This window comes from Aulonocara stuartgranti, assembly GCF_965226115.1.
Source record: "Aulonocara stuartgranti genome assembly, chromosome: 4".
In the NCBI taxonomy this organism is placed as follows: Eukaryota; Metazoa; Chordata; class Actinopteri; order Cichliformes; family Cichlidae; genus Aulonocara; species Aulonocara stuartgranti.
This window is the reverse complement of record NC_138942.1, coordinates 5,898,204-6,169,565: the sequence shown is the minus strand read 5'-3', so window position 1 is coordinate 6,169,565 and position 271,362 is coordinate 5,898,204. Positions and strand designations below refer to the sequence as shown.

General features: G+C 40.0%; 22 protein-coding genes and 2 long non-coding RNA genes across 36 annotated transcripts; 13 read left to right on the top strand and 11 right to left on the bottom strand.

Moving 5' to 3' along the window:
- The first annotated feature begins 2,437 nt into the window (after positions 1-2,437).
- On the top strand, positions 2,438-16,461 carry hsd3b7 (hydroxy-delta-5-steroid dehydrogenase, 3 beta- and steroid delta-isomerase). Its single transcript, XM_082531715.1, has 6 exons — positions 2,438-2,664; positions 8,978-9,133; positions 11,946-12,054; positions 14,095-14,194; positions 14,652-14,814; positions 15,321-16,461. The coding sequence occupies exons 1-6, from the start codon at positions 2,505-2,507 to the stop codon at positions 15,731-15,733; spliced, it is 1,101 nt and encodes a 366-aa protein (XP_082387841.1). The 5' UTR covers positions 2,438-2,504; the 3' UTR covers positions 15,734-16,461.
- An 11,380-nt stretch (positions 16,462-27,841) lies between these two features.
- Positions 27,842-39,378, top strand: tbc1d10b (TBC1 domain family, member 10b). The gene is made up of 10 exons (XM_082531765.1): positions 27,842-28,339; positions 29,256-30,174; positions 30,891-30,990; positions 31,260-31,367; positions 31,876-31,982; positions 32,668-32,782; positions 34,052-34,117; positions 34,202-34,391; positions 35,233-35,387; positions 35,537-39,378. Exons 2-10 carry the CDS (start codon positions 29,270-29,272, stop codon positions 36,464-36,466), a joined length of 2,676 nt encoding a protein of 891 aa, XP_082387891.1. The 5' UTR covers positions 27,842-28,339; positions 29,256-29,269; the 3' UTR covers positions 36,467-39,378.
- Positions 39,379-39,621: 243 nt separating this feature from the next.
- Positions 39,622-43,589, bottom strand: mylpfa (myosin light chain, phosphorylatable, fast skeletal muscle a). The gene is made up of 7 exons (XM_082530231.1): positions 43,459-43,589; positions 42,758-42,856; positions 41,486-41,561; positions 41,286-41,390; positions 41,036-41,114; positions 40,895-40,943; positions 39,622-40,480 (listed from the first exon to the last, which is right to left on the bottom strand). Exons 1-7 carry the CDS (start codon positions 43,459-43,461, stop codon positions 40,379-40,381), a joined length of 513 nt encoding a protein of 170 aa, XP_082386357.1. The 5' UTR covers positions 43,462-43,589; the 3' UTR covers positions 39,622-40,378.
- A 4,197-nt stretch (positions 43,590-47,786) lies between these two features.
- pheta2 (PH domain containing endocytic trafficking adaptor 2) lies at positions 47,787-52,207 on the bottom strand. 3 transcript variants are annotated; one of them, XM_082530228.1, is made up of 5 exons: positions 52,121-52,206; positions 51,685-51,764; positions 49,269-49,357; positions 48,876-49,176; positions 47,787-48,586 (listed from the first exon to the last, which is right to left on the bottom strand). In XM_082530228.1, the coding sequence occupies exons 2-5, from the start codon at positions 51,698-51,700 to the stop codon at positions 48,183-48,185; spliced, it is 810 nt and encodes a 269-aa protein (XP_082386354.1). In that variant the 5' UTR covers positions 51,701-51,764; positions 52,121-52,206; the 3' UTR covers positions 47,787-48,182. The 3 variants fall into 3 exon arrangements, with proteins under 3 accessions (XP_082386354.1, XP_082386356.1, XP_082386355.1); XM_082530230.1 differs by lacking the exon at positions 51,685-51,764 and having other exon boundaries at positions 52,121-52,207; XM_082530229.1 differs by lacking the exons at positions 51,685-51,764; positions 52,121-52,206 and adding an exon at positions 50,336-51,668.
- On the top strand, positions 51,733-58,665 carry cd2bp2 (CD2 (cytoplasmic tail) binding protein 2). Of its 2 annotated transcripts, none has more exons than XM_082530226.1 (7): positions 51,733-51,840; positions 52,172-52,250; positions 53,213-53,342; positions 56,330-56,487; positions 56,685-57,249; positions 57,326-57,411; positions 58,125-58,665. In XM_082530226.1, the coding sequence occupies exons 2-7, from the start codon at positions 52,176-52,178 to the stop codon at positions 58,233-58,235; spliced, it is 1,125 nt and encodes a 374-aa protein (XP_082386352.1). In that variant the 5' UTR covers positions 51,733-51,840; positions 52,172-52,175; the 3' UTR covers positions 58,236-58,665. The 2 variants fall into 2 exon arrangements, with proteins under 2 accessions (XP_082386352.1, XP_082386353.1); XM_082530227.1 differs by having other exon boundaries at positions 51,837-51,927.
- Positions 58,666-60,649: 1,984 nt separating this feature from the next.
- On the top strand, positions 60,650-73,141 carry prr14 (proline rich 14). The gene is made up of 11 exons (XM_082529592.1): positions 60,650-60,817; positions 61,906-61,934; positions 62,033-62,222; positions 63,638-63,800; positions 63,884-63,949; positions 64,617-64,657; positions 64,942-67,794; positions 67,874-68,018; positions 68,184-68,293; positions 69,462-69,530; positions 70,850-73,141. Exons 3-11 carry the CDS (start codon positions 62,080-62,082, stop codon positions 71,142-71,144), a joined length of 3,885 nt encoding a protein of 1,294 aa, XP_082385718.1. The 5' UTR covers positions 60,650-60,817; positions 61,906-61,934; positions 62,033-62,079; the 3' UTR covers positions 71,145-73,141.
- Positions 73,142-73,262: 121 nt separating this feature from the next.
- On the bottom strand, positions 73,263-75,990 carry LOC309704441. The gene is made up of 3 exons (XR_014276261.1): positions 75,750-75,990; positions 73,712-73,944; positions 73,263-73,515 (listed from the first exon to the last, which is right to left on the bottom strand). It is a non-coding gene; the product is annotated as an uncharacterized lncRNA (long non-coding RNA).
- A 1,123-nt stretch (positions 75,991-77,113) lies between these two features.
- LOC309705672 lies at positions 77,114-80,067 on the bottom strand. The gene is made up of 3 exons (XR_014276584.1): positions 79,795-80,067; positions 78,718-78,944; positions 77,114-78,162 (listed from the first exon to the last, which is right to left on the bottom strand). It is a non-coding gene; the product is annotated as an uncharacterized lncRNA (long non-coding RNA).
- An 8,527-nt stretch (positions 80,068-88,594) lies between these two features.
- rusf1 (RUS family member 1) lies at positions 88,595-101,702 on the top strand. 5 transcript variants are annotated; one of them, XM_082529234.1, is made up of 15 exons: positions 88,595-88,636; positions 89,527-89,604; positions 89,685-89,799; positions 89,892-89,937; positions 90,225-90,257; positions 90,343-90,448; positions 90,666-90,767; positions 91,165-91,235; positions 91,707-91,891; positions 92,000-92,057; positions 92,585-92,649; positions 92,735-92,872; positions 92,946-93,014; positions 93,102-93,207; positions 95,131-95,239. In XM_082529234.1, the coding sequence occupies exons 2-14, from the start codon at positions 89,599-89,601 to the stop codon at positions 93,185-93,187; spliced, it is 1,080 nt and encodes a 359-aa protein (XP_082385360.1). In that variant the 5' UTR covers positions 88,595-88,636; positions 89,527-89,598; the 3' UTR covers positions 93,188-93,207; positions 95,131-95,239. The 5 variants fall into 5 exon arrangements, with proteins under 5 accessions (XP_082385360.1, XP_082385361.1, XP_082385357.1 ...); XM_082529235.1 differs by lacking the exon at positions 88,595-88,636 and adding an exon at positions 88,646-88,775; XM_082529231.1 differs by lacking the exon at positions 88,595-88,636 and adding an exon at positions 89,104-89,451.
- A 1,216-nt stretch (positions 101,703-102,918) lies between these two features.
- elob (elongin B) lies at positions 102,919-108,419 on the top strand. Its single transcript, XM_082529236.1, is given in 5 exon segments — positions 102,919-103,117; positions 103,121-103,177; positions 104,123-104,257; positions 104,933-105,041; positions 107,158-108,419. Coding segments are annotated over 5 exon segments (459 nt in total). The 5' UTR covers positions 102,919-103,072; the 3' UTR covers positions 107,271-108,419.
- Positions 108,420-109,932: 1,513 nt separating this feature from the next.
- LOC309705690 (putative nuclease HARBI1) lies at positions 109,933-112,273 on the top strand. The gene is made up of 3 exons (XM_082531610.1): positions 109,933-110,757; positions 111,208-111,439; positions 111,516-112,273. The coding sequence occupies exons 1-3, from the start codon at positions 110,419-110,421 to the stop codon at positions 112,232-112,234; spliced, it is 1,290 nt and encodes a 429-aa protein (XP_082387736.1). The 5' UTR covers positions 109,933-110,418; the 3' UTR covers positions 112,235-112,273.
- A 300-nt stretch (positions 112,274-112,573) lies between these two features.
- On the bottom strand, positions 112,574-115,588 carry LOC309705691 (uncharacterized protein). The gene is made up of 2 exons (XM_082531611.1): positions 115,224-115,588; positions 112,574-114,656 (listed from the first exon to the last, which is right to left on the bottom strand). Exons 1-2 carry the CDS (start codon positions 115,315-115,317, stop codon positions 114,052-114,054), a joined length of 699 nt encoding a protein of 232 aa, XP_082387737.1. The 5' UTR covers positions 115,318-115,588; the 3' UTR covers positions 112,574-114,051.
- A 135-nt stretch (positions 115,589-115,723) lies between these two features.
- Positions 115,724-123,398, top strand: armc5 (armadillo repeat containing 5). Its single transcript, XM_082531609.1, has 7 exons — positions 115,724-116,616; positions 116,698-116,728; positions 116,821-116,931; positions 117,303-118,191; positions 118,288-119,060; positions 119,470-119,602; positions 121,543-123,398. Exons 1-7 carry the CDS (start codon positions 116,242-116,244, stop codon positions 122,921-122,923), a joined length of 3,693 nt encoding a protein of 1,230 aa, XP_082387735.1. The 5' UTR covers positions 115,724-116,241; the 3' UTR covers positions 122,924-123,398.
- A 1,450-nt stretch (positions 123,399-124,848) lies between these two features.
- On the bottom strand, positions 124,849-126,108 carry cox6a2 (cytochrome c oxidase subunit 6A2). The gene is made up of 4 exons (XM_082531612.1): positions 125,971-126,108; positions 125,545-125,611; positions 125,168-125,310; positions 124,849-125,067 (listed from the first exon to the last, which is right to left on the bottom strand). Exons 2-4 carry the CDS (start codon positions 125,609-125,611, stop codon positions 124,978-124,980), a joined length of 300 nt encoding a protein of 99 aa, XP_082387738.1. The 5' UTR covers positions 125,971-126,108; the 3' UTR covers positions 124,849-124,977.
- Positions 126,109-137,758: 11,650 nt separating this feature from the next.
- LOC309705679 (uncharacterized protein) lies at positions 137,759-154,148 on the top strand. The gene is made up of 24 exons (XM_082531600.1): positions 137,759-137,828; positions 139,158-139,205; positions 139,787-139,816; positions 140,050-140,109; positions 140,200-140,232; positions 140,438-140,512; positions 140,635-140,718; positions 141,286-141,315; positions 141,549-141,593; positions 143,080-144,000; positions 145,626-145,688; positions 145,796-145,843; positions 145,962-146,018; positions 147,231-147,284; positions 147,555-147,584; positions 147,687-147,746; positions 148,072-148,116; positions 148,359-148,400; positions 148,602-148,661; positions 150,580-150,651; positions 150,889-150,921; positions 151,064-151,102; positions 151,594-151,650; positions 153,807-154,148. The coding sequence occupies exons 1-24, from the start codon at positions 137,762-137,764 to the stop codon at positions 153,809-153,811; spliced, it is 2,058 nt and encodes a 685-aa protein (XP_082387726.1). The 5' UTR covers positions 137,759-137,761; the 3' UTR covers positions 153,812-154,148.
- A 229-nt stretch (positions 154,149-154,377) lies between these two features.
- LOC309704911 (perforin-1-like) lies at positions 154,378-160,981 on the bottom strand. 5 transcript variants are annotated; one of them, XM_082530400.1, is made up of 7 exons: positions 160,874-160,981; positions 160,181-160,292; positions 156,742-157,293; positions 156,516-156,654; positions 156,206-156,417; positions 154,976-155,873; positions 154,378-154,883 (listed from the first exon to the last, which is right to left on the bottom strand). In XM_082530400.1, exons 1-6 carry the CDS (start codon positions 160,965-160,967, stop codon positions 154,994-154,996), a joined length of 1,989 nt encoding a protein of 662 aa, XP_082386526.1. In that variant the 5' UTR covers positions 160,968-160,981; the 3' UTR covers positions 154,378-154,883; positions 154,976-154,993. The 5 variants fall into 5 exon arrangements, with proteins under 5 accessions (XP_082386526.1, XP_082386527.1, XP_082386528.1 ...); XM_082530401.1 differs by lacking the exon at positions 160,181-160,292 and having other exon boundaries at positions 160,874-160,963; XM_082530402.1 differs by lacking the exon at positions 160,874-160,981 and having other exon boundaries at positions 160,173-160,286.
- A 461-nt stretch (positions 160,982-161,442) lies between these two features.
- Positions 161,443-167,132, bottom strand: LOC309704254 (perforin-1-like). The gene is made up of 6 exons (XM_082529311.1): positions 167,102-167,132; positions 164,799-164,862; positions 163,898-164,480; positions 163,664-163,802; positions 163,354-163,565; positions 161,443-163,131 (listed from the first exon to the last, which is right to left on the bottom strand). Exons 2-6 carry the CDS (start codon positions 164,806-164,808, stop codon positions 162,249-162,251), a joined length of 1,827 nt encoding a protein of 608 aa, XP_082385437.1. The 5' UTR covers positions 164,809-164,862; positions 167,102-167,132; the 3' UTR covers positions 161,443-162,248.
- A 2,823-nt stretch (positions 167,133-169,955) lies between these two features.
- Positions 169,956-172,181, bottom strand: LOC309705641 (perforin-1-like; the record flags this gene model as incomplete). The annotated part of the gene is made up of 4 exons (XM_082531568.1): positions 171,606-172,181; positions 171,372-171,510; positions 171,062-171,273; positions 169,956-170,838 (listed from the first exon to the last, which is right to left on the bottom strand). Exons 1-4 carry the CDS (start codon positions 172,136-172,138, stop codon positions 169,956-169,958), a joined length of 1,767 nt encoding a protein of 588 aa, XP_082387694.1. The 5' UTR covers positions 172,139-172,181.
- Positions 172,182-174,293: 2,112 nt separating this feature from the next.
- On the bottom strand, positions 174,294-182,185 carry LOC309705125 (perforin-1-like). Of its 2 annotated transcripts, none has more exons than XM_082530730.1 (5): positions 182,113-182,185; positions 177,530-178,112; positions 177,296-177,434; positions 176,983-177,197; positions 174,294-176,764 (listed from the first exon to the last, which is right to left on the bottom strand). In XM_082530730.1, the coding sequence occupies exons 1-5, from the start codon at positions 182,174-182,176 to the stop codon at positions 175,882-175,884; spliced, it is 1,884 nt and encodes a 627-aa protein (XP_082386856.1). In that variant the 5' UTR covers positions 182,177-182,185; the 3' UTR covers positions 174,294-175,881. The 2 variants fall into 2 exon arrangements, with proteins under 2 accessions (XP_082386856.1, XP_082386857.1); XM_082530731.1 differs by lacking the exon at positions 182,113-182,185 and adding an exon at positions 178,386-178,406.
- A 1,467-nt stretch (positions 182,186-183,652) lies between these two features.
- paqr4a (progestin and adipoQ receptor family member IVa) lies at positions 183,653-204,041 on the top strand (the record flags this gene model as incomplete). Its single annotated transcript, XM_082530732.1, has 3 exons — positions 183,653-183,926; positions 192,491-192,709; positions 196,794-204,041. The coding sequence occupies 3 exons, from the start codon at positions 183,653-183,655 to the stop codon at positions 197,225-197,227; spliced, it is 927 nt and encodes a 308-aa protein (XP_082386858.1). The 3' UTR covers positions 197,228-204,041.
- A 6,736-nt stretch (positions 204,042-210,777) lies between these two features.
- coro1a (coronin, actin binding protein, 1A) lies at positions 210,778-219,462 on the top strand. The gene is made up of 11 exons (XM_082531778.1): positions 210,778-210,911; positions 212,013-212,216; positions 213,602-213,724; positions 213,813-213,942; positions 216,119-216,300; positions 216,712-216,831; positions 217,595-217,699; positions 217,793-217,938; positions 218,455-218,512; positions 218,611-218,826; positions 219,123-219,462. Exons 2-11 carry the CDS (start codon positions 212,019-212,021, stop codon positions 219,213-219,215), a joined length of 1,371 nt encoding a protein of 456 aa, XP_082387904.1. The 5' UTR covers positions 210,778-210,911; positions 212,013-212,018; the 3' UTR covers positions 219,216-219,462.
- Positions 219,463-219,545: 83 nt separating this feature from the next.
- On the bottom strand, positions 219,546-222,428 carry cldni (claudin i; the record flags this gene model as incomplete). The annotated part of the gene is made up of 3 exons (XM_082531779.1): positions 219,546-220,607; positions 220,824-220,956; positions 222,301-222,428. The coding sequence occupies 3 exons, from the start codon at positions 222,426-222,428 to the stop codon at positions 220,104-220,106; spliced, it is 765 nt and encodes a 254-aa protein (XP_082387905.1). The 3' UTR covers positions 219,546-220,103.
- Positions 222,429-226,157: 3,729 nt separating this feature from the next.
- On the top strand, positions 226,158-245,766 carry ppp1caa (protein phosphatase 1, catalytic subunit, alpha isozyme a). The gene is made up of 8 exons (XM_082531927.1): positions 226,158-226,342; positions 226,586-226,703; positions 240,617-240,748; positions 240,989-241,219; positions 241,342-241,446; positions 241,551-241,774; positions 242,247-242,381; positions 242,572-245,766. The coding sequence occupies exons 2-8, from the start codon at positions 226,649-226,651 to the stop codon at positions 242,686-242,688; spliced, it is 999 nt and encodes a 332-aa protein (XP_082388053.1). The 5' UTR covers positions 226,158-226,342; positions 226,586-226,648; the 3' UTR covers positions 242,689-245,766.
- Positions 245,767-250,352: 4,586 nt separating this feature from the next.
- Positions 250,353-265,373, top strand: kmt5c (lysine methyltransferase 5C). Its single transcript, XM_082532000.1, has 9 exons — positions 250,353-250,734; positions 251,133-251,265; positions 253,591-253,756; positions 253,887-253,996; positions 254,104-254,267; positions 255,980-255,999; positions 256,213-256,349; positions 256,473-256,645; positions 258,700-265,373. Exons 2-9 carry the CDS (start codon positions 251,153-251,155, stop codon positions 263,937-263,939), a joined length of 6,123 nt encoding a protein of 2,040 aa, XP_082388126.1. The 5' UTR covers positions 250,353-250,734; positions 251,133-251,152; the 3' UTR covers positions 263,940-265,373.
- The last annotated feature ends 5,989 nt before the right edge of the window (positions 265,374-271,362 follow it).

Here is a 271,362-nt window from a genome sequence, read left to right as displayed (position 1 = left end):
CACAGTGAAAAGTAGGTGAGTGTGTTCAAGAGGCAAACATATTAAAAACATCAGCAGAAAAACATGGACCATTTTGTGTAAGGCATTACTTTTACATTCACAGGTCTCCTGATCCACTTTACTATGACAATATATTCATGACAGAAGGAAAGTAAAGGAAGCAAGATGAGGCCCCCGTAGCTCCCCTCAAAACAAAGTTGGTTACATTACACAAAAAAATCGAAATCTTGGGTCAAAGTAACAGAACTCTACTCAAAGTTGACAAACAATACTTATAACTCAAACAAACTGACCTACCTAGCGAGACAAAGGGGAAACTTAAAATAGTGGCTGATCAACCCACAAAAACACAAAAAGGGGTAAATCAGAATCAGAATACTTTATTGATCCCTAGGGGAAATTATGTTGGTTAGAGTGTGCCAGTATAAACAGTAACAAAAACAGACAATACAAGAAGTACAAGAAGTAGCACAATATATACATACAAATAATTCACTTACTGATAAATAAAGGAATGATTTCCTGTGTCGTGCAGTGGTGCTTTTTGATGTCAGTCTCTCACTGAACATGCTCCTGTGGCTAGCCAGCATGTCATGGAGTGGGTGGGAGGAATTATCCAACATTGTCTTTATCTTGGACAACATTCGCCTCTCCAACACCAAATTAAGAGAGTCCAGCTTCATCCCTAAAATAATGCTGGCCTTGCGGATCAGTTTATTGAGTCTGTTAGCATCAGTGTCATCTAGGGTTGCCAACCGTCCCTTAAAAAACGGAATCGTCCCGTATTTCGAAACAAAAGTACACGTCCCGTATTGAGCTAATAAGGGACGCACTTTGTCCCGTAATACAGTGAGAATCAAAAGTAGTCTATAACTTTTAATGGAATTAACGCTTTGTTTGAAAACATAATTCCCAGCCCCTCTCCTGCTTTGTGACCAATGAGCTGCCAGCACACTTACGAGTATGACAATTCAGATTACCGCTCATCTCATTGGTCAAGGAAAGGTCGCTTACGGAGAAAATACCGGAAGACAACAGATGACCACAACAAGAAGCATGGCCAACAGGGAAACAAACGCCGACACTGCGGTGCAAGTCTCGGACGACAGTACACCTAAAGCTGGGCAAACACTGTGCGATTTTTTCAGTCACGTTATTCAGCTCCTGCTCAAACTGCACGATTGACTCGCAGGGGTTAGAAGTTGGTAGGTCACGATGCAGGGTCTCACACTATACCGCCCGATGCTCTGATGCGACCTGAGTGCTCACACTGTGCCTCCATAAAATGAAGGTTATAACAGAAAATCTGTCGCGCTCTCTCTCTCCGTCTTTCACTCACTCACACAGACACGCACACCACCACCATCAACTTTGCTAAATTGCTAATGAAAAACATTGATCGGGCAGCTGTGACTGAGCAGCAATGTAAATCCAACTATTTTCACGGTTGTGTGCCTCCATCGCTTGTGTCCAGATCACACGCTGCACAGCCGTGCTGCTCCATCTTTTACACCAAAGTTTACGTGTTTGCGCGCGAGCAGTGTGAGCGGCTGTGGTGAGACCCTCACGAGCGATTGATGATCGGGAGCTGGTCGTGAGGTGTTAATCACTTCTCGTTACCCCACGTATACTACACGAGGCACGATGAAGGCCAAAATCGGTCCGACCACTCAAAAATCGGCTCAAAATGGGCCTAAAACCGCACAGTGTAAGCCCAGCATTAGAGCAGCAATGTTTGTTCAGAGAAAGGGAAAAATGGGAAAAGGAAAACACCTGGCTGGAAAAAGTTAATATGGGCATGTGCAGTGAATATCAGTGCTATGTGGCCAGAAGTGTGATAATATAATTTATTTTGTGTAATAAACAACTGTAAGGATAGATGATTACAACAAATAGATGACTAATACATAAAAGTAATACATAGATGAATAATGATGATGAGTTAAGATGCGTAATCATGGGGTTTACAAACAGGAGCAGCTGATTAGCATTAAGCCAATTGTACTAAATGCACTAAATGTGCACTGTTACAAGAATGTTTTTCTTTCTATTGTTTTCTATTATTTTAAGTTAAGCAGGACAGAGTTCTTTTAAAGAAAGATTTACTTATATTCTCAAAAGTTAAGCATGACAGGCTTCTGTTTAAGAAGGAGACCTGTTTTATTGTGTTAATGTTGTCATTTTGAGCTAAAAATAAATGGCTAAATGATCATTTGTTTCACATGTGTTCATATCACAAAGAATACACATCTACTTAAATCAAATTCAAGTCAAATGGTTAAAAAAATAATTTCACACACAAAAAAAGAGCTAGAAAATTCACCACACTGGGAAGGGTGAAGACAACTGGGTCGCCCGGCCCTGGCCACGAGGTGTCCCTTATTTATTTTTCAGCGAGTTGGCAACCCTAGTGTCATCATCTCTGTGGGCGGGAAGGGCGGGGCGAGTATAGGCAAAAGCTCCAGCTCGCCGCTGCAGAGCACAGAGTTCATTAGCGTAACACGATGTCGGAACACCAGCGGGGTCTTGTGTATCTGCTCACCGGTGCCTGTGGGTTTCTCGGCCAGCATTTACTGAGAATTCTCCTGGAAAAGGAGGACAGTCTAGAGGAGATACGGGTGTTTGACAAACGCGTAGATCCGACCTTGAATGATCTCAGCACAGGTAAGACGAGCAGTAGCGCTTCTTGACTGTTCGTGACTTATGTCATGCAATGCTGTTTCTGTTTATAATGCGGAACTTCGTTAGCTAATATACCGATTTAACGTTAAATCTTTCACCGGCAAACAGACATACGCGCAGATATATTGTCGTAAATCACTCGAGCTGTTTGTTTTATTCGGCAGCATTTTCCTTTTCATGGTAATACTCCAGAGAAAACAAAACTGTCTTCATCACTTCGCCACCGCATTCCTGATAAGAATCGTAACTCAAACCTTTAGCGTGCCAGCTTTATGTCATCTTAATTAGAGTCTGTTTGAATGAAATACCTCGAGCAGGTACAGCATTACTTATAAGGAAAAAAATGGCATACCCTGATGTTTGTGTCTCAGATATGCTTTTAATCACCTTGGCAACGTAAAGAAAGCTGTGTTTTGAGCGCACCCTAATTTACCTGTCGTGTCTTGTTGTTGCACCTGCCGTGACTTTCAGCACCTTCTGAATAATTTGAATGCTAACCTGTTGGTTTACATAGAACCAGAAGTCGTGACCAAAGGTGGTTCACATGATGTGTTTGTTTTTGTTCCCTGCTTCCTGGGAAACATTACTGAAATCACTTGGAAGCCAAGATATGTTTTATTTCTGTTGCATCTTCAAAAAATAAAAATACAATAACTGAGCCTTACACCGGGGTATCGTTGCACTGGTTTACTGAACCTTACTTTCAGGGCATGTACAGAACATGAGCATCCATTTTCTACTGCCTCCTACAGGACACACTCTTCTTCCACTTCCTTACACGTTAATGTAACACAGAACTAATACTGCCTCTCCTGGCATTACCATTGTAACAACACATTCATTCTGTTTCTTTCAGAAGATTAACAGGAACTTAGGATGTAGGTATCTATGAATAATAACTATTATGTATACTCATATTTATATAACCACTTATTTCTTGCGATACCACATCTCCTCCCCCCTTAAGTCAACAACTCCCTTGACTTACAAAATAACTGTTTATCTAAAGAATGCTTAACAAACAATCAACATGTAATTAAGGTAACCATACAACCATACAACTGTACATAGGTTTCCATGTTTCTCTTTTTTTTTTCTAACTAGGAAGGTACGTCCTTCCTGTGAGATCAGAGCGCATTGTTGCTCTATTTCTGGAAGATCTCACACTACCTAACAAAGTCCTTTAAAGTCTCTGGTGGACGTCTCTCTCTCTGGGAACGTCGCAACACGGGTGTCCCTGAGGAGTCTCCGGGAGCTGGAGTCTCCGGAGCATAAGGCAACTCCATTGCCGGAGGTTGTGGCGATGTGTCCAACTCTGATGGCCAGCAGCACTCAGGCACTGATTCTTTGTCAAGCAATGGCTCCACCTCCCTGTCTGGTGTACTGGGAACAGTGTCAGCCACTCTTGCTCTCACCTGATCCACATGCCGCTTCACAGTTTGACCTGATCCAATGGTAACAATGTAAGACACTGGACCCGATGCTCTCACAATGACTGCGGGAATCCACTTCGGGCCATAGGAGTAGTTTCTGATGAAGACCTTGTCTCCTGGTGTGAAACTTCTCAGTCTTTTCTTGGTGTCATGATTTTCTTTCTGTTTCGATTGTTTGTGCTGCACTTTTGTTTTCACATCAGGCATGAGCAAGTCCAAAACTGATCTGAGTCTCCGTGACATCATCAACTCTGCAGGTGATAAACCAGTAGTGGCATGCGGTGTGATGCGATAACTGAACAGAAATCGGGACAGTCTGGTTTGCAAGGTATCACCTTTGACTTTCTTCATCCCCTCCTTAAAGGTCTGGACCGCCCTCTCAGCCAGCCCATTTGAAGAAGGGTGGAAAGGTGCTGATCTTACATGGTCAATTCCATTCTGCTTCATGAATGACTCAAATTCAGCACTTGTGAAGCATGTTCCGTTGTCTGAAACTAACATTTTAGGTAGTCCAAACACACTGAAACTCTGGCGCAGTTTCTCTATAGTTACCTGTGATGTAGAGGATTTCACAGGGTAAATGTCCATCCACTTGGAATGAGCATCCACAATGATTAGAAACATCTCCCCGAGGAAAGGCCCTGCATAGTCCACATGGATTCTGGACCATGGTGACTCCGGCCACTCCCAAGGGTGTAATGGTGCAGTAGGTGGTGACTTGGAGTGTTTCTGACACTCCTCACATGCCTGCACTTCTCTTTCAATGTTCTCATCCATCCCTGGCCACCATACATACGACCTTGCCAAGCCTTTCATCTTCGACATGCCTGTATGAGTCTGGTGCAGGAGTTTCAATATTTTGTCTCGGCCTTTGGTGGGAATAATTACTCGGGCTCCCCAGAGCACGCAACCATCCCTCACACTCAGTTCCAGCTTTCTCTGTCGATACGGCTTTAAACAGGTGTCGGTCTCAGTTGGCCAGGCTTTTAAGGTGTACTCGTGAACTTGCGACAACAAGACATCCTTAGCTGTCCATCGTTTGATCTGTGCAGTGTCCACTAATGTGTCATCCAGTACATCCATCATCAAAACCTGCTCAGCCATCTCTCGCTCAGGTGCTGAGTCTGGTACCGGCAACCGGCTGAGCGCATCCGCGTTTTCATGATGTTTTCCTGGCTTGTACCTGATGTTGTACTCGTAAGCACTCAATGTCACGGCCCATCTTTGTACTCTTGGTGAGCCCATCTGAGGTATAGGCTTCTTTTCATTGAACAGTGAGATTAGGGGTTTATGATCTGTGTAAATCGTGAAAACTCGGCCATACAAGTATTTGTGAAATTTCTTGATGCCAAATATCACAGCTAGACCTTCTTTGTCAAGCTGAGAATACTTTTTCTCAGCAGGAGAGAGTGTGCGTGACATGAACCCCAAAGGTCTCTCGCTTCCATCCTCCATCTTATGTGACAATACGGCGCCTACGCCATATGGGGATGCATCACATGAGAGAACCAACTCACGGTCAGCAGAATAATGAACTAACACCTCTGCTGAGTTCAACAGGTTCTTAGATTTCTGGAATGCTTCCTCTTGTCTCTTTTGCCATGTCCACCGTACCTCGTGTCTCAAAAGTTCATGTAAGGGTGCCAACCGGGTTGCCAGGTTTGGAAGGAATTTGTTGTAGTAATTTAGCAAACCTAAGTATGCTTTCAGTTCAGTGACATTTGTGGGGGTAGGTGCGTCCATGATTGCTTTAACTTTCTTTTCCACTGGGTGGAGCCCCTGGGCGTCCACTATGTGCCCCAAGTACTCCACTTTCTCTTGCATGAAGGCACACTTGCACCTCTTTAACCTCAACCCAGCTTCCTCCAACCGGGTCAACACCTCATCCAGGTTCTGTAGATGGCTTACTTCATCCACTCCAGTCACTAAGATGTCATCTAAATACACTGCTACATGAGGTATCCCCTTCAAAAGACTTTCCATGGTCCTCTGGAATATTGCTGGAGCAGAGGCCACTCCAAAAGGCAATCTGTTATACGTGAACAGCCCCCGCGATGTGTTTACTGTCACGTACTTTTTCGATTCGTCATCCAAGAGGATTTGCTGGTAAGCGTGGCTCATGTCTAATTTTGAGAACTGCTTACCCCCGGACAGTGTGGCAAACAAGTCCTCCATTCTGGGTATGGGGTACTGCTCCAGTGAAGCCACGGTATTTACAGTAAGCTTGTAATCCCCACACAGTCTTATTGTCCCTGTGGGCTTCAGGAGTGGCACTACTGGTGCCGCCCATTCAGCATATTTCACTGGCGAGATGATGCCTTCTTTCAACAGTCGGTCTATTTCCTCGTCGACTTTTGCTCGCATAGCAAAGGGGACAGAACGCGGACGGAAGAAGCGTGGGGTGGCATCACTTTTCACATGAATAGCAGCTTTCATTCCTTTCAGGGTGCCCAACTCCTCTTTGAACACATTTTCATGTTTACTTAACACTTGCTGAAGTGTTTTCTCTGTTGTTTTGACTTGGTGCAGCTTTCTGTTGTTAGGACTGTTTTTCACTTCACCCCAGTCCAATTTAATTTCCTCGAGCCAAGCTCGACCTAGCAAGCTGGGGCCGTCGCCTTCGACCACCACCAGGGGCAGATGTTTTTTCTGCTGCTTGTATTTGACGCTGACTCGTGTTGCACCAATCACCTTAACAGGATCCCCTGTATAAGTTTCGAGCTTGATTTTGATGGGCTGCAGGCTGGGGGGCTTGCTGTCTTTCCCTGTTTCTCTGAATGTTGCTTCGTTCATGACTGTTAGGCAACATCCAGTGTCTATTTCAAAGTTCACCTTTTTTCCATCAATTTGCATATCCACAGTGTAGGGGTCTACTCTTCTTAAGTGTACCGCACTGCCACGCCCTAACTTGAACAGTTTTCTTTTGTGCCCTTGACTGCACTTGACACAGTTCAACATAAAAGAGTCATCTTCAGAGCTATCAGTTTTGTTGTTATCTGCTTTCTCGCCCACATTGTGAGTACTGTAGTGTGAACTCTGCTTTTTTTCTTTCTTTACATATGTCGATCCATACTTTTTCTGGTTCAGTTTAGTCTTGCTTTTACAAGCTCTAGCTATGTGTCCCATTTTACCACAAGCATGACATTTTTCTTGTTTGTACTTACAGTCTGCTGCTGTGTGCTTGGTTCCTTTGCAACGATAACACTCTTTATTTTCTGCTTTAAAGGTACGACTCTCCTGTTGTCCTCTAGCGAGACTGAAACATTTTGCTGACGCCCCTGAGGTCTGCAGATCCTGTGCATTTTTATTTGCAGTCTCCATGGCTACTGCAATTGACAGAGCCTTGTCAAAAGTGAGATCTATTTCTGACAAGAGACGTCTCTGAATTCGGTCATCCTTAATTCCGCAGACGATCCTATCTCTCAACATCTGTTGTAACGTGTTGCCATAGTTACAATCCTGTGCCAGGCGACGCAGCTCCGCTACATATTCCATGACGGTTTCATTCGGCTTGCGGGAGCGAGAGTCGAACTTATACCTTTGCACAATTTCACTGGGCTTCGGATCGAAGTGATTTTTCATCAGAAGCACCAGCTCTTGGAAGGTTTTGTCTTTGGGCTTGGCCGGGCTGAGAAGGTTTCGCATCAAGCTGTACGTCGCTGCTCCGACGACACTTATTAATATCGCTCTTTGTTTCTCTGCATCGTCGATCCCGTTAGCTGCGAAAAACTGCTCGAGTATTTCCGTGTACTCATCCCAAGTCTGATTCTTTGGATCGAACGCTACTAGCGTACCTATTGTAGCCATTTCCGCTTCGAGGTCACTGCCTTCTATTTCCAGCCGAAAACTTTTGCATTCTTTGAAAAGCTAGCCAAACCTGTAGCCGACTCCATCACTTTATTTTCTTCTCTTTTCTTTCAGTCCGATCGCCCAAACTCCTTCCCCCTAAACGTCCTCGTCGCCAAAAAGATGTTGCATCTTCAAAAAATAAAAATACAATAACTGAGCCTTACACCGGGGTATCGTTGCACTGGTTTACTGAACCTTACTTTCAGGGCATGTACAGAACATGAGCATCCATTTTCTACTGCCTCCTACAGGACACACTCTTCTTCCACTTCCTTACACATTAATGTAACACAGAACTAATACTGCCTCTCCTGGCATTACCATTGTAACAACACATTCATTCTGTTTCTTTCAGAAGATTAACAGGAACTTAGGATGTAGGTATCTATGAATAATAACTATTATGTATACTCATATTTATATAACCACTTATTTCTTGCGATACCACAATTTCCTTGATTGCTGGTCTGCTTACTGTAAAATACAGAAGTTAAGCAAGACAAGACCCTCAAAGCTGTGACTAATGCCCCAACAAAAAGACTAGTGATCCATCTAAGAATCAAAACCCATAAAACAGAGTTTGAATTTCAGCAGAATCTCTGTGTGAAAGTCCAGGTGCAGAGCTATCAGCGTTTCAAGGACAAATGGTAGATAATTTATAGGTTCAAGGCCTTCATAATATTTTTGCCATGTCAGCGCAACAGTGGAGACTGATCTCTTATATTGTTTTAAACTTCTGTGGAATTTAAAAATAAGACATTATCACTTTGGATAAAATTGGACTTGCCTTGATGATTCGGAAAGATGCAAATCACACCTGGAAATAACACTGCTATTATGAAATCAGGGCAGGCTGGGAAAAGAATGAGGTTGTTTTGAAGTTGCTTGGTAAACAAACTGTTTGTTCCTCAGTGTATTTGTAACATCCTTGTGGAATTCTCGGGAGAATATGGACATTATTTTCAGGTTTATTTGTTTGTTTTTAACTTTGTGTTTTCATGTTTTTTACCCAGAGCGGACAAGAGTGGTTGTCATTCAAGGAGATATCACGGATTATGAATCTGTGTTGGAGGCCTCCCGTGGAACCGATGTTGTCATCCACACAGCCAGCTTGGTTGATGTTTGGTACAAAGTCCCAGAGCCCCTCATCTACTCTGTCAACGTAACAGGTGAGGCTTGGAAAGATCAAAGTGATAACAAGGAAAAGGGGTGGGGTGGAAACATCAATCAACAGTTAAACTTGAAAAACATTTTACCACAGAAAGATATTTAGAGGAGAACCTTGGCTACATTTACTTTGGATGACTTCCAAGGCTGAACGTTTCCCTTCAACCAAAAAATGGAAAAATAGTTATAGTTCACATATTCACATTTCTGGTCTGAGGTGTGGTTTCCTCTTGTTTCAGTCAAGGGTCATTTTGTGTGTTCAAAGTGTTGTTTCGTCTTTATGAAAGGATACTTTGTTTAAACACCAGAGGTCTCAGATTCTCTTAAACTTCAACTCTAATTGGCTGATGCTGTTAGTGTGGAATTTAGCGGTGAGTTTAAGTGTTACATGATGCTGAAGTTGTTATTGGAGATGGGTTTCCTTTGTGCAGACGAGAAGCGAACTGCTGGGGAAACCCATTTTCTTCCCCTCTACTTTTTTGGAACATGATGAGAGTAGTGTCACTATTCACTGACTGAAACTATGACTAAATAGAGTCGGTTGAATTATACATTTAGGTCAAGGTTTAACTGATCATATGTCACTGTAGAGCTCTATTTGCACATGAGAGCATCAGAGACAGACTCCAGATTTGTGTGTCAAGTGTCTCAGTTAAATAAAAACACCTTGTTCAAACCTGGAAAAGTTAGTGACTCATAAATGTATTGGATTGCCAAAAGCAGTCCAAAATAACAGTTAACCAATGAGTTTACTCTTGACTGGAAAACTATTTTAAATGCTTCCCAAAAGTATCGTTTCTTCGGGTCTGTGGAATTTACTGGGTTTATTTTACTATTGTTTCTAGGGGTTTTTGAAGGTGGGCAGGTTGTATTCTTTAAAATCTGTCTAAACATTCCTTCTACTGTTTTATGTAGCAAAATGGCTCTCAAGAGATAAATTTGGCTCAAACACTGAAGCTTTTGCTATCATTAATCTCTATAATATTTTTGCTATTTGGACATTTAAAACAGTAGGTTGGCATCATGTTAGACAAACTCAAAAAATATTCAGCTAACTGAACCTTAAATCAAATGGTGTGTGGAAAACAGTGGAGCTCTGTGACGAAGAGGAATAAGTTATTCAGCCTTCTTTATACTTAAGAGGTATTTGTTTTCAGTGGACTTGTTGACTACAATTGTCAGCCAGGAAATGCTGCAGCCTATTTTCCCCGAGTTCCTGAAATGTCTCTGGCGCTGACTTTCAAGTGACTAAAGAATTTTATTGACAGCAGCATGCCAGATGTGCTGCGATGAAGGAAAACAAAAACATTTCATTGATCTGAATCTAAAACCAGATTGAAGACACTGATCACAGTAATAAAGAAGGGATGCAAATGTTGCTGGTGAGGCTTTGCTTTTAATATCTGTACCCCAAAAACAATCACTGCAGATTAAAGGCAGTTTTGTCTGTAGGCTCCCAAAGATCTCGTGCAGAGGTCAGCTTTTTTCCATATGGATGTTAATTATTTGGATTGCTAGAGTGTATATGAACAAACCACTACAGTTAAAGTTTTTCTTCTGTAAAAATCTGATAAGATCCAGTAGTTGCATCTGTCTGTCCCATTTGGCCTCACGGACCTGAAAAATATTTCAAGAATTTTAATATTTCCCCTGTGCTGGCGTCAAGGGGTTTTCTTCAACACATTCTTGTTAGTTCCTCCTCCTCTAGTGTCTGGTTAAAATCTCTCTTCTTCTCATAACTGGTATAGATTTAAAATGCTAGTCTAACAGCAGTATATTGTAAACACTTATAGCCTGTGTATTTTAGGCTGTAGCTGCAATGTTTAACCTCCTTTCAGACCACATGTTGGCACAAAAGCTAGACAGCAGAGCTTGCAGAGGGTAAACATTACTGCATCAGGAAAAGCACAGATCAAACAAATTTAATTAGTGTTTCCTGTATTTAATTAGGTGTCCTAGAAATCATGCCAGTGAGCCACTATGCATAGAAGACTGTGGAACTGGTTTACCTAAATTGAATCTTAAATTATGGTCTGTTCCTCTGTCTTATCTGTGTCCTGTTCTATGTATTTTTGCCTTTAAAGTGAGATTAGTTTTAACTGTGCTAGCAGCAAAGCTGTAGGTTTGACAGTGCTGGTAATTTCAGTTCATCACTTTTGCCAAGAATAGAGTATCACAACACATATTCAGCAAATTTACTGTTAGATTTTGTAGAGGTGTTTTTGGTCTGGCTTTTTCAGTTTTTCTGTAGCGCGTGAAACCTCTCGCTCTGTTCTAGTGAAATATGGCATACGTTCCTGATAATCTACTACCACATTGGTGCTGATAAGTCTGTCACTTTACAGGGAGTGGTATGGTTGTCTGTGCAGCTGTGCATGGTATTTGTGAACTCTGTGGGTTTCTTTTTTGTTTTGTTTTGCTCAGATGGCAAATTAAACACATCAGCACTTCTTTTTCTCATCAGCACTTTAACAAATGTTAACTATGCAGCTTGTCAAGTGTTTACTCCGTAGATTTTTGTTTTTAACTTTCAGATACGTAAACAATAGCCTCAATAGTGGAAGCCAGAAATATTCGTGGCATCCTCTCATACAAACAGAACACGCATGGGTCCCGTTTAAATTATTCACACGGAGATGTTTCATATAGTAATTTGAAGCAATCCATTAAAAAAATAAAAAATAGCAGCTTTCTTCAAATCTGCACTGATGGAATAAACTATTTCTGTGTCACAGTGTCCTTTGAGCTACAGTCTGCTCTATCAACACAAAAGTGAGCAGACTTGCTAAAAACGATGTTTTCTTTTCCTCTTAGGAACAAAGAATGTCATCAAAGCCTGTGTGGAGTGCGGCATAGAGTGCCTCCTCTATACCAGCAGCATGGAAGTGGTCGGTCCCAACATCAATGGAGATCACTTTAAGAGGTGAAATTCAAAAACTATAACATTGTTAGTTGTTTAAAATGTTGTTGTTGGTTTTTTTAATTATTCTTATTTTTTTATGCTGACTGAGCCAACATAGTAGACATCTAAACCCATTTGAAGAAGTGCTTTAGCTCATCTAGTTCATTTTCTGTAGTTGCTGCCTTGTAACCACTCTTATCTTAAAAGCACCATCATTTAACACATGACTTGTGCAGCGCAAGATATGATGGGGTGGAGTCAAACGTCAATGACAAATGCAGTATTTAGTATTTTCTGTGTGTTATTCAACCAAGTGATCAAGGTAGTTTATTCTGATTAAAAGACATTAAATGGGAGCTACTGTCTGAGCTTTCTTTTGCCAGTGCTTTAATATTTTCCAGACTTATGTCACGCACTTGTTATGTAATGTTGCTGCAGTTAAACAGCTTTTAAATCTGGAGCTTAAAGTTCAAACTGTTTTGCAACCATCATTTGCATTGGCATGCTATTGACAGTTATGTCACTCAAGGTTGGTTGATACCAGAGGAATAGTTCTGAATTATTTAATAACAAATAAAAAATGTTATGTAATGTACATTTGCCAGGTTTTTTGCCTGTCATGAGAGGAAAAGGCAACACAATGTGATTTCTAAATATGGGCTGTCTCCGGGTTTTTCTGTGTATTCATCATTTTCAGTGACATCATTTGAGTGGCATGTCCATACCTGTGTAGCTATGGAATATTTTGGGTAAGAATGAGCAGAAACCAAAATAGAAATGACTCTTGAATCAAGACTGATGACAAATGGAAAGTTCACTCCTAAAGGCGTGAGTCAGATCCAGGTGTATAGTTCACCGTCATATTGTTTGAGTATAGGAATAGGAGACCCAGACAGACCATTTACTGGCATATGTCGGTTAGAGGGAACAGTTTTTGTGCTTTGGCTGAAAGCATTTCAAGGTAGGGTTTTTCCCATTGTCACCCATGACCGAAATGAAAAACCCTGGTGTGCAATGCTTGTATGCACTAAGGTTAAGGTGACGGTGCACAAGTGGGCATTCTTCAATATTTAAGTGTCTGGTTGGAAATTCCACCCAGTTCCTGAAGGTTTACGGTTAATCTATTCTGGCCAACCACTACCAAGGGTTAAAAACAAAAGAGTTTGCGCTGCAGAAACTCTGACCACATATTTAGCATGTGCACCCTTTACCCTCCAACCTGTACCAGTAAAATTCTGAGTGCTGCCTGCTAATCTCAGACTGGCTCCATGATCTTGAGATTAGGGCTTTACAGAGGCCAGCATCTGAGGCTGGACTCCTTGTTCTTTTTGTCTCTTTTGATGATTCTTTGGGATGTTTGATGCTACAGAAGGATCTGGGACCAATCAGGCACCTTCTTGTTGATGTGTGACGTAGAACACGTGCAAAGCTTTTTCACAGTACAATATGTTCTCAGATTGTTAGATGAAGATTCAAAAGATAAATATTGATATAATCATTCCAAGTGGATGCCCTCTTATCTACTGAGATCTTTCTACGTCAGCCCATCTCCAGCCACTGAGACAGATTGGCTTTCTGGTATTTCCTAGTAGAATTAAAGTCGCAGCATATTACTATCAATATCAAAAATGGATTTAAAGTAACAAATGGATTTAAAGAATTCCACATAATGCCCTTGTCACATGAGGAAAATCACGCCCAGCAAACGTGCTGGACGTGCTGTCTGCCTTCCAGATGGTGTGCACTCTTTGCACGTACACAGGCACCTTGGAAGCTGTTGTAGTTCTGACGTTATCCTATAAGAATGAACCTTTTCCTTCTCTTGTTACAAATATTTGTTCTATTTAGACAGTAGATTTGGAAAAAAGATAAGAACAAACTTTGAAAAACTTGCAAATAAACATGGATATCAGGTTTGTTCTTCTTTGCCAAGGTTCATTTCAACACTTCTGTTTAGTACGTCATAAGCACATTCCTAACACACACAGCAAGGTCAAGAAAATACTAGGTGATTATCTTCTCCTGAGCACTTCTCTGAATGTTTAACTTCTTTCTTTGTAGGGGCAATGAAGACACACCTTATACAGTGAAACACAGCATGGCCTACCCCAAGAGCAAGTCAGAGGCAGAGAAAATTGTGCTTGATGCTAATGGCACCAAGGTAAGATATATTTCACAAATTAATGGTATGTTTACTTTGTGTAAAGAAAAGTGGTATACTGTTTGAACTACATCACAATGAAGCAGATTTAGTAAATGTACATTTGAACTGAACTATGATAATGCAGTGAAACCAGTAAAAGGATTAGTTTCTAAAAAGGCTTAACCTGGATAAACTCTGACTGGGCAGTTCCATGCAGAGGCTCGAGATATGCAGATGTTTTTGTTTTTTAGTCTCTTGCTGAGCTGGACTGGAGCCTTTAAAAAAACAAAGTCATAGTGTGTGTGTGGGGGGGGTGGTTTCTTGTGCAACTTTGCCACAGAATGTGAGAATTTCCCTTGTGGCTATGCGGTGGTACAATGGTGTAATTTTTGCTGTTTACAATTATATCTAAATCTTCTTTTATTTTATCTGCCTCCGGCCTGGAAACTAAAAGTTGTTTTTATTTCCTGTCCAGGTTAAGGGTGGTAAGCACTTATACACATGCTCACTGAGGCCAACGGGGATCTATGGCGAGGGGCACCAGCTAATAAAGGACTTCTATAAGCAGGGTGTTCAAAGGGGAGGCTTGATTGTTGGAGGCATCCCAGATCATGTTGAACACGGTCGAGTTTATGCAGGTAAAATTACCACTTCTGTGATGTTTCCTATGTGGCACTGAAAACTTGGTTAAAGGCGCCGTCATTTTTAAAGCAGATGTAGCATGTAGAAGCACTTCCTCTGCACTTCGCAGGAAGTTTACGGTTTTACACCTAACGCAATTCATAACATTAGAATTTCAGATGATAATATGATAAGAAACCCTGATGCTCTTAAACAACTTTTAATAGGTTTATAATAAATTCAATACCAGATGGTCATTATCGGTGAACATGTATACATGCATCCAATTCACACCACAAATCCTCTGATCTCCTAACAGAATATGATTGCATTTATGATATTAATACATTTTACAAATGCATGCATGTAAGGCATGCAGTATCAGCCACAACTGGATAGAAAGGATGTCACTTGGATGCAGATTAAATGACTAAAGTAGTATCTACAATTGATGTATTTTAAGTATTTGCACTCTTTACCATCACCATAATTAAATCCGTTACTTATCCACTTGTCTACCTAGGCAATGTTGCCTGGATGCATCTCCTTGCAGCCCAAGCTTTGAGAGAGCGCCCAGAGAAAGTTGGAGGAGAAGCGTTCTACTGCTACGATGACTCACCCTACAAAAGCTACGAAGATTTCAACATGGTGTTGTTCTCAGAGTTTAACTTTCGAAAGGCACGGATACCCACAATGGTGTTATGGTTTCTGGCCATGTTTAATGATTTGATGCACTGGTTACTAAAACCCATATACAACTACACGCCGCTGCTGAACAGTTACACCTTGGCCGTTGTTAGCACCACCTTCACAGTGCGCACCGACAAAGCTGAGCGTCATTTCGATTACCGCCCCTTGTACAGCTGGGATGAATGTCTGGCCCGCACAAAGAAATGGATTAGCACATTTCCTTCAGAAAACTCCAAAGACTGTTGATCTGAGCTCAACCACAGCAACATTTATTAGAAGCTGCTATGTAGACAGACGGGATCGCAATACGTAAATAATGCCTGTTGTCTATTAATGTTGTAGAGAAACAAGCAGTACTGTGCCTTACAGTAGGGACAGTGTATCAGAGCTTTTATACAGAGCATATAAACATAGTTTTATAAAAGATGTCTCAATAATTCTCGTCGTAGTAGATTAAAAGGTGCTTTCATAACATTTTTGAAACGGCATTCATTTCGACATTCAAGCTTTAAAAACTATGCAGTACCGATAAAGCAGTATTGTTCTTGGTCTTGTGTTGGTGTTTTCAGTTCTGCCAACATCCACAGAATGCCTTAATTCAAAGTTAAAATAAGCTTCATTATAAAATGTTGACCACTGATTCCATCAGAACCGTTAACTACATTTGTTAATGAACTAGTTCTAGATGGGGCAAATGGTGAAGACGACATAATTATTACATTGTTGTTCTATCCATTTCTGTGGCATGTACTAATTTTAGATATGCATTTCACATTAAATATTATCAATATGCAAGTATTAATAGTGACAATGTAAACTCAATTTACATGCATTTACTACTCAGGTTACTAATATTTTATTGATTTAGCAGAGTTTATAAAATGTTTTATACTGTTTGAATAAATGTTTATTGTGACACAATTGGAATGTTTAATTTTTTTTTGTCATTACAAATAAAGATTTATTTAATCCTTTGTACAAGGCCTCGTGTGTTGTGCTTGGCATCAGGGCGGTGCCCTGATCTCATTGCCTGTCATCCCAGTCTTTGGTTGCATAACAACTCTGATACACATCACTACATCCCATCCCTGGAAACCACTTGCACAACTTTAAATCCTTGTTTTTGTTTCAGTATGGATATTTGCCCACACCATATCCCCATGGTTACATTGTGTCCTCCGGTTTCTATGTATCCAAGTGTTTACCCATTGCGGTAGGTAGAGAGAATCACTCCTTGAAGTCATGTGGAAACTTGTTGTCATGCTATATTAAAACCAGCTGGATTTGAACTTCTATGACTCAGAAGGAAAAGGGAGTTCCTTTAGAGTTTGCTAAATAGTGTTCCTGTAGACCTGGGTGTCCCCCATTTTGAGGTTTTGCATAGCAATCTCCAAAACACCACCATGCATGGTGCTAGGAAATACAAAGCAAAGACTAACAGTTTCCAAACAAACTCATAAATCCTTTTTTGCAAACAAAACCAAAAGATGTGGAAACAAGAATGTGGAAAAATTAAGTTGTGTGTGTGGTTTTTTGTTTTTTTTTGTTTTTTTTTTACATTTCCAGCAGATTGTAATATGGTCTGACACAAAGGCTAGGCTTTCTTATAAAATGTTTCTCTGATGTAAGAGAAAGCATGTCTGTGGGAATACAGCAAAATATCTGTATGAGTTTAACTGATGTGTTTTGGTGGTTCACAACTGGAGTCTCTAGGTGTGTCAAACCTGTTTGAGTTCACAAGCCAACCAGGAGCTATATATAACAAATGGGGTGAACCAGTAAAACATAACCTATGTGAAAACAAACACCTATATCTTTTATGAGAAGTGAATAGATATTCTGAACATTTTTATATATACAAAAACATGAACAACCTGAGATGTCTTAAAGTTTAATTTCAACTCTGTCTGAGAGTCTGCTGTCATAACAATCGACAGATCACATTGATTCTATAAAGAAAAAGACTTTACATGGATAGTTTTTGGAAGGAAACAATATTATGCATCTTTGTGATTGAAACACCATTGTTGTAATGCTGGCATCACATCCTTACTCCAGGAATAGCAGAAGACAAAAAATAATACAAATTAAAAAAAATTACAGTCTTTTGTCAGAAAAGCCACTCCGTAGACCTGTGGCAGGTGAGGGTCCTGTTCCAGGAAGCAGGAACTATGGAGACAGAGAAAACAGAGACCTCCACTCTGTGGACAGTAAGGGTCAGCCAGCTTCCTTGCACTGCAACATTTATTGTAGGTCACTGTAGCAATCATTGTTTAAATAAAAGACATCTGTTCTTTGTTTTGCAATCAGTCACACTAATGGAAACATTTTGTGTTACAGATGGAACCTTGGATATGATGTGGATATTTGGGTAAGGAACAGAAATGATTTTTAAGACTAAGACTAAACTAAAGGAATTTAAAGGGGTGTTTTAAAAGCAGACAGACTGTCTGAATGTAATCTGATTACATGTAATGTTTGTCTTTGTTCAAAGATTGAGATTCACTTATTATGTCAAACAGCATTTGAAAGGTACAGTGTCTGTACCACTGAAAATCACATAAAGCAGACTCTGTGGGTCTGCCCAGAACTGGACCCAGCTGCAGGTATTAGAGGCTCCATAATGGATCAGCAAACCATGCCCTACAGAAAAAGATCAAGGACTCAAGGATGAGGTTCAGCATGGCCATTTTGCAGCTCATCCTGTCTAGACTGAATTTTTATGTTCATATTTCATTTATTTTGTTTGTATTCTGTTCCCCGGTCCTTATCTAAAATGGTTCATAACATGTTTGCCTTTACAGATAAAACTTACATTCAATAAAGACCTGTAAAGCTGCCCTGCCTTTTTTCAGTTAAATAGGAAACCATTACTATGCTCTAACTATGACTATTAACAATAACTCGATAAGACATCTCTCCTACGGCTACAAGAGAGGAAACAGTGAAGGCCGACATTAGATTAGATTAGGCAAGGCAAATTTATTTATATAGCACAATTCAACAACAAGGTGATTCAAAGTGCTTTAGAGACATTAAAGAACAAAAACAAATAAAAAGCATGAGTTAAAATTGATTAAAAAACAGTAGATAAAATCAGGACAGTAGATAAAATCAGTAGTTAAAATGTAAGTTTTGAAATTTAAGCTTAACAGTGTGGATTTGGTGTTTTATTCAAATGTAGCTGAGAATAGGAGTCTTCAACCTGGATTTAAATAAACTGGGTGTTTCAGCTGATCTGAGGCTTTCTGGGAGTTTGTTCCAGATATATGAAGCATAAAAGCTGAATGCAGCTTCTCCGTGTCTGGTTCTGACTCTGGGAACTGATAAAAAACCGGATCCAAATGACCTGAGGGATCTGGATGGTTCATACTGGGTCAGGAGGTCACTGATGTATTTTTGGTCCTAAACCATTCAGAGCTTTATAGGCCAGCATCAGAACTTTAAAGTCTATCCTCTGATGGACAGGCAGCCAGTGTAAAGACCTCAGAGCTGGACCGATGTGGTTCACTTTTTTGGTCTTAGTGAGGACTCGAGCAGCAGAGTTCTGAATGAGCTGTAGTTGTCTGACTGATTTTTTAGGTAGACCTGTAAAGATGCTGTTACAGTAATCAAGCCTACTAAAGATGAATGCAGGGACTAGTTTTTCCAGGTCCTGTTGAGACATCAGATCTTTTATCCTTGAAATATTCTTGAGGTGATAGTAAGCTGATTTTGTTATTGTCTTAATGTGTTTTTCTAAGTTTAGGTCTGCATCCATCACTACCCCCAAATTTCTCTCCGGGTTTGTGGTTTTTAGGTGTATAGATTGAAGTTCTCTGGTGACATGTAATTGTTTTTCTTTGGCACCAAAGACTATTACTTCAGTTTTTGTTTAGCTGGAGAAAATTGTGGCACAACCAGTCATTAATTTCCTCGATGCATTTACCAACAGCCTGTATAGGGCCTCGGTCTCCTGGTGACATTGTGATATATATTTGTGTGTCATCTGCATAGCTGTGGTAGTTTATTTTGTTGTTCTTTATAATCTGTGCCAGTGGGAGCATGTAAATGTTAAACAGAAGGGGTCCCAAGATGGAACCTTGGGGAACTCCACATGTGATACTTGTCTGCTCAGATGTGAAGTTACCTATTGATACAAAGTATTTCCTGTTTTCTAAGTATGTTTTGAACCAGTTTAGTACAGTTCCTGAAAGACCTGTCCAGTTCTCCAGTCGTTTGAGTAATATGTTGTGGTCAACTGTATCAAATGCTGCACTGAGATCCAGTAAAACTAAGACTGTGTTAAGAGATTTTCTACATTATACAATATAACCAAATCTCTATAATACAATATAATCAAGTGTGCCTTATATTCTGTGTGTTCATATATTTTCACATAACCAAGCTTATTGTTAAAGAGAACATAATGCATTCCTTACCTCAGTGTGTGATGTCAGATAAGCATGATATACTTCTGCATTGTTATTTTCAGTGTACTGTATGTGTGCAAGGTCAGATAAGCTGAGATAATGCCTGACCTCTCCCCTTTCAGTTAAAAGAGGAAGTACTATGTAACTTACTTTCACTATAAATAAAGAACCAAGCCTGCGCTCAGTGTGTGTGTCTTCTCAGAGACATTCACCCGTGCGCACGTTTTCTAATACTCTCTGAGTCGGTCTACAGTGTCTTATTTCTCTTACTTGTGTTTGAACAAATGTCAACCCCTGACAGACTGACATTTTTCCACTGTCTGTATTCAGACATATGTCATTAAACACTTTGGTCAGAGCGGTTTCAGTGCTGTGGTTCTGTCTAAAACCTGACTGGAAGGCATCATAGCAGTTATTCTGTTTTAAGAAGTAATTGAGCTGTTGAGAAACTGCTTTTTCAATGATCTTACTTAAAAACGGGAGATTTGAGATCGGCCTGTAGTTGTTCATTTGTGTCTTGTCAAGATTGTCCTTTTTCAGTATAGGTTTTATTACAGCAGTTTTTAGTGGTTCTGGAAACACACCTGACATTAAAGAAAAGTTGACGATCTGTAACAGGTCTGACTCCAAAGTCTTTGAGACCTTTTTGAAAAAACTTGTTGGCAGGACATCTAAACAGCAGGAGGAGTTCAGTTGACCTAAGATGTCTTCAGGTCTTTGCTGTTAATCGGGTGAAACTGTTTGATGGTGTTTAAACAGTTTTTCAGTGGACACAGTACATATCCTGAATATGCTGTTGATGTACCAATTGCTTATCTAATCTTTTGGATTTTTTCTGTGAAGAATTTGGCAAAGTCATTGCAGGCCATGGTCGAATGAAGTTCAGCTGCCACTGGCACAGGAGGGTTTGTTAGCCTGTCAACTGTAGAAAATAAGACCCGAGCATTATGACTGTTTTTGGTGATGATGTCAGAGAAGTAGGACCTCCTTGCACTCCTCAGTTGTAAATTATAATTGTGAAGTTTCTCTTTATAGATGTCATAATGAACCTGGAGGTTTGTTTTTCTCCATCTGCGCTCAGCTTTCCTACACTCTCTTTTTTCATTTTTCACCAGTGTGGAGTTTCTCCATGGAGACTTTTTTCTTCCAGAGATAACCTTCACCTTAATGGGAGCAATAGTGTCAATGACATTTAACATTTTAGCATTGAAGCTATTGACGAGCTCATTGACTGAACCTCTGGACAGGTCAGGTGTTAATGGGAAGACCTGGTTAAAGATCTCACTACTGTATTCAGTTATACACCGTTTTGTGATCACTGCTGTTGATTTGTGTGGGCTGAAATTAGATTAGAAATTACAAATGGCCACACTGGGGGACATTACAGCAGAGTTTTTCCGTAAATCTTATTAAGCAATACAGTCCATCCATCCATTTCCAGCCCCTTGGAGGCAGAAGTCTAACACAAAAGGGAGGACCTCCCTCTCCCCAGCCACCTCATCCAGCTCATCTGGGGGAAATCCTAGGCGTTTCCAGACCAGCTATAAAGATGTAATTTTTCCAGGCATGAGCAGCAAAATAAGGTTGTTAAATCCATCAGGGTTGTGGATTTCTCTATTACTATGGGTGTGACGATCACAGGTTCATAAATAAACTGTGTCCCCATATGTTTTTATTTCTTTCACATGCAAATTTTTATGCTACGATGTTGACAGAGTGGTCCAAGCTAATCAAAATGACTTTCCCCACCTCCCTTCCTGCTTTCTAAGACAGTAATCCTTACTTGAGTGCTCTGAGACAGACGGTCATCACTGACACGCACATTCCTGGGCCCACTGGATTAAAAAGGAGACGCTCCTCTTTATTTTCCCTTTTTTTTTTTTTCTTTTTTCTTTTGAATATTAGTCATTCGTTTCTGAACGCTTCATAAATCCCCAGAACAGTTGGGTGTAGTTTGTCAGACAGACGCTCAGGAGCGTGTAAGTGGGCGCAGAAACGAGAGCGCGGCTGCTGCACGGGTTCTATTTTACTGTTCGGGTAAAGAGACGGCACACGCTACAGCTGTCGAGAGGACTCGGGGAGCTCTGGGATTGCTCTGCTCATTGGTGACACAATCCCTGAATCCCTGTACAGTAGGCAGATTTAAGAAGAGGGCGACAGCTCCGTGTCTCTCCAGAAACGAGAAATGAATCTATTTATTGAAGGTGCAAACAAAAGTTCTGACGCATAGAAAGAATAATAACCACCTGCTAGGCCTGGGTTTCCTGCTCTGAGCGCTTGCTCGTGCATTTCAGCAGTTTAACTCTGGACTTCACACTCGCTCAGTGTTCGTGGGTAAACCTGACCCACATTTCTGCTGAAGATCATCCCTGTTCATGAAAGTCTTTAATGAAAGAACCTGTGCCGTGTCCGAGCCCAAAGGCAGCGCGTCAGGTCAGGAGCACAACCAGGACATGATTAGTCATCGAGTCGGAGGGTCAGACTGTCACACAGAGTTCGACTGAAGCATCCCGAAGAGTCCGACATGCCGACCTCAGCCGTGTTTATTCTGAACTCACAGCACTCATAGCTCACGCCAACACTGTTGCAGCCGTGGCTTCATCCTCTTCTCCAAGGTTAAATTCAAGTTAAAATGTCACCACCTGCATCCTTCACGCAGTGACGGACAAGCAGAAAGCACGTGTCACAATAAACGTTGGATTAATGCTAGAGAAGACGAACAAATTTTGCATTATCGCTTCCACAAGTAGATGTCTGGGGATCATTTTCAGTGGCTGGTCTTGTGCGTTGGCATGAACATCCATGACTTTGTCTCCAAACTGGAAGAAATCGTGTTCTGACCACTTAGACTCTGCATCCTGCACCGCTGACCTCTCTGAATATTTAACTCGACTTTTCCTGAAAGCTTTCTTTGTACAGCTTTGTGCAGCATCAGGAACGACTTTCAGGAGATAATTTTCCACAGTGTGCATCCTCACCTGAATCCACTTTAGCCCTACTTTGAAGTATTTCCATTCTAAAGTAGCTGCCAGTACTTTACTCTTTAGGTGTCACAGAGGGTGGGATGCTTGGAGGATCCAGGCGACGCCAGCACGAGCATTTAGCCCTTCTCGAGTGTTTCGGCCCTCCACACACAGACGTGGACAGTTTAGTCCACACATATGCTGGGACAAGTTCTAGTTTGCTTTAACTGACTCTGAGAACATTTTCCCGTTGCCATGGTGATATCTGCATCTAGAAACTCAGACTTAATCAACTCGTCGCAATAAAATGCAACTGCGCCATCTAGTGGCGCAACTTTGTTGGTGAACACACCAACAAAGTTTAAAAAAAAAAAAACGATAATAGATTGATTTCATTGACCTAACTTCCCATCATTATTTTGATGTGGGAAATCTTGTGGCCTTCTCCTTTTGATATGACCTATTTCTTTGAAACTTCCCTTTAGTTCCTTACAAAGTATAAATAAATACAGTAACTGATTGATTTTGATTGATTGATTTTTTGATTTTATTGATTAGCATTCAAATAGAACAAAGATCTACTACAAAGCAAGAAAGCACGAGACAAGGCTAATCAAAAGGTATTGGCTGAAGCATTTGCTTATTACGCCAACCCTTTTAACACAAGATCTTTTTGCATACAGCTCCTGTACACAGGGCTCGAAGCAAAGAAAAAAACAAAGCAAAGCAAAAACAAACAAATAAACAAACAAAAAAAAACCTTTCCACCCTAGATAAGTAACTACATCAAAGAAAAACAGTCAAGAGTTTCAGTATTATTATTTTTGCTCTTTTCATTTTTGACATTTTTGTTTTCACATGGTTTATATGAGACTTCCAACTCAGCTTATCATCAATTATCACTCCAAGAAATTTATTTTCGTACACTCTTTCAATTTCAATTCCATTAACCCTGAGTTTAGATACATTTTTCATGTGTCTAGTGTCTTTAATATATTTAACTCCTTTTCCGCTGTAGTCAGAAGCTGTTCTAGGTTTTTACCTGAGCAATACAGAGTGGTGTCATCAGCAAACAATATTTTAACAGTTTGGAAACACTACATATGTCATTTATATATAATATGAATAATTTAGGGCCCAGCACAGAGCCCTGAGGAACACCACAAGTTACCTTCAACTGCTTAGATTTTACATTATTGATTTCGACATATTGATCTATGATCCAGGTAACTTTTCATCCACTTGTATGCTATCCCTCTTATGCCATCTCTCTCTAGTTTATTCATTAATATAGAATGATCAATTGTATCAAACGCCTTTTTTAAGTCTATAAAAACACCAACAGTATATTCCTTATTATCTATAGCATTAGATATCCCTTCTACAAGTTCCATCACTGCCATCGAAGTGGACCTTTTCACTCTAAAGCCATATTGGTTATCACTTAGGAGATTATGCTTCTCCAAGTCTATTAACAAATAACTTTTCTAAAATTTTTGAGAACTGTGGGAGCAGTGATATTGGCCTGTAATTGGTAAACTGACATCTCTCTCCGTTTTTATGGATTGGAATAACTTTTGCTATTTTCATTTGTGAGGGAAACACACCAGTTCGAAAGGAAAGTTTACAAATGTATGTGAAAAGTTGCACTATATATTCTATAATACTTTTAACTAATATCGTGTCAATACCAAAACAGTCAGTGGACTTTTTATTTTTAAATGCCTTCACAATGTTAATTATTTCTCTATGAGTTACAGCACCAATAAACATGGAGGACACATGGAGGACACAAAAGAAATTCCAGAGTCAAGAAATAATAACGACTTAAATAATTAAGTCGTTATTATTTCTTGACTCTGGAATTTCTTTTGCTAAATTAAAGCCAACATTTACAAAGAAATCATTAAATTCATTTGCAATGTCTTTAGTTTTATCAAGCACAATGTCTTTATCTTTTTTTGAAATAGTCTGGATAATTCTTATCTTTTGAGCCCTTTTTGATTATATTATTTAATATCCTCCATGTTTCTTGTGTGTTACTTCTACTTTTCTCCAATAATTTGTGGTAATATTCTTTCTTACTTGTTCTTATAATATTTACTAATCTATTTTTGTATAACTTGTACTTTATTTCAGCATCTTTTGTCCTCTGTTTTATGAATCTCTTATATAGATTGTGATCCATGGCTTATTTGATCTGTGATGCTTTCTAGTGATTTCCAATAAAGGACAATGTTTTTCATATAGTGAGATTACAGTTGATAGGAATGCATCATATGCACTATTTGAATCTTCATTTGCAAAAACCTCATTCCAATTGTGTTCCTTTAAGTCCACCTGGAGGGCAGCAATGGCTCTTGTTGTTCTATGTCGTATCATATCAAATGTTTGATTCTTTTGTTTAGTTTTAATCCCAAAATAATTTTGGAAAATTGCAAAAACAGGAAGATGATCGCTTATATCAATTATAAGAAGTCCACCTACTATTTCATGGTCAATTTTATTTGTGAATATATTATCTATCAATGTAGCTGTATCAATTGTTATTCTACTTGGTTTTATAATTACAGGGAAAAGGGAGTTACTATACATTGTACTGATGAAATCTGTTGTTTTCTGATGTCCAAATTATTTGCACTTTTTTTATCATTTAGGTTGCTAAACATAGCAGCAAGTTTTTCATTTAAACTGACACTAATGACTAAAAACAGCTATGAAGCAAATGAACAGCGGAAGACATCTGTGTTTATCTATGCATTTGGAGGTATGGAGATGTCTGGAAGAGAGGGAGGTGGGCTTTTAATCAGATTGCTTAACACAGTCCTGGAGAGTGAGAGGATGTCTGATGAATTAACTGATTGGTACTTATTTTAGAAAACAAAGATGATGTTATTTTTTTCAAAAATGATGTGGCAAGAGGTTCACAAGAGCTGCAATCTCTCCCCATACTTTCAAAAATATGCACCCCTGTGGCACAACTCAAAAATAAAAATAGGTAAACAAACAATTTATTGGCCACAGTGGCACAAAAAACGCATAAGATTAATAAGTGATTTATATGAAGATAACATGTTTATGTCCTTCAATGATTTGACAGTAAAGTTTAATTTGGAATGACCCGGCCATTTTTGGCGATATTTACAAATGAGAGACTGTCTGAAAGATAAAATAAAATTGTCTCAGGAGAAAAATGTCATAGAGAATTTCTTTGTACTTCCACCCTTAACTGCAAAGGCATCAAAATGGTATCATTTATGTCATTGGGTTAAAAACAACATATGTAAAAGTCTTAAAAGGGCTTGGGAAAAAGATCTGGATTGTTCCTTCGATGAGGGAACATGGGATTCAATTGTTTCTGAAAATGGGTTCTACATTAGGGAAGCTAGAGGCAAATGTATTCAATATAAAATTCTCAATAGGTACTATTATACACCAACGAGACTTTGTAAAATGGGAATCAGTAAAGACGACCTGTGCTGGAAGTGCCAAGAAGGAAAAGGTACATTAGTACATGCTTTATGGGAATGTCCACTGGTCTCCCCAATATGGGAAAATGTTTTAAAATATATGGAGGGTTGGGTGAAACTTAAAATTACATAGATCACCAAGACTGTGCCTATTGGGGGACAGAGGTGAGGTGCCAAAGTTAGACAAAGCAGGATTTAGAGTGTTAAACACTGGGATTGTGACGTGTGTTCGTCTCATTTTAACACTTTGGAAAGACCCTCGGACTCCAACCCTAAAAAAGTGGAAGGAGAAAATGACTGAAAATGCCGCATGTGAGAAAATGCTGGGAAGACTGAGCAGTAAGACAGAGACTCTAACAGAACAATGGGACAGTTTTTTGGTTTATATGGGCCTACAACATGAAGACAATGTGAGATACAGTATGAATTAAGACTTAACTGTGTGTGCAACAGTTTATCTATTTATTTATTTATTTATTTATTTTATATATTTATTTATTTTTCTTCGCTGAGTGTGTTTTTTTGTTGTTTTGGGTTGTTATGTTATGGTTTTCTTAATTGTTCAAAATAATAATAATAAAAAACTTTAATTATTAAAAAAAAGAAAACAAGGATGATGTGCAGACCTGGAATAATTACAGAGGGACAAAAGTGATGAGCCATACCATGAAGATATAGGAAAGAGTTGTTGAAGCTAGGTTGAGGACAGAGGTGATGATCAGCGAACAGCAGTATGATTTCATGCCAAGAAAGAGCACTGCAGATGAGATGTTTGTTTTGAGACTGCTGATGAAGAGTAGAGAAGGTCAGAACGCCTTGCTCTGTGTGGGTGGGACTACATCAGATATTAGCTCTGAGCTCTTTCTTGTTTGCATTGGTGTTGGACAGAATGACAGATGAGGTCAGGCAGGAGTCTCTATGAACTATGATGACAATGAAAGTAGGTAAAAGGTGGAAGAAAACCTGGAAAGGTGAAGATATGCTGAATTAAACTCAATAGAAGCAGAAAGGGGGCATATATCCTACTAACCTGTAACAATTGTGATACTTGCTTCTAATAAAAGATATATGAAACATAAACTCAATAGAAGCATAGCAGAAAATGTGTGTGAATGAGACCGAGACAGGTGTAATAGTAAACATGGAAGGAAATTGCAGGCCAGGTGAGTTGAAGCAGGTGGAGACAAGCACCAGGGGTGATTTTTCACAAAAGGATAGCAACAAGAGTGAAAGAAAAGATTTACAAGGCGGTAGTGATGTATGGTTTGAAGATGGTGACACTGACAAAAAGAACCATTCAGCCATTAGTGAAACACTTCCCATTAACATAACAATCCAAAGTAGTAAACAGTGCAGTGGGGGTGTTTAACATAGATATATAAGAAACAAACGTCATTGTTCACAACAATAAAAAATTAGACATATCTATTGATATTATCCCGAATTTCTAAATTAGTTTTTATGGAAGCAATGACAGTGTGTAAGCAGGGAGGTTCCTGTACGTGTGCGTGCTTGTCGTCTTTTGACGCGAACGCGCGCGTAGCTGTCAGTAGGAAATACAGGCTGTTCGTGTCTGCCGAGCCCCTGCGGCTGTGCCTGGACATCTGATCACAGAAAGTCGGCCTATTACAAAATGAAAATTATCACTTACAGACTCGCTTGACTTTGGTGAGAATGCGTCGAACAAGTGCGCATGTGTAACCGCGGTACCGAGGCATCCCGCTAGCTAGCACGGCTAACAGAAACAGAACACTATCGGGGCTAATGCTAATAGTTAAATAAGCTAACTTAGCTAGCTGTTAACTTAGCTAGCTAGCTCACGGATTGCGGGACGTTTGTTCTCCCAGCTCATCTCCCCGTTCAGCGGTTCCTGCCCCTGTGTCGCCTTTTCGTGTTCTCATTAATTGGATAAGGTTACGGAACCGGAGCTGTGGCGGGGGGACGAGACGACAGGAACCCCCTGGCTGGCTATCCAGGCGGACCGATCACAGTGACACGCCGGTGTGGGTGAGTTGAAGAGTGGAGTTGAAGTTATAGTTGATAGGGGGGCAGCGGGGTGGACAAGGCCTGTGGACGTTGCTCAGCTGGGGCCTGGCAGGGAGGCAGGGTGGGTGTTAACTATTAGCTGCTCGTAAAATGTTGCCTTAGCGCGCTGAATCGGGAAGTCGAGTCGCTTGTAGCAAGGCCTCTTGAGAGGACATAACAAAGTGACTGTGACTATTGTGGTGGTGTTATTAGCTGCTAGCTCGTAACACATAGCTGTCTGGAGAAGCCACCACAAACATGAACCTGCTCCATCAGCAAAAAAGCTGGATCACCATGGTTGTCCGTCCGCTTTGTTGAGTACCAGTGCACTCGTGCATGTAATGAGGAAATTGCATTTTCTGGGACACTGGCTTAATCATCGATTAAGTACATTTCTGATGTATTTGTTAAGAGTTTTCATTTTTGTGTGTTTTTTGCCGTGAGCCTTTGTGTGACTACAAATAAGAAGTTCCTGAATTATGTAGACACACCACTATCACTTCACTGTACAATATAGGCTTTCGTGGCAAAAGAGGAAATGTAGCTTCGTGTATCTATTGGTGTTAGGTTTATGTTGATAGCACACTTGATGTTATGAGGGAAATCTGGGATGGGCTGTGAATCTTTTTATAGTGAATGTATTATATTAGTTTAAAAATAATATTAATTAAAAATTTTGACTCATTCTTAAACTGCTTCTGTTTTAAGAAGAGTTGCAAAGGAATTGTTAGAAGTCTGTTTTCATACACTTTCACACCCATGTTTTATTTTATTATTGACCCGTTGCTGTTAAGATTTGTGTCTTTATCCCTCTGTAGAAGCATTATTTGTGTAGCTGTGAGTTTAATATTATTACAATTAAAATTCAACTGCTTGTCTTTCTTTTCTTTTTCTAAAGGAGAGAGTGGAACCATGGCTGAGCTTTCCACCTTATCCCCATCCCCACCTGCTTTGGGTGATCCTCATGCAGCTCCATCTATCCCTCCGTCATCACCAGGGCTTCCTCCACCTAACAGCACTGCTACAGAGTCTCCCAGGGAGGTGTCCATACCCAAGTCTTCCCTTTTTAATGACAAAGCTTTGAGTGGAAAAACTTCTGCAGTACTGGCAGGGGGGTCCCCCTTGATTCCCCGCCGATCCTCAAATCCTCCCGACCTCACAGCTGAGGCTTCCCTTCTATCATCGGTACAGGAGCCTGCTCCAGGGAATGAAGAATCAGCAGGAAAGCCACCAGCTCCAAGCGAAGTGGCACAGGCGTCCCCCTCTCCTGATCTAAATCCTGGTCCTAACCTATACCCTAACCTGCAAGTCACCTGTAACCCAAATCCTGTTGTAGAAGAAGCTCAACTTAAAGTGGGACAACCCCAGACGACTGCAGGTCCCAATCCCGCACCTGCTCCTCCAGTCTTATCATCATCATCATCAGCAGCAGCAGCTGAAGGAGAAAAACCTCAGCCGCTCCAAGAAGCACAAAATGCTCCAAACGAGCCTGCACCTTTGTACCCAAAGCCTGGTACTCCCAATGAAGCCAGGATGGGAGAACTGCCTGCTACTCCTACCAGAGCTGAACCCCACAGCCCACCACTCCCCCTGATCCAAGAGCCACCGTTGTCCTTCGCTCTACCCAAACCCCGGCCGGCACCAGACACCCTCAGTTACCTTGAGTCAGCCAGTCTGATGTCTGGAACTTTGGAGTCTCTGTCTGGACTGGGAGAAGATGGCAGCTCCGTGGGGTCAGATTCAGAGATTAATGGCCTAACTGTCAGACGCACTGACAAGTATGGCTTCCTAGGTGGGAATCAGTACAGTGAAGGGGGGTAAGTACACATTAACCAGTCACACACACTCCCAGCTACTGTACAAAAGCATGTGCTGTGCCGCTGTGTAATATTAATATTTTAAACAAAGCATAGCAAAAATCTGCTTTTTCATGCTTAGCTTCACTGCAGGTGGATCACTATTTGTAATATGAGACACTATTAAATCATGACCACAGAATTGGTTTACTCAGAAAAGTGTAACTCTTGCTTGACTGTTTTCCTATGGCCACTTTACACCATCTGACTCACAGAGATCCATCCCAGCCTCCCTTTCCTGCCTTCCTCTTCTTCTATGCTACTCTAAACATATCTGTCTGTCCTTTATCTCCCCTTGGTCTGACTCAGATAGTGCTGAGAGCGCTTTTGTGACTCATTATGTACTGACTCTGTCTGTGTTGTATTTCCCATCGCACCCATCTGCTCTCTTCCTCCCCTTTTTTTGTCAGATTTGCTTTTACTTTTCTGGCAAGCTAATTGCTCTTCCTCTGTTGAATAATTAAAGTCTTATTGATTTGCCCTGGGTGTCAGTGCCAGTCAATTCCTGCCATTGTTCGTGATTTTCTGTGAGTTAGCAAAATGTTCTGCAAATTGAGGCAAGCCATTCGTGTCGTTAGATTCAAGTGCTCAAAGTGTAGTTTTTAGTGGTATCAAAAGAACAAAGAACTTCCTCATTCTGTCAGCATAAAGTCATTTTATATTACTCACTATTGCAGTGAAAAGGAAGTTCGAATTGAAGTTGCACGACAGCGGGAGATGAAATGGATTGACATGTTCTGCCACTGGGATAAGTGGGTCAAACATCGCTTCCAGAAGGTACACACACAGCAGCCTTTCAGTATGTGATGGTAAAAGTGAGAACAGAACTGCTAAAAAATTAAATAACAGAACAATCAAGTCGCACATCTGATCTTTATTAATGAAACATTCAAGTTGAAAATCATTATTTATAACGTCACTGCTGCCAGTAAAAACTAGAATCACACACACAGGAACCCCCCCCCCCCCAAAAAAAAGAACATAGTATGAATTAATGATGGGTAAACATTATGTCAGAGCCGATGGCCTAAATGTCTGCCTTACAGGTGAAGCTGCGCTGTAGGAAGGGGATTCCATCCTCTCTCAGAGCAAGAGCCTGGCAGCTGCTGTCCAACAGTGAGGAGCTTCTAAGAGACAACCCTGGGAAATTTGAGGTATCACAGTTGTCATGTCATTTTTAGCACTAATGAACTAGTTTTCATTTATTCAATGTAGAAAGTGGAATAAATACAAATTATTTGATCTCTGTTATTCAACTTAATTCTCTTTCAATTTAAGACAATTGCAGCTGGTTTGAAAACATTTTGGGAGATATCTTTAGTATTGACTAAGTGGCTTGTAGTGGGGCTGAGAAGGCCACTTGCAGCTCCAGGAGTGCTAAAGGGGCGCAGGCCTAGTGAGCAATAAGCCTCTTATCAGGACCAGTAATCCTGCCTGTTGATGCCCTGCCCCTCTGAGAGGGTCTGGCCTTGACTAGGCGGTGTCCAGCCATTTACTAACTTATTGTTCCTCTTATCTATGAAAGAATTTCTTTGCCAGCTTTTTTATTTTTAGTTAATAATTAAACGTCCTGTATAATCCACTTTTATGGCTAAAAAATAATTTCCAGAGAATTTATTGATAACTTTTTTGTTTGTTTGTTTGTTTTCTCTTTCGCTACAGGAGCTGGAGAGAGAGCAGGGAGAGGCTAAATGGTTGGACATTATAGAGAAGGATCTCCACAGGCAGTTCCCCTTTCATGAGATGTTTGCTGCTCGCGGTGGCCATGGGTAAAACAATAAACACAAACACAGTCTATTTTATACCAGAGGAACCATGGCATGCAGGATTGATTAAAAAAGGAACACCATGCACTCTGCACTACTTGGAAATGATTTGATCTTTGTAGCTGCGTATCAGGGCAGGGTCACAGTAGGATGTTACTATATCTGTCGGTAAACATTAAGGCTGTGCCATATAATAATATCCTGAATAAAACACAGAATCACAATAGCTCATTGAAAAAGGACTAATAAAAGCTGCTGGCTGTGGGTCTGCAATCAGCAATAAAACATAATTTTTTTTTTTTTTTTTTTTTTGAGGCTTTATCAAAAACCTTTGTTATTGTTTTTTAGGGAAAATTGGCTTCCACAATAAAACAAATTGGATTCGATTAAAGGCAGAATCAAAGATAGCAGTAATAGTGATATCAGACATTCAAAGATGAAATGAAAAAAAAGGGTAACGTGACAAAACAAAGCCAATGAACAAAACAAATGTGTACTTTAAAAAGATGTTTGAAGTAATCCTTGTATAGAATAATTAATATTCTTTCATTTTCGTTCAAGTTTATTGAAAGAAATTATTTATTATTATTTATGTAATTTTTTTTTTTTTTGAATAGCTCATGAACTGGAGGTAACACCCAAGTTCCCCTCGTAAGCCACTGAATAATTGTCATGCTTGTTCTTGCAGGCAACAGGATCTGTACCGAATCCTCAAGGCCTACACCATCTACCGGCCCGATGAGGGTTACTGCCAGGCCCAAGCGCCGGTGGCTGCAGTACTGCTCATGCACATGCCTGCAGAGGTGAGGGGTGGAATGGTTAGGGTACTGTTTCTCATTAGGTTTTGAGTGTTAGTTTCACAATGATGACTTCAGAAGCGTGATTTCTTGAGAAAGTCTCATAAATATATGAACAATGACTTGTGGTGAAAGTCTGTTTTTACTACAAAAGAACTAAAATAAATGCAGGTACGTTAAATACCGTCCAGTTTACTTTTGTCCTCCATATCTAAACATGTATCATTTGAAGCAGTGTTTTAAATCCGGTGTGCAGCGTTTGTTTTCACATAAGAGAAAAAAAGGAAACTGGATGAATTGACGCATTGGATGATGAGTTAATCTTACAACCTTTAGCTATGTGTGTGGTCAGACTTTCTTAGAAATCAGGGATGTTTTGTTTTAGCCTTGGTCTTTCTATTTATCCCTCCTCTGCTGACACGTTAATAAAGAGAGGGCACGTGACAAAAGAGAGTAGGCAGAGCGAGAAAACAAAACGCATCTGAAACGTGACTTTATTTGGTTGCTATTTCACTGGAAAGTCTTCTTAATTAAAAATAGGAGACCGAAGAAGCCTAAAATGCTTATTGCACCGCCCCTAACCCATATTACAAGGTGACATCATTTCTTTCTGTGACCTCACTTCTGTCTGCGATGGAAACAGCGTGGGCTGATGTTTTTACAGTATTGTGACCACGCCTGCTTAAATGTTACTGTCGCAGTGTGAAATCTAAGTTTGCTCATTTCTTTAAATAAACAGGTGAGCGCGAACTGTGTTATGTAAGGCTTGTTTTCTCACGTCAGTACCTCATAGCAAACTGCACCTTTATCTCTTTGTCACAATTAGACTTGTAGATTCTTTTTCAGATAATGCTTTCTTATGAAACCAACATCTATTTAAAGCTGGGCAAGCTGATTTTTGTTTGTTTGTTTGTTTGTTTGACATAAAAAGATGTATTCAGGAAATGATTGATGTTGTTCAGCCAAGTTTTGCTCTTTGTTTTAGTGGTTAATGCTTTAATATTAAACACACTTGCTTAGCAAACACATGTAGCAGCAGAGGGCATAATAATGCACATATCTGCTTTAAACGCACTCGGATTATACTCAATTGTGGTTACAACACTGATGAGAAGTTCTACTTTTTATATTGTTTCTTAGTATTTTGCAATCTACTTGTAGTGTAGTGTCCACATAGTCCTCTCCCACACTATAATAAGTCAGAATATATTTGTTTTTCAATCTACAATTTATTGTTTGCTGTGCAAGCCTTTAACTTTTCTTTCTCTTTCACAGCAAGCGTTTTGGTGCCTCGTCCAAATATGTGAGAAATATCTTCCTGGCTACTACAGTGCAGGGCTGGTGAGTGAATAAACATGTATTGCTAGTCTGTTACACAGTTATCTCAGTTTTAATAATTTTGTTTTATTTATTTTTTTCCTTTAGGAAGCGATTCAACTTGATGGCGAAATCTTTTTCTCTGTGCTGCGTCGCACGTGTCCAATGGCGTATCGTCATCTTAAGAAGTTCAAGATTGATCCCATTCTCTACATGACGGAGTGGTTCATGTGTATCTTCTCACGCACTTTACCATGGTCCTGTGTCCTGCGTGTATGGGACATGTTCTTCTGTGAAGGTACCGTTAATATCTACAGGTTTCATAGCCAGTTGGCAGCGCTTTTGTCTGTTTAGTGAATTTGATCCATGTACCTCTGTTTAGAAATTACTTGCAAATGTGCATGAAACAGTCTGACCTTAAATATCCAATCCGATTTTATTTATAAAGCGCTTTAAAATATTAAATAAGTTAAGAACAATAGAATAAAATAAAACGGCAAAAAAATAAAACCCAAATGCATCAAATTAAATTTAAAATGTAAATAGCAGGTACTTTACGACCAGCAACCTGATTTGATTAAATGCAGGAGCTGTAAGAATGCAGCATTTTACTGTTTTGTTTTTTTGTTAAATAATTTTTATTTTAATCCTGTGGAAAAAGAGAAAAAGGGTGTTTTTTCCATCTCTGTATTTTCGCTATTGGATTCTGCTGTAGTAGTTTTTCATGATCCACCATTCAAAGTAACCCACGTTTATCTGGCGCTGGGGCTTTTGCAGTCATAGTGTTCATCCTCTTCAAGCTATTGTAGCTCCCCTTTCTCCTCCCTTTAAAGCTGCTCTATTCAAAAATGCTCGAAACGTGGCGGTGTGGCTGCAACCACAGATGCCCCGCCCTCTTCTGTGGTCGCAGCCAGAGCGGTGTGCCTGAGATGACCATATTAGGAATATCAGCCCTCATTTACATCGTACGCAACCAAGAATAGAAAATGTCTGTGTCCTCAACTGTATCGGTGTTTATGACTTGTGAAAATAAGAAAATGCATAATTATCCCCTTTAACAGAACTTTGAGAACTGCTTTTTTTTTCTAGATCTAGTTTTTCTAGATTGAAAGAAACCTAACTTAAGTGTCTGTGTGTAGGAGTGAAGATAGTCTTCCGTGTCGGCCTGGTGCTGCTGAAACAGATGCTTGGTTCTGTGGATAAACTTCGGGAACTTCAGGGCATGTATGAGACCATGGAGCGTCTAAGAAACATCTCACCCGACACTATCAGAGAGGACATATTGGTACAGGAGGTCAGTGCTTATGGAGGCCGTGTACATAAAGCTTGTTTCTGTTTTTACTCAGAGACACGAGTTATTAGTCATTTTATCCTGTTGTGGCTCATCTTGTTATCCTCACTTCCTCTGTCTGTCTCTACTTTGTCTGATGTTTTGTTGTCCAGATCGTCGCTCTCCCAGTGACTGAGGCACTCATAGAGAGAGAGTGCAACATTCAGGTGAGGAAGTGGAGGGAGTCCAGAGGGGAACTTATGCACCAGCCGGGACGCCGCCTTCACGGTACAAGAGCTATCTTTGAGTACAAACGCAGAGCTGCTTCCATCAGCTCTGGTGGAAGCTTCTCTTTCCTAGGAAGCTCGATCCCACCACCAGGACCCCTCAGGGCCTCTTCCAGTTTGCTGTCACTCCCTGGCTTCCGCAAATCTAAGGCTCCTTTCCACTCCCATGCCAAGAAGGGCTCCTTCTCAGGGCCGTCAGGATTTGAGGGCTTTCCACCTCCGTCACCACCCGCAGTAACATCGAGCTCGAACCGAGGGCCCAGCCAGAAACCACCTATGCCCCCAGGGGCAGGTCATAAGGCAGCACCGCAGAGCCCCTTAGTATCAAAGGTGGCTAGTTCATCTCATGGTCCTGCTCCAGCCTCAGAGAGCACATCAGCACAGGGCGAGCCTGCTTCTTCGGCCCCAATGCAAAGCACACCACAACCCCCCACTACTCTGGCCCCCTCTCCTAAGATCGTCTCGGAGCAAATTACTCCCACTATCCCGTCTCCTACTGCAAACAACACCCCTCTGCCCCCATTACCAGATTCAAAAAAAGAAACTGCACCTCCATCAGCCGATGCCGCAAATGTGGAGGAAGAAGGAAAGAAGAAGAAGAAAAGCAAAGAGGACAAGAAGAAGGAGAAAGAAGACGAGAAGAAAAAACAGAAGGAAAAAAAGGAAAAAGAAAAGGCTGAAAAAGAGAGGCTCAAAAAAGAGAAAGAGAAGCTAGAAAAAGAGAAGAAGAAAGGGGGCAAGAAAAAAGACAAAGGAGGAGGAGGAGGGGATGCAGAGGACAAAAATGGAGCTGCAGCAGCGAAAGAGTCGGCCTAATTTTCCACCTCGTCATTCCAGGATAACAAAAAAAGGGAGGCTGAACAAACAAAACAACACAAAAAAGAGGTCAGGGGAACAAAAGATCCCCAAAAACAGTGACTAATATAAAAATGGGATGGCTTCCTATATAATGCATCATTTCAAGGATTTAAAGTAGTGTAAGGACTATGTTGGAGAAAACTGGATCATGGTTTCAACAGCACTTTTTGCCTCTTGTGAGATGGGACAAAATTTCCTTTTTTTCTTTCTTTTTTTCCCCAACTGGAGCATGGACTGTGAAACTTTTTTTTAATTATTATATATATAAAGGATTGCAGTCACTTTCTGTTTTAGTTTTTTAAATTCTTTTTTTTTCCTCTTCTTTTTTTAATTATTTTAATTAAACGGATGGCAGTGGTGTGAGGGGAAAATCATCTCAAACGCTTGCAGAAGTTGTTACGGTGCCATAGAAAATGTAAATAAAAGGTCTACCTACGATACATAGGATCGTGTTAACACTCCAAATGCCCCGTCACGTCTCATCTGATGAAAAGGGTTATTTGGGGGAGGGGAGAAAACGGAAATAAATCATTTAAAGTCTCAAACGCAGGCACTGAAGACAGAAATGCTAGTAGTATTGTTGAGGATGTATTTATTGTCACGTTTAATGTTGTCTGTGCCTTAGTAGTGTAGTGAAATGTGTCAATGTGCTTTGTGTGGCCTCCCTTTTTTGTTTTAAGTCAAACTACCATTGAACCCCTTCTGTGTTTTCAAACTTTTACTAGATTAGATTAAAAAAAACAACAAAAACAAAAGAGGGGGAAGTAGAGGAAAAACCATACCTTGTAGTCTGTTAGTGACGGCAGTGTTTTAATGGGTCACTCTTTTTTTTTTTGTGTGTGTGTTTTGGATAAGCAGGTAATATTTTTATTTCAGGTTTTAGGGGGTTTTTTTTGTTGTTTTTTTCAAAGGTTAAAAAAAGGAGGTACAACATTATCAGTAAATTGCTTGTGTGCTAACATGCAAGCAGTATCTGTGCACAACTCCTGCAGACCAAATATCCTTCTGTGAGTTTAGTATTATTTCAGTTTCATTGAACAAAATAGTGTGCACAGGTATGGGGTCCTTAACTCATTAGAATGTGATTTCAATTATCGTAAGAGAATGAAGAATTTTTCTTGTTTTTTTGTTTGTTTGTTTTGGGTTTTTTTGCACTTGTCATTTTGTCACAAAGCACCACTGAAGGTGACCACTCCTTTAGTGCGGTGACATGGAGAACAAGCGTCTCAGCAGGCTGGTTTCAGCCTTGTGGACCTATAGGAAGCCACTTGACTGGAGGTGCCAGGTGTGCCAATGTAGCATTAACCTCTGATCTTTGACCTTTTGGGCTCTGATGTATTTATGTAAAAAGTGGTTAATTTAATCAAATATAGTATATTATGAATTATTATTATTATTTTGGATCTGAGTATTTTTCTATCTAAGTGAGAGACACCTGGTTGACTGGAATAGAGGCTGACTACACAGCGTAGTTGCAGAGGAACTGTTCAAAGTCTTTTATTTTTATTTCATTTCTTGTTTTCTTTTTTGTTTTCTTTTTGCACATTAAGTCTTCAGCTTCAGCAAACTCAATGCATGTCTTTTGGTTTACTTTCACTGTTGGTTTGGTCAGCTTAGGTTCACGAGTCTCCAGTTTACTGAAGTGCAGTATTAACAGACTTGAGTGTGGGGGGGAAAATGAGCCTTAGATTGAGAGAACAACCTTTAGAACGATTGACTTTGGCAGAATATTTAGGAACTGAAGGTCTTTGTACTGTGTCATATACTAAAAAGTGGTTTTTAATTGAACATCTTAAGTACTTCTGTCTCACCAAGTTGTGTTGTAACATTCATAATGACTTATGGACTAACTCCCTAATGTATTTACACTCAATGTTCTGTACTGTAACATATTTATGCATACATTAAGTGGCGCTGAACCCTGTCAGTATATGATGAATAGTGCCATGTAGTTAGTGTAAACCATTTGATGGCAAGAAAAACAAACATTGATGCTCTTTAGCTGTACTGTTTGGTAGTTGATGATTAGAGGGACTTTCGTGTACTTGTAGCCAACATGTCCTCCATATTCATCGTTTTCCCACTTGTTTCAGGTTTTCACAGGGCTGTCATTTATATATGAATATGAATATCACACACACACTCTTTCCCTCTTCTGTTTCGACGGCAGCGCATTATAGGCACAGATTAAGTGTAGTGTTTAGTGTGGATAATCTGAACACATCTATGCAAACTTTGCTTCATCATGACTGTTGGCGTGTGTCTATGTGGTGACAGCAGCACTGATTTTACCTCGTGCTGATCTGAGTGGTGCCGTCAGGGGGTGGGGGAAAGGATTTTGTGCTTCACCACATGGTTTTTTTTGTTTTTTGTTTTTTTTTTCCTTTCCTTTAACACTTTCAGGCCCGCGGATTATGGTATTTATGAGCAATATGTCCTCGCAGCTCACATCTGGATGATGGTGTCGTTTGTCTTTGTTCAGGGAGCTGGAGGTGACGTGATGATCAAATGAATCTGACACTAGCTGCTCTTTGCTCTGCTCTGCAATAGTGACAAAGCCTATTTGTATCAAGTCCTTTGTGCATTTCTCCATTGACCCTGAAGCTGTAATTCTTAAGTACATTTCATTGGGAATAACTCAACTGATGCAAACATTTCAAAAAAGGAAAATGTCTCAGCTGTGTGGGTTTTTTTTTTTTCTTTCCTATGCCGTTACGTCTTTAGTGTCTTTAAGTTTACATGTCACTCTCTTCTCTGGCGAAAGTGAAATAAAATCATAGCTAATTGAATTCATTCCTTCAGATCTGCAACTGTTGTATTTATAATTAATGATGATAATGACATTTGTGATGAGTAATAAACCATAATATATTAAATCACTTGGGTAATGTTTTTCTTTTTTGGTGTGTGGCTTACATGTTTGGAAAGATTAAAAATCTAGGCTGGATTTAAATAACCAGCATTCAATTTTGAAATTAAGAGTCGTCCTCTTCTGTTTTTATTTATAATTGTTTCAGCCATATTTGGCAGGACGAAGCTCCACCAGATGTTACCAGATGGGTGACTTTTGCTGCTCAAACCCTGCCCCACAAAGCCACTGAACAGACACACTATTGTACAAAAGAAAAGAGATTTTATTCAGTTTTTTTTCCCTTTTATTCATTACAGGAAAGGTGAGGAAGAGTCCAGTCACTGGATTCAAGTCAGCTTATGGAAAAAAAAAAAGGTGATTTGTTAGTTGCTAGAAGGAGGGGAGGGAAAGGAATCGAAGAATTGAATGTTTTCTTTCGGCCCTTTCTCTCCTCTCCTTCAACCTTTTCTTTCTTTTTTTTTTTTTTTAAACTTTTCAAATAAATTAAGTTTCCATCACTTTAATGAGGTAACTTTTTCCTAATCTAACCTGCAAATTCTCTGTCCCCACCTCCTCTACTCAGAAGGACATCTTCAAAATTTGGAATGAAGTCCTCATGCTTGGTGTGTCCCTCCAAATAATGTGTTCCTCTCAGATACCGAGGGAAGCAGAGGGGACGCGATTCATTCACGCTAAAGCACCTTTGAGGCTAGTGACCGGCCACACAGAGACGAAGAGGTGAGACGACAGAAGCTGTTTGCACGGAAAGAAAAGTTGGAAATGATGTTACAGGATCATTTTTATTATTAATAATCATCCTTATTCCCCATAAGCAAACATAGACATCCCTCGGGCGTCAGTCATCTCATGTGTCAGTGTGACAAGTCTTTGGTTTAAACATGAGCGGCTGTGCACCTGGGCTTACACAGAAGGTGAGTGGGAAGAAAGGAGGAAAGAAAAGGACAGGGAAGGCAGAATAGCAAAGGGATTGTTGTCTTTCTTGTCTTCTAGCTTTTTCTTTACTCCTCCTTCTCCTCTCCGTGTGTGATGACATAGCAGATGTTCTTGTAGTCTACGTTGCCAGCAACATCAGGGGGGAAGGCGGCCCACATGTTCTTAATCTGAGGGAGAAAAGCAAAGTTGGAAATTCACCACATTGAGAAAGTAGCATGGTCCATAATTAAATATTTGGTCCATCAGTAAAATAATCTCTCACTGAAGAACAATAATAAATTATATGTTTAAAGGAACAGAAAGGATTTGTTTTAAAGACTACAAAAATCGTCTATAAATAGACTTGGGTGTACATTTTTGTCAGTAAAGGGAAGACCCATCCCAAATATCCAAAGAAATAAGGGCACTACCACATCCCAATCTAGATAAAAAAAATAGAACTTTTTAACTTACTTCTGTTAAATTATTAAATAATTTCTTTAATGTTAATTAATTTTATTTCTTAAAGATAGGCTGAGTAACAGTATACAGTAACAACATCAAAGGGCCATTGTGCCAAAATGTGGAATTACTGATTTTACCTCCTCCTTGGTGAACCTGTCGCACTGAGTGGTCAAGAGCTCCTCAAGGCTGGAATAGGTTAAAAAAAAAAGATTTTAATCTGAATTCTTTCCACTTGGATCAACATAGAGGATAAAAGAGATTGTTTTAAAAGTCCTCACAATTCCTTCTTGATGCTTCCAGAAGCCTCGGGGTCCAGGACTTTAAAGGCGCTAAGAATAACGTCTTCGGGATCAGCACCTGGTGAGGACAGGGGGTCGGTTACACAGTGTTAGCGGGAAAATATGCTAGCATTAGCACATAACTGTGCATCATGTGTTGGCACCCCTTTATCTGAAAGCACTTAAAAGGAAATCAGGGAACTTTAGCGCCAGTGTAATATAAGTCATTTGGTGAAAATGGGATTCCCACCCTTCAGCTTCTCTCCGAACATGGTGAGGAAGACGGTGAAGTTGATTGGGCCGCTGGCCTCTTTGATCATGGCCTCCAGCTCCTCATTCTTCACGTTCAGCTGGCCTGAAGAGCACAGAAATTAAAATAAAGATGAGAGAGAGCGTGAAGTGAATTCGCACATGCTTTCTGGGGTGTGAATTGCTTCCATTTGGACTCACCCATTGAGGCCAGCACGTCCCTCAGGTCATCTTTGCTGATGATACCATCTCTGTTCTGGTCAATGATTGTGAAAGCCTGGAAAGAAACGCTTGGGTTTAGTATTGGAAGGAAACACTTGGGGCTGATGCGGTCTGTGTGGTTGGGCGGGATCAGACCTCTTTAGGCATTTACGAACTCCTCTGTCAATAGTTTGTTCATTAAAGTGGCGGCTGGTAAGAATCTTTGACACACAAATGACGATAGACGATACTGTGTAAGAAAGAACCTTAGTGGGCTTTTGGTGGCAGGAGGGGGTGTTTAATCCCCCCACCCCAGTCTTTTCTTACATGTTAATTTGGGAAAGTATCATTAGAGTACAGCTATCTGATCTGCTCTGCATCTTACAACCATGAAACTTAAGATAACCCCTTGGACTTGGACTTGAACTTCACTCACCGACCTTTCTTTCCACCTTCTCCCCTTGCTCTCCTTTTCCTTACTCTCTCTCTCTCACACACACACATTTGTACTGATAGTTACAAATACATCCTGCTGCCTGCTAGCTTTCCATCTATGCAATGTGCTAAGATCATCCTAATCATTATTACATGTGTTCCCTGTGTGGCACTTAAGAAGCCTGTATCACTTATCAGGGGATAAATATGGTCTATTTGGAGCTCACATCACTTGGCAACACACTGAAAACCCGGACACCATTGTTATCTAGAGTCGTGTCGGCGTGCTCTTCTCAAATCAAGTCTCCCTGACCTTAATGAACTCTGACACACAACCTTTAATCTTTATTTTTTACACTTTTTCCTTTTGCTCTTTGTCTTTTCTTTCTAATCTTATCAAATGTTCAGTGGCATCTGAAAAATAAACCTTTAAAAATATGTCATGCCCAAAAGTGAGTCTAACCCCTTTGTTTTTCTTTTCTGCATCATAACAGGGGTTAGTTTAATCTCTTTGGCATCCCAGACTTTACCCAGCTGTGACAGCTGACAGTAGCTAGGACGGGGGGAGTCAGAGGTTCAGATGGTGTCGAAATTTCAGCGCTGCTCCTAACGACATTCCTATGATTATTAAACTGTCAGGGGAGAAGTGGAAGCATGCAAAAAAGCAACCGCTGTGAAAACAGATCCTTAGAGTTGCTAAACCAAACTCAAATTCTGCACAGATTCAGATTCTGAGGCTATTTAAATATCTTTGACAACTAATGGGAAACTGTCAAACGCTTCCAGGGCGTTCAGCCATCAGGGATGCTTATGGAGTAGGGATGAAGACGACCTCACCTCTTTGTACTCCTGAATCTGGCTCTGCTCAAACATGGAGAACACATTGGAGGAGCCGCCGTCTCCTGCTGCCTGCCTCCTCTTGGCCTTCTTTGGTGCCTGGAGGACAGAGACAAGCACATCATCTTCAAATGAATATGGGATGCTGATGAGTGCGGAACAAGATTCGGTAACCCTTACTTTTATCAATCTATGTCAATAGGATGTTTAATAATATTAACCTTTCTAAGCTATATAAGATTTATAAATTATACTAAAATCATAAAAATAATCAATTTTGCATAGCATCTCTAAACTTGTCTGATTGGAAATCAATGCTCATCCAGATTACACTTCAGGTTCAAGTTCAGGTCATCACTCAGGCTTGTTAAAAAAAACAGGATTTTAACACAAGTTATGCTTGTGTGAAATTTTATAAACTTGATACTTTTTCCTCAATTTAGCTTTACCGAACTAATCAATTTGGCTTGCAATGTATCTAAAAACTTGTATCAACTAATAGCAACAATTCATTAGAATCCAAGCCTCTTTACAGCTGCATCATCAAAAATCCAGTTCTCCAAAATCCACACTTCTATTCTGGAATTTCTATTTCAAAATTAGACCAAAAAAAAAAAATTGTAATCCATGGGGTTGGTTCAAACTCTCCTGTAGATATTTCCACCATCACTGTGCAGAGATGTGGGAAGCCTGGTACTCACCATCTTGAGAGCTGAGGTTTGGGTGATCAAGAAAGGGAAGACACCGTGTGTGAAGCCGCGTTATACGTTTATTCCCGGGGGCTTATATACTCATCCACCAGCCAATCTAACTTTAGCCGCAGCTTCAAGTTTGGATGGGAATAAAAAGAGAGAGAGCGAGAGGGTGTGTGTGTGTATGTGAAATAGAGAGAAAGAGAGAGAGAGGATGGCCAAGGATGAAGTGATGGCAAAAGTGAAGGAGACAGAATGGCGGGGCAGCGTATCACCTTACAGGAGATCAAAAATAGACCCGGGAGTCTTGGAATTAAGTAAACTTGATAGCTGAGGGACCATGTTGCAGGTTTGCAGTCCCACGTGGACTAATAAGGACATTCAGGACATATATACTTGTTGGACCACTGGACACTGCCTCTCCTCCCCTCCTTCTGTCCACCTCCATCCGTCTGCAGAAAGGCACAGAGGCCACTCTGACTTTATTTTTGGTTTGTCCATTTGCGATATTACAGTTTGACAGGCATTTTATATGCTCAGCAACTGATGCAGCTCTTACCCTGAATGTGCACAGCGCTGCTTTCTTTTTTTAAGCCGTGACAAAGTGACGATGCTGATGTCAAATCTGGGATTTTCCCATGGAAGTTATGATGACAGGAGCTGCTTAGCAGGATCAAATACGTAGTACTACATAAAAACATGCAGCCATTAATAAAACGAGCAACAGCAAGATATATAAGCAATATTTTTTTTACTTAATCCTTACACTGAAATACTTTAGAATCGTGCTGTAGAAAAGGGAGCGTGTCTGAGGATATTCATGCTTACAGACTTAGTTATATAGAATTTCTATTTGTATTTTACCCCCGTCCTTTCTGGATGCATTAATGCAAATGCAAACTGGTCTGTTTTGTAAAAAGAGCTTTATGTATTTATTTCCTCTTTCTTTTTCAGTCTTTTCAAACCTATTCCATCATGGTGAAAAGGAACATTGCCAAAACTGAATTAAATTAATAAGGATAAGGTGTAAACAAAGAGCTTAAACAAATTATTTATCCAACAGTCTTATTGTTTAATAATTAAAATGTTAGTGCAAACAATGTAAACGTGTTAGGGATGCAGATTAGTGCCACAACAATGAAACATGAACAAATGAAAAATAATAAAAACAACATAATTGTTATGTTTATAATAATTAATAATGTAATTGAAATAATTAAACAATTTCTGCTATTGTAGGTCACAGATATACAGGGGGTGATACATGAAATGCCTGAAACATTTATTTAGTAGCAAAAGAGCAATGTACGAATACTTCCTGCATTCGGAAAGTAATTTTAAGAAAATGTCCTTAAATTATTAATAAAAGTTTAATCCTAGAGAAAAATTAGATATTACATAATGTGTGGCTTAATTAGATACTTAATACCTGGCAGGGATAATTTAACTTCACTTAACTTTCAATATTTAACTTAGTTTTTTTATTGGACTAAACAAAGACATCATAGTCATAAGCCAAAAGGTTTGCACACCAGTAATTTAATTTTTAAACATGTACATTTATATGTTGTCCCTTAGTTAAATACAATTTTGATTGTGGAAGCAGATAGTCGCTTCATATATAAGATTAATTTTGAGGCCTGAAAACTACAATGCTACCTTTTACAAGCAGAATGGCAATTAATTTGCAATGTGTAGTGTGAGTTGCTCTTTTGTGTAAGTCGTTTTTTTCTCATTTTTTGTGTGTTTGTTGTTTCTGAAGGGGTGTTGCGAGCCTTAAATGTACGACAACATGCCAGACAATTGAAAGCACCATTAATCTCTGTCTGAGGCTCTGCCTTCTCATCACTACAGAGGTGTGTGTTTTCTGATTGGTTACAGTCATGAACACTTTCCCACCTGTTTGGCCCCCTCTCACACCGTCTACCCCTCAGGCTCCCACCCCCTTAAATATAAAGGGATTACTTGGCAGGGTGATGGCAGCAGACATTCCCAGAAGAGCATAAAAGGGACAGCTGAGTGCGACCAAAATAGCTAAATAAACCTAACAGTCTGTCGACGTGCCGCCACCCCCCCCCCCCCCCAAATAGCAAAATGCTTTCCTTCATTTGCTCTTTCAGGTTTTATATCCAAATCTACTTCAGAGATAATCTGTTTTCATTTCATTAATCAGGCACATTTATTTTTGTTCTGTGGTTGAGACTGTTTGTGTTTCCACTTATCTCCCCACCAGCCACCGATGAGTCACATCTCTGCTTTTCACTGGTTTCCAGTCCCTCAGTAATCTGAATTAGGCTGGTGTTTGTTTTCACTGGACGTGCAGGAATTCCAGGGTCTGAGTCTCAGTACTTACTTTGTATTCTTGTTGACCTTTGACCTCTGTTTCACTAGACCATCAACATCTCGTTGCAGGAGTTATATGTATCACACCACATGGTGTCAGTTTTTACTTTTAAGAGGAAGAAGTGGATAAGATAAGATTTGCCTGTATATATTTTTTTCTGTACACTTCATTTATCGCTCATACATGAGACGAAATGCACTGTGGGAGGAAACTGAAGCAGGCAACTCCACGCAGAAACAATGATTCAAACCAGGAACCTTTTTACTGTGAGGTGACAGTGCCAACATGTGCAGCGCCATATTAAACTACACTGAAACTCTGTGTTTTAGCTTTAAAAGCGGCTCCATAATCTGCTCCCACAATAATCATTCACTGCTTTTACACTTTAGGATTTACTTAAACAAGTTAGATCTTGCAACTTACTTCAGTGGAACATTTTAAAGTATTACAACAGATTGCATTGCTTCTAATATCAGCATATGGTGACCACTGTATCTGCTTTAAACATCATTTAGCCTGTTGTTTTAACACTGTGTGTGTTTGGGTTTTTTATTCATGTTCTTTATGTGATTGAAAATAATAACAACAACTCAATGGCTTCCTCATAGATTTGTCTTTTTGAAAGGGAAAAGTAATGACTTTAAAATCGGTCTTCGGTAAAAAAAACCTAATAAATCAAAGTGTTTTTCTTCAAACTGGCCCTTCTAGTTGGACACGAGTGTCAAGCACTTCTTAAGAAATATGCAAACGAGCTGTAACATCTCAAACTTTTCACAGATGTGTCAGCTGCTGCAGTTTACTGACTTCACCGTCTGCACAATGTGTTTAATCGCCGCTGTGGCGAGGGAATGCTTTCATACAGATATGTGTGTACATTGCAGGTGCCTGTGCTGTAATGTGACGCATCCCACCACGCTCTTGAGAAGCCATCTATCATTTCTGGATGATTGGTATGTGTGTATGTAGGGTCTGGAATGTGGAGAAGCTCCCTGCTTGACCTATGGGGAAGACGGTCTTAGCAAATTGGAGTGACACGGGAGACATGAGAGTTTGTAATGTCATAATGTGTGTTTGATCACCGTCCAGTCTGAGGTTACTCTATTTGGTTATTTGAGTCCATCTGTGATTGTGTTACATCAGTCGCCATTCAGTGAATTTCAAAAGCACTTCAGGTGTCTGTTGTTGTTTTTCAAGTTGCAGGACAGCTGAATTGTGGACGCTGCTGATAAAAGTAAGCAGCAACTAACTTAACTAAATCCACTAAATTTTCTTAAATATGTAACACCAGCTGCATTCTTTGTGTCTCTTGCATGCGTCTATAAATCAGTCAGTCACACACTGTGCCTGCAGCTCCCTCTACTGTTCATGTTCCTTCATTGCTTCTTCTTCTCTGTGCAGCTTCTCAGTCATCCATCCACTGCTTGTTCTTCTTTCGGCTGCTCCTTTTAGAAATCACCACAGCGGCTCATCTACCTCCTCTGTCACAGAAACCCTCCTTCACTACATCCATGAATCTTCTCTGTGGTTTTCCTCCACCCTTTGTCCAGTGTATCCACAATCCCTGCTCTTTACATGCCCAAACCACCTCAGCCTTGCCGCTCTGACTTTCTGATCTGTCCCTCTAATGTACTGATTTCTAACCTGCAAATGAAAAGCTTAACATCCTCAACTCTGTCACCTCTTGTATTTTTGTCAGTGCAACCATCTCCAAACCATACATGGTAGCCGGTCTCGCTACCATCTTCTAAACCTTCCCTTTCACTCTTGCTGCCATCCTTCTGTCACAAATCACCGGTGACACTCATGCTTGCACTCTCTCCTTTCTTTTGCTTTGGATGGTATTTAAGCTCATCTTCCTTCAGAACATGGACTTTCTTACCACCACTGTTAATCACAGGCGTAGATTTAAGAAGGGGCTCTTAGGAGTTATGTTTATTTGTATTTTGTGCATCAAAGTTGTGTGTCAACATGCCAACGAACCAGTTACAAGTCATAAAAAAACAATAGACATGTTTTATTTGATCGTACAGTGAATTTCATATAATACTCTTTTATTTAACACTGCATCATGGTGGGCATCCCACAGCAAGAAAATCACAGGTGTAAAATATTGCCGTAAAATATTGCCATAAAATATAAAAAGAAAAGGCCCCTTTGAACAGCATCTACCCTGCTTTACATTCCAGTGTGTTTTCTTCACAGAATCTAGAAAATCTGAACTTTCTGCAAAGAGTTTAAAGCTAATCTAAAAAATGACCGGCGTTGATCAGACAGATGTCAGGTGTCTGCCAAAAATGTCAAAATACTAAAACAGGCTCGCTTCCTCTTTGACACACATGACTCACCCCATCTCAGTTCCTCCTAAGGAAACACTAAACTCTTTTTTCTTTCACCCCAGGTCAATAAGATCTTGATCAGTGTGGTCCTCTTCTTTTTGACGACTTTTCAGCCAGTCCTCTCGCACTTTCTTCACTTCCTGGCCATAATAATCATGGAGTTTGCTAAAATCCTCGAACAGGTCAAATCCCACCAAAGGCCACTCCCCATACAAAGGTGCTGGTCCATTAAGAGGTGTGACACAAGCATGTCTCCTGGTCCAGAGTTTGGGGGATTTTTTTGCCACTACTTTAGCTGGTATGGAAGGTGCTTGTAAAAGGGTGCTGGCACTGAAGCTCCTCCCCTCTCTGACTACTGCTGTTTGCTGCATTGTGGTGAATAAGAAGCTGTTTGTGGGCAGCTTGAGGGCACTGACAGAGGGGTGGGACTCACCCAGGCTTTGCTGCCGCTTAGCTTCTGTGAATAGAAACCAAAATATGAACAGAGAACCCTGCTTGTATATATAAAGTGTAAAAATTTCAACAGTTAAATTTTACATTCAGGTTATGTGCTGTGATATTTCAGGACTAGGGGAAATAACTTGCTGTAAATAAACCAGACTATTCTATTTTTATATTTTTTTTAAAAGCTCAGTGAGCTGTTTAAGTGCTGGGCAAACCATAGATTAAAAACATATAAAAATGGCTGATTGAAAGCAAAAAACACATGAGAATTTGATGTATAGGTGGCAGTACTCCTAACACACCTTCATACTGTCTCGCTAGGTCTTTCACCACCATGGAGAGGTAACAGTGGCTGGCTGAGTGGAGAGCTTTCACCCAACTCTCTTGACCCTGGCGATCTATTGCTGCAAATCTGTAGGTTTTGAGTCCAGGCCCAAACACCAGGGAGAAGGTAAAATGTCCATCGGTCTCCGAGTGCTGAACAGCACACCCTTCCAGCACAATGACACCCAGCAGGTGTCTGTCAGCTGGGCGCTCCTGGTAAAAAAGCAAGTTTGCCTTCAGGACAAACCACCGCCGGTGGTAGGTGTCATTTCGTTTTTTCTACGGGGACATTTAAGATAAATGAAGTCAAAAGATTGTATTTGCACATGAAAAGTGATTTCACATTGTTTATGATGTATATCATCTCAAACCCTTTTGTTGAGATATCCCTCTTTATCCACTGGAGATGTGCACGAGAGGTAATGGGTTAAAATCTTCTCATGAAGCTTCATCACAACACCTGAAAAGGAGAAAGCGCTGATGCATTCGGATGATATTTATACCAAAATCTGCACTAGATGTAACGAACACATGACAGAAGAGTGATACGGCAAAACATGCATGGCCCTTAAATTACTGTACTTGTTTTATGTGTGTCAAAGCAAAATGGATTTGTTGGTATGATACAAAACATCCATGAAAGTTAAAAAGTAAAGGCAGGTGTTCAAGAAAACAAATAAAAATGAAAAAATACTTGATGAAAATTATGAAAAGTATGTGTACTAATAAAACTAACATCATTTTTAGTCAGTGTCAGGTTAGTTACATTTATTAACATGACCTGCCTGATTTTACACAAGGCTTTGATTTTTCTACATGACTGTGAGTCGACCGCATCCACAACGTAGCAACACAAAATGAAACATTTTGAAACAATAGAAAAAACTCAAAAAACGGACTCAAAACTAAATAAATAATTCGAAAAAATTAAGCAATGATATTTCAGGTCATCAGAGTCAAGCTTACTCTGTTTTCCCTATTACAGTGAAACCAAGCAAGGCAGATTTTATCTTCTGTTTCTAGTGAAACAGTCTGCAAATATTAAAAGTGTACAGATTATTTAACTTTAATTGGTTTGTGTACCTTTAACTTTTTGCTTTTGATTTTAATGTCTTTTAAATGTGATTTGAATGAATTTTAAGCCATTTAAGCCACGCTAAATAATCTCGCCATGTCATGTCACGGAGGAACCGAAAAACTGCAATACTTGCATATACAGCAGTAAAAACTAGATCCAACACAGTAAATTTATTACTGCTGTACTGCTGTGTTCATACTGCTATTTCAACCATTACGAGCTTTTTCTATAAGTAAGTTACAGTCACAGTGAAAACAGGTGTATAGCTGTGCAGCTAAATTGTATCGACCAAAATCCGACACTCTTGTCTAGTAACTATAAACAACAGTGACATAATAGAAAACGGTGTCTCAGACTCACCCCTGCCAATGATAAATCGCTCACGGGGTCAGTTTGCCCTCTCGCGTGGACTTTACCTTAATTACATTCGCACATATTTTCTTTGATTCCTGTCATTCCTGCTCGTGAAGCCGATTGTTCTCCTCCAGATCCAGACAATGTTTGAATGTATAGTTTCAGGTTACTACCACCGGTTCTCCCTCATGAACAAGAGGACGAGCGTTGAAATATAAATAACTCGACCCACTTCCTGGTAACAAAACCCTGGTAACATTATATTCTCTCGCCTCTGCGCTTGAGTCTGCTTTGAGCTGATGGGTCATACACCGGCAGTTGAAACCAACCTTACTGACAAGAAGTGCTACCTGGAAGTGAGATGCTCAGCCCTCTCACTTCTGCATTTTCTGTCACTTGATCTAAACTTAATATCAGTTAAGTTTAGATCAAGTCTCTCATTGTATGTGAGGCAAATGTCCCTTGTATCTTGAACTTTGTTCAGAAAAAGTATATATTTATCCATATATCTAAAAGCAGAAAAACATTAAATGGCCTCCTGAAAATGTAGCTCATCGTTTCTTTGCTTGTGTCTGTTTTTGACATCCACTTATCCTTTTTATCCTTATGGCCCTCAGAGAATTTAGAATCTAAAAGGCTCCAACGTGTAAAGACATCAAAGGCCTTATACACTGAGGAGCCCTTTCTTGGTATATAAGGCCTTGGATGTCTTATATACTTTGGATATTCATCGCTGCCTCCTGTATTTTTGTAAGTGCCACAGTCTTCACATCATGGCATCTCTCACTACCACCTTGTAAATCTTTCTTGCTGCTTTTTTTCTGTTACTCATCAGCCCTGACACTTGTATCCACCAACACTCCCCTGCCTGCACTCTCTTTTTCACCTCTTTAGAGCATTGTCCTTTAGTTTGGATGGTTGATCCCAGGTATTTGAACCCATCCACTTTCACAACCTCTAGCATTTGGAGCTTCACTGTTACACCCGCCTCTGATTCACACACATGTATTCTGTCTTGCTCCTACTGACTTTCACTAACTATTCTCCTATCTCACGCATTTTCTTCCTTCATCGCCACCTCTAAGTCTAAGAACTTTCTCTTTACTCATTAGTACTTTTCTATCTCTATCTTTAACAACTAAATCCCATCCAGCCCGACCTCTCTGCCTAACCAATCGTAACAAGTTCTTTTCTCCTTTCTAATTGTCCAGCCTCACACACAACTCACTATATACGTCTGTAATACACGTATTTCTGAAATATACGATCCAATTCCCCAAAAGCTGATTCTGTTCATCTAGCGTTTTCAGTGGATGATTAAGTAAACAGAATCAACTTTTGGGATTTTTACTTACCTGGATGATTGAGCATGCATCAAGACAATACAAGCCAATTCATACTCCTCGTCAGCTGGTGGCGGTAGTGCGCCGTATCGCTGTTTGTTAACGACAACGTGAAAACATGAAAAGAAGAAACTGAGTCGAAAACGAACGTCGTTTGAATAATTTTCGGCAAGTTTTTACATCATTTTACAGCAAAACATTATTTTAATAGATTCTTTTTCATATTTCACCTATAGCGTGCAAACATTATACTCAGTAAATGTTATTTCACATCTACAAAGGCGTTTTGAGATGTAGTATTTGCATGTGGTTTGTAGCTCATGCTTTTGGCTAACATGTTAGCCACAGAGCTAACCTGAGTTGCATGTTCAGGGCTAATTATTACAACGTTACAGGGCTACGCGCCTTAAAAGTTTCATAAAACTGCTCAAGTAACATCACAGCTCACCTTCACCTCCACTTCACGGGAATAAAAGAGTCACTGTTTTTCCTCCTGTAGCACCATGTCGAAAAGAAAAGTAACATTTGAGGATGGCAACGGAGAGTTTGACCTCGAAGACGATGTCCCGAATAAAAAGGTAATGCTGTCTTCTTTACACGGTTATTTAAAAAGTATAGACTGCTGTGGTGGCATAGGTTAGCAATAATTATTTTGTAGTGCAATTAGATTCTTACTAGTTGTTTACAGCCAAGCATCACACACGTACTTTCGATATCTCCAATGTTAAAATGGCACAATAATGCGCCAGTATAAGTCAGTTACCGAAATTTAGCTCTGAAGTATTTGTCAGTGTCATGCATACAGTTGTGTATATAGTCAATAATAATAGAAAGTTAGGTGGTGCTAACACTAACTTTCGTAGAGTGAAATAATCTGATGTCAACATATTGGCCTGTGTTTATCTATTATGTATTTAGTGTATTGAAAAACGCAAATGTGTGGTCATTTAGCAGTGTTTCAGCTTTTGATGTAACAAACTAGTTAGCAACATGTTCTAAAGAGACAGCTTAACGCCACATAAGCATCTGTACCAGAGATGCTCAAAGCAAGTGCAAAGCTGCAGATGTTTACATACAGTCAGGGCGTGAATGTCATGCTAACGGCTTTTTTTGAGCTGTTCTTTCCCAGGATGGAATTATTGTACAGCAAATATAATTGATGACATTAAAAACCTCAGTCATTTGTAGGTCATAGTCATCCTAAAAACACAGATGCATCGTATAAGCAAATAACCTTTACTCTAGTAAAGACTATATTTGGTGGCCGAAGAATTCAATTTGACCACAGCAGAAGCAGCATTAACTGAGAGAGTTTTTCGTGTGCTTTGGCACATTTAATAAAATGTTAGAGCCTTTTTATTTATTTTTTTCTTTGGACGAAACCATTAAAAGCACACTACTCTGTGTGTGTGTCTGTTTTGTTTATTTTTCAAAAACAAATTGATGAAATAGGAGTAGTCAATACATCTGTTTTATGTCATTTCAATTCACTTGGTGAAATATTTGTGTTATTTTTATTTTTCTTCTACTCTCGAAATAGAGTTGTGAAGCTGTCAGCGGACCAGGCTCCAGGTTTAAGGGTAAACATTCCCTTGACAGCGATGAAGAGGATGAAGGAGAGGACACAAACAGCAGCAAATATAATATTTTAGACAGTGATGATGTTGAGGGTATGTTGATTATTTAAGCTGTATCTGTAACTCTTAAGTGGTCCTGTTTACTCTTCACATGTTTATTTCCCCCACATTGAGTCAAATTTAGAACTGTCCCTTTATTTCTTTAAAGGGACAGTTTGATTTCTTAGAATTTGGATTTTATGAGATATTATGATTCCTTTTATTTCCCCCTGGAATGTTTTGCGTATAGTAGAGGTAGTGCCACTTTGGAAAAGTAATTGCTGAAGGGGATAACATATCATAGGTCTGTTAAGTTGACAGTAATTTTTGGCCAAATGAGTTTTAGTTGACTGGTGATTTCAGTGTGTCTTTGTCAGCTGAACAGTTACAGAGACACATCGTACACCCTTGTGTTATCTGAGCAAATTTTGGAGGATTCACTTGAGCATTGCCTTGTTTTACTTGGCCTTCATGCATTGGTCGTACTGTCTTTTTAGTTAGTTGTGTTGCTTTAAAGTGCAGACACACAGCACTTTGCATATAACTTCTACTTTGTTAACATTAGTTGCTAAACCCAAAGCATTTCGAAACACCAAATGATGAGTCACTCTGAGGGACAAGCGGGACACCTTCTAGAATAGAATAGAATTCAACTTTATTGTCATTGCACATGCACAGGTACAGGGCAACGAAATGCAGTGCAAATGCAATTCTACAGTGCCAAACAGTTTATTTTTGTTGTATATCTGTCTTTTAACACAGTTTTAGTCATCCACACTACATCTAGGTAATTTCAGTTTGTGTGGTACATTCACACATGTGGTTAGGTAGTCAAGGTTTTAACTGTTGGAGCATGTACAGGGTGGGCCATTTATATGGATACAGCGTAATAACATGGGAATGGTTGGTGATATTAAAGTCCTGTTTGTGGCACATTAGTATATGTGAGGAGGCAAACTCCTCAAGATGGGTGGTGACCATGGTGGCCATTTAGAAGTCGGCCATCTTGGATACAACTTTTGTTTTTTCAATAGGAAGAGGGCCATGTGACACATCAAACTTATTGGTAATGTCACAAGAAAAACAATGGTGTGCTTGGTTTCAACATAACTTTATTCTTTCATGAGTTATTTACAAGTTTCTCTGTGTTCGCAGCCATTGACATGTCGAAGAGGTTAACACGTGAGGAGCGGATCGAAATTGCGTTGATATCTGGTGAACGCAGTAACCGGGTCATTGCAGCAGATTTCAATGCAAGACACCCTGCGAGACCACCCATCTCCCATGCTACAGTCAGCAAACTGCTTGCTAAGTTTCGTGAAACTGGTTCAGTGTAGGATTTGCCAAAATGTGGATGCAAGAAATCTGTCACTAAAGAAGAAACATCAGTGGCTATCCTAGCTTCATTCAGCAAGAGCCCACAGCGTAGCACTCGCCGCATGTCACTGGAGAGTGGCATTAGTCAAACATCCCTTCGGCGGATATTAGCTACTCACAAATGTCACCCTTACAAACTCCAGCTACTGCAGCATCTCAACGAGGATGACCCAGATCGGCGCACAGAATTTGCAGAATGGGAAAAACAAAAATTGGAACAGGACCCTCAGTTCACACAGAAGATTTTGTTCAGTGATGAGGCAAACTTTTATGTGAATGGTGAAGTTAACAAACAAAACCAACGCTATTGGTCTGACATTAACCCACATTGGATGGATCCCTCCAAGACTGTTGGACCAACAAAAGTGATGGTTTGGTGTGGTATATGGGGTACAACGATAGTGGGTCCATTCTTCATCAATGGAAACCTCAAGGCCACTGGATATTTGAAATTACTACATGATGATGTGTTTCCCTCTTTATGCACTGAAGCTGGCACGTTCCCTGAGTTTTTCCAGCAAGATGGTGCACCACCACATTATGGGTGCCAGGTCATGAGCATTCCTAGATGAACAGTTTCCTGGAAAGTGGATTGGTCGTCGTGGGCCAGTTGAATGGCCCCCAAGGTCTCCCGATCTGACCCCCTTAGACTTTTATCTTTGGGGTCATCTGAAGGCAATTGTCTATGGTGTGAAGATACGAGATGTGCAGCACCTGAAACTACGGATACTGGATGCCTGTGCTGGCATTTCTCCTGCGGTGTTGCTATCAGTGTGTGAAGAGTGGGAGAAGAAGGTTGCATTGACAATCCAACACAATGATCAGCACATTGAACACGTTTTATAAGTGGTCAGAAACTTGTAAATAACTCATGAAAGAATAAAGTTACGTTGAAACCAAGCACACCATTGTTTTTCTTGTGACATCACCAATAAGTTTGCTGTGTCACATGGCCCTCTTCCTATTGAAAAAACAAAAGTTGTATCCAAGATGGTCGACTTCTAAATGGCCACCATGGTCACTACCCATCTTGAGGAGTTTGCCCCCTCACATATACTAATGTGCCACAAACAGGACTTTAATATCACCAACCATTCCCATGTTATTACGCTGTATCCATATAAATGGCCCACCCTGTATATCTGTCTTTTAACACTGTTTTAGTCATCCAGACTACATCTAGGTAATTTCAGTTTGTGTGGTACATTCACACATGTGGTTAGGTAGTCAAGGTTTTAACTGTTGGAGCATGTATTCTAAATATCACAGGATTATACTCATTTAATTGTGGGAATCCAAAGTCCTGATCAAGATTAAAGTGCTTAATTATGTGTCCCTACCTAATCCCACTTTAAAGAAATCAAACCCATTTTAGCGAGAAGGGGTGCTGAATTCTCTGATTTCTGTCCTATGCAAGTGAAAGATGTTGTTTTGGCTCAATCAGGGGTTTTCCTACATAGAGCGAATTTTGGCAGCACCCCAGTGGGTTTTTAGTCACAGCCAATGGAAAATCACAAGTGAAATAAATGGTCATAAATAACAAAATGCAAATATAGCAACACATACATACTGCTTTGCCAAAGACCCGCTTTAATCCAGGAAAAAACCCGTAAGCATCATTTGTGAGTAGTTGGTTAATACGACTATGCCAACTGTGTTTTCAGGTCAAGAGGGAGCAACCATTGACTTTGATGAGGGAGTTTCTATTACTCCTTTCAACCTGGAAGAGGAGATGCAAGAAGGACACTTTGACTCAGAGGGGAACTATTTCATCAAAAAGGAGCAACAGATTAGAGACAACTGGCTTGATAACATTGACTGGGTAATTGAGTTCCTTTGTATTACACCACTGTTTATTCTTTCTCTCACTGTTTTTATTTTTTTGTCTGCTTTTTTCAGCCCGAAATCTGCTTTTGAGTGTTGGTGTCTTTGTATTTCACGAGTTTGTAATCTCATTTTGGTGACAGGTGCTTCATATTTTAAACAGTGTTCAGTAATAAAAGTCTCTTCTTTCTTCAGGTGAGAATAAGAGAGCAGCCTTTCAAAAAAAAGAAGAAAGGTCTTGGAGCCAAAAGGACACGCAGAGCAGGTGATGAGGACGAGGCAGAGGAAGAAAAACAGAGAGAAGAACAGCAAGCAGACCAAGAAGAAGAGGAGGAGGAGGAAGAGGCAGAGCCTCCAGAGGACCCACTGGCATCCTTCACACAGCACCAGCTCACTGAAGCTGTCATCGAACTACTGCAGCCTGGAGAAACAGTCGCTACAGCGCTCCGTCGGTTAGGAGGCCTTGGAGGACGGAAGAAGGGAAAGCTGCGGGAAGAAGAAAAATCCACAGAGGAGACCAAAGGGGATAAAGAAAAGCTTGATCGGCTCACAGCGCTAGCTGACCGACTGGTTGGATCCGGGATGTTTGAAATCTATCAGCAAACCTACGAAAAACTGGCCTACATGTTAAAGAGCATGACTAGCAAGCGGCCAGCGGTGGGGGGTGAGGAGGAGGAAGGAGATGAGCTTGACATGTTTGCTGACAAGTTTGATGAGAAGCATGGTGAAACAGCTGAGGACAAAGATGACAATAATAGAGGTAATTTAGTTATTTTATCTGCTTTAATTTTCAAAGACTGTATTTTTGGTTTAATCCCATTTTGCCTTCCATCCAGTGAGCGATGAAGTGATGTGGGAGTACAAGTGGGAAAATAAGGATAATTCAGAAGTCTACGGCCCTTTCACAAGCCAGCAGATGCAGGTACTCTCCTAAAACTACTTGAAATTGAATAACAGGACTTCTGTTAAGTGTTTGTAGGTGACTGTTTAAAATAATCAGAAGGGAAATGGTTCCCTCTCTGGCCATCGATAACGGTAATCGAATCTTTTTAGACCAAAAATCTTTTCATCCTCTAAATCTGAGGCCTGGGTTTCCAACTGGGAATGGGTGGAGTGTCCATTCCGTGTTGGGGAGGTGTTGCTGCTCGAAGTATCTCAGACTGTTGCAGCATCTGCAGTAATGCAGACACTGTACTGATCGATTGTGTTGAAGACAGAGTGTGAAGGTGTCGATTCTCTGGTCAGTCTATGCTCCTAATCTCAGCTATGGTTTTGGGTAGTCATTGAAAGAATGACATCACAGATAGAAGTAGCAGAAATGAGCCTTTTTGGAAGGGGGCTGAGATAGGGTGAGGTTGACTGTTTGGGAGGGTTTCCCCCCTAGAAGTGCTGGAGCAGGTGGCTGAGAAGAAGAGGTCAGGGTGTCTCGGCTGATAAGAGGCAGAAAATTAATGAATAGATTATAGCATCTTATACTGTACATTATCCTAATTGTAAAGGTGTTTGTTGTGGATCTAGAGCAATGTAATAATGAACCTCATAGAGTTAAGAGCTTTTAGGTTTAAGGAATTTTAAAAACACTAATGACATTCAGCTTTGAAATTTGAAATATCTTATCTTCTGGTGTCTTTCCAGGACTGGGTGGATGAAGGCTATTTCAGCAGTGGTGTTTACTGTAGGAGGGTGGACCAGGAGGGATCGCAGTTCTACAGCTCCAAGAGACTGGACTTTGAACTCTATACATGATTTACATCGAGTATTGAAAACTTTGAAGATAATATTATGTTTCAGCTACAATCAATTCTCAGCCTTTTCATGTTTTTTTTTTTAGGGCTTTGGTTTCAGATCTGCCATTTTAACACTGGTTTTGTTTTCTGTACACTTTTTTTTAAATAAATGATGTATGTGGTGAAGTAATCTGACATGTTTCTGTTAATCTTAGAATCAGATGACTCAATTTTAAGCTCACTGTGTTTTATTTCTTTCTTGACATGTGCTGAAAGTTTAAATAGCCTTTCCAGTTGACGGTACATGTAGCACATTTTGAGAGACTGAATTATTCAGTTATTGTAGAGTATTTTACACTTATAACCATGGTAAAAAAAAAAAAAAAGGTACACCCTCTTTAAATGATAAGGTTTTACTGTCTGGACATAATAAAAAAAATCACATATTACAGAGTGTCATTATTTAAAACAAGCCAAAAAGAAGAAGCAGTGTGTGAAAGCATCCTCACTGGTTCCACAGATGGATACAGTTGTGGTCAAGAGTTTACATCCACTCATGGGTGTGAATGTCATGGTAATTTGGGGATTTTAATTGATTCTTGGAACTATTCTTTTTCCAAGGTCGAATGATTAGACAGCATACATCTTTAATGTCTTTGAAAAAGAACAACTGGGTGCACATGTTTGAATTTATTTTGGATTTTGTCTAATCCACACAAGGTCAAAAGTATACATACAGACAAACATACATACAACCCACTAATATTTTGCTAAACTTTCCTTAGCAAGTTGGACCTCAACCAGATGCTTTTGGTAGCCATCAACAAGCTACTGGAATAATTCTGGCTTGATATTTGACCACTATTCTTAGCAGAATTTGTGAATGTTTCCAGGCTTTTAAACAGATGAGGTCTGGCTTTTAATTGAATGTAAGGGACTCAACTTTTATGCATTTTATGTTAAAAAAAAAGGGAGTATAAAGAAGTATAAGCTATAACCCTCCCCCTTCTTATTGTTAAATAAATGACTGCAACATTCATCTTCCTTTCAACAAAACTTATGGCCTACATATATCGAGATGTAAATTGCACCAATGCATTAATATGTATACAAGCTATACAGCTCATTCATATATACATACATCGACCTATATCTACACAAACATATGTACTCATAGATGTAGTCACGCACAAAATCACTTATGTAGAGTCAATGTTTCGACTCTTTATTCCAGAATGAATAAATTAAGAGGGTAAGTAACAGCCCACTGCTGACTCAAAGCAGAACTTTTTGGCAGTTTTGCTGGTTCCCAAGTAATTCCATGGAGGAAATACATCTGCAAATTATTTAGAGAAACAATCGTTGCGTGCCAGTCAGTCTGGGAGGGGATATATGACTGTTTCCAAACAATTTGAAGTTTATTATTTTACAGTGAGAAATATTATTCACAAGTGGAAAACATTAAAATATTCACAGTTATGAAGCTTTCCATGAATCAGGAGTTAGTCACTGAGTGGACCATGAACACTATACACTAAAGTTTTCTAGAGACAAATCTGAGGAGAGTTAAAGCTTAACTGGGTCATACAGCAGGACAGTAGTTTCAATGCAGCCGCAAATCTATCACCGAATGGCTGAAAAAGAAAGGAATCAAGGTGTTGCAGTGGCCCAGACAAAGGCCAGACCTCAATCTGATTAAAATGCTAAAGCGTAAACAAATCTGGCAATCCTCACTGAACTGAAAAGAAGAGTGAGCCAAAACCCCTCCACAATCATGTGCAAGACTGATAAAGTCACACAGGAATTTTTACAGGTACTATTAAGATACTTCTGCCGTGGAAAATGCACATTTTCCATACAGAAGAATATACGTAGAAAGTAGAAAAACCAAAATCCAACTCTGATCAACTTGCGTGCATGTAACAAAAGATGGTGAAAGATGGTGCAGTAACTGTTCGATTAGCTGAGTGACTATTTAGTAAACCTAAGAAAAAGAAGCGGTTTGCTGTTAGATGTCACACGTTATACTAAACTGAATATATTTTTTTTTTGGGGGGGGGGGGTATGCTAATATTTGGTATTTTTATGAAATTATGCGAGCAAAGCTACTTATTGTTGCATTAATAAGTAGTGAAAAAACAGCAACCATTCATAACTATCAGATAAAGCATAGGTAAAAGAAAGAAATTAATTAAACTGGTTAAAAACGTATTTGTTAAATATATTTTTTGACCCTGAAGAACAACATTCTGATTCGATGCCATATTCATTTTATTCAATTTGGCCGCAATTGTAGGTTTTTAAGATACTGGGTCACCCGAGGACGTTAAAAATATAATTTTTGCAGCCATTTGTCTTTGCGTTCCTATTGGTTGCCCTCAAACGACGACCCTTGTGATCTTCTTCTGATTGGTCAAATTTCAACAGGACTTTCCGGGCGGAAAAGAAGTTGAGCTGTGATTGGACAATACAATCCGTCTGCCTAAGATGTTTGGTACAAACGGATAACATCTTCGAGTCACTGCAGGGCGCCGTCGCTACTGCATGTCTTGTTTACGGTGAGGTCAGTTCGCTACGCTGCGGTCCAGCTTATCATTTCAGGTAAGTTTCTTTAATCCTGTTTAGCTGCTATAACAATTTGCGGCTAAACTACGAACAGAAGTTTAGCTCCCCGATAAAAAATGGTCGAACCTTTGGAGATGACAGTTCTTTGGCTACGACTATTGCCTGGTGCCGTAACTGACTGCCGTACACTGTGAATATCGGCGTCAGCCAAGGCATGCATTGTTGGCAGAGTAGTATTAAGGCTCCACTTCAGATAAAACGCAGTATTTTATTACGACAACCATTTCAGTGGTTGAGTCAAGATTTGCTGTAGTTTTCGTTCGTTGGCTCATAAATAAAAGTTTAAATGTGAATCTGTGATTTCCAGCAAGTAGACCTCACCCAATTTTGATGGTTTCCATTCGATTAAAACCGCTGACTGGATTCCTTCGTGATGGAATAGCAATAAAACTACGGTGCATTTCCCTTTTACTGCTTTCTTGTTTCTATCAACTTATGTTAGATCTAAGCTTAGACAACTTTTCTCTAACGGACTCGAGGCGCAAGTGAAAGGATACGGAATGCCAACCACAATGACTGGCATAGATTGGGAGCTGAAATTCAAAGGTTGAGAACCGAGGGTTTGCCTCCAATTGTACTTTTTATTATAATATTAATTGCATCGTTGCAATTTCAACTATTATAATTGGCGTTTATCAATTTTAAAATGATGTACTGTGAGCAAACGTTTATTTGCACGTCTGACCAATGCTGCACTTAAAATCTAATTATTTCTGCGTCATAACTAAGCATAAAATTACTACGAGAAATTAATCTTTTTTTCACCACGTTGATAGGAATTTTTATAATGCACAATAATCAATTATTGTTTTCAGTGATTGCTGTATTGTATTAACGTTAACTATATTATTTGTACTTGCCCCTATCTACGTTTTGTTGCTTTTATTTAATCATTTAGTAGGCTATAATATCAAATATCCAAAATTTCTGTTTAACTGTGTTTTTTCCTGGCCTTATATGATATTAAATCTAGACTTCTGCTGTGATGCTATGTTATTGTCAGACATTTTGTGTATATATTCTAAAAACTTATGCTATTATTTTATTTTTTTTTTCAATTGCAGAATAAAGTCCCATCTCAGAGTTTAGCAAAGTAAGTGAAAAATCCATTTCAAGACTTACTTTCAAATGATGATGTGCTGTTTTGGTGCCCCGCATGTTTGTTTTATTTTCCATTATTGTTATTTACAGAGAAGGCCAGACAAGGAGAGGGAAAAAGAGAGCGAGAGAGCAAGGGGATGTTGACTTATCCCTCTGACTCACTCACTCAGATAGTTTGTCCAATGGATGAAGATGATATCCCCCCAAACCCTTTCTGTAGTGCACCTCCCCACAGTGAACCTGCACCACCTTTCCTCTCCCTTTCCTCCATCACTCCCAGGTATAGTTGTCCTGGCACCTCTTGCTTTATTTTGCTCTTTGTATAATTTCCCCTTCTTGCATTAGGGCACTTTTTTTTCTTTATGAAACAATGACTTTATGATCTGTAGACACATAGTGGGATTACGCAGATTAAAATGATGACAGATTCCTTTAATATCTTTAAATGTTCACAGTTTTAGTTACTAATAGTGTTAATGTTCATCTTATATGTGGCATTTAAGGGGCTTCTATACAGCGATGCATTTTGCAGATTTGAGTATCCTGATGTTTTTTAATCCAAGTGTCTTCAGCTGCCACCTGGGATAAATGGCACAATCTGCCTAACCTGAGGGGTGTAGTATGAATCAAAAGCAATGGGTTAAGCTTCCAGTTAGTCTTCAATGTCACGAAGTTGGTTCCTTTTTTTTTTTTTTTTCCTAGCCAGAGCAGGTTATGATCAGAGTTGTAGTTTAAAATTTCACAGATTCAAAGTGTGATATAGATTAACTTATGAAGGACTTCATCTTATACAAGTAACCTGTTGAACCTTACCATCTAATAAAGCCATGCAAACCCTGCCCATACTCTTGACTGAATAAAAAAATTTCACTCGGATGAGGTGATAGTTTAAAGTGATATCCATATCACCTTCATCAGGACATGGGTCTGAATCAGATCTAAACACATTGAGCAGCCTGTAATTTCAAATGCTTAAAGTTTCAGAATTCTAATGCACTGTTGAGTGGAAAAGTAAATATAATAAACCATTCATTCACAAGATTATTGATTTTTTTTTTTTGTCTCATCTTTTGCAGCAATATCACTACATTTTGTCATTTTATATGTACTTTTAAAATTATCTTGATAGAAAATATATTTTCTGTTCATCATCACTTTTTTGTGTGAAAAAAGGTTGATCAAAATACATCAAAAGCCTTCTTTTATGCGAGCTTGCACAGACCGTGAAGCACGAACCTTGGGTTAACAGACCGTTCATACCCACAGTTGTGATGCCTGTTGTTTCAGCCTTAAGTTTTAGGTTTTGTCAAGGCAGCTAATGCAAAGAGAGCCTGGCTATAGTGTTGAACTTGCTTTGTCGCACCCTAAAGTGCAGACAACCACTAGTGTTTAGCTTTAAAAAGCCTCTCCAGACAGCAGGTGGATCTGTGGAAGCTTGCAGGTAGACGAGCTTAGGTGGGATTATCTGTGTTTTTATACGTATTTAAATGGCAGAATCTGTTAACCTGGTTTGGTGTAAAATTTGTTTAGGATGTTGAACTTTAATTGTCAGATGGCCTTGTAGCTATCATATTTATGCAGGCTGGATTTCGCATCTTTTCTATTCCCGTGACACTGCATGTCTTTCATCATAACTTGGATAAATGGGTTTCTTTTCTTTTTTTCTTTTTTTTTTCTTGTTTTATCCTTTCACAGCCGTCCACATGATGGAATATCTGGCCACAGAAGGAGTGGTCGCATTCAAGGCATCCGAGCTCAGACTCCTAAAAAACAAAGTAACACAGACAGTCAAGCGGCTCAGAGACCGATTAAACAGAATCCGTCCCCCACAAAGAGACAAAGAGAGAGTGGGATTATGGTAGGACTCTTACATAAAGTCTTTTTGATGGTCTTAGGTAATGAAATAAATCACAGTTAACACACCATCTCTCTCATTTATAGGTGCAAGTGGCACAATCTAAGCAGTCGAGAGTGGAAGGAACAGATGCACACGACAGCCAAAACAAGGTAACTGTCTGATTCTCTGAGATACGTTTTCTTATCACATAGCTCTGTAAGGAATAGATTAAAAGACAAACTGAGACGGCCTGTCTGCATGTCCTCGGTTATATTTTTTTCGGTGTCTAATCTCTGCATACAGACGCTGTACAGTAGATCTGTACAGTGAATTGGGTGTGAGGGTTAATTGAGCGATTTAATCCTCCTTCATGGTCTGCTGCATTCGACATAGACAAGCAATCGAGTGTTATAATGTGACCTAATACTGTGCAGACCGCAGATTTTTAATGTAACAATGTTTTCGTTGCAGAAGAGTATTTGTATTACAATTAAATCCAGAGCCAACACTTATAACTAAATAGGTTACTGAGCTACCAAACTTGGTCTCAGCTGTTTACAACCGATTTTGTCTCACCAAATTTTTAAAAATGAGCTTCTCTTAATTTTAATCTACGCAGTGTGATTTTATTTATTTTTATGAAATATGAAGGGAAAACTGGGGAGGAAGGAGGGACATGAGACCCAATAATTTGTTATAGTTATGCAAAACATTATATGGAAAATCTTTCCCTCTATAAGGAGCAGCTAAATGTTAGCTTGTTAGTATAAATGCTCAGCCAAGCACACCTTAATGTTTACAAATTATTTCTAAAATATTTATGTTCTTATTTTGCAGGATGGATTTGATTTTGGCTTTACAGCAGCTTGGCAAAATAGGTAAGTGTGACTGATTTTTCACAGTATGTATAGTGCATTGCCATTTAGTAGTCTTGATTTAGGCCTTCTTTTTTATCTTATCTTTTACAACTTCATTAAGTGAATAATAAAATATTTGTAGTGATTTTCCAGGGGGAAAATCACTGATGACATGGATAATGAAATGCATTTATCTGTACTGTAGAAATCTCTATTTCTGTGATTATTATGTTATTATATTTGGATATTATACAATTCCTGACTTTCTCTGGAAATCAAAATTTACTTTTTTTTGTTTGTCATAGGCAAAAGGACCAAAAACTCCCAGAGCAGAAATTAAATCTGTCTCCAGGAGAAAATGTTGTTAAACTGTTGGATGAAAATGTCCCAGAGAGTCTTGATGCCGCCAAATCTGACATGGATACATGCGGGGATGTGGCTGCTGGACACACTGTTGAAAATGCATATTCCCCAAAGGGATGGGTGATCGGCCCATTGTTTCAGTCGTTCAAGTCAAAGATGGCCAGTTTCACAGAGATAGTCATGAGTCCTGTTAAACTTTTCCGAGCCAGCAGTCCTCCACCGTCAGTGGACCATTCTGACAGATTCGATGAGCTAAAGGCTGATGGAACAGCTGATGTTGAGCGTTCAGAGCCAAGCAGTACGCTTCATCCTGAAGGACAAAGTGAAAATGAGAATCAGCACTGCAGAGCTGATCAAAACGAGCTCACTAATGTAGGAGATGCACAAAACACACAAACTGTTTCTCCTAAATATTCTAAAACATTAAATTTTGATGAGGATTCAACAATAGGTTCAGAAATCGTTGATGAATTTGCAGTACACCAGAAGGAAAAAACCTCACCTGCCTCAGTGCCTTTGCCACACTGCCCCTCACAACTTGATGTTTCAGAGTCTGTTGGCTCCTCTGTCGTTTTACGGTCCTCTGCAAGTGTAAGTGCCTCTTGTGAATCCAGGTCAAAGATGTGCATTGTTTTGGTGGACCAGAAATTCAAGACTTCTGTTCGTCTAAAACCACTTTCCAGAAAACGTGCAGGAAATAGATCTGGCTTGAAGAGGGTTGACTTCAAGGAAGAGTCTGACCCAGAGGTCAGTAAGAAGCAGCTTTCTTACCAGAGCCTGGACTCAGGTGACACTGAAAAAATGCTGTCTTCATCTTTCTCAGTTTCTTACCCTCAGCCTGGCATGGACTGTTTTCAGCCCGATGGTGATGAAAAGAAGGAGACTGAAGAAAGCTGCCGCTTGGTTCAAGAAAACCTCCAAAAGAGTCTCGATGACAGTGTTAAGAAAAGGACTCTGAGGTCCACTTTAGATCTGCAACAACAGGAGTGGCGGCTAAATCAGGACAAGTGTTCAGTTTCTGGTTTTGTGAGAGAAAAGAGAGGGTTGAAACTGAACTGTCATTCCCAAGACTCTGTAAAAAGAAAAAGACTGACACCAGATACACATACAAAAGTTACACAAAAGCAAGAGTTATCAAACACAGCTTCAGGGAGAGAAGAAATCGAGTTAATTAATGAAGAAGCACTGAAGCTTGGAAGACAGAGACAGTCTGTTTTTGTGTCAACAAGAACGACTAGGAAAGGAAAATCTGGTCAAGAAATGCTTGGTACAATCAATGAAGCTGTGTTGCACTCGCAAACTGAAAGTTCCCCTGATGCTATGTTGGTTTGTTCACTGGATAAAAGCACTGGTGTGGCAGAAGACAACCACATGAGCTGCCAAATCAAAGCAAGCTCTACTACTTCATGCAAAAGGCAGAACAGAATAGTTATTAGTAATTCTGATGTAAATATTGATGCCAGTATGGGTCTTGAAACTACTGTAGCAATCACTTCTACAAACCAAGATGAGCCGTCGTCCAAAGCGCTTGTCCGTCCTTGTATAAAGCAGCTCCAGAATACAAGTAAGTGCAGGAATATTAACAAGAAGCCACAGAAACGGAAATCGGCAAATCAGATAAGTTCAGTGACAGAATCAGACAGCTCTTTGGTGTCTACCTCATCGGTACTGTCAGTGGGCCTAATGGAATTTGTGCCTAAGGATTTTAATACCTCTCAACATGCTGAAAAAGGAAAGGACTTGATAAAAGGGCTGAGCCAGCTGTCTAAGAGACCCAAAAAGGGTCTTAGAGGTGCTACTCAATCATGTGTATCAAGTAGGACTCTAGAGACACAGCAATGTGTCATCAACCTTCAAGAGAGTCGGTCTAAAGAAAGGAAAAGTAAAAACTCAACGGAGACTGTATATTTTGAAATGACTCCCTTTGAAAGTAATTTCCAACCCCTTCCTTCACCTTCACAACTTCATGTGGACTCTCCTTTAAACAATGATATTGATAATAGGCACGCTCAGAAGAATCTAAAGAGTTCAGCTTCTGTGGCAGAAGAAATATTTCACACGGACTCTGAAGTTTTTAATGATGGGGGTGTCAGTCTCTCTAAGCTAAGGTCTAGCACAAGAAGAGCTAACATAAAGCCCAGGCAAGCAGATAACCAAAGGAGAAAATGCCGAGTTCTGCACAGTAGGACACGCAAAAGTGAAGAGGTGACAAACTCTGTCACAATGGATGATGTAAATCTAGCAACGTCAGGTGCACGCTCATCAGAAAACGACTTCTCACACCGCCTGTTACGCAGCTACTCTTGCCCAGAAATCCTCTGCCTCCATCCCCATGACACAACTTGGACCTCACCACATCCCAGCAGGGCTCTCACATCACACCAGTCCTCCCACAGTCCTTCTGTCTCTCAGGCGCAGAAATCCCTGCGGCGGGCTCGACGACACACAGTCTGCAGCGTGGAGGTGGAGAGGGAGATCGCCCCCCTGTGTCTTCGTAAAGAGGTGTACCCATCTAGAAGATCTACCCTGTACGACCCTGTCACTCATCACCTGTCTCCTAGTATTGCACTTTCCCCCAGCACCTCCATCTCTGCTCTTGCTTCCTGCTTCCTTTCGAGCCCCCTGGCTTTCCTTTCTAAGAGGTTTGACAGCAAAGGAGTTGCTGGCAGTCTCAGCACTTGTAGCCATGTTTCCGCTCCCTCCTCCGCTTCATCTCTTACATCCCCATTAAGCTCCTCCACATGGCACCATTCAAGAACAGATTCCTCTGGTGCTGCCATGGATTCTAGCAGCAGGTAACATTGTTCGTTAAAGTCTGTAGTATGCTCGGAGGTGTTAATGCCAAGCTAATATTAACTCTCAATTTCTCTGAAGTGGGAATCCATTGGAGTGTGAGACTGAGAGGAGACAACAGAGTGAGGAGGAGGAGGATGATGGCGAGGAGACAAGTTCTTCCAGTCAGGAGTTTGAAGATGGTGGGCTAAGAGAGGAAAAGGCTCACTCTGATTCTGAAATTAAGGTACACGTTATTTAAAATAAGGTGACGGGGTATTTACAGATGTGTACAGTACAATTTACAGTTTGTTAGTTGCCACTTTCAGCCATACTTTTCTGAGATCACTGCTGTTATTTGTGCTTTATTGTATTTTTAAATAATCGTTAATCTCTTTGTTTATCTCAACAGATGGAGCAAAAGCATGAGGAACGAAGAAAGGTGTCTTCTATCAGAATTCGGAAAACTTTACCCAAGCCTCAAAATAACCTCACACCCATGGGGCTGCCCAAACCCATCAGGTATGTGCTCTATATAAATAGGTATCAGGTTTTATTTCACTGTTTCAAGCATCACTAGGCATCAGTTATGTTACACGTTTTTATATATATATGTGTGTGTGTGTGTGTGTGTGTGTGTGTGTGTGTATATATGTGTATGTGTGTATATATGTGTATATCTTCAACCCTAACCCATATACTGTGTGTGTGTGTGTGTGTGTGTGTGTGTGTGTGTGTGTACATACACAATGTGTATATATATTTTTTAATTACATGGTGCTATTTATTAAACATGTTGATTAAGACACTAACAAATTTAATATTTTGCCAGCATTTTTCTTTTGTTATGTTGTGCGTTTTTACACTTGAAGGATGGAAGCTAACTGTGGGCACAAAAAGCTCAGATGATGATTTATTTATTTATTTTGCAAGCTTTGATTTCAATTAGCATGTAGCGTGTATCTTGACTTAAGCGTGTATCTTGACTTAAGCGTGTATCTTGACTTAAGCGTGTATCTTGACTTAAGCGTGTATCTTGACTTAAGCGTGTATCTTGACTTAAGCGTGTATCTTGACTTAAGCGTGTATCTTGACTTAAGCGTGTATCTTGACTTAAGCGTGTATCTTGACTTAAGCGTGTATCTTGACTTAAGCGTGTATCTTGACTTAAGCGTGTATCTTGACTTAAGCGTGTATCTTGACTTAAGCGTGTATCTTGACTTAAGTATATGTGTGAGAAAGTGTACTTGAAGTAAAACTTGCAGTGAAAGGGGTAGCTCGCTATAAACGAGCAGTATGTAATAATGAGTGAAATGAGACTGGGGTAAATGCATCGCAATTTTCATTTTATTAATTTTATCCTTTTTTTTTTTTTTTTTTTAAATATGTCAATATCAGAATCAGAGAGACTTTTTTTTTTTATCCCAGAGGGATTTATTAATCACAGAAGAAAATTGATATATATATTGGTAAATTCAGGATCTATGGTTTGCTTCAAAATCAAAAAAAACATTGATTTCTCCTAGCTCCAGTTCAGTTGGGGCAAAAAAGTAGGACAGATTCTGACTGATCTACCACTGAAAGGAAATTTATGTCAGTGCATTTCAGTACATGTGAGTTCTATTGATGTCTCTTTGATCAATAGAGATGCTCCAGCAGTGGTTTGTCTTTTTGTTCTGTTACATTACAGGCTGAAAAAGAAGGAGTTCAGTTTGGAAGAAATTTACACCAACAAGAATTTCAACAAACCCCCTGAAAGGTAAGTTTGAGAGAAGCAACCACTGTTCCCTTAATTATTCCGTTTCTGAATATGTCTGCTTCACGTCTTATCGCCACTCTTTTCCTTAAGGCAAAGATAAGATTCTGCTGTGGTCCTATTCACAGCCTACAGGCAGCTTTGCAGACTTCTGTTGATTTGTAGCAGCTGTTTACTGTCACCAGGATGCAGGATCTGCAGCTCTGTGCTACGCTTGCTTGTCCTGTTGTTGGTGCTTGCTTGCCGTGGAGGAAGGAATTTATAACAAATAAATGGCTAAAGTCAAACAGAGTTTAAAAACAGTCAAATTTAGGGCTGTTAGATATAACGATATATATCGGATGACGATATTAAAACATCTATCGTTTCATTTTACGCTATCGTTTGTTTCGTTGTGTCGCAAAATAAACTGTTTACGGCAATATTTTTTTTTTCATTGTTTTGATGGTGACTGCAGTGGCTATATTAATTTCTTAAAGTTCTCTCGTTTTTTTATATTTAATATAACCACACTACTGACGGACAAGCGTCCGTTTTTATGCTTTGTCGTTAGCAACAGCGACGGTAAAACGTCGCGTGTCCGCTTGTTTATGTTCCACATAAACCTTTCACAATAAAGCTCAAGATCCTGTTGAGACTTTTCAAAATGAACTGAATCACATGAAAGAGTATGCAGAGTGTTTACGGATGAGAAGCAAAAAAGAGCCGCCAGGTGCTAAAAAATAAACCTTAGACTCAAACGTTAGAACAGGCTTTTCCCCGCAGCACGCCGTGTAATAAATACTCACAAAAAAAACAGCAGCCGTTACAACTTATGTCTAAAAATGTATCGTTTCATGCATCGGTTAAAACACTCTACTCCATGTACACGACGCCCAGCTGGAAAAACTTCACGCAAGTCGAGCTGCCCGAGAGTCACAGAATTTACAGAAAATGTTCAATTTTTGTGACTTATATCGTTATTGGGACGATAAATGTCTTATATCGAGATATGAAATTTTGGTCATATCGCACAGCCCTAGTCAAATTTGTACTACTTCTCAGACTTTCATATTCTTTGTGTATTGCCTAATATTTGAAATATCACTATCAATCTTGTATAAACTTGCTGCATTAATCAAATCCTGCTTGGGACACAGTATAGTTTAGTAAAGAAGCTTAGTCTAACCAGAGGGTGGCACCACAGGAAAAGTCGTATAATCTAAATCAGCTGAATCATTCTATTAGAAATGAAAAGGTGTGGTGAGTGTGTTTGTGTGTGTAATCAATTTTCTGCTGCTTTACCTCAGTGACCTGACTGGAATTTTTCACTTGCATTTCAGCCGGTTGGAAACCATATTCGAGGAGGTGCCTCTCAATCGCAGGAATGGCTCTGAGTCCTGGTTTGGTCAGAGGCGTGTGAAACGATTTTTAGAGTTCCTGGAGGTCGGCGAGGTCAGAAAACCAAAGAAGCCACTTGTCGGAGTGAGTAAAGCAGGTATTTCCACTTCCAGGACCCGACGAGGGGGCTTCCTTAAAGACGAACCGTCCCTCAGCGTGCAGGATGTGGACTCGCTGCTCTGTGCGAAGCTGGATCAGCTCAATTTGTGGCTGATTCATGATCAGAAAGACAGCTGACCGATGCCTCTCAGGTGACTGTTTTGGCAGCCATTAAAAACCAGATAATACTGTCTATATAAATATTTCAACATGAAGATTGAGTGTGCCAGCAACTCTTTTTGTCAACACAGTCTGTATAAATGTTTTGGTGGCAAGTTCTAAATGAAGAATGTTTATTCTGTAGCGTTTGTAGCCTGAAAGTTGAAGAACAGTACATGATAGCGCCGTTAAAAGTATTGCCTCATAAACGTGGTTAAGAATGTGTAGAGTAAGTCGTTTTTCAATCATTGCCGTCGCTGTCCCTTCCTTTTAGTTACGATCCGTCCATGATGGATGAAAACTGTTAGCATCAGCAAAAAAATCAGCAATATGAAAAGCCAAACTCCCTGTCAGGGTGACTCAGTGCCATTCACTTACAGTAACTGTGTGTTTGACAAGTGATAATGCACGTTGTGTCAGATTTCTTCAAGTGCATTTGGGCCATTTGAGGTGCAACTTAAAAAAAAAAAAACAAACCTGAGATTTAAATTTTTATGTTTAGGGGGAAAGGAGATTAAAGTGTCACAGTTTTAAGAAAATTGAAAGCCTGAAATCATAACCTCAAAGGAAGAATGGGCTACGTTTTTACACCAGAGATGTAAAGAGCGAATCTTAGGTGCAAATGTCAGTGAGGAGGTGCAGCAAAACCCAACGCATAACTGCGATCAATTTGTATTTTGTTTTGTTTCTGTCTGTCTGGGTGATGGATGATAATATGGTTCTCGACTTAAATTGCCAGCATTTATATAGTTCTTAATTATTCGTGTCAGTCTGTGATATGATGAAATTGATCCAGCCTTAAAATTTCTTGTAAATTTATGAATTTAATCTTTGGTGTTCTTGTGGATTACGACTTCCTCGCTAGCCTATTCACCGAGAATGGCCCTAATACACAGAATCCTAATCAGCTGTCTGTTTTTGGAAGAAAGCAGTCAATCACCTTAGATGTTGTGACCTTACCACATCATTGTAAGTGGTTATATAGGCAGCTATTATTATTTTTTTTATTTTTTTTTTTTAATTAACTAAATGCCGAATACAATTTACTCTTCAAGGTGCCAGGTGGAGATTCATAGTCACTGGACTCGGTTTCACAACCACATTTTGTACAATCAGTCGTCTACATGTAGTTTGGACTGCATACGTCATTGTACTCAGCTCAGGGCAGAGCCTCAGTGAAATGTTTGTGTTCGTGATTTCATAACTGTGGAGGTTTCTTTTGTATTAAATGTGCCATAAAGACAATATGACTCTCCAGTAAGCATTTCTAATGATTACTGGAAGTGTCCACTGCTGTTTTTCCGTGGTGTTTATATTTGCATTGCAAGTATTAACTTGTCATTAAACAGCCTATATGTGTTTATTATATATTTGCCAAATGTTAATGGGGTTGCCTTAACTGTAAAAATGTGTTTAAATAGGTGTTTTGTCTGCACATTTGTAATCATTGGTGGGGTTTTTTTCTGTGCGTGTTAAAATGTTTCCAGCAACTCAGAGCACAAAAGTCATTTTATTATAAAATTGTTTAATGTTTGTATAAAAGTGCAGCATATATACATTTGACATTAATAAAGCGAATACAGTAACAATGCAATAATGCCAATGTGGTACACCAAGAGCAGGACCTCATAATGTCCTGATGAAACACTGCCACGATCACTGCCACACATTTTATATCTGGTAGAGACTCAATCCTGAAGTTATTCTTTGCTATAATTGAGTGGCTTGTTGATTGATTCATTAACTTTCTTAATATCTGTAGTTATCTACAGTAAGGAAGTTAAAGTGTAATGGAGAGTATTAAAGTTTGGGTAATTACTGGAGCGTAACAGGTGTAATCTTTGATTTACAAATGTATATGTGTAATATTGTGTCATGTTCTGTAACTATAGGCAATGCTGGATTTTTACATTTGCAGTTGGAATTGTCCACATGTCCATATAATGTCAAATAAATATTACAGCATATAACAAACAGTTTTAATACATTTAATACGATTTTCAGCTTTGTTTGTTCTTGTAAAGGCTGATTAGAGCGCATTCAGCACAAGCTAAACAAAGTCAGTATTTTTAAGGCTATTGTAACTTTTAGTTACTCCATAGCTTCAGTGATCTAGTTGATCAGAATCTTTAAAGACACTCCCCTGGATGTGCTCCACTGAGGTTTGTCAATCAAAGCCCAGGTTTGATAGGACCAGCACCAGTAATACCAGTGTCAAAGACGCTGACACCAGGATGGAAACCCATGTCACGATGGAGATAATGCTCCATTTTTTGGCCTGTCTTAAATACTTTGCAGCTTTCCTTTCTCTTGTCCGCTTGGCTTTCTCTGCTTTGTCAGCATTCTCAGCCTGGTGAAGTAAAGATGTGACAATACTTTTGATTTAAAGATCATGCCTAACAAACATGATGAATGACTAGTGTATATAGTTGTAAAGAGATGTAGCAGATAAGGTGTTTTTCAAATATAAACATGCTTATCCTCATAAGAAAGTTTTCAAATGCTGGTTTGCTGCAGGTTGCCTGCCTGCAGAGAAAATAACTTACCTTTACAGAATAAATCAAGGCTCGGACTCCGAAGCAGGAGAACCCGCAGATGATACTAGAGATGGCCAGCTTCCTGTGGTACTTGTCACTGCAGCAGGACGCAGGAGAGTCCTCACCGACACAGATTACTTGATTGCCAGTGTCCTCAGGTTGTTGAACACCTGTTCCTGGTACAGAGTTCAGCGGGAGCGCTTCCTCTATCGGTGCATCTAACTGATATGACTCTGACATCACTGCAAAATATGCCGTCAAGTTAGAGAAAGTTTAAACTCAAAGACAAGACGTGGTAAGCTGTGCGAGACAACTTTAAGCAATGTAAGGATTCTGTGTGCACAACAGCACTGGAAGGATAAGTTAATGGTTTCAGTGGCTGCTTGATAAGAATGTTTGTTTAAAGGATAAAAAGGAGTTTTAAGGAACTGGTTTCATTCTATCTGCTGGTTTCACCCTGCTTAGGTAAATGTTTATTTTGTTATTGCTCTGGCTTTTTGACTTATACATCACACTGCATTAATAGTCAGACAGAACAGTCCAAATAATCATCAAAGGGTTTTATGTATTAATTATTTTAGCTATATTGTCCTTAATTTTTCAAATCAGTCTTTCCTTTGTGAAACTGGAGCGCTCGGGGTGAACTGTTGTTGCTGACCATGTGGCTTGTGTTACAATGAGTTGGCTTGGGGCAGCTTTAATAATTAATTTCCTACAAGGCTGTACAAAATCCCACTTAAGAATTTTATATGAAATGCCTTCTGCATGTCTAAACATCCCTCTCCGTGACCACCTCTTCCCTGGGAATACCGAGGCATTCCCAAGCCAGATGAGAAATATAATCTCTCCAGTGTATCCTGGAGCTGCCTCCACCCACTGGGACATATCTCAAACATCTCAGCTAGTAGACAGTCCCTCCTGAATGACTGAGCTTCTCACTTCATCACTACAGGAGAGCTCAGATAAAATTCAAAAAGGAAGAAGGCTCATTTTGGGCACTACCCACTGGTGTGTCCAAAGCTGAATAATAACCTGTAATAATAACACAAGTCAATTCATGGGGGTAGATTTCATGTTGCCCGTGCACATCTCTAACTACTTTGGTGAACTCAGCCACAGTAGTGAACGAGCCATCCCTCTTGTTCCCAGACTCTCTTTCCTCTAAGCAAAATTGGGATATAGGACATTAAAAGTACTCCTTCTACTTTCTCACCATATGCTCAGTTGAGGTTCTCCTGTCCATGCTCTGATCAAACTCCCCCCACGCCCAAGTCTCTCCTTAAGCTATTGATAGAGCTGCACTGGCTTGGCGTGCTGGCACTCGTTATCTGCCTCCTGAGTCCCACAAACCAATCAGATTCGACCCTTCTTCAGCTTGACAGCTCTCTTCACCTCCATCTGATTTGGGGTTTCCCCCCAAAAGGCCACAACCACCTTATGGCCACAGCTCCATCAGCAAAGAAGGAGCAGAACAGTATCTATTTAGACTTAATGCCTCCAGCCTCCTTTGAAATTTCTGCTGGAGGTTTGAATTGAGGACTTTGTGGAACCAGGTGCTCCCAGCACCTCCCAGCACCCTCTTGCTATATGTTCGTGTACACCAGGTTAGTCCAGCATCCTTTCCCACCATCAGATCAGCACCGCTCCTCTCTTCACCCTAGTCTAAACATGTTCTGCAAAATATGCAAAATTTGTAGTGTATTTTCTTAAGTGCGTGTGAGAATTTTTTGGGGGAGTGGGTATTTTCACAGGAAATAAAAAGTATCCCGTGAAAAGTGTAACATGAAGAGGATGATAGGTATCCATGTTCCCTGTTACCTAAAAACAAAACAAAAGAAAAACACTCCCTCCTCTCTAAAACAAACCAAAAACTTGAAAAACTTGATTGGCTGGTGCAATCAAGAAAAAGTATCAGCTGAGTGTTGGACTGTAATATTACACAGTTCTGTGAATAAACAGCAACTAAATTATGGCCTGTATCTTCAAATGTAGTGAAATACTACAGTAAACATGAGTTGATTGAGAAGGTTTTAAATAAAGTACAAACCTGATTTCTTCGGTCTGATGTCACTCCTTCAGTGAAGCAAAGGTTGTCTGGTTTCTTTTTAGGGTGATATCGAAGTCTTGATGAGATGATAAGCAGGTATGTTCTCTCCTCCTTCTGTAACCTGACGTGTCTTCCTTTAAAACGTGTCAGTTGAAGTTTAAAAATGTCCACAAATGGTCATTCAAACACCGTTCACCTGGTTGTAGGATGACGACATAAACCTGTGCTTCTACCATGTACGTTTCTGAATGACAGGACTGTGCATGAGGAATGAAGCCGCGCCTGATAAAGACTGTAACTGGTTGAATCTGAAGGTGGCACCAGAGGAAAGGTCGTGTTATCTGAATCAGCTCTATCTAAATTGCTTTATAATAAGTAGGAAAATAAGTGTGTCATTCATAATACAGTCTGTACTATATTACCTTACCCCTGACTGTAACCTGTCACTTGTGTTTCAATATGCTGGATATTCGAGGTGCATGAATGGTTCTGATTTGGCCAGAGGTCGTGACATTTTGAGGTAGTTCCTTGAGTTCGGTCTAGTTTGTGTTACCAGGTTTAATAAATCTGCACAAACAGATTTCTGGTGACTGGGACGTTTATATTAAATCATAAAATGTTTTTGTTTAGGTTTTCTCATCACACCATAGTAAACAGGAAATGGAACAGCTGAGCAGGAGGGTGCAAACCTTGTGCCAAGCATCAGCAGGAGCTCGGTGTTCAAGATGGATGCATCGTGTGGGGTTCCAGAGTCATTGTTCCACCCCAGGATGAACACAGATGATCGAAGTGCTGCATGAAGCTCATCCAGGCATTTCTTGAATAAAAAAAACGTTGCCAGATCATTAGTGTGGTGTCCGGGAATGCAGAGCTCTTTGGAGGAAAAGGTAAAAGTAGGTTCTCAATTTCAGAGAAACCAAATACAGGCACCACCTCCAATCCATCCATGGGAGTGGTCTAGCCATTCATGGTCCAGACTCCACCTAGGTTTTGCTGACCAATATATGGGTCACATAATGGGTCCAGTCACTACTGACGGACTCCCGGGAATCTTGGATTGCATGGACTGGTTTTTCCTGTTCCAGTTTCTGATTACACCTCACACAACCACAGGCATGAACCCCAGATAAATTGTTGATGAGGAGAAAGTCCTCCTTCACCCAAATGTGGGAGCCAAAGTCACCCAGCCACATGGGTGACCTCTCCAAATGCCCTGATAGACTGAACTATTAAAAGAATGTGGTCAGTACAAGTAACACTATACATTAAAAAAAAAAAACTTTGTCAAATGATAATGAGATACTGTAAAACTATTAAAATATTTTGTTTTGTACGCACAAATACTTCAATCAAATCAAAGCATAAAAAATCTGTCATTTTATTAGAAAACAGCTTGTGTTAATGCTTGTATAAAAGTACAACATGTATATATATACATTTGACATTAATGAAGTAAATATTGTAACAATGCAATAATCCCATGGCAACGTTTTTTTAATGAGTACATGTTAAAATGTTTCAAGTGGATGAAGACCATAAAAGTTTCCTCATTTTATTATAAAATTGTTTGTTAATGTTTGTATAAAAGTGCAGCATATATATACATTTGACATTAATAAACTAAAATAGCAAGAACAGGACCTCATAATGTCCTGATAAAGCACTGCCCCAATCACTGCCTCGCATTTTATCTCCAGTAGAGACTCAATCCTAAAGTCACAAGTTGCTTCATTTTAAAGTGACTTGTTGATTGATTGATTAACTTATATAGCATCTGTAGTCATCTACAGTAAGAAAGTTAAAGTATAACTGTAAGAATATTAAGGATTGAGTCTTTACGGGAGCAGCTTTACATTTAAGTAGCTTTATATTATATATAACAGCTTTAGTCTTCAATCTATAATATATACATGTACGTTCGTATAGTCCACGGGTCAACAGATGGTTTAATAAATATCACAGCATATAACAAAAACAGTTGTTAGACATTTAATACTATTTTGAAAGATGTTTGTTCTTTGTGTAAAAACTAAAGGAGCTAGAAAAGTATAAATTAGGACAGCACCCATTTCAGCGTAAGAAAAACCAAGACAGCCTTTTTCCATTTAATGTAACCTGTAGTTTCTCCACAGCTTTGGTGTTCGTAGCCATTGATTCAGCAGCTTCCTGCTCTCCACTGTCCGTCTCCTTAAACATCAGCAGAGACACTCCTCTGGCTGTTCTCCTTTGAGGTTGATCAGTCAATCAAAGTGGCGAGATATGAGCCCAGTGCCAGCAGCAATGGAGCTGACACTAGAACGGAAACCCACGTCACGATGGAGATGATGCCCCATTTTTTGGCCTGTCTTAAATACTCTGGAGCTCTCCTGTCTGTCGTCGGCTCGGCCTTCTCAGCTTTTTCAGCATCCTCAGCCTGTTAAAGTAAACACATGACAATATTTTTCATTTAAAGATGAAATCAAAAAGAAGAAGCATTTTATTTCAGTTTCTCTTATTCTAAGGGAACATAATAATTGAATATGTAGATCTGAGGAGATGTGAAGGTTAAGATGTTTCTCATTAATGAGCTGTGTGTAAGTGGAAGCTGTGTTTTTGCTGCACACTCTGATGCTGTTCTCATAGGATTGGAAACAAATCCAGAGTGCACATTATGAATAATAACTTCCGCAGAACATTGCTTTTCTTACAACATGAGGATCATACCCTCATTCACTGCACTGTGCCTGGTTTAGGGCAAGTTTTTTAACACACCTGTACGAACAGGTGATTGTAGAGCTGAAAAACTCTTTTAAATTGAAGAAGAGCTGCATGAAGAAATCTGGTTTCCAACAGGAATTACTTGCCCTTGTCTTGTGTCAGATAAAATTTGACTAAAGCATCCCAAACCAGCCATAACAGTTAATCTAAGTATGGTTATTCTCATAAGAGACGCCTGCATGTACTCAGAACATGACTTAAAATAAAGTACCTTGACAGAATAAATCAAAGCTGGGACTCCGCAGCAGGAAAACCCGCAGATGATGCTACAGACGGCCAGTTTCCTGTGGTACTTGTCATTGCAGCAGGACGCAGTAGAGTCCTCACAGATTACTTGACTGCAGGTTTCCTCGGGTTGTTGAAGACCTGTTCCTGTTACAGTAGTCAGTGGAAGACTTTCAAGGTTGTTTAGATGGTTCTGGGATGACTCTGACATCTCTGCAAAATATGACGTAAAGTTAGGGAAAGTTTGACCCAAAAGACAAAAAACGAACATCTCAAACACGCTTAAACATTTTGTGTGCACAGAAACACTGAACGGACAGTTTGACGGCTGCTTGATAGACATGTTTGATTTTTCAAGATAAAAGCAACTTTAAGGAACTAGTTTGTTTTCAAAGGACAAACCCTGCTCAGGTAAGCCAGTTTTCTCCACCACTGAACAAAACAATTTCGATTCAGATTCAAAAGAATTTAAAATAAATGTTTCCCACGGGTTTAAACACGCTCTGCAAAAAAATGTAGTGTATTCTTGAGAATGTGAGTGAGGACTGGGTATTTCCATAAGAAACAGAAAGTATATTTAGAAGAATGTTGCAATACAGTGAGCAGCGTGTGTAACAGTGTTCCCCTGTTACTAAAAAATAAAAAAATAAAGTAATAGCTTGAAAAACTAGCTTGGTGGGCAGGTTGTTACGGCAAGTTGAAGCCTGAAGTGTTACTTATCTAGCCTCTGATTTAAAAGAGCCGGGCGGGCGACACCTACATTGTGCATTTTTTGGTAAGAGATGAGAAAATGTATGAGCCGAGTGTAATATTACACATGCAGGGCTGCGAATCATTTGTAGTGAAGAGGGAGAAAACTCCATCCTCCACCCTTCACATGAAGTGGAATACAACAGTAAACATGAGGCGATTAAGTAAGCTTTGATCAAACACTGCTGTACACCAAAATCTTAAAGGTGGTTCTACAAGGCAAACAGAGTATTAACAACTAGGGAGCTAAGATTTTTTTAATCACTACGACAACCACTTAGACCGCATTCAAAGGCTGAAATCAAGTACAAACCTGAGCAAGTTTTAAAAGGCAGTGTCCTGAATCCACTCCTCAGTCTGATCTTTGTTCAAAGTTTGTCCGGCTTCTTCTCAGAGTGATATCAAAGCCTTGTTGAGATGGTCAGCAGGTCTTTTCCAACTCGAGCTGCCTTCCTTTAATATGTGAAGATTTCAGTTAAATATTTACAAATGGACATCCAAAGAGCGCTACTGTGATTGTAGAGAGACGACATAAACCTGATCTGTTCCTGTTCTACACAAGCTGTTGAATGACAGGAAGAATAGCCTTTGGTGAAACTCTGTTTGCGACTTCCACTCCCATTTCCCCTTTACTGCCCTGCCCTCTTTCCCCCCCGTCTCCACTCCCACTCATAAAATGTGTCAGCTTGTTATTACCTCACAGTGTTGCGTTAGTTCTCATATTTTATTTCAGTTTAGATTTTCCTTTCTCTTCCTCAGTTGTCGCACTGATACATAATGCACAGACTTACAACTGTTTCTTATTTCATACCAGATTCCAGAAGAGCTGAGAAAGGTGTGTCAGAACTTGTAATGCCTTCAGGTAAACCTGAGATTCCAGTCTGCTATCTATTTTTAAATTGCCCTTTCCTCTGATTGTACACTTGATTTTCTTTCTGCTCATCACAGCAGAATCAATCACTTTTAACACACCCTGCTTTTTTCCAGTCTCCTGACCCCCCCTCTACTCTCTGACCTTCGCATAAGATACATTCTTAAACACTGATGCAACCTGAGAGCATTTTTCCAACATTGACCCCACCCACTGTACACAAATACGGCTGTTCCCTGAGACTAAAAAACCTGCCGTGACGTTACAATCAGGGTGCTGTTTGTTTTGTGTCATAGTGCCAGGCATTTCAAAAAAAAAAGAAAAAAAAAAGACTGCCAATATGTTACAACGGGGCGATCGTGGCTCAAGAGTTGGGAGTTTGTCTTGTAATCGGAAGGTTGCCGGTTCGAGCCCCGGCTCGGACAGTCTCGGTTGTTGTGTCCTTGGGCAAGACACTTCACCCATTGCCTACTAGTGGTGGTCAGAGGGCCCGGTGGCGCCAGTGTCTGGCAGCCTCACCTCTGTCAGTGCGCCCCAGGGTGGCTACAATGTAGCTTGCCATCACCAGTGTGTGTGAATGGGTGGATGACTGGTTGTGTAAAGCGCTTTGGGGTCCTTAGGGACTAGAAAAGCGCTATACAAATACAGGCCATTTACCATTTACTACAGTTAATGTAATGACCCTTTCATATATCTAAATATAGCGACAGCTGGCTGTTTCAAAGCAATAAAATTGGTTTACAGAGTTGTAATTGAGCAAACCTAGACTGGGGAAAGATCACTGAATAAAATATTCAAATGAAAGTATACAAACAAACTACAATAAAGTTTTATGACATAGAATTTTTGTGGTAAATTCTGTCCTGTTAAAAGAAAAACCTCTGCTGTGTCTAGGAGCGGAGAAACAAAAACATACAAGTGATGCAGTCATCTGCACTGCCCTACATCCACAAATAGCTTCTGGCAGGAATATGCAACTCTGTAACACAAATAATGGAAAACAGCCAGAATCTGGAGACAAGTAAAGGTACCCCACAGAAACATTTAAACACCTTGAACTGTTTATTCTTCAAATTTGAAAGATCTACGTAAGTAAACTGGATCAACTAAAGCAGAGAAGATACATAAGATAAACACTGCTGTTATATGTAAACAGTAACTTTATTGAATGATGGCAAAACAAAGTCAGAGTAGGCTTTTTATGATTTTTGCCATCAGCAGGGTGTGTGTGATTTCCTCTAATTTTAAAGGTAATTAAGGCAGGATGCAGGGTTCAGTACAAGCAGCCTATAAGTCTGCTGCAAAATAGCAGTGAGCAAATATCCTGTAGTGGCTGAGTAATACTAGAAGAATGCGACTGGTAAGTTTCTTCTCCAGGTGAATCATTTAAACCACCTGTGACCTGTTACCGCCCACATTCCTTGACCTTTCCTGCATCAACAATACGACTGCAACTGTGTGCGATAAAACAACAAATGTTTTGTAGATGCACAGTTACAGTTCTGTGCAATAAAAATGTTTAGGTGCAAGTTGTACAGTAAATATATTTACATTCTCCCCAAAAACTGCAATAAAATGATGACATATAAGAATAGTTTGAACCCTATGAGATCTAACTCACCTATGGTAATGAATCTAAACCTTAGCCTTTGCTATCTGAATATATCATTCTCATTTATTTATTTATTTATTTTTGACACTAGGTCAAACTCAGTTTTACTCATTGCAACTAATTTTACAGAGGTCTAGGCTGATTATCAGAGCATTCAAAGTCTTAACAGTTCCACGTCTTCACTTGAACCCACCCTCACCCCCCTTTTTTGTACTTTTAGCTGTTTATAAGGGCATTTTAACCACTGTAAACACCTTGTGACAGTCTGGTATTTTTCCTGCCTTACTTAAATCTTGTTAAACCACATTTAAAGAAAAACAGTCTAAATCTGTCTGTTATTAATAACTGCAGACACATAACTAATGTTACATTACTTTGTAGAATTTTAAGGGAAAAAAACCCATCCACGAATTACCACTGACACTAAACTATGAAGATTTCTAATGATTTCTGCAATGTTGTAACTACAGAGGTGGGCAGGCCAATGGAGGGTGGGATTTTGGTGTTTGTCTTGGGAATTTTAGCTCATGTGTCATACCCCATGACAATTATTAACTTACACCAGTTACCATGGTCACTTGATTAACAATCACAATACGTGGTTGTTAATTGAGTGTGTCATAAGCATGTGTCATCAACTATGCTCCTGACACAGCGTTCCCAGTCTGCTGACTGACACACTATCAGTTTCTTTTTTTTTTTTTCTTTTTTTTTTTCTCTTTTTATTAAACAACCTATATAAACACAAATAATCCAAAATAAACATATAATCAAGAACAGACGTAAATAATAAAAAAATAAAAAAATAAAAACAAGAAAAACAGACGGGTGTACCCTCTAGTGTGTATGTACTCGCACACACATATTCACTCACACACCCATATTCTTAAGCATACATACACATACCTACTTACATATGTGTTCACTTGTAGTCTCATACATACTAACATATACATATAAACACATAACGATTCAGAAATGTGGCATATATAGTTACAGAGATTCAAACAAGATCGGGTCTCCTTAACCGGATGTAGTGTTTCCATTTACCCCAAATTTCACTAAATATATCAAACTGGAGTCTTTTAATGAAGGTAATTCTTTCCATTTTAAACATCCCATGTACAGTCTCATGCCAATCACCCAGTGATGGAATTTTCACACTAAGCCATTTCTTGGTAATAATTTTACGGGCAGCCAAACTCAGGATACCATACAACTGCTTAGACATTTTATCTACATTTACTGAGTATAAATATCCAAACAAAAGTTCGTCCCAATTAAAGGGAAGCTGCATACCAAAAATAATCTGCAACTCAGAGTGGATCAATACCCAAAAAATGTTGATCCTTGGGCAAGACCAGAACAGATGAAAATGTTTTACTCCTTGGGCCCCACAATTTCTCCAGCAATTAGAGTGATTAAAATAATGTTTACTTTGTGCAGGGGTAATAAAAAACCTACAGATACTCTTCCAACCGTAACATCTCCATGTATTAGAACTAGAAATTCTCCACTGAAAAGCGCACTGCTCATACCAAATGTTATCTGATATTGCTATATTTGTTTCATTTTCCCTTTTTTTTTTGATGTAGGTAGTATTCCACTTCTTAACCTCTTGTATACCCTTGTACAATCTTGAAATCACCTTAAGGCCTGTGTCAGCCTGATAAGCCTCGACAAATATACTCAGAACAGGTAAAGAAAAAAGATCTGTTCTCTTAGGTATAAAATTATATAGATGATGCCTAATTTGTAAGAACCTAAAAAAGTCCGTTTTACTTAACTGGTATTGATCTTTTATTGATTGGAAGTCCCTAAGAATTCCCTTATCGTAAAACATACAATATGCCGTTAAACCTTGTCCAGACCATTTTTTATATCTTACGTCTAATTCATTAGGTAAAAAATCACTGTCAAAAGCGCACCATCTTAAAATCCTAACCTCTTCAATCCAATCATTCTTATTAAGAAATTGTAACCAGAGTTTTAAAGGTAGGTTAATCCATTGGTTTCCTTGATGAATTTGTTTTTTAATAAGTGTCACACCCCCTAGAATTGCCTGAATTGGAGAATCTTTTAAGGTCACTGTTTCTAGTTCTTTCCATCTCGCTTGATAATCTACATTACACCAACACACTAATGTCCTCAATTGAGCAGAAATATAATAGTCTTTCAAACATGGGAACCCCAACCCTCCTTTGTCTTTAGCCAACTGAATAGTTTGGTACTTAATCCGTGGTTTTTTCCCCTGCCATATAAACCTAGAGATTATTTTGTCCCATTCCCGAAATTGTTTGTCAGTTATTTCTACAGGGAGTGTTTGGAATAGGTAGAGCATCCTGGGCAAGATATTCATTTTAACTGTATCTATACGTGATTCAAAATTTAAAAATGGTAATAAATTCCATCTTTTAATATCCTCATTTATTTTATAACTTAAAGGATTAAAGTTTGCATTGTATATCTTAGACAGATCTTTAGTAATATTTACTCCAAGATACTTCATCTGCTCCGTTTCCCATTTCAAATTGGCTTTAGCCTTAATTTCATAATTGGGCTCATAGTTAAAAGTTAATATCTGAGTCTTCGATATATTTAGTTTATAACCTGATATTGAACTAAAGATCTCCAGAAGTGACAATAGCTTGGGGAAAGTAGTGTTTGGATTTGTCAAATAAATCAAAATATCGTCAGCAAACAAGGAAATCTTATGCTCTCGACCCCTAATCTTGACTCCAGTAATAGTATTGCTTTGTATTACACTTTGACTCAGGGCCTCTATGAAGAGAGCAAAGAGTGAGGGGCTTAGAGGACAACCCTGACGTGTCCCTCTCTGTAGGTTAAAAACATTTGAAAGCGCCCCGTTAACTTTGATTCTTGCCTTTGGTGATTTATATAATGCTTGTATAATCCTGATAAACGATTGATGGAATCCGAATTTATCCATGACTTTGTATAAAAATTCCCAATTAACCCGATCGAAGGCCTTTTCTGCATCTAAGCTCATAAGGACCATCTGAATTTTATTTTTCCTAACATAATCAATAACGTGTAGTGTTCGGCGAACATTATCTTGCGTTTGTCTCTGCTTAATAAAACCAGTCTGATCCAAACTAATTATCTGAACAAGAATATTTTCAATTCTTTTGGCAAGAATGTATGTAAATATCTTAAAGTCCTGGTTAAGAACACTAATGGGGCGGTAATTTCCACAGTCAAGCCTGTCCTTTCCTTCTTTAGCTATTATAGAGATAGAAGCCTCATTCCAAGATGGGGGAATTACTCCCGTCTTTAAAATATAGTTGAATGATGTTCTCATCAAAGGAATCAGTACCTCTTTCATTTCTTTATACCAGTCTGATGGGAATCCATCTGGGCCTGGGCATTTATTCGGTTTCAATTTTGTAATAGCTTTTTTAATTTCAAATTCAGATATGTCCTTGATTAGGGTTATATTCTGTTTTTCATTCAACTTTGGTAAGTCGAATGAATCTAAAAAAGATATCATACCTTTAATATCCACTCTAGGTTGTGTATATAGTTCTTTGTAGAATTTTAGGAAGGCTGACTGTATATCTTCAAGTTTATACACAATGTTATTTGTTTGAGGGTCCTTTATTTTATATATTGTATTTTCTAATTGTTGTTTTTTTAATTTATAAGCCAGTAATTTAGCAGATTTGCCTCCTACCTCATAGTATCTTTGTTTAAAAAAAACCATATTTTTTTGTATTTCACTTGAAAAAATTTCATCGATTTCGTTTTTCTTCTTTTGTATTTCTAATTGTAAGTTTGTAACTGCGCTTATTTTATGGGCATCTTCAAGATATTGTAGTTGTGTCTGGAGTTTTCTTAAATGCTCATTTCTCTTCTTTTTTAAATTAGCGCTGTAACCTATGAGTTTTCCTCTTATCACTGCTTTTAGGGCGTCCCATAGAATACTTGGGGAAACTTCTTCATTATTATTTTCCGCTATATAATCTATTATATCTTGACTAATTTGTTCTTTCATCGTGCTTAGAATACTTGTATTTAATCTCCAGGATGTAACTCTTCTTTCGTATCCAAGCACTACTTCCAGGTACAATGGGGCATGGTCTGATAAATCCATCACTCCTATCCTGCAATTGATCACCCTGCTAAAATCTTTTTGGTACATAAAAAAATAATCCAATCTAGAATAAAATGAATGAGGGTGAGAAAAAAAGGTATAATCCTTCTTGTTGGGGTTTAGTTCTCTCCATACATCTATGAGCCCTACGTCCTTTAAGATTAATTTGATGTTTTTGGTTGTTTTATTCAATCCTGGAGCGTGTGGGTTTGATGAGTCCAAGGACGGGTTGAGGCGAACATTCCAATCTCCTCCCAAAATCAGAGTACCTTGTGCCTCTCCAACAATCAATTCAAAAACCTTTTTGAAAATTTTTATCTCTGATCCTGGGGGAGCATATACATTTATAAGAGTAATCAGTATACCCTCCAGGTACCCTTTGACTAACACAAACCTCCCCTCCTTATCACTGATTTCTTGGATGCATTCAAAATTTAACCTACTAGAGATTAGAATTACCACACCCATTTTAGGACTCTGAGGGCAGGAAGAGGAATACTGATTAAATTTCCATTTCTTTAATTTATCATGTTCGAGCTTCGATAAGTGAGATTCCTGTATAAAGGCAACTTCTATTTGTTCTCTTTTTATTTTTGACATAATTTTACTTCTTTTAATATGGCTCCCCAGACCATTTACATTAAATGACACTATTTTAGTTACCTTACAGGGCATTGATGTACGACCTTATATAATTCCAATCTCTGTACATAGCCAAAGATCGAAAGGTACTCCCCCAAAACTATCAGTTTCATTGATGTTGATAACAGTATGGCTAAAACCGCCTTCAGTTTAACTTTGATCAGAAAGCGGTCCTGACCACTGGAGTCTCACAGATGCTGACCTCACTTTACAGATTTCCTGGGCCACATCATGAACATTGTTAGAATCTGATTTATCACCACAGAAATATAATAAAGATTCAGTGGTTATCATGTAACTAAATAACTCATCCATGTATCTCTAGTTTGCTGGATGATTGCAATGCACTGCTTACAGGAATCTTAAGAAACTACCTTGAACAACTAAAGCCACAGCTTGCAAAATTATAGGTAAATATTTAACTATGTAACTACTATAACTATTTATTTATAATTGAAAAAATATATTTATCTATATGTACTTCTGCATCCAAAGTTGTATAAATCACTTTCCATCCTGTATTAAAACTTTTAAAGTTTTAATACTGGATTTTATATTTCAGTAGCTCTCTGGCATGCTCATAAAAATGATGGATGAACTATGAACCCAGGTCTTTATGAACACTAGACACGCTTTGGCTTCAACATTTTTACTGGTCTACTGCTGGTTAGTTTCTTGTTGAATTTCTATTTCTTTATCAGTTTAACTTCTGTGCTTCACATGAAGCAGGTCTTTCTTACATCCGCAGGCTGAATTATATTAGGCTTACAAATGTCCTTTTTGACAAAGCATATAGTTAGGGCTAGATCAGGTGACCCTGATTCTTGCCTTAGAATTGGCTTAGGCTACTAGGGGCTTCCAATGATGCATTACTGTTTCTTCTTCACTGTGTGTTTACACACCTGCATTTAATTCTGCATTTAATCATTAGTTAATATTAAACTCTGGATCTCCTCCACAGTCTGTCTTTTGTCCTGTTTCTCTTCCCTCACCCCCAATCTGTCACAGCATATGGTCACCCCTCCCCAAACCTAGTTCTGCTTCAGGTTTCTTCTTGTTAAAAGGGACTTTTCCCTTCTCACTGTTGCCAAGTGTTTGGTGAAAGGGGGTCATTTGATTGATGGGATTTTCTCTGTGTTATTGTACGTTCATTACCTTGCAGTATAAAGTACCTTGAGGCAACTGTTATTATATTTGGCACTACATAAATGAAATTGAATTAAATCAATTTTAAGTGTCACAGCTATAACGTTTGTGGTAGTCTGAGTATCTTGACTTGACTTTAATACCAGTAAAACAGGAGTAAATACAGCAGAGCACAGGTGGGTTTGCAAGATAAACAACTGGAACTCAAGAATTAACTGGTTAATAAACTGGTTGAAAAACCATTCGTAGTTAAGCAAATGGTCCTTAGGTGCAAAAGTTCGATTACTGCTTTCTGCAGCAGTGAAGTTTGTTTCCTCAGAATGTGGGTTAACTCCCCAGTAAGGACCAGGAAAACCTCCCACCAACTTCCTGTCTTTGCAAAGTACTGTGATTGGGCTTGGCTTCCATTAGGCAGGTTATTTTCCAGCTGGTAAAAGGGGGAATGGACAAGGCAGGTACGTGGATTAGTCCAGATTCTCCAGAGAGGAACACAGGAAATGAAAGGCAGGTGAGTGTCTCACAGGTTAAACCCAAGCAAACAGTTCATAATTGCACTAAACCCCCTAAATAACAGTACCACAAAAACTGTTTAACAATCCGGTCCTGAGCAGCACTCTGAATTTAAATAATGAGGATGATCACTCAGGTGTACAACAGGTGTGCTTGCTCTGGGTTATCAGACACCACACCCACTGCTGTAAAGGATTGGTTAATCACCATTCACTTGCACAGAGGGGAGAGAGAAAAAGCAGGTGCCATACTAAGACAGGGTGAACCATTTCTATTTATTTATTTAACTGTATGTATTGTGTTTATACTTTTATGTTTAATTTTAAATCACCTGGAAGTTAAAGAATGGAAAAATGGTTAAATTACGTGAAGTTCATTGCATGAGCCGTATGAAACAAGGTTGGTGAAATTTAGGGGAAAGAAACTGTAGATATTGTCTTAAATGAATGTGCATTGCAATGTTGGTATCACATTTTTATTTTTATTTATTATTTATATTTTATTTATTTATCCTGCTTGTGTACGCTTTTTTTTTTTGACAGTATTTGTTTTTTATCGTCTGAGTTCATTCATGTTAACTGACACATGGTTATGAAAAATATTTATTGTTCCTCCAGCAAGACCGTAAAAAGCGAAGAAAAAAAAATCTATTTCTCGTTTCTTTGACATCATTTGAGCGTCTCCGCTGGGGCTCCGCCTTGAACTTCTAATCCACCAATGAGTGATCGGGAAACTGTGAGTGCGGAAGCAAACCCGGAAACGTCACAAATCAAAACAAAACAGGACACGTCGGCTCTGTCACGCTGAAGTCCACTTTTAGCTGGGCTTTAATTAAATGCATTCCAGTGGATCTGAAGCCGCAGAATTGCTCAGTTTGTTTAAAAAATCGTTTACATCCCTCCGACTATCGCTCTTAAAAGTATAAATGGAGACGGACAAAGGTGTGGTTTTGGCAACAGAGAGATATGGCAGTGCAGAATCCTGGAAGTATGTATCAAAAGATGGAGTGATGGAGAGGAGGAGAGATGGGAGTGAAGGTCACTCAGGAGGAAACTCGGTTTTTGGAGTTTTTAAAGTAAGGCACAAGTGAACTTAATTGTGCTTACGCTAACTGCAAACATCAACCTGAAGTTTGAACTTTTGATTTCAGAGCGTCTTTCTGCCTCAAGGTTATCCAGAGAGTGTGAGTGATGATTATCTGCAGTACCAGTTCTGGGATACAATGCAGGTACAGTGGGTAATACAACAGGGATAGTTACATATCTGTGACATTAAACCCCTTCAGTCACGCTCTTCCTCCTCTCTCAGGCCTTCTCCAGTTCCCTGTCAGGGACTCTCGCCACTCAGGCTTCCCTCAGAGGTGTTGGTGTTGGAAACCAGGAGGCCACCGTAGCTGCAGCCACTGTTACCTGGTTATTAAAAGGTGGAAAAGTACATTTACATTTACATTAACCCTGCACAGCTCGTGCTGACCTCACTGGTGTTTCGATAACAAACAAATGTGTCTCCCTGCAGATGGGACTGGCATGTTGGGAAGAATCCTCTTCGCCTGGCAGAAAGGGTAAGGCTTATATGAGAAGATCTAACCCAGTGTGCAAAAGCAAATACTTTAGATTCTAAAACTGTGGCCACTGATGATAAATTTTTTTTAAAGTGCATAAAATTCAGTGCTTTAAGGAAATTTAAGGAAGTGATTCTATCAGTATTTCCTTCAATGCCATTTGCCAGTCTCTTCTCACTCACACACACACACACACACACACACACACACACACACACACACAAAAAACATTGGCTTTTGTTCTGATAGAAATTATGTTCAGAGTAAGTTTCTTCGTCTTTTTCCAGGAGTAAGCTGGACTCTGAAGCAAAAAAATGGAGGTATGTGATAAATGTGTAAGACAAGTCATTCCAGTCACCACAGGAAACCCATTTGAGTTTTGTTTGTTTTTTAATTCCCAATTAGACTTTTTGCTGATGTGCTCAATGACATTGCCATGTTCATGGAAATACTGGCTCCTTACTTTCCTGCTTGCTTCACCTTCATTGTGTGCACTGCAGGGATATTCAAGGTAACAAACAAACAAACAAAAAACAGGTTAATTCTGATCAAAATTATTTAATGTACACCACAATTTAAAAGGCTATTCCCATTGCTAAATAGGTGATATAAAAATGAAATTCCTGTCTAGTTGACCAAGGACAGCCCAGGTGCAAGGATGCAGAAAAAGTATAAAACGTTACGTTGCGTTATCTTTCATGTCATCCATTTGTGTTTGTCTTCTCCAGTCTATTGTTGGAGTGGCAGGTGGTGCGACCAGAGCGGCTCTCACTGTTCATCAGGCCCGCAGAGACAACATGGCTGACATCTCTGCCAAAGACGGCAGTCAGGTAGCTGCCACTTCCTACTTTCATCACACTGTGTATCATCAAGCTAACCAACGTGAGCAGTTTTACACTGTTCATTGTCTACATGTTTTCAATCTTTCAAATGTACCAGGATGGAAACTTAATGTGATGGTAATTAGAAAAGGATATATTCTGTATACAATATTTTGGTGTGGCACAAGAAAGAAGCACAAAAAGCCCTTTAATGGTAGTTTTAAGTTAAACCAGGTAAAGCACGTTTGATTAATAATAACAGCAACATTTCAGGTCCCTGCTACTGAAGCAGATACATTTTATTATGTACACAATGTTTATCTCCAGAGACACACAGTAAAAACAGGTAATTTGTAGCAAATCTGTAAAGCCATCATAACATCATCATCTCTGTGTTTTCCTTTAGGAGACTTTAGTGAATCTGGCCGGACTGCTGGTCAGTCTGATACTCATTCCCCTCGTCACTGATAATCCAGTGTAAGTTTTGCTATATTTCAAATACTAATTATATTCTTAACGGGTCAGTTTACCCAAAAAACATGTTTTTGCTCCAGCCTGCAATGCTGTTTATGATTGTTTTGATGTGAGGTTCTAGTTTTGGAGAAAAACTTTTTTTTCTTGGCACTTTGAGCCTTCAAGGTGATTGTGGTACAGTTTTATTATATTATAAGACAAGGTGGACATTTCCTTAGCTGGTACTTCCAAACCCAGACAAAATGATCTAGAAGGATCGGGTCAAGTAAATTTGACTTAAACGACTGCACAGCAAGTAAAGTTATCAAAGAGAAAAAAAAATAAAGAAAAAGAACAAAAAAATGATAATCAAAGTATAGGATAATAAAAAAAAAATAGTAATAGTAAATAATGTGGGTGAACTGTTGCTTTAGAGTGTTTCATGCCTCTAACATCACCCACCTCAGTCTCTTTCTCCCTTTCTGTCTTGTTTAGATTGACTCTCTGCCTCTTCTTCCTCTTCACCGTGCTTCATCTTTTTGCCAACTACAAGGCTGTGCGTTCAGTTGTCATGGAAACCTTCAACGAAGCACGGCTTTCTATCGTACTGCAGCAGTACCTGAAGGACAAACGAATCCTGAGTCCACCAGAGGCCAATCAGAGAGAACCAGTTTTCTTTGGTAAGAATTAAGTTTTTTGTGCTATCACACTGGCAGGGTAGAGTCCTGTGTCGAGTCATTGTAAATCTTATTAAGTTGTCTTCTGTTTTGCTTTTGATTTTGTTTTAGAGTTTGGGCAAACTGTGCCGATAAAGCTTGGAGTGAGGCTGCAGGAGATTGCACAGAGGTGATTTCAAAACTTGGTTTGCACGCATTTAAATGTTGCAGTAGCAATGAAAATATGCAGGGGAAGAGTGAGACAAGGAGGAAAAATCCAGAACAGGGAAGTTTTTATTAAATAGTTAAAGTCAGACACTGAAAAGCTGAAACGTTCATTTCTCAAATTACATGTTTTCGATTCTTTTCCTTGCGTCTTAGTTCCTCACACCAATGCAAGTGGAGGAAGCAAAGAAGAAGAAGGCTTTTCTCATTTCATGTGCCTCCTTGTCTGTTCTGTCCACCTTCCTCTGACCCCCAAATCAGTCTGTCTTAAATCACACACAGAAACCGTGACGGGCAGAAAGTTTGATGATCTTAAATAACTGAAACAGTTTATGGATAAAAACGATGAGCTGTTTAAAGATTCCTCCTCCTGCCACAGTTTGTGTATTCCAGCTGTGAGCCACTGGTCTGTTATATGTTGAAGTTAAAAACACTTCGGAAACATGTCATAAAACTAAAAGGAATTTCATTATCGTTCTGCTCATTTTGCAGCCCAGAAGATCTTGAGTTGGCTTTGAAGGAAAACAGCATGCCTTACCTGTTAGGAGTCAGAAATGGTATGCTGTCTTCCACCCATGCAAAGAAAAGCAGCATGTTTACATACTTGGAAAGTTATTTTTAAACCTCCTGTCTTTCTCGCAGGCTGTGTATGTGTTTGTTTGGGACCAGAAGCTTCAGTGAGTGACGAAATCAGAGCGATGTGCCAGGCGGTAGTACTCGGCAACATGCTGAGCTCGTCAAACTCCAGAGAAGCTACAGGGGCTGCACCGAAACAACAAAGTGAGCCTCTACCTCTTTCCATGTTTAACTGTTTAAATGTGAAGAACTGTAAAACTTCCTCTTTTCTTTTTAGAAGGTCACTGGGAAATGGTGCACAAGAGTCACAAGCTGATGGATGCCATTTTCAATCCATTACTTAAGGGTGAGCACATGCAAAACTGCTTTAACTTACCAATCATCCTCTCTGATTCCTTTAGTGGAAGCATGATTCTGGAAATGTAACCTTCAGGTGCTGAAGCTGCAGGATGGGACATGAAACGAACCCTGATCGACTGGGATGAGTGGAGAGTCGAGTGGAAAACAAAAAGCAGCTGAGAAGCTTTAAATAAACAAAGGTGTTTTTAAGTATGCCTGATTTGATTCATTTAGCTGCCCCAACTCTCCAGAGAAAAATAGTTTATATGTTTACAAGAATAATATTTTATTTATTTTTATATTTTAAGTAATTAAAAAAAAACCCAGCAGATCACCACGGAGAAAATGATCTTGGAGCTTTTTTTGTGTGGGTATTTTGAAGAAAATATCAAAGTATAGATGCAAAAACAAAACGGTAGGGAAGGGGGCGGTATTAAACTGCCTTAACCAATCAAGGCACAACAAAGAAGAGGGAGCAACAACATCCGGTGCAAAGCGGATATGTCAAGTTCGAAACATCGTTGAGTAAAATTATAATTTACTAATAGTACGTAAACACAAAATAATAATAATAATACTTGAAGTTTTCTTACATGCCACAGGGCTATTTCTTACTTATTGTTCTTAACTTTGTTTTTTTGTCATTTAAAAAAAATTGAAAAAGTAGATTAAAATATAAGTGAATTTACAAAATGAGACAAATCACTATAAGAGTAAATGTAAACATAATAGATACATAATTCAGTCCTCCCAGTCAATTTTAGTCTTAGTGAATTGTGGCTGTTTTTTAAAGTACATATATATATTTTTTAATGCCTAAATTCAATTTATTACATTACATACAGTAAGACAAGTGATTTTATGGACATATCTTTCTGGGGAAACCACAGTTGCTGAACGATAACACGAAATTGTAGACTTAACCCCCAAAAAGAAAAAGCTATTAGTTTAGGAGATCATTTCAAAGAAATATCACATTTATGGATCCAGCAAATTAATTTTCTGTAGTTTTCACCATATGGTTAAACATAATCTCAATATCAGGAATTTTCACAAATACCACGATTTTTGAAAAAACAAAAATCATATTAATTATGAATCCTAAATATTATTAATTTTTAATGATAAATGTAAAAAAAAGTACATATTTCTAAGGAAGAATAAATGCGACCTTTATTTTGAAATGTCCTTCCGGATGTTGAAGTGTCCAAATTGTTGTTAGCTGGAGACGTTTCTCATACAACTTTAGCGTTAGCAACAACAAAATCGGTTTTTGTGGTTCCAACTTGACCGAAATTTGACCATAAATGGGGAGATATACGTGTGCCTACAACTGCGACACCTCGAGCGATCCAGACGTAAAGTTTTTTAAGTAAGTTTTCGACAATAGCGCTGCTTTTTGGTTAAACTAAACCAACAGACAGCTAGAAGCACGTTTGTAAAGTAACAGTGGCTGACAGAACTAGGCTTGTATCAGTGTTAAGACTCAAATTTTCCACCTTTTCTCAACATTTTAAGCCCACATAATTAGATCTTTTTCTGTATACATGGGAGTGCAGTTCGGAGTGCACCTGGAAAAGTTACCGAGACGTGTACGCAAGCTCACTAAGCAAAAAAAGGAAAGCTGCATTTTTTTAGATGGTTTGGACATATGCAGAGGAGGGACAGTGGATATATTGGACAAACGATGCTTAACATGGAGCTGTGGATTTGGTAAAGGAGAACATACAGAGGGTTGCTGTGACAGAGGAGGATGCTAAGCATAGGTTGAGATTGAGGCAGATGAACTGCTGTGGCGACCCCTAAAGGCAGCAACTGAAAAAAGAAGAAGAAAAAAGACCACTTAAGATCCTCTAAATTACATCTATGAGACAAAAATACTCCAGATTAAGATCTTTAACAGTAAATTATGCTCTTATTATTATGTTTTTCTGTTGTTTAAGTTTAATTATCTAGCTTACGTTCAGTATATCACGCTGGAAATACTGAGTGTTATATTACATATAGCATATCATAATTAGTTTTAACAGAGTTAGTCAACAGGTAAAATTTACTGAACTCTACACAATTTTTAGTGAGTTACTTTTCACACGGGAAAAAATGTTTTCTGTGTGTGCATGCAGGTTTCCCCTGTACAATCCCCGAAAACTTAAAAAATGGGTACTGAACATGAAGTGGAAGGACTGGACGCCGACTCGCTTTTCTGTTCTGTGCATCAATCACTTTGAGGAGCAGTACATTGACAAAACGGGCAAAAGTGTGACACTTCGGGAAGATGCGGTTCCCACCATATTTACACCGACTGACAACACACAGAAAAAGAAGGTTTGTGTGTATCATAGATAATTGTTGGCATCATTTAGAAATAAAACATTTGTGAAATATTTAAAGCTGCATAATGAAACTCCTCCTGTTTTTCTGTTTAAACCTCAGCGGCTTTTTAAAAATAAAGGTGTTGTTACTGTCTCCTTGATACAGGCTGCCATTAACCCGAGACGTAAACGACACAAGGTGAGCTGACCCAGACAGTTAGCTTTTTATTGTTTAACGTTTAATGTTATTCATTTTTCTAAATGCATTACGTGTTGTTTATTTTATTGTGAAAGCAGCAACCTGGTGCTAAAAGCTCAGAGAAGGATTTGGCTGCATCTGCAACATCAGCTCTCCCTGCAACAGACGACAGTGTCCGGGCCAAAGAACCCAGCCAGACAGACCAAGAGACATCTGGGTATGTAACTACACACAAGGAGACGTTTACTGTCCTAGTCCTCTTTTCATAAATCAATAATAAGCAGTAATGCTTCAGTATGCACAGTACGGATGCCCTTCATGAGGGATTTGTGTCTCTTCCTTGTTATCTTTCACTTTTTAGGCAAATGTGTGAACAGCTACACTATGGAGCCAGTTTCTTAAATCATTAATTATACGTCTAATAAGTCAGTGTTTACAGTTTGAAGACTGCCATTAGCTTCTTGTGCATATTTGCTTGTTAATTATTAATAATACATTTATTTGTAAAGTGCATATTTACAAAGTGCTTAACCGTTTGAATAAAACCACACATTAAGGATAAGTGTACATAATTAAACATGCAGTTAGTCTTACATTCATTCCTGCATACACACATTCAAAGAACCAAGGGCCAAAAACAACAGTCAAACAATTAAGGAAAAGCGGAGTTATGAAGCGTCACTGAAAACCAACCATAAAAAATTCAGCCAACCTGATAAGCTGAGGAAGGTTTAGCAGTGGCAACCTCAAAAGCATTATTACCTCTGGTTTTAAAGTAAAGACGTAAAACAGTTAAAAGACCTTTTCAGACCCAGATGACCCTCTTCAGTCTAAGCAGATCTGCTGTATAGGTAGGAGCCAAGCCATGTAGGGCTTTATATGTTATTAATAACATTTTAAAATGAAGAAAGGTTTAATTTTTGCAGTGTTTGTTCAATAAAGGAAACAAGGCTGGATGAGCTTAGAGATCAAAATTTAGATTGTGGTAAATAATATTAGCAGCATATTCCATATTATTCTCTAAAACCAACTTCCTCCTGTTCTCATCGCTCCTTAATTCACTGAATCTGCAACTTTTTTGTTATATATTTGCTGAGCTTTTAACATTCACACCATAATGAGGTTATGAGAAACAGTTTCTAGGTGTCACAGATTGATTCAGTTATATTCCACTGTATATTTATAGTGACCGTGTAGTTTGGGAAAGAAAGCCATATTGCTGACCAACTTGTAGTCTCGAGTTTAGTTTTAGTGCACTTCTTATCGTTCACACAGGTGTACTTAAAAGTGCTGCCTTGTAGTCATAAGCTACACATTCAAATATGCACATAAATTCTGAAAACAAAGCATTTTTCTTTGCGTGGTTTTGATGCTTGATATTTATTTGCTGAGAAAAATATTTGTTTTGTGCTCAGTGAGGGACATTTAAGATTTGTTAGAAGTTTTAGAAGAAAAGCAAAAGATTAAAAAGGATAAAAGGACTAAACATGTTACTTCTGACTAGTCAGTTTCTCTCAGAGGTATAAAAACAATCTGGTTTGTCAGCTGCTACCTGCTGAAAGATTGTGGCTCATAAATGTCTTTATAGAAGCAGTTAGCATTATACAAACGCCTCAGATTTTAAATTGATATATATTTAATGCACAAGCCTAAAAACCACAGTAATCTTGCAAAAAGGTTGTTTTGGATGGTACAGTTTGCAGGTATAACACAATGTCAAACCTAAGTTGTTTTTTTTTCTTTTAAAAGCTGATAAAAGCATTTAAGATGACATTTTCCTGCTGTACACGCATTTAAAAACAAATTTACAGTCATGGTGGTTTGCTGTATTGGTCCATTGGAGATCTGCCCACTGGTTAGGTCACTAAACCAGTTTTCAGATCTAACCAAAGGTCTCCTTGGGACTTGTTGTGTTGGCAAAGATGACTTTCTGGTCGATCACAGGTTTTCTCTTGGAAAAAGATCAAATCAAATCAAACACCAGAGAGGTTTCTTTGGTGCTTCTCCTTCATAAATTTAAAATTTTTCCTGTTCTTTTATTTATTTTGTTAATAATTTCTGTACAGATATATATTATCGTTTCCTTAATGTTTTACGTTTTTTTCTGTTTTAATGATTAGAGATCCCAAAACGTCAGAGAAATGGAGGATTATAATTGATGAAGCACTGATGAAGATCGATTCATTTCCACACTTTTTTCATGGAGATTACTGTGTACCACAGGTAAATGGAATTGTATTATATACATACTGATCACTGGGATAGCTTAAGAGTTTATGTTTAGCTAATCTTATGGCATTTACGGCATATCCGATATGTTTTATCTTGTTGTTTATCTTCATTAGTGCGAGTTAATCTATGTGTGTGTTTCCACCTGCATCAACAGAGTATCCACTGGGCTCCAGATAATAATTTCAGTGTAAGTAGAATATTTTCAGTCTACTGGGGATGTAATAATTCTCTGAAACTGGATGAACGGATGAACACTAAAACCACAACCCTGATCACTTGATTGGATCATAAACAAAAAATAAACTTTTATTCTCATATATTTCCAGTTCACCCACTACTGGGACATTTTTAAACAGAATTCACCAGACTAGCTTTAACCAAGGGCTCCACACGGGTATCAGGACACTAAGTGTTGCGCACAATTGTGTCACAGTTTCCTGTCTCTGCTGCATTATTCTTACACCCCTTTAATCTGTAAAGGTTTGTCTTTTATATCGTGGAGCACTTAATTCACCTCCTCTTTTGTCATTTTTACAGCCTGAGGATAAAGACAATGAAAACATTATAGAGGTACGTCTGTTGTACGATTACCTGCAGGTGTTACTCCAAATCCAAACCAGGGTTTTGGGTGGTTTTGTCCCTCTGCCTGATGCATTGTCCTGACTGCAGGTGAAGGAGCCATGGGAGTGGCTTGCTCTGGATGTCCGAGGACCGCTGCCTCAAACAGTAAACGGACACAAATACATTTTGACGGTGACCGACTTCTACTCCAAATGGGTGGAAGCTGTGCCGATGACAGCGTGCCTCCCTTCAGATGTGGCAAAGAACGTCGTGGACATCATTGCGCACTTTGGATATCCACTGAGAATCCTCTCTAGACTGCCTCTTGACATAGTCCACAAAGTGAGCGCGCACACTTGATTAATCTGCCTGGACTGTTTTGCAAAACCTGATTTCATATCAACATCAAAAATGTAGTTGAAGTTTAGAAACTTGCATTTTTTAAAGTGCCTTATAAATCTGACTTGGAATTAGTGCCTGAAAACCAAACCCAAGGCAGTTAAACCCATGTGTAGTTATTATAGTGACATGCTTTTAATTTAGAAGAGCATATTTAACCTTCACAAGACCAACTCGGCAATCATATAATGCATAAAGAGAAGCTAATATACTCCTCCTTATTTTCTTTCACACATATACTGTTGTGGTTTGTTCCAAATGGGTAACAGTTTTGTCTTGTGGTACTTGCATGAATACAGTTGTTTTTTTTTAGAGTTCCAGTATAAAAATATGGTGCTGAGAATGAAACTTTATCTATTCTGTGAGATGTCATGATAATTAAATGCTAATGAAATAATATTGGTTTTATTTTTGTTAAATTAAACATATACTCTGAATTGTCCAGTATAACATGTTATACTGGAAATGAATTACCACCAGCTGAAAAAGCCCTTTGTGTCTTCCAGCTCATAATATAATGCATGATACTTTTTTTTGTTATAAACTAATGTTATAGAGTGTCCTCATTGTCCAGTTTCATACAACTGTATACTGTGTGAATGTCTTCCCGATGACAGATCAACCGAGAACTGAAAGATCAGCTGAAGGTTGCTGTTGCTCTTGTGGTCTATCATCAGCAGACGGGCATCGCAGATATGATCACACCACAGCTGATAGACAGGTCTGTAAAAAGCCAGGGTGTGCTAATATTTGTTTTTTGTGACATTTTATAGTCTTGTTATGCCTTTATACCTGTAGTTTTGTTTCTTTTGGTCCTTTTCCAGATTTGATTAATTTTACCAAAATACATTTTGTCATTTGGATGACCTACAAAGTTCATTCTCTTGTTGTTGCAGGTGAAAACTTGTAGCTTTTAACACAGGATTAAAACACTTAGGTTATTAATAATATCACGAATGCTAAAGTCTCTGAAGTTTTCTGTTACCATATTGGTTTTGCAGTTAATAGTTTTAGATGCATTCGTGCTTTTAGGGCAGTTATAACTGTGCATGCACCAATAAATCAGGCAAACATCAGTATCTGTTTGTTAAGTGGTGATGTAACAGGATTATTCATAGTGAGTCATTCAAACCACACAGGAACATGTTTTAATGCATTGTGTTGTTGATGGATCATCTCTGAAATATAGTCCGTTTTCATCATCTTCTTCCTACCAGATGATAGTGGGAGACCCTCAACGTGAACTTTTATTGAGAATAGTTTTATCCAGATCTGTGCTAATGTGTTTCTATCAGCTCGACCATAACTAGCCACCTGGTAGTAAAGCATATGTCAAGTATCCCAAAGCTGCTGTTATTTTTTCCATCTACCTTAACATCGAAAGTTATAGCCGAGCTCTACTTTTTTCTTTTTTGTCAAAAAATATACTAAAGTGAGAATTTTGTCAACTTCAGATGGAAATTAGCTCTTCTTTACTTTTGGATGTCTGGACATGAAACTTTATTGAAACAGCGGTCACGCTCATTTTATTGGAGCTGAAAGAGTCTGGACAATTTTGAACTCTCTGTGGATTCTCAGTACTTGTTTTGTTGGGAGCTAAAGGAATATTTGAACAACAATTTTCTGCTGATGATGTAGTTGTCTTTTATAATAGTATTTATGTTTTTTTCTCAATGAGATAAAAGGGAATAAATAACACCAAAAATATAAAATATCTGGCACCTGTGGACCAAACTGTTATTACAAACAATCGGCGCATAATACCTGGATGTTCTGTCATGATAGTAACATCTCAGTGCTGTAATGTTCCTAATCAAACAGGATGGTGAACGATCTAATAGAGGAGCATGCAGCTGACTGGGATGTTTACCTGCCTGCCAAAGTGTTCAGTCTGTGCTTCAAAGAGCATTCAGAGACCGAGGAGAGGCCTTTCTCAGTGCTCTGCTGTAAGGGAATAGAGCCTGTTCAATTCCCCAGAGAACTGGATGTAAGTGTAGGTTTTAAAATTTGAGTTCTAATAAATCTTTAATAAATCTTACAGGTAAAGTAAAATGACTTTCTGTGTAATCCATTTTTTCACAGTTTCCACTTTCCAAGATCCGAGAGAGTGCCTTTGTGGTTAGATAGAAGTTTAATCGGTGAGTTTTATGTGGAGTTGTGCACCACACTGTAATATAATATTCTGTATTTTACTGTTGTTTGGAACTGTGTGAAGCATATAGGGCATTTGTGGAATATATCACTGGGATTAGGTAATTACTGTTTCTATAGCAATTATTCAGGTTTATATTTTCTCTCGGTTAGATTATTGAGGTGTTCTTTTAACAAGCATCAGAAATCAGTTGAACGACTTCAAATCCAGCAGTGAGACGTCTTAAAATATTATGCCAGTTTTAGTGACACTACACTGTGTTGTTTTAAACTGACTTAACAGTGATGTTCAACTTGTCTCAGTTTTATTTTCAGGTCACTTTAATTGGAAACAAACTGGAGCTGCTTTAGCAGCAAACCAGGGAAGAAGAACGTGTTCAGTCCTGGAGGTATTCGTTCTGGTGGAAACCCTGATGAGTGGACCGGGATGTTCTAGTACTGAGTTCTGTGGAGAGGATTTGTTGATGAAGCTGTGCATTTCGACAGCATTTTCCACTTTGTCTGTGATACACTGAGATGCTCCACCTATTTTTCATTCGCAAGTATTTTTGGATGTAGTATTTTAATTCAGTTTTTTGCTGTAGCACTGCAGCAAAATGTCTTGCTTAAAATATATAGCAGCATGTCTGCAGTGTTGAGACTGGAACAAGCTAAATGTAGGTTAGGAAGGCGAGACAGTTTTCTGAGCCATAGGAGACTGATCAGTATAGCATTATTATTTTTATGACTTCAAGCAGTTCAGCCACCTCCACTGGTAAGGTTTAGGCTGCTGATCGTTGATGTTTTCTGTTTGTAAAAAGGTAAAAGATGCCAATAAACTTTATTTAAATATCATTTTTAATCACTAGTGAATAGTTTTTGTTTATTGACTATCCATGTTATTCTTATCCAATCTGGGGGTTCTTGAGGCCAACTCAGCTACCTTAAGGTGAGAGAGGGGTACACCCTGGTTGCCAGCCTATCGCATGATAACACAGAGAGACGGACAACCATTCATACTTACAATCTCACCTACAGCCAATTTAGACTCGCCAGTTACCCGATGCATGTCTTCAGACTGTTGGAGTAAGAGGACCCAGACTGGAAAAAAACAAAGTAAAACTTTCTTCTTTTTTTTTAACAATAATTTCACAAACAGCTGATTTACAAGTTTTCCAAGAATCAGTTGACGAGCCTACAACTCACTTCTGCTATTCTTATTTTACAGTAAAGAGAAGTGTGTGTTTTTCTGTCGCACTGTTTTTAGACACTGCTGACTCCTGAGGGTCAAGACAGAAAACCAAACCTCAGCTGTTGTCAGGTCAGTCATCCCACTCTGAGGGAAGGAAGGCGTGATGAAACAGTTTAAAAGGTGTCGATGTTACAAAACTTTACTTGTGTTGAATCCAAAAGGAGGAAGCTTCTTGCGAGATCAGAAAAAATCTGAAAAGAAATTAAGATTTCCTTGACCTACCCCAGATCTCAACAAAATAGATGAGTTCATTTATAAATATCCAGAATAATTATAAATATTTTAGATAAACACACACACAATCTTTGCACTTATAAAATAATTTTGTATTTGAACACTATTCTCATCTGCTAAAAACAGTATTTTTAACTCTAGTGACTGCTAAAACTATCAGCTGTAAAATCATCTACTAATCTGTCTGCTAACCATCGATGGCAGGGGTATCAAACTCAAGGCCCAGGGACCAAAATCTGGCCAGCAATGACTCCAACCCGGCCCACAGGTTAGCTTTGAACAATATTCAAGCAGGGCACTCATTTTAAGCTTTTAACCGTGCTTTTATAAGATTTACAACTTTTCATGCTGATAAGGAGCTCACCCATTCATACTACACCAAAGTAATTAAGTAACAGATAAACCGTTAAATGGCAGAGTTCCTGTTTCGCCCCACTTACTATGGAAATTTCTGATTTTTTGTGAATTAACAAAAGCATTGTTTTATTTTAAATTTTAATTTTCCACATTTATTTAAGCCCAGAGTTTCAGTATTCATGCTCACGTGTTGACTTTTGCAAAACAAAACGTCTCAGTGTGTGGGGGAAAAACGTGGTGCAATCCTTCATAAAACGGGAGCTCCGATTAACTCTGATAATTTAAGCAGTTATGAAGAGAAATAAGACATTCAGACAGATATTCTCCTGTTGCATTAGTTTGTGCATGCACAGAGTGACGGCGCTGTGCGCGCTGCCCTCAGCTGGTGGATGGTGGAGTTAAAGCGGTGGCTGTCTGATGCTGCTCTGAGCTCATAGTTGTCGTTGTGCAGTGCAGTTTTTCTCCCCACTGTGTGCAGCCAACCGCAAGAAATGGTGAGTGAGGAAAACACATACAGAATATAGTGGCCTGTTGACTACGAAAAACCGACTTTAGGTCAGCCGGCACACCCTCCCCAGAGCGGTAAAATGCCTGATTTGAGCAGCTAAGCTGGTCACAAAGCAATCACTCAGAGACGAATGTCTTTGTTTAGCTAACCTTTGCTAGCATTGGCTAGCTTCTCCTGCGTTAGTCAATACAGTAGCTCATGGTGGCTCGTTGCGCTATACTCTTCAAGTTGATAGCAAGTTAAGCACAGTGGGGTCCGATCAATGTGAACGAACTGACTGTTGTTCGAGATAAATCATCCAAATTTTTGTGGCTCAAATAGCCATCTAGCCGCACAAAAGCTAACTGGCTAAAGTTATCAGCTAACGCTGCCATGTATGTAACTTAGATAAAAAATGGTTGTTTAGCGTGAGCGGGGCTTGTTTTAAAAGTTAGAGGAGTTGAAACACAAACTGTCAACTTTATAGTTCAAGTCTGTGAAAACAGTTGATCGAGGAAGCCGCTACAGCTGGCGTTAACAGATGGCTGAAGCTTTGGTTAAAACTGCCTTAGCTAAGCTATGTGTCACTGCGGCTATTTAAAACGTGAGGTGTAGAGAAGTGACTTGGCTTACTCATAAAGTTACCAAAGTGTTCCCACACAGAATAACCTGGTTAAGCAGAGACTGTTTCAGTTTATAAACGCCCATCTACCGTCTGTTTGTTTTGCTCAAACTTTAACCAGCTTTTTCTCACGTGATAAATCTATCTGGTGATGGCACTGGATACGTTCTGTAGGCTCAACAGAGATGAGCAGTATCTGATATAAATGCTCAGAAAACAGAATTGAGCTTAATTCAGTAAGACAGGACGTGTGTTTCTGAGAATCAGGGTTACAGTGTTTATCACTATCATCACTATCTGATTTTCTCCTGTCACTTCATCTCACTGCAGGATGTGTTTCTAATGATCCGACGTCACAAGACGACCATCTTCACAGATGCCAAAGAGTCAACCACAGTCTACGAACTGAAGCGCATCGTGGAGGGCATTTTAAAGAGGCCACCTGAAGATCAGAGGCTTTATAAGGTGAAATAAATTACCTGGAAACCTTGTTAATAGTATTTTTTTAACCTTACAATTTTATACTCTAAGCAATGTCTCAAAAAAAGATTGTTAATCAAAATAATAGCTGGAGCTCTAATACCTGTCCTTTATTCACTTGACAAAGCTGTTCTCACAAAACGTGAATCAAAGTTTTCTTTTGTTACTTGAAGTCTCCCCTGAATGTTTAGCCCCAGCAGTCAGCGGACAGGAGCAAACTTATAATTTATAACTGAAATCAAGTGACAGTAACATATTTTCAGAAATTAGAAGGAAGTCCTACATTTCCTCAAGCCCCCCCCCCCCCCCCCCTTTCCCCTCTCAATGTAAAAGTGAAGTTGAGTCAATGTCAATTACAAAAAGCTTGTCCTCCATTTCAGTTTGTCAGGAAAGTCTAATCTTTCATTTAAAAAAAAAAAAAAAATCAAAGTTTTTACAAAGTTTAAATATTTTTACTTTGGTTCAGGTTCTATCTGAACACATCATTGGGCTTCCTTTTTTTCCTTTCCTCAAACTTTGGCTTTTTGTTGAGTACAAGCAGTCTTCACATCAGAGAACAAGGCCTCGCCATTTTCGCTTTGTTACAAAACAGTCTGTCCTGCAAACTTGATCCTGCAAATCTCTGAAGATGTCTGCTTCTTTTAACTCTTTCTTCTTCAGGATGACGTGCTGCTTAATGACAGTCAAACTCTTGGAAACTGCGGCTTCACAAATCAGACAGCCCGGCCTCAGGCCCCGGCCACGGTGGGATTAGCGTTTCGTCTGAGTGGTGAGTAGTTCATCTTCTAACCCACCTCAATACTAGATTTTACTGTGAGCTTATTCGCTTGATCTGAACTCAGGTTTAGGGAAAAAAAGATAACAGCCAAATTCTACATTCTGGATTCTGGTTTACACTAAGCAACTTGTCACATCGATGCGCTATACAATCCAAATTATCTCTAAAGTTCCAAAAACATACCTACCAACATTTAAGTTTCAAAATCTGGGAGTTTGTAGTTCTGTTGTAGCATATATATCAGGCCACAGACCGTGAGTCGTTTGGTATCATACCGCAAGTTGATGCTTGGGTGTGAAATTTGTGGTTTTCAGGGTTTTTTAACGTTATTTTTTTTATAGTTAACTCGGTTTCCCTGGGTCTTTTCTCGTGTGTTATGAATAAATCTTTTTTTTTTTTTTCTTTTTTTTGGGGTACCGGTACTGGTTTTATTTTGTTGTATTTATCCGCGACACCTTAAAGGGCGGCTCGTGAAAAGATTGTCGAACATAAACCGGTCCGTGGCGCAAAAAAGGTTGGGGACCGCTGGTTTAACGTACATGCACATATCCAAAATGTTGCTTTTTGTGAAAAATTTGTCCTCAAAAGAATGTACTACTAAAAAAAAAAAAAAGAGTCTGCATCAAGCAAAGATGAGCTGGTTCTGCTGTTTTTAAACAAGAAAATGAAGAACCGGAGATTCCAGGTTTGTCCAGTTCCGATAAGAAGGCAGAATTTCATGGTTTGGTACAGGAGTTGAAGCTGTATCACGATGTCAGTGGGGCAGTTTGAACCCTTGTTGGCAGAGTTGGGACCACATCTGAGGAGGCAAAGAAATCATTTCAGAGAGCCGACTAACGGCGTTTAGCTGTGTCTGAGCTGAAATTGTATTATGTTACTATTTGTGTATTCAGTATCGGTGTACATTTGGAGCTACAAGCACACTTGTTGGTAATTGCAGTGGTCTGATTGGTGACGCCTGTTCATTCACATGATAAAAATTGAGCTTGATCCCAAAAAATTAGTACTATAAAATTACGCAGTCGGTGGGACTGGCTGCACCAAAATGCTCGCAAGAATCTTTCACGCCCAGCATGTAAAGGCTTTAAGTACTTTCCTGAATAACTTTAATAGGATATGTTCCCACCACAACTAATGGGTAAGCAAAGCTAGTCATAGTTTGCTGTTTGAACTGTAAGTTATTGTAATATGTTATCCTCTTTCAAGCCAAATGTGAGCTATAACCACTTCTGTTAAATTGTCCAGCTTTTAAAGAAAATTGTTGCAACTTGTTGTCTACAGTTGGAAAGAGGCGTTTATATTTTTACAAGTTTTTGATTATGTGTTATTAACTCTGGAAGCTCGGTTTGGTAAATGTGTCCAACTTAGCAAAGTCCATCACCCTGTGTCACACACACTGAAATGGGTACATATGTGGCTGAACTCATCATTGTTTATGTCTTGCGATTTTACTGCGTCTTTGTAGTAAAGAAAGATGAAATGGTAAAAAGAGGTAATTTATTTAGAACTCAGCTGTGGTGTCTGTGTAGAGATTGGCAAGGCACATCCTTTGAATCGGGTTGCCAGTTTGTGCCGCCAGATGGGTTGAAATTGTATTTGGAGTGTGTACTGTGTGTGCATTTCATAGACAATCTGGCAAATTGGGCAAAGTTGGCTCAACGTACAAAACGTACTGATCCGTGTATTCCAGTTATTCATGGTAAAGTTTAAGAGTCGTGCAGGTTTGGGAGTTTTCTGAGAGAAACCGACTGCCGGGAGATGGTCTTAAAATACAAGTGAAAACAGGAAAAATGGGAATGTTGCCAGAAAAGATTGCCAGAGCTTTTCAAAGAGTTTTTCTTTGTCACTCAGGAAATGCCATTTTTTTTCCAGCGGAAGAAGGAAAATACTTTTTAACTTATTCAGTGTTCAACATTGGTCTAGTTGTCCAAAACAAACACTTTGTGACTTTTTGGCGTTTTAAAAACTGTTATTTTAAAATTCAGGTCCCCCTGGATACAAAATTATTCATTTCTTTGGATCTCCTTTCATGTTACTTTGATCTCTTTCCAGAATTTAATGTCTCTTTTGTCTCTCTCTGTGTTTTAACTTTCTGTCGTTCTCCCAGATGATTCCTTTGAGCAGCTGAGGATTGAGCCCTTCTCCACTCCCCCTGAGCTCCCCGACGTCATGAAGCCCCAGGATTCAGGCAGCACAGCCAACGAGCAGGCTGTACAGTGAGCTCAGAGGCGGGGGAAACGAGAGGGACACACAGGGGGTCGAAGGGAGGGGTTGAATTTTTGGGAAGTGATGCCTCAGCGGGTGAAGTTTTGCCTTGCCGACGACCGATCTTCAGCTGGGCGTAAACAATTTCAAACGCGGATTCCCCCTTGGTGTAAATGTGAGGGTGCTTCAAAGTGGTTCATTTTGTCCTGAAATCGGCGAACGCATGCTAGATAAATTGATAATTACACAAAAGACCCCACAGAGATACCTGACGGACTTGTCACGACACTGTCAGTCATCCACGGGGTTGGTAAAGGCTGAACATGAATAATTGTACCTCGTATTTAATGAATTCTAGTCTTTATTTGGAGTAAGGCTGATGCTGCCTTACTTGTGTTCTTTAATTTGCTGGCTTCAGAGTGGGATTTGACAAGGTGTTGCATTTTTAGGTTTTTATGTTTGTGTTTCTTTATTAAAATATTACTAGGATTAACTTTTTTGGGGGGTGGTTTGGATATGTGTTGCTGCAATAGCTTGGAGTTTGTGAATATCTAAGTTACTGAGACTGAATGACTCATTTGAATCTTCAGTACACGTCTTCAGGCATAGCAGCAATCAAAATTCAAGTTGTGGCGATTATTCTTTACTTTTCCCTTCTTAACATTGATGGAGACCTCTTCACCTTTCCTCAGCAACGATTGGTTGTAGCCTGTGACTTGCTTGACAGTCTGAAGTGAAGAGGTGACACGTCGTGGTTAAATTATGAGCTGTGCCTGGCTGCTTATTTTGCCTCCCATTTATCCCGGAACCATAGCTCATTTATGTCATGCTGCAGTTTGTGCTGTATTTTACACTGTTAATACCATAATGCGTATTATTTTCAAAAAATAAAATTGTATTAGAAATAAACACTTCTGCACATCAAAACTTCACATTATGGTGTAACACTGGGTCTCATGATCTAGAAACTTAATAATGATTACAAAAAAAAAAAAAAAGTCTGTTATTACAGGAAGAAGATGTAATGGCCTGGTGGGTGTGGGAAAAGACGCTGTTTAATATTACATTTAAAAGCATATTTGAAGATTGAGGCTGTTAAACAGTGGGATGTGATGATCAAAGTTGCACTTGTAACTGGTTTAACATTAAAAGAATTGTTTTTCACATCTGTGTACTGTTGTGTGTTTGTACAATTTAAAGTGATCTTTGAACATAGACGGTGTAAAATGTTGCCCACAGCCACTGTGGCCTTGATGAAGCCACGATGTTGGTGTTTTAGCAGCTGCTGTTAAAACACCACAAGCTACTTAGGAGGTCTGTACCGCACAGAAAATCATATTTCGGGAAATCTGACAAGTGGATGACTTATTTAAACACACAGATTGTAAAGCTGTTATGAATGACGAAACTATCCATAGGAGCCAAAAGCCATTGTTGAGCCAGGCTGTAAATCTGTGAATTTTAACATTGAAATCTGTTGAAGCCAGCTTTAGAAGTTTGATTTGATGAATTGTGCAGCAATTCATCAAATCCACAAATGGATTTTCCTTACAAATGTGCCACCATTTAAGGCAGGGGTGGGAGAACTCAAGGACCCGTGTCCTGCAGGTTTTAGATGTCTTTGATCCAACACAGCTGATTTAAATGGCTAAATTCCTCCTCAACATGTCTTGAAGTTCTCCGGAGGCCTGCTAATGAACTAATCCTTTGATTCAGGTGTGTTGACCAAGGGTGATATCTAAAACCAGGACACCAGATTTTGAGGCCTGGAGTTCCCCACCCCTGATTTAAGAGGAAATAAGCAGGCTGTCCGATGGTATAAGATTTATTGCCGAGAAGCGCTGTTGTAACAAAGGACTTACTTTATGTGCCAAGCTCATTTTTTGTGTTATACATCATGTAGCACTGTTTCTGTTTTTTAAGGACCAACGTCTTGCTTAATCTGGCGTCGTCCAGCACTGGGCAGGTTCTACTGGTGTGTATTAAATTGGCTTTCTAACTAATAAGGAACTTTATTCAGCCAGAATGTAATTTGGCAGGATATGTGTTGTTTACTCTGAATGATAGTAGGACCCAGAACTGGGCATTGCTTCGTCTAAAAATCTAAACCACTAAACTGCGAAGTGCAGTCTCTTATTTATCCTGTCTTTTAATTACTGCTATAATTATGGATATCAATCTTTTGGTTTTCTGTTATATAATGTTCTGGCTCTTTTCTATTTACCATCTACTTCACTGGAAAGCATCAAAATTGGACTGAAACAACCAAAATAGTGACGATAACAGAAGAAGTTGGGACTTTTTATTGCCTGTGGTGTAAATAACCTCCTTTTAGGAAAATCTTCTTGTTGACTTAAAAATAGATTTGACCATTCTTGTTTATTTTCACCTTTAACTTTCTGAGACATATTTCTTTAACGCAGTATTCAAATGAACAAAACAATATGTGACTGTAATTAAATATGCTGGGTCTACTTTCAAGAGGTAAATAAATCAAGACAAAAAAAGTGATAACTATCAACATTTCAACTTTGCCAGAGCACTGACATCAGAAACATCTCTGTACAAACTAATACAAACACTAATTTGTGAAAATGTTTGAAAATTTCTCAAAAGATATTTTTCATATTGCAGTCCAAAACCAAATGTGTATAATATTTATTGTGTTCATATTGTAAATACAAATTAACAATTTTTAAAGTTACACTAGTAAAATAATAACAGATTTTTTGATTAATGAACTTTCTAATAAGTATTAGAAAGGCTGCTTAGCAATCTCTCAAATCAGTTTTTGAATTGTTTTTTTTTCCACTTAATGTAATGTGACTTATTTTGTCCTTGTTCTGTCTCTGTATTGCTCACTGTTTGATTTATTTAATTTACTTTTTTTATTGTCTGTGTACCATTTTTTTACACTTCTATTTATAATGATGAAGAAAAACTTTAGTGTGCTCATACGGTCACTGTCTTTCAACGTCTCAGTGACTCTGCCAAAATTCCGACAGTCCCTGAAAGCAGCAAACATTAGCTAGCTAGCCAGCGGGCTAGATTAGCATAGTGCTAACAACAGAATAGGCTTGCAACTGCTTGAAAGGACCGGTGACCTCTGCTTGGCTTCCATGCTCTGAAAGCATCTTGTTTCTCTATCGCCGGTATTAAAAAAATGGATGTCAGTGAATGTGTTTTATCGGCAGGCAGGGCCGTGCTGGACATGGTGGAACGGGAGTGGCAGCCTCTGTCTGCGGGCGAGCTGGAGCACAGGCTGGACCAGGCGGTGGAAGAGATCCTGGAGTCACAGCTCCTGGCAAAACTGGAAAAGCAGTCCCATCGTCGTCCTCCTCCTACCAATACTATTTACGTACAGTTACTACAGAATCAGGTGGGGCCCCAAGTTTTACACACAGCAACAACATCCAGTCCGTCCGAGCAGGAGGAAGAGAAAGAGGAGGAGGCTGCAGAGTCCCAGGAGCAGGTTGATACTGTGGATAATCCAGCGATCAAGGTAGTTTTGTGGCTTTAGTTTTCCTCTGAGAAAGCGTTTTACAGTTTTCAACTACTATTAAAAACAATAGTGACAATTTTTGGCCAGTTTTTTTAATTTTCAAACTCAAATTTAACATGATATTCAAAAATCAATTAAAAAGAATTTGAACCTGAATATGAGATAAACTAAGGAATTTCTAAAGTGTACCAATCATGTATAACAATGCCTTTAATCAAATTATAAGCTCTGCATTTCATATGTTTGTTATTACTCCTTAATCTTATAACTTTTTGCTGGATTCATTTGTTTTATCGCACCAAAAAAAGTGGAAAATGCATCTTTTTCTTTGAGATGTGGCTGACATCCCAGTAGAAAACCAGAAACTCTGCATGATCCGGAAGGAGAATAAAGTGGATACATGCCTATTAAATACTGTTGTATTTTGTTTGTGTCTCTGTGTTTCACCAGTACATTTCAGACCTACTTCAAAGCTCCAAATCAAGGACACGAATGGCTGGACGGGCTCGCTTATCAATGTCCCACACTGTCCTCCTGTCTCTCACACTGCTGTCCGAGCGAGTCAGTTACCGCACTGTGTCCCGCCGCTTCCAGCTGGAGAAGGGAAACATCCACAGGATCTTCTTCTCTTTCTGCCAGCGCATAAACATGCTGGAAGAGAGGCACATCAAATGGCCAGCTGGTGTGTTAATTTGTTGGGTCATTAATCATATGTGGGCAAATTATGATGATGATAATATTTTCTCTCTGTTCTTCAGGGAAAGAGGCTGTAGAGGCACTTTTCCCATTCTCCAATCTAATTGGAAAAAAGGAAGTAGAAGGAGGACAAGGTGTTCCTCAGGTTCTGGGAGTGTTGGGACACACCCGGATCCCTATTCGCCTGCCTATAGGGAAACATGATGTGGAGAGCACCATACCTGAGGTGAAGAGAATGAAGATGGAGGCCCCTCCTGACTCTTGGTTAAACCTTGAGCTTGTGTGTGACATTAGAGGCCGGTTCTTGCACTGCAGAATCAGTAAAGGATCTCATGTGGACAGAGGTCGTGCTCTAAGAGACAAACTCAAACAGAACCCTGACCTAATGCCTTCCAGCTCCTGCCTTGTGGCCAGAGCTGGCTACCCACTTACTGATCAGATTTTTACCCCGTACACAGGAAGTCACGGACCAAGAGAGGCGCTCTTTAACAAGACGCTGGAGGAGCATTTTCAGATCCTAGATCAGGCCATTGCCGATCTGAGAGCCAGGTTTCGGAGGCTCACGTATCTGGATATTGGAAACTATGACCGAGCCAGAGCTGTTGTGCTGACTGCCTGTGTGTTGCATAATGTGTTTCTGGACCTAGGACAGGCGGTTCAAGGAGAGAAGGAGGAAGCCACACCCCAAGATGAAGAGGGGGAGGCGGATGACGAGGGTGTATGCAGACGTGACTCCATTACAGATTTTCTGTTTAAAAGCTTTAATCATGGAAACGCGTGAACATTTCAATTTGTTAATAAACTTCAGTTGTGCTCGTGATCCTGGCATGTTGCATTCATTAACATTTGAAGGTAGTGACTGAACCCCTAAAAACCAACAGCAAAGGTTTCCCTGAGGTCATAGAGCGAGAGCGGTGAAGGGATCTCTGTGGGAAAATGGGCCTCCCTCGCTCTGAGACTTCAGTAAACACATTCCAGGTTAAATTGAACACAGCATTAAATTTATTATGTAAATCACTGTCAATATTAAGAGTCAAAAGAGGATCATCCAAGATGTGCTCATTAGGTAACAACTTGTCAAGCTCTTCACTAACCAGAAGGTGACACCAATGTTTATATATATTTTTAATACACGCTGTAGTGTATGCATTAAAAACAGTTACTAAGGGAAACCCAAAAGCATAACCTAACAGGGATGGCGGTAGCTGCCAACCTTAATATGACAACAAACCAACTTTTCATTAATTTAAATGAATGACACTTTATATTACACAGAATTCATTCATCAAGAGTTTAGCTTTTTTTTAAATTTAATCATCTCCATAGTGTGGTGTTAATGCATTTTCCTAACACACAAAAGATCTATAGTCCAAGATTGGGAGGAAGGCGTGTCAGGACTGTCACCGCGAATCAAATAGACTGATACGGCAAGGCCGGGATGGTCCATTTGGTAAAGTAAATCTGTTGGGCATCTTTATTGGCCTTTAGACAATAATTCTGATGGCAAAAGAACCAAATGGGACAGGCGGGAAAAAAAAGGAATGGCACTGCGTGTAAAAATCTGGCAAGTCAAATATGTGGATCTACTGCGGTGACCCTTTGTGAATAAAGGAGCAGCTGAAAGAAGATTACTCTTAATCCTTGACAAAGTTAGTTATAAGTAAATTCTTCTCTGTGTTCAAATCAGGCACCTGGTAGACAGGAAGACCTAAAAAAGAGCCTAAATTTAAAGTTTAGAAACCACAATAGCATGAAATGTGTTCTGTCATGAAAGTATCGTCACATTATATGTCGCAAAGCGCTGTCCCATTTCTACTTTCCTCAGTTAGAGCCCTTGCAGTCTCACACACTCAGTCACCTATGAGGTGTTTAGGTCTTCTCCCCCTGCATATTTCACCTCTAGCTTGAGCAAGTTGTCATATTAGAGTAGTAATAAGAAGATGCACGGGGGTAACTTCCAGTATTTTTTGTACCATTCTCTAAGGTAATAGACAGCCAGAGCCTGTTTCTGTGCTAATGCTCACACTGCATTATTGCTACTTATGCTAATAATTTGTTTTAAAACTAAATAACTATATGTGCTGGAAAGATTTGCAGGAAGCTTTCAGCATAAAAAACACACAACAGAGACAGAGTTATAAACAAAGAGTATCTTATTAATACTTTAACATTTATACCAGTATCTTCATTAATCCCATTACTGAAATCTGTATTGTATTTGACTGCTTTTGGCCCGGCAATGGTTACTTTATTTACGTACAGTTTATTTTCGTACAGTTCTTTAACAGATGGGGGTGGATTCCCCATTTGTGTGTACTCTTCAACTTCATCCAAGTTTTCTATTTTGGTATAAAAATAAAAGATTCTTACATTATTTTGAGCACCAGGAGGAAAAAAGAGACAGGTTTAAAGAGAACTGTAATCTGCCTGCTGTGTTAAAGGTGAGTCTGGCCTCATACTGTACACCTGCTAATCCAAGCTACTCTGTAAACTGTAACGGTAAAAATGTGAAAAAGTCTACAAACATTAGACATTGCAAACGAGCTGTTCTTCTCATGCAGTGTTGGAAGGTCTTGGTAATTTCGCGTTTCCTCTCTCCTAATGTCCATCCTTTGAAGTCTGTGTGCCGTTCTTCTGAGCCAGGCTGGAGATGGCTTGGGCCAGGTTGTTGATGGCCTCAATTTTTCGCTCCTCCAGTGCTTTCTGCTGCGCCCACATGTTCATCTTCCTCTCCTGCAGCTCCATGTACAGCTGCAGGACATCCTGCGGAGGCCTGGTGAGGCAGGGAGCAGCTGTTGCAGGAGGCGTAGGGAGGATAGGGGTAAACCTCTTGCTCGCTATAGCTTTTCCTACTTTGGTCCCGCTGAGTTTGGCCCTGCGCTGGGCTTCGATCTCCTCCCTGCTCTTACCCAGGACTTCGTGCATAGCTTTAAAGAACTCCCAGTGGACGCTGGTCACTCCCAACCTCTTGGCCCTCTCTGCGTTTTTTCTGTATGTGGCCAGCATGTTTCTCCACTTGAGATCACATTCGTACGCCTTCACAGTGACATCAGTGACCTCTGACTCCCTCAATTTGGCATTGACCTTCTCTGCAACCATTTCCCAGAGTTTCTTTTTCTTGCACACTGGCTGGTCAAAGGCCTGATCCATTTCAAGCCGGGTATTGACTAGATGCCATGTAGCCTGAACTGTCCAGATAAATTCTAGGAGTGAAAAAAGGTAGATGATCAGATCGACTGCTTTTTTTTGGAGTTATTAAAGACAATGCCTTGGTCTACAGTACAGTTTTTCTTAAAATGCTGAACATCATGAGTACAACTACAACTGCAATACAACTACAATTAAGTTTTTCTGCGTTATGGTATACTGCACTATATTTTGGATGCATATCTTGTTCTTGATCTATATTTTAAAGCTATAGTCACATATTAAGTTTAAAAATATAAATAAAACTATTCCAATAATAATACTAATAAAACCAACCATAAAATAATGTACCGGTATATGATTTTGTATTAAGTACTACATCAAGTACTTTTATTGTAGGTACTTTGTATGCTTAACTTTTACTTAACTGAAAGGGTGTGTAAATGCATATTTAGCTACATTGCAAAGCAGTTTTTATCGAATACAAATTTTGTGCAGTGCTACTTTTAATGCAATAAACCAGGTTGTTGTTGTTCTTGCCCCCCCCCCATTCTCATTCTCCACCCCACCCCATACAAAAAAAGAAAAAAAAAATCCTGGAAACGTTCCTGCTGAGTACTAACCTGCTTTTGTTTTATCCGTATCCACACTGGACACGACCGTTTCCTTTCCTTCCACTTCGGAGTTTTGAATCACAATTGTCTCGATTACCTCCATCTTATTAAAAGCACAACCATTACAGTTAAAGTTGTTTTTTTTTATTTACTAGCGGTGTATCTATCGCGGAATTTAACAACATCCAAGAGTCACCGATGCCCTCTCTCGCGTCGAGAAAGACGATGACTATAACAACGTCGCTTGGTAGCTTGGAAATTGTAGTTCATTTTGGTTATTACGCCTATTCTTTTTAGTATTCTGGACTAGCGGATGAACTACAATCCCTAAACTCTTTGACTCTTTTAACGTAGGCTACGATTTGTCGCGATCATGGGGGGTGTAGTTTTTCAAAAGGATGGTTCGCATAAGAGGAACTGGGCGCTATCAAATTCGAACTACACGTCCCAGAGTATTTTTAACCGACCCACCTCTTCACTCCCTGCTCCCTCCCTCGGCCGACCCTGTTTTGTTGTTTGGCTAAAGATGGCGTTAGCGGCTAACCCACTCGATTGCAGTTTGTTTCACAAAAATTATTCGGCCAGTGGTAACAAAACATTGATAAAATAGAGATTTAATTCGTCATTTTGTGTGTAAAAAATATATTACACCGAGAAAATACACGTCCACTTGGTCGATTAACGTTTGCTTGGCCTTCTTACGATATAGGCCAGTTTTAAAGGGAGCGGACCGAAGCCGTCGGAACTCCATATCCCGTCGGGGAGTGCGGCGTCAGGCGGTAACACTTTCCTTTTTCATGCTGGTATCTGTAGTTCTTACTACACAAGTCTCTTTTTTCCGGAAACTTTAAAGACAATGAACTAAACCAAGAGTTGAGTATATCTAAGTGGAAAGGACATGGTATATAATTTCTCGGTGTTTTACTGGAAACGTCCAGTGATGCCTCGCGGCGCCTGTGATATTTGTTTTAATTGAGGAGGACAAATTAAAAATAAGTACACCTGTTACCTGGAAATCCGGGGGGCCATGGCTGCAGAATGTGACAGAAAAAACCCGAGAACACCTTCCAGGGAAGGACAACCATCACCAGAGTCTTCTTTGACCTGGTGCTTGACTCACATCTCCAAATCTGGATCGGGGTCTGAGCGTCAGGGACAGTCAGGCTCAGGCGGTGCCAGAGAAACGGACAAGAGGTCCAAAGTCTCCCAGTGGCGAGCGCTTGTTGCTATTAGGACGCAGCACATCAAGGGCGGCAAGGCTGGCATTGCCAGATTCAGAGGTCAGGGTGGTCTCCGGCACCTGTTGGATCTGATTAAACACCCAGAGTGCTCGAGGAAAACTCTGGATCTCGCTCTTAGCATCCTGGGCAACTGCTGCACTGAGCTGGAGACACGAATAGAGGTGAGACAAGAAATAATAGATGAGTTTGTTTATTAAAGTCACTAACTTTTAAAATGTTTTCCTACTTTCCTACAATATCAGGTGCGTAAACTTGATGGGATAAATATTGTAGGTAAGTGGTGATTTATTGTTATACTATATATTATACTTTTTAAATTTAAGCAATCTTTATCATAACTTATATCTGAAAAATGCCTGTTGTAGTGGACATCCTTAAGAAAAATGTGTCACTGGAAACAGTCCTGAACCGAGCAGCCCGCGCTTTAGGGAACTTGGCCATGGATCCAGAAAGCTCTGCACTCATCCACTCTGCAGGTATGTCTGACCTGCTTCTGTGTGTCACATCCACCTTTGTAACTGACAGCATTTAAAATGAGCTTGAAAGCTTCCAAATGGGCTTTTTTAGTTGTAGATATATTAAAATAATAATAATAATAATAATAATAAGTGCTGTAACAGACAGGCAAAAGTAGAGTGCTCAAAGGGCAGATTTAAAGTCGATCATTAAGGTCAAACAGGGGAAAGAAGACAATAAACAAAAAAACTGAAAGCTGATAACCAGACAGTACAAAGATATCACATGTAATGCCATCACATAAAAGCAAGTCTATCAAAATGTGTTTTCTTTGACCTGTGAATCTATATAATTTCTCCTCTGATTATAAATCGTTCTTATTATCACACAGGTGGTGTTCCTCTTCTCCTTCTCTGTGTGTCTCTTTCATCTGCACCGTCCTCCCCCACAGCTGCTCCACCCAAAGATGCCTGTCCCAAACTTGAGTGTGCTCAGTCTGCTACTCGAGCCCTTCTCTACCTCTGTGATACGCCTTCTAATCGCCTTTCATTGCTCACCCAAGGGACCCTATCTGCGCTCACCCCTCTTATTGCACCAGAGTATCCCCAGGGGTTGAGGCGAGCAGCTCTCAGGACTCTCCATGAGCTCACCCGGGGCTGTGGTGTTGAATGTGCCAGGGAGGTGTCTCGTTCCGGGGTCCTCGCTCAGCTGGGTGTCATGGTGACAGGAGAGTCTGGTAAACCCTTTGAAGAGTTGGCACTGAAAACATTAGCCAATATGTGCTCTCAGGGTTGCCTACGCCCTCTCGTGGGGTCACTGGGAGTCATCCAGAAGTTCACAGAGGAGGTTAAAAGGGACCCACTGAAGTCAGGACTCTTCCTCAAGGCTCTGTGCTTGTGCTGCAAAGAGGCCGTGAACCGGGCCAAGGTGAAAGAGAGCGGCGGACTGGAGGTACTGATTGGCTTTTTGTCGGCTCATCAGAGTCATCCTCTTTCCCGTCTCGCTCTTATGGCCTGTGTAGACTTTGTTTTTGATGAATCTGCCATGGAGCAGCTGCAGGAGTTGGGGCTGGTTCCTCTTCTTGTTGCACGGCTAGTTGAGCTCACCAGAGGAGAGGAGCCATTGACTGAGAAGATGGACGTGAGCCTCTCCTCTAGTACGTCTCCCACCGAGCTCCTGTCTTCATTATGTTTTGATTCCTTTGATTTTCCTCCTCCCGAGGGACACAAAAAGGAAGAATCTGGTAGGGAGCAGGGCTCATCCAGCTTTTTAAGTCTCAGGTATGGAAAAAGGAAACTTATTTTTTAAAATTTAGTTTTCCCAATGCACTGTTTTCTTCTGTTTGATATTGTTTACAATTTCATTCCTTTCTCCAGGTCCTGGTTGGTGTCTGAGGGTTTGATAGCTTCTGAAGGGGACCTTCTAGATTCTTCTAATGTTGATGGAGAATGGGGGAGTCTTCAGATCCCGCCATCTTCATCACCTCAAACCCCTTCCTCAAACCCATATTCTAGTTCCTCTCTTAAAAACTCTTCTTCACCCAACTCAGCTATTTCTTCTGCTTCTAAAAAAGCACCTCACTCTTCGCCTTTGTCTTCATCATCATCAAAAGTCACCAATCTGCCTCCCTCCATTACGCTCTCACCACAAACCCAGCCTAGTTCCTCCACCATCTCCTCTCCCACTAAAACAAGCCAAACCCCCGTTTCTCCATCCAAGTTTTCATCCCCACTCAGACGCAGGCCGCGGGCTCAATCAACAACGTCTTTGACTAAAGTCACACTTGAGACTCCTCCATCTGTGCCTCGCGCATTAGCTTTCCATCACCCTTACCACCCCGAACCCTGGACGCCAGAGTCACCCATCCTGCTGCTGCTGTCGCGCTTCTCCCACGCCACCGATCCAAGTGCTGCTCTGGTCAGCTCAGGTGTCATGTCCGGCTTGCTCTTTTACCTTACCCAGCGTGAGGATCCCAGCAGCAAGTGCTTCCGCATGCTTTGCCGGCTGAGCTGCAACCCGAACTGTTTGCAGTCGCTTCTCCGAACGGGTTCTGTAGCGCTCATTCGCCACCATCTCTGCCAGAGAGAAGAAGGATTTGAAGGAGGAGACAGGCAGACGGACAGAGTGAAAGCCAAAGTTAAACAGCTTGGTGAGATGAACACAGTCATGTTAAAATAAGTGAAACCTTATACAAGATTTAAATAATGCACACATAAGTAATTAAATATGCTCACAGGGTAGAGGTGCAGTGTTAGTCTTTTACATTTAAAATCTGCTTATTTTGCTTTATTGGAATCATTTTTATTTGAACTGAGAAAGCCAGGCTACAAGTGAAATGACTCCTAACAAGTAACCCTGAACTTTACACGGATACACTGAAAATTCAACTAATTCAATTGCTGCTTGGTCACATTTGGTTAACTACAGGGACGATATTGATTCGCTGTTGATCAGAATTTATCTCAGGAACCGTCTTTTGTTCGATCAAATATAATATCTGGTCTTTTTGTTTTTTTATGTAAGACTAAAGAGTTTATAATTGTGTGCTGACTTTGCAGGTGTGGCCCTTCTGAATAACCTGCGTGTCCAGTGTGAGTCTGGATTTGGCTCTGGGGTTCTTGCACATGTGATGCTGTCTGGCTCTGACTCAGATAAGCTGAACTGTGCACTGTCTCTGCCTTTAATCAGCAGGTAATTATTGGATGTATACTGACAATGTATTCATAAAAAAATACTAAATGTATAACAGTAGGGCTGCAAGGATTTATTGAGTATTTCGAAAAATTCAGTTCTAAAAAGTTCTCGGCACACATTCTTTGCTTCGACACTTCGTTTAAGGCACGGCCCTGTAGCGGAACATTGTCACCATGGAAACGTGAGCGCTTCTCCCAGACTTGTGACTTAAAAAACAGACGTGCAATACAAACATATTTAGGAGCAGCATGTGAAAAAAAACAACAACTCAGCTCCCAATTTTAAACAAAAACACAGATGACCCAACAGCAGCAGTGATGATGCTACCACAGTTTAATGGGGAGGCGGAGTCTGTTTACATCCCGCGAAGAGCAAAGAGGCGGAGTCATTACGCGACGGTGAGCTCAGGTTGATTGAAAGAAAACGTGTTTCTCGTGTCCAAAACAGCAGGCTCTTCATCAAACCAACTCATCAACAAACTGTGATATGAAGAAAAACTATCTTTGTAGCTGCTCCATTCACCGCCATTTGTTTTACACAGAGAAAAATCTGCAGCAAGCCTCCAGGAGTTGTATTAAAATATGCCGATGAACTGGTAACTTAGTCTGATACCAGACTAGTTAGATTATACAGCTCGCTGACGGCTGACGGCAGCTGTCCTTTTTTACATGGATGCGAACAGGGGTGAGTCTAAACGGGGGCATGGTGTGCACTAGACCATTTATTTCAAAGCTTATGTTACATTGTTCAGATTCAAAGTGAAATAATCTGAAATACTGTCTCAATTAAATTGCGTTAATATTTAAAAATATACAAATGAAAGCTTTTTTTTCACAAGCCAAAAAAAATGTACATGGGCCAGTAAAACTCTGAGCCACTGACCCGAGGGATCTTAGGTTGGATGGTGAATGTTAATGTTCATTATCTACACCATCATAACCTCTTGTGTTCAGCAACACAAAAGCTTTGCATCAATGCACGGGGCAAACTTCAAAATATTCAGATATGCTTGCTTCTCTTCGTTGCAGCCACTACATTTTCCTTTTTCCTTACAGACGCAAACTCAGTCATTCACTTGCACACTTTAACACATAAAAACACATATAGAAAAACTCAAAAAGCCTTCTAAGAAGACAGTAAAGATTCATGTTTTATGCCTTAGTTTATTTTGCATATTCATCTTATTTTATTTGACTATACTTGAGAGTATTTTTTAAAATATATTTTTGCATTTAAGACAATTTTTTAAATTTAAAACGTAAATAAAAAGGGTTTGTTTTGTTGACGGATAAGACAAAAAACACGGGAACACAATGAGCAGTTTGTTTTAAAAAAACCTGTATTTTGTTTTCCGCATTACTCATTAATAAGACAAAAATATTTCTACTACTCGATTAATCGATGGAATAATTGATAAATTAATCAATTAGTAAAATAATCGATAGCTGCAGCCCCACATAACAGTAATCTGTGATGAATTTTGAAGTAGACCAAATATAGTGGATTCTATTCTACTTGCATTATATTTCTGAAATATGGAAATCATCTATCTGAAACAAGCTGTTGTAGTTCTTCAACCTTTACACCAAATATCCTCAGACTGCCTGTTTCTTGTAAACAGAAGGCTTGAACAGCAGGCAGGCGGGGCTTCTGTTCTCTTACCTGCGTGCCTGAAACAACTATATTAGAAACTGCCAGACATCCTGACATCTTGTAGATCAGATAAAGAAAAGCCTGAAAATAAGCTTACTGTAGTGTGAGGTTTTTGTCTGAGGGATTACTTGTACATATGCTGACCTTATTATTTGAAACAATTTCCTTCTTGAATAGGAGTATCCATCATTGTAACAGTGTGTATATGAGAGGGAACAAAGAAGGTCAGAATAGACAATAAACACTCACTATTAATGTTTTTACCTTTTCTTTTTCTCGTACAGCAACAAGTCACTGCTGAAGAAACTTCTTCTGGACAGCGGCGGGCTGCTCTTGGCCCTGCGGCCCCTCAGCTGTGACGACGATGATGGTGCGGACGAAGACCACCCTGCTGAATGTGAAAGACTGCTTTCTGACTTTTTGAATTCTCCACATTCAGGCGTGACCTCACATCTCCACTCGCTGTACTTCTCTCTCCTGATTGGATGCCTGTCTGCTCTCACAGGTACCATTAAAACCGAGCTCGACAAAAAACATTCAATTTCAGTTATAAGACAGTCGATCAGTAGCCTTGGTCATTTTTCTCCGCCTCCCTCTAAAAAAGCTCGGCTAGCAGACACGTGCCCTTACAGCATCTCTAACTTTGATCTGTTCTTGCTGCTGGATGATGGGACCCAGGTCCCAGCCTGCAGGGAGGCTGTAGCTGGGGTTGAGGGCACAGGTGGGGTTGGCTCTGAGTATTTCAGGGCCCTGTTGAGAGGTGGATTTGGAGAAGCTCAGGGCAATTCAAAAGAAGCTATCCCCATTAAAGATGTCAGCAGAGGTGCATTATTACCAGTGCTACATTATCTGCATGGATGTCGCTTTACTAAGGGTGAAGAAACAATTAAGGAAAGGGAGGAAGGAAGGAAGAGTGGACAGTGCCAGATTTTGGACAAATTGGTGCTCGATGGTCTGAGTCTCTATGAAAGCGAGACAGAGGAGCGCTCGGAAGGAAATGTGGATTTCCAGAAAACTCCGTTATGTGAGATGATGATTGGAGGTTGCAGGTTTTTGGTAAGTGAGCTACAGAGAGACTTAGAGGACCTGTGTGTGTCGTTTCTCCTGTCCTGCTGTCCGAAAGCCGCTAATCGGACTACAACAGAGGCCAACGCTGAAAAGGATGCATCCAAAATGGACCACGAGTACCCCGAGTCTGCTGAGGAAAGCCTGGCCAATCGAACGTCAGAGCTAGAGCTGACAGGATTTAAGATGCAAACTGAAAAAACAAAGAAACCAAATTCCCTGCAACAGACAGACGGTAAGAAAACAGTGGACAAATCAGTCAGTTCAGAAGAGCTGACTTTAAGACCAAAGAGCTTGATTAAAGATTCAGAGCAGCTTCCTAAATCTGCGGCTCAGGGCTCTCGCTCCTCGGAAACATTTGCTGAAGGTGGTGTTCTGGCTGCTCTGCTGCCCCAGTTGTACTGGTTTTCCCAGCGGTACAGCTACCCAGCACTGGGCCGGGCTTGCCTGTCCTTGCTGCTGGGCTGTCAGGACTGTCCTCGGCCCTTCCTGTCCTCCTCCATTGCTGGGGACTGCCTTCGCAGACTGGCCAGAGAAGCTGACTGTGCAGAGACTCTCAAACAAGATCTGTTAAGTTTGGTCTCCGTAGCTTTGACCTGAGCAAGGATCGAAATACTGATTGATCACATAATTTAAAGGGGCACAGCGTGAGTTTAAGTGTCTAGAGTTTCCATTGTCATACGTTTAGGAAGCACATGGATTATGTGGTTTACAGCAGCATGGTTACCTTAAAAAATGCTGCTCCAGCACTTACAGAAGGAACTGCTGATTTATGTTGATTTATTTTGATCATTTTGAAGAATACATTTCTGTTTAGCTTGGATGTAAATGTAGCACGTCCCAGCATGATGTACATCTACTATAATTTACTGTTGGTGATTTTTTTTTTATTTTTTATTTTAACCGGGGAAACGTTAAAGCAGATGTCTGTCATGCATTTGATAAAAATAGCTAAAATTATGAGGTTGGTCTGAGAGCCAGTTGTTGGAGATGAAGTGGAATAGCAGATAAGCAACGTATATACATTTCAAATGGCTCATAAATTTATGCCAGTAAATATATTGGTGGAACATCACTTTGGTCTCAGTTTCTTCTTGTGGGAGGGTGTGCGTACACAAAAAAGGGAAAACCTAAAGCCTTGAAAGTTAATTGATGACTCTGGTGTTTTCAGGGTTTCTGCTACTGCATTGCAAAGTTTCTGGGGTTAAAGATTTTTTTTATGGGTAAAAGAAGCAGGCAAGTACCTGTTCAGCTTTTTTTTTTTTTTTTTTTGGACTGCACGTAACAGTTAACAAAAGCATTCAATGCTCTCACATAGATATAGGTATACAGTACTTTCTTTTCATGTTTGAGGTGGGTGATTAACCTCCCACTGTCTTTGTTTCCTTCCAGTCCAACATTTGTTTTCCCCCTGAAAAATTATTCTGGTTTTTCAAAAAGTGGTTTCTACTAATCAAATTATCTACCTGGCAACACAAGGAATTATACAAAATTTTGTAGTGCAATTTTTTGTCAGTGGAGTGGGAATCTGAGGACCTGCAGGCAATCAGGATATTTGGTTCTGACCAAAAGTTCTCATTATTCAGAATCATATACATTATATTAATTGATCATAACCATTAATTCGTGAATGTGTAGATCAGCTGGAGAAGATTTTATTTCTACTGCTGGATAGCTTTATCAATAAGCCAACATAAAATAATTTCTAGTTTAAAATCTCCCCAAGTAAGCTTTAAAATTGATGCTATTTTGCATTTATAATATAATGTAGTAGAAAGCTGTGTAACAGAGGAATAAAACACAAATACATTAAGATTGTACTAGAGTAAATGCATTGGGTTAGGTGGTGGTGTTGGGCATCGTAACATCGCTCCAGTCCAATGGAAGTCCAGCCATACGTGCATTTCAGAGGCAGCCCTGCTGTTACATTTATCACTACAGTATAATTGTGCAGCGCTGCAGACAGAACAGCTGGAGAGAGGGGGGTGACACCGGAGAGTTAACCCACCTCAATTAGGCTAGTAAATGTCAAGTTAACCTAACTGTTGTGACCAGGCTCACGGAAACTCAGCATTCTGTGTTTTTAAAAACTGGTCATGCATAAAAGTTTTCAGTCGGGGAAACAGTTGCCAAAAATTTTATGTGGGCTTGAGTTGGCGTGAAGCAACGTGCCAGTGCAGTCGTCTGGATAGTTTGTGGAAAACAATGCACCTTTATGACACGGTGGAATCTGCCACCGAGTCAGGTCACTTATGATACTTGATGCTACTTATTGTTTAACAATAGGAAAAAACTGATGTTTGATAGAATAATAGTTTTATATTTAAAGCCTGATATATGTTGGATTTTAATCTTTCTAAATTTGGCACCCCTCATGGAAAAACTCAGTGCAATCTGAAATCACATCGGTCTAAAATGTAAATACACTTTCATCACAGCACCACACACAGACACATATTTTGTGTATTGATTAAATTAAAATGAGCACTTCTCCAATTTAAAAAATGAACTGGCACTCATGGTAATACAGCACAAAGTGGTTTTATTCCTGGCTGTCTACTTGGCCCCTCAGCCGTTTTAATTAAACCAAGTAGACTGCAGACCGGAGTTTGAAGCATGCAGCAGGATAGAGCCGAGAAACTGAGCCGATCCTTTCAGTGATGGGAGCTCTCGTAGCCGTCAGGCAGAGGGTTGGTGTGCGGGTTGTGGAACAGACTGTGGTTTCCATCTCCCCAGGGAAATTTCTGGAAGGGGACATATAGTATTTTGGAGAAAATGATATTGAAAGAGTGAGCATTTATAGTTAGAAATGGTTGTTAATTAATACATTAACCAGAGACTCACCTTGGTGCGGATACGCAGGTGAGAATATGGCACAAATTCGAGCTGTTCATGTGAGTGCGCCTGGGCCTTCATGTAAGCATTGGCTATGCAGACACTAACCCCAGGAAAGGCCAAGACGATGGTCAGTATCTTCCAGGTCTTTGCTGTCCGAAACAACAGAAATACACAAGTGAAGCACTTGTTAAAGCACGAGGAATAAATCACAGGACCTGCCTCACTATTGGTCAGTTTGTGATTATTTGCCAGAGCAAGGATAGCTGTCGGCTCTGCAGACATTTCAGTTAATGTTCAACTAAAAAGTAAATGTGCCTTAGTTTTGATCTCTAATGGGGAGGCTTTGAACCATTATGGTATTTAGTTATAAAGGACAGGCTGACCTCCTCCTTCATTGCCTGAATGTGACGCAGCAGCAAGCACCCGGCGAGCGGCTAAGGCGGCCGACATCTGAACAGGTGGAATGAGAGAAAACAAAGTTTAATAGCAGCTGTAGATATAAAGAATGCACTTTTTACACCAGAGTGCACGTAGAAACAGACAGAATCTGACTATTGGAATTTTATGTGCAATATAAAAAGTAAAATGAAGCAACATTTAATTATTTTAATTTTAAGAAGAAATTAAAGATCAGCTGAAAAGAACATGCAGTGATAAGGTTATTTAAACCACGTGTGTCATGTGCTTTAGTACCAAACAAAGTAGCTACAAAGCACGTTTGAGCAAAGGCCTACCACTGCTGGTGTATGTCCAGAATTTTGACAGCCCCTTTTTCAGTTAAAATACAGTAAAATCTGGTAAAAACTTACTGTTCCTCAGGTAGATGGTGCTCAGTATTCGTTATTGTCCTCTTATTTTTATATCAAACCAGTTCTTTCTCCTCCCCGTTTGTCCTTCAGTCTGTCCTAAGCTGAACTCTTTGTCAGACTCCTCCCCATTTCAGCCTGACGCCGGGCCAAGAAACATTTATATTTGGTCAAGTGCAAAGGCGGGCTGATATACATGACGAAGGGGATAGGAAGGAGGTGCTGCAGAGCACATTCAGCCTGCATGAGAAGGGCTCAGAGTTTTTAGATATAAACAGTGTGTTTGCTTTCATATGTAGTTTCATCCGGAGCATAGCGGTGAAAGTGAGAGAGACACTGGTTCATCTGTGGGTCGAAGGTTCAAAGTAGTCTGGAGTTTATTTACACTTAGCATTATATTCACATCAGTTTACATCAGCAGTTTACATACATCGTGCACATGCATGCACTGGTGATTTGGGGGTTTTAATGATCAGTTGACATCTGCAGACATCTTTAAAAATAGGACTCGAGTGCACACATTTTAATTTATCTGTGTATTTACAGTGCTGTGAAAAAGTATTTGCCCCTTTCCTGATTTCTTTAAAAAAGTGGTTTTAAAATGGTGATTTCATCTTTTAAGAGAAGAAAGACATCCAAACCTGCCCCTAAACCTAATAACTGGTTGTGTCACCGGTGCCAGCATGAACTGCAATCAAATGTTTGGGTTTTCTAACATGAACGGTGTGTTTAAGGTCATGCAAAAGCATCTCAATCAGTCTGGACTTTGACTAGGCCACTCCAATTTATTTATTTATTTTTTTAAAGCCACGCTTTCTTCAAATCTCTGTCCTACGTTCTCCTTCAGAATTTTCTGGTAAAGAGCAGAATTCATGGTTCCAGCAATTACAACAGATGTCCAGGTCCTAAAACGGCAAAGCAGCCCGAGACCATCACGCTGCACGACCATGTTTGAGTGTTGGTCTGAAGTTCTTTTTAAGAACCTCGCGATAAGTTCAGTTCTTTTTGGTCAGCAGTGGTTTTCTACTTGGAAATCTCCATTATTGCCGTTCCTATTATTGAATCCTGATCTCTGACTTTAACAGGTGAGGCTTTAGGCAAGTGAGGCTTGCAGCTCCTTAGATGATATCCTGGGTTCTTTTGTGACCCGGGTTATCTTAGTCTAATATAAATTTTAATATTAGACTAAGATGATGATCTGAAACATCTAAACAAATATGCAAAAACGAGAAATCAGATTCAGAAGGGAGGCAAATAAATTCCTGTGGCACTGTAGATGCTACTGTTGTGAACACTCTTCTTAATGCATGGAAAGTCTAGCATCCTGAGACTCTGAGCATTAGAAACAGGAGATTAGTGGAGGATTAGCTAGCGTCAGAGTCACAGTCCAGGATAAAAACACAAAACATCCAGGAGTACAGCAAGAAGATGGCAGATGAGCTTCTCCAAGAGTGCCTCAGGCAGCAGTGATGATGAATAAGAGAAGGTCCTGTCATGTAAGACCAAGCATGCATGGGATGTACCATCAACAGACAGGAAGGAAATCCTGCCAGTGGTTAGAAGCACCAGATCCACAGAGGCAGGACTAAGAAGATGAGAGGGAGCTTTTATTTACTTATGTAATTCTAGTCTTTTGGTGTCATTATATTGGTACCTCAGACTGAGGTGTGCATCTTTTTGATAGACTCAAGGAAGCAGCAGAAATATCATCCTAAATCCAAATGTACGCACACCAGGTCATAGATGCAGTTTAATTTTGGCTCTAATCTACTTGTAAAACCCTTCATTAATGTGTTAGGTCTTAATTGACTCGTCAGAACTTAAGCATTAAAGGTCAAGAATTGTCATTAGGAGTTGCTGATGAAACTTCCAGAGCTTAATAAATCCTCAGAGTCTTCAAATCTTGCCATAACAAAGGACGACCATTGAGTTGAGGCTCAGATTGAGGATCTGTTAATGAAGCTAATTAATGCCTTCAAAAGCAGGCTATAAAAAGACATTAAGGTGCTTTCACTCTGTAATTTCCGGCGTCCAGAATGTCATTAAGAAATGCAGTTAAAGACGAACTGTGGAAGTCAAGACAAGATCTTAATGATGAAGAGAACTTTGAGATAAAACTGCAAGTTTGCTGAAAAGAAAAGCCCCAAACTGCTGCAAGCCTGGTGTAGCATCTCACGTGAGTGGTGGCACACGTTTCCACTCATGATTACAGTGGGTCCATGTGAGAAAGTCAGTAATAGAAAACCTTACCTGTGACATCATGACAAAGGTCAGCTCTAGTCCTCAAGTAAACTTCTTGATGAGTGGATAAATAACGTTTAAATCAAAGTTCCTGGCCACAGTTAGAAGCATTTGATGAAAAAGTGCGTCTATTCTGCTGCGAGATGTTTGGCAGTCAGTGCACAGAAAAAGAGCAGACTGTCCAGCAGATGGGGTAGTGCTGCTGTGAAAAGCAAACTGTCCTTAAACGCTCCTTTAGGCCTCCTGTGCTGTTGCTCTGTAATGTTAAACACTTTCATTTCTGCACTGAACACTACTTCCTCCCTCTGAAAGTTCAGCAGTTTCATTAGAGTTCATTAGACTGCTGCAAGTTTTGTCATATGTATCGATTTTGGTTGATTTACTGCACACAGCTTGGATGCCGAATGGTGTTAACGGAGTCTGTTTTACACCTGTGTCGGGTCATAAATCACATTTTTTAAAAACTTTTTTAACATTAAAAAATATCTCCATAAAAAGGTAGCATCTCCACTTTGAGTTCTCCTCTCCATGAGTGTTAATTTGCGATTTTCACACTCAGTAATGGCTTTGTCGTCTCTGTTTGGACGGCTTCAGGCTGCAGAGCAAACAGCAGCGAGAGCCAGCGGTGATGTCAGCCAGACATGCAAGCATCCTGTCTGAACGTCTAGCACTTGTGTTATTTTGGGCAGAGGTTAGGCGCCATCTCACTGCACACACTGAGGTTTGCATGTGCTGCAGCTGTGCTGAAGTTAAAGCGGCCAAAACTGCAGTCAACCTCAAGAGATGTTATTTCAATCGCCCACTGACCTATCAAAGCTCTGCGTTGATAAGTATCTGTAAACAGGCATTCAAATCGAAACAAAATGTATTCGGTATAGAAGTTCACGATTCATATGAGTCTACTGTTGCAGAACTTTAGACGCTCCAAAAGTTGTGCAAGAGAATCAGATTTAACAAATTAAACTAAAATATTACATATATTACATTGTTTTTGGTGTTATCCCCTTTTTTGTTATGCAACTGTTATTTATTCAGGTGGGCAGAGTTTAGTTCATATTAAAAAACCCTCTCGGTTTTCACATTTTTCTGCAGCTCTACTGTACTTTACTGCTTTAGATCCATGGAGGTGGCACCAAGGAATATGAGATCAGTTTCTTGGATGGTCCGTTTACTTTGATCTCAAATGTATCACAAAAACAACACAAAACCCAGGGAGTGTGGCAGTTTGGCAGATTTAATTTGCTTTTTGTGATGTTCGTTATTATGAATCACACTGGCTTACGTGGCTGTTCATTTATGTTTTCCTCTAGTGCCATCATAAGGTTGATAACTTCAAAGAAATAATAATCCCATTAGCCTAAGCTGCACTACTGCGATACTGAGCATGGTCAAAATTACTCCTGCTTAGCAGCGCTGTGCCTGAATTCTCACTATCTGAGCTAAGTGTCTCTCCAGCATTGAACACAGCACCTTTGTCTGTAGGCAGGATGAAGGACAGCTGCACGCAGATTGAACTGATTCAACAGCTTTTCTGCACAAGCTTCAGGAACAGCGCCTTTCAGTAGTGTGTGTGGAGGCAGCCAGAGGAAACACTGCAGACTAAACATGGAGAGGCACGTGTAAATTAAAAATATGGGCAAACATCGCTGAGGTGATAGTCTTGTAATTAGTCTCATTCCACTTATACTTGTTTTGCATTTATAGAACAAATGGTTTAAAACATCCATCAAACTGTTCTGAAATTTAAAAAAAAAAAAAGGAACCTCAGGTGCTTCGACCCTTCCTGACATCCCTTAACACCCACACAGCTGAGTCTGTGGATATTTCCTGCCAAGAGAAAGACAACGGTGGATTGTATGCAATGCAATAAGTGTGTGAGATGTTGGACAGAAGCGAAGAGAACCTCCGCCAGCCTGTCTCACATGCGTTCACATGAGAACAGCTCACACCTAAGCGCTTTGTTGAATTAAGAACTTCAAGGCTACGGTTTCTGTCATTAAGCAAACCAAATCAGGATTACAAATCATTTTGGAATGGCAGTTTTTCTACCTTTGATTATATGTATATTGAAAGTATAGAGAAATAATCACTTAAAATAGGAAGTAAGAGATGGAAATGGACCGAATGCTATAGGGTGGGGTACACTCTGGACATGTCGCTACACTGTCACATGGCTAACGCAAAGAAATAAGAGCGACCATTCACACTTGTATTCACACCTATGGGCAATTTAGAATCACCAATTAGCCTAACCCTACTAGCTGCATGTCTTTGGACTGTGGGATGTAGTTGGAGTAGCCAGAGAAAACCCACACAGAGATTGGGAGAAATCCACACAGAAAGCCTCTGAGCAGATGGTGGTGCAGAGATTCTGCTGTGAGGCAACAGTGCTAACCACGGTGCCACTGTGCTGCCCCTTAAGTAGTAACAGAACAAGTACATATACAGTACTGTGCAAAAGTTTTAGGGGGGCGAGAAAAATGCTGTAAACAAAGAATGCTTTCAAAAAATGGAAGTGTTAATCATTTATTTTCATCAGTCAACACAATGCAGTGAATGAACAAAAGAGAAATCTAAATCAAATCAATATGTGGTGTGACCACCCTTTGCTTTCAAAACAGCATCAGTTCTTCTAGCTACACTTACACACAGTTTTTGAAGGAACTCGGCTGGTAGGTTGTTCCAAATATCTTGGAGAATTAACCACAGATCTTCTGTGGATGTAGGCTTCCTCACATACTTCTGTCTCTTTGTGCAATTTCCAGACACACTCGATGATGTTGAGATCAGGGCTCTGTGTGGGCCGCACCATCACTTCCAGTACTTTTTGTTCTTCTTTATGCTGAAGATAGTTCTAAATGACTTTGGCTTTGTGGTTGGGGTCGTTGTTTCTGCTGCAGAATACATTTGGGGCCAGTAAACAACCATTTATATTTCCAAGAGCATTCATTGTTTACTGCATTTTTTCCACACCTGCCTAAAACTTTTGCACAGTACTGTACATATACAGTCCATTATAAGTGAAACAGTAAGAGAAATCTGCAGGTGCATAGTTTGCTTATTTGGCATTGATTGGATTTATTCAGTAGTGACACAGCTAGAGAGAAAGCATCTGCTTCTTCACAGACAAAAGTCTGTTAAACTGCCTCTTTTCTTTTCTTTTCTTTTCTTTGCCCCTGCGACTGAGGATAATGTGTCTTGGTGAACTGGAAATAAAAGAAAATAACAGTTAAAAAATTGACAATGGCTCAATAAACCTTCTCCGGTCTGAAAACTCCTGAAGCAGATCTTTCATTGTTGCCCTGATTTTAAGGAAACGCAGCGGATTATCTGTTTCCATCTCTTGCTGTCGTTTGCATTTTTCGGTGTCGCTCCAACCGCCCGCATGCTCCCTCTCATCACGTCTGCATTTTGTTTCCCTCTTGCCTCGCAGCTCCATCTTTGCCATCCTTCTCCCAGTGAACCCAGTATCTCTCACCTGCATATGTCCATGCCTACTCAGTCTCACCTCTCTTACTTTATCCCTGAACTGTCCAGCCTGAGCTAGCCCTTTGAGGTACTCATTCCTAATCCTTTCTATTCTTGTTGCTCCCAATGCAACTCTAAGCATCCTTGCATTTAATTAAAACTGAAGGCTCAGATTTGAGAGTCCCGATTTAGGGATGGGTGACTTGCTTTCAGTGTGTCGCCACTGTTTAGTATTGTCCCAATCTCTGGTTGTGCAGTCTTCTCCTTGGGGCTTTAGATAGAAAAATACATGCAAGGCTTTTGCTTTGTTTTTTTGTGTGAAACTTGCTCATTGTCATGAGTCAACCAGTGCATACAGAGTCATGCAGTTTTAGTATGTTTTCATATTTTAATTGCAACTTTTATCAGTGCCTAATATCGTTGCCTTTTACAGTGCAAAGTACGATAGTAGAGTCTAGTATGAGCTAATCTGCTGAGGGGAAACAGTTCAACCTTTCTCTTATGGGATGAATATGAGTGAGACAGGACTGCAGAGTGACTGGGTGCAGACACTTGAGCAAACCGTGAGAAGCCAGATTTGACCATCAGTATTGCCCCACCATGACTGAGACGGGAGGGGATCCAGAGTGACACGAGCGGTGTTTCTCCACAGTGGAAACTTCCATATAACACCCATCACATGAGCAGCGCCCATGTGGACAGAATGAGTGGAGGGAAAGTTCTGTGTGTCTATTATCTGCTGTATGGATGTTTTCCAACAGTCTGACATAACACGCACACTTATGTGCCACTCAGGTTTTACTGTATGAGACTTGTTCAAGGTGTTTTTGTTTTAATTTTCATCTGCAAGTGGAAATGTTCAATGCTACTGAACACTGAAGTTGTTCACAGGACTCTGGGCAGCCCTATGTAGCAGTCAGCAAGTGTGAGCAGCTTTGCAAAAGCAGAAGCTGTGGCATTTTGCTGGTATTGAGCATTGAAGCATGCATTAACACGATGCAACAGTCTTCCCAGGATTGGTTTTCTCCAGCAAATTCACCCCAAAGTCAGACCATGCAAAGCTAATAGAAGCAGCAAAAATCCCAAGAGCTCAATTTCAGCCTCTGCAAGGCCTCAGCTAGCATGTTGAATGTTAAAGTTCCTCACTGTACTTTGAGTAAAAGCCTGAACAAGTGTGGCTTGTTTTAGAAGGATTGCCAGGAGAAAACCTCTTCTCTCGAAAAAGAAGATGATAGCATGGCTTAGGTTTGCAAAGCTGCATCTGAAAAAACCACAAGACTTTTGGAATAATGTTCTTTATGCAGATGAGACCAAACTGAAGATGTTTGGCTACATTTTTAGAAACACAGCAAATAATCAAAAGTACCTCAAATCAACTAAAGCTTGGACCAAACTGGGTTATGCTACAGGACAATGATCCTAAACAAAGCAGAAAATCTTCAAGCGAATGTTTTTGAACTATAACAAGAATCAAGGTGCAACAATGGCCGAGGCAAAACTAACTGCCTGTAAACTAATGAACTAAGCAACATTGTAAAGAAGAGTGGGCAAAAATTCCTCCACATCCATCTGAGAGACTGATGAAGTCATACAGTGAACAATTATTAAATTATCACTGATAAAGTTTGTTCTACAAGCTACTGAATTATGGGTTGCACTCAGTTTTTCAAAGGACTGCACGGGGCCATGCAAAAACTTTCTTTTGCTTGTGGTTACGTTAAATATAACCAAGATATATATCTGGAACTAAAGCATGCTAATAATGAAACTAGGATCCTTATGGTGATGCAATATAGCCTGCAAGCTATTTAATACATAATACATACGTTTCATTCCATATAGTCAAATTTCATTTAACATTTTCAAACAAAAACAGTTCCTAAACTGATATATCATCAGGTTTCCAGAAATGTTCTCAGCTTTCTTTCACAAACAGTTATTTTGAAAAATTCTGGGAGCTCAATTTTATGATAGACTTAAATACTGTTGGTGTATGTAACGTCTTCAAAAGACACAAAAAAAAAAAATAAATTGTGAGAGGTTTCAGCCCTCCACAAGCACTGACCGAACTTTTAGCTGAAACACCTTCCCTAAAAACCAGCACCAGTACAGTCACTCGGCAGGTCTTTGTGTTCTTCTCTTTATGCTACATGGAGCTTAACACTAATATTAAGCCCCCCTGGAGGTGACCCACAGTGCTTCACAAGCTGGATGAAGACGAGCATAAAACCTCCAATAAACAGTTCTGTTCCAAACTGCCACAGCGAAAGTCTACAAAGAGTAAACAATGGTTGTTTTTCCAGGGTGAAGGTTTACTTCACTGAGACAAAACTGTTCCTTTCTGATGACAGATACTGACATTACGAGCAATGATAAGTAATTCCATGTGTTTGTATTTACACAAGACCACCAAGTTGATCATCTTATTGGCTGCAATTGGAAAACTTAATATCAAAGGTGACTTTAAACCTACTCAGGTGTTTTTCACTGTCCATGTGCCCTCGTTACATTGTATCCAAGTCTTTGTTAATGCTTAAGTTTGGTTTCACAGTTCCTGTTGAGCATTTTTGTTTGTTTTAAGTGTCTTGCTTACCACTATTTTACTGAATCAGAACATTTCAGTCCAACTGACCTTCATCAGGTACAAAACGATGTATTAGAAGCCATGTAAAATGCATACAATCTGACTTACAATGTGACTTATTAAAAAAAAGTGGTAAGTAAGTTTGTAAAAATTCTTTCTCTCTCCTATGCATCTGTTGTTCATTCAGGTGTGCAGAGATTTTGAACCAGTTGTTTATTTTAAATGAAAATGGAGCCGTGACTCTTTCTAAATGCTACCTGATTGCTTCTTATTGACAAGAATGTGTCATATGTGCATTTTAATTTCAACAAATAGTGAAATGGAGACCAGAATTAAGGCTTTGGCCACAACAGTTACGGAGCAGGCATCGATGACATCAAACACGACACTGATTAAAGCGATTTTTATTTCCTGTTGTGGACACAAACACGATCAGCTGCAGACACCATGGACGAGTCATTCCTGTTATAATTCTTTGAAGTCTGCTTAAAGTCCGACTGAAGGGCGTAGTTGCTGCGTTGTAAAGTAACATCTCTGTAGATGTCTGCGTGGAACCTTACGCTCAGTGTCTGACGATGAAAGCTGCATCACTCGGACCAGAGGGGATCCTAGCAGATGTGCTGAAACCGTAACACGCCCATAACTCAGACTGAGTATGCAAAGGTGGATTAATGTAGAGAGGGGGTTGCAAAGCAGCTTGCAGGTGCATCAGCAAAAGTAGATGGGCTAAAGTAACTTATATAATACTCCCTGTGTGGGATTTGCCTAATGGGTGCGTAATAGGATATCAGCTGATCTACCAGGAGGTAAATCAGAGTCCTCAATTCAACTCTTACCCAAAGTGTCAGCTGTTAAAAAGTCAATTGTACAGGTCACTCGTGCTCTCCTCTTTTCTTCTTAAAGGACACATGAGGGCAACACATGGCACATTATATGTATATACTGGGGTACAGTGTTTTACCGACCACACTGAACACACCGTCCAGATGTGTCTCTCCAAACTGAAGTTATATTACTCTTCTCTCGGTTAATGAGCCAACACACTTCATACCACCCGCTCTTCTTTTCAGAGCTTTGACTTCTCCTCGTGATAAACTCGCACACTCCTTATAAATGCATTGTTTTAAAGGCACCTCTCAAATGTGTAGACAGATAAATATTTGGAGGTGAATCATGGGTGAACGAGTAATGAGTCAGACGTGGCTCCTGTTATTGTCTTACGCTCGGTACCACCAGGGGAGACGATGTGGTGGTCTGCACATGTGACTTCAGTTTTCCTTCTGTGGCGTCTTTAAAAGCAAAAACATCGCATGTGGTTCTTCGTTCCAGTCAGACGTTTGCATCGAGCGCTGCCGTGCCTCAGGTTAAGACATAAACTTAAACATTACATTAAAAAAATGGCTTTCATGCACAGGACCTCACACACTCTATATGATCCTGAGCTTGGCATTGATATTGCCATGGGTTAATGCTTCTTGTGCCCAGTCTCAACAGACTGTAGTGGCACACACTGCTGTCTATGTTGTCCCAGAGATGGCAGCTGACAGCCTGTTTTAAGAGATTACAATGCTCCCCTGTAGAAAAGTTCTTAAAATTACATTTTAATTGAGGTTTGAGACTACTGGAGACACAGCAGTACCTTGTGCACACAAATATAATAATGTCGTCATGTATTAAGTCTGCAATTTCCAAGTTCCTTTTTTAACCGGGATATTTGAATTTATACGAACAGATTCTTTTTGTATACTCCTTTCCCCCCTCTGTTTAGGAGGTGCAGTATTTGTTCTACTAACAAAAAGCAGGAAAAACCGGCCTGCTGTTAAACATTATTTAGTTTATGTGGAAAAGGAGTTCAGATGTGTCATAATTATCTGCAAATCATCTGTCTTCACTTTCATATGTAAATGTTTTCCAGGGCATGGGTGCTGTATTTGCATTAGTGAGCAGGGAAATTGAGTTTGTGTGTGTGTCATCAGCTTTTTTCATAGTTGTTCCTCGAACTGAAGAGAGTCGGTATGGAGAAAACACTGTTGTGTGTTTTTCAGTGGCCTTTTGTCTGAGCTGTTTAGAAAAGCATCCAAATTTGTAAAAAAAAAGCATCAGCAGCTGGTTTGGGAGACGGTTTGCTGGACCTTAGATCCCAGGAGATCGGTGGAGAAGGTGGAGAACCGGAGATAGTGAGATTATGAAGCATCCCACTGCCCTGGACCAATAGACTGCAGCCTCGTTATCCTGGATTTGGGAAAGAGGATCGACATGAAGGACAAAGTGGCAGGTTAAAAAACAAAAAGTAGATTTTAAAGGCTGATATGATAAAACCAGAGATGCAAAATAAAGGCTTAATATAAAAATAAATAAAATATAGAGTACACAGATAGACAGACTATACATAGAATGGACACTGGAGCAGACAGCCTGTATTTAAATACGTGAGATATTTGGAAACACCTGAAATGTCAATAAAGAAAGCAGAACCATGACAGTCTATGTGTTCAGGGAATTGCCAACAGCGACAGAACAAAGCTCTTCTTTACCCCCTGTCAGCTCAATGAGCCAAATTCTGTCCACTCTGCTTTGTACAGCATCTTTAGCTTGCCTTGTCTTATACATTACGCATTTGCATATTTTTCATATTATTCAGGGTGTTCGGCAGAAAAACAAACAAACACAGACAAAATAAGGTAACTGCCATGTTGGCAGGAAAAACATATCTAGAGGGCAAATAGGAAAAATCCAGAAACGCAGAGAGCCAGCAGGAGAAAACAAGGACAACACAAGACACAGAAGAAGGGAAGGGGTAATAAAGAACCAGTGGACTTAATCAGACACTAAATAAAGTGTCAAAAGAACAAATGAGGGAAGTAAAACCCTCAAAAATCATATGAGCATCTAAGCTTCAAAGTGAAATATTAAGTCAACTGAAAGAGAGACAAACTTAGATACAGACACAAGGGAACACAGAAAAAATAGCAACGGCAAAACAATAACTTAAGGATATCAAACATCCAAGAATCAATATTCAGCCCCACAAAATAGAAAAAAAAACTAGGATAATAAGAGTAGAGCCATGAATATTTACAAAGACTATGACAACAAGCTTTTAGCATTGCACCACAGTGCATTTCATTACACTTTGCATTATAAGTGTGAATGTATAAGAGATTACTGAATCTTTGGCTCCTTATATGTGTTAACAGTGAAAACAGTAGATTTGATTATCACTCATTAAAATGGTTGTGTGTGTGTGTGTGTGTGTGTGTGTGTGTGTGTGTGTGTGTGTGTGTCTGCATTCTCACCTAAAGGAAATGGAGCGAAATGGGTCTTTGGCTTTGCCCATTCAGACTGATGTGTGTTTTCAGAGGGCAGGACTTGCCAGTGGGAGTGTATAAAAGCATATAAAAGAGGCTGCGGTGCTTTAAGTACCAGACTTGTATTTGTCTTTCTGTACATCTCTTTCTTCTCTTTAAGTGCTGCTGGTTTTTGCACAGTGCCTCCTCCATCATGCTGGCTCGAGCTCTGCTCCAGACTTCGCTGGTTCTCTGGTTGGCTCAGCAAACTCTGCAAGGCGGTAAGAAACTCACGGGACAAAGTCTAAAGTTTTATGAACTATTTTTCTTGGCCTTTTTTTTTTTTTTACATTTGTAATGGTTTAGATCCATGAGCTTTAAAACAAAAGTATTCATTCATGTTTTAATTATCGTGTTTGCTGCTTTAAAAACATTGGAATTGGAATCGCACAAAGATTAATATAAGTCTAACTGGCATAATCCAACTTAATGTAAAGAAGTTACTAAATTTAGTTGGAAGAAAAATAATTTATGTTGATATTTAACATGATCTAAAGAAATGCTGCACAAAAAAGCTTTTTTATTTAGTCAAAATTGAATTCATTTTGTCTAGCGTCAAGATGAATTGTATCTTTAGCTGACAAATGAATTAGATCATATCATATTTTGGTCCAAGTTAAAGTCCCGATGAATCAGCATCTTTAGTGAGTCCCTCTCACTCACTTGTTAGATCTCATCTCTTTGAGACTGAGGGGAGGACTGCATGGACTCTGGGCTCCAACAGCAGAGTAATCGCCAAGTTGCTTTGGTTTATATGATCTAATTTCACTGATTCAAAGGATGCAATGAAAAGGTGGCATAAGCAGGCAAAATGTCACATCCAACTGTGAGAAGAACTAACAGGCTCCACACTGGCGCTGTATCTGATCTCGTGCTCTGGTCGCATCAGTGGATATCTGTCTGTCTCGCACCTTTAGTCCAATCAGGTTCCACTACTGATGTAATCCTCAACTGACATCTAAACTGTAATTCCCACAGTTTTAAGGTCATCTTTTGAGTCTCCTACACAGTGATAGTGTTGGCCTAAAATTCAAAATTTAGATTAATAAAAACAAATAATGCTTTTGTTGAAGGACCTCTAATGTCCTTTAAAAAAAGTTCATGCAGTAAATCTGTGAAACAAATATGTTAACGTTTCCTAAATGCGCATCACTTCTTTACACTGTATTTTACAGTTATGCATATCATATTTTCCTTATCTGCATTTTTTAATCAGTTGCATAAAGTGAAAATAGCGGGACGAAAATAAATCTCTAGGTCTCCCAATAGATATCCTGATATTTGTAGGTGAAATATTCATATCCTCTCAATAAAACATTTTGTAGTTGTTCTTTTTGTTTTTGGTACATATGTGGCTACAGACTCTCACCATCTTCACTCACTTTTATTATAAGTTAGATTCATTAGAAATATAAGTATAATTAATTATAAATCACAGATTCATTAACTAACACAACACAACAGTATTGTTATCATTACACTGTTTGGTGTTTGACAGGCTGTAACCATGGTGATGGTGAAAAACTGTTCACATTTTTTTAATGTTTCAGGGGTTAAACCTCAAAGTGTTTCCTGGGGGAGGGTGCTTCCAGCCAGAGGTATTTATACGTTTTTAAATTGTTTTTAAGTTATTTCAATGTTAAATTCATGTTTAAAAAACAACAACAACACAGACTGTATATAAAGGATGGACAGCCACTGTGACATCATTCTGTGATTTTGAACTCCAAATGTCTTAAATCATCAGTATCGCTGCAATGCACGGACACATTTTATATCATAATTAGTGCTAAACAACAGACCAATAATAATTTAGCACAAAACAATTGTTAAAACTGGCAAAAAATTGTCAAAATTTCTCGGAGAGTCTGTACCACAGCACAGGTTGTAATATTTGTCAGATAAATCCATTAAAAATGCTGCAAAAGGCACCAACAGTGTAAACATGATGGAGTTCAGTGACTCAAATTAGAGGCACTGAGGCCCATTACTGGAAGCCACGCCCCTATGTGTTGGTCGAGTTATAAAAAATTGATACAACTCTGTTACAAAGGGGGAAACTATCCATTTCGACCAAAAATAACAGGTTAAATACACTGTTTCCTTAAACTCTGAAATTTTCTTATGTGCCTTTAACTGTTTTCCGGTTTTGTGTCTTTTTTTGTTTTGTTTTATTGAGGTGTGGGAATCGGCGGCGTGAAACCTGGAGGTAAGTCTTTCATACAGCATACATTAGCAATGTTCTGGCTGATTTGTGTCTTTGGATGCACAAATGCACATATTGTAGTCTATTCCTTCGATGGGCATTAACTCTATGAGTGACTAGGGCTGATAAATTATGGTAAAAATCTTAATGGCAATTATTTTGGTCAAAACTGTAATAGCTAAAGTAATATTTTAAAAAAAAGCAAAGTGTAAAATAATTTTTCTGTTTCCTCTCAGTTACTGGTGCCCTTGGAGCACTGGGTAGCCGATATGGCAACAAAGCAATGAAGACTGGAAGTGGGTTTAATCTGCTTGATTTTCTGCCTCTTATGTCTCTTTAACCATACAGAGGGGATATTTAAACTTTTACTTTGTTAAATATTTCAGTTGGACGTTATCCTGCAGCCCAGCTTGGTGTTGGTGAGCAAATCAAACATGCAAAAACAATTTCTCCTGTTTAAAAGGGATCCATCACACAGTTTTTAAAAATGTTTTTGACCATGATATTACTTGGGATTTACTATGCACAGAAAGATTCTGTTGATGCACCTGGTTTAAAAACTATATTCTTTAACTATAACTTTAACTATATTCTGTATATGTATTATTTTCATTGTGCCCTCAGGAGGCTACAGATCTCTTGGATTAGGAGGAAGAGCTGGTCTGATGCAAGGTGGATATGGAAACCAGGGAGCCTATGGTACACACTCAAACCCTCACAGCATACTTTTTCATTCTTTTCTCTTGGATGTGGTCAGTCTAGTTCATGAAATAAATAATAGTTTATTAAAAATGTATGATAAATTTTCCCTGTGGCTTTAGGTGCCAGTCTGGGCCCAGGAATGGGGCTGGGGGCTGGGCTCACAAACGGACTGGGACTGGGATTGGGCCAGGGAGGAAAACGTGGTAAGACTGATATATAAAGAAAGACTTAATAGGCCCTATTTATATATCTTCTTCTTTAGGGAGCCATTTACTTTACTTTGTGTTTTTGTTATTGGTCGTTATTTATTACTCGAAATAAATAACTATGTGTGCTGCTTACATGTGTTACATATGTCAAGGTTGTTGAAACTTTACCCTCACTGTTCTGATTTGCAAATTACCTTATACATTTTTTTTACTCTTATGATTCATCATAATTATCATATTAACAATGCGACCAATTATTTTCTCAGTACTTAAGATATTAAGCCTCCCAGTGTTGTCTGGTGCAAGATTGGGGTTATTTTTAGTTGTGCTCACACCTAGCAGCAGAAATCTTGGCAGCCTGTATTGCATGCAAATCCTGGCAGAAAACCAAGAAGGCTAAGATGCAACCAGTTTTGTGAAAGGTTGAACTGCTACAACTCATGTCACACCTTTTACAGATATTACACAGCAAGGATGAGGATGAATCTAACAAACGGTTGGATAGCAGCTGCAGGGATCTTTGTAAAGAAATATTAACTCTGTGTTTTTGGGACTTTTCAGCTTATGGTGCTGGCTTGGGAACACTTCCAGGTAAACACTTTTGTTTCCTTGTGCTGTATGCACAAATGAGAGTAAAGAAATTGGTTTAATAAACACAATAAGTTGGACCCTGTCAACCTGTCAGTGGACATGGTATATGGGGCAGACTGCATCTCAGCTAATGGATTATGTGTCCTTGTAGTATTGAGAGAAACCCAGGATGTCAGTGACGTAACCCCAGTGCTGATTTATTTAAAGATGAGCTGTTTTTGTTTCCTTGCCAGGATATGGATCTTTAGGGGGCATTGGCTATCTTGGAGCACGACCAGGTAAGTGATGAACTATGTTTCATGTGATGTCCTGTTCTTTTAGCTTTGAACTGTTTTAGGCCTGTTGCCAGACTTGATGCAGAGGCATGCATAAACATCAGCCTTATCAAGCTGATCAGCAGAGATTGTTTCTCAGAAGCTGTCTTAATACATTATCCAGTACAATAATAATACGCCCACATCTGTGACACAAGCACTTTGCAGAAATTGTGTCTTTGCAAAAAAAAAAAACCCTCCTAAACTGTAATACGCTGGCCTGCGATGCTGCTGTTATCAGTGACATCTGCTTTATGGGTTTCACCCGTGCAGGTGTAAAATCTGTGGTGTTTCTGTGTAATCAGTCTGTCTTCATCTTTGCTGACTTGTGATTCACTGCTATTGATGTTGATTTCATGTCTTTATGTGCATGAAAACAGATCATCTGTATCTATTTTACTATCATCTGAAGCTGGTCTGTTTTATTTTGTGCGCACAGTTCATCGTGTCTATTGGTGTTTCATCTTGACTGCATGTTGCATGACTTCCTGGCTCTTTCAGCCTAGTGTTTCGAAACCAGATGTCCTGAGAAAGCTCTGACTGAGATCACCAAATGCTCATTGGCTGATGACTTGTGGCTGACATGTTGTTAGCCAATGACTTGTCCTCATTTGTGGTTGTTAGAACAGCAAGAATTTACTAATTAAAATATATGTTTTTGTCAGCAAGGGAGCAAATGAGTGAGGGCCATTTTCCCATAGACGTTTTTGTAACCCTAAGCTTTTATGCAACCAGAAGCATCACTGCCAGGTATTAGAGGTATTAGAAAGAATGCAATTTTAAGACACTTCCACATTGGCTTCCTTCCCCTCCACCACTCCAGCCCCCACCTGTGGGCTACTTATTATTCCTTATGCTGCACACACATGGTTTAAAGGCAAAATAAGAAATTACTCACACTCACACTTTATTTGTTTTTTGCCTTTGAGATATGTTTTAAAACTGCTTGGTGACTCTGGTTCTGGCTCATAGTAAATGTAAATATGCTTGTAGTTTAAACACATATTATGAGTAAAACCTCACTTTAAGAATCAGAAAAATTTCAGTTGCTTTTGCTGTGGACTGCAGGCTTCTGCTTTCATGCCCACTCAGCTCTGTTGTTGTGTGTCATACACAGATGTTGCTCGAGTCAGGATATCCTTTTGTCTTGTGCTTGAACGCTGGTGTGTTTTTTGACATTTCAACAATTTGTGAAGGAAACAATGTGTTGTCATGTCACGTTTTATGTGTTGGTGTCATTACTCTAAATGAATGTGTAAGTCTGTCTGAGTTCCCACTGATTCTATCCTTGGTTTGGTTCTGATTTTTCTGTGGATGCTCCGATTTATATTACAAACTTCAAAGAAAGGCTTGAAGTTTGCTGCTACAGTGTGCTGCTGGACCTCAAAGAAACACTGTTGTCTCTGAGGTGAGATGAAGTTGTGAATGCATGCTGATATCTCTCTGCCAGGTGTGTCTGCAGAACATTTGGTTGGACCTGAGATGGCCAGTCAGGGTCAAGCTGTTCAAGATCTTAAACGAGAAAAAATCAGAGGTCTAGACTCGTTTGGAAAGCAGGAGGTCAAAAGCTTTGATTCAACAGTCCAGTCATCGAGTCTTGGACACACAACACCTACTGATCAAGGACAAAGTAACCACCCTGCAATACCCAAAAGAAAGCTGGCCCCAAATCATGAAGTCATTTTGGGAGCTGGAGGTCCGAGAAGACAACTGCCTGTTGATAAAGACAACATCCAAAGTCTGGGTTCTTATTCATCTCAGAGTGCCCGAGACTATGATTCATCCAAACGTGAAAATCAGCAAGTGGAAAACTGTGGATCTCCTATTAATTTACTAGAAAACAATCGCTTAGGTTCAGGAATTCAAAAGGGTCAAAGTTCAGTGGCTCAGCCGCATCTTGGTGAAGAACTCAGACATCTTGGTAGCACGACGTCACAAAAAGAAAAAGACAAAACCTCTCGACTACCTTTTTCAGAAGCTGAGGATGTAAGAAGACGTATTTACGCGACTCCACTGGATCAGAGAATAAGAGATTATTTCTCTGCTGTGGCAGACAGGCAGCGCGTCAAAGGACTTTTAGCTGAAAACGCAAATGGAATCAGAATCCGTGGGACTGTTACGGTACAAGATGGCAGATATAGTACTGCAAACCTTCCAGCAAAAGGAGGAAGGCGCTATGGAGCAGTGATCCCAGGTACTAGTGGAACCCTAAGTGTAGGCAGTGCCTCTAATAGAGGAGATGGACAGGAAGCTCCAGGCTTTAATGGAGATGATCAGAGTGCTAAACAGAATTCCCAAACTGAACATGATGTCAAAAAGCCAAAAGCCCTCCCTATCCCAGGGCAGACTGGGAGGAATGCCCAGACTCCAAGTAAGAGCAAAGCTTTTTCACCATCTAAATGTCTTTTTTGATTCATATCTGTCTGTCTGTGGTCCGTTCTTGAGATTTTTGAGAAACAATTTCATATTTCTGAGACTGGCTTTCAGATTGTTGTTTGTGTGATGTCTATGCTTTTAAACAGACTTTAGTTTCCTCTGCTAGTTGGCATTGAGACTTTTGCTGTACTAGTCAAACAAAACACTTTACCAAGTCAGTCTTTTAAACTAGTGACTCTAATTGCCAGTATAGTTCTGCCAAAATCCAAGTTCAAATTTTTTGGCTTAAAAAAGTTGAACTAGTCAAACAAAAGAGGCACTTTTGAAAGGTTTTCCCTCTTCTAATGTGACCAAATGTAAAATTCATGCTGAAAAACTAGCGACTGAGCTGTTTTCACCCCAGTTACACCTAAATATTTTAATGCATTATGATTAAGTAGCCAAGTGTATGCAACCAAAAACTATCGATGCTATTTAATGATGGTCAAACCCTGCATGAAAGCAGTCAAGCTTTGGCCAGAAAACCTTTTCTCAACTAAAAGTGTTGTTTTTTTCAGATGTTCATATTTAGTTTGCAAATTAACCAAAAAATAAATAAACAAATTAGACTGCGTTATATATAACACACAATAATTACATATTAACATGATAAATATAAGCTGCAAGGCAGTGGAGCAATCACCTTGGAAAACCTTGAATCATGACTTCTAACCTCGGTTTGGTGAAGGTTTGTGATTTTGGCTTTCAGCTCTGATGCACCTTCAAGTCTGTTTGGATATCTTTGCATTTTGTAGGAAAGTCAAAACACATGCAGTGCACACCGCTTGAGCCATAGTAAACAGCTGTTTGTTATCTTAGTAGCTTAGATCTCTTGGGCTGCAGTTGCCAGTGATACTGAAAATAGTCAATCTGGGCATTGCACTGAGGGAAATTCAAGATTTAATCACTGGTGAGAGCAGTGATCATTGATTAGATTTTAGTTTCCATGTTCAAATCCAGAAGCTGCTACACGACACAAAACTGAAACCAGTGTGGCTTCAGCCTGTTTTTTATGCTAATGTGCATTCCAGTAAGAGATTTGCATTGTTCTTGGTAACAGGCTTCTGATCATACTACATCGAGTGCTGGGAGGAGCTTTGAGTTGTTCATTTGTTTTTATGTTTTCTCGTTTTGCATGAAATTTAACTCTAAAACAATATATGTCACATGTACATTCTTCCTTCTTACAGCCGGGTTTTGTGTGTGGTTTACTGTCTGTGTGTAATAATATTGCTGGACCATATCTAAACTCATATTTATCCAGATTGGAACCCAGGAATGTATAACTTGTTTTGCTGGGAGCAATAGTAAAACATAAAAAATCCCAAATACCTCAGTCTTTCATCTGGGTATCTGTGACTTAGGGAGTGATTTTAGGTGGTCGTTGTGGTTTTTAGGACTCAGTCCAGTGGAGAGGATCTCCCAATACAAGTCTGACAAAGATGAAGACATTTATGGCCTGATGAGGTTGAAAAAGCGTTCCATAACTGTCTTTATTATGTAAGGAAAGGAAAAGTGAAGTGCATTTAGCCTAAAGTAAATCTCGGGTGATTTTGCTGAGCTTGTTTACCTTCTCCTCAGGTTATGCTGGTGGAGCGGGAAACTACATGGGAGCAAGCCTGGGCGCTTTGGGTTATGGAGCAGGTAATGCTGGGCAATGACACATAATTCATGAAGACTAGCTGCTGTTTTTAGCAGATGGAGAGGTAGGTTTACAACTTTGGTAAAGACTTCCGATGTGTTGCCAGCAGGGTTGGGACAGGGAGCGTATTTGGGTGGAGCAGCTGGAAAACTTGGAGGTATGCATGTAAATTTTCCTTATTTTGTCTTTTCTTTGCTTGGAGATAAGAAATTATGTTTTGCATCTCATATTCTGTGTTTCATCCTGTTCATCTAAAAATTTTTTTTACATTTTAGCTGCTGCTGCACTTGGGCAGGGTGGTTATCCCCAAGGTGTTGCAGGAAAGTCGACTGGTAAGGCTGTAACATATTTATTTGGTCTCTGTCGGCATCATTTCCCCAGGCTTCACTGAACAGTTTAAAACTTTTAGCAGGATGCTTTCTTGGCCTGCTAGATAATAATTTGGATGCAATTTGAAAGCACCTTTGGGTCACAGTTACACTATCTGAACCAAATTACTAGGCCAGCTTACCCGTTACACCTACAGGAGCTGCTCAGCCATAGACACCCAGGACACGAAGATCCCGGCACACAGTTTTTGTGTCGCTCTTCATTCCAGAGGAGGTTTGGACCACTGTAGTTACTGAGTCAATAGAGATGTGGTGACATTTATTCAAAGATCAAGAGGTGTGGCCCTATCCTTGTATGCATGGAACACATGTAGGCAAGGAAAAACATTTCTGGTGGAAGCTTTCTGGTCTGGTTTATAGTCTGTTTTCACACCAAATTCTGTTGGCCAGTCACAGTTGCACAGTCTTTGGTTATATGCAGGTAAATAGTTCATGTATAAAACAAAAGAAAACGTGCATTTGCTGACATGCAAACAACTAGCCACTGACAATGATCTCACGGACATGCCCCCAAACAGGCTGTTGTCTCACCAGACTAGCCAGTAAATTTCCAGACTATCTTAATAATCAGGTGTTTCTCAGTCTGTGTGCTAAGCTGTTTGGCTACTGCCTTTAATTTAAACAGAGGCTGTCAGTTAAACTCATGGCAAAGAAATGGAGGCCTATTCATGGGTCTCTCCCACAGACCCCGGGGTCCTGTGCAGATGTAGAAGCTTGTCAGAAAAGACTTGAGGATATGCTTGATAAGAAAATACGAAGTAATTTGCCTACTCGAATTTTGTTTTTAAAGAAGTGAATGGAGGTAAGGCCTCAAAGCCAGACAACATAACTCCTACTTTGCCTTGTAAACCAATCATTTGCTTGTCAGTTGTATGTGAGGAGGTAAAGAAAAAAATCTCTACCTTACGTTCAAGGTCACACCAGAGGTTTCCTTTCAGATGAATGATTAATAAGTAAGAGACAAAAACAAGTAAAACAATCAACGTGTCAGCCATCTTTAAACTCTCCTGTTAATATACAGTTGTTCTTTTTTACATGCAAGAAAAAAGACTTATATTTAGGTAAACTTCAGTCATGTAAATCTATATAGAGACTTAAATCTATACATCATACTCATCATCCCATTAAGTAAACAGTGAATGTGTTTTATTACAGGTTATGGTGATGGAGCAACAGGATATCTTGGTGCTGTGGCAGGGAACGGCCTGGGTAAGTTCAGCAAGTTAGAGAAGTATACATCATGCACTGGCAGAGAATCATTCGTCACTCTGCTTGGTGTCAAAGACAGCCTGCATCAAAGCTGTTGATATTCAGTCAAGATGGACTTTTTCTTTGTTGGCGTTACTTTTGTGTTTCACTGTAGGCTGAGGCAGTTTTGCAAAAGCTTTGTCTAGCACGATCACAGACTTGAATTTTTTCCCCTCTCTTTCATGTATAACTGCAATCTTTTAAGTGCTTCTACATTTCTCCTCTCAACAGGTTACGGGAATGGTGATGGCTATGGAGCTGGTGAGTGAAGCCTGAATATTACTGGAGCAAAATGTGTTGTGAAAGTCAGTCTAGCTCTCGACATATACAACATAATTAGTGCTAATTAGTACTATGTTTCAGACCTTGCTTACCCTGCAGAGTTAGCCGATGGTGCTGAGAAAAAAGCAGGGAAGAGTGAAGGTAACAGTTCTGAGGAGCGATAACCTGCTTAAAAAACCCGTGAGGAGTGATGGCACTAACCTTTAGAGGCTTAACCCATGATACTGGATAGCTTGACAAAGTAGATGTCAATAGAAACGGCTTCCTCTAATATGCTCAGTGTGATTTTTTTTATCCACTGGGTGTAGCTATTGTCTCTGATTTATTGAAGCTGACCAGTTAAATCTGGTGGTTTCTGCCCTCCTGCTCCCGTAGATGCTTTTAAAACTAACAACTAGTTAATCGGTTGAATCGATTAATGACACAAGAATGTTTGACCTGTGTGTTTATGTTTGTCTTTTTTCAGCCCTCAGTCCTGGAGGCTATGCTGGACAGGTCCAGGGGGGCTATGGTAGGAGATTTAAGGAAACTCTCTCACATAAACCAACAGAAGTAAACAGAAGGGCTCAAAAGCATTTGGTTATAGAATATAAAGCATCTGTTCTCCTCCAAATCTGTTTGAATTTAATTTCAAACCAGTAAACACCCTGCATGGAACATAAGCCTTGCATTTACCAGCAAGGAGTGATGCCTACATGTGCTTTCTGCGACGTGTGAAGTCTTGACTCAAAAAGCCCTCTCGTCCTCTTTCAGGAGCACTTGGGGCAGGCCTGGAATCAACTGGTGGCAAATATGGTGAGCAACGGTGACAGCACCTCGCCCTTCAGTCATGCTATTAGTCAGGCAACTGTCAGCGTGGGTTTCCACACGTGACTCAGACTATAGTGGTAGAGAGTGCACAGCTTGCTGATTAATCATGGAGGTCGAAGGGTGAAGAGAGAGAAATGACGATGTATGAGTCAGATTGACCATTTGATTTTCTTCTTCCCCCTGCAGGAGGAGGAGCTGGTCAGGCTCCTTATGGTAATGCCCCAGTGCTTCCTGCTGGACTGGAAGGTAGTAGATACATGAGCTTGATATCATAGCTGCAACAATAATCATTGCAAAATACCTGCGCCACACAACATTGTATATTATATCAAACTTTTGCACATCATAAAAGCTTCACCATGCTATTAACAGGTAGTGTTACACTTTTTCAGATCAGTACATCACATCATGGGAAGATATTGTATGTCCTTTCACGCTACACTAAACACTTTCAGGATATTGTCTATATAGAGACATTTTTGTCCTGCACTAAAGAGGTTTTTTCTTGTCAAATGGTACAAAATAACAGGAAAATGTAATGTAACACAGACTTAGTGACTTTATTACAAGTAGATGAATGTGGCTTATTCTGAGTCCTGCAGACTAAAGAAAAAAAATCATAGACTTAGATAAAAGAGGGAAATAGATGTAGCCACCCATTGTTTTCTGAACCCATTTTGAAGTCTCAACATTAGCATCGTCCCCATTTTGGCGGTTTGGGGCCAGAAGCTAGGTTATATGCTTATGCTAGCAAGCATAGCTTACAATAAGCACACAGGCAGGTATCTGTTTATTAGTGCTAAATAACAGGCTAATAAAATGCTAGAAATGACCATGACCACAGACTTATTGGACCAATATAATTTATTCTCCAAGTTATACATTTTTAAAGCGAAATCTATTAAAATTACTTCAAGAAAAAAATCCTGTTAGCAGATATGAGGCTCAGTAGGCAGCTAACTGCTACAGCCAGCTATCATGATATCCACCTGTCAATCAAAGTGACCATATACTGAACTTGAATTCATTCATTCAATTTTATTGCATTTTATATCACCCAAATGTGCAACAACCATCTCAAATACCTATATATTACACGTTAAAGACCCTACAGTGTTAGAAATATACCCCAATAAGCACATGATCCACCTTTGAGCAAGCACACGGCATCAATGGGAAGGGAAAACTCTCTAAGTCTTAATAAATTTTGCATGTCTGAGTTGTAAGACAAGCACGTAAAATTTTAAATTTTGGTAAAGTTGTTCTACAGCCAAGCAGACAATACTACAGCAGTCAGCCTGCAGTAAAAATCACGATTACTCACCATTTTTTCATGTTATTTTACATTTGACATAACATTAATGTTTCACAAACAATTTTTTATTGATATTTTATGTATTTAAGAATAATAGTAAAATTCTGTAAAATTTATTTGATAAATTCATTTAAATTATCTTTCTTTTTTTTTTTTACATTGTACTTTACATTTCTTGATCTGGGCATGAGGGGATGATTTACATGTAGAGTTCAAAACTGTTGAATTTTCTGCTTTCAAATTAGGCTTTTTTTAAAAATTACAGTCCAGTGGTACTGCTGCTGGCTTCAGTTGCTTTGTACAGACATGGGAAAGGTATTGATTACCTTATCAAAGTCTAGAGCGAATAAGCCTTTATCTGAATGGTCTCAACTGTTAGGGCAGCAGCTGCAGCAGTGTTTTAATTAAGATGAATGACTGGGTAACTGCTGTAAACTGGAAGTATGAGTATAGTAATAGGAAATAACTCAATAATCATAGAAAGTCTGTTCATATATGAAGATCGTAGGCTTCCCCTTTTGTCTTTGAGTCATTTTGCATCTTGTTATATGAGGACGCTTTTCACTTCACTATAAATTTATAAAGTGAAAAATCCAGTCATGCAGGTTATTGGGACATCATCTTTGTTTGAGGGGCCTTGAAATGCTGCATAAACAATGATCACGCAACCAAAATGAAACTGGCCTAGCCCCAGCCTTGGTATACTTGTTAGTATAAAGTATATAAACAAATAAATCAACAAGGCTTACAATTTTCTCTTTTTCTCACATCCTGTCAGTTTATCACAGTATTAAAGCTCAGTGAACTGCTAAATAGTCACATTTAACCAATTTCTTTCATTGCCCACAGGTGATGGTGGCTATCCGTATGCTGCACAGCAGCTTGGTCTTGGAGCTGAAGGTGCTAAATCTGCAAAATATGGTGAGAAAAAAAGTGTGAGAAACTCTAAAGTGGAAAGTTACCATGCGGCCAGATAAACTGTGTCGTTTTGGTTTTCTTTTTTTCTAGTTCAGTACCAATGAGGTCAAAAGCCTCAGAGATAGTGAAAAATAAAACTCATCAGAAGCATTGTGAGTGCAGATAAGCTGCAGGGCTGTTTCTATGTGATCCTGCCTGATATTGACTCTTTATTGTTGCCCTTTTTCTGTGCTGTTTCAGGCCCTGGTGCAGGATATGGAGCTCAACAAGCAGGTTCAATTTAATGCACTCTTTCTCTCAAAGTACTTCCAGTGTACTCCTAAATTCTCAGAGTGTACTCCTGGCATGTTTGCAGATACGTACGTCCCAAGTCCTGGCCTTAAAGGTGTAATTTCTGTTGTGTGTGTTTTATTAGGGTTCGGTGCACAGCTAGGGCCAGCTCAAGATGCTTTGGGTAAGAAAACCACCGACACTTCCTCATTTGTGATGAGCTACCACTACTGCTGCTTCTGGTTACCTTATTAGTCATGTCGTTTTGCACAATATCGCAGCACAACAGACAGCATACAACAGATGTTACTGTGCTGAAAAATGCCTTCATATATAATAATCACGTGATTTTGCAGGAGTCAAAATATTAGTGTCCTTTACTTGGATTCTTTTTAAATAAGAATAGCAACACAAATGTGATGCAGTTTAAAAAAAACCTTATTCACTGTTATTCTTTTTACTTAAGTAGCTTGCACACTGAAAGTGCAGCTGCATGTATTATGCATTATATCCCTCTTTAGGAAAGGTATGTGACCTGCATAGTGTGATAGCTAAGTCCTCTAATGCTACTTTTTTTGCCAGGTTTAACACATAGCTGTTAGATTTCTTTGTCTCAATGTAACAGTTTTGTTTTTAGTGAATTTGTAACACTGACCTGTGCCGATTGCTTAACAGGAGAGCAGACTGGCAAATATGATCGAGTGAATGCTGCCCTGGGTAACGGATACAAAGGTGAGAAATAGTGCACGAAGGTCTGGTTAACTAATAAAGTGGAGTTAATACACTTTTTCTTGTTTTCTGTCATATATTTACGGAGCCCCGCAGGGGACATGGGAGGAAAAAAATTAAGATGGACTTTTGCGAGATCTCGCAAAACAAACTCGGGATCTCACAAAACTTTTGCGAGATCTCACGAAACAAACTCGGGATCTCGCAAAAGTTTTAGCCGCATTCTTCGGACGCCGGCTCGAAGCCGACCGGGAGGTCGAGGCACGATGTGCCGGGAAAGCGGTGTTCCTCCCGGCTGTAGTAGGTCTCGACCTCCCGTTAGCTCGAAGCTAACGGGAGGTCGAAGGCCGAAGAATGCGGCTAAAACTTTTGCGAGATCTCGCAAAAGTTTTGCGAGATTCCGAGTTTGTTTTGCGAGATCTCGCAAAAGTTTTGCGAGATCCCGAGTTTGTTTTGCGAGATCTCGCAAAAGTTTTGCGAGATCTCGCAAAAGTCCGTCTTAATTTTTTTTTCTCCCATGTCCCCTGCGGGTCTCCGTATATATTTACTGTTACAGTGACAGATGGTTGTATTAAACATGGTCAAATAGTGAAGTCAGTGTATGACCCGTGAGTCAAAACCTCAGGTTTCCCACTGGTTTGTGAGAATTGTTTTCTACTCTTTGATCTGTGTGATGTCAGAGAGTGGATATTCCCAGTATTGTCATCTCAGACGCAAATCTGCTGTTTATGAGGGGTTGTCAGCTACAGTTGGCTTAAAGCGAGAGGAGCGCCTTCTCGTCCTGGCATATGCTATCATGTCCTTTGGCAACTGAGAGATAACAACAACTTTGTTGAGATCTTCAGTCTGCATTAGGTCGCTTGAGTTGTCACACGTTTGACTATAGTTAGTGTCCCTTTGTCTGACTTTTTCTCTTAGAGATATATATTTAGTTCATTTAGTTTATTTCACACCCTGAAATTAAGCTACCAAATACTACTCACTTAGTCTTAGGGTGTGAAAAAAAATGGTTACACTCAGATAGAAAGGCTGGTTTAGGTACCTCTTCACAAAAGGTCTGCTCACTGAACAATAATAGATTGACAGACCAGTCTTTCTAATGCCATACCTGTGGCTAACTGACAAACCAGACAGGAAAACGAGCCCATCTGCTTGCTATCTAGATTTTCTTTCTGCCACTGGCAGCCAATAATATATAAATTGGCTTAAGTGGACGGTGGCCTTTAAGGTGGAGGTGACTAAAACTGCTTCTTCTGCTGTTTTCAAACATACACTGCTGCTCTGAACTATACTGAGACAGAGGCGAATCACCACTTTTCTTCTACGTCTTGTGAATGCCTTCTATCTAGCACTCACACACATTCACTCTCCAATAAACACATCTGAACTTGGGGTTCAGTATCTTACCCAAGAATACTTTGGTCCTCCTGAGCTACAGTATGCTGTCCTATTGTCCTATTACCCAAGCCTCGCTGCCACCATCACGTGTGTCACCTCTTGCATGTTTACCCAGAAAGCTAAACCATAAGCCGTATTCGAGAGTGTATAATGTTTATTTCTGGGTGTTGCATGTGAAAAAGAACAGCTGTGCAACAAAAGCTGAACCTGCTTAGTTTGTAACTGTACAAAGGTGATGGGTGAAAACTTTAGCTCTTAGACAGTGGATGAGCACCAAGGTAAAGCACAAGATACATAAGGATTATTTCGAAATGTGAATTATGCAAAGCTACTCTAATAGAGTCCAATAATAACCTTACGGGAAATGGGCACAATAATTCCCTTTATTAGTATCAGAATCAGAATATTTAATTGTCATTAAGACAAAAGCAAATGCTGCTCCATTCAGTGCAAAGAAAACTGTATAACTATTCGTAAACTTGTATTCTATGTACAAGAAAAGAAGTTTTAATAAAGAAAGTATAAAATGGTATAAAAGCATGAATAAATAAATCTGTACACATATGTTTATGTTTGTGATTGAGTCATTATTAATTATCGTTATTGAATATGTAGGTTTATGTGGGTTTGAATGTGAAAATTAGACATAGGATGGGCTTGTTTTGTACATTTTTCACACATTTTTTGTGTGATTAATGATTCTCTTCCGTATTAATGATCTTTGTGCTCTCCCCTTTTCCTCTGTGTCTGTGTCTAACCAGGCTAATTCCCACGACGTTGACCTCTTCAAGTGGATCATTACCATAAAGTGTTCAGTCCAATGAGGTTGCAGAGCTTTTCTGTGTGATTTACTCTACTTTGTTATGTTGTCATGTCTGTATGTCTTTTGTTTCATTCTTCTCATCCACCTTGTCCTTCTCTGTGAACGGACATCTGTAAACCAGATGTCTGTCTGCTTGTCTCCCTCCTCTCAAACCTGCAGCACCCACGGGTTTGTTCCTGGCAGTGCTAAAAAGGCTTGGTGGTGATTGATAAACATAAATGGATGTGAAATGCAAGAAATATGTCCCTTTGTTTTGGAATAATGATTTGTTCTGTTTTAATCCAATAAATTATATCACCCAGTGGCGCTAAATAGAAGCTTCTGAGTCAAAACATTTTGTGTGCGATAGTGTGCTCTTTAATAGACACAATGAAACCTCATCCGCACACAGGAAGTTTTACCACTTCCCTTTTCGAGTTAGGTGACATTGCCAAAGAAAAAGTAAACACTACCACCAAAAGCAGGGTGAAATATCGACAAGAACAAAGTGTTCAGATATTATATGTTTATTGTGCATAATAAAGCTCCATTTATAGTGAGAATAAAACACATATGGTATATTGGAACATTGTGCAAATACTTGAACTGACACATAAACTGCTTCAAAATGAATGCAGTAAAATTCATTTTGCTAACGATGTAGGTAAAATCATAATTAATGAGGGATAATAACATTATAAATTAAGGTTGAGCCGGATTAGCAGAAACTTTTATATGATCTACAACAGACATGGCCACATAATGTCTTCATATCTAACTGGCTTTAGGGAATACAATGCATACATCCATAAACAAACACAAAATATTTATTAAATGTATTTGAATATATTAATCCAGTTTTCTGACATCTTGAACATTAAAACATTGCACAAATGATCCTATATGGAGAAATATTAGTGACGGATAAGGTATAGTCTAGAAATTGCAAGATGAAAGCAAAGAACGAATCCTTCACGTCGAAGCCGAGTCTCTTCTGGTTAGGTTTTCAAGTGAATCCTGAGATCTGTTTTCAGTCCTGAAAAACAGACAAACAGATAAATAACCAAACAAATCAATACATCACCCCCTTTGGCCCAGGTAGAAATAATCTTCCCTTTTAAGTCTTACCAAATTCGTAAGTGCGTGTTATTTTATGCCATACGTGAAGCTCTTGCGAGCAAAACTCTGGTTTTTCCATGAGCTTGATTTGTCCACAAACACGCCCATTTTTGACAGGATGGCCGGTGGAATAGGATGAGTGTTGCGTGACACATACAGCTTTTTCAGACTTGGATTAATAGGAGTGGGTTTATATTCCGTGCATGACTTTCCAGTCAGACTCGGAGCACATTGCACTTCCACTTTGTAGAACAGCTGGCCGTGCTGCAGAGGACAGAGATCGGTTGTAACTCCAGAAGTCAAAAGTGGCTCACATTCTCCCAACAGGTCATCGTCCCACTTGCTGTCCTCGTCCCAGACTTCAAATCTGAATTTGGTAATTGATGAGACATCCTGCGTGCCCAGGTCGATGACAGTGGCCCAGTGTGGGTTGTTGTTGTTATAAATGACAGGAGTACGCTGAGCCACTGTTCCAGCAAAGTGCACCTTCACATAGCCATCTGTAGCTGTGGTATGGTCCCCCCACAGATCAGTGGCCCGCTGTACTGTTATGATGACCCGTGCCATACCTTTACGAGCTGGGCAGCAGTCTTGGTTCACGGCGGGGTCATTGTGGCACTGGCAGACGCAGGAATCCCTCGAGTCACTCTTAATCCCAGCCTGACAGCGAGCGCTGCAGTTTCTCCACAGGCCTTTCTCCAGGATGTAATGGCTAATGGCAGAGCGCAGGTTTTTCCGGGCTTTGGCTGTGGCAGGAAGCAACTCATGAAGGGAATTTAAGGAGTATGAAATGATATCTGGATTTTTTGGTAGGGTTTCCAGCCATTCCTTGTAGGCAGCTGGATTTTTTTCCGCAGAGAAGAGAAGGTCTGTGTCTGTGGTATGCCCACCTTTTATATCTGTAAACCTGCAAAAGAGGGGACTATTTCAAACAGATGTGCCGAAATATTAGCTGAAAATATTAGCGTGAGTTGTTAAAGGGTGAAAACAGATAAAACATTTCAGGTAAAGTGAAATCATGTAGTTTAAAATAGACATGCATGTGACTGAAAGTAGCCTGGCCAAGCTGGACAATGCAACATCACATAACCTCAGGAACGACTAAACAAAGCACTGGAGGTGTTCACTCGAGCTCCCGCCTTTCCCATTACTTGTCTCAATCCAATCAGTCATCGATGGGGGGGAATATTGGACAGGACGTTTTGATGTTGTTGTTGATCAGTGTGTAATGTTCTCTACCTGTCATTGAAGAGGTCGGAGAAAGAGTTCTTATTTTCCAACTTCTCTGAAGCTTTCTGGCAGTGTTTTGTTTCGGCTTTTATTGTAGCTTTAATGCTCGCAGACGCCTCAGCTTCCAGACACAGCTCCACCTCCTCCAAGCTGAGTCCCTGCAGGCTGGCCTGACACTGCTTGATGCTGGTCACAGAGTCAATACTTCCTCCGAGCTTTACCTGGGATGATACATGAAAGACATATAAAGAAAAGTTTACTTCCTTTTACAATGCCAACTTTTATTGATTAGATACTGTGTTTACATATTTTCCTTTACCTTTGTGATGTAATGGGTACCGAAGTTGTCAATCAGTTTGTAAAATCGTTGTTTGAATTCTGGGGCGTAATATTTGGGAAGATCTTTCACTGCTTTCCGAAATTCTGTGTGCAGCTTTGGAGTATTTGACACTCGGTAGCTTGTTCACAGAGAGAAAAGACAGAAAGAGTATAAAACAAGCGTGTGACACTATCGCATTTATTTCATAAAGGGTGGAGTTCCTTACCTGTAGTACTCACACGACACACTCTGGCTAGTGAAGCTGAATTTGTCACTCTTTGTTTTCTCCATGGAGTACTCTGCCAGTTTAGAATTGGTACCAGCCAGCATAACAGAGCCACTTTTGTCATTTATTTCAACTTCTAGATCGGTCTTCCAGTTGTTTTCAACAGAGGAGACGCTGGAACTGACAAGAGACTCGCTGGATTTGTGAAGTTTAGTGGAAACTTTGGCGCTGCAGGACTGCTTTGCCCTCCAGTCCACCACTGTCAGGGGTAGCTTTTGCTTTATGTTCTCAAGATAAGGGTTGGTACACAGCATGCATGTTTTATCTTTGCGTTTCCACACATTCATGTTGAGCACGAAGGCCCCTTTACGTTCCATTTTGGTGATGTCGAAGCCTTCTCCGGCCAAATTGATGCCCGGAGCAAATTCTGCATCGGCGCACTGTTTCGGTGTCCCTTCTGTGCACGACTGAAACGTGCAGTGAGGGAGGGACAGCAGGAGGCCAGCACAGATCCAGATGTTCACCTGAAACATGTTGCTGCTGATGTGGACGCTAAAAACAAACAAACAAATGAAGGTTTTCAGTTAAATAGAAACAAGTATGTTTATTAGTACACAAAGAGTTCCTTCCAGTTTTTAAATTCTAAACGAGACCTGACACGATATCAAATCTTCGCTTAAAGAAAATGAACACTAACAATGTAACTGCAATAAAACAGCACATGCAAATTAATGATAAATTCAAGAAATATTTTTCAAGACAGAGCATGAAAAATTTGTCTTACATCTTCCGTTTTTGAAAAATTAACTAAACTTAAAATGCAAGTGCAGAGAAAAGAACAGCTACACTGACAAGATATCGAGTTTTCCATTTTTAAACCAGAAGAACTCTGAGACTGCAAACCTCCTCACTCTCTAGGCAGTATTTATTCTTTACGCTCACTGAGTCACAGCAGCAGTTGGGGAAACCTTGACTGAAACTCTCCAAATCAATCCAGAGCTTTCAGTCTCTCTAAAAATCCTGAATCAGAGACTCCTGTTTGTACACTGTTTAATCCCCAATATTTCAGTCAAGATAAACATCTATCATCTATAATAATGCGTGAGCCCTCTTCAGATGTGTAATTGTGCATTCGGTCACTTCTCTAAGGCCTTTTTAAAGTATTTCAAAGCTGATTTTTTTTTATAGCTTAGGACTACAACAGCATTTGTTGTTGAAAAGTTCCAGTCAGGTTTTTCTCCTACATAAAGCATATTTGGTGGCTTCAGACAAGATAGCGTTATTTTAATGTTGCTGGATGTTACTGGTGCTTTAGTAGTCTGCAGAGCCCTGTGGTTTAAAATCTTATCATCAAAGTGGATCAGTTTCACTTCTGACTGATTATATTACATCTTGCTTTGAGACTTCTTTTTTGTGGTCTACCTCAAAGCTCTATTTAAGTAAGGAACAATTGTTTTATTTCAGTACACTTTGACTTGCATTTAGTTTTAGAAAGTACTAAATATATAAATAAGGCTGGTACATTTGTAACAAGGTCAGCTATGATGTTTTTTGGGGGTTGTTATTTTGGGGGGTAATATAAAACTTTTGATCTTTTAAGAGAAAACTAAGGATATAGATCTGACTTTGGCTCCAAAGATGTTAAATTTCAGAGCACTGAAAGTTTCCTTTAGCTAACTGAGAATGAAAGAACCCTTTTCATATTAGTCGGCCTCTCGGGTTTTGTGAGTAGTCCAACCAACATTTCCAGCATTTTAAAATGTTTCTTCACAATTGACTGGGAGTCAGCCTAAGATTATTTTGAAATAACACTTTTAAAAACTAATTGTTGTGTTGCTTGAGGTTTGCTAAGAGCCGATCCTGATTTTATTATTATCGTGGGTTTTTTTTTTATACACATGGAACAACATTGATCGGCACAAGTATGTTCTATCCCAAAACTTTTTTGATGTTCTGGGCAAATTCTCCTGCAAAAATATAGAGAACTGTGTAAAAGTCTTAAGCGTTCTATATATTTTCTGTCCCTCTCTCCTGTTCGTCATGTGGTTAGCTCTCGCATTACAAATTCCTCTGTTAAATTTCTGATGCTTTCAAGTTAGTTTTACCTCCTTATAACGATGTGGATTTACTAACAAATCTTTTTAAGAACTCTTGTCTCTCTACTTTAGACAACGTTTGTCCTGTGAAACCAGATTAGCTCCTCTTTCTAAGCCGTCCCCCTGGATAAATGACAACATTTGCTGTTTAAAGCGTTCCTGCCGCAAAGTTGAGCAACTATGGAGGAAAACACTCCTCTCTTTCACGTAAAGGACCTTTTAGTTGCATTTAACACTTCAGTTCGTGATGCGCGGGCTGCCTATTTCTCAGACCTAGTATCAACGAGCAGAGGTAACCCCAAGGTACTTTTTGACACCATTAGTGATATTGTTGCTCCTGCTCCACCTGCTGTTTCAATTACTTCGAATTACCTCGAATGAAGATTGTGAAAATTTTCTTTCTTTCTTTGTTGAAAAAGTTCATAATGTCTGTCTTGTCTGCCCCAACTCCACCTAGGCCTGTTCTTTTAGAAAGATTCTTACCTGCGTCCTTATCTCAGCTGCTCAAATGAGTTAATTCGATGAAAGCGTCCTCCTGCTCTCTTGATATTTTAGCTGGATCTTTGTTTAAAAATGTCTTTCAGTCTGTCGGTCCCTCTGTGCTTACAATTATCAATACCTCATTGGTTTCTGGTGAGGTCCCTGGTTATTGGTTCAAAAAAACCTAAGCTTGAACCTTGGTGACTCAGCTCTGACTTTGGACACTCATGCTAATTTGTTGGTTCGCTCCAGTTTTTAACATTTAAAAATATTGCTAAGCTGAGTCCCATTGTATCACGCTCAGAACTAGAAATGGTCATCCATGCATTTGTCTCATCTCGTTTGGATTATTGTAATTCTTTGTCCACGTGTTCATGTAAAGCCTCTGTGGATCATCTGCAGGTTGTTCAGAACGCTGCCGCAAAGCTTCTGACCAAGTCTTCTAAATACTCTCACGCTACACCTCTGCTGATCCAGTTGCACTGGCTCCCCGTAAAATTGACTTTGACATTCAGGGCTCTGCATGGACCTGCACCAACCTATATCAGAGATCTTTTACATCCGTACATCCCCAGCAGGTCCCTGAGGTCAAGTGATCAGGGCTTGCTGGTTGTCCAACATACGAGGCTGAAAACGAACGGCGATAGAGCGTTTGTAACTGAGGCCCCCAGACTCTGGAACTCCCTTCCTTTGAGCCTGAGATCTGTGGACTCAGTTGTTTCATTTAAAAAACAGCTTAAAACTCATCTTTTTAAACTTGCTTTTGGTTGATTTTTACTTTTATGTTTCAGCTTTTCTGTGAAGCACTTTGTGATTTTTATCTTGAAGGTGCTATACAAATAAAATGTTACTTACTTACTTACAAGGAGCTAAATATACAGTTCTTCAGGCTTTCTGAAGGTCTTTCAAAGGTTTTCTTTGGACACTTGTTGCTTTCACAGTGGTTTTCAATCAGTCCTTGTACCCCACCAGTTCCTAAGGAATATTTTTTTATTGCAACATCTGTTTTTGTCTTAAGTACTGCATTTCCATGTATGTCTGCACGTACTTCAGTTTCATCTACTTATTATTTTCACAGCAAACTATAAAGAGGGGTCGGCCAAGACTTTTGCACAGTCAGACTGCAGATGTGATCAGACGTTATCTGTTGTGGCTCTCCCACCTTGTGGCATCCTCCTTACCCATTGATCTCTTTTTTTTACTGCACTGGATTTGTTAAAAACCAGAATTATTGTATTTTTTCCTCATTAAAGAGCTTTTGAGTCTCCAAACCTTCTATGACGACTGTGGTTTAGCACTTTTTGCGCTTAAACGAGCTCCGTGTTGCAATGGACTTGAGTTACACATAGCAACTCGCTGAACATTTAAATGCATTGCTTTCAAAGATGCAATATGAGTAAACTCTACCACACGATTACTTCTGCTGCAGAACGCAGAATGATATGACCCCCCCCCCCCCCCCCCCCCCACCAGCACACACACAAATACACATATTGCTGCATACATTCAGTGAAGAAAAAGATCATATCGATGTAAGCACATAAGCAAAGACTCACCTTCAGCTTGATGGTTCACAGTGCAACTGTGAAACTGACAGCAGTTAGCAGGAATACCAGTGCTTAATGTATAAGAGTCACAAAAGCAGGGCATGGGGGTGGGGTGAGGGGGTGTGGTATGAAGTGACAGTGGTCTTTAAAAGAACAGAGAGGAAACAAACAGTGCTTTAATAGCTCTATCGGTCTTCAGCTTACCGAGCACAAGGGGGAGGAGACGATGGTCTACAGACACACTTGCACAAGTAGTGACAACATAAAAGCTCGACTGGCTTTCCAGTCAGTGAGGAACCAGAGACCACAAACCTATCATTTCTCTGAAGTGGTGGGAGGGAGTGGTGGGTTCCTGAGAACCAAGGTTTCTTTACTTTGTACAAGTGGCGTGGTCTCACAAAAGCTTATTACAGGAAACAGTTTAAGCAGCAAATACTGACAAAGAAACACACATAATCTGTAGAAAGAGAAAATGAGGCCTCATACAGCATAAGAGTATTTTGAAAAGACATTTTATTTTGCAGTAATTAAAAAAAGTAAATCTAAGTTGCACAAATATAAAAAAGAACAACTATTAAACAAAGGAAACCTATGAAATTCAACAGCACTGCATGAAAAATATCTAACTGTGAATCCTTTTCATTCTCTCACTACCTTAAGGAATGGGAGTCACGCTATAAAAATGGCCGACAAAGCAACTAAAATGAATAAAACAGGCTAGCGCGTGTTATAAGTGCCTCTACATAAGAAATAAAAATGAACACTTGCTAAAATAATGCATATATATGATTTTTAATTAAGCTTGGATTTCAGCTTTAATATGATCAGCTGCAGTGATCATAATGATATAGCTCATGCTTTATTACCAGTGGGCAGAAGTATAACCTTTACTTTGAACTGCTAAAGATGTTGTCACAGACATATTCACTGAAAACTAAAGATATAAAATATGTTTTCTGATCTTTTGTTCAGCCAGTTCTTTCTTCACAGATGTATTTGTTTTCTTTTATCATCAGTTGATAGTTTCATATATCAGTTGGTGGGGTTGTGCTAATTGGTGATTCTAAATTGCACATAGGCATGAATGTGAATGCAAATGGCTCTGTGAAAGACTGGCGACCTGTCCAGGGTGTAACATGCATCTTACTCTAAACCAGCTGGGATAGGCTCCAGCAGCCATGGATGAATGGATGGATTATCAATAGATATTTAATATGGAATACATTGTTCACGATAAATTTTTCTTTCTTTCCAAAGCTTCAATAGAGTCTCATCCAGGGCCAAGAATCTATAGTTTTTTAATTATTGTTATCATCAATATTGTGATATGTGGTTTAAACTAACATAAATAGAAATTTGCTGATACCTTATAGTCTTCATCACATCACACTATTATTATATCATACTTGGGACTCTCGGTAGTAATGCTCTGATTTTTCCATGAACTTGATTGGTCCACAAACACACCCATCTCTGACAGGATGGCCTCTGGAATAGGACGAGCATGACGGGACACATAGAACTTCTTCAGACTTGAATTCATAGGTGAAGGTTTATAGTCCGTGCACGACTTTCCGCTCAGACTTGGAGCGCACTGCACATCCACTTTGTAGAACAGTTGGCCGTGGTTCAGATTACAGAGATCCGCTTTAACTCCAGCAGTCAGAAGTGGCTCACATGCTCCTAATAGGTCATCATCCCACTTGTTGTCTTCATCCCAAACTTCAAATCTCAGTTTAGCTGATGAAATATCCTCTGAGCCCAGGTCGACGACCATGCCCCAGTGTGGGTTGTTGTTGTTATAAATGACAGGAGAACGCCGGACTTCCTTTTTGTTGAAAATCACCTTCACGTATCCATCTGTAGCTGTGAAGTAGTCCCCCCACAGACCAGAGGCCCGCTGTATTGTTATGATGACCCGTGCCATTCCCTTACGAGCTGGGCAGCAATCTTGGTTCACGGCAGGGTCATTGTGGCACTGGCAGACGCAGGCATCCCTCGAGTCGGTTCTAATTCCAGCCTTACAGCGATCAGTGCAGTTTCTCCACAGGCCTTTCTCCAGGATGTAATGGCTAATGGCAGAGCGCAGGTTTTTTCTGACTTTGTTCGTGCTAGGTAGTAACTCATGCAGAGAGTCCAGGGAATATGACACGATGTCTGGGTTTTGTGGTAATGTGCTCAGCCATCCCTTGTAGGCTTCTGGATTTTTGTCCGCAGAGAAGAGAAGGTCTGGCTCTGTGGTATGACCACCTTTTATTTCTGTGAACCTGTGGAGGACAGAGTTGCTTGAACAGCTGCGACAGAAAGAAATCATAACAACTCTGGAGGAGTCAGTCTTTAAAGAGTTTAACTCTGAAGCCACCAGAAACAAGGCATAATATACAGTAGCTGTTAATTATTATGGTTTAGATATGGAAGAACAAGTCTGACACCTCGCTGGGGTTAGAAGAGATAACAAATCAGAAATATCTGAGAAAACTTTTACATACCTGTCATTAAAGAGGCTGGAGAAGGCAGACTTACTGTCTGTCTGCTGTATATCCTTTTTGCAGTGTTTTGTTTGAGTACTTATTGTAGCTTTAATACTTGCAGACGCTTCAACTTCGAGGCACATCTGCACTTCCTCGGCACTGAGCCCTTGAAGGCTGGCCTGGCACTGTCTGATGCTGGTGACAGACTCGATACTTCCCCCCAGTTTCACCTGGAATCAAATAATCCAACACAATTTGCATGTGTTACTCAGAAATGACTGACACAATTTTGCTGTGTTTCAGGTGCACTGTTGTTATTGTGGTTCACCTTGGTGATGTAGTGGGTCCCAAAGTCATCAATGAGTTTGTAAAACTGTTGTTTGGTTTCTGCGCTGTAGGTTTGGGGAAGTTTTTTCAGAGCTTTGCGAAATTCTCTGTGCAGCTTTGGAGCACTGGACACTCTGTAGCTGATTTCAGAACAACAATTAAACATCAGAATTGCATTTCAGCATTTTTATCTTGATAACAAAGAGACAGCGCATCAGAGTACTCGTATTCTTACCTGTAGTACTCGCAGGACATGCTGTGGCTTGCGAAGCTGTACTTGTCATTCTTGGTTTTCTCCATGGAGTAACTCGAGAGATGAGAATTGGTACCAGCCAGCATCAGTGACGCACCTTTATTCCCTGCTTGAAGATCTAGATTCACCTTCCAGTCGTTTTCAACAGAGGAGACACTGGAACCGACAAGAGACTCGCTGGATTTGTGAAGTTTGGTGGAAACTTTCGCGCTGCAGGACTGCTTTGCCCTCCAGTCCACCACTGTCAGGGGTAGCTTTTGCTTTTTGTTCTCCAGGAAAGGGTTGGCACACAGCATGCATGTTTTATCTTTACGTTTCCACTGATTCATGTCGAGCACAAAGGCTCCTTTACGTTCCATTTTGGTGATATCAAAGCCCTCCCCGGCCAAATTGGCTCCCGGAGCAAATTCTGCATCGGCGCACTGTTTTGGTGTCCCGTCTGTGCACGACTGATACGTGCAGTGAGGGAGGGACAGCAGGAGGCCAGCACAGATCCAGATGTTTACAAGAAACATGTTGTTACTGAGCTGGAAATATTCATTTAATGAGCCTGTGTCATTGAAAGCTGAAAAGGAAAAAAAAAATCAAGGTAAAAAAACAGACAAGTGAAACGGTTTTAAGCAATGGTAGAAAAGAAGATCTGAAGGCCATTTCTAACATCTTAAATCATCATACTTGTTTTCACAAGTCCATCATGGTTTTCAGCTTTGAAATTAAACACTTGAATATTTACTTCTTTTTATTTTGAATACGTTCTTCTACCTTATTTAGCACAATATTGCATTTTAATTAACTTCATTTATAGCCCACATAAGATGATGTCTTCTCAAAACAGTTAACTTTATGACTCAAACCAGTCAGCTCTTCAGTTGAGGCTACTCACCTTGTCTCATGTGTTTTCGCTGCACGCCAGCATCAGACTGAGAGCATCAGTGCCAGAATGTCGCCTTATAAAGACAAAGAAAAAAGGCTGAACATAACTGATGGTGTTACTTTGTGAGAAAAAACAAATACAAGTAGGGGGGTTTAGACTGGTCTAACAGTTGCCACAAAATGAACCTGTTATTTTTCTCATGTGGTTGTGGACACCGATCAAAGGTGAGAAGAAAACATTGTATCTGTTGCAACTCTTTTAACAGTTAACGGCTTTAAAACTAACACCAGCTCCTCAGAATGGAGAAAGGTGGGTTTGGGGCTGTGATATGAACTGAGTTAAAGAGTCTAGCTGATGAAGGTGTAATTATAATGAGTTCCAAAGATGAGGTGCAGCACAGCTTAAGGCTCGGGCACTGACAGTGTCAAGTTTGAAGTGAGGCGTCAGGAAAGCAGATGAACCTGAGTGAAAGGCAGAGGAAGGGGTGCAGGGTTGAAGGAGGTTTAAAAGACATGGGGGTGCCAAGTCAGTGAGAGGTTTCAAGTCACACTGGGCAACAGTCTTGGTGCCACGTTGAGTGGAAGCTGGATGAGAATGGGAGTAATATTGTCTGTAGTCTTGGTTTGAGTGATGACGCTTGCTGCAGAGTTCTGTACCATGCGGAGCAAACTATGGCGTTATTTTGGGAGGCCAGAGAGAATGGCATTCCAGTATTCCAAAGAACAGGTGATCAAAGCATGAACTAGAAAGGAAAAGGATGAAGTCCTGAAAAGTTACAAAGATGGAGAGATCTCACTGATAGAGAGTATTCTCCAAAATGACTCAAAGACTTCTGACACTATGTGAATTTTGTACCTGATATCCATCTATAGAACACTATAGAACTTCACTTTTATTGCCAGTGGAATTTTAGCTGATTGACTGTGACCCCACTGATGATGGCCTGTAGGAAGGAGGTGAGGACAGGAGGGGGAAGTTCTGGGTTTAGTAGAATAGTACATTTGTGTGTCGTCTGCATAAAAATGTATACCAAAATGATGGACGACATCCTTTTGGTATACGTTTTTCTGTCAGTTTTCTGTCAGACAGGTAGGATGTAAACCACTTTAAGTGCTGTGTACTTATTTTCAGATGTTCTAACTAAAGAGCACTGAAGTCAAGAACGATGAAGATGGTGAGAAAGCCAGCATTGAATGTGAGCTGGAGGTCACTGGTGATTTTAACAGGAGCTGGTTCAGTACTGTGTCGAGAATGGAAACCAGACTGAAATGACTCATAAAGGTTTACTACTGATGCTACTGTATGTTCCAGAACGTTAAAGAAAAATGGGAGGTTGGAAATGGGTCGATAGTTGGTTAGGTTCAATTTTTGTAGTTATGATCGGTTACAGTGTAGGAAGATAGTCTTTGATCAAGGCAGTTGGAAGGGCATCCAGTCAGCACTCTGGACAGGTTGCCAGTTTGTTGAAGGGCTAACGCACGGACAGAAAACCATTCATACTCACATTCGTACCCACGGCCAAATTTGAATGACCAGTTAACCTAATACATGCATGGGTTCGGACTGTGGGAGGATGCCAGAGCACCCGCACAGGTGGGGAAAACACAGAAAGCCCCCATCCAGTCAATGGATTCGAACCCAGAGTCTTGTTGCAGTGGTGCTAACCAATATAACACCATGCCTCACATGTATTTGTAAGAACGAATAAATTATTACTATTCTCAACTCTAGACCAGGAATTTTACACTAAGAAACCAGCTTCAGTCTTCCGATGATATGTCGAATGTTTTTTCCGTATAACGGAATTTGTTTCCTCATACCTAGATTTATTATGATTAAAATAAATCATAATACTATTAATACCACGTCAGTAGGAATAAGAGGAACTTACTTTTTCATTATTACAGTCTTTATTTACGACAACTTATTTGCATATCCCACAATCAGAAAGAGAAAAATCAGAAAGATATATATTTTTAAATATTTCTTACTAGTGGGATCTCAAAAAAATATAAAAATAATTTGTAAATCTGTATTCAGGTTAAGAATATATTATTTTTTTAATCTACTGAAGGTAGTTCAATGAAGCAGAAAAGAACCAAAAGTTAAAAATCTGATTCTAATTTGAAACCAAAAATATTTTAAGATCAGATTTGTACCATAAAAACCATCTTTCCTTCTATCTTTGCTTTTCAAATAAAGTCAGTTGAATCATGAAAAGTGCTTCTGCAGAATTTCAGTAGCCCCAGATTTTCAGGCTCACTAATTTGGTCAGTAGCCTCAATGCATACTCTAAAGTCGAGACTACTCACCTTCTCTTGTGTACTCTTGCTTCACACCTGCATCAGACTGTGAGCATCAGTATCAGTGTACTGTGTTTTAAAGACAAACAAGAATGATCGAACATAACTAATGGGTTCGTGTTGTGGAAAAAAAAGTAGGGGGCTGGTTTAACAGTTTGTGACCACAAACTAAACCTGCTATTTGTCTCGTGTGCTTGTGAACAACGGGCACAGGTGTGAAAATATTATGCTTTATTTCTTGCAACTGTTTTCCCATGTACAAAATGTTTCTCAAACCAGTATCTGATTGATATTAACTGAGAATAAGTTGGATACAAGGTAATAGAAAACAGAATAAAATCAGTGTGAAGGTCAAGTGTTAAACAGATGTTCAGACAGAAGCGGAACTGGGTGAAACATAAAGAATTGTAATTAATAAGTCATATTGTTTCTCTCAATTCTGCATTTCGTCAGAAAAGAGTCATTGTGAAACCTGGACCACATGATTAACATCGCATGTGGCCTTCACAGAGGTGGGGTTGTAGTTGCTACATGCCACAAGGTGGTCACAGTAGAGTGGGTTGAGAGGTAAGGGGTGGTGTAAATTGTTCAGATCTTCCACGGTTCTCGATCATGAGGGCTTTACAGGACGTCACCTGCTCCTGAGAACTCAAAGTATATCCTTTAATTTTGTGCAGTAATAATAGCAAAGTTGGCCCAATGATGACAGTAGGCTGGAGGCTATCCCAGCTGTCAAAAGGCAGGATACGGCCTGGAGAGGTTGTCAGTTTGCTGCAGACAGAAAACTATTCACACCTTCGGTGGCTGTACTCAGGGGGTAGAGTAAGTCAACAGCAGGCCTAACTATCAGAAGGCTGGTCCCTGGCTGCTCCAGTCTGCATGTCAAATATCCTTGGGCAAGACATTAACCCCAGATTACCGTCTGATAATTCCATCAGAGTATGAATGCGTGTTATTGTTAGATCAAAAGCACTTAAGCGTATAGGAAAAAAGTGCTTGCATGAATGGGTGAATGAGGCATATTGTATAAAGCCATGTTCCACAATTCTCGAGAAAGTAAAGTTATCTTTCCTACTGACACAGTAATACCTATTTTCATTTTTTTTTCACAAAGTTTGTTCTACATTCTAAAATACAAGGTTGTATAACCTACTGATGATAATTATCTACATTATTTTATATTATTCTAGAATTATGCATCAGCAAACTGAGCATCATAATGTGGCATAATGGGGCAGAAGGGTGACTGAAGTGACATTGGAGATGGCATGTTTGTTGGTGCTTAAATATCCTTGAAATCCTTGGTGATGCCACAAGTCAAAAGAGATCTTTCAACAGATAGAAAGGTAAAAGTAACTTAAACACTGACTTGTTGCAATGAAGGTATGCAGAAGATAATCTATGATCTTTGAAGATCATCTGCTAACTAAGAACAGGAATCTGAGGCTACAATTCATACAGGCTAACCTCCTGCTGATGGTATAATATCAGGATATTTTCTTGGCACACTCCAGGCACTCATCTCAAACAGGTTCCTCAAACAAGACAATGAGTTCATTGAACTGAAATGGCATCGATAGTCAGCATATTTCAATCCAAAAGAAGACCTTTGGAATGTGGTGGAATGGGAAATTTGCATCATTAATCTGCCTTTGACAAATTTGAAAAATTGTGCCATAGTATTTCATCAGTATAGACCAAATCTCTAAGGAATGCGTCACATACTTTATTGAATCTTTGTTATCAACACAGCTCTGAAGGAAAAAAGGGGTCCAACCCCAAGCAAGCAAAGTGCAAATGTTCCAATACATTTTCCATATGTATGTATGAAATATATATATATATGTACATATGTATTTATACATAACAGGACATGTGAAACATATGTAAGTATGTAACCGCAGTTCATTTTGAATGAGAAGGCACCACTCTGAGTCATGGTGCTTACCACAACAGCTATTTATGAATATGTACACACCCTTAACCTTGGTGAAAGATGCTACACAGGGTTAGGTCGCCTCGTCAGGCGTTAAAACCAGATGCAAGTGGGTTGAAAGCCACCTAGAGTGAAGCAATGGCATCCTTCCCAGCCTACATGCTGCATTAGGCCCATTTAACTTTTTCTTCTTTCGGCTGCTCGATTTACTCATTACAAACTGTTTCAACTAACATCAAGACTAAAATAAAAATTTAAAGATACCTTTTTGTCAAGTGTTGTGTGAAGTGGGCAGGATTGGAGGACCCAAAATGACAAAAAGCAGTTTTATTGCTGTACTATAGAAATACAAAACTAAACTGGAAGGTATTGGAAACTAGACAACCAGGCAGAACACACAGCTGAGAGTAAGGGATATTGGGGGGCGGGACAGACCCTAAATACAAGAGGGAATAAGGGCAAAGAGGAAACACCTGGGGAACACGGCTGGCAACAATCTAGCAGACGACACAGGGGGCCGCTAAACTGAACATGATGCACACCACCAAGTAAAACAAGAATCACGCACACTGAGACACCGACTGACAGAACCGGAGAGGGCGAGGGACAGAGAGACACACACATAGAAACACGAGTGGGAAAGTAGAGAACCAGGCAAACATGAAGACAAGCCTGATTTAATGGGGGCAAAGCTGAGGGAAGGACACAGAGACAAGACAAAGACATCAACGGGACCATATACGTACCAAGACAACCTAAACTAAGAATACTGAATAAATTCAAGAGAGTAAGCAAACTAAACTAAAAAACACAAGATACAAGGCAACTATAATGAATAAACAAGACTCAAAACTGTATTAATTGAAAACACTGGGTCAACCACCCAGGTATCCTAACACTTAACTACTTAGCGAAGCCAATTTTTCTTCACCGCATCACACTATCATACTCGGGACTCTCGGTAGTAATGCTCTGATTTTTCCATGAACTTGATTTGTGCACAAACACACCCATCTCTGACAGGATGGCCTCTGGAATAGGACGAGCATGACGGGACACATAGAACTTCTTCAGACTTGAATTCATAGGTGAAGGTTTATAGTCCGTGCACGACTTTCCGCTCAGACTTGGAGCGCACTGCACATCCACTTTGTAGAACAGTTGGCCATGGTTCATATTACAGAGATCCGCTTTAACTCCAGCAGTCAGAAGTGGCTCACATGCTCCTAATAGGTCATCATCCCACTTGTTGTCCTCATCCCAAACTTCAAATCTCAGTTTAGCTGATGAAATATCCTCTGAGCCCAGGTCGACGACCATGCCCCAGTGTGGGTTGTTGTTGTTATAAATGACAGGAGAACGCCGGACTTCTAATTTGTTGAAAATCACCTTCACGTATCCATCTGTACCGGTGGTGTGGTCGCCCCACAGACCAGAAGCCCGCTGTATTGTTATGATGACCCGTGCCATTCCCTTACGAACAGGGCAGCAATCTTGGTTCACGGCAGGGTCATTGTGGCACTGGCAGACGCAGGCATCCCTCGAGTCGGTTCTAATTCCAGCCTTACAGCGATCAGTGCAGTTTCTCCACAGGCCTTTCTCCAGGATGTAATGGCTAATGGCAGAGCGCAGGTTTTTTCTGACTTTGTTCGTGCTAGGTAGTAACTCATGCAGAGAGTCCAGGGAATATGACACGATATCTGGGTTTTGTGGTAATGTGCTCAGCCATCCCTTGTAGGCTTCCGGATTTTTGTCCGCAGAGAAGAGAAGGTCTGTGTCTGTGGTATGACCACCTTTTATTTCTGTGAACCTGTGGAGGACAGAGTTGCTTGAACAGCTGCGACAGAAAGAAATCATAACAACTCTGGAGGAGTCAGTCTTTAAAGAGTTTAACTCTGAAGCCACCAGAAACAAGGCATAATATACAGTAGCTGTTAATTATTATGGTTTAGTTAATGGAAGAACAAGTCTGACACCTCGTTGGGGTTAGAAGAGATAACAAATCAGAAATATCTGAGAAAACTTTTACATACCTGTCATTGAAGAGGCTGGAGAAGGCAGACTTACTGTCTGTCTGCTGTATATCCTTTTTGCAGTGTTTTGTTTGAGTACTTATTGTAGCTTTAATACTTGCAGACGCTTCAACTTCGAGGCACATCTGCACTTCCTCGGCACTGAGCCCCTTAAGGCTGGCCTGGCACTGTCTGATGCTGGTGACAGACTCGATACTTCCCCCCAGTTTCACCTGGAATCAAATAATCCAACACAATTTGCATGTGTTACTCAGAAATGACTGACACAATTTTGCTGTGTTTCAGGTGCACTGTTGTTATTGTGGTTCACCTTGGTGATGTAGTGGGTCCCAAAGTCATCAATGAGTTTGTAAAACTGTTGTTTGGTTTCTGCGCTGTAGGTTTTGGGAAGCTTTTTCAGAGCTTTGCGAAATTCTCTGTGCAGCTTTGGAGCACTGGACACTCTGTAGCTGATTTCAGAACAACAATTAAACATCAGAATTGCATTTCAGCATTTTTATCTTGATAACAAAGAGACAGCGCATCAGAGTACTCGTATTCTTACCTGTAGTACTCGCAGGACATGCTGTGGCTTGCGAAGCTGTACTTGTCATTCTTGGTTTTCTCCATGGAGTAACTCGAGAGATGAGAATTGGTACCAGCCAGCATCAGTGATGCACCTTTATTCCCCACTTGAAGATCTAGATTCACCTTCCAGTTGTTTTCAACAGAGGAGACACTGGAACCGACAAGAGACTCGCTGGATTTGTGAAGTTTGGTGGAAACTTTGGCGCTGCAGGACTGCTTTGCTCTCCAGTCCACCACTGTCAGGGGTAGCTTTTGGTTTTTGTTCTCCAAGAAAGGGTTGGTACACAGGATGCATGTTTCATCTTTACGTTTCCACTGATTCATGTCGAGCACAAAGGCTCCTTTACGTTCCATTTTGGTGATATCAAAGCCCTCCCCGGCCAAATTGGCTCCCGGAGCAAATTCTGCATCGGCGCACTGTTTTGGTGTCCCGTCTGTGCACGACTGATACGTGCAGTGAGGGAGGGACAGCAGGAGGCCAGCACAGATCCAGATGTTTACAAAAAACATGTTGTTACTGAGCTGGAAATATTTATTGAAAGCCTGTGTTATTAAAAGCTGAAAAGGAAACAATTTAAGGTGAAAAACAGAGAACTGAAGCAGTTCTGCAGTATATAGTACGTTCTGTTATTTCTAACTTCTTAAAACAACCTTCTTGTGCTTAAAGTCAATGATGGTTTTCATCTGTCAAATTAAATGCCTAAATATTCATTCTTTTTATTTTGAATACAACTGAAAATTTCAACTTCTGGGCGTCTGTATTCATAGCCCCTAGAAGGTGATCATGAGTCCAAAGACAAAGCACAGCACAGCTAACGGTCCGAGATCCATGTTTCAAACGAGGACTCATTAGAGCAGCTGAAGCTCAGCGAAAAGCACAAAGTGATGTATGGGTGAAGGAGATCCAGATGATATGGGGATGCCCATTCACTGACAGCTTTGAAGGTGAGTAGCGAAATCTTGTATTGAGCAGCAGTCTTGAGTCTACATTAAAGAATGGGAGCCTGTTAAGCTGAATGAGAATGAGTGCAATATAATCAGTAGATTTGGTTTGTTTTGTATAAATAATAAATTTTTTAACCTGAATATAGATTAAAAAAAACCCAAAAGATTTATACAAATATAATCTTTTAAAAAAAGTCTGTACAGAAGGTTATGAAGATATTATTTCAGAATCTACTGAAGGTGTTTTAACGAAGTAGAAAAGAACCAGAAGTTAAAATATTTTGGTTTCAAATTATAATCAGATTTTTAACATCAGATTTGTACCTTAAAAAAAACATTGTTACTTCTTTTTTAAAACAAAGTTGGGTAAATTTAAAGAGCATGAAAAGTGTCCCTGCAGAGCTTCAGTAACCCCAGTTTTTCAGGCTCACTAATTTGGTCATTAGCCTAAATGCATACTCTAAAGTCGAGACTACTCACCTTCTCTTGTGTGCTTTTGCTTCACAAGTGCATCAGACTGTGAACATCAGTATTAGTATACCGTTTTAAAGACAAACAAGAAAGACTGAAGATAAATGATGAGGTCATACTGTTGGAAAAAAAAGTAGGGGGCTGGTTTAACAGTTTATTACCACGAAATAAACCTGCTATTTGTCTTGTGTGTTTGTGGACACTGGCCACAGGTGAGAGGAAATGATGCTTCATTTCTTGCAACTGTTTTCCCACGTACAAAAGCTTTATCAAACTAATATCTGCTTGACATTAACTGTGAATACATTTGACACAAGGTAATAGAATAAAATCAGTGTAAAGGTCAAGTGTTAAACAGCTTTTCAGACAGAAGTGGAACTGAAGGAAACATAAGGAAATTTTTTAAAAAAAATGTCACGTTGTTCTTTCCATTGCATTTCTTCAGAAATGAGTCATAGTGAAACCTGGACCACATGATTTGCATCGCATGTGGCCTGCACAGAGGTGGGATTGTAGTTGCTACATGTCACAGGATGGCTGCAGAGGTAAGGGGTGGTGTAAATTGTTCAGACCTTCCACAGTTCTCATTAATGAGAGGTTTACAGGACATCACCTACTCCCTTCGAGTACTCCTCAGAACTCCAAGTTCGTCCTTTATCTTTGTGCAGTAATAATAGCATAGTTGGCCTGATGATGACAGTTCAGCCCTCATATAAAGTTGTCTGACAACTAAGGAGTGCAACACTTGAAACATTTTATAAGACACTGTATGCAAGTACACCCGCTGATCTGTGAAACCACTTTTACATTTCTTGGGTGATTTATACTATTTAGCTGTGGGGTTTTTTTTGTTTTGTTTTTTAAATTTTTATTCCATATTATAGGTTCATGCTTATCCCAACTGTCATGTGGCAAAAGCCAGTGTACAGCCCGGAGAGGTTACCAGTTTGTTGCAGTGCTACAAAACAGAGGGGAAACCATTTACGCTCTTATTCACACCTGCTCCATCCCCTCAGCTACAGCTGAGGGGATGGAGCAGGTCATTTGGCAGCTCCAGTCTTCATGCCAAATATCCTTGGGCAAGATACTAACCTCAAGTTAATCCTGGATGCATGCATTAAAGCATGAACTTGTGTGAATGTTAGACAGAAAGCACTTAAGCATATAGAATTAGTGGGTTTACCTATTGTTACGCCTCCTCGAGGGCAGGAGGGGGTAACACAGCAACTCCAGAAACTCAGTACAAGTGTTATATGTTGAGACAAGTTTAATGGCAGCTTTCACACAAAAAACAATGACCCAAAAAATGTGGGGGAGAAAGGGACAGTTAGGTTGCGCCAGAAAAAACACCAAAAAAGACAAAACCAAAACTTAGCTGAGCTCTTACCCTCGAAAATCTAGGAGGGAAAAAAAGTCCTAATCCTCAACTCAAAACAAGCTCAAAAATGACATGGGTGGCACCAACCAACTTACCTAATGTTTCTAACAGTAAAGATTCTACGCCAGTAAGTGTATGGGGTCTACAGACTTACCTACTCCTCTTTACTCCCACCACAACCTTCTAACAAAAGAAATGCACCAGAGAAGCTCTACACATGTGCCAAACAATTCCAAACAAGGAATAGAGACACGCCTCCAGCCACAGGTGAGTTTCCTTATCAGGGTGTGGACTCCAGGTTTGTCCATTCAAAGCCTCTTTCCCCTAATTAGCTGGAGACCCCCAAATTGACACCAGCCTGCAGTCTGTGTACCTAGGGAAATGGCGAGCAAAGGGAGAGGGAAAGAAAACATGCAAACTGCAGACACGCACCACTATCAATCAGAAATCATTCATCAAAGAGAATAATGTTTCACACATCAATAACTATTTACATTGTTTGCACAAAGTTTGTTCTGGATTTCTCTAAAATACCGGGATATATAACCTATTATTGTAATATTATTACTGAAGGATAACAGGTTTCTTCTATGTATTTAATACACTTGTTACTAGTGGCATACAAGAACAAATTGTCATTTTTAAATCTATACTCAGGCTACAAACTTTCCATATGTGCATATGATTTATTTATTTTTTACATGTCTATACATTATGGGACATGTGAACCATATATAAGTATGTAACGGCAGTTGACTTTGACTGGGACGGCACCAAAATTGTGTCATAGTATTTCATCAGTATAGACCAAAACTCTAAGGAATGTGTCCAATACCTTGTTGAATCTTTGTTATCAACACAGTTCTGAAGGGAAAAAGGGGTCCAACCCCAAGCAAGCAAAGTGCAAAATTTTCACTACATTTTCCATATTTATTTATGAAAAATATATATACATACCGGTACGTATTTATACATAGTAGGACATGTGAACCATATGTAAGTTTGTAACCGCAGTTATATGTACACACCCTTAGCCTTGGTGCAAGATGCTACCCAGACATAGCCTCCCTAGCCAGGCGTTAAAGCCAGATGCAAGTGGGTTAAAAGCCACCTAGACTGAAGTAATGACATCAGTCTGAGCCATCAGAACTGCATGTGGCTCGTAGTGTGGGAGTCATGTTTGTTCACACTTCACTGAATAAACTGCTGTATGCCACACTGTTGCGCAAATCTTTAAGAAGGAAGCACCTCGTCATAAAGCTAAAGAGATAGTAGGACCTTGCGCAGAGTGCCTACATGTCTGCATTATGCCAATGGGCTTTTTTGACACGTAAGTTTAACTTCTTCTACTTTCAGCTGCTACCTTTCAGAGTCATTACAAGAAGTTTCAAAAACATCAAGACTAAAATAAAACTGTTGATAACTCATCGTCTTAGCGAAGCCAATTTTCTTCACCGCATCACACTAATATTACATCATATTTGGGACTCTCGGCAGCAACACTCTGATTTTTCCCTGAACTTGATTGGTCCACAAACACACCCATCTCTGACAGGATGGCCTCTGGAATAGGACGAGCATGACGGGACACATAGAACTTCTTCAGACTTGAATTCATAGGTGAAGGTTTATAGTCGGTGCACGACTTTCCGCTCAGACTTGGAGCGCACTGCACATCCACTTTGTAGAACAGTTGGCCGTGGTTCAGATTACAGAGATCCGCTTTAACTCCAGCAGTCAGAAGTGGCTCACATGCTCCTAACAGGTCATCATCCCACTTGTTGTCTTCATCCCAAACTTCAAATCTCAGTTTAGCTGATGAAATATCCTCTGAGCCCAGGTCGACGACCATGCCCCAGTGTGGGTTGTTGTTGTTATAAATGACAGGAGAACGCCGGACTTCTAATTTGTTGAAATTCACCTTCACGTATCCATCTGTACCGGTGGTGTGGTCGCCCCACAGACCAGAAGCCCGCTGTATTGTTATGATGACCCGTGCCATTCCCTTACGAACAGGGCAGCAATCTTGGTTCACGGCAGGGTCATTGTGGCACTGGCAGACGCAGGCATCCCTCGAGTCGGTTCTAATTCCAGCCTTACAGCGATCAGTGCAGTTTCTCCACAGGCCTTTCTCCAGGATGTAATGGCTAATGGCAGAGCGCAGGTTTTTTCTGACTTTGTTCGTGCTAGGTAGTAACTCATGCAGAGAGTCCAGGGAATATGACACGATATCTGGGTTTTGTGGTAATGTGCTCAGCCATCCCTTGTAGGCTTCTGGATTTTTGTCCGCAGAGAAGAGAAGGTCTGTGTCTGTGGTATGACCACCTTTTATTTCTGTGAACCTGTGGAGGACAGAGTTGCTTGAACAGCTGCGACAGAAAGAAATCATAACAACTCTGGAGGAGTCAGTCTTTAAAGAGTTTAACTCTGAAGCCACCAGAAACAAGGCATAATATAGCTGTTAATTATTATGGTTTAGTTAATGGAAGAACAAGTCTGACACCTCGCTGGGGTTAGAAGAGATAACAAATCAGAAATATCTGAGAAAACTTTTACATACCTGTCATTGAAGAGGCTGGAGAAGGCAGACTTACTGTCTGTCTGCTGTATATCCTTTTTGCAGTGTTTTGCTTCAGTACTTATTTTTTTATCTTTAATACTGGCAGACGCTTCAACTTCGAGGCACATCTGCACTTCCTCGGCACTGAGCCCTTGAAGGCTGGCCTGGCACTGTCTGATGCTGGTGACAGACTCGATACTTCCCCCCAGTTTCACCTGGAATCAAATAATCCAACACAATTTGCATGTGTTACTCAGAAATGACTGACACAATTTTGCTGTGTTTCAGGTGCACTGTTGTTATTGTGGTTCACCTTGGTGATGTAGTGGGTCCCAAAGTCATCAATGAGTTTGTAAAACCGTTGTTTGGTTTCTGCGCTGTAGGTTTTGGGAAGTTTTTTCAGAGCTTTGCGAAATTCTCTGTGCAGCTTTGGAGCACTGGACACTCTGTAGCTGATTTCAGAACAACAATTAAACATCAGAATTGCATTTCAGCATTTTTATCTTGATAAAAAAGAGACAGCGCATCAGAGTACTCGTATTCTTACCTGTAGTACTCGCAGGACATGCTGTGGCTTGCGAAGCTGTACTTGTCATTCTTGGTTTTCTCCATGGAGTAACTCGAGAGATGAGAATTGGTACCACCCAGCATCAGTGACGCACTTTTACTCCCCGCTTGAAGATCTAGATTCACCTTCCAGTTGTTTTCAACAGAAGAAACGCTGGAACTGAGAAGTGACTCGCTGGATTTGTGAAGTTTCGTGGAAACTTTGGCGCTGCAGGACTGCTTTGCCCTCCAGTCCACCACTGTCAGGGGTAGCTTTTGCTTTTTGTTCTCCAAGAAAGGGTTGGCACACAGCATGCATGTTTTATCTTTACGTTTCCACTGATTCATGTCGAGCACAAAGGCTCCTTTACGTTCCATTTTGGTGATATCAAAGCCCTCCCCGGCCAAATTGGCTCCCGGAGCAAATTCTGCATCGGCGCACTGTTTTGGTGTCCCTTCTATGCACGACTGATACGTGCAGTGAGGGAGGGACAGCAGGAGGCCAGCACAGATCCAGATTTTCACGTGAAACATGTTGCTACTGAGCTGGAAATATTTATTTAATGAGCCTGTGTTATTGAAAGCTGAAAAAGAAACAATTTCAGGTAAATAAACAGACACGTGAAGCAGTTCTGTAGTATATAGTGCGTCCTGAAAGACCACATATCATTTGTGGTTAAACTCAATCACGGTTTTGATTTGTCTAAACCTGAAAGATGTCTATTAATTTTAAGATTTTTGCCATCTTATTAAGTAAAATAAGCCCCAGAATTAGATTTTTTTCCTTAGCACTTTGAAAAATCTTCAAAAAAGCTCCCCAAAATGTATCAATCAACTCTACAGGTAAGACTACTCACTTTCTGTGTGTTCCCGCTGCACATACGCATCAGACTGTGAGCAGCAGTGTCACGATATAATCTTTTATATGCAGAGAACAAAGGATGAACACAGTGGGGTAGCAGAGGTGTGAAAAGCAAGTATGCAGGCGGTCTGAATGACACTAAGCGAACCTGTTATTTTTCTCATGTGATCATGGAAAGTATTTTAGCATGTCTTTTTCTTCTTTGTTTATCAAACTAAAATCAGCTTGACAGCAACTGAGAACAAACTGGACATGAGGTTACAAAAAAACCGACAATAACATGGTCAGTCAAAAGTGTGATCGGGTAAAAGATAAATTATTTTTAAAAAAACTCAAGCTCCTTTCTCATTTTCTTTTTTTCAGAAATTAGTCATTGTGAAACCTGCACCACATCATTTGCGACATATAGGCTGTCCAGACCAAAGAATGACTGAGTGAGAGGAAAAGAACGGTGTGAATCGTCCAGAAGCGTTTACAGGATGTCACCTGCCGCCTTTCAGTGCTTCTCAGGAACTTCGAAAGCATGCGTGTCTGTGAACTGTAGGAAGACCCCAGAGTACCCGTATAGATGGGGAAAACATTACAACTCTTCAGAGAAAGTCCCCAATCTAAGTCAGTGGATTTGAACCCAGAATCGTTATGTGATGGTGTGAACCACAACATCACCATGCCTCACATATACTTCACTGCTAAAGTAATAAAAATTTCACACTATAGACCAGAAACTTTTGACTGAGGATCCAACTTCAACCTGTACTTTTGTGTCAATCTGTACTTTTATGTCAGTGACCCTTTGAGGTGTAACCCTCAGCAATTTGAACATGTAATTAATGTTTTTATTAGTTTTGGCAATCAGGTAACAAAAAAAAAAAAAAAATCCAAACCAAAACATTATTACTGTCACCCATCAATAACTATTTAGATTTTTCTCAGAAAGTGTGCTCTGGACTTCCCAAAAATACAGGGTTAGGGTTATAATCTCTGATGAGTTCCATGATTTAGACCTCAGAGTGTTAAAGAAACCTTGGAGTCAAACAGATTAAGGCTAGGAGCCTTTTAGTCTAATGACCAGTTATATATCTCTTGATGCATGCTCAATCATCAAGGTAAGGACTAAAAAACTGATTCTGTTCATCTGGACGTAGTGTTTTCAGGTTGAAGAGTATGTAACTCTAGCTGTACAAAAAATATGCACAAAGAACAATTACACCATGAGTTATGAAGTATAAGAAGTATATCTTTGTAGAACAAACAATATAAGAAATTCACAATAAGTATTACAATTTTAGCACTTTCTGAAGACAGTTGACTCAGTTTCATGTCACTCATGAATTATTAAGTTGTTTACCTGAGTTGTTAGTCCAGGCTGTAGGATGACTCATATTAATGACAATGGGCTTGTAGTTTATTGTCTGCCTTAATGATTAGACTGGCAAAGGCCTTTGTTGGCCTTGTTATAATGTTTGTTATTAGTTATTTATCCCAGGAGCTCAAATATGCCCCCCTCTCCTAATGACCAAGTACTCTGTCTGTCCACAGCAGATGTCAGGATGACACTTCGTAGAGTAAACCAACAAAAAGCTGGTAAAGAAGTTGGACATACTAGGAATAAACACCGCTCTCCACAACTGGATCTTGAACTTCCTAACTGACAGGCCGCAGTCTGTCTCCATAGGAAATAAAACCTCCAAAGTCCTCAGACTGAGTACAGGATCGCCGCAGGGCTGTGTGCTTGGTCCACTGCTGTTCACCCTGCTAACACATGGCTGTACTGCACAGTACAGCTCAAATCACATCATCAAGTTTGCGGATGACACAACAGTGGTGGGTCTCATCACCAACAACTATGAGTCTGAATTCAGAGAGGAGGTACAACACCTGGTGGACTGGTGTCAGAATAACAACAAGAGCTCAATGACCCACACCGCACTGCACATCAACGGATCTGCTGTTGAGATGGTCAACAGTGTGAAGTTCCTGGGTGTGCACATATCAGATGACCTCTCCTGGAACCTGAACAATATCACCATCATGAAAAAAGCCCAACAACATCTTCACTTTCTCAGGAAACTGAAGAAGGCCAGTCTCCCTCCTCCCATCCTCCCATCATTTTACCAGGGAACCATTGAGAGCGTCCTCTGCTGCTATATCACAAGCTCAAATTCAAAATTCAAATTCAAATTTTATTTGTCACACACACAACCATACACAGTATGACATGAGGTGAAATGCTTGTAGTGCAATGCAATGCCCGACCATTAGATGACAGTGGTTTTACAGTATTTACAATTTACAGGTTATTACAAAATTTGCAGATTAAACTGAGAAATTTACAGTAAAAATGTGCAAATAGCAGAAAAAGATTATAAATTATAGGAAGTGTGCATGAAGAAAAACCAGACTGCGTGTGGTGATGTGATGTGTGTGGGAGTCCAGTCCTACACCTGGTTCAGGGCCCGAATAGCCTGGGAGAAGGCTCCCAACTCCCAACTCTATGACAAACACATCATCTGACGTGCAAATAGCATAGTGAAGGACACTTTCCACCCCTCACGTGCAATGTTCTCCCTCCTTCCATCTGGCAGACGGTTTTGCAGCATCAAAACTGTAACGACCAGACACTGCAAGAGCTTCTTTCCGCAAGCAGTCAGAGCCCTCAGCTCACTACCACCAAAGGACTGATATACACATACACCTTTACAAATACAAATACACCTCACAATACTCACCAAAAGACTCAAAAACAACAAAAGCCTCCACAAATCCGCTGCAAACTGGACCTGGAAGCAATATGCTTATTTGCTCACTCAGTCACATAGTTACTGAAAACACATTTAAATTATACTAGATTTGCACATTTTGGAACTTGCACATGTCTTCGTCCTGTCTTGTCTACAATTTCCTGACAACAACTTGAACCCAGTATTCAATACCTACTGCACAATCCACTTTGTATTGTCTATGTCCTGTCTTTGTTTATTGTACAGTTATCATTATAGTACTGTATAGTATTATATAGTTAGTAATTGTCCCCTAATTTTACCAAAATTTTGCATGTTATTTATTTGTAATTCCTAGTTTTATATCTCTGGGAGATATAAAATATACTTAGAAATTATATACTCGGGTTTTGTAAATTATTTATATACGCGTAAATGCACCCCGGGGTGCTTGGGGTCAAACAGCATTTGGGTATGCCAAATGCATACTGTGTATGCGGTTGTATTGACAATAAAGCTCTGGAATCTTGAAATATGAGAATTTCTTTCCAACTCAACTTTGACAAGTGAAACAATAAAGTTCCTTGACTTCTTTTTGTAAATGTAGCTATTATTTGTTGTAAATCTACCAGTTTTATTTGTGTAAATTTGCCCTTTCTGTTCCATATATTTGCCTTTTTGACTCTCTGAATTTCCTCTAAATATTTTTCTCCTAAATTTGAAAGTTTCTTTCTCATTAGTTATTTCTGTATTCTTTTTTTTTTTTACTTTTTTAAATTTTTTTACCTCTGATATGCAAGCTTGTTTCTGCTTTTGCTTCTTTTGCTATCCGTAAGTAAAACTGATTTCAAAACTCAAAATATTGAGGTACTCAGAAGTAACTCAAAATATTTATAAGTTACTTGTTAAGAAGTACTACTAAGTTACTTATTTAGAAGTAACTTAAAATTTTAAGATAACTAACTCAAAACTTTAGGCCAATAAGTCATAATTTCGATTTACCTGTGGCTTCCTTTTCCTTCCCACCATCCTTCTCTGTCACAGCAGTCACCTGCATGTTCCCCATCACTATTGTATTTTTATCATTGCCACCGTCTGCAAACTATACATCATATCAGGTCTGATTACCATCTTGTAAACCTTTCACTCTATCCTTCTGTCACAAATCACCTCCAACACTTGGTTCCACTCACTCCACCCTGGCTGCACTCTGTTCTTCACTTCTCTTGTGCGCTGTCTGTTGTTTCGGATTTTTGACCTTAGGTATTTAGACTCATCTGTCTTCTCTGCTCCCTACAGCTTCGCCGTTACATCCGTCTCCCTCTCATGCACAACACATGCATTGTCTTGCTTCTACCGACTTTGGAGAGATGAGAGCCATCTCTCCACGAAGAGTGCTTATTATCACTAAAGATCACACTGTACCAACATCACTGTCCATGGAGACCGCTGCCTGACCTCATCCTACCTCTCTCTGCCTGGCTTTTTTTTCACTAGCGGAAGCAACCTTCCAAACCCTAATATCCTGTCGTATTTTTCACTCGCAGCTTTACTTTATCCTTTAGTGTTAGGTAACTATAATAACCTTATTTGAGAATAGTTGTGCGAAACTTCCTGGCTTTTATTTTGAAAACAACGATCGGAAATGTCCAGGTTTCTGTCTGAGTAACTTGACGCTTGGAAGACGATGCAGGGGAGACTCGAGGCCGCCGGAGAGGACTCCGCATTTCAAGGAAAACAGCCACCTAGAAATAATGATGGATCATAGTTGGCTCAAACACCTGATGAAGACACTGAATACTCGCCGTATGAAGCAGGCTGGGCGTGTTTAAAGCCAGCCGGCTCAAGTATCCGCTTTTACATCCTCAGCCACCGGACATTGGTAGGCGACTGCCCGGCTTGCTAGCCCGCAGTCCTTCAAAATCTCTGCTCCACAATCACGGACCTTCTCCATTTATTTTTTTATTTTTTCAGTGGCATTACGAAACCTAGCAAGTATACAAGGGGCTGGATTAACAAAAAGCGCACGTCTACTTTCAATGCAGTGAAGGTGTAACCTGCTAGTCCTGTATTTCACATCTGACCGCTGGGATCGAGCTAGCATCATCTGGAGTTGGACGCTGGCGCGGCTCCCCTACAGCATCCTTGCCTGCGCCGCTGCACCGGAATGCTAACTAACGAGGAAATGGCTTTAACATGACCGCGAACCCTTCGCCTCTCAAACGCCTAGCGCTTGTAGGTGGCACACGGACACTTTAGATGTCAAATGTAATGTCCGCCGGGAGCTTGCATCATGCGTGTGGCTTTCCGCGTCTGTCTCCAGCCTCGCGGATGACACTCGCACAGGTACCGGCGGTTCAAAGCGAGCAGCGACGGCGCGCGCACACAGTTGCCGGGTAGCGCTTAGAGACTTCTCCTGAGCTAGCTAGCGCCGAGCTAGGCGGCTAACAGCACAAAATAATAATTAAAAAAACAAAGCAAAAAACAAACAAACAAACAACAACAACCCCAAAACAAAACAAAAACCTCACAACCAATACCAATGGTTTCCCATAAGGTTTTAGTCGCAATAATCTTACTGAACGTGTATATAGGTGTACAGTCAGTTTTTTACTTATTCGGCGGTGTCCTTTTAACCGTCCTCTTTGCTATGGCATTTTTAAATGGACCCAGGCTGCTGGACTGGGCGAGTTCACCTCCACATCTTCAGTTCAACAAATACGTCCTTACGGGATACCGGCCAATTTCCTCCGTGCAGGACTGCATCAGAAGCCTGTTTTACCTGCACAATGAACTTGGAAACATATACACTCACGGTGAGTACAACAAAAATCAGATTGGAATGCTTAGTCAGCATGTGAGATTTGTGTAGAGAGGGAGACAGACCCTGTACCTGCTGAAGGATGCACTGCCAGACTCTGCAACACAGGCTGGGAAGCTTTCATGAAGGCATACATGACTCACACTCTTTTTTATTTTAAATATACATTATTTATCCAGATGACAGCAATTTACAGTTTATTTCTTGTACAACTCTTCAGTGTGATTCATCTAAAACGTACAATAACAGAACACAAAAGCAGAACATGGTTTGACTGACTGATTTATTTATTTTTTATTTTTTCATTTTTAATGTGTCATGCATAAGGGAATCAGTCCAATCCAAACAGGCTTACAAGGCACAACTAGGAAGAAACCAGAGCTAGAGTAGGACCATACAAATTACAAGAGTACTAAAGAAATAATCCAGCTTTGAAGTCTCACGCATTAGGAGCAAAGGCAGCAGACTCATAGACATCAAAAATGATTAAAAACCATCTTCAGTCATCATCAGCGTATCAACACATTTATGGTTTGACAAAGAGCTCATTAACTATCACAGAAGGACAATACAAAATAAACTGATTTATTTTTAAGCATAAAATAAGATTTGGCGACTATCACCAGTTATTACACTGGAAATACTACTGCCAAGTTTATTCAGTTTTCAATGAATAAAAAAAGCAGGAAATCATATACTTTGAAAAGCTGTAATGTTTGCAAGGCAATGTTTGCATTGTTGCAATGTATACATATATATATATATATATATATATATATATATATATATTTATATTAGGGCTGCCACAAACGATTATTTTGATAGTCGACTAGTCACCGATTATTTTTGCGATTAGTCGACTAATCAGATCATCATCCATTGGACGTACAGCGTACAGCTTATTGCACCAGCAGCATCTGGTCTTATATAACTATCATTAGCTTACAGCTTGAAGTGTTTGTGCTAACTAAAAATAAAGACAAGATGGTAGTTTATTAATTTTTAATGAAATTTGCAGATTGTTTCGGTGAAGTTTAATAAACTCCTTGCTTTCTAAAATATAACAGGACACCGGAGTATATTCTCCAGCGTCTCACACTTCTGATAATCAGCTGTCTGCTTGACAGTTTTAGCTGTGCAAAAACTATAACTTTAATCTCAGCCAAACCGATTTACTCAGGAACAAATAAAATACTAAAGAAAGCCAAACAATAACATTTTTAAGTTATCTAAGTGACTTATATATATGTTTAACCTGACTAGCGAAAGACGGCGGTGGGTTTGAAAACGATTTGCCGGGAGTCCGGTGTTCTCACGGCTCTAGTTAGCCTTGCCCCCGCCTAGCTAACGAGCTAGTGGGTAACAGACGTCTCCGAAAACGTCGGAGCGCTTTTGAAAATATGCGGTGTCTTGATAAACTGGGCAGATATTTGAGGTTTACACAGCTACATTCTCGCCTGAAAATATGTTAAACGTTTATTTTGTGACCCAGAAAGAATAATAAGAGTAAAGTTAAAACTACTAGCTGCCGCCATTGTTGACAGCTGCGCTATGAATTCTGGGACACAGCTTCTTCTTCTTCGGGGTTTAACGGCAGCTGGCATCCTTGTACATGCAGTGCTGCCATCTTCTGTTTCAGTCCGTTATTACACTCTTAAATCCTACTACTCATTCCTGCGTCCTTTGTGATCTTACAAAGCTTCAAACGATGCGTCAACTATTAAATTAGTCGTCGACGATTTTAATAGTCGACATAATCGTGACTAGTCGACTAATCGTGGCAGCCCTAATATATATATATATATATATATATATATATATATATATATATATATATATATATATATATATATATGTATAATGAGCATATGATGTTTGTAATGAAGTATTTTAGAATTATATTAAAATGAAAATTAAAGGTCTCTTAACTCTCTAGCACTGCATGTTATAAACTAGTTGGTAAGTTATTGTGAGGCCTCTGCACCAGCTCTGGTACATGTGCTGCAGGCAGTGCTGAGAGTATTAAAACAATAGATTTGCTGGATGAAGCATCTTTTTCTGCATGATGTTTATTAAAAGAAAATGTTTTCATGTTGATAAATACTGCCAGGGCCAATATCATTCATGTGAAACACTCAGCCCACCAAAGAGCTGAAATCCAGCTCACTGGAATGCTTTGCGGAGAAGAAGGACATCAGTTTGACGTTTGACTGCATTTTGCAGGCTGCTCTTTGCTGCTATACCTAAAACAAAGGATCACATCATGAAAATGTTTGGCCGACCTGTTATTTTCATCTGAGTCATGTCAGTTTTACAGCCATTGTTTGCCATACCATGCCACTGAAAAGTGATGGGTTTCAGCCCTATCCACTATACTGTTACATTTCTCTGTCATGACGTTAGAAAAATGTAACATGTGGAAAAATTGAGGCATATTCTTGAAATAGCAGAGATTTTTCTTCAGATTTCTCAGGCTGTCCATCAGTTTTATACATGTTACTTCTATTAAAGGCTGAGCTTATGTGAAATCTGGCACCCACCACTTAGGTTTTGGCCTTTTGCAGAAGAGGATCTAATTTACTCAAACTTAAAATACATTTTTGATTAACAAGCATCCAAAAATAACAGGAAAAAGCAAAAACTTGTATTAACTAATGTAACAAAGGCTCTTTGTCTTAACTGTATTGCACCAGTCGTGCTTACAGCCTGTAATGTGGCACTCAGCAGCATGACTTGTGTCTTTTGCCCTCCTCTTTTCATATCAAAGTGCAATCTGGATGGTGTCATTTAACTTTGTTGTGGCGCTCCAGCATCCAGCAGTCACGGCGCAGTTAAACAGCATCAGTGATTATCAGCTAAGTGGCTCTGGATGTCTTTATTGCACTCCAGTGATGTTGGCTTAGCGTGTGACCTCAACATAACAGGCTAATGTTTAATCTAATGAGCATTATTTTCCAGTTTTCCAGATCTGAGAAGAAGAAGAAAAAGCTGCGCTGTGCTTGTAATTCTTCTTTATTATTGTGCTGTAACATTTCGGCTGAGTTTCATGAGCCGGCTTGTTTTGCATATAAACTGAAAACATCCTGCCCGCAGCTCAGGGGCCTGTGCTTCGTACCGCGCTAAGTGAGTTAGCTGGATTTGATTGTTGACGATTTCGCGTGATCCTGGATCGTTCGGTTCCCCGAAGCCCATCCGGGACTTGCTGTCATAGCAACAGAGCCGTAAGCGTAAACCTGCTGGGGAGCAGGTTTACTTTATGTAAACAGGATTAGATCGCGGCCACGCAGGTATGCCCGCGTCATTCATACGAAAGCAACAGCGATATTCCACCACTGTTTCACCATAAATAAATAACATCAATGTAACCAAAGATAATGCAGCACTTGATCCTTTTATTGATTTCACACAGATACATACAGGTCATTCCCTAAAAAAGGGAAATGTACTATTAACATTCTATTACATGTATGTGATTATTACAGATGTAATTCATATTTCAGAGTAGTAATTGTAAATTACTTCGTGTAATCAAGATGAGAGACCACGGCTATAAAAGCGAAGGTGGATTTGGGAAGTCTGTCGCAGTCATATCCTGTCCGTTTACGCGAGCAACCCATTGCGGAAGGTGCAAGATTGATAAGGAGAGTCCTCAGAATTCAGCGTATATTGCGGGACAGACAGGATCCTTTAGCTCAGCGCGACAGTGTGCTCATAGAGAGATATCGATTTTCCCGTGAGGGTATTATTCACTTAACCAACTTGTTGACGAGGGGGTGCAGGACCACCACCTGTCTTTTTTTTTGCTCTGCCCTTTTCTTGGTTGCTGTTATGAACAAACAAACAGAGTATTTCAGGGTCTCTTTCCAAGAGACGACAAGCAATATAAGTGATAAATATTACCATTCTGTAGAATATTCTTATATTTCACTTTTACTTGTTCCCATGTTCTAGTGGGTCCTGTTGTGGCTCTAATGTGAAAGGGGATATAATATAACTAGGGGTGGGTTTTTATAATCGATTCATCGATTAAAATCGATTCTGGCTTGGATAACGTAAAATCGATTCATTAAAATCCTGAATCGATTTTTTAATATAAATTTATTTTGTCCGAAATGCCAGAATCTGTCAGGAATCGCTGTGCGGCAGGCAGGAGTTGGACCCAAAATGCAGGACTCACAGACTCGGGGAGGTGAACTCAAAACACAGCTTTATTTGCTGGGAGAACAAACATACAAACTAGACTAAACTGGGAAACCATAAACTAAGAACTCACAGGGAGATCCACACACAGCATGAGGGACGACGTCACGCCGAACAGAGGGAGACGCAGACAGAAATACACAGAGGGTAAACGAGGAAAGTGGGAACACACGGGGAACACAGGTGACACTGATAATCATAACGAGACAGGGCGGGGTGAACTGAACATGACATGTACGGGCGTGAGAGTCACAAAGTAAACAGGAAGTGCACAGAGGTTCAGACAGGAGGAGAGAGAGCACGGGGAAAACACAGACATAACGGGCTGGGGAAACATGAAACAACCACAAAGGGAGACGAGGGCTCATAAATACACAGGGCACACAGGGGGGAGAGAGAGAGCACGGGGAGAACTTGGACATAATGGGCAGGGGAAACATGGAATAAAACATAAGGAGAGACGAGGGCTCACAGATACACAGAGGGGCACACAGGGGGTAAAAGCCATGAAGGGAAAACACTTAGGGAACAACACAACAGGGCAACTCAGAAAACATGGCCTAAATAAGGAACAAAATACAAACATACAAGAAAACTAAGAACACTGGGCCAACATGGCCCAGGACCATGACAGTACCCCCCCCTCAAGGGCTGGCTCCTGACAGCCCAAACCCGAAAAAACAAAAACAGAAAACAACCCACCCAGGGCGGGAGGCGGGGGACCAGGACGGAGGGACCAGAACGGGAAACAAAAACAAACAACAGAAAACACAGGAGCACATGACTATAGTCCAAATAAGGTTCAGGGGGCCGACCCAGAGCCCACAGGCACAAGAGTTCACGGGCCACACGGTCGGGGGGCCGACCAGGCGGGTGGCACAGGTGACAGAGTTGTATTGCACCAGTCGTGCTTGTGTGCATTTTCACCCTTGAAAGGCACATTTTTAATTCATGAGAAACACTGAAATGCTGATGTTTTAAAGAATGTGCTTAAACTTCTTTGCATTAACTAAAAGTTTAGGTGTTTTTCACAGGCCCAACTTTTCCAAGTTTCGAAACCTTGGCTTTGAGTATCTGCCAATGCCGAGTAGTGTTAGATAAATAAGCTGTAATCCTTAACATGGATAAAAAATGGGGAATATGAAGGCAGCATTAGTCTCCACTTAAACTTTGTTTTTCAGTTTTGTAAGAATAAATGGTCTTGCCTAATTACTGAGCGTTTAAAAGTCTTCTTTCAGTCAGGATTCACAATGATGAAACTTTCCATCGTGTTGTGTACGTCTCATTACTAGTTTAGTAAACGTTAGGTCCCGGATGTCTTGCCTGCAAAGAAATAATCTTGGCTTAACTTTGCATAGTCATTTTCATGTGCAGTTCCACGCCTGCTTAGAACAAATGCAGCAATCACAACGTGATCAGGAGTGTGACTGTACCTATGTAATCTAAGACCTATTCTGGATCAAAATAAAAAGTTAGTTTTATAGTTTTAGCAATGAGGATAATCTGTGGCTCGCTCACTGGCTAACGACTTGTGACTGACAAATCGTGACGTCTATCTTTTATACTGTGGTGGTCAAGTAAATGCATCGGACTGAACCGAATACATCATCCCGTAGATCAGCACACTGTCGTTGCTTGATTTTGCTTTTTCAACTCAGGATTAAAATTATATCCAATCCAAATATCAGAGCAGAGCATCCTTAATCTGGCCCTGTTAAAAACAGAAATTAAATGGATTTGACACCCCTGATTTAAGCCAGTAGTGCCCAACTTATTCAAAGGACTCTATTTCAAAAGCTGTCACCCTCCCAAGGTGATTTCTTTTGGTTTAGATGTTAACTGTATGGCAGTTTTGCAAAGAGGGAATTTTTGTTGGCAAAGAAATGTTTTTCCAAGAAATGTTTTTCCAAGACTTTCCTGCTTGGAGGCAAGTGTTTAAACGTGGACTGAATTCTTAAAAAGCAGTTTGACTTGCACGTAATAGCAGACTTGTACGTAAGAGCAGATGAAAAACGCTGTTTTTCATCTCCTCTTACGTACAAGTCTGCTATTACGCTGTTTTTCATCTCTCTTGAACTCTGTGTTTACACAATGTGCAATTCTTTTAATAGTTTGCTACAAGCCCAGATTAATTGCAGAATTGTGTTAATCTGTTCAGCCAAAGGTGAGAGTGAGGTGTTGGCCTGTTAGCAGTTTGCGTGGTGGGTTTTTTCTATTTTCAAACTGAGATGATTAGACAGCCTGTAATGTGGCACTCAGCAGCATGACTTGTGTCTTTTGCCCTCCTCTTTTCATATCAAAGTGCAATCTGGATGGTGTCATTTAACTTTGTTGTGGCGCTCCAGCATCCAGCAGTCACGGCGCAGTTAAACAGCATCAGTGATTATCAGCTAAGTGGCTCTGGATGTCTTTATTGCACTCCAGTGATGTTGGCTTAGCGTGTGACCTCAACATAACAGGCTAATGTTTAATCTAATGAGCATTATTTTCCAGTTTTCCAGATCTGAGAAGAAGAAGAAAAAGCTGCGCTGTGCTTGTAATTCTTCTTTATTATTGTGCTGTAACATTTCGGCTGAGTTTCATGAGCCGGCTTGTTTTGCATATAAACTGAAAACATCCTGCCCGCAGCTCAGGTCTCAGATACTCAGAGGTCCTCGCTCCCGCTGCTGTGTCCACGCCTGACTTCAACTCGCCAGCTCAGGGCGAATGCTGAGAGGGAGATAATGTGCTTAAAATAGATGTGTTACAGTTGCATGCCATTCCTTGTATCACCTGCCTTGTCTTCAGTGAGAGCAAATATGAGAGAAAGGGAGGAGTGCTGTAGGTGTGTCTCAGAGTGATAAGAGCCGTATGTAAGCGGATCAAATTTCAAGGTCTGCATTTTGCTCACGTAGCAGTCAAATTCCCTGCCAAACAGGGAAACTTAAATGGGAGCCGTGTAGCCATTAGCAGCGTGGCCTTTTGCTGCATCAGAATTAGAGCTTAGTGGGAGCTTTGGCTTTCTCTCAATGGGGAATCACTGATACGTTGGTGCCAATCACGTAGGTTTCCCCTTTGGCTCTTCTTGCTGGTATCTGTGCACTCTCAGCAGCCATTCACAGCTACTGATTCTCATATAGTGTGAAAAACAGCGTCCTCGATTCCAGAAACTCATGAGCGAGATAATCCATCACCGTAAACACGACACCTTAATTTGCTTTTGTCAGAGTTGAGCGGATGGTTTTCATACCAGCATGTGGGCATATTACCTCAGGCAACATTATCCGTTGGACTCTATTTACAAGCAGACGTAAAAGATGGTGCTTTAGTGGTTTTAATTGCATGTCATCAGATTTGTTAAAAGTGTTGTGACACAAGAAGCACTGCTGTCAGGACGTGTGTGTCTTTACATATGAGATAAGATAAGCTTTACTTTATTCATTCTAGAAGTTTTGAGAAAGTATATTTTTTCTTGTATGGAATAACAATGAAAATAATATACTAAATAATAATAATAATACCAACAGCAATTATATTATTAAATGGAGGTACATAAAGCAGGTAATATTATTTATAAATATAATAAAATAAAATAAATAAAATATAGAAATTAAATAGTGATATGAATGTTAATTAAATCAAAGTTATGAGATATATGCATGTATTAATAATAATGATTTTAAAATATAAAATGCAGATTACAAGGTTAAATAAAATGAAGTATTGTTATTTAATATTTTACTTTGTGTTTTTACAAAAGACATTTTTTAAATTATTAATTCAATCATTGCCCTGTATTAAGCTCAGCCTTTTACATGACGTTCTGTTGTTTAGACTATTTAGATTTTTATGTAGCTCATTAATTTCATTTGATTATTCAATTTCTTATTTTTTCTATTTATTTAAAGTTTATTTGAGTTTTCTCTTGTGTCGTTTTAACATTACAATTTCTGCCTAATTACACAGTTTAAAAACCACCTCCAGTCTTTTCCTGTTTCATTGTGTGCATATTTCACAGTGTGTTTATTTTTCCACTTCCAGTCATTACACATGCTTTTAAATTTACAGATCAGAGTGGTTCTACAAAGATAAAAAATAAAAGTGTTTCACTTCTGTATGAATTGACTTGTTGAGCCCTAGAAGGACTTTAAATTAAACCCCTCTGTAGTAAAAAATACATTTTTAAATACTACTACATTCCCATTCAGCGAGTATTTGTATTTGGAGACTGATTCCAGAGCAACTAAAAACTCTTGAGTTATGCCACATTCTGCAGATGTGATAAAGTCAGTCTTTTACAAGTCTTTTATTGTGTGGTATAGGTAAAGCCTTCTTTTATAACCACTGCTCTCTCGGTTTCTCTGCCTGCTCACTCTTCAGGCATCCCTCTGGTTTGCTTCCTGGTGCTGCTGCCTCTTAACATCCCCTGGTCTCAGATCAGCGTGACATGGCTGGGTGTGGTGCACTTCCTGGCCTGCCTGTCACCCCAGCTGGGCTCTGTGGTCTACCACCTGTTCATGAACCACGAGGGAGGGGAGCCAGTCTACCACACCCTCCTGAAGCTGGACGTGTGTGGAATCTGCATGATCAACACACTGGGTGAGGCCTCATGGATTCATTGTCAGCTGTTGTTCTCTTATTGCTGATCTGTTTTCTTCCAGGATGGAATTGATTGTCAGTGATTTACCGTGCAAGTGTTTTGCTTGGAGGTGTACCAGTATTGATTTGTCGCAACACACTCTGATTCGATCTTACTTTGCAAGCAATGATTCGAGCTCTGAAATGATTATTGATCTGTCCATGCTGCCTACATCACCCTATTGTAAGAAAAAATGACAGGCACATTATTTTTTATTTCTTTATAGACTTCTACACTTTGAATGAACCTTTTAGATTTGCCCACTACACCGATATCGATAATACAGTACATTCATTATTAATATTGTGACAAAGCATGGGAATAACAGGAATTGTGCCAGGAATTTTTACCAACCCTGCAACCTGCCAGGCCTAAGCACCGGGGATATTTATTCATCTTTACGACCACAGCTACAACCCTTACGTTAGCTTACAGGCCTCCTGTTCCCATTAACTGTTTTTAACCATAAAACATATTTGGAAAATCTACAATAAAGTCTAAAAAAGGGATTAAACACCCAAGAAAACATTGTGATGTATTACTGTTTTACCTGATAATCTGATGTCAATCCACTTATGCCCACTAATTATTCATTTAGGTAGGCTAAATCATTCATCAGTGTATGTTAACAAGGTTAAATATGATATGAATGTTCTTTTCATGCTAGTTGTGGATAAAGTATCCTTTGTGTTTCATCACAGAGCTGCATAGACAAAGGTCTTTCTGTCTGTGCCATTCAGCAATTATCAATTAGTCGTTTGTCGGCTGCACTTTTTTTTGAGGGGTTGCCGCAATGGTACATAAGCATCTGAGTATTGGAATAGGGCACAACCCTCCTGGTGTATTCAGAGTTAGGGTATGCACTAGTAGAACACTAACTTGTGACTTCCTGTGCTTTGGTTGCACAGTTTTACCCAACTAGTCGTTAAGAAAATACCATGAAAGCAGTTGGCATCATTTAATTGCACTAAATTCCTTCATCCCCTTAAATTCACTGTTATAGGCCTTTCAGATCCTTTCTTTAGATAGAAAGGATCTGAAATCCTTTCTATCTAAAGGTTTAGCAGCAAAGTCTAGAGGCTATGAACAACTAGGGTTGGGTTGACATGATAAAAAGAACAGAATAACAACTCTCAGGAATGCAGACAGACGAGTGGATACTAGAGATGGACCGATCCGATATTACGTATCGGTATCGGTCCGATACTGACCTAAATTACTGGATCGGATATCGGAGAAAAATAAAAAAATGTAATCCGATCCATTAAATATCACGAAAGCACCTCACAAAACTTGCAACACACCGTAACTCACCTCAGAACGTTAGCAGTATGCATCACGTGATAGAGCGGCTGTGGCATGCGGGACCTGTCGGTGGTCTGGATAGCATTTGGAGCTTCGCTAGCAACCTGGCATTTCATCTCCGACAAAGTTATCCCCGAGAGAAGTAAAGCAAGTGTGTAAGTCCATCTCTGAATGTTTGTAAAGCATTCCTGCCTTAAGCTTAACGAGCGACTGCCTCTCGCTCTCCGGCTGCTACTTCAATCATGAAACTGCTTAATGATCAGCTGATCGGCTTTTCTGTCGCGAGTCCGTGTCTCTTGTTTGCTTTTGGCCCACTTTGCACCAGAAAGAGGAAACCAGCGGCTGAACAACAGCAGCACGTTTAAGCTTGATCAGCTGTTGTTAGAATTTATTTAATATTACTTTCTACTCCAGGATCTTTTTCTACGTAGCTGACGGCTGGTAACTGTGCAGGGGCGGATCTAGCAAAGTTTAGCCAGGGGGGCCGATAGGGCATTAACAGGGAAAAGAGGGCACAAAGACATACTTTTCTTTCTTATTCTCATTTAAAATGTCGAGCTTTTAATTATTTAATATTTATCTGAATCTTACACCCAAAGTTTTAATCTGATGTAAAATGTATAGAAGTCCATTATTGTATATAGTAACTGTTAAGTCTAATATACCCTAGTAAGCTATAGTACTTTTTCCTTTGGGAAGGTACCATCTGTGCAGTCTGCAATTTTGTTGAAGAAAGATGTTGAATCTATTTAATATTTCTTGAAAAATAATTGATTTCTGTGTATTTTTTTCACACTGCATCAAATTAAGGTTGATTACGTCGATTAAGCATCATGAGGTGGAGCGTGAGGGGTGGTTCCCTATTTTTTATTTATTTATTTTTGTTGTTGCTGGGAGTTGGAACCCTATTAGTTAGGTTGCTTAATATTTATGCTAAGTACTCTTTAAAATACCAGAATAGGGAGGATGGTGTAGGTTTAAGTTTATTAGATTGATCAGTATTGCTGAACTATGAAATTTTTTTTTTTGCATACAGGTATAACAGAATAGCTTTAGTGTAGTTGTTGTTTTAAACTTGAGTATGAACTTATACAAAATGCAGCAAGATATTTAAAAAACAGTTTTGTTGATTAAAACACACTATATCGGATTCATATCGGTATCGGCAGATATCCAAATTTATGATATCGGTATCGGTATCGGACATAAAAAAGTGGTATCGTGCCATCTCTAGTGGATACACGTCCTCCCGAATTAACTAATGCATACAATTCATGTGAACGTAAAGAAAACTCTGTCAGGATTAGTGAAGTTAAACAGACTCAAATGCAGGGCAGACAGAGAGTAAAACAATATGAATATTAATGGACAGACCTACAGGTAATTTTCAGGATTTTCAGCAAGTAAATAACAAAACTCCAACATAAGGGAACAGAAGATGGTTAGCAGTGCAGAATTAGGCAAGAAGACAAAGGCAAAGGCAAATATAGCTTTAGACAGAGGACAGACCGGGAAACAATAAACGTGAGAATAATTAAAGCAGGAAATCCAAAAAGGAAGGAAAATCCACAAAGGCAGGAAACAATGAAACATGTAAGAAAATGAACCTTTACAGTAAAATATGAGTCAACTAAAAGACTAATAACTCACCCTGCCGACAGGAGGACTCAGGTAGGAGAACACAGAGGGCAGGAGAAGTCTAACAACAATGTAATCTATAACAAGGATCACTTCTTCTTTTTCTCTTTGCCTACAAATGATTTTCCATTTGCAGTTAAAATGAATCAGAAGAAAACAGTTAATGATCACATCTGAGTCACAAATTAATTGTGTCTTGTTCGGTTAATGGATTCATCACCCTCAGCTCAAGGTGACTGTGAGTTTAATAAAACAGAAATGCTTTCAGTCTACGAAATAATAACTTTTCCGTTGAAACAACGTCCTCTACTTATTTTATTTTTTCCTTTGTGCTAAAAAAACCTCCTTTATTTTACTGAGTTATCCACGTCTAGAAAGCTTAGCTTATTTAGTAGCTGTATTTAGGAACAGTGCATTTAAAGCTCAGTTGAACATTAGAAGAACTGAACGCTGCAAATCTAAGGGGCAGAGTCGGCAATATTAGCAGTCTTGATTCATGATTAAGCTTGTTGAACAAGTACTTTGATGAAGGACCCTTATTAGCTTTTGACCCACAAAGGTTATGACTATGGTTACAGCAATGAATGACACAGTTATTAACTCTAATAAAATGATTTCACTCAACCTGGGTTCACCTTCTCTGTAACGGCACTACCTGCTGATTGTGTGTCAGAGAGGACAGGCTGCAGACCCCTAATGACAACATAGAGAAAAACAAAGGGCCAAATTTTACAATACTGACGATTCACACACTTGGTCCTGAATACGTTTTACAGTCCACATGCTTCTATTTTTAGTCGCACACTGTAAATCTCTGTCCCATCAGTGTTGCCTTCCTGCTGAGTTCTCTAGAAAAGAGAACTGCCTCCTTATTGCAGTAACCTCATCATCCACTTCCTGTAATGTGACATAAAAAATACAAAGTTTGAGGTTGTTTCAGCCACCTCCCTGCACAGTTGCACTGTGATTACTGAAACCATCAAGCTTTGACCAAAAGCGCAGAGTTACACACGCAGCTTTAAAAGGTCAATGATTTGTGCTTTTCACGAGGCGTGGCTTCATCGCTCTCCTGACTTCCCTCTGTCTTTTTTCGTGTCTTAGGAGCGCTGCCTATCGTCTACACCACACTGCTGTGCTACCCATTTATCCGCACTGTGGCCCTTTTAGTCTACATCCTGCTGTCCAGCCACGCCATCTACTGCGCCGTCACCGCTCGGAGCAGCGTTCGGCGGTTGCGCTCCTTCGCCTGGCAAGCGCTGTTTCGCTTCTCCTTCTTCCTGCTCCGCTGGGTGGGCGTGGGCGGCGGCAGTCCCACCTCGCTACGCCACTTTCTCACGATGGATGCACTGGCCGTGCTGGGCGGGGTCATCAACATCACGCGCATCCCGGAGCGCTTTTGGCCGGGTCTCTTCGACTACTGGTGCAACAGCCACCAGATCATGCATGTACTGGTGGTGATCTCCATCCTTTACCTGCACTGGGGCGTGCTGGACGACCTTCTCTGGATCACCAGCTACAACTGCCCCTCAGATTGACCCACACAGCAGCCCCCCGGCCCCTCACAAGGAGTGCTGGAACATACCATTGAAAGACCTCTGGGGGAGGGGGGAGCATGGAAAGGGAAGGGAAAGGACAGGGATCACAGAAACTAATGCTGTGCATGTGTTCACTTCATGCGCTGAAACTTAGAATGTTCATATCTTCGTCCATCTTGATTTGTGCGAATGCAGGTAAAAGTATGTCGAGTAACACGCACAATCATTCTGACTTGCTCAGTTGCCACAAACTTGGTGCAAAGGCATATACACACACACACACACACACACACACACACACACACACACACATCCATACACAAACCGATAAAAAAAGTGGAAAATTTTAAAAAGTAAATTTATTAACCAAGTTTTAAACCCTATAATGTCTTAGGTAAAGGTTACAGCTCGAAGCCTTTTACATAATGATAGAAGTTTCTTTTAAGGATTACTTGATGTCGTTGATTAAAATGGTCTTAATCAGTGGTTCTGAAAGTTGGGTCTACGGCCCATAGCTAAAATATCTAGTGATAAATTTCCTTTAAATTGCTGAAATTACATTCTGATCTTAAAAAGTGGCGATCTACAGATGGAGACTATATTTTGTGTCCTTTAATCACACCCATGTTATCTTTGGACGAGTAGAAACTGACACGCGTCTAAAATGTTTAGATTTAAAAGTTTCATAATTTTGGCATGCAAGAGTAGAAATGGTAGTAAGCATGCGGTTTGTCAGTGTTGGGATTATAAGCGAGACCTTGGAAAAATGTTCTTGCCCGTCGCCTCAGGAATACACCGAGCTGTGTTGCATTCCAAGTCTCATGCTGCTCCCGAAGCTGATCTCGCCCACTCACGACAATGCTTGCAAATCCATCAGACAGGTTGCGGCACGCCCCAGAAGCAGCTTTGTGTCCTGAGTGTTTTTTATGGAAGCTGCATTAAGATGCACAGAGTAGGGCCGGAATTCAGACCCAGAAGAGCAAAGAGTGTCTTGCCAATTTTGAAAGAGTGCTGGGCGGTATTCTGATTCTAATTTAATTCATCTGAATATGAATTTAAGAAAATAAACGAGGCTTTTTACTGGTAGAGACCTAGAAAAGACAAAACACTTACTGTGACCTTTGGAGGGGTTTATATGTGGTAAAACATTTTGTGTAAGAAGTACTTTGGAGTGTTTTGAGAAGGGGCTTGTATTAACTTTTCAAACTCAAGGTTACCACTGTGTGTTAACGCCACTGAAGGTTTCATAAAAATTTAAGGGGCTGGGTGAGTGGGAGGAAAATTCATGACACAACCTCAGAACTTTCAAGATTGAAGCTGTAAAAAGCACAGAATGGCACATTTATGAGGAAAAAGTCCGAAGTTTATATTCCTGAATCGCCTGTGTGGTCTTCCTCTTTTCCTCTTGCCTGGCAGATTCATCTTCAACATCATTTGTCCAGTATATGCACTACTCCTCCTCTGCACATGTCCAAACTATCTCAGCCTTGCCAATTCGGGTCTATATATCACAGCAGGTCTCACCATCTTGTAAACCTTTCCCTTCATTCTTGCTACTAACAAATCACTCCTGGCACTTGTCTCCACCCACTCCACTCTGTTCTTCACCTCTGTTGTGCACTGTCTGCTCCTTTGGAGGGTTGACACCAGGTATTTAAACTAACCTACGTTTCTAACTCATTCACCTCTCCGTCTCCTTCTCATTCACACACATGTATTTTACCTTCTACTGACTTTAATTCCCACCCCCACCTCGGAGCCATCTGTCACTCTTACCGCACACCTTACCACTGTCTCTCTATCCTTATGCATGTCTTGCACCACTCTCCCATACTTCTCTGTCACTCTTGACTTTCTCATGCAGTTACATAGTTCCTCTTTTGGGACCCTGTCATATCGTTCGATCCACAAAGACACAAGTCTTACCTGCTCTATACTTCTCCATCAACACTATCAAAGCAAACATCACGTCTGTAGTGCACTTTCTCGTTTTGAAACCATACTGCTGCTGACTGGTCATCACCTCTCTTTTTCATGGCATGGCTCATCACCTTCATCCTGCTGTACTTACTACAGCTCTGCACATGACCTTTGTTCTTGAAAATCAGCACCAGTACACTTTATTCCGGAGACACCTGCTCTCTCCAGGGTTTTGGTAAACAAGCTGATTGAAGATCCACTGCCCTTTCTCCCAGACATCTCCATACCTCCACAGGTATGTCTGGACCAACTGCCTCTTCATAGCGGCCCTCACGTCCTCCTTTCTAATCCTCTGCACTTTCTGATTCACAAACTGTCCTCCACCTCCTCTCTCTCATTTTCTTCACTCATCAGCTCTTCAAAGCACTCCTTCCACCTTCTCAACACTCTCTTCAGTTATAAGTACATTTCCATTTCTATCCTTAATCACCCTGCACATCTTTTCCAGTTGAATCTCTCCACCTAGCCAATCAATACAAGTTCTTTCCTCTCCAACTTCACGTAACACTCACTGAAAGTCTTTGCTTTGCCATTTCTTTTGTTGCTGTACTCCTAGCATCCCAGTAGTCCTGTTTTTCTTCAGTCAACCACCTAGGCTTCTTGTCTCCTTGTCATCCTGAAGATACACAAAATACCTTCATTGCAGTTGTCCTCACTTTTTCAGCTCTGCTTTCCTAATCATTAATTAACTTTCACTACCACCCAGAAACTCATCTCATCTCCTCCCTAAACTCTGTACAGGATTCTTCCTTCTTCAACTTCTAACTCTACCGTCCTGTAGAAATTTGCGCTCATACCACAAGCACTATTTTAAAAATAAACACTCTATGCAGACCAAATGAAACGCCCCTCAACCCGACGTCGATTTGCATGAGAAACAGTGACCGGTGTATTCCTGGGGTAAAGGCTCCCTGCCCCCAGACGAGTTTAAAAACCCCTCGTCCAAATGATATGACAGTCTTTGTCTACACTTGTGCAGCATATTCATATCTCACATCACATACACAGCACGCGCTCTCACGCACCTTTGTTTTTACACATGTACAAAGCACTTTTAGAGTTTTAACTTCGTCCAACAGACTGACTTTTACAGGACTGTTTAGTTCCCTGTTTTCTGCCACTGCCTCTTTTTCTTCTTTGTCCTCTCTGTCGTCTGAATGGTCCTTACCGAAGGCGTGCGAGGGGCTCATTCCTGAAGCGTGCCAGCAATGAGCTTACCTGCTGAGATGTCCCAGACCACCAGATGGGATCTGTTGAGTGTTATCAGCTTTGTTTGCACCAGTGCCAAAGAAATTCAGGCATTTTTAAATCAGAAAAGAAACTGATGTCTATGAGCTGCCTTTGCCAAACTTTTGCTTATGTCCAGCCAACCCCAAGTTGATTGGTCTTACGCATTTATTATGACCTCCCTTTGTTTGGAAGACGACCGTTTCCATTTGTGCGAGACGTAATTATCTTTTTAAAGGCAGAGCCTGAGTGCTTTGTGAGTCTTCTGCGCAATTGTGTATAAAAGCCATTGAATGTGCGTAGTTGTTTTACACTAAAATGCCACCATGTGCACATAATACATAAAACTATATGTGGCAGTGCTGAAATGTAAAGGGGTAATGACTTTATAATGCTATTTATAGTTATTTGTCTTCTGGCCCCAAACGCGTAAGGATATATATTTAATCAAGAAATAGATTATATTTATGTTTGTTTTTATTCATTTGTATTAATTTGAATGTGTGTGTCAGCTGCTTAAACAGTTTACATCATTGCAGTGCAGGATCGCTCTGACTGACAGGTCAAATAAGAGGTCAAAGAAAATCCATTGTTTTATTTAAACCCAGCAATTCCGGAGGATTAGCTCCACATTTTCTCTGCGTACAGTTTTTCCTGCCTTCCTGTAATATGTGACGTCTCAGTCACACAGGATCAGATCTGTCTTTACACGTCGCAGCTCGGCGAGGAAAACAGCTGCAATGTGACCTTTAAAACAGGTGCAGGTCTATTCTGAAGTTATTTATGTCCTCAGGCATGAATGTAGATGTGCTGTGCTTAGATGTTTACTTATATATTGACCCTAAATATTGTTATATGGTCAGTCATTTTTGCCACATTATTTATTTATTTAGCTGTACTTGCTTGCACTTTTCTTGAATTGATGTTTAGCCTTTTTAAAGTGGTGGTTTATACACTAAGCTGGCCTACGTATGCAGGAATGAACCCCTCTGAACCCGCCTGCCTGTCATGTATGAGTCACAGCACCTTCATGTGTGTCCAGGCTTGTTACTGTTCTGTAGAAGTAATCGTCGCACTCTTCAGTCATGTTCAGGACTGGCTTCTGAAGCCTCATTTCATACCTAGACCTTTTTTAGTGTTTTTTTTTTTTTTTTTTTAAGCATTGGGTTTGTTTCCCACGCTAGTTGCCAACCATGTTAGCCCACCTTCATCTCGCCAAATTAGCAACGTCTGCTCCCGTGACACTGTCTCACAGATGAAGAAGGATTTCACAGAGTCTGAATGATATGCATTAACCCCAACGTGACCCGACTTTATGAACTTGCCCTCATTTAAAAAGTCAGATATTTGTCTGCTAGTCTCACTCTTACAGTGATGATTATGAGTACAATGTAAAAGCTGAAGTTAATGTATTTTTGGCAATTGAATGAAAAAAAATGCATGAAAGTAGCTGTGAAACAGAAACTGATGTCTCATAATGTTAGCTGATTGTTAGTTCACTGTAGCCAGCAACTGATCATTCACTCGGCCGTGGAAATGACTGTGTGGTTAGTTGGAGGTGGGCTTTGGAGTGTGGCGTTACCCTGCAGGGAGAGGATTTGAAGCGATCGGAGGCCATGCATCACAATCAAAACAAACTGCACTGTTCATCGTTCTCCAAAGGGCTTTGAATTCAAGTCAATTCTGAAATACACTTAAAGTCCATATAAATAATGTAAATACATTTATGTAGATTATATACAGTGCAGAAGAATATACAGTGACTCATTTTTAACACGCACACTTGGTTAAGGAAGAAAGATAGGAAGGAATGGGATTACCCACCCAGTGAAGATGCTTAAGACGACTTTACCAAAGTTGAGTTTTGGTTAAAAGATGGAAAGACGTTGAGAAAAAGATGCCCTTTTACAGCTAAACGTGGTTGTAAAGAAACACACTACAAACTCCTCAGAGAACCAGCAGTTCGCACCCAAATTCAGTTATTTTGGTCAATGTTGAGGTCAGAAATCAAACTAACTTTAGCCTGCAGGCTGTGTGCCATTTAGATGTCTTTTATACCTCCAATAAACTGAAAGCGGGAAAATGTGAATTCCAGCCTTTGTAGCAGCCTGAAAACTCAACTTTTAATAAATTCTGACATAAAGGGACATCTGTCTAAAGGCTAAGGACTGGCTGACCAGATTTAGCCCCGAAAACATCGTCCGTTGGACTCCTGGTGCTTGGCGGGTAATGAGGGACGCAGACGCGGCTCGATGTGGAGCTTCAGATCGATATGAGTTATGTATTTGATTAGCTATGATGATATATATGTGAAAAACACAGGGAAAAAAAAAAGACTGGCATTGGTTTCTGTTCAAATGTAGAGTTGTTTGACCATTTTGTGGCCCTGACTAAGAATGCTTCTGATCATTTAAATGTAACCGCTTTTTTAAAGACACACGGGAAAGATATGCGCGACCATAGCAGGGGAATCTTGGCGGGCATGTGAATACCTCGTGACTACCACTGGTCTATCTATGCATTATCAGCCGAAGGATACGTAACAGTGAAGTCAATTTGTGTTTGTCAAACGGCTCTCTGATCCGCTGTAACGGAGGGCTCTCTCCCAACATCCTGAGTCTCCCGCTTCTCAGGGTGCCATAACAGTAGCTGTAACATCTGAAGCCTGACCGCTGCTGTCTGAAACATGGACGCGAGACTCACCTGCCCTCTTTAGTCCGGTCTGTTCACGCTGGGAACCCAGCTGTCAGGGTGGGCGCAAGGGCGAAGGAAGGTGGAGAATTTCTCTGAAAACCATGTTTCAGGAGTGGAACCCGGTCAGAAAATTGGTCTTTGTCCTTTTGTCTGTATGTTTAATGAAAAAAGAAAAGACATGATGTATAAAAGCATCACTAACAAATCTAAAACCTTTTTTGTTTTTTTTTAAATATTACACAGGTGCCGGACAGCCTGTTAACAACCTGTTTATAACGGATCACCTGTGTTGTTATATACTGATTATTAATGATTGCTGTTATTCTGTGGATCCTATAATGACACTGGTCTATGTGTACAGGTAATGAGACAAGCCCTTTCCTTTAGGATGAAGGGAGCTTTCTGGAGGGTCTGTCTGTTATTGTCTCCATATCTGCATGGCTTTCTTAATGTGTCAAATGAGTGAGTGTGGCTCCATCTAGTGGAAGTTCATGTTCACTAATGCAGGCATTACTGTAGCTGAACTGCAGCCAAATGAAACGTAACTAACTGGTGGTAATACTGTCACTGCTGGTCTGCAGTTATCCTCCAGCGTTATTTATTTAGATCCCCCAGATCATGTATGTACACATGTGCGTATGAGCTCTCCTGCAGAACCCATGCAAGCATGAAATCTGTATGTTGTCCCGTTTACTTTCGCCTGTTGCACCGACGGGATGCTGATTGCATTCCCAGAGTGCCTCGTTATCCAGTCTGTGTGCTTGCCGATTAATGTGCACGAACTCAGACGGTTTGTTCCTGTGCTGTAGTTCACATGTCTGTGCGACATTAGTGTCCTGTGTAACAGACAGGCTCTCACACTCCTCAGTCTCCAGCAACGATTGTGCAATAAACTGAAGTCTATATTTTTAAATCTGTCATCTCTTTTTTCCTGTTTGTTGCTGTTTCTTTTAAGATGTATGTGTGTGAGAGAGAGGAAGAGAGACTATACTTTTATGCGTGTCTTTGTGAGGAATGATTTGAGTTTGAGGTTTTTTACTTGTCCACAAGTATCTGAGTACATGTTCCCATGCCTTGTAGTTTTTTGTGAGCTCCCTACCTACGCATGCATCCTTCAGGTGGACAGTAAGCAAAGCAGCTGTCCTCGTGAGCCTGGTAATATAATCCTTGCCTGAGGCCACTCCTGCTGACAGCACTCATTTTGGGAGGGTTAAGGGTTGGTTTTAGAGTGTAGGTAAAAATTAGGAATTAGGGTTGGTGTTTGGTACAACAGGGAGTTCAGACTTAGTGTCAGGGTTAAAATTAGATTTGGTGTTTTTTTTTTTTTATCCAATGTTTTATTTGATTGTACACCAAAAAAGGAAGAATTTATAATATGACTCTAATACATCATATTAACAACCTGAGCAGTGTGTTAAAAACATAGATGCTTTTAATACTTTTATATTTCCTGCAACTAACTACAGGAGAGAGGCAGTTTTCAGGTGGTAGATGCACTTCAGTTTTCTAAATCTTAGATCCCCGTTTTGTTCAGAACGATTTTCAACTTTGCGCATCAGTATCACAGGATATATACACTGCTCAAAAAAAATAAAAGAACACCGAAAACACATCAGATCTCACTGGGAAAAAAAAATCTTGCTGAATATCTATAGTGATGTGACTGGAACAAAAGGATGCCACATAGTTTGGCTGAATTCAAAGACACAAGTTATGTGGGAGGCTAGTCCAGGTAGCCAAAATGTCATTGCGGCATTTCAGAATGATTCTCCTGGAGGATCTCCTTCAAGTTCTGGACCAGGGCATCGCTGGGCTCCTAGACAGTCTGAGGTGCAATCTGGTGACATCGGATATACCAAAACATAATGTCACACAGGTGTTCTATTGAACTGGGTCAGGTGAGCGTGGGGGCCAGTCAATGGTGTCAATTTCTTCATCCTCCAGGAACTGCAGGACACACTGCACCAGCGTAGTCTGACAGTGGTTCAAAACTTTCATCCCGTTATCTCGGTTATCATTGCCGAGCCTGTAGAGGTCTGTGCATCGACCACCAAATTGGAGATGCTGAATGACGCTAGAGGCTGCATAACAGTCTCCAGACCCTGTCACGTCTGCCAGAGCCCACTAGAGGGCGTCAAGCCCTCAGGCCAGCCCTCACACCAGTGGCCTGCTGGAGGCTCTGGCAGTGCTCATCAGATAGCGGTCCTGCGGGGGCCTTTTGACATTTTTTGCCTTCATTGAATTGTAAGAGTGAAGACAGACTGGAAAGCAGGGTGAGAGAGAGGGACAGACATGCAGCAAAGGACCACAGGTTGGACTCCAACCCAGGCTGCTGCTCACCCGTCATGCAACATGGGGTCGCCTGCTTACCCACAGAGCTAAACTGCCACCGAATGTCCCAGAAAGTCAACTGACTTGATTCTATACTCTGATTAAAAAGCGTTCTTTAAATTTGTTTGAACAGTGTATCACACTACATCGGTTTATTGTCTAGGATGTAGAGTTACAGAGACCTGGATTTTTTTCTGATACTTCAGTGGTGAAAACGTCCAAAACAACCAACATTTTGGTACCAGGTTGATTTTTTTTCACTCTGATTCCCCTTGTATGAAAATAAATGTCTTATATGCTCATTTTTAAATAGTTGTCAGATTTAAGTTTGAGATTCTGTCTACTCAAAGAATTACAAATGCGTGAGTGAAAATGGTGCAATTAAAAGTAACATTTACAAAAAGGGGGTCAGATGGGAATCCTTTTTCAGATTTGGCTGATTTTAATTGAATTACCGACACACAGGCTGATATCTAACTGTACTGTATACTGTACACCCCAGATTATTCACAGGTGTAAAACATTCAAACAGCTGCCAGTCAAAGTTGCATCTCAACAAACTACATGAATTCAGCCATGTCAGAATCAGTTTCTCTTTTAGAACATAAACACAGTGTGGCTATAAGTATAAGGATGTTGAAAAGACGGTGCATAAAGCTGCGTCTGGTTAGAAGGAAAAAACACACAAAAGTAGAAGAGTTGGGCAGATTTGTACAAAAGGCTGGCAGTGACAGAGAATGTATGCTGAATCACAGCTGGTCCAGATGTTTCACTAACTCATCTACAGATTTTCTAGAGAGTATAGGAGCCATGGCAGTTGTTTGGCTTGAAATGACAACTGTAATATCCATGTTTTGACTTTTTTCTCAAAATACTATTTTGAGTTTAATCTTGAAATTTCAGTTTAAATCTCAAAATGGACACTTTTCTTAATGTGGCCCTAATACTCTGTCGTACTATAGTGTAACTTCTAGATTAAAGAAAATGTTTTAAAATCTTTATTGGGGCCAAAGTTAGTAAATGCTATAAGTCTGGTCTTACTATATTTGACTGGTGATTCTATGCACTGAAATTAAAGCTTATTTTATATTTTATTTATTTATTTTTATCAATTCTTTTTGGGGGACTTTGGTATTTGCAAGAGGAAATACATTTTCAGAAAAAAATCAGTTTATGTTGAATTTGATTGCAGCAATATATTTCAGAACTGGCTTGTACAGGGCCATTTTTGCCACTGTGTAGCATCCTCTCTTCTTTAAACAACACTCTGCAACCTCTGGGAACTGAGGAGGAGACCAGAGGTTGAACTTTTGAGGGAGGAATGTTGCCCCATTCTTGTCTGACAGACGATTGTAGCTGCTTAACAGTCCTGGGTCTCCATTGTTGTATTTTTAGTTTCATAACACTAAATGTTTTCAATTGGTCAAAGATCTGGACTGCAAACTAACCACTCCTACTATAAACCCATGCTGCTGCAATAAATGTGGTGTGTGGTTTTGCATTGTCTTGCTGAAGTATGCAAGGCTTTCCCAGAAAAAAAAGTACTATAGTCCAATGTGACGTAGGCATGCCCTGGTAAGGAAATAACAGTTGTCCTAGTTCTGCTGCATTAAACCAAATTATATTTCAGTGACATTTGCACACATGTTTTTACGCTTGTGAGGACAAGTGTAAAAACATGTGTGCATGAGGTTTTTTGTGTCAAAACGACAAAAAACAGGAAGTGCTTTAGCTCTGCTACTCAAGGATTAGACTGAGTTTGCTTTTATAATAAAACTTATAGACTAAAAGTTTAGAATTTTAGGAGCTGAAAGGTTCTCCCTGCTGTTTGAGTTTTGCACTTCCTTATAGTTGAAGGATTTAAAAGAGGTTTAAAAGAGCACACCTAGAGGCCCATGCATTCAGATGATTCTCCTTTGGCTGCCCCTTTTAGCAGTCACCACACGGGATCATGTGCCTCCATCTCACCTTGTCTCTAACAATCACCTCTGTCACGCCAACCCTCTGTGCGTCCTCCTTCACAAGATCTATGAATCTTCTCTGTGGTCTTCCTCTTTTACTCCAGTTTGGCAGATCCATGTTCACCATCCACTAACCTCCTCTGCGCATGTCTGAACCATCTCAGCCTTGCCTATGCATCTTCCCCTTTTGCACCTGTCTCGTTTTCATCTACACAGATATTCTACCTCGCCTCTACTGACTTTCATTGCTCTTCACTCCAGAGCATACCTCCACCTCTCCAGGCTCCCTTTGTGACCTCTCCCTACTTTTGCTACAGATCAGAATGTGCTCTAAAAACATCATAAATCATGGATACCTCATCTGGTAGCCTGTCCATCACCACTCCAAAGAAGAAGGGGTTCAGAGCAGTCCTACTCAAACTTTGAATTCTGTCCTGCACCACACATACTTCGCTGTCATTCGTGACTTCCTTCATTCAGCAACACAGTTCTTCTCTTAACACCTTAACATATGCCACAAAGATGCACTGACACTCCTTTTGACCTTCTCCATGCTTCTCCATCAACTCTCTTCAAAGCAAAAGAACTCACTATAGTGCCCTTTAGGACCAGTACACTTTCCCTCCCTTCCTCAGACATCCTCTCACTCTCCAAGGCTTTGGTAAACGATCTGCCAATCTACTTCCCTATCACCCAGACATCTCCACAGGTATATCATCTTTACCAACCACCTTTCCACTCTTCAGCTTCTTCATGGCTGCCCTGACTTCCTCTTTTCTAATCTCCTGCACTTCCCGATTCACTAACTGTCCTCCATCTTTCCTCCTCTCTCCCATTTTCCTCACTCAGCTCCTCAAAATACTAGAGATGGCACGATACCACTTTTTTATGTCCGATACGATATCATAAATTTGGATATCTGCCGATACCGATATGAATCCGATATAGTGTGTTTTAATCAACAAAACTGTTTTTTAAATATCTTGCTGCATTTTGTATAAGTTCATACTCAAGTTTAAAACAACAACTACACTAAAGCTATTCTGTTATACCTGTATGCAAAAAAAAAATTTCATAGTTCAGCAATACTGATCAATCTAATAAACTTAAACCTACACCATCCTCCCTATTCTGGTATTTTAAAGAGTACTTAGCATAAATATTAAGCAACCTAACTAATAGGGTTCCAACTCCCAGCAACAACAAAAATAAATAAATAAAAAATAGGGAACCACCCCTCACGCTCCACCTCATGATGCTTAATCGACGTAATCAACCTTAATTTGATGCAGTGTGAAAAAAATGCACAGAAATCAATTATTTTTCAAGAAATATTAAATAGATTCAACATTTTTCTTCAACAAAATTGCAGACTGCACAGATGGTACCTTCCCAAAGGAAAAAGTACTATAGCTTACTAGGGTATATTAGACTTAACAGTTACTATATACAATAATGGACTTCTATACATTTTACATCAGATTAAAACTTTGGGTGTAAGATTCAGATAAATATTAAATAATTAAAAGCTCAACATTTTAAATGAGAATAAGAAAGAAAAGTATGTCTTTGTGCCCTCTTTTCCCTGTTAATGCCCTATCGGCCCCCCTGGCTAAATTTTGCTAGATCCGCCCCTGCACAGTTACCAGCCGTCAGCTACGTAGAAAAAGATCCTGGAGTAGAAAGTAATATTAAATAAATTCTAACAACAGCTGATCAAGCTTAAAGGTGCTGCTGTTGTTCAGCCGCTGGTTTCCTCTGTCTGGTGCAAAGTGGGCCAAAAACAAACCAGAGACACGGACTCGCGACAGAAAAGCCGATCAGCTGATCATTAAGCAGTTTCATGATTGAAGTAGCAGCCGGAGAGCGAGAGGCAGTCGCTTGTTAAGCTTAACGCAGGAATGCTTTACAAACATTCAGAGATGGACTTACACACTTGCTTTACTTCTCTCGGGATAACTTTGTCGGAGATGAAATGCCGGGTTGCTAGCGAAGCTCCAAATGCTATCCAGACCACAACAGGTCCCGCATGCCACAGCCGCTCTATCACGTGATGCATACTGCTAACGTTCTGAGGTGAGTTACGGCGTGTTGCAAGTTTTGTGAGGTGCTTTCGTGATATTTAATGGATCGGATTACATTTTTTATTTTTCTCCGATATCCGATCCAGTAATTTAGGTCAGTATCGGACCGATACGTAATATCGGATCGGTCCATCTCTACAAAATACTCCTTCCACCTTCTCGACTCTCTCTTCACTCATAAGTACATTTTCATCTCTTTCCTTAATCACCCTGCACATCTTTTCCAGCTCAATCTCTCTGCCTAGCCAATCAATACAAATCATTTTCTCCTTGCTGAGTGTCCAGCCTCAGATACAACTCACCAAGCCTTTTTCTTTGCCACCCCTCAGTTTCAAGTACACCTAGCCTCCAAGCACTCCTGCCTTCTTTTTTTCTAACCTCTTGCAATGGTTGAACTATTAAATTACAGCATCCCTGATTTCCCATAATGTAAGTGTAAGCCTTTCCACAGGCTGAGTAATCATGACTAATAAAGTGACATCATGTGCAAAAACAGCTGATTGCCAGTTTAAGTCTAATTAGGTTTGGTGTGAGAACAGGTTGCTGTAAATGTGATATGTAAATAAAGTGGGTTCGATTAGGGGTTACCTGAAATTCAGGGTCCTTTAAGAAGCCAGTCTCTGAAGCTGAAACACATGGAAGTCTTCAGACTCTGACAGGTTATTTGAAACATCATCTAAATAACTTTCATTTCATTTGAAATCATCAGCATGTACAAACTGCAGGTGTCCCCAATTGGGAAACTGCTTAAAAACTGAAAATTAGGCCTTAAAAAACTGGGGGTTTTTTTCATCTTTGCTCTTTCCCTCATACATACTTTGTCTGTCTTAAGATTTGTCTGATGCCTTATATAAATCTAATGAAAGAATAGCAGCAGATGAGAAGCCTCTTATAGAGTATTTAACTCTAATATCTGCAGAAATCATGAGTCAAAAAGAACAGACATGCACTGACATCCGTCACTCAAGAAAATATTGAGTCTTTTTCACGCTAACTTAAACTCTGTGAGCTCTTCAGACATACTGCATTTATCTGTGTTGTTGGACGTGAAGTGGTTTTGATAACCAGGTGACTTCTAAGCAGCAATGGCCTGCATCTGTTTGCCGTTGTTGGTAAGTGTGGATTGAACTCTGCATTGCACCGCTAGACGCTTTTATCATGATTCAATCCTAGAAAAGATCTTATATGGTGCCCTGTGTTTCACTTTGGTTTCTGCAGCTTGTTGCAGACGGCACATGTCACAGCCGACACCTCCTACTTCCACCTTCGTTTGAAACTCTCACTTCCTCCCTGTCATTTGTCATGTACTTTAACCTACAGTCTCCTCTTGTGTTCTCATTCTGGTGGCAGGGCGTTTGGTGCACTGCCAAAACTCCTTGAGCTGAATCACCCCCACACGACTCCCAGGTAGGCCCGCATCATCTCTCTGCAATCTCAACCTCTTGAAGATATCATCTTACCTGTAATCGGTGCATTGGTTAAAGAAGGAAATAGCTGAAGCTAACCGTATGTCACTAATTTCAGTGACACATTTTTGTTTCTCATCTTCCACATGGCCTGAGTTTCTCCTATTTCAAGGCAGTGAATTGTTTCCTACTTTGTACTGGTCAATGTTTTCCATCACAACACAGAGAGATAGTGGTCGAGACAGATTACTGACATGCATTTAGAGTCCTGATAAAATTATGGCTCACTCTGTAAAGGATTATTAAATTAGCTGCAGAGAAGCCCGAGAGGTCTTGTGATGCACATGCAGCAAAATTGTCATACGCTACCGAATCTGAGCTTAGGCGCGGCTGCAGATTTCAGGAAGTAAACTCTACAAATGGAGGTAAAGAAAGACTTATTTAGTGCTTTTCATCTGTTCCTGCGTGATGCAAAGTTCGTATATTTTGCAGCTGCTTTTGATTGAAGTTCTGATCTCATTGCGCACGCAGACACTTACATTTACCGGATATGTTTCAGCTTACTTCGTCAAATATGTCATTTAAAGCATGCCTACATGCGGGGAATTAAGTAACAGCATGACTGTATGAACTGAGGAAAAGAAAGGTTTGTGGTTTTGTTACTCTCTTTGTAGGATGTGGTGTAACTGCCGCTCGGGCAGCTTCTGTACCTTTTTTAAGGACACTGCATGTGCTTTAGATGATAAAAGGCCTACTTTTTTGTTTCCTTTCTGCTGTTTTTTTGTACATTTTCTTGCTTTTTAATATGTATGTGTTAAAAAGAGAAGGAGATGAGAGTGCCAGAGTACCAGTCACAGAGGAAGCAGTTGTGAAAGCTTTTGCTTCTTCCTTTTTTAGCTTTCCTCTGTTGAGTCTTTCAACGGTTTCATCAGCTTTGTGTCTGTCAGATTATTTCCGCATGAACTCAAAGAGCACCAACAAACAATATGATTTATGATGACCCATAAAATAAATCTCTCTCAACTCTGCTACAGACTTCTTGTACTTCTTGCACATTAATTTTCTCCTCTTTCCACCCTTTTTGTTTTTCATTCTTTCTCAGTTCACCATGTCCAGAAAGGTTGTGAGGTCCAGCAAGTTCCGTCACGTCTTTGGCCAGGCTGTGAAAGCCGACCAATGCTACGATGACATCCGAATCTCACAGATGACCTGGGACAGCAATTTCTGCTCCGTTAACCCCAAGTTTGTGGCCATGATTGTAGACGCCAGCGGTGGGGGAGCCTTCATGGTGCTTCCGCTGAGCAAGGTGGGTCACAGGAATCACCAGGAAACAAAAGAACACAAATAAACCCACCGTTCGGCTCTATACTGTTTTATATACTTCTCTTAATACTATGTTTAGGTGTGTTAACTATTACAGATGCAGGTTAGGGATTAAATGTTGTTTTAGCAGCATTCTTGCACTTTAAAATTTGAATGCTGCCAGTCACCATCACACATTCAGCTAAATAAGGAAGTTTGATGCTGTCTTTGAGTCTGTCTACACGTCACTTGCTCTGCTGTTGAGAAGTTTTCACCATATTAGGAGTTTGTTGTCAGCTCAGTGTAGGAGGACAGGATGTGGCCTCAACCCAGTTATTGTGCAGTCACTTATAGAGGGCGTTAGGTTAGGCCTTGCAGCTCATTTATTGCATTTTATGTGCCCGAAAAAGTGCAAAATTGCAAACCTTGTGGCCGAGTTAATGGCCAGCTGAATTTGTCAGAGGCTGTGAACTCAGTGAAGTGTTCCCTCGGGCTTGGGAAGTTCGTTCTGTGCAGGCACTGAAAATGCTTACAGTGAGGTTAGGTGTTTTTTATGTGATTGTGGTATGAAGACTGTACTTCAGAAAGATGTGTAATCTTTTTTCGTGGAGTTTTGCTCAGGTTTGTCAGACAAAATCACCGAATAATGTCACTGCTTCTTGCTGCTGCAGTTAACTGTAGAGAGATCACTGCCTCTAAACTAAGTAATTACCATCTCATGTAGCTAATTCTATCATTAGAAATGACAGAGAAAGTGACAAGAATCTAATGTCCTGGCCTTATTTTACCTGACAATTATATTGTCCCACTTTGTGGTATTAAACAATCTTATTTTTACCTTGGTGAAGCCTGCAGAAATCACATTATTCATGGTCTTATCTCGCATCTAGCATGGGATTCTCAAAGGACAAAAATAAGTGCAGGGACCAGTGGGCATAAAATTGCAGAGCTGCGCTGTAGTGGAAAAAAAACTCATCCTGTTTTGAGCGTGATGCTGGCATGGTTGTGTCATCCTGCTTCAGGGCCCAGTGTTTTTTTTTTTAAGGTTTTACCAGAATGAATGCAACTACATGGAGCTAAATGTGACTGACTTATAATGCAAGATATAAAAATAAAAATGATGTGTAATTGTTATTTTTCTCAGACCGCTTCATGACTGGGTTTCCTCTTCTTGGCCCTGATCTCATTTTTAACCCACTTACTAGAAATGAGCACTAATTGAAGGCAAAGCTGTTTAATTGGTGTCAGCTGATAAACTTCTCATCTAGTTTTGTCTTTTTTTTTCTTGCATTAGCTTTTTGTTCTTTACGTTTTGTAGCTGCAGTGTTTTCTGCACTGCATGCATGAGTCATAGTCAATGTCCTCCTATCCTGATGCTTGCCTCTGCAGACAGGACGTATCGACATGTCCTACCCCACTGTATGTGGCCACACGGGTCCGGTCCTGGACATCGAGTTCTGTCCTCATAATGACAACATCATTGCCAGTGGCTCTGAGGATTGCAGTGTCATGGTAAGGCAATAAAGTCTGACATGAAATATTCCTAATGCTATTTGTGATTTCAAAAACTAGATGTTTAAAAGTCTTTGTCTGTGAATAGATTTGGGAGATCCCGGAAGGCGGGCTCACCTCACCGCTCACAGATCCCGTTGTCAAGCTGGAAGGTCACTCCAAACGTGTTGGCATCCTGAGCTGGCACCCCACTGCCCATAATGTGCTAATGAGTGCAGGTATTATTCGCTGATTCTAAAAACACAGAAGCGTATCATGTGTAATGAGGAAGCAGACAGGGATGATCGTAACATATCGCAGATGTTTTGCTGAATGAGACTCACACCTCTGCTTAACAGGAAGTTCTCAAGCCTCCACCCTCCTTCGCTCTGTGCTCTGAACTCTGATCAGCAGCACCATGACATTTCCGCTCACGGTTTTACACGAACTCTCTGAACCTTCAGTCTGTCAGACGCTGAAGTCACACTTTATTAATCTTTCATCTTAATTACAGACTCAGCGTTCCAGATTAAAAACTAATCACAAAAAATAAGGAAAAAGCACAGGAAGAAGGAGAATATAGATCCTTGTCCTAGAGACAGCTGGGATTGGCAGCGTGTGGTTCTGAATCTTATCCTTAAAAAGAACCCAGTGACTTAATTTTAACAGGTGTTAAGTCTGAAAATAAGTTTAGACTTGGGAATTTCTTTAAAAGTTTCGACTCCTGCTGAATCATTCAGGTGTCTTTAGAAGTGATCTCATGCCATCATTACAAACTTAAGGTCTTATTTTTGCCCAGCAGGGTGCAGCACAAGAGGTGCACAGTGCACATCTTCACCGAGTGGGCGCACATCATTCAGAATATTCTTGAAATATTTTCACAATCTGTAATTTAAGCTGCAATAACATTTCCAGCATATTTCACTTTAAAATTGGGTGGTGGTCTAATAAATTTGCTAAGTAAGCACGTATTATAGGTCCAACTATAGTTTTTGCATTTTCTAATTAGTTTCTATTTGATTTCATTTTGACTTTTTGTTTTTAATTCAGTTTAGTTTCAGTAAATTTCCAGAGCAGATTTTTAATGTTTCCGTTCAAGTTTTGTTGTTTAAAAATGTCTAGTTTTAGTTTACCTTTCATCAGTTTTTGTGATAGTTTGAGTCTTTTAAGTTATTATTGTATGGGCGACATATGTCAAAGGCAAGATTTAGGAAAAGATTTAGGTTTTACAGTGAAAACACAAAACTTTTAATGCAGTTGACTCACCATCTAAAGACATCCAAAGTCTCAATATATATGATTATTATTATTTATTTATTTTTACCAAACTAAAAGGTAATAAAAGAATATTTGCTAGTTTTTTAAGCCTTATTTTAGTAACTTTTCAAAGTTCTCAAAATAGTTTCATTTAGTTTTATTTTTTACATTTTTAATTATTATTTTAGTTAAGTAAGCATTTAAAAACATTAAACATTCAAACTGTAACATTGCTTCAGAGGAAATGATTTGTGGTCATAGTGGGCATCTAATCAGAACAGAAAAGTCAATTAATTTTGCTCCAGTGTTTCCACTGTTGCTAATATAGTTCAAATCACTTATTTATTGTTACTCCAGCTTTTTTACCTTCTGGTAACCAAGCTGGTGTATCTATTACATAGCTGGCTAATTAGGTTCCCCTTAGGTACTGTTCCCCTTATCAGTGTTAGATATTTGAAAATATATAACTATTTCTATGCAAAAAGAGTTAACAATAGAAACTTACATTTATTTAGACAATTTTTTGCCTGTTAGCTCTTACAAAAGCAAGTTCTCCTCTTTCACTAACAGATATTAACATTTAAAGAACACCTTAACAACCAACTATAGATGAAACAGTACAGTGAATTACACATTCACAGTATTTTCCATCCTTTGTTTCTTCCACGTGTCTGTTTGAAAGAAAAGAAAGTTGAATCAATGTGTGTCACTGCTGCAACAATGAGTCAGTTCCTTTAAAGAAAAACTATAAAAAATTATATGAGAGGTAGATAATCAGAAACATTTTTTGCAATCAAAAATTTCACAAATGCACATGCAAATGTTTGGCCACGCGAGGTTTAGACGTGTCTCAGATCTTTATATGGTGCTCTGGTATCATAGTGTAATCCAGAGGCTTTATTTGGTGTAAAACAGCGCGTCCACTTCATTTGTGAACTTCTGTTTTCTGCATGTTCCTCTTCACTGCAAACGTGAAACTTTGAAGCTCTTGACTGTTTAAAAGTGAAAATCTAAATCAGGCTGAATTGCACATGATGCCTGTTTTTTAAAAAAGAAACGAGAAACTCTGTATCAATCACTTAAATTTAATTCATGAGCCTTTAATGAGACTCTAAGCTTTTTTTTTTTGTTTTTGATGTCACCATTGTGTCCATGAAGGCTGTGATAACGTGGTGATCCTGTGGAACGTGGCTCGTGGCGACGCGGTGGTGAGGATCGACACCGTGCACACTGACCTCATCTACAGCGCCTGCTGGAACAGGGACGGCTCCTGGATTCTCACCTCCTGCAAGGACAAGACCCTGAGGGTGCTGGACCCGCGCAAGGGCACCGTCCTCTATGTAGGTTTCCTCTGATCGGCCTTCGCTATCTCGCTCTGTCACCACCATCACTTCAGTGTCACAGAGGAAGTCTTTAAAAGTCACGTTTCTGCACAAAGATCTTGAGTAACACTGGCCACACTCAGCAGAGCTACACCAGTTATTTTTATCATTACTGATGAATCTACAGGGAATTCTCTTAAATGCTCATAAAAAAAACATTTATTTTTTGGTTTTGGCCTTTTGCTGTATGACTAAACCAGGAAACTACCAAATATAGAGTTTTTCAGTTGATTTGTTGATAATGATGATGGAAAAAGAGAAATAAAAAAATTATTTAATATTGCACTTTTATTTTGAAAAGTTTTTCTTTCTCCATATAATTTGCAATTTTCTTCCACTTTGCTACTCTGCGCCACCTCTCGTCTGCAGGAGAAGGAGAAGCCTCACGAGGGCTCCAGGCCTGTCAGGGCGGTGTTTGTGTCCGACGGGAAGATCCTCAGTACCGGCTTCAGTCGCATGAGTGAGAGGCAGGTGGCGCTGTGGGATCCGGTGAGTGTCAACAACTGACAGAGTCAGTCTCAGACAAAGCATCTTGCTTACTGAACTTTATGATTCATAATCCTTAGTCATGTCTTAAATTCCTCTGAGCATGTGGTTTGAGATCTCTGGGACATAAAATGTGTATTCGTTAATGTTTGAAAATTTAAAAAAATAAAATGTAGCAAATGTAGTCTTTGGGACTTGTATTCCTAAATTCAGAGTGGGGTCCAGTTTAGTCACACTTTCCCACCTGAAATAAAGACAAAACAGTCTCATAAAAGAGTTGTAACCTTTCTCTCAGATAAGACTCTGGGCTTATCCTCAAACAGATTTTGTAAGATGACATGTGCCCCAACTTTAATATTGAGACTCTTTTCTTTTCTTTTACTTAAAAAGCTGAGTTGCAGAGCACAAAACGCCTCCAGCGTCAGCTTTCCTCCTTCAGCACATGATTGTAAGAGCAGCCTGCTGTGCTGAATTGTACTCGTGAATCATTTTGACCTGTTACACAATAAGTAAAAACCCTTTTATAGTGCGAAAATCTTTACAGCTGAACCTTAATGGTGGATTCCAAACTTTAGGTGTTTGCCTTTAGGGAGCATCTCTTCGCATTTACAACACCACTGTTTCACAACAGCCAGATTACAGTATTAAGTGTCTGTGCTGAAATATTAGCCTCAATTAAATCCTCAGCTTACCTGCAGTCTGCTGGGTACATGTGATGCTAGAGTACATGTGATTAATTGCTAAATATTTCTCTATCCTTTAACAGAAAAACTTTGGAGAGGCACTGACCCTGCAGGAGCTGGACACCAGCAGTGGCGTCCTCCTGCCATTCTTTGACCCAGACACTGGCGTCGTCTACCTCTGTGGCAAGGTTAGATTTAGATTATGAAACAACAGCCTTTCTGCATCACTACCACCCACACAGACTCAGTCAGCCCTCTTGTTGATCCTGTCATTTTCACAGGGAGACAGCAGCATCCGTTACTTCGAGGTGACAGATGAAGCTCCTTATGTCCACTACCTGTCCATGTACAGCAGCAAGGAGAGCCAGAAGGGGATGGGGTACATGCCCAAGAGGGGCCTGGAGGTCAACAAGTGTGAAATCGCCAGGTAATGGCATATCTCAGTGGTTTTAGCTATGCAAGCAGCAAGGTGACCTCTTTAACACCTTTGTGAAGACTTTATGGGCTCAGCCGCTAGTTTGGGGTCATAGTGAAGAAAACATGAAGATTATGAGATCATTATAGGCCTCACAGGATTATCCAGGCTGTGCTGGATCATTATTCAGTGACCATGTGGTTTCACAGTGAATCCATGCCTCACATCTGCTTTCAAAACACCAAGATGGCGAAAGCTTAAGCACTCATAACACTTTCCAAAGCAAATGGTGACTTCACAGCGTCTGCATCCATCTTTTCTGCTTTTTCATTCTCTTAATGCAGAATGGGATGGCACCCACAACATCAACTTGATACTAAAAGCACTGTTAGATGAGCTCCCAGCTTACTGTTCAGCTCTTTAACATTTTGAGGGCAAAATCTTTCTTCTTCCTCCAAATTGAAGCGTATTATTTCAGCCTAATCTGACACAACAACCTAAAATACGAACAAACTATTTTAATTTCAGATTCTACAAGCTGCACGAGAGGAAGTGTGAGCCTATAGTCATGACCGTGCCACGCAAGGTAAGGTTTTAGCAAATCCTAGGTTTTAGGTTCATGGTTCAAGAAAATCTGTGCGGAATTTGAACTCTGACTCTCTTTTTTTGTCTCTGCCTGTGCAGTCGGACCTGTTCCAGGAAGATCTGTACCCAGACACCGTCGGGCCCGAGCCCTCGGCCGAAGCTGATGAGTGGTTTGAGGGAAAAGAGGCCCCGCCTAATCTGATATCCCTGAAGGACGGGTTTGTAGCTACGACTAAAGCTAAGGAGTTCAAAGTTCACAAGAGTCTCCTGAAGACCACCACTGCTTCTGCAGGGAATCAGCATGACAGCAGCGGGGTGAGTCTTTTAGATCCACAATGTTTTGCTTCTGTTTTAGCTGCAGATAATAAGTGAATGAGTTTTAGGAGTTAGACTTTCCTTAATTTATTTCATAACTGATTTATGAGTCTTTAAACTTTGCTTTTGGTGTCTCAGTTGCAAATTTATTTTTGACTTTTTTGGAGAAATCTGTCAATGATTACATTATTGGCTTCAACCAAACCTTGATGGCTAATTAGACCATCAGCTAAACATGAGCAACTCCATGACATCATTGGACTCCACCCAATCACAAGTGTGTCTCTGTCCCTCAGGAGGTTCAGTCTTTGAGGAAGGAGGTGAAGGACTTGAAAGAAGCGCTAGAGGAGCTGACCACGCGTGTGAAAGAGCTGGAGAGCAAGCATTAAGCGGCAAGAAAGCGACAAAGAGCAGAAATCACGCGAGAAGAGTGGAGCAAAAACTACAGCGAGAAAACTTTTGTTAACTTTTGATTACAGTGAGACAAAGGGAGAGATTAAGATGGTAGATGTCATGAAACTATTTTTTAGCGTAAAGCTTGAATTTGTCTATTTGGTTTGTGTGATCAATTTGAGAAAACAAGAACCATAATATATGCTTTTAGTTTGAAATAAAATTGTCTGTATTTTCAAAGTACATTTTGACCCCTTTTTTTCTTTCTTTTGAAGGAAACACACATGAAATGCATACACGCACTTTATTTTGACCCCATTTTAATCATTTATACTCATTACCGTACCAAATGTGAAACAAAATAAAATGAGTACAAACAAACATCTCATGATTATAAAATATACTGCGGACTTTTGAGAACATATCAAGAGAGAAACACGCGCACCAGATGTTTCCTGAGGTTCACTGAGGTGCATTTGGTTAGACTTTTAAAGAAGAGATAATAAAAATATCAAGGAAAAAAAGACAAGCAGAGCATTGATTAACATTCAAACTGTAAAATATGAACCATCTAAAAGGCCTTTGATTATTTAATTGCTCAACAAATTAAATATATTTTATGCTATAATTGAAACCAAAACTTTAAACTTTACAAAAATCTTGCAAATTTAATGTGGACTTTACAGCCGTTACTTTCATAGCTTTACATCACCAGCAGCTCTATGAATGTGAAAGTACAAACTGCAGTGAGAATTTAATATTTACATTTTTTGGGGTTTTTCCCCCAAAAACATTCAACCGGTGTTGTCTACTTTATCACTTCCAGTCCGACTAGATCACCATTCCCTCCTTTCTCTCAAACACCAGTTCCTTTTAAAACACCACTACACGTAGTTTTTGTTTGGGGCTGAGGCGCTGTTGCTGTAATACTTGGCTTTTCCTCCTGTGTTGCCTTGCTTGGGCCTGCTGAAGCAACAGAGCAGACCTCCAGCTATGATGAGCAGCACACCTGCAGCCCAGCCTACAAAGATGCATGCTCCCATCTCCATCCTTGGGGAAGAACTCAACAGGGGGGTGTAGAAGTCCCTCACGGTATTGTGTGCAAACCAGCTGACAGGGATGATTACCAGGATGCCAGCCAGCAGCATGCCCACCCCGGCCACCAGGCTGATCTTGGGCTTGACGTCTTCGTTTTCCACACAGGTGGTAAAGTCGGACCCGCAGAAAAGAACGAGCAAGCTGAGGCAGCAGAGCATGCCGCTGATGATGGTCAGGGCTCTGGCAGCCTGCCGGTCTGCACCCAAATCTAGCAGGGATTCGAAGTTCTTGCACTGCTGCTGGCCAGTACTCTGCACCACACAGGTAGTCCACAGGCCCTCCTGACTTCTCTACTCACACGCAGAGAGGAAGAAATATACACTTATAGACATCATTTCATGACATGAGGCAAACTGAGTGCTACATAATTAAATCTCATACACGTAGAACATTTGTGAAAAATTGAACTGTAAACATTCACTTACTCAAAATCAAGTAAAATAAGCTCAATAAACAGAAACAATCCAATATTGCTTATACAACACTACACACATATGTTTAATTACCTCTGCTGTCACAATGTTGGATCCTGTGAAGGCCGACACTCTCCAGAGCGGGACGGCACAGCATACAACAATCCCAATCAGGCCCACGACCCCGAGGGCCACACATGCCATCTGAACTACAGCAGATCCCATTCTATAAAAGGCAAAATGGTGTAAAGGCACAGGAGCATCACTAAAAGCTTTTCATTGTTACTTTACAGTCTATTTAATGATGTTCTCCTTCTGTCTTTGGCTTTAAAAAGCTCATTTTCTAACATCTGCTGAATGTTTCTCCAATATTTTTGCTGTATCTGTTTTATTAATCTGCTATGATAAATATATATATTTAAAAAATTTTAATTCACCACTTCTGATTTGCAGCACTCGTTCTGTTGGTTAGCTGTGGAGTTGCTTTAAGTCTCCATCGCTGATTCAAAATATTACATGTGGTGCTTTAGCCTTACTGCTGGGTGGGTCCTTCCTTTGTGGTCGTGTAGGTGAGGAATCATGTGGGTAAACAATACTCTGACAGGCCCTCACAGAAAACATGGCTTTGGGGCAATGTTTTTAAAACAAATTCATGTCCTGAGAGGTCCAGGAGCGCTGAATCTCCACCCAGGAGACGCTGAGCTGCCACATCTGGGCGGAGCTCTTCATACTCTGAAAATCTCTGCTTTACCTAATTATTTGAAGGCCATTATATGAGTCATCATCATACAAAAGGTAAAGTTTGAGTCATAAATGCTGGAAGTAAGACAGACCTGTAGTGAACAGATTAACTGAGGAACAAAAAACCCTTGTTTTCATGAAAAGTGTAACATTTAAAGTTACATATTTGAGCACAAATTGGAGGAATTTTTTTAATCCACTTCAAATCAAGGGGGTGTTACAATCATTACCATCAGATAAAGCAAGTATAGGGACACTTTTTCTCGCATTCTTTAAACCTTTTTCCGTTACCCAAAATGTATCGTATTGATGATCATCATTAAAACTAGCATCCAACAACTTAAATTAGGTGAAATAACGAAAAAAGATCTCGAAGTCCAATCAGGTGTGTTCAGGATTAACAGGAGGGGACTGCACTGAGCAAAAATACTCCGTGTTTAAGTGTAACTAACTTTCAGAGCAGATTAAACCCTGAAAATAAATCTGATTTGAGTTAATCCTCATTAAGACTGATTTCTGAGTTTTATTGTGACTGCAGGTGGGACTCGTGAAATCTTTAGAAACAGAAAACAAAAAGAAAAGCAGGCCTTTCAAACTATTTCAACCTTTTTTACTCTCACAGCTGTTTATTTATTTGCACCTTTTAATTTCCCCTCTTATGTCCATTATGAAAGACTATTTATTTTATTATGATTCTTATAATTTTATTTGAGTAATTATCAAATTAATCCTCAACCAACCCTTTCATCCTCAAGCCTTTTCAGATTTCGGTCTCCTTTCAGAGCTCAGGCAGTCTTTTTGAATAAAAAGTGGATAAATAGATTCCTACCTTTTTTTAAAATGGAAAAAAATTAGGTGAGATTTCAGTGGAGATTCTTCTTTTGTTTTCCTGTCTGCGTGTTGTCTCGAAGATGCTGTTTCCTGTTGTACAAGTCTTGTACAGACAACATGGGACATATATGGAGAAATGCGAAGGTGTGGGCGGGGCTGAGCACAAACATGGGAACATAGATGATGGAAGGACCACAAGACCTGGCTGGACATGCCCTGTAGCATGCTCTGTACTCACTGAACGCTGCTGTGGAGACAAGGAGCGCTTACCTAATTTGCATCAGGGGAAAAAGAGCCACTAGGAAAAAGATTATTATGTCTCAGCACCAGAAGTCATAAAGCACATACAGAGGTTTGTGGGATTGTAGTCATAACAGTGATGCTGATGCTAATTAAAATATTTTTGGTTGTTGCTATTACAAATTGCCTAGAATAGAAAAGTGAGTCATCTGAATGACTCCTCTTTTTTTCCCTCTGCATTCCCAGTCTACACAATTACCACCCACCTTTCTTTACCTGCATCCCCCCTCCTCTCACTTACGCACCTACCTCTGTTGAAACTCTGATGACGAGTGTACGGAGATCAGTTTTGGAAACCGAGATGGAATGGGTTTATTTACGTAAGACCATGAGCTGGGTTTCATGGATCATGAGGACATGAAGAAATAAAAAGGAATGTGGCCTCTATTGTTGTTTGTTTTTGCCTACACAGCTGAATTTTACTGTATTTTCACAGAAACTGAACATCAGCTGTGAACTTTATATCAATGAGAATCGAGAACAAACCAAACAGAACAAGAAAAAACTGTTATTTGTTCTTTTTTAATTAGTAAATGCCTTGAATACCAACATGGGGCTTGTCCTGGCCCAGTTTCATCACAGTGCTCCAGTTGTGGAAAAGGATCTTCTGCTCACATGTTCGCTGTTGTCCACTGTTGTGTTTCCCCTCTTATCTCCAGTTCAGAGCTGTCTGTGTGATGGAGCTATTCTGAAGAAGGTTTTCACTTGATTTCTGTTGTTTTTCTGTTCTTTTCATTTTTGTGCCATAATTTTGACATATTTAGGGAGCCCACGCAAGATTTACCTTAAAAATATAAATATTTTCCAAATCACAGGCCCCTGACGTGCATCAATATTATGCGCTTTTTAAATTTGTGTGATTTTTCCTGCATTTTTCAGACCTTCTAACTTGTTTACTTGAGGAGATATCCAGGTGAAATCTTCAGGGCTCAAAAACACATTGTGGAAACCTAAGCCCACTCTGAGTGTCCTAATCTAAAATCAAAATCAGCATTTCTTTCCTATAACTAACTCTGAGCGTGGGATTTATCATAGCTTCGATAGCAAAACTGCATTAATTAATGTGCATGACTCAGACGAACAGAGACAGTGAATACTTGATATGTTTTTGTATAATTCAATGGAGGAAAAAAGTGTTTGGGGCTAACTTTCAGAGGCCATGTCACCATGTGGGATAGGTGGCAAAACAAGGTCTTCTTCTATCTACATTTTGATGCCAGGCTCATCTTCTAGTCATCATTCCTGCTGTGTGAAAATTATGTGTTAAAGTTGCATTTATTTGACATTTGTGCATAAAATGGAGAATCTTTGTCAAAATCTCTGCAATTTGAACATACAGAAGGAACTGGATCACAGAGGGTCTCTGGATCAATGGATGATCTGAATATGCGCTAGAAGATGAAGATAAGCAATCACATGATTCCTTTTGAAGTTTAGCATAAGCAAGTAAAACAAAATGCCAAATGTATATTAATATTTCTGCTTAAAAGCAGTGTTTGAAAAAATCCTTCTGAATAAAAATTTGATTTTAGTTTTATATTGTGACTCTTGGAGTCGGTGTAAACCTAGTTTGATTGGAGTTTAAGTGTGTTTTACTCCACTGAAACTTTCATGTGGTTATCTCTGTGCTAATGAAATCATGAAGGCTCAAAATGATGGAAAAATGTGGCAAATTTCAGCCCATATGTACTTCAAGAACCTGTAAATCTTAAAATGATTTATGATTGTGATAATAGTCAAATTTAGCATGCCTTCCCTAATGAAGTGGAGATACCATCTAATTATTCTGAGAAGGTTTTTAGATTGATTTATTTGAATCAGTGTAAAGGAGACAAAGTAGGAGACTAACAACATAAATGTCCGCTGTATTTTTATTTGAAAGTCATATTTACAGTTGTTCTCCTCTTGCTCTCTCAAAGTGTGTGTCTTTGTGTCTTTGGCGTTGATTTTCCTCATTAAATAAGCCTCAAAGCCTCTGGACTTCTTTTATGCCTTAATGCTCTAAGCTGTAAGACAGACAGAACAAGGACTGATGGAGAGCAATAAAATGAGATCCTCACATTTTGAATCAGACCACCAGACTGAGAAGATAACACCTCCCACCTGCCAAATGCTGATAAATTCTGCAAGCAGCCCAATCCAACAGCCACATCATCAGGTAATCACATCGTTTAAAGGTGATGCATTTTGGAAAAAACAACCTACTGACACACAACTATTAATGACAGGATGATGCACCATCAAGCTGGTTGCCACCTGACCAGAGGAAACTAGCTTGATGTCGTTAGCCTTAAAAGGAAGTCTTGTTTGGTTAGGATAAAATTTTAAAATGATCATCTACAAGTTAACAAAGTCAGGAGAAAGATATGAAACCTCTTTTAATGTCACAGATGCAAAGACACAGTGAACAAGGAATAATACTTCTAATTTTATGTGCACTACACATTAAGAGATACATTCCAAAAACATTCACATAGGCCAAGTGAAAGACACTCGTTGCTACTTATTTCTTGTTATTTTAGCGATTAATTCAATTACGTTTTATTTTATATAACTCAGAATCATAAACACAATATTTTAGCTTTACACATTCAGTGGGTCTACTGTAATTTGATTGTGCAACCACAATTCCCTGCTCACAGCGGAAAATGCACAAAACCACATGTAAAAATGTAAGTAGAGAGAAGTATGTTAAGTATATAGATCGAACCACTTGTGTAGATCTAGAAATACTTCTAATTGTTTCTCATTGTCGCTTTTGTGTGGCAAAGGGACCCTTTGGTGGCCCAATTCTTGCTTTAAAGGGTCTCTATCCAAACTATGTCAGCAGAATGTCCCTCAGATTGACTGAGGGATCAATACTGTAGGGGTCAAAGAATTCTGGGTTTTTCTTTGTTAAAAATAGATTTTTACCAAAGTCCTTCTAAAGTCAAGCCAGTTGGCAGTCACCTTTAAACACATTCAGAGACTTTGAGTTCTATTTTGAAGTATTATCAAAATTAAATTTAATGTCACTAGTCATCTAGGCATAAAAATTAAAAAAATGTAGAATCATGCTTTTCACATGAAACTGTACTCTTACTTTTTATTTAGTTTTGGACTTTTGTTTTTGTATCAGACTGTTTATTTTCCATAGTGGCTTACAGCTGACTGTAACAGATGACTGACAGTACTAATGAAAAGATGCACAAAAGCCCTTTGTATTATTCGTGCGCATTTCACCACATTGAAAGACCTTTTTATCGTTTTATTTCGTTTATTAAACACACACTTGTGTGTGTCAGATTTTTGCTTGTATTAAAAGCCTCAACTTCAATTAACTAAGATGCATAACTAAGATCAAAGTGTGGTTTTAGGGTTTAAAGTGCAGTTCCACGTCGGCACACTGGATGGCGCGCTTTGAGCTTTAATTTAAATCTTCATTGATGCCATTGTAAAGTGCTGTAGGCGGTGCCTAAGAATAAGACGGACCCAGTGTGTATCCAATCAGATGCGAATATTGGGGAGCTGAGGTCTGCGATTGACCAATCGCTTTTTGAGAAACGTGTGAAGACCTCGGTTTGATTCACCCTCCTGTGTTACCGTAGACGCTTCGCTAGAAACGGCCCTCTTTTAAAGTTCCTGGGGGAAGAGTGGGGCGACCCGGACAAACCGAGGGGAAAAGGGCCAAGATCGAACTCAGGGGATAAATATTTACACAGATTTCAACACGGGAGGATTAATATTAAACCGGACACAAGGTTTGACGTGTTATCTATTTTCAGGTTTGATTATTTAGCTAACGTTTGCTCACTAGCCAAGGTTCAGTTTTGCTGCTGCTAGTTTATGATACTTAGCTAATAGCTACCTAGCTAGCAGAAGCTCGGTTAAGCTCATTGACTGTTTTTTGACATTGGTCGACTAGCAAGTGTGACTCATTCAGTGAATTACGACATTATAATTTGAGTAACTCTCAGCGTCCATTCCCCATCTTTCCCTCACAGAAATCTAAGGTGAGACACAGAAAACCATCGTCTTGAGCCCGAGAACGTCAGAAAATAAAGAAAATGGCGGAGCCGGACAAATTAAACATCGACTCTATAATTCAGCGTCTCTTGGAAGGTAAGGAGGATCAAATCCGCGTCACAGCCAAGTGTTTGTTATATTAGGGCATGTCTTGGTGGCAGTGAATTGTGTACATCATGTAGGTCAGCTGCAGTTAAAAGCGGACACAGTGTGTTGTAGTAGCCTACTTAAGATCGCTCTACTCTCAGGCTCGGTGGCTGGTTTTGGATCAGCGGTTGAAACCAAAACAACAGTGCTCTTTATAGATTGTTTAGCAAACCGTAAAGATTGGGGGTGCTGGTTTTTTGTTTTTTTTTATATAATTTTTAAATTTAGATGATTTGCTGTCGTGCTGTCTACAAAAGAAGGGAAACGCGTGACGTTATAGAGTGCTGTAGAATTGGAAAAGATGAGCATTACTCGCCTATTTATGCAAATTACGCATTCTGATGCGCTATTTGCGTAGGGATATTGTGCTTTTACCTGTGTTTTTTTTGTTTTGTTTTTTTCTTCTGAGTTTATGTAGGGGAAATGATCAGACTCGGTAGCCGTAGTGGACTATTTCCATTTTACGTGTTAATTCTCTTTGAGTAAGAGTAGTTTTATTGCTAATATATATATGCTTTAGTGATATATATCTATATCACTAAAGCACTTCTGGATGGATGCAAACTGCATTTCGTTGCCCTGTACCTGTGCATGTGCAATGACAATAAAGTTTAATTCTATTCTATTCTATTCTTTTGCAGTCAGCCCCTTCCCCACTAGAGTTGTTGAGTTATTCAGAACGAAATGCAGATTTTGGTTAGTTGGTTTCAGTTAGTTTCCAGATGGGGTTTTCTCATTGTTCACATTCTTTGTTTCAAAAATGTTTGGTTTTAGTGTCTTTTAGCTTTTTATTTTATTTTATTTTTTTTATATTTATTTTACTGTGGAGGTTATTTGTCAGGGATATTTTCAGAAGTTCAGAATGGATGTCAAAATTAAAAGGTATCTGGCTCACACTACGTGAACCAAAGGTTGTGATAACCAATTTGATCAAATTGTCAACGACTAAAAAATGAGGATATACCTTGTTTTTATTTCAGTTTGCTTAAATGTTTCTTTACAACTGGTTTTACTTTTGATTTTAGTTCTAGTTGATTATAATAACCTTGCTTCTCGCTGGCTTGGCTGGACTGTCTGAATTTTTGTTTTTTTGCAACTGCATTTTTGGAGTTCGTTTGTAGTCTGCTTCCCTGAGAGACTTGTTAATGAGCTGTACAAACAAAAATGCTCTGATTGGGACGTACTCCATGTACTCCATGTACTCCATGTACTCCATGTACTGGTTATTTAAACAGGTTAGGATGCCTCTGTACAAAAGACATGCACTTTAGGAGCAGACAGGTGCATACTACAAAGACTAGATGTTCTCAGGTCACGAAAGGTATGTGCAAGACAATCTGCAGATACACAAATATGAAGAATGTGCCTTTTTTTTTGTTGGCCAAGTATTTAAACTTTTGCCTTAGATCACATGTGAGGAAAAGGGCAACCAATAACTTGAATCAAGTTACAGCAACGACAACATATTTTCAAGGTAACATGAAGACCTGTGTCTCTTGTTTTTTGTTTTATAATCTAAAAGTGGTGTTGAAACAGAGTTTCAGCTGCCCTCAAATGGCATCAATAAGTCTGTCCTCCATTTCAGTGTAAAGTGAATTTCCACAGGTGTTTATAATTTCCTGGAATCAGGATTTGCCTTGTTTTATATTCATTTACATGGTCTTCGTATGTAATTATGCAGTGGTAAAACAGATTTGCATTTGGTATAAACATACCATGAAAGATACATTTAATGTTAGTCTGCAGTGGCAATAACTAGGCCTAATTTAGAAGTGCAGTTTTTTTTAGAAGCCTTGTAAAATATATTAGGGATGTTATGATACTTGGAAAAATTATAAATATAATTTATATAAAAATACAGATTATAAATGCCTGGAAAACTGTAATACTCAATAAAATGCTTAATACTGTTTTTGATACCATGAAGTTCGAACCATACAGACAGCCAAAACAAACAGACAGTGAGATAACTGTAGGGTGAGCGTGTATGGCAAATATTTCAAGATTGGGAATTTAAAAAAACAAAACAACAAAACCTATAATTTAGGTTGTCTGAGGTATCGCTGTACGTCCGAGGACTTGACAGCATATTTCTGTTGCTGAACAAATATAGCGGGTAAGGTCGGCTGACAGTTTCTTTTCTCTGTTTCAGTCTGCAAATTTAAGAGAACACAACATATTCAGACACACACAGTAATATCATCCTGTTAAATTAACATTGTTTATGTTATATGGGCTGGACTGATAACTTTTGCTGACTGGTTTCACATTAACATTATAATTTTGTTATTAGCTACACTAGCTAGCCACCACCTTAATGATAACCTAACATGATGCTATTGTGGCTATTTAGCACAGATTTTATGTTTGATACCCTTCCTGATGCAACTCTCCCATTTATTTAGGCTTGGGAATGGCACTTGGAGTACACTAGCTTGTGGACCCCTCGATTCTGGTTTTGTGTCCATTGAATACTGGCTAATATTAATGTATGCACTAGCCAGATTAACATTAATGACTGTCTGATAATGGAAACAAAACTGACCTCTTGAAATTTTTCAGTGTTTTTAAACATCAAGTACTGTTCAGCTGCTAGTGAGGGGAGGGGCTGTGTGTGCCCCTCTTCACCCTGCTGCCTTCTGGCAGGAGATAACGGAGCATTCGGGTCCTCACTGCCAGACTGCAAAACATTTTCTTACCCCACGACTCCCGAACACTCAGTGACTGGACTGGCACTAGGGCTGAACGATTATGGAAAATAATCTAATTGCGATTTTTTTGCCCCAATATTGCGATTGCGATGCGATATGCGATTATTTTTTAAGGTCTTTGTCTTCTGTATTATTAAACAAAGACAAGCAATACATCATATAGTATGGCCAATACTATATTACATTAATTTTAAACTGTTCTTTCCTGGAAGACAGACCTCTGTTATGATGACATGAGGTGAAGCATGAATTGATGACTGACATTTTTATTTAACTTCTTCAATCACAACAGTATATTTGAACATACACAATAGTTTATTTTTAGCTTACAAACATCTGAGCATAAAGTGCTGGCAAGGAACCCTGGTGTAAACATTAAAATGAAAGTCAGTACAATGTGCAGATTGCAGAAATATACATAAACAAAATCAGTGGCTTTACCACACTCAGTTTTTCGACATCTGTGAACTACTAGACAGTCATTCAATTAAAAAATAATATTAAATAAATAAAACTAATAAATAAAAAATACACACATCTTACTGATCTCTGCAGTCAGTAACATTACACATAAAGTGCAAACATAATAGCAATTGTATAAACACACACACAAACACGCCTTTAAAATTTAAAGGCGTGAAATTGGACAGTCTAGCCTTCTGATTAGCGTCACCGCTGTCTCGGTGGAGTTTAATAAACTCGGCCGTCTGCTTCTTGCTATCTAAAATATAACCAGACACTGGCGTAAATTCTCGACTGTCTCATACTTCTGTTTAATAAGTTTTCTGTTTGACGTTTAGTCAGCTGTGTGAAAACCAAGGAGGAACCCACCCGGGGGATTAATAAAGTTTTATTTTATCTAATCTAATAACTTTAATCTCAGCCAAACCGATTTACTCACAAACAAACAAAACACTGAAAAAAGCCCAACAATAACATTTTTAGGTTGTCTAAGTGACGTATATATTACGTTTAACCCGAGCAGCGAAACTCCGCGGTGATCTGAAAATGATGTGCCGGGAGTTGTGCCGCTCTCGGCCGCATCAGTAACCCTCGAGCTCCCGGCTAGCTGTCGAGCTGGTGGGTAGCAGACGCCTCTGAAAACGTCGAAGCACTTTTGCAAATATGGGATATCTTGATAAACCGAGCAGATATTTGATGTTTACACAACTACTTTCTCGCCTGAAAATATGTTAAAAGTTTATTTTGTGACCCAGAAAGATTAGTATGAGTAATTTTAAAACTTAGTAGCGGCCGCCATTGCTGGAAACTGGAGTTTGGCTGGGCCGCGCTATGAATTCTGGGATATGGTAGTAATTTGGACAGCCTTCGGCACGTCGCTGTGACGTAATCGGTCTACAAATGCGGCCTCAGGAGGATGCAGCCCATGAATTTGGACATGTCCAGAGTATAATCGCAGCCTTTGCGGTTAGAAAATTGCACTTGATCATGTCGCGATATTATCGCAAATGCGATATATCGTTCAGCCCTAACTGGGACACACACACACACACACACACGTCACTACCTCATGGACTAATCTGCACAATCACACGCACACTATTGTACATCAAGTTACTTTTTTCACAATGCTCAGTCTTTTGCACAACTTACTGTCATTGTTGCACTTCTGCGTGTTAGACTGTCTGTTTTGTGGTTGGGTTTTTTGTGCAATTTTTGCACACTTGCACTTTATGTAGTCCTTTGTTGATTGTCTGTTATATGTAGCAGCATGGTCTTGGAGAAATGTCTTGCTTCACTGTGTAGTGTTCCACTGCAAATGGTTGAAATGACATTGAAGCCACTTGACTTGAACTGGAGGAGCTAAAGATGGCACTGTGGTATCAATGCTCCTGCAAATGAGTATGTAATCCAAAAGTAATTTTTAGTGTTGATTAGCATCTGACAGTCTCTTAAAAAAACAACAAAAAAAAACAAACAACCATACACAAGACAGTGCCGCAGTGAGATACCATCACTGCTGATAAACAGTGCTCTGTGATAGACTCAAGGGCATCAGTGTAAACAGTATCACCATAATCAAACAGGGGCAAAGTTTTGGATAGTACAGTGAAAGTGAAACAACAGCTCCATAAAGAAAAATGTGTTTATAATTTAAAAAAAAAAAGTTTTGTCTTCCATTTGGGTTTTAAAAGTGAGTGTAGCATCCTGCCAGAGTCCTAAGTGTTTAACAATATTGTAACAAACTGTTTCAGTGTTATTACCATAAAAGGTCAGTACTGTTTGGGACTCCTTGCTGCATTTGCTCCACTGCTGCTTTTAAGCACAGTACAAACTGCTTACGTCACTTCTTTGTTTCTCAAAACAAGAATTGCATTAGTATTAAAATTTATTGAAGCTATGTTCTTACTGTAAAATATGTAGTTGTTGTAAACAAATGTATTGCAATTGCATCACAAAAATCCCGAGACATTCCTGAAGCAGATATGAAGTAAGCAATATTCTGTGTTTGCTCTACATGCTAACTGTCCTGGAAATGCTTGCTTTAAATCTAACTGCTCACTGACAAATTTGTCGTGGCTTTAAGTGTGTGCGAAATAAACAGGACTGTTTTATCTTCACATCCGCGCTGTGGTTGTGTAATAGGAGCCCAGAGGACATCAAACGGAAGAATAAATGTACTCAGACCCAGCGGTACAGTTCAAACTGCGGTTAGAAGAAACTAGGTTGTGACCTCCTGTAGTTGTCCTTGCATGTCAGTGCACTGGGCACAGCAATTATGAATTTTCCCATGTGAAACTGCTAAAATGGAAAAATCTTTTTGTTATTTTGTCACTGGAGCAACATTAGAAGTGTTGTTTAGATTTTCATTTGTGTAGTAAAGGCTACTTCATATATGTATATAAAAATAGGCTTTGCTGCTTTTATTTTAAGGCCCAAATGTGTTTTGTGGCTCCATGCACATAGAAAAGTTATTGACCTCTGATATAACCTAGCATGACAAATCACAAAATTACTTCAGGGTGCTTTATGGATGAGGTAAATCTCTCCCACACAGTGTGATTCATTGAAATTATGCCTTTAGGGGCCACCTGATAGCCGAGTGGTTGGAGGCCTTACCACAGGGGTATAAATGACGTCAGTAGTCAGTCTCCAGTTTGATTCCCAGCAGGTCGAACCTTCATTCTCCACCACTGCCTTCTGTCTCTCTCTACCACTGCAGCTTTCCAAAAGATGCAAAAAAAAAAAAAAGTTCTTTTGACCAGTAAATTGAGAAATAACATTTGGGATAGAGTTTTATCCCAGGATCACTGCTGTTAATAAATTTGACCTTAGCCCTCAGTTTGTTTACCTTCTTTAAATATAGGCCCTGCATGATCAGCCTAAGCTGAGCTGGTGGAGGTGATTGGGATTATGTACAAATATGCATGTGCAGTCAAAGTACCTCCCAGAGAGAGTGTGCTTTTGTGGGCCATGCTGGCTGCTGCTGCTGCTGCTGCTGGAGTGTTTTGTACATAGATTGTTGTACTTGGGCTGTGATAAGACTGTCTGCCAAACAGAGGAGAAGGCAAACACGCCTGATAATGGCTGTATTTATATCCACTTATGTAACTACCGTGACCTTTTTTATCCACATTGGTGAGGATAACCACTCGTAAGCTGATATTTGTATTCTCAGCGTTCTGTTAAAGGCGGCAGACTCCCACTGCAGGCACTACATCAAAAGGTTGAGAAATTATCCTCATGCTAGTTCAGTCTCCCATGTGGACAAGGAGGTATCCCTGCTCCATGCTGGCTATGTTTCAAGACCAAACCAATTAAATGTGTTTGGGTAGCAAGTAGTTTCAATTGGATTACTTGCGTAGGTCTAGAGCTAACTGAACTCTTAGCTTGTGCTTCTAGTAGCATGCGTAGCAAGTGTGGCATCACGTAAGCTAGGCCAGAACAGCCGGCATTGAGTGAGGCAGCGCTGGGGCGATTCAACTGTTGATTCCAGCACCCCTGACATCCCCTCAGCTTTCTGCTGTGCTCCATCTCTTTGTTTTCCGCTGCCTGACCAGTGTACTGGAAAGCCTTTTGTCTGCACCCCCTCATGATAAGCTTACTGTTGCCCACTGGCTTGTGTGGCTAACTTTGGAGTAAGCTCTGTCAGTGCTTAGCCTTCTGTAATCCAGGTTTAAAGTGGGAAGCAGCACTGCAGTATTTATATCTACTTTCACTGTTTTTAGTTGTCACTTCAGGACACTGCCATTATTCTCTGTCAGTCTGCTGATTTCTACTCTCTCCATCCCTTTTAAAAGTGTTCCGCAGCCACTGTTAAAACCTGGATTATTTTGATGTGAGATGGCCTTTAATTATGTCTCATGCTGTGTTTAGCAACACACAAGTAGTGGCATATCTTTGGAGGCTTATTCAAAGCCCATAAAGGATTTTTGAATTCTTTAAGTGTAGTTAATGTGGTACTGTAGTATGTTTATTTATGTTGGTCATTGTGTGGTGGTGTCTGCATCGCTTTTGGATCACAACTTACTGTTGGACCTGATAAACAATTAACAACAGCTACTTTTATTGAAAAGCAAAAAGTAGAGAAGTTTTCAAACAGGACTGCGTCTACACATTTCCTGTGTTATCAAAACAAGAAAAAGAACACTTACACTGGCAGAATACAAGCCATGTTATTAGCATGATGAGTAAGCGAGAGCTGTAGTAATAATCATCTGTATTAATAAATATTTGCCTTCCTCTGCTTTAAATATGACCGTGATAATAAGGGCATAACATGGCTGCTTGCTCTGATCTTCATCTTCTGTGTGTTGCTTTGTGGATAACAGGATTATTTTTAAAGGTTATGAATGAGCCTGCAAAAAGTGTTTGACAACTTTACTGTTACAGCTCAGCTGCTTCAGATTCACTAGTCAGTACTTCTTAAATGTTTGGTCTTACTAATGGCAGAGAAATGCACTTTAACCACAAGGGTATGTTCCAAGTTTAATGAAACAACATTTTTAATACGGAGATCAAATCATTAGCACTGCTCTGGTGTCATTAGAATGGCATTTCATTTAAATGCGGCTTTGTGAAGTTAAATTGACTGACATGGGGCATGTTTGAAGTGGGTTTTTGACGAATTGCTTAATGGTTAGGACATGAAATTGGGGTTTTTCCTGGCACGAAATGGCCATTTGGGGTGATGTAATCATACACAAATGCGCAACTGATCTTTGTTACCTTACTCAACAGAAGGTCATCATGTTGTTTGTGGTCATTCTGCTGATTTACCTTTCGTGGAAGGTCTTGTTTTTGATTAGCCTTGATGATCTTTTTTTTCTTTTTCTTTTTGTGTTCACTACAAAAAGCTCGTGAACATAGGGTGAGGGTAGGGATGCAGATTGACCGGTAAATTGAGAACTTCACTTTTATGCTCACCTCTCTTTTTTACCATGTGGACTGGTAGCATCTGCATCGCTGCAGCTGCAGCACCATTTGTTCTGTCAATCTCCCGCTCCCTTCACCCCCTCACTAGTGAACAAGATCAGAGATACTTGAGCTAAAACCTTTGATTGTATCTACATGCCATATTGAAATTCAAACTTCTTAAAAATAAACCAGCCTACAGCTTTTTTTTTTTTTTTTGTAATTGACAGATACAGTGAAGAAATGACAGGAAAGCAGAGGGAGAGAGAGACGGGGGAAGACATGCGGCAAGGGGCCGCGGCCCGCGGGTCAAACCTGGGCTGGCTGCTCTCAGCCGTACGGCACATGATCGCCTGCTCAATGCACCGAGCTAAACTGGCGCCCGGGTATCAGACTAAGTTAACAGTTTATCCGCATATTTTGATACAACTTCTGGAGGCTTGCTGCAGATTCTTCACGGTATAAAACAAATGGCGGTGGATGGAGCAGATATAAAGTTTACTCTTCTTCACGTTGGAGTTTGTTGATCGGGTGGTTTGATGAAGGACTCCTGCTAGCTTTTTTTCCCGGCAAAGGTTTTAAAGGTGATCACAGGAACAGCGCTCCTGTTTTGGACACTAGATACACGTTTTTGGGTTGTTTTTTTTTTTTCTTCTCACTCAGCCTGAGCTCACTGTCTCGGTAATGGCTCCGCCCCTTTGCTCTTCACTGTGTGTAAACAGACTCTGGCGCAGTGTTAAAACTCTGATAACATAACACAAAAGTGATGACGTTGCCAATGTTTTTTTGTTTTGTTTGGGGTTTTGTGTGTGTGTGTGAGGTTTTTTTTTTTTTTTTTTTTTTTATATAAATACTAGGGACTGTTTGACTCTGTATTCAATCGTTGCCCTTAAAGACGTTTGTATTGCAGGTCTGGGTGTAATGCTCACATTTACATCATTTGACACGTCAGCACACTACAGAGCCATGTGTTAATCGAAGCAAAGAATTTGTATCAGGAATTTTTTTATAATCGAATTATTCGAAATACTCGATGAATCGTTGCAGCGCTACAAGGAACAGTTTAAATATAATTACACAGTTTTGGCTGAGCTTGTTTTGAGGTTCATCAGCAGCAGGCATAGCCATCTCAAATGTTTAATATTGTCAGAGGAATCCAGTGTGAAAAGGGCTGCCCTGCATTGGTTCGCTCTTTTTGGTATGTAAAAGGGAAGTGTTTATCTCTGAGCCGTTGTACACCTGACAGCCATTAAATTAGAGAGAGCTCTGTTTACCTGCAGCTTGAATATAATTGTCACTCAGACTGTTGGAGGTAGTTGTTTCCATAAAGTATATTACTCTGTTCATTAGCCTGTGTAGAAATGTACTGGGTGGGAATGAGACTCCTCATTAGAAGGCTTATACAGTTTGTGTCAGGAGCTGCTTTGGCATCAAGCAGCACATGTACGAGCGGGGGTGTGATTGATTCTGTCGCCGATACAAACAAACCTGATTCCAAACTCCATCGCAAGCAGTCTTGTGTAAGTGTGCAGTGGACTGAATTGCAGATTAACATGGCATCACATCCACACCCTGCAGCTGGTGTGTCAGTGGACAAATATTTTGGTCTGAATCATTTCACACTGCCTGTGAGACTCCCAGATACTTTTTCCCCTCTTCCTGTGGCTGTCATTTACATCACACTCCTACCTTTTCTAGCATTAAAGCTGTGTTGGCGACTGTTTTATGTGATGTGGCTCCGACAGTTTGTCAGGAAAATTAGTTGGACTTGTTCAAGTCTTTATCATGACTGTGTGGTAAGTGTGAAAACACATGGCTGAACACACACTAGACAAACCTGCTGAATTCTTAACATCCCATCAGCAAAGGCTCTCTGTGACAGAAACTGAGTTTTTTGTTTTAAAAAATTTTTATTTTAAAAAAGACGCTAACCAGGATGGTCAAAAAATACACAATTTTTGGTCATAATTACTCAAGCTTTTTGTTTATCACATGGGCAAAAATAACAGGAAAACTGTTAGCACAGATTCTTTGTCTTAATTATATGCTTACTAATTGTTCCTAGAGCTGGGCGATATGAGATTTTTTCATATCACGATATGTTTTTTTCATTTCAGGCGATAACGATATCTATCACGATATGAGCCAAATAACTATATTTGTAAGATTTAAATGTGCCGTTGCTCACAAGTAAAATGTGAAATAATCAGAAGCTTGTTTTTATTTAAATATTTATTTCCCATAATAAGTTCAACAGGGTAGATGTACTTAAGGAACATGAGACTTTTTCAGATAAATAAAGGCAAATATTGCAAACTACACAAAAGGCAGCCGCTAAAGCGTTTAAGTTTCAAAATAGAACAAACGAAACAGACTAAATTGTCAATTCCACTTAGAAACAAAATATTAATTCTAAAAATAAATCTTAGTTTGTTTTACAGAAGAACAGAAAAAACTGACTAATTTTTGTCAATATCAAATAAACTGAGAACTAAAAGGAAATTCTCAATCTCTCCTTGTTGTATAGCTGAGCTTTTCAAACAGTTTTAACAGTTACTTTAGTCTGACAAAAGCCGAATGACGAATTAGCGCTTCCAGTCAGAGACTGAGGCTACGTCCACACGTACACGGGTATTTTTGAAAACGGAGATTTTCCGTTTTCGTTTTAGAAAATAATCCTGTCCACACATAAAGGCAGAAATGAAGGAAAACGCTGCTATGAACATGTCAAAGCAGCAGGTGGCGCTAGATTCCTAACCGTGCAGAAATGTTGGCCAATCAGAAGTCTAGAAGCCTCGGTGGGAAAAAGTAAACAAAGCTGGGGCATAGAAGCAGAACCGAGTCGTATGTGTGGAGGGACAGTAATTGTGTGTATATGTAAGCATTTAAACACTGCAGAGAGTAGAATTAACAGTAACAGTATTGTAGAAATTCATTTCACCGAAACAATAACGTGGCGCGCAGTGTGACGCATGCACCAGTTTATTGTATTTCCAGACTTGCTTTCGGCACAATTTACAGTGCACGCTACTCTGTTTTTTGTCAGACTTGAAATAGCCGAAATACCTTCACACTACGGAACTTCTATGGCTCTTCCGTTCGACAATCTCTCCGGCATTGGAACCATCATTTGTTTTCTCTTCGGTCACGCTCGGTTGATTTTTCTAGTCGGCACACTCATTTCCTCCATTACGCGCTGGCTCCATTACCTGCTGGCTGCTTCCCAAACAAACACACGTGCGGCTTGGCACTTGTGCTGTACGTAACAAGTGACGCGACGTGACACTGCGGCTGTGATTGGTTCGGCTCTGCGCTACTTGATTTGGATTGGCTGACCTTTTTTTTTTTTTTTTTTTTTTTTTTTTTTTAAGAGGACAAGAGCGGCGAGGTCTATCGCGATAGCTTAATTTCTCTATCGAGTAAAAGTTATATCGCGATACATATCGTTATCGTTCTATCGCCCAGCTCTAATTGTTCCTGAACATTTTCATATCCCATGGACTTGTTTTGAGCCCGTTTACATATAATCAGGATTCCTGCTAGTCATTAAAGTCTTACCTGGAAGATAAAAGTTAAAAATTAGGTTTTCAAAAGCCTTTTTTTTTTTTTTTTTTTTTTTCCTCACAAGATTGCTGTAAGTATTAAATTTGCAGATGCTCAACAATTTGATCCATTTGTTATCATGCATATCTATCATCTCTTACTATCTAGAACAACATGCTAACCTAATGGCATAATTACAGATGTCTTTTACTGGCTTGTTACCAGTTTGACACCACAGGCTGAGTGTAGATGTTGTCGCTACCGCTTTAATTGTGGCTCACTTTGTTGGCCATAAAAGTTACTCCCTATGCCTTAATTCAGCTTTAAGGGTACCTTTATAAAACAAATCCGGTTACCCGTACGGATCAGGAAGCCAAGTGTGCAGTGTTTGACATAACTGACCATGACCTGATAGGCTGAGGACAGTTTAAACAAAGTTGGTGGGGCAAGTTAAGTCACCTGCTGGCCTGTTCGGACCACTGACAGTTTTCACCGACCACTACTACGGTACTTATGAGTTGATCTGTGAAGTAAACCGGTTTAAGCAACACTCACTAATTAATATCAATGTTTTTTTTTTGTTTTGTTTTCTTCCTCTTCTTGCCCTCGGTAACATGTTGTTATGTGCTGAACAGAACATTTCATAGTGGTGTGGAAAATGCAGCAGGAAGGTGACTGCTGCAGGACCCCACAGTGCAAGCATTTCACACATTTTCTGCTAAGAACAGATTAGGGTTTAATAAAAAGTGCAAAATTAAGCACAATTATTACAATTTTTTTTTCTCCACACAACAAGGTTGAAGTTGAAAAAAGCATCAGATGTCATAGTTTCTGGTTAAGCTAGCTAATCCGCTTTGATACAGTAAGCAGCAAAGACAGTGGTGCCACTTAGACTTTGAACACTGGTGGAGTGAAAGAAAATGTTTTCTTGGAAACATTTGTGGGGAAAGAAGCAAGAGCACTTTATCATTATGCCTGTTTAGTGAGATTAAAGGTGAAGAAAAGCTGTCTTGTGGGCTCCTCCCATCCACTGGAGGTTTGCTTTATGTTATGACAAAGCTAAAGAATTAAGAACAAGTTTTAAAAGGTGTGTGCAGATGAGCAGCTTGTTTCATTTTCCACCATGGTTAATTTTGGCACATTTTTCAGTTTAACTTTGCTTCATGTTGCAGCCTGTAGCAATGTGTCTACTCATATATTAAAAACGTAAAACACACTGATGTGGAAGGTCATCACAGGCCAGGCTTGTCATGCATGCACTGGTGGAAGCTCTGAGCAGTAATTGTTAAAGCCACAAACCATAGTCACGTCTTCAAATTCCTTGTTTTGTCTTAAAATTAGTCCAAAGTTCACTGCAGTCATTTGTTTATAAAGAAAACCATGTAGCACAGTTTCAGGGATTAACACATGGCTGGTTAGTTTAGTCGTTCTTTTAAACCTGGAATATAATTTGTTGTTGTTGTTTTGTTTAATACTTTTTGTTAAGATGCATCTGATTTAATTTGGTGTGTGTGTGTGTGTGTGTGTGTGTGTGTTAACCTGGTAGAGGGCCCTTGATTATGTTTATGATACAGCCTGTGTCGTTGCTTTTTTTTTTTTGCTTTTTTTTTTTTTTTTTGAGACATTGGTTTTACAGCCAGTAGTGTGCCAATCGTTGCTTCTTCACTGTGCATATTTACAGTCCTAATGAAGTGTTTGCTATCTCTTTGCTGCAGCCACATTAGCGAGAAGGGGAAGTGGGTTTCACGTCCTCTAGCTTTGGTTTGAACTGCAGCCTAAGCAGAAACACATGCTTTTCGAGGTTGTGCATATCTAGCAATTTTCCACTGATCAGGTTTTCTCAGACGCTGCCTCTCGTTGCATACTTCACAAGCTCATGTTGTGGTGTTATGTTTTGGTAAGCATTTAAAAGTGTGTCTTGTGTTAGTACCGTGTTATTTCCAAAATCTGTAGTGTATTATTACCTCAAAATGATGTGTCTACCTGCTAAAGTGTCTGTTGGACTGGTCTGCTAACAGAATTTGTCAGCAGTTGGTTGGTGGGAGGTGTTAATTTTCCAATCTGGTGGTCTGGTTCAAAATCTGAGGATCACGTTTTGATTGTTTTACGTCAGTCTTCATTCAGTCTTATTTACAGATCTCTTCTCTTTGCGGTGTTGCTGAATCTCTTAAATTTCTCATCCCTGTGTGTGTTTTTTTTTTTTTTTTTTTTTTTTTTTAACCCCCTCTTTAGTCAAAGGATCTCGGCCAGGGAAGAACGTCCAGCTGACCGAGAATGAGATCCGTGGCCTCTGCCTCAAATCTCGTGAAATCTTCCTGAGCCAGCCGATCCTGCTTGAACTGGAGGCTCCCCTGAAAATCTGTGGTGAGTTTTAATTAACCAAAGGGGTTGGTGAGTTTCACAGGACAAAGAGATGATGTGGGTCTCAGAGGATGCACTTCAGGCGCACTCTGGCGCAGGAGAAGACGGTCATTATGAGAGGGTTTTCTCCTTGTTTGCTTGTCTGTAATTAACGCTTTTATCAGCTGATAAGCGTGGGCTGTTCTGGCAGAAGCAGTGAAAGCATGTTGTTTTTAAATTGCACATCTCTGCTGCCCCCTGCAGGTGATGTCCATGGTCAGTACTATGATCTGCTCCGGCTCTTTGAATATGGAGGGTTCCCCCCAGAAAGCAACTACCTGTTCCTGGGTGACTACGTCGACAGAGGAAAGCAGTCACTGGAGACCATCTGCCTGCTTCTAGCCTATAAGATTAAATACCCAGAGAACTTTTTCCTGCTGCGTGGCAACCATGAATGCGCCTCTATTAATCGAATCTATGGCTTTTATGATGAGTGTAAGTACAAAAGAGGCTTCTAAAAGGAAACCAAGGCAAATTTGCAACTTTAAATCTTGCATTAATTTTTTTTTTTTTTTTGTTTGTTTTTTTTTTTTGGGGGGGTGGGGTGGGGGGGGTAGGTAAGCGACGGTATAACATTAAATTGTGGAAGACCTTCACAGACTGCTTCAATTGTTTACCTGTGGCTGCCATTGTAGATGAGAAAATCTTCTGCTGTCATGGAGGTGGGCCTTGTTAATACGTGACTTTACGAAGCCTAAACCATTTGATCCAAGAAGCAAATGTTGGCACATATTTATGTATTTTTCAAAAATGTTTCCTCTCTCAGGCCTCTCTCCTGATCTCCAGTCAATGGAGCAGATCCGCAGAGTTATGCGACCCACAGACGTGCCTGACCAGGGTTTGTTGTGCGACCTGCTGTGGGCTGACCCAGACAAAGATGTGCTCGGCTGGGGTGAAAACGACCGTGGAGTCTCCTTCACATTCGGTGCAGATGTGGTGGCCAAATTTTTGCACAAACATGACATGGACCTAATATGCAGGGCGCATCAGGTAATGTTTACTAAATTCATCTTTGTATAGTACATTTCAGACTCATTGACTGAAGAAGTGTTCCCTTAATTCTTATTAATCACGATGCATTGTGTGGCTGTGTTTTAATAGGACTAATCAGAGGCATTTGTAGTGTTTTTCTTACCATATTTAAAAAAAATTTAAATGTCTTCAGAAAATGGGACGTGAACTGTAGATTATGAAGATGCATTAGCTAACTTCAAAGCTGTGACAAAAACATCTAAAACACAAACAAAAATAAGCCCCAGACCAAACAAACACTGGTGGAAATACTTATAAAGAAAACTGTGAGGGTGTTTCAATGTAGGTATGATATATTCTATTTTTTAACAATGCCTGAGTGACATAACATTAAACTATAGATCTGATTCTTGAATGGCACTAGCCTCTATTTTTTGTTTAATTTTTTTTTTTTAATATGTAACATTGATGGTTTCCTTTTGGTCTTCAGGTGGTTGAAGATGGTTACGAGTTTTTTGCAAAGAGGCAGCTCGTCACTCTGTTCTCCGCTCCCAACTACTGTGGAGAGTTTGACAACGCTGGTGCCATGATGAGTGTGGATGAGACGCTCATGTGCTCCTTCCAGGTGTGGAGAACAGAACTAATAACTTTTCGGAAAACAAATTTGTTTCGTTTAGTAGTTTCACACTAAAATGATACAATATATGGCTCGCATATGTAGTGATGGTAGAATTTTAATTGTAATTAACTATAAAATTAGAGTTCACTGTGTGTGTCTGTCGATCTAATTGATTACTTCTTTGTCCATCTCACAGATTCTGAAGCCAGCAGATAAGAAATTATATCCTTACGGTGCTGGGGGAGGAATGGGATCAGGGAGGCCGGTCACCCCTCCGCGAAATTCAGCCAAGGCCGCCAAGGCCAAGAAATAACACCCACTGGGTCCACTTCCCACAACCTGCCACCCCCTGTTGGCCCAATGCTTCTTTTTTGTTGTTGTTTTATTTCTCCTCCTCTACCTCCCAAACCTTTTGTCTCCCTTGTCACCAAACGGCAACAAAGAAACCAACTGTCCAGGGTTCAATCATGTTTTTTCTCACTAAAACTATTTTTAACTGTTCGTTTGGTTGACTGGTTGAATTTTGCGTGAATGAGTGTGTTTAAAAAAAAAAAAAAAAAAAGTGAATGATGCAGAGGGAGCTTCTGTGTTCTGTACGTATGTTTTCTGCCTCCTCCTGTGTCCTGCGTTTGGTTTTCCTGTCATTTTGTAGAGGTGGGCTCTGCCCATCCTTCATATAAGCTCAAACCTTGCAGAGGAGGAGTAAAAAAGGGGTGGGGGGGTGGCTTAGCTGTTTACAGTAAGGCCTGCACTGTTTGATGTTAAACACAAGCTTTTGTACATCCTGTCTCTGAGGTCCGTGTATCTCTGTGTTATGTGATGGGTCGGGAGGGGGGTGCTGGGTTTTTGGGGATCAAGTTGCACGGTCATACGGTAACAGCACATACCACACACTGGGTGCACGGGTGGATATATGTGCAGGTGAGTCCTCGAATGAAATGGATTCACAATAATATATATATATATATTTTTTTTTTCTTTCCTCTTCCATTTTTGAAAACCAATGATTTCAGTCATGGATGTGAAATAGTTTTTTTTTTGTTTTGTTTTTTTTTTTCTCTTCCTCTTTTCTCTGTAGATAAATGAAACCAATGTGGTTTTTCTTTTTCTTTTTCTCGTTTTTAGTTCACTGAAGTTGAATAAAAAATAACCATTTATTTGAGGCATGCCATCATGTTGATCACTTTGCCATTGCTTTATGTTTGTCACGCATAATGGCTGCTTTTCTTTTCGTTTTTTTTTTCTCTCTGTGGTACCTTGAATTGACAGGCGGTGTTTTATAAGCGAGACTTTCAAAGCGTAGAAGCTAGGATGTGTAAGTTTGGGTTAGTTTAACACCTAGTGGAAACAAAGTGGCATTTACACATAAGTGGAAAAATCGTGAACAAATGAACAACACAAATCTGGTTGAGCCAGACGTTGCTGTTTTTATCAAATAAAATCCTAAATGTTTATTTTTTTCTAATGATTGTTGGCTTCTGATGCAGCTAATGATTATTTTTGCAAGGCTGAGAGGACCAGGAAGGTAAATGACATCACCACGTGCAGTTAACATGTTGCACAAATAGGCGCCACTGACACTGCATCTGTATTGAACTTTGCACACGATACTTAAGATGCCTGCTGAGGAGATGAGAGATTTTTTTTTTTTTCCCCCCCCACATTTTCACTCATTAAAAGCAACAAAAAAAAAAAAAGCAAAACATAAAAACAAATGGAGACGAGATGGTGATTCATTCACTCTGACCTTTCAAAATGCTCCAGCTGAGACCACTTCACTCTTTGTTTTCTATGATGAAACGAAGAGTGGGTTTATTTAAATGTAAAAACCCACACTGAATGGGGGTGCAAGCAAGTTTAGCTCGTGTTTTGCCAGTTTTAACACTGATATTTGAGAAGATAAATAAATCCAAGGGGGGCTGGATTATATTAAAGATAATCATGTGCAGTGAACTCTCAGTGAATCCAGCGTGAGGCTGAGCAGCTAATGCTGTGTGGCAGCGAGGTAGATGATTATCTACGCTTCTTAGATCGCTTTTTGTAAAATATGTTGCCCAGATTGTGGAATTACTTTAATTGCTTGAGTGCAATCATTGCTTTGAGCACGTTCAGAATTTCTTCTCACTGAAAATTAAAAAAAGAGTCATAGACAAGAGTTGAGCATATGCTACTGGGTATTATTCAAGTGTACCACCTGCTGCCCCTCTTATGTGATCACCTTGACTTGATTCAGATTCCAGATTCATGAATTTTTAATGAGAACCATCTCTGTTACCTCCTAATGTTAGAGCTGGTCCAACCCCCACCCCCTCCGTGGCAAACAGGGTGTTCCCAGTGAAAGCGGGCCATAGTTCAGCGCAGGCTGTTGTAAACTGCTGGAGAAATCTCCCTGCAGTGTTTCAGGGTGTCTTACTGCCCTTTTCTGAAACTTTTTTCTTTTTTTGCCCCGTTGCATCATTGGTCGGTCTGATTTCATTCATCTGTCCTTGCATTCTCATGTACACAAACAGTCACAGTCATCCCAGCCCCACTGCGATTTCTATCAAACCCACGTGGCTGTTAGAAAGCCGTGCGTGATGGCTTTTTAACAGGGGACAGACAGTGGGACTCTTAACTGCAGCGGATAGTGCAGAAAAAGGCTGGTGGGGGGAGCATCATTAGATTTCATCGTGTGCTCATGTCTGATTCACATTGAGTAATTTCAACTCAGGAAGTGAAATTTAAATATATTCAAATAAAATGATATGATTCATGTACTGAGAAAAATCCAAGCTTAGATGCCATTATTGCAGAATATGTGTACGTGTGAGTGATTTCAGTTTGTGGTCATATTTCAAAGTGGCTAAATGAAGCTCGGGCTTGGCATGCTGGTGAATGGTGCATGGTGGGTGGGTGGGGAAGCTGATATGATTTACAAAGATATCTGAAAATGTATGGAAATTTGTGATATTATAGGATAACAAAGGGTTTATACAAGGCTTGAGGCTATCTCCACAACAGTAAGTGGCTACTGTAAAACGGTCCAGTAAAGGCCACTTTCACTCCCATTTCATAGCTGTACAAACGCTTATGACTTTTTAAATTGCTTCGCTATATTTACAGTTGTTACCTCTAAGAATCGGCGCTTTCATCGCTTTTTCTCTCAGTCTTGGTTTTTATTGACAAATTTAACCCCAGATACTGCAAAGCTTCTTAGTCTAGGATTTTTTTAATCAATCAGGGATGTTTTGCACCATGCACTGTCGCTGGGTAGAAATAAAATCATTAGATTGTTACGATTAAGATAACAAGACAACGGATATAAATAGTATTTTTATTTGTATTTCATTTGTTTTCAAGTCGACCACGATTTGTCTCTGTTTAAAGGTAGAAATAAAATGGAATTTATACACTTGTGTCTGGTTTTCTTTTCATCTTCAATTGTTACTAAAAGCTTTCTGCAGGAAGACCAAAAGCAGCTTCGTTCGAGGGGAGCGAGAGCGTAATTTTTCCACGTCTTTCCTGCCTCAAGGCTGTTTTGCTTTATTTCTTTTGCGGGGGCTGCCTGTATTGTCTGTCAAACATTTGGAGGATGAGTCAGTGGCACGGTTAGCCCATTTATCCCCCTGGATGTGCATTTACTTATTCATCTGACTTCAGCTGGCTCAGACGGCACCGAGAGATGCTTTACAAAATCAAAAGGAGTGTGACAAGTGATCGTGTTGGGCGTGAACTGGATGATTTTGAAAAAAGTGAAATGAAATCATGTTGCCAGCCTCTTCTTTCCTCTTTTATTACAGTTGGATTCACACCCCCTCTTATTTTTAGAAATCACTATAATGAGGACCAAGCCTAAGCTAAAACTGACAAATGGTGCCTTTTGGTATTTTGTTGATCACAGTGCAATCTGTGACTGCATGTAGGCTGACGGGTTTCACGTTAATGCTTTCCTTCACCACACTAACAGGACGACATCGGACACACACGTTCATATTTCAATTTCAGTGGAAATGGGTTCAGTGAAATCATGCTTATTTTAAGATTGAGTTTTTCTAACATGCAGCAGTGGTTCAAAGGTATCAAAAGTAATCATTTTAATTAACAAAAAAATGAATGTAAGTCGAGATATTGATGGTAGGTAGTTGCACAGTTTAGTTTGAATTAAATAAACAGGAAACAAAACACGTGATGTGATTGGAAGGTTGTAACGCTCTGCCTTCTAACCATAAATTGACAAAAATTCACCCATTTAAAGATTAAAAACACAGACATCAGGTAAATTTTAGAGTTTTGACTCCAAATTTTACCTCAGTGAGGTGTGTGTGTGTGTGTGTGTGTGTGTGTGTGTGTGTGTGTGCGCGCGCTCTGTGGGTTTCTAATCAAATGCCTGTTCAATGTTTCTTTCCACACTCATTTTATACATGCAAACTGTATATTAGGTGGCTTATTTCTCAATGCAGGCTAATGTCTCGCGAAATATGGGGCAAAGAGGATGCTTGTGTGGGACAATCTAGGACACTGAGAGGTACATTTAGATATGCAGTATACAGCGTATGTGCCCATGAATATCAAAAATAATGTATCAGAACTGAATGCATTTTTTTCTAACTCCATCACTTGATAAATGTTCATAAATGAAAGCTGTTTATTTTTAGGGTTTCTGGAACTCCTGTTTCCCTGTTAGTGCTTTTTTTTTTTTTAGTTATTTATCTGGTTATATTCCTTTGGTTTCATTAGGGATGTAGCTGCAGCTCTGCACATTCGCTGCATGTTCTTATTTATTTGTGGGAGTCAAGTGTGTTGACTCTTATAAACTACAGTCAATAGAAACTGCCAGAATATTTGGGTTAGAAGAACAAGAAGTCACAATTTTGTGCAGTTGCCTCTCTAATGAGGAAGTTGTCATACCAAACAGCAGCATTGTATGCTCTTGCGTGCAGATTTATTAATAATAAAATATAGAAAATAAACACAAGCTTGGACAGCGTAAACAAACAGTGGGAGCATTTATGGCCCCTGCAGTGTATTATTTTATGTCTTGTGGCCATAAAAACACTTCCTTCCATCAGTTTGTCAGTCTAATACTACAAATTCTCATTGTTTTCCAGGGACATGCCCATTTGTGTAGCAGCGATAACAGGAAGCTGTCAGGTTTTATTTTCATTTTCCACATCTGTTCACTTGGAATGTTTTGCAGGCCCAAAAGATCCAGAGGAGAAAGATTTACTGCTACAGAAGCTTTGATTATGAATTTTTCTGCATAAAATATTTAAAATCATAAACCTCTACAAACAAGACTCAGTCATTTTAGTCACTGTAACAGCTCGCTCGTTCGAGGGCTCAATAAATCTAGCAAAAAGAGAAAAAATAACTCATAGACAAACAGAGCAGTTACTAAGGTTTCCTCAAGTGCTGAAGGGAGGTACACTTTCCTCCTCCAAGCAGCTGAGAGACACACTCTTTGATAGTTGAATGAAGTCATCCGGCCACTTTGAATACTCCAGCTGAGCCTTTGTGATGACAGAGCGATTGGTGCTTTCCACTTCTGCTCCTTGTAAAGCATGCTGCCACCGGGTTACTGAATGCTTGACACCCTTTAAAATATGCAGTAACACTATTTTGGATTGTTTTCCAGTTGAGACCTGTCCATAGAGTTTTAGGGGGTGCTTATTTATCTCTGAGAAATTTCAGCTCTCCAGAATAGTGGCTGGCAAAAATCCAAAGAGCAGTGAGGTATCTGCATTCAGTGTGTCTGAAAATAGAAGCACAGAAAGATGGATTGTGTTTCAAACAGCGGGGCTGAGATGGCTGGCACGGCTCACTTTAAAATGTTTTATGTCCAAAAAAAACAGAATCTGTGTGAAGCTACATTTTTAACTCAAATTGGTCCAATGTCTGTATTTCAGACTGCAAACGGTCTATTTAAATGAACTTTGAAAGGCAGAAGCAAGATGACTACACATTGATATCGAAGCAGTTTGCCTGGAGCAGTCATTGGCAATATGGGAGAACAGAGTGAAGACGTCAGGCTGCTTAGAGGCACCATCTTAAAACACTTTGTTAGACATGTTCTTTGGCCAACTTCATGTTCACATGTGGTCATGACTTCCGTATTTTAGTAAGCTAAAAAAGCTTGCATGGAACAATTAAGGTTGCCACATGCAATGTTTTGTTTCTATATAGTTTTAAATGGTCTAAGCTGCTTTCCAAGGTGATTTTTTTTTCATGCAAATTCACTTTTTATTAGTTTTTATATTAGTTTTAACTTATATCATGAATGCCATTTGTCTGGGGAGTTCAGAATAGTATTACTTTACACCCACGTGAACCCCTTTTCAGGCTTGCTGTGTTCAAATAACTGATATAATCCTATTTTCTTAAGTTTAGTAGTTAATTTATAGTTAACAAGTTGTGACAATATCACAACACTGTGATATTGCAGTATTGTGAAGGAAGGGAGGGTCCACAGAGAGAAAACGGATGGACATCGGAGGACAGCAGATGGCTGAAAAAGATTAAAGAAAGAGAATATCAGCTCACCGTGCTGTGCCTATGGCCTGATGTCAGAAAACGCTGTAAGTGTGTTTATACTCTGACTTTTATCCCAAGCCTTTATGTGTGTGTTGACTCAGCAGTGATAAAATTAGACCATTTGAGGATAATGCCTGATGGTCTCGTGGCTTTATATTCCATTTTATGTTAACTTGTTCCACTTTAGATGCGGATGGCACCCAAAAATTCAACAAATGTAGAAAAGTAAGTGATGCTCACAGTTTGCTGAGGGAAGACCAAGTGATCCCACACTTTACATGGCCATCCCACCCAGCAATCAAAACCTATGTCGGTGAATGGAAGCTTATCTGTTATATTCTTATCTAAAACATTGACCTCACATGATCCAGGGGTCCATTTGAAGGTCACCTGTTGCCAAAAGCAGGACACCTTGGTGGCTTTGGGTCAACCTGGGAGATAAAGATGACCAGATCCAGACTGACACACCAATCTAATAAGAAAAGACTGGAAAAATACAAACTAGGTCAAAGAGGACTGACCTTTGGTCTTTCCATGCTGTTAGCACATGACTTGATCATGCCACTTCTTCCTTGTTATATCATGTCACTGTTTTATCTCTTTCTTTTTCAGGCTAATTTAGGTAACAGGGTTGCACGTGTGTTGTTAGACACAGCAGCAGTGCATAATGACTGTTCTTTAAAAATATGTTGATGTGAAAAAAAGAGACACGTGTCAACAAAATCATCAATCTTAAATTAACTAGTCTATTAGACATGCTTATCAGAAGGCTATGGCAAAGAAAAGAAAAATACTATTTTGGGCCGTTCTCATGAGCTATTTTGTATTTTAAATAATATTTTGGAATCACCTTTCCAACCCAGAGGCTTACAGTTTGTCCCAGGACAAGAGTAATTTACAGGACAAATGTATTATGTGTGTATTATGTACTTTGCGCAGGGATTATTCTCAATTTTCGTGGGTCGGACAGAAAATGTCCTGCAAAAGTAGAATGGCTTATTGTTTGTTTTTATTATGACGTAATACAATCTAAAGCTTGGCCCTTAAATTTGTCATCTCAGTAATTAAAACTTAAAATAAATTATTTAAAGGTTAAGCAAATATAAAGTGTTTAAATAGCAAAATTTCAATCCTGAAGCATTAACCTAATGCACGGAGTTCCTCACTGTGAGCTTTAGTGTAATTAACAGTGCAGGAGGGTTTCAGGCAGGTTTTAGTGTCGCTGCTGATGAGCGCATTCTGACTGTGTACTAACAGTGTGATTGTGTGAAATGCTTTCCAGCAGCCAAATAGAGGCAGAGGCCGCTGTACAAGAAAACACTCCCCTCTGCACGTCGTAGTAAACCCAGGGTATGGATCGGCTCCGCCCATAAAAAGGCCTGACCAATCACAGAGCTTAAAACAAAGCCCTCTGGTTTGATTTGTAAAATTGACCTTGACCTAAGCGAATGGCGCAGCGCAAGGGGCGTGGCTAACAGCTAGTTCGGTTGCATTGGACGTCGCTCATCATCAACTTTTGCTACTAGACGAGCCTGTAAAAGCTAGTTAGCGGCTACAAAACACACACATTTCGTGTCTCAATCGTTCCCCGGTGTTGTGCATTTGTCCCCCTTTTAAAATTTCGGCTGGGACCCGGAGTCGTGAAGGAGCAGTAAAATTCCATAAGCGACGAGGAGACTCCATCTTCGGGGAGAGCCAGCGAGGCGGCAGAGAGCTAGCGGGCTTCGCTGCTGCTGCTAGGCTAACTTTGCCCCAGCCAGCAGAGCGAGAGCCGGAGCAGAGCGAGTGAGCGGCTTGCTGCTAAACGGTCAACCTGACGATACTTTCGTTGACTACAAAAGACTCCCAGGTAGGTTTGGAAAGCCCGCATAGGTGTGTCAAGCATGCATCGATGCGCTGGCTTTCATCAGCGCTGCGATGCAATCCCGTTACTGTAGCTGCAGGCCATAGCGCTAGCTCCCTCCGTCCCGCAGCTGATAACATATTTACCCTGCTAAGCTAATGGACTGTGGAAGCCCGTAGAAACACAGCCACATTCCTTTCTCACGCAACGATTTTATCTACTGTTCTTCAACATGATGCAACCCAGCAGCAGACCGGTTATATACGCAGATATCAGGGCACCAGTGAGAAATTTAATGCAGGTGTTGTGTGATGTGCAGAAATGCAGGTAGGTGATTGTGGTTTGTTGTTGTTGTTGCTGCTGCTGCTGCTGTCACAGCGTTACTTTGATGCCTGTGGTTTCAGCATGCTGATGGTGGGAGGCGATGGACGGAAGCACTAGAATGAGTGTGAAGGAGCTGTGTGAGACGGATGACCTGGCCACCCGCTTGGTGCTGGACCCTCTGCTGGGCTTCAGCACCCACAAAATGAACATCAGGTAATCTGACACACAATACAGCAATCATGGAGTCCAGTGACTACCCAGTGCTATGGTATGGCTGGAAAGAGTGTGATCACTGCTGTTTCGCTGGCTTTTTTAAGGCTTGATTTCTTAGATTTTTGGTTGGGTGGAAAAAATACAAAGGCAGAAGAAAGCAACTGATCTAAATTAATAATCCCACAATAGGGTTAAGGGGTGAATTTCATTTTATAGTGAAATATAAAAATAAATAAATGTGAGGGTGAAAGAGAAACCATAACATGAGCTCTCACGTAAGGTGTATCTGATATCCCGTACTGGTGTTTTTTGTGCATCATCAAAATAATATTGGTCCGGTTTTAGCTTTGCACCTGACCAATCACATTGTTGTGATGTCATAGCTTTGCAACTTGAGAAAAAAAAGACTGTTATAATGATGTTATGAGGATGTAGGAACAAAACCCACATGTGGATATCAGATTGCGCTCAATTTCAACATTTCATTAATATTTCTTTGTGTCAACAGCCGATTGTGTTGCGTTACATCAGTTTTGTGCTGGGAAAATGTTAAAAAAAAAATGAGCAAAGAGCTGAAAAGACTTTAAAGCATGTCAGTTATTATTTAGAATGTCAGTGTTTGTTGCCCCAACACAAAGGGGGAATTAATAACAATAAAGAAATATTATTAACAGAAAAACAATATTGACTCAAACTGTTATTTAAACGCTCAAACAGCCGAGCTATGACTCATACTTTATACAGGAATAGAGCAATAATGGCTCTGCTTGTGGTTATCATACTGTTTCCTTTACATGTAGCAGATCTTGTTAAATCCACCAATGCCTTTACTTATGTGTGTCCATATTGTTGTGTAATAAATAGTAACATTAGATGAACCGGTGACGCCTTCATCAACAGCCACTTACAGTGAAATTTTCCTAATCAGGCTTTTTCTTCAGCCTTTGTTACTTCCAGGGTTCTGTTTAAAACAAAATCTTAATACGTATGTTGTTTTGATGTGTGTGTGTTTGCGCAGAAACATTCAAATTATTTATGTCACTTTTGCCAACTAATTTCTGTCAGTTGAGCTGTTTTACTTCAGGTGTTCAAGTGTCTGCCTCAAGGCCTCTGCAGCAGTAAATGGTGCTGCTCTAGTTCTGTTAGTCATGGTTGACTGCAGACCATTACAATGTCGTGATTAGAAGTGGAAAATAAAATGAGAGCCTGTAATTTTATAAAAATACATACATTTCCAGGGTCATAAATTACTCTGTATAACTTTCTATTATCCTCCCAACACCAGTCGGCTAATTCCTGTTATTTGAAAGGTGGAGTGAAAAAAAGAAAGCTTTACATTTTGTTAAAGTAAATTGGAAATGTTTTTATCATTAGAAATATCACTACAGCACACAGAAATGTGCAGTTTGAGTTCTAAATTAACTTTCTTTGGGCACTTGAAGGTTAATCATCAGTCCAGAATTTCGCAATCCATGCATTCCTATTAAAGCGGCCCCTGAGCTCTATAAAACTTTAAGAATACCAGGTGGTTCTGATTATGCTTTAATGCAGTGACACTTCAGGCCAACTGCAAAACCTGGACGTTCAGTGAAAGTTAATATATAATAACGATGAGTGTCCGAATAAAAGCTCACACCTCAGCAGTCATTAGAGAAAGTCATTAAAAAGAAAAACCTGAATTTTACTTTAATGAAGGTGTACGCAGCAGCATCAGTAAACTGCTGTTCATTTTCCAAGATTTTTCATGAGTAGTTTGACAACCGCTTATTTTAAAGCCATTTTAATGAATGAGTTTGTTAAGTGTTTGTAAAATTCTGGGTGGTGTTTTTCCTGCATGAAATGTATTTAAATCCACTTTAAAATGAATAATTGAAAATAATATAAGAACCGAAAAATGGATAGGCTTTTATTAAATAAGGTAACGTAAACTCTTTGTCCCATCTACATCCTGACCAGTCATACTTATGGGTGCAGCGACCTCCCAGAGGGCCGTGGAAAAACCCTGTGTGCACCTGTTGTGCATGTTTTGGTGCATCCGTATTAAATACAGAAGTGAAGGAAGGTTAGATTTCTGAGAAAGATGCACAGATATTTATTAATTGTTATTGTAGCTTATAAGAACAGAACTGTGGAACATTTAGTCCAAATATTTTTAACTGTGAGCTGATTTGGGTGTTTTTTGTGTGATTTTCTTTTTATTTTATTTTTTATTTTTTTTCCTAAAGTTGTTGGTTCAAAAATATATTTGGATGCTATATCTAAAATTCAGTGTTAAAAGGAAGCTTCTTAGACTCTTCTTATATCTGTCCCTCTCTCTTTGTGCAGCCCCCCACCAGAGATCCGACGTTGGGGTAACCTCAAAGAGACGCTTTTGAGGTTTCAGCGTACGCACGACTTCAACGCTACGTTTGAGGCTCTAACGGTGGGCGAGCTGGCTGGTGACTACTTTAATGCTTTGGGGAGCCATCGACAGGAGCTGCTGAGACAACATGTATGCATAAAACAAAAATGTTTGTTGTCATTTGACTTTATTGTCTATGTGTGTATGTGTTTATCACCGATACTTGGATTTGTCACTCGAGTGTAACATCACAATCAAAGACCGTGTGTGATGTTTGCAGGTTTATCGCTACCTCAGTGCCTTCCTGTTGGATAGCGGTGTCAAGATAGAGTCCTGTGACAGATACTCCTCAGAGACCAACGGAGCCAAGATAACCTCAACTAGGCACTGGTATTCACACGCAGCAGCATCACGAGCTGCCACTGCAGCAGCACTGCGTCCTGTATGGTGTTGTTTTTTACAACTGAAAATGTGATGCCTGAATTGTTCCTCTGCAGGTTTGTAGGAGAGCGGGTGGAGGTCCTGCTGGGCTGCATAGCAGAGCTGAGTCCTGCTGACAGTGCCGTGCTGAGGGCGGGAGTCAATGACTTCAGCGTGATGTATTCCACACGCAAACGCTGCGCTCAGCTCTGGCTCGGGCCTGCAGCTTTCATTAACCACGGTGAGTGTGTTTACCTTCGAGACTAGTGGTTGTACACATATATATGCATCTTAATGGAAATCTAGGCCATGCCTTCAGTATTACACTGTAGTTACTCTTAAAGTGGGCCTACTGTGTTTCTCTCTATATGTGTGCTGTTACAGTGATTGATACTGATTTACATTGACCATGCCAGAGTTTCAGATAGTGTGCAAGCAGTCCTTTTAAAATTCAGAGATCTCAAATAGGATTTCAGGTTCAGATCATTTCACTTTGATTTATTATGATGAAGGTTTGGGGAAATTAACTTCAATAGAAAGGCAAGTTTCTTTCCTTTTTTTTTTAAAAAAAAAAAGAGAATTTAAATGCTTTTTTGTGTATTTTTTTGTAGTCTGTGTTTAAAAATGTGTTTAAAAAGTTCTCCATGGTGACCAAATTAACTGATTATGATTTTAGCTGTCATTGAGCAACCCTTTATTTAAAGTTTGATTGCTCACATTGGAAATGCTGAGGCTGGTGTGCGTACAGTTAACTTTGTGGGCCGAAAGCTGAGGCTTCAGGCTGCTCTGAATGCTCTGTTTCAGATACGTTTCTGCTCTTTGCTTCTGTTACGATAAAAACAGGAACTATCTTGACCCTCGTGCTTGCGATGAGCAGGCAATCGGAAGATGTTGGCTTAAAAAGAGGAAAATGGAAACTAAAACAGAAGAGGAACTGAGGGGCTTTACCAAAGCTTAATAATAGATGAATAAATATGAATAATTATGAATAAAAATAAATAAATAAATCATGCAAACCTGTGCTAAATATGGAGCTGGAAATGAGCATAATAGGCCGACTTTCGGTTCCTTACTCAAGCTGATGAATGTATATAATTCATAGAGTGCACCAAAACAGATTTATCCTGAACTCGGTTTGCACTGCAGTGACACAGGGATAGCGGTCAATGTTTTGCACCCATGTCTGTGTCGTCATCATAATTATAGTGAGAAATTATAGGTTTCCTCATATGATTTATTGACTTTCTAGTTACAAGAGCGAGAAAATCATGTTAGCAGATGACATGTTGGTGCACAGTAATAAAGATTCAGGAGGTCTTTCATACCTCATGCAATAACTCTTTATTACACAAAACATCTGTCTAGCAGAGAGTAAATTGTCTGAGTTTATTTCGGCCCTGTGTTGTCTCAACACTTCACATCCTGTTATAGTGAACCACTTTAATGTGACATGACATATGCTGTGCTTGTTTTCACTGCTGTTTCTTTTTGCTCTATTGAATTTGAACTCTTTTACTTTTCAAGCCACTTTGTCATATTATATTATATCAAGCTTTTTTTTTTTTAAGCATCTGATTGTATTTCATTTAGATTTAGAGCTTTTCTTTTGCATGTTGTTTGTTTTTTGAACCTTGTTGAGCTGTTTTGTTTTGTCACATTTTATTTGTGTTGATATATTTTGTATTTGAGGTGTTCTGTTGTAGGTCTGTTTAATGTTTCAGCTCCATATTTTAAAGAAAACAAAGCATATCTTATCCTAACTGCAATTATGCCAAAGGCCTAGTAAAAACTGGGTCATTTTTTTCCATCAGAGGGCTATCTCTTTATTTCTTTAGTGAAAATAAATCCAATCTAAACCAGTAGATTAGCAAAATGTTGAGTTTTTCATTCACTGGTGTGATTTTATTAGTGACCTTATTTATCTTTCTTTTTCTTTGTCCCGTTGCACTGAAGACTGCAAGCCAAACTGCAAGGTAATCTGCAATAATAATTCACTAAAACACTTCAAGTTGAAATTATAACATGTTATTTTCATGCCAAATGTTTTATTTTAAGTGCAGATTTAGACCTGCCTTCTGCCTCCTGACTGCTTTGTTGTTGTTGTTTCCCACGGGCCATCCAACCTTTGTCTTTGTCTGTTTTTTTTTTTTTTGTTTTTTTTTTTTCCTTCTTTTTCACCCGCCCAGTTCGTCCCCGGTGAGAAGAATATCGCTTGTGTTGAGGTGATTCGACCCATAGCACCTGGGGAAGAGATCACGTGTTACTATGGAGCCAGCTTTTTTGGTGAAGGCAATGAAATGTGTGAATGCTGCACCTGTGAGAGGTACGTCCATTATCTGATCAGACGTGGTCTTTATCAAAGTCTTTTTTTTTTTCTCAACAGATTTTATTCATCTAAGAGATGAAAACTCTGAACTTTTAATCTTTTTTTTTAACTCTTCTTTAGGAATGGAGAGGGTCACTTCAAGCACAGAGGGAAACAGCCTGAAATCGAGGAAACAAAGGACCCCGTGGGCCAAAAGTACCGCCTGAGAGAGCGATATCTTCGTCATCACAGAGAGAGGGGTCACTTTTCTACAAGGCCAATAACACCAGGAATACACTCGGGAATCTTTAAAGGTAACCAGTTTGGGATTTTCTTACTAAAGAGCTTTTGGGCTTTCCCCAAAGCACAATCAGAGGGATTGCACATAAAGGGAAAATCCATAGATTTTTATTGAGTAAGATAACAAAATACCTAAACTATATGCAGTCCTTTCGTGCTCAAGGCCACTCAGGAAAAACCCTGATGTTAGTGTGAAAACACACAAATAAACAGAGTTTTTGCCAAATTTTTTTTATTAAATCCTATCCAGTTTTATTTATATAGCCCCAAATCACAGAGACAGTTGCTTCGAAGTCCTTTATATTGTAAAGTAAAGACTACATTAATACAAGCCCTGCAATAATACCTGGTACAGCTTAAATTCTGCCGTGACTACACTGTTCAGATTAAAATTATTGCTCTGTTTAAAGTATACGTTCAACAGTGGCAGTGCAATTATCCATAACCTGTAAAATATTATGCCTTAAAAAGGGTCTACTATTAAATATCTGTGTTATTATATTATATTAAAATCTCCAACCTTGTTTACTTATTCTACTAAATAAATAAACTAAATAAATCCAGATGTTTTAATATCCTTTTGTTCTTATCTGTTTGCTTTAGGTAGCATATGCATGCTTATGCAATCATATAAATAAAGGATTTATTATGTGGGGTTTAGAATAATTAGATGGGATCTTCCTCGGGGACAGCCAACATAAACATTATGAGGGACCACTCACAAATGGATCCTCATTAAAATATTTATATTTATCAAAAGTTATTCAATAATCTGTGTCGATGATTAATAACAATGGAGCTTTAGTTGTGATTAGACTCGGATTTTAAGAGGATTTTAATTCAAATGACATTTTTGGCTTCCAGCAATCATGAAAAGATGGTAATCAGGATGAACTTACTAAATTACTTTTCATCATTCATTTTTGCTACAAAGCTCTCATTTTTTCTTGTCGTATGAATCAAGTTCAACCTTTTCAAAGCTCAACCTCACCCAGTTTAGTTGAGCTCTACCCAAGATGTCTGAAAGTGAGCCCTTGCTCAATGAAATCTGCCTAGGAGGAGTAAATCTAATGAAAGTTTTTTCCTGCAGCTCTGAGGGCCTCTCACTTGATCTTCTTTTGCAGACCTTTCTCATGGGAGCCTGTGGGCAGGCAAAGAGTGGCGGTTATTCTTGTGTAACGGGCTTTATAGTCAAGAAAACAATCCCTTAAACTGGTCCCCTACCAAAGGACAACAACCCTAACCCGCCTCTTTTCTCAGTTTATATTATCTATTTGTCCTTTAAAGAACTTCTAGGGAACCACTGTTTGTTGTTTGGTTTTTTTTTTTTTAGGTTTGTTCATATATAAATGCTATAGAAATGCTTATGTAGTAGACGAAAGAAATCTTTCAGCTTTGGGCTTAAATTTTAAGAAATAAATGTGTAAAATTACAAAAGAAATTCTGGTAGCTCATTGCCTAGAGTGTCCTGTAATTATAAAACACACAGCTTCTGTTCACAGAAAATATCCTTTTGTACGTGGACCTATTGTAAGTAGTGAGAAACAGGAACTGTTTTTGTTATGCGATTGTTTATCTATTACTTAATTACAGTTGTGGAGTATGATTAGCCACAGGGAGGTCTTTATCAGCAGAAAAAGCTGTAAAACACATTTAAGTCCAACAATTCATGCCCTTCACATTTTCCAAAGCTATCCAGTGAGTGTATTGGAGTCTTTGTTGGGGGGATTCTGGTGCCCGGACCTTACGTTTGACGTCCATTATTTAGATTTTTAAGTGGGTTGATAACTGAAAAAATGTAATTTTACCTCCTGTTAGAAACAAACTGTTATGTGTTCCACTGTTTCAGAGTAAACATGCTTTGTTTCCTTCTTCTTTTTTTTAAAAAAAAAAGAAAATGCTTCAACGTCTTGATGCAATTTACAGTTGTTGTCTTCACAAGTTTGATTTACACTATAGACCAGACTCTGCACATGAAGTTGTTCACAGGGCAGAAAAGCAGAACAATGGGTTTTGTGTAGAAACCAAAAAGTTAATTTGCTTCTTTGTTGCTGTCTCTCTTTCAAAGCCATCCCCTCAAGGAACTCATTCACTCAGCAGATGAGAAGAAATGCCTTGAAGAACAGAAAACTGAGTCAGACAAAGAAGTGGAGACAGGAGAAGCAAAGACGATCAGGAAAGCACCCACTAAAGTCCTCCTCTACAGCCAAACAGCGGCGAACGGTTCCGCTTTTATCCCAGGTTACACTAAAGGACCTTAGAGTCAGAGTGCGGCGCCACTCTTTGGATTTTTTACTCAATTGTAAGGATCCAAAAAGCAAAGAAAGGGCACTGCTGCTGCAACTCGAGGAAGTGAGGCCACAAGATAACAGGCCAAGGGGACTGAACATGACTGGGGAAGAAAGCAACAGCAGTGCGGTGAACTTGAAGCCCTTTACTCTGAATTCCTCCATGTCAGCATGTCAGAAAAGCAGATCTGCGGTAAGAGGCGCAGGCCTTAATGGGAGGTTTGCAAAAGTGGTGGGCAGAAAGCCCGTTCACATGAGGACCTCTTCAAGAACAAAAAGCAGTGTTCGCACCACACTCGCACACCAGACGAAGTCCAGTAACACAACTAACACTACAACTGTTTGTCACCCGGATGAGGGCGACAAAATCTGCAGTGCAATAAAACAAGAGAATGTCGAAACTGCAATCACAGAAAGTCAAAACCGCGGCGCCATCGAAACCAGCGTCATCACCACGGCTCAAAATCCTGCTGCCGAGCAAACTGAGCGCAAGACTATCAGAGCTTTATCCACGAGTAACACGGATGGATTGAAGAACACTGGAGACAATCCGCTAATATCTCTGAAGCAATATCTTACAGTCAATCTAACGAGGTTATCGGTGTCACAAAGTTTGGAACTTGGAGAAAGCTGTGAAGACAGGAAAGTAAGGGTGGAGGTTAGAGGAAGGAGGATGCAGAGCCAGCGCCCAGGCCCAGCAACAGAAAAACGAGCATCCAGATTTCAGCAGAGGCAGGCGAGAAGTTCAGAGGTCTGCACAGCTGACGGTAACAGAGGGGTGAGGGAAATGTCTTTCAAGTCTCCAGATCAAACCAGTGTAAGGAAACGGCATTCGAGCGAGAGCACGGGCGACTTATCCCACAGCGAGAAAAAGAGAAGCGAGAAATTTAGTGAAATACAAACGGCTTCGGTAGATGACAAAGATTTTATAACAAACGAACAGATGGATTTTTTAAAAGGCAAAACAGAAGGGCAGAGAGACAGTAAAAGTAACAGAAACCTAGAAGAAGTGAAAAGGTCTGATTGCAAAATGGTTTCCAGCAAATGTCAAAATAATGTCCAGGATGTTAAAAATACAGCCAAGGGGGTTTGCACGCAGGAAGGATCAGGACAAATGAGTTTGAGTACGCAGCCAGTAAGTAGGCATGAAGATGATATTGTTATAAAACAGGCAACGGTTCTGCTATCTGATATTTTAAGAAAAGATAAATCATTAATAGATGGGAGATTAAAGGGAGGTAATGTGGGACGACGGTTTTCTACCTGGGCCTCCAAGGAGAGTGCCGAGGAGGAATCAGAACAAACTGAAATAAATGGAGGCAGGTTCCGGCGTTCAGTGCAGAGGAGGATTATTAGAAGACGAAAGATAAGGCCCAGAGCAGTGAAAAGAAAAGCAGCAGATAAGCCAAGCACCAAGGGACACTTAAGCAAAGACATTACAGCTACAGTTAAGACGGAGTTGAGTCAGGAGAGTGTGGAGCCTAAGTTGCCACAGAGGCACAATGACCCACCGGCCACCTGCCTCAACCCACTACCTCACAAGTCACTGATTTCGGCTAAAACCACGACTAATCCAGACACCAATGCACAAGTGCACGCGCAGTCCAATATACCTCTGAAGAAACGTACATTTCGCAGTTCGGCACTAGATTCTGAACAAAGTCTAAACTCTGCCTTAGATCAGGTTTCTAAAAATGTTACAGAGTTGAAATCGTCTGCAGTGCTGAGGCAGGACCTCGCCCCGTCTTCAGGGGAGAGTAGCAAAGTGAAAAGAGAGAATAAAGTCAGAGTTAGGAGGACAGAAATGCAGCGGTTAGCCCCCAGAAGACACTCCTCTTTTAACAGGGTCCTTCGCTCGAGACCTGCTGAAGCTCAGCGTGGTCATTTAATGAGGAACGCTCGAAAGTGTAAATTAGAGAGGCTGGATGAGGATGACGCCGGTAAAGCACAGACACTAGAGAGCGAGCGTGTTGAGGATGTAGCCGAAAGTCCGACTTCAGATGAATTTCAAAGTAGAAATCAGGGGAAATTGATGACCCTGGAACAAAGTGGTTTGGAAGACATAAAGCCAGACTTTTTTAAAATTCGGCTTAAGAGGAGAAGAGGGAAAGTATGGGAGATGCAAAGGGCAGGGTTGGAAAACATGGCATTAAAAGCAGAAAAGGGAGATGAGTTGGTGGCATTCGATCCTTTTAAAGCTATTATGGACTCGGTGTCAATTTTAAACATGGAGATGGAGGCAGCTCAGGCTCACGTGCAAGCTAGTAAGAAGTCAAAGAGCAGATTGCATCGTTTGAAAAAAAGAGGAGAGAAGTTGCAAGCTATAAATTTCTACACTGGTGCAAAATCAGACAAGGACCTTGAAAATGACAGGGAAAACGTCTGTGGGCCCGATGTGTCTGCCAGCAACGAAGTACAATTCAAAGAGAAAATCGATAGGGACCCCGTGGTTGGAGTCAAGCAGCTGCTAGAAAAAACAGAGAGTCAGAAAAATGACAGCACAGCCCTGTCAGCGGCAGCGCTGGAAACAAAAATCGAAGAAGGTTTTTTAAAGAGTTCCTGCTTGTTTGAAAGTGGGTCACAAAAAAAGCAAGAGCCGGAACTGGACATAAATGGCTGTCCATTACCGGTAATTAAACTGCGTAGGAAGATGGAGGATATTTGGGAGGTGGATAGTAAAGAGGAGCTCATACAGCCCGATTTAAAAGTAGAGACCATTATTAAGACAGAGATGAAGGGTCACGTTTTAGGTAAACAAAAAGGACTTTCCGATTGTTGCAAGCTCAAAGAAGAGTGCCCATCTTCTGAGAGACTGAACAACAGCTCTCTGAAAACCGAACCGCCACCATTTTCTTTGTCCCTATCACCGCTGTCGCTGTCCTCGCCCCTCAACGACAGTAAAACCGAAGTTATATCCGTAGCTGCAGACAGAATCACTGAAAGGCCAGAGATGATCAGCGGAGGAAGGAAACAGAGGCACAAAATGGACAGAACACACAAGTGTGGGCCTGTCGAAACACCCACCACTTGCCTTAGTCACACTCTTCAGCAAATTGATAACAGTCTCTCTCGGCTTTCCGAGGGCTTGTGTTCATCTCAGACTTTGGAAAAGCCCACAGCCTCTTCTAATTCTGTCATCCAACCCCCGTCCCAGTCTCCTCCATTTGCAACAGCAGATAACATGCTTACCAGCGAGCCCAGCTTCACAAACTGCTGTGATGACATTCTTGACTTTCAGTGTCTCAACTTTGAGGGCTATTACCAGCCACAGAACATGCTTCCATCTTCCCCATCAGATCTGTGTTCCCTGGATCCTCCTACAGATCCTTTCAGCAGTCCCCTCTCTCACAGCCCTACCGACACGTGGACCACGGAAACGCCATACCTTGGCCCTCCCAGTCCTGGAAATAACTTTACCAGTGAGGATTTGCAGTTTTTTCCAGGCCTAATGCCTTCCAAAAGTGACTCAGTTCCTCTGGAATGTGAAGCAAAGGATACCTCCAAAGACAGAAACCCACCCAACACCAGTTTCAGTTATTCAGCTCTGGGCAACCCCGACTTGGCGGCTAAAGATCGAATTATAAGTAAAAATCCGGGAATGAGGTTTTCCAAAGAAGACTTAAAAAATCAGTCTTTCATGGCACCCAGTAAGCCTCGTTTTATGGGTGCGTCATCGTCTTCGGTTACAACTCAAAGCCCTGTTACTTTACCCCACCCTGCCATGAACATAAAGCCAAGCACCAGCCAATCAAAAACCCAGGCTAACCTCAAAACCCAGGGTCCCTTCCATCGTATGACCATTCCCAATAAATCCCAGTCGTTTTCTAGCAATCAGCCAAACGCAGTTAGAGCAGTGTCCCAGAGCTGCTTAACAAAGCCCGTACAGTCGTCTCAAATGTCTAACAAATTCCTCTCTCCTCAGCTCTTCACTGTGAAAAATCCCAACCCTCCCGACAATCCATTCAACTTTCCTGAGAAAACCTCTACAGTTATTCACAGGGTGCTCAAGTTTCAGGGGGGCAACCAGAGTCAGAACTTGTACAGCGCACCTTGCAAAGAGACCACGGCTGCCGGCAGCCCGACCGTCTCGTCCAGAATGCTAGGTGCAAAATCAGGTGCTATGGAGAAAACCCAGCAGAGTCCAAAGTTCTGCTTTAGTGCAGACAGTCATCAGAAAGGCAACTTGTCTGTTCAGGGGTTCGAAAAGGACGTTCACCTCGCTTCCTCCAACAGGTCCAACATTCATTTCAATAAACCCAACTCCTCAATTTCTCATTCTTATAGTAAAGCTAAGATGTCATCAGACAAACATGAAAGTGCCGAAGCCAACATGGCATACAAAAACTTTTCTATCTTGCCGAGGCAGTTCTACTTTCCTAGCAAAATGTCCGACAGTTATTCAGCACCGCACGAGAAAAGCATGAAACAGGATAAATCCACTACGCCGACCTCAGACAAACACCAGCCGTGTTACACTCAGCAAGACCCCTTTGATTTCAGTTTTGGCACTTCTCTTTCGCCCATGTCTCAGCACAACAGCCCCCAAGTGGTTCACAATACACCACCTGCTACACCAGCACCAGCAAACAAGTCCTCAGCCCCCTCAGCCTCGTTCCCTTACGGCTATCAAGGTCCTCCTTACGTACTAAACTTCAGTGGAGACCATTCTTTGACCCTGGGTCTCAGGGATGGTGCTGAAGGCTACCCAGGACTGGGCTCAACAAACTACACCTACCACTGCCTGATGGAGCCTTCGGGCACACAGGGGCGGCTGGTCGTCGAGCCCTGTGGACCCCAGCTCTCCAACCCAGCTTCTCTGGCTGGATTTTCAGGGCTCAAAGGTCACGACGAGCACTGCAGGAAGGATATGCAGCAGCAGTGCCACGCTGGGGATCACCAAGGCACATCACACTATGGACCTGTTACAACATCTCACTCCATGGGTGCCACAAAACCCAAGAGGGTGAGGTTAGTGGTGACAGACGGCACAGTGGACTTAGATCTTCAGTACTCGGACTGAATTAGTCTCCCAATCCCAGAATACAATTGGGAATATATCGTGTCTGTTGCACACACAGATAACAAAAACAGTTTTGTAAGAAAAAAGAGCTTTTAAAACTATCTGACTGACATTTTTTCAAAATAATAATTTTAATTGACTGATAATGCTAACATGTACAGGGTTTTATGTAAAGAAAAATTACGAGTGTTTTAATTGCTGTCCGATTTTTTTTTTTTTTTCTCAAATAGTATGTCCACTAAAATTTCCTTAGATTACCAAATTTCCAGTGTATAAATAAAACAAAGCATTAAATATATTTGTGTCTGGGAGGCCCTGTAAACATTTAAAGCCCTCTTCGTGTACTGTAACATAGATGTATGCATTTTTCTACACCCCGTAAGGCAGTAGAGGCAGGAGCGACCGTCACCGGTTGCTGGTACTTGTATTGGTGATTTTAAAAAGGCAGCTTTGTGCCTCAGTCTTTGATATGTTCTTGTGACTTTTTGAAGTACCCATTGAAACACCCTCTACCCTCAATTTTATACTCACAGTAAGCTTTTCTCACTTGGTGTGTGTTTGTGCGTGCGTGTGGGTGTATGTGTGTGTGTGCATGCATTTGACAGGCAGACCTGCAGGTGTCGAGGGATCAAAGTGTAAGGTGTGTGTCGCCGCACCCGATCACGCGACTGTTGCTTTGCCAGGTTTAGGTAGAATCGTTAGCGCGTGAACGAAAGGCTCGTGCATGAACAGTGTACAGTTAGCGACTTCATCGTAGGACAGCTTTACTGGGTGACGACGGGTTTCATCAGTGTCCCAGTGTGGACGAGTGACTGAGTGAGGAACTGCGATTTGGTTTATTCTTGCTAAATGAATCGACATCTCTAACAAGGCTTCATCCAGGTGGCAGACTAAGTGACAATCTTCTCACTTTTGTCCTTTATTTGGTCTCTTTTTCGAAGAAGGAACTGAAGGAAACAATGCCGCAGCAGTTACTAATATTCTGTCGTTGCTGATGGAGCTACGCATCCGTAGGTGTTCATATTGTAACCACAGTTATTTGCTGTTGTTGGAGTCACGTTGTGTCATTACTGTATGTTTTACATCAGTGAGTGGGAGCATTCAGTGTGACTGCACAGCCTTACATTACTACCATCAAAATGTACTGTCTTGATATGGAAAGGCCAATTATTTATTTTAATATCCTCATTCTTGAAAAGGTGCTTTAATGTAATTTATATTTCACATTGATTGTTCAAGCTATTAAATGTTTGTATTATTTAATGGGACAAAATACTGAGCTGAATATTTACACTGAGTATTTAAATTCAGAGCTTTTCACATCTTATCCAGTTTTTCAGTTGTTACAGGTGAAATGTTCTCTCTTTCTTATTGGCAGTTAGTCTCATTGAAAGTCTGCTGTAGAAAATGTACAAATGTAGCCTATATCATTAAAGACACTTAATTCTTTTTTTTTTGGTATTTTCTTCTTTTACTGCTTCTTGAATTTTTTTGTTGAACAGCAGTGGGAAAACGAGCAGAAACTACAATCTGCTCCAGCTGGCTGATTCTCAACATTAAATGGGTCTTTTTCATTTTCCCTTAGATGCACGCACCTTCCAAACTTCAAAAAGGGTTCCCAAGCAGTTTTAAACATCCCGTGTGTGTCCTTTAATGTGTTTATATGAAAGCTAATCTGTTCCAGAGTATAATTTGCTCTGTTAGTTTATTTTAATCCCTTTACAGTGGAAAAAAAATGTGGAAAGCACAAACTATATATAAAAATGGACGTAGCCATCACAATGTGACCCTGTAGTTTCCGAGTGTTAGCGTTTTACCCACATCCTTTTTGGTATTTTGGAGCTAGTTGTTATAGTGTAGCAGATAACATTAGAGGAAAACGGTTCACAGGTGGATACTAAGTACCAGAATTAGTACATCAGCTCTCTTTTTGATAAAGGGCCATTAGGCACCCAACTCAAGCTCAGGAGTTTTTCAGTGACAGAAATGAGCTTCCACAGTAATGTGCAGTAGCACAAGTAAAAGAAATAAAGAGAGAAAAATGCTGCTTGTGTGAATGCAAACAGAAAAAGTTTTAACATGCGAGTCTGGAGATTGACAGACTTTTAGACAGGGCTAAAACAATTCTAACATTTTCCCATCTTGTTGGTTTTCTCAAGGGCGCATGTAATCATTTAGTCCATTAAACATCTTGTCAGGGTTGTACCTTATTGTATCATTTGTTCTACGTCCCCTGATTTAATCATCATTATCTTGGCGTTAGTCTGTCCGTAGTCTGTTGATCTTTCACTTCCTGCCCGCTACAAGGAGCCAGCAGCTGCTTTTCTTAGCACTAGGAGCAAACAAATGCACCCAGTCCCCTAAACTGGAACCAGGAAACCCAATATTTATCCTGGAAAGGAAATCCCCAACCACCTTTTAAAGTAGTTTAGAATTATTTAGTATCAGTCTGGTTTGTGGTCTAAATTAAACCGTTTCAGTTTATCCCCTGATGGTAATCCCGAGATTTCGTGCTCATTTTCAACACTTTATGCAGATTTGAGACACAGCACCTTTCGGAAAACCAGGAAGACAACATTTCCTTATAAGTGATCAAACCAGCAACACTTCTGAACCTCACAACTTACATGGTTTTCTGTGTTTTTCCTTCCATGATTATCAACCTGCCCGCTACAGGGAGCCAGCAGCTGCTGACTGTCATCACAGCACTGTGTGAATATGTATTCTGTGGGTAATTATTACAAAAGAATCAGCACTTGCATGAACTTGTTATTCATATTCATGCTCTGGGAGTTAAAAACAGACCTACCTGGGACACGTTTGACTTGCTAACTATAAAGTTTTGCCTTTCACTTCTTTAATCGTGTTAGACAAATGATCTAATTGTATGAGTATACAGCGTGGTGTACTCATCAAAGCATTCAGTCAGAAAAAGAAATTCAAATAATTTAATCATAAGATTATGTCAAGTGCAAAGAATTCCTTTTTACTGTCAGTTAAAACTCCTTTGCATTCACCTTCGCTTTGCTTCATTTTCTATCCTGCTCTAATTTATTCATCTGGTTAATTTCACAGCTCATGGCCATTGTTCACCCTCCTGTTTAGTGCTCAGCCTTTAGCTCCTTCCTCTCTACCTATGCTTTCATCCTACCCAACCAACGCTTTTGCGTTCTTCTCTTCTTCCCCTCCTCTCTTTGAACATATGACCCACTTCTTTCTTTCCAGCTCTCGGTAGCAGACGAGCAGTTAATTCTGTTGCCAACTATAACAATTTTCTCATAATGAGGACAGAAAAAAAGAGAGCGAGAGAGGGAGAGATTATCCGTTATGGCAGTGAGGACACGGTGGAGTTAAAGAGACAAAAAAAGGGAGAAAACTGTGACAAATTTTAATATTAAAAGACAGTTTTTCAGGCTGTCATAACTGAATGCATGTTTTTATTCTGCTCAGATTTACGCACCGGTTTGGTTGCATCGAATGATCAATTCATGATTTCACAGGGTGAATCAGATTCATGTCATCAGCAAAATTTCCCCTTTCATGGATTGCATCATTAGGCTCTTAATGCACGTGCGCATGTGCGAGAGGGTGAGGTGGAGATGGTTTTTAAGTACTCGCTTAGCAAAAATCAGCAGGCATATAAGAAAAACACTGGCTAACCACACATATTATCATGGATCTATTGTAAACGTGTATTTTTGGTAGGTATTTAACTGTTTGTGAGTCTAAGAGGAGAATACAGTGGCATGCAACATGCGTGACAAAGAGATATTTCAAACTGTCGTCATCAAGTTCTTTATTTACCATTTTCTGCATGAAAAATTCATCAACAGTGAAAATCTGTTGTTCATCACATCAGGAGCAAGATTTTAGTGAAACTAAATGCTGTGCATGAATGTTATGGTGTGAAAATGAAAAGGCACCAAACAACTTTGGGTGAAGACCTATTAGGTCGATCACTGTGTGCAAGTGACACTAAAATCTGACCAACGCTCCAGATCGAACAGCAATTCCATGATGACCCAGCTGCACCACGGTGGGAGCTAATGTTAACAATAGCTTTAAATACAGTGCTTAAACACACAAGCAAAATGCAAAGAGAGCAAAAAGCTAAGAGGCGTACAAGAAAACTCCAATTTGCAAAATACAAATTGTCAGTATAATTTATAAATACTAACAGAAGCAACAAAACAATAGAACAGTAAAGATAATGCACCAGAAAATTGTAAATGATACACGAACAATAAAAAAGCTCCATATAAGGCAATAAAAAGGGCAATAAAACATGTGTTTTAGGAGGAGATTGACTTCAAGGTAAGTAGCTTAATACTTCCTTCTGTATTGTAGAACTGTAAATGTACTTCTCGGCTGCTTAGATGCTGCTCAGCACTGCTTTTTCCTTTGTCTCCTCCCTTATACAAAATACAGCAGACTTCCATTCTGTGGCACATCAAATATTTTCCAGCCATTTTAACACAGGGTTTCCACACTTTTAATTATTCATCGAAGCGTCCCTTTCACGCAACTCTATTAAACTCAAACTGCAGCACATGCTCAGTGTGCATGCATGTAGACATGTGACGCCATGTTCCCTCTGTTCACCACTCTGGGGATTATAATCTGTCACGTGCATGACAACTGTAGCCCTGCAAAATGGCTGGCTGTGTGAAGATGTTGTAGGATTACATTTGAGTGTAGACTACTGGTGCCATCGTCATCATCACCAGCAGCAGCAGCAGTGAAGTAGCAAGAAAACACCCCAAGAAACAAGTTGAGGCTGAGAAAAGAGGGGAGAGAGAGCTTTGGAGAGGTTATTTCCCAGGTGACAGGTGGCCCAGGCTTCAAATGACCGGCTGCTGGCTGAGGTGTCAGTGCATTAGTGTAAATTATGACTGTAACAAAACCCCATGTGTCCGACAGAGCGAGCTGAATAAATATGTCAGCTGCACAAGATGGGATATTGCTCTGATGTTTATTGTACCTATCTTTCTATCTTTCTGAATTAAGTCTGAGTGTTTGCTAAGAAAGCAACTCCACTTTTTCCTGTGTTCAAGCCACGGCCTCATGTGTCTTTATAGATAAAGCATGGCAATACTTCTTTCTTTTAGTTTACTGGAACTGTTTTTTACTCTTAAGCAGTTGTCGGTCCAGCCTGAAGCTGATAAACAAAAAACAAACCCTTCGATCTGTGCACTCCTCTTCTGCTTTTGCACATCCTCATTTCCTGTTCACATGTTTTATTTGTATTTATGACATGTGGTGGAGCTGCGTTATCTTTACTACTAGATTTTATGATTTCTGAGGTCAGATGAGCTTATTGGTGTTTGGGCAGCGTTTAAATAAGACCTGCTTTAAAATAATGTGACAAGAACGATACCATGTTTCTTTTTAAAGTTACCAACCACACAAGTGGTGAACTGCAGAAAGTTTCACCATGCATCTTATCATTTTTATAACTAAAGAAACTCATGAATAAAATGGATACTTAGTTGTGTTTGATATTTCAGCTTTGTGCAAAGCCTCTTTCATGCCTCAGGAGTAGGAATGCTTCTCCAAAGGATCAGAGCCCATCTATGGGAGCCCTTCCTTTTCCCTGTTAATCCCACTGAGCAGAAATTGTCTGCAGTTCAGCCACATGTGCAGCAGGCGGCGCTTCCCAGTGAATGGAGCTAAATACAAGGTAGCTTTGTCCAGTTCCTGTCATCTCCCAAGTGTCAGCTAGAAATCTTTCTGAGTGGTCTAACTCTCTGACAGCAGCTACTTTGGTCACTGAAAGATAATTACCATATTTATCAGACATGCAAAGTCCACAGTAGAAGATTGGAGAGATGATGGGAAGGAAGGAGGATCTGGGAGGATCTTTGTACTTTGCGCCGTCTTGCTTTTTTACTTTCACTTCCACTTGTCGGTTATATTTAGGCAATGAAAAAAAAAACTACTTTGGTAGTTTGGCTTGACTCCTTTACAACACTAACCTGTGCTGGAAGTGACCAATACTCTTTAGCTGCAGTAAACATACAGATATCCCTGGGATGAAAAGGGCTTAACAACTAAAATAATGATGGTTTTCTGCATCTGGACAAAACTTTCTGTTTTGTCCTCCTTTGTTTTAGTTTCATAAATACAATAGTGTTGGAATGTAAATAATATGACACTGATTGTTTTTGAAGCAGTTTTGAATTAGTGCTCTGCAGAGAACCCTTGTTGGCGAGCACAGCAGTAAGACATTTCTTGTTGTTGGTCTCCAGGTTTGCACACATCTCAGGAGGAATTTTGGCTCATGCATCTTTACAGAAACTCTCTAAATCCTTTAGGTTTCTTGGTTGCTGCTTGAGAACTTTAAGCTTCGGCTCCCTCTGCAGATTTTCTGTAGGTTTGAGATCTGTAGGATGGCTAGACCATTTCATGACCATAATGTGTTTTTTCGGTCATAGTAATGCTGGACTACCCCTTCACGATTCATCTTCATGTCTTTGCTGACATAAGGAGGTTCTCTTCCAAAACTTTACGTCACATGGTCCCGCTGATTGGTGCCTCAATGCCTTGAAGGCTTCCCGTACCCTTAGCAGAAAAACTGTTCCAAAGCACGATGCTTCCACCTCTTTCCTTGACTATGGGGATGAAATTCTTTGGGTGATGCTCAGCATTTCTCTTCCCCAGACACGGCGCGTCAAGTTGATACCAAATAGCTCAGTTCTTTCTGAATAATCGCACCAACAGTTGGCACCTTCGTGCCATCAAGCGTCTCGCTGATGGTCGTGTAGCCCATTCCAGCCTTGTGCAGGTCTAATCTTGTCCTTTGACAGCTCTTTGGTGGTGAAGAGGTTGGAATGGAAGAAATGGATTCTGTGGACAGGTGTGCTTTTTAACATAACAGGATTCTCTATAATCAATTGATTGATTGTAATCTAACACTAACCTAGGTTAACTCTAACCTAGATCAATTTAGGTTAAATTAATTAACCCTCTTTGCAATAGCCTGATGAAAATTTCTAAAGAATAATGTTTACCTCATAAAATTTACATTTTTATACAACATCGTCATGCCTCATTCCTTCAAGATACACCAGCATCCTCAGTCACAGCTCCTCTCAAGCCCCCAGTCTCCTCTTCCGTCCAAATGCATTTTCGAGAATTGAGACATCCTTCAAGATGGCGCACTAAGATTGATTTCAGTTCACGCAACAGGAGGACGGAACAGCCAAGGGGGCATAAAATAAAGAAATGAGAAAAGCCCCTGGGCTTCATCAGTCAAAGGCAGGCATATGCAGCCTTAAAATTCAGCACAGACCCAATTTATTGAAACTGATAGATCAGATGGTATTTCTTGTAATACTGTGTATGAAAGTGACCTCCGCATGAGTCACTGACTAAGTGAAGAGGTGGACAGGCCTCCCTGTGTGCAGATTCATTCGCATCCATT

Coding starts and splice junctions, on each gene's coding strand:
- kmt5c (XM_082532000.1), top strand. CDS start 251,153: ATGGACGGAAGCACTAGAATGAGTGTGAAGGAGCTGTGTGAGACGGAT. Junction 251,266..253,590: donor ACCCACAAAATGAACATCAG/GTAATCTGACAC, acceptor CTCTTTGTGCAG/CCCCCCACCAGAGATCCGAC. Junction 256,000..256,212: donor ACTGCAAGCCAAACTGCAAG/GTAATCTGCAAT, acceptor TCACCCGCCCAG/TTCGTCCCCGGTGAGAAGAA.
- armc5 (XM_082531609.1), top strand. CDS start 116,242: ATGGCTGCAGAATGTGACAGAAAAAACCCGAGAACACCTTCCAGGGAA. Junction 116,617..116,697: donor AGCTGGAGACACGAATAGAG/GTGAGACAAGAA, acceptor CTACAATATCAG/GTGCGTAAACTTGATGGGAT. Junction 116,729..116,820: donor TGATGGGATAAATATTGTAG/GTAAGTGGTGAT, acceptor TGCCTGTTGTAG/TGGACATCCTTAAGAAAAAT.
- tbc1d10b (XM_082531765.1), top strand. CDS start 29,270: ATGGCTGAGCTTTCCACCTTATCCCCATCCCCACCTGCTTTGGGTGAT. Junction 34,392..35,232: donor GGACATGTTCTTCTGTGAAG/GTACCGTTAATA, acceptor GTCTGTGTGTAG/GAGTGAAGATAGTCTTCCGT. Junction 35,388..35,536: donor AGGACATATTGGTACAGGAG/GTCAGTGCTTAT, acceptor TTTGTTGTCCAG/ATCGTCGCTCTCCCAGTGAC.
- LOC309705690 (XM_082531610.1), top strand. CDS start 110,419: ATGGATGTCAGTGAATGTGTTTTATCGGCAGGCAGGGCCGTGCTGGAC. Junction 110,758..111,207: donor TGGATAATCCAGCGATCAAG/GTAGTTTTGTGG, acceptor GTGTTTCACCAG/TACATTTCAGACCTACTTCA. Junction 111,440..111,515: donor GCACATCAAATGGCCAGCTG/GTGTGTTAATTT, acceptor TCTGTTCTTCAG/GGAAAGAGGCTGTAGAGGCA.
- hsd3b7 (XM_082531715.1), top strand. CDS start 2,505: ATGTCGGAACACCAGCGGGGTCTTGTGTATCTGCTCACCGGTGCCTGT. Junction 9,134..11,945: donor CTACTCTGTCAACGTAACAG/GTGAGGCTTGGA, acceptor TTTTCCTCTTAG/GAACAAAGAATGTCATCAAA. Junction 12,055..14,094: donor AATGGAGATCACTTTAAGAG/GTGAAATTCAAA, acceptor CTTTCTTTGTAG/GGGCAATGAAGACACACCTT.
- LOC309704911 (XM_082530400.1), bottom strand. CDS start 160,967: ATGCCCTGCTTTTGTGACTCTTATACATTAAGCACTGGTATTCCTGCT. Junction 157,294..160,180: donor AACTGTATATTTAGCTCCTT/GTAAGTAAGTAA, acceptor GTTTGTTTTTAG/CGTCCACATCAGCAGCAACA. Junction 156,418..156,515: donor GTACCCATTACATCACAAAG/GTAAAGGAAAAT, acceptor GTATCATCCCAG/GTAAAGCTCGGAGGAAGTAT.
- mylpfa (XM_082530231.1), bottom strand. Junction 41,562..42,757: donor AGATTCAGGAGTACAAAGAG/GTGAGGTCGTCT, acceptor GTTTCTTTCCAG/GCTTTCACAATCATTGACCA. Junction 40,481..40,894: donor ACAGGTTCACCAAGGAGGAG/GTAAAATCAGTA, acceptor TTTCTCCCTCAG/ATTAAGAACATGTGGGCCGC.
- LOC309704254 (XM_082529311.1), bottom strand. Junction 163,566..163,663: donor GGACCCACTACATCACCAAG/GTGAACCACAAT, acceptor ATTTGATTCCAG/GTGAAACTGGGGGGAAGTAT. Junction 163,132..163,353: donor TCCAGCCTCTTTAATGACAG/GTATGTAAAAGT, acceptor TGTCCTCCACAG/GTTCACAGAAATAAAAGGTG.
- cox6a2 (XM_082531612.1), bottom strand. CDS start 125,611: ATGTCGGCCGCCTTAGCCGCTCGCCGGGTGCTTGCTGCTGCGTCACAT. Junction 125,311..125,544: donor TTCAGGCAATGAAGGAGGAG/GTCAGCCTGTCC, acceptor TGTTTCGGACAG/CAAAGACCTGGAAGATACTG. Junction 125,068..125,167: donor ACCTGCGTATCCGCACCAAG/GTGAGTCTCTGG, acceptor GTCCCCTTCCAG/AAATTTCCCTGGGGAGATGG.
- prr14 (XM_082529592.1), top strand. CDS start 62,080: ATGTTGACTTATCCCTCTGACTCACTCACTCAGATAGTTTGTCCAATG. Junction 62,223..63,637: donor CTTTCCTCCATCACTCCCAG/GTATAGTTGTCC, acceptor ATCCTTTCACAG/CCGTCCACATGATGGAATAT. Junction 67,795..67,873: donor GCCATGGATTCTAGCAGCAG/GTAACATTGTTC, acceptor ATTTCTCTGAAG/TGGGAATCCATTGGAGTGTG.
- rusf1 (XM_082529231.1), top strand. CDS start 89,302: ATGGAGACGGACAAAGGTGTGGTTTTGGCAACAGAGAGATATGGCAGT. Junction 90,258..90,342: donor TCTGAAGCAAAAAAATGGAG/GTATGTGATAAA, acceptor ATTCCCAATTAG/ACTTTTTGCTGATGTGCTCA. Junction 90,768..91,164: donor CTGCCAAAGACGGCAGTCAG/GTAGCTGCCACT, acceptor GTTTTCCTTTAG/GAGACTTTAGTGAATCTGGC.
- coro1a (XM_082531778.1), top strand. CDS start 212,019: ATGTCCAGAAAGGTTGTGAGGTCCAGCAAGTTCCGTCACGTCTTTGGC. Junction 216,832..217,594: donor AGGTGGCGCTGTGGGATCCG/GTGAGTGTCAAC, acceptor ATCCTTTAACAG/AAAAACTTTGGAGAGGCACT. Junction 217,939..218,454: donor AACAAGTGTGAAATCGCCAG/GTAATGGCATAT, acceptor TTTTAATTTCAG/ATTCTACAAGCTGCACGAGA.
- ppp1caa (XM_082531927.1), top strand. CDS start 226,649: ATGGCGGAGCCGGACAAATTAAACATCGACTCTATAATTCAGCGTCTC. Junction 240,749..240,988: donor GGCTCCCCTGAAAATCTGTG/GTGAGTTTTAAT, acceptor TGCCCCCTGCAG/GTGATGTCCATGGTCAGTAC. Junction 241,447..241,550: donor AATCTTCTGCTGTCATGGAG/GTGGGCCTTGTT, acceptor TTCCTCTCTCAG/GCCTCTCTCCTGATCTCCAG.
- cd2bp2 (XM_082530226.1), top strand. CDS start 52,176: ATGTCGAAAAGAAAAGTAACATTTGAGGATGGCAACGGAGAGTTTGAC. Junction 52,251..53,212: donor ACGATGTCCCGAATAAAAAG/GTAATGCTGTCT, acceptor CTCTCGAAATAG/AGTTGTGAAGCTGTCAGCGG. Junction 57,250..57,325: donor CAAAGATGACAATAATAGAG/GTAATTTAGTTA, acceptor CCTTCCATCCAG/TGAGCGATGAAGTGATGTGG.
- LOC309705679 (XM_082531600.1), top strand. CDS start 137,762: ATGCTGGCTCGAGCTCTGCTCCAGACTTCGCTGGTTCTCTGGTTGGCT. Junction 137,829..139,157: donor TCAGCAAACTCTGCAAGGCG/GTAAGAAACTCA, acceptor TTAATGTTTCAG/GGGTTAAACCTCAAAGTGTT. Junction 150,922..151,063: donor ATATGGAGCTCAACAAGCAG/GTTCAATTTAAT, acceptor GTGTTTTATTAG/GGTTCGGTGCACAGCTAGGG.
- LOC309705691 (XM_082531611.1), bottom strand. CDS start 115,317: ATGGAGGTAATCGAGACAATTGTGATTCAAAACTCCGAAGTGGAAGGA. Junction 114,657..115,223: donor TACGGATAAAACAAAAGCAG/GTTAGTACTCAG, acceptor TTTCACTCCTAG/AATTTATCTGGACAGTTCAG.
- pheta2 (XM_082530228.1), bottom strand. Junction 49,177..49,268: donor AGGGATATCTCAACAAAAGG/GTTTGAGATGAT, acceptor ATGTCCCCGTAG/AAAAAACGAAATGACACCTA. Junction 48,587..48,875: donor CCTAGCGAGACAGTATGAAG/GTGTGTTAGGAG, acceptor TTCTATTCACAG/AAGCTAAGCGGCAGCAAAGC.
- LOC309705125 (XM_082530730.1), bottom strand. CDS start 182,176: ATGGGGAACATGCAGGTGACTGCTGTGACAGAGAAGGATGGTGGGAAG. Junction 178,113..182,112: donor GAAGGAAAAGGAAGCCACAG/GTAAATCGAAAT, acceptor TTTCTTTTTCAG/CTTTCAATAACACAGGCTCA. Junction 177,198..177,295: donor GGACCCACTACATCACCAAG/GTGAACCACAAT, acceptor ATTTGATTCCAG/GTGAAACTGGGGGGAAGTAT.